A 288,358-nucleotide genomic window follows, 5' to 3' on the forward strand; every position below is an offset into this window, starting at 1 on the left:
CGATGGAATGTGCAAAACTATGTAAATATTTGAATTTGTGTTAGAGAATCTGACATTTCCAAATTAGCTTTTCTGTTTATAAATAAAGCTCCAAACACACTCAGTATATCAATGAAGACAGTTGGAATGACTTTAATGAGTCTTCTAAATGCTTTAAATCTCAGGTGGCCAACCTATGGTTTATATAGGTGGAACGTGGGCTGAATCCATCAGAAAATTCTTTCCGCATATGCCACATTTACCAGCTTACAGCTCTCTCTCTCTCTCTCTCTCTCATTCTCTAAGAGCTAAGATAAAGTATATCACAGCCAACACTGTATTCTGACAAATTATTCAAATTGTAATATGTGTATGTGTTCCTGTTTTTAACAGATGGCATTGGGCTCATGAATAAATAATTTGTGTAATATGGTTGTTGGTTTGCTTGCTTTTCATATCCCAAAGAAAGAGAACAGCATCCACTCAATTTGAGGGCAGCTTACCCTATGACTGTCTTCTTGCCGATGCAAAAGTAAAATTAAGCATATTGCAGACACAACTCTACAACATTAGCAGGTTGATTGGATCCTATCATTTAAGCCATATTATGCCTTCCCCGAGGATTTGGAGGATGGTGATGATACCAAAAAGTGAGCAGGCTGCAGCAGGAAGGATGGGCTCATGTCATGTATCATATTCTTTCACTCTTAAAAAGATAGATCTCAGTGAGTCAGCATTCTAGAATTCCTGATGGAAACGACTACGATGGAAGAGTAGGGTCATTCCTATATGATTAATGCTTCATTAATCCTACAGAGACCTTTGCACAGGAACTACCAAAGACTGGATCAGAATGAATTCTTTTGGATTTATCTTTAAACTAGACTTCTCATTGGGTAAAGCACAGGATTTAAAAATATCCAGAGGTCAGTTAGTCATGACTGAATAATTCTCCATCTGGCAAGATTCTCAGTGAATTCACTTAAGAATTCATGTAGAAACCATTGTCTACATTTACATAGTGAGGCAACTGGCTTCTCCTCTTGGGAGAAGCCAGCTAGCAGAAGAGGCTCTGAAATGTAAGTGCATGAGGATGACGATAGTTTCAAAACCACCTTTGTTATCAGTGAGGGAGGAACCCTGTATGAGAGACAATGGTGTCCACTGAAGTTACAAAACTGAGGAAGCCCTTCATAAGTATGTCCTCCAGTGATGATGGAGAGACTATAAATATGAGCCCACAAATCTACTTGACCTCTTAAAATCCCGTTTAGTTTGCTTATCATTGTACTTGGAACTAACTTACACAACCACCATTTTTAACAAGGTGGTTGTGTTCCAACATGTGGGCATCAGGGTTGTGACTCACTGCCTCCTGGACCAACCCTGACTCACATCATCAGGATTGTGAAATGTCCCGCTCACCTCACAAATAACCTGAGTCTGGAGCCAAATTATGACAAGGTAAGGGCTGGGAAATAAAGGGTGCTCTTGCATGATAAGCTAGCCAAGCAGTAGATGCAAATGTCTGCTACATATTACAGAACTCCTTCCCAAAACAGATAATAGAGATTAATTTTTAAAAAATCACTGTTACTAGAAGTCTATTTTTGTGGATGTGTGTGTGTGTGTGTGTGTGTGTATATATATATATATATATATATATATATATATATATATATATGAATGTCTTTTTAAACATCAGTCTGTTGAGGAATTTTGCTAATGCTAATTATTCTGGTATGAAGACAGTTATATCCTGATGTTGGTTTCCAGATGAAGTTCTCTCTGAACAAACTATGGCTGAAGCACATTCTCTTTTTCCAATGGATGGTTCATAATTGTTCTCATTAATTATTTACTACTAATTCATATTTGATTATTTAGTAATGAATATCAAGTACTTGTTTATCAAGGAGAAAATATGTTGTGTGATCATATATGTCAACAGTTTAAATGGAAATAATGATAATCAAACAATTTTTCAAAATCAACTTGGACTCCTGGATGATAAGGGCACAATCACCTTCCCCTCAAATCTTCTCTCAAAATAGTTAAAGAAGCAAAGCTGAAGATTGTGGGTGGATTTTCTACTGTAAAAACTCACACAAAACTCTAATCAGAGATCTAGCTATCCTCACAAACAAGCAGTTTCCCAGAGAGATTCATTGGCAGCAATATCAAAAAAATCAGTGTGATTTATTAATAAATGTAGAAAACATGGGGGGAAATGCTTGGCATGTTGGCCACATAGAGTTCAACTCACCTGGACTGCAGATGGAAGAGGAAGAGGCGCAAGTGAAGACATGAGGTCCCATGAGACCCCCAAGGGCCTTGTTTTTCATACAGAAAAGTCACTACAGACTTGTAGAGGTATTCAGGAAGGAAGGAACTCCTCACTGCAGTCTTGACTAAAGATAAGATGTTGAACTCCCATCCCTCATTGGGACATAACTGATGAATGTTCAAGGCACTATTTGCACTGACTCTTTTAGAGAAGAAACCAAAATCTGGTATGGAGACATTTTAGAGCAGTGAGACATCAAGATTCTCCACCCTATAAAGAGAAGGTGGTATAGATCAGATTGTTTGTACCAGTGTTCCATGATCAGAGGAAGGAGCCCTAGGGCTACCTTACAGCTCAGAAGCTTCATCATGCTGGCAGGTCATGTTACCACCCACCCTTTCCGGGAAAGAGAAGAAGAGGAGGTGTTTGGTGGATGAAGTGTAGTGAATAGAAAAGAAGTGAAACTGCTAGAGGATGAGAGGTGTTGATAGGTTGGCTGAAGGGTTCATGGGAAGATGAACCCTATTTTCCTGCTTGTTCGAGCCATGGTAAACTGGGAGAGGAGCAAAACAGGTAAAATGAATTCTTTATTTGCTAGGGCTATATGTCAGGATTTCCTTTGACCATAGTTCCTGCAGCTGCCTGGCTTGTTCAACATTTTGCACTCCTTCAGTGTGCAGGACCTACTGGCCATCAGTTTTGCCAAGAGTAGGTTGTGTGATATTCATGAGACTTAGGTACACAGGCAAGGGCAGCCTTTTGAAGCTTACATGAGTTCTACAGAGCTGTTGTTAGAAGGAAGATTTACCATACTTATACAAAGTGATGGAGTAGCTGCCGCCAGATACCACAATTCTAGTAGATAAGATCGAGAAGAATCTTTGGGTCTGCACATAAAAGGTTCTGTGGACCAATTCACAGGTACCATATTGATGGGATGACAATGTAGGTTGAGTGGAATTGTGCACAGTGGAACAACTATATGACTGTTTTGTGATGGCCATGGTTGCTCTCAAACCCTGTCTACCATGTTACAATGAAGCTGTGAATGTCAGTTGAGGGTACTACAGTGCCAATGTACAGCATTCAGTCTTGGTGCCTGGTCAGCACAGATGTCAGCTCAGGTTCTTCTACGTCACATTGTGTTTCTTCAAATATACCTTCTTCTGCAAACTGAACCACAAGAACCTCTTGTGTAGACACACTCAAAGGGGGACAAAATGTTCCAGACTTGGGCCTATGGGCCTGACCATGAGCTGCATGTTTTTTGGTACAGGCATTGTTCCAGAATGCTTGAAATAGCAGACTAAAGTATCAACGATCCAGCTTTCCAAAACTGATAGACAATGAGCGATGAAGGCCATAGCCAACTTTTGATGTGAAGATCTGAGTTGAGGGAAACACCCACCCAACTATCAAGAATGTAATGTATTCCAGGACTTCATCAATTGTGTGCTCAGATGTCAGAACAAGTCAACAACCAAGACATTTTTTTTTTTAAAGGAAATTAAACACTAGGGGATGTGGCAATGCAAATAAGGGACTTAACAGTGTGCAAGGTCCAAAAGTTAAAAGAAAGAAAAGGAACAGGAGTAGGTTTTGAGAAACAGGCAGAACCAGTAAGTAGCTCAAAAAGCGGGGGTGGGGGTAGGGTAGGGTATTGAGGTAGACCATTGAGGAAGGAAAGAGAATATAAGGATATCAAGTATTTAATGACGACAGCACAGACATTAGACATATGAGAGCCTTGAGCATCTTCATTGTGTTTCTCTTGACCTTGCACAGAACACCTGACTGTGCTAAGTAATAAGGGTGCGATGTAATCCAGCAACACAAGACCCAGAAATTGATCACTACAGAAAATGCTTTCCCATCAACATTGTATTTCAGGAGAAGAAATTCGATTTTGGAGCAGATTACACATTACGTATAAATGAGTGTTATGAAGCACAATGTTGTTGTTTTAACTGAAAAGCGCTACCAGCCCCATGAGGCTGCGATTCTGAGTAGAAGAGCAGTGGGATGGGAGAGGCCGCATAACTCTTTCCCCACCCACTGTTTTCCCACTCAAAATCACTCCCGAGCTGCTCCCGCTTCTCCGCAGGGTCTCTGACTATGACTGTTGGCCTTTGGTAGACACATTTGCTGGTAAGTTGTAGTTAGCCTCTTAGAGGGCTGGTGTCCAGGTTTGTGATAACTGTGGACTCAACAGTTGAGTGCTGCTGCTTGCCTCTGTCAGTTCATCTTCACGCTTAAAAGGAAGCTCATATGGTTTTGTTGTCTTGTGCAGCTTTTCTAAGCGCCATTTCATTATTTGCCTGAAGCGCTCCTCTTCCAGTTTTTGTTTTTCTTGAAGCTCTAGCTCCAGGAGTTTTTCCTCAAGCTTAAGCCTGATCTCCAATTCTTTCCCCCACTATTGCAGAGAGAGAGAGAGAGAGAGAGAAATGCAATGTTATTTTATTAGAGATCTTGGTATATGTAAAAACGTAACACTTCAATCTAATAGCTCAACAGGAAATGCAAATAATAAAAACAGGGACTTGGGAAGTGGACATCAGCAGGATTAGCGATGGATCATGAAACTTTATTAGTAGGAGTGAGACATGTACACTCTACAGAGTGTATAAATTCCCTGAGGTGCTGTTGGGAAGCCTGCAGGCCCTGGATAGGATCCTCGTAAAGTCAGGTTGGTTCATGTCAAAGCACATCTCTAGCACATTACAAGTTAACTGGCAATGTGTGGGTCAAATGTCTGAAGAGAAGATATAAGAACCACACATGGTTCTTACATAGTCACATTTTCAAGTATAATCTCATCTGTCTCTCTCTCTTTTAACGCATGGAATTTGTGCAGCTAGCACCACTACAGCTCTTGGCCACCCAGCTTGCTGGGAGACTCGATTGACACAGAATTGTCATGCTTCCCAATCTGCTAGGATCTGTTATCTGAAAGTGAAATGCCAAAAGACACCAGGTCAAAAGGCACACAGCTTGTGTGCTATCAGCATCACAAAAGAAACACAACACATCCACCAGCTGTGACCTGGCAAGCACCATATGCATACAAATTGTAGGCAAGTCATATTAATTTTATGCATATTAAAAATGTGTAAGTCATCTGCTGCCCTCCAGCTCATGATGCATTTGCAAAGTGGCCTTCAACGCTGAACTTGTTCTGTTCATTTATCATTTTCCAACCCAAGCTCACAGTTTGTCCATGTGTTCAGCACAAGAAGTGTGTGTGTGTGTGTGTGTGTGTGTAAATTAAAGTGACACCTTTACAAAGAACACAATGTGCTATACAAATGCAGGAAAGACTAAAAGTGTTAAGGGCTGCAGTCAAGGAGAACTTCATGTCTCTTGTTTTGAACCTCAACAAGAACATCATTACTGTAATAATGGAAGCCCTGAAGGAACAGACTTATGTGAACAAGCTGCAGCTCTGAGTAAAACAGCAATAAAATGTGTTGTTTATTAAGGAAGAAGTACAGCTTAGGTTTAAAGAGGAGGAGAAAGGGTTTGGAAATAATAGCCACATAAAAATGAGGTGATGCAGCTTTGAAACACAGGGGAAGGGATTTCAAATTCAGAGAAAACTGTGTTTGGGAGGTGATTGATTTTATGGGATGCCCCCAATTACATTATGGACTGGCTAATCTTAAATAATAAAATGGCTTCCTTATAACAAAGTATTATAAGCAAACTAGTAGCTTGTAGGCATTTTTTCTATGGTTACCATTATTATCAGCTGACAGAACTGCCTTGAGTTATAAATTATATTTCAGTGCACTTAGTATTTTCGCTGCCTCCAGAGGCAGAAGTCAATGGTGAATTAACTCTAAAACCTTGTTCAGAAGCAGTATATTCCTTTCCTTCCATTCTCCAAACTGGCTTAATAATAGCAGATATTTTTTAAAAAAATTGAAAGAGAGAATGCTCTGGACAGTTATACGAAAGATGGCAAGAATGAGTCTCTAAGCGTTTTTGAAGCATCTCCAAGTTGTGACTGTTTGCATTAATAAGAATGTTGACAAAATATTTATTTCCACCACCACATTATGCAACTTGCCCTAGACACACCGGTTAGCTGGCTTCAAAACTGAGTGGGAATCTGAACATTTTTAGAATCTTCCATAACAAATCTAACTCTTTTCTCCATTGTAACATGCTAGTCCCAGAAGATTAGTGTCGGAAAGAGAAATGGTTAAACATGCTGTTTTTAAAGAAGCAACACTGCCTTCCACTCCATTGCTTCTAGCATGCCAGTTTAAAATATCAAAAGCAAAAGATGCAGTGAACGTATTCAGTATTGTGGATTAGAGAGACTCAGGACAGGGGAGTGGGGGCTAACGGGGCTATTACAGTCTCTAGAGCAGTGATTTCAGACATGCCCCTTAGAATAAGCAGCAGCAGCAGCAAAAAACAACAACAACACACACCTAATTGCTCCAAGTTGAAAGAAGAGATGGCCTTAAGGCTTGGGATAAAACTACAAGTGTAATGGCCAGAAATAATTTGTGACTGATGAATAAGTAATCATTTGCTTGGTGTAGACCAGAAGCAGGAATCACAGGGAGTGGGGAGAGAGAGACAACAACAGTGGCTATGATATGGTTGACACATGCAGGACTAGAAGGTGACAAATTCTGAAGTGGCAGAAGGGACTGTACAACTCTGGACAAGAAATGCCATCTTTGAATGCTCCTCCAAATAACACCCTCCCCCGTCCATATATGTTTTTTAAAAACATAACAATTGGCACATTGTGGAGAAAGGTTCTGACCCAAACCACTTCCTGTGTGCTTTATTTATTTATTTAACTTACAGAGAGGATTTTTACTAGAGCTATACCGAAAATTTCTTCCACGGGTTTTTTTTTTTACCATTCTCATTTAGGGATGTCTGTCCTTTGAAAATCCACCCCTTTGGGGGCCTGATGGATCCCCACTGCCCACCTGGCTCAGCTTCCATTCGCAAGCTGAGCCGTGGGCTTTTCCTAAAATCTGGGAACATTTTGCATTTTTTTCCCCTCATCAATAAAAAGTTGCACAAATTGGGGCTATAATTTGTGAAAATTCTGACTGTAATTTGTGCAAATTCCAGGAGGAATTTGCACGAATTATGCAAATTGCACTTGCACTTTGCGCAACTTTCTATTGACAAGGAAAAAAGAGAAAAATCCATGATTTGGCCAGGCTAGATGCAGATTGAGTTGCCAAAATAAGGAACGCAAATGGCGGTCCCCATTGGAGCTGCTATTTGCACGCTTTTTTTTTTTTCGAAGTCTGAATTTCGGCGGGGCAAGGCGGGGCGCCTCCCCCCCGTCCCCTATACTTCGGGGGGAGAACCGAAGCGCCTCCCCCCCACCGCGAAGCAAGCTTCGAGAACAGGTAAAGGACTTTCGTCCATCCCTACCATGGGGTCACGAAGAGTCGGACACGACTTAACGACTGAACAACAACAACTACACAGCATTGCATTCATGTAATTTTCTTTTTAATGTCTACTCTTACCTGAGTATCGATGATTCTCCTTAGCTCCATATCTGTGCGGGTAAAGTAATCTGGATATGGATATTTTGGTACCCCAGCTCGCAAAAGTTCTTCCCTTTAGTAAAGAAAAGAGAGGACTATTATTTGACCTTAGCTTTGTAGCTGTCCAAGAAGGCCCACCCCTATTTAAATAGAAGATTATGTCAAGTCTCCCAATGTCTTGATGAATCCCCACAACTGGTTAGTACAGGTGCCTTTACAGAAGGTCAGTTTTTCTATATCTAAGCATAAGCTTCATAAAGTAATCTTGCAGAGGAGGAGAAAGATTTAAATCTTCATTAGGTTTCCTTCATAGTTTTTATTGGGTATGTTCAGTTTTTTAAAAAGCAGTTTTAGCCTATTATTTGCATATTTATTTCTGCAGTTATGCCTGGCTCTATAATTACTCTGAGTTCAGGTTATAATTATAATCATAAAGATCATTAGATGCTACATCTTTGTGACTAAAATATATCACATGTGCACCGTCGATGTATTTCAGAGGCTTCCTTGCCCCCCTTTAAACATGCTGAGGGTGTTTAGTTTTCAAAAGGTAAAGAAGAAAAATGCCTACATGATATCACTTAAACATTAAAGCACAAAAATAAAGGACAATCAGCAAAGTTAACCAACATGCAGGCCGCAAGCCTGCCCAAGCAAAGAGGTTTCCAAGAGGTTGCAGAATGCTGCCATATGACAGGAAGTTCCAGAAAGTGGGTGCCACAACTGAGAAAGCCCTCTCAGACGTTTCCACCGATCATATGGGAGCAGGACATGCAATAAGACCACCCCTGATCACGCCAGTGTACAGGCAGAATCATACAAGAGGAGACAGTCCTTCAGGTATCCTGGTCCCAGCAGTTTAGGGCTTCAGTGGTAAGCCTTGCACATCCTTAGGGCCACATGCACAGATTATTTGTTAAGCTTACACCCACAATGCTCAGGAAAAGCAGAACAGCTTGATCATGCCCACTGTAAAGATTTAGTCACGTTACAGTATATTTTATTTACTGAGCTTGTACCCCACCTTACTCCCCTCTACAAGGGTCCCATTTATGGAATGGATCTAGAGTTCCCCATTGTACCTAAAGGAGGTAGTGCTGGAGCCTGCCAGAAGAGGAAATTGGCAAATATTGCTCCCCCAACCGTCTGCCCATGCAGGCGCCTAGTTGGTAGAGCAGGGGCCTCCACTGGACCATCAGGTCTGTATCCACACCCCTGTTAGCAAGACTATAATGATGCTGATGCTGTTGTTTTAACTGCCTGCCCACTCTTTTAAAAATAAATCCAAAAGGGTTTTTTCTACTTCCTAATAAATTTTCTTTAGCATTTAAATAAAACTTTTCTGACAGAAAGAGAAGCAGAAAGATGAGTATCAAAATTAATCTGACCACTGACGGCGTCATATATGCCTTCTGATCTTGCCACTGTTTTCCTTTTTTTTGACAACACGGTTGGTTACATTCCTTTCAACCTCTTAGTCCATGCCAGCTCCCGCTAAATTTGGTGCAGTGTCATTTCAATGGCAGAAACCATCTGAACTGCTTTGTTTTTTCCTTGGCATTGATTTCGCAGCACCTGAAGTGCAATCGGTAGTTTGCCAAGTGTGCACAGAAAATAGCTCCACATTGATTTAAGATGAGCTTGGCAAGTGAGGACTGATCCAGTGCATTGCGACCCATGAGTGGAAAGGGAGAGAACTGCAGTATTTCCAGCGGAACAGAAAACAGCCGCAGTCTCTCCAATCAAATCCTCTTTTGGAGTTTCATTAGTGAGGACATATCTTGAAACAATACATCCTGAAAGTTATGCTTCAGATTGTTAGAACCCCACTATCAATAATCAACACAAAGGACAGAGCCCTTCCTCTACTATATCAAGCTCATGTATTGGCATTCGTACTCCCAGCCAAATTAATGAGAGAAACCAGGAAGAAATGTCTCCCCACTGTTCACACCAAATATTCTTTGTGATTAAATAGCGGAAAGCAATGATGATTCAACCATGCTTTCTGCGACTTCCTCATGGAGGCTTCTTGTTCTCCCCAAGACCTGGAAGGAGGAGGTGCAGCAGCTTCCTTTCATTTCTCATTCCTCTATCCAGCTTGTGTTGTGTTGTTGTTTTTACAAAGCAGAAACATCCTTTTCAGGCTAAATCCAGTGGAGAACAGTGTCTCTCAATGCTGAAAGAGCAGGAAAGCGGTGTAGTATCCAAGAAAACTCAGCCACCACCAAATGATCACTTCGTAAAGTTTTAGAATAGTATAACATATAAATACAATAGCTACATTGACAGTGATCCTAAAGGTTGGTGACTGTTGTGTCTGAGCTAACTGGAGGCAGCTCCACGTCGTCGGTCTCCATGTTTCAGCCTCTTCCTATTCAAACATGGCGGCATGCGGGGCTGGACTCAGACAGCCTTTTTTGAGTTCACCTTGGTTAGTTATCATGTTCCAGTGGCTGACTTCAGCTTGTTGGCTGGCACTCCTCTTTCCTTATGGTTCCACATTCCTAGGCACTCTTAGCTCTTGGCAATGCAGCATCTGATCTCTTATACGTGCCATTTCTTCCTGCTAATTGTTCCCACCTGAGATTTAGCATCTGCAATGAATCTTCCCACTTGGACTTGGGCCCAACTAGCTGCTGCCACCATGCTCTTCCTGCAAAAATCCCCATTCCTTTAGTTTTTATTCTCCACCTCCTCCTCTCTCACTTACTCTTCCTCTTCTTTCTCCTTCCCCTCGCCCATGAACGCTTCTCTCATAGCCCAGACCGATACATCCTGTCTCTCCCCCTAAAAGCTTTTCTCCCCTTCTGTGGCTCTAATTTCCCATCTGTTTTTCAATCCACCACATCTTCTCACCTTCTACTGCCCTTTCCTCCTGCCCTAGTCCCTCATCTTCAGGATGGCCTATCTGGCTACCACCTTGGGTGCCCTTGACCGCCTCTATGATGTGAGGACATGGATCTTTGGCTTGTCTCTCCAGAGAGACAAGCTAGAGGTCCAGATTCACATATCACACTAAGCAAACCACAGACTGTTTAGCCAGTCCCTCTTGCAGGAGAAGCAGTTAGGCAAGTGGAACCCTGGCAACCTGGGCCAGTGTCTTACATTTTCCACTTCTTTGAATGCATTTTACTATATAATGACCACCATATATGAGCAAAGCCCCCTCTTGGTTAACCTTATTCAACCAGTGTGATTTCCTTCCTGTTCCACGTTACTCTTATTTTTTGATATAGTAGGCTTTGAACTATTTTTGTCCAATATTTATTATTTTCCCCTACCGTAATCTCTCTAATGATCTTAATTACAAACTAACAATTGGAATATGTTATGCTTCTAGGTTTTTGTCTTATTTCTGGATTTAGATACTTGATTGTTTAATCTTGGCTGTAAATTAATGCTTCCCTGAGTCTCTCTTGATTGCTTGTTATAGCTAGATCCCACTGTATGAGAGAAAGAAAAAATGTACCAAGAGATGTGCTGAATTGTAATGTTTTAATTTCAAGGAAGGACTTCATATTCACTTCCTGCTAGGTTGGTAATTGAAGTCATTTTATTTATGTTGAAAGTGTCAGATAATAACTCCTTCAATCTGCGATGCACACACAGTATGAGGCTAATGTCCATTAAACAATATGGGGGTGATGAGGCTTGACATCACCTAATGTAAAGTGATGCATGCCTCAGTACTAATATTGAGATTGTCTTTTTAATTTGCAGTTTGCTTTAAATGGACAAAAGCAGATAGCTGCAAACCGTGGCGTTTTTGTCAATAAACCTTATATAAAATGATGCAATAAGTAATAAGCAACTAAAACACTGCCAACTTTTTCTATGATTTCCTGCAAGGCCTACCACTGGGAAATGTTATTTAGGTCACAATGCCTGACATCAGCACTGTCATGTCTACCACAGCCATAATTGCAAGTTCAATTGTTCCCCCGCTGCACCTTACCTATTACAGGACTCTGATTAGTCAAGGGCTTCCCTTCTGCGGACATGGGCTGCTGAGGTTTCTCCCTGTTTGAGTCAGGGTTGCTTTGCTGAACTGATGGTGGAAGACATTTAAAAATGGATATTGCTCTTTCGCTATCGAGCACTTGTGATCCAATATGCGGTGACCCCCCCTTCTAACATAGCGGCCTTGATCATTCACTTTAAAAGGCTGGAATATAGTTATGTTGTTACTTTAAAATAATTTGATGGTTTTAGTGGGAAGCATCAGAACATTAAAGGAGTTTGTTTGTACTCACATTATGATCCCAGTTCTGCCCATACAATTTAAGTTCTTGGTTACATTTAAGTAGGTTACATTCAGAATAAAATTCAGCTGGATTTGTAAAAGTATAAAAATTCTGACTTCCCTGAACTTCAACTGACTGAGGGAAGTTTTGGACATATGTGTAACCTTCTCAGATTCTATGGATTTTCTGTACGTGCAGTTCTAAGCAATTCCCTTTCTACAGCCGGTACAATCTAGGAAAGGCGGCAGAACTACAATATGGCAATTCTGAACACATAGTTCATTTTTAAATGCCCCTAATCCCATTGAAATCAATAGAACTAACGTTGAAACGCGAAGTGTTCGAGTCATATTGATTTCAATGGGTGTTAAGGTTGGATTTTTCCCATCCAACAAAATGCAGAGAACCCTTCTAGAGATGTTTTTATCCTTCATACTATCATGATTTATTAGAACAAATATAAAAGCTTTTCAAAGGCACACAGAGCATTTTAAAAAATTATATACAACTATTTTTCAATCTGTTATCAGCATGATCACTTTTTCCCTATGATTTTATGTTATTTGGTTTTAGCTACCAGATTATGGGGTCTTTCCTAATCTTATGTGACCATGAATAGTCATTGCTCCGGAGAGTATGAAGTTGAGCAAGAATATGTATTTTGTTGAGTTTTATTTTATAGATCAAAAAGTTTCCTTTGCCAGTTTGGGGTTACAAAATATATTTTGTTCTCACAGATCTTTCCCCTGAGCAGCAGGTTTGTGATTTACTGATGGTTGGGGGAGAATCAATTCTCAGGGTCTTGCACTCATTTTAGAGAAGACTGTCCTTATCAAAATGGTATTCTGACTTTTTGCAAAACCATTTAATCTTTCTGACATGAAAACATGGATATTTAGCCTTTTGTGACCCATAACAAGGGTGTTCATGTCTTACAGTACAATTGTATCCTCGAATTACACCAGCTGGACAAGGTCAAAGATAGGGTATCTCCTACGCCAGCACAACTCCAAGTTATATTGGTGTCATAAAATTATGACTGAGTAGTGGTGTCATTCTACCTATATCACTTTAAGTCAGTGTAACTGCTATGTTGTTGTAACTATGAATTACAATATAGTTACAATTATGATCACATAATTGATATAGCTATCAATGGCTACTAGTCATTATGGCTATATACAATCTCAGGATCAGAGACATCATGGCTCTGAAGGAACTGGGAACAATCTCACGTCCTGCTTCCCATAGGCATCTGTGAGAAACAGGATGTTAGAGTAGATAGACCTTTGGTCTGATCCAGTAGGGCTCTTCTTATTTTCACAAAAGTGAAGAATGGGCCAAGTTGGGTCATGCTGAAAGAGGAGTAGAGGAATGGCCAGTTCAGTCAAAATTCTATTCTTCTTCAGTGATAGGTTCCACCACCCATGCCAGGATAAAGTTAGGACAACAAAGTAGATGTTGCAATCATAACTAAATACACATACCTAGGTCAGTGGAGAGTCCCAAGATAATTTTACCTCCCCCTGCACCATGAAGAAAATAGGACACTGATTAACATGGAAGCCAATCACAGTAGCAGGAACCCCAGCAAGGAAACACAAATCACATATCAAAATGCAAGGCTTGGGCTGACATCCGTCTGCCCCTATGTCTAAAAGAACCATGAAGATGCAAGTCAGAGCTTGGTGCAGGGATGGGGGGCAGATTTGTTCGCTTTACATTTTTATGCAAATGTACCTAATTTCAAACCAATACACAAACTGAAACTTTGTTGTCCTTTGAAAATGTGCACTTCTTTGCATTTTGCAAAGGGGTTCTCCAGTTTAAAAATGCATACAAAAATGTGTATATTAGGGGAAAGTGTACGTAAAATGTGTATATTAATGAAAATAACATTCAAAATACATTATATTGGGGGGTTCATAAACCATTTTCTGTGTATTAGGCAAAATGGCTTACCAAAATATGTGTAGCAGGAGAAATGTGCACAAAATGCATAGGAATTTTCTTGCAAATGTGTGTTTTGTTTTGTTTTTAATTCTCAAAGTTCAAGATGAACCAAAATTCAGATTGGGAAAATCCTCAAAGTTCAGGGCAAACTGAATTTAAGACCGGAAAAATGAGAAACTGAGAGAAACTGAAATTGACAAATTCATCCATCCTTGGTGATGGGACAGTTTGCGCAGAAACAATAAACACCTGCCATGAAGATCATATGCCTGGACTTGTAAATCTGTATCTAAGGCCCTTTTCTGCTTGTCCCCACCAGGTGAAGTCTGGCAGGTGGTTTGCAGTTTGGGCACCCTAACTGGAATATTCTTCCCAGAGAGGCTCACCTGGTGCCTTCCTTGATATTCTTTTTTTTTATTTTCTCAGGCCTTTTAGCTGGTTTATGGCTCAGCTTAGATGAGTTTTATCTTTGCAATAGGATTTTAGGCTGCTTTTACATTTATGAATTTATATTTCATTTTATATTTTTATCCTTTTTTATTTTATCCATTTTTGATATATGAATTTGCTTATGCCAGCTCACCCTGGGAACTTTGTTGAAGGAGAAGAAATGCCTTAAATACATACATACATACATACATACATAAGCAAAGTATTACAAAGGCCTCCAACTTGTCTGTTCGTGTTCACATAAAGAGGGCACTGCTGTTAAGGATTTTCAAGCAACTAACCCTTAGAGACCGCCAGGCCACTGTTGTTGCTTTTATACAGTTTAACAGGAGTGTTTTGTGCTGGATGGCAGGATTTTTAAAAAAGAGGACATAATGCATGAATAAATCTGCAAGCCCACAGCATTTAGGAAACCCAGTTTTCTGCTCTTTACGTTTCCTTACATCAGTGAGCTCCTGCCATACAGTAACAGGTCCCTTCACACCACAACCACAAAGAGACTTGTTGTGACACAGACCACCACAGAGCCCTTCCTTTGTGTCTGGGGAAGTGGCCGTGGCTTCTGTGGCCTGGTAGGAGCTCTCACTAGCCACAGAGGCTGCCACTGACACAGTGACTGGTGAGGAGTGGAACCAGGACTCTACATCTGATAAGGCTAGGGGATAGGTCATAGGGTAGCCATGCATCCTACTTTACAGAGGACATTCCTCTATTTGAAAGTGTCCTCTGTTTGACGGGTGGTCTGGTCCAAATCCAGTGTAAAGATAAAGAACTTTGAAGAAAGGAGAGCAGGAACCTTGAAGCTGTCCATCAACAGCTGGCACCTGGACAGCAGAGTGAGCAGGCACTCTTGTCGCAGTCTCCCCCACTATGGCGAGTTGTACTGCATTTCTGTTTAAATTATAGTAATACTTTCTAAAAGTGCATCTATACACATACATTAGCACATGCACATTTTATATCAATTTGTATCCTTTTTTGTCCTCTTTTATGGTGATGCATAAGTGGCCACCCTAGCTGAGAAGCAGCTATGTTTCGGTCGCTTTTCCCTTCCCTCTGCACCCAGAAAATGTGACAAAGTATTTTTTGGTTAAGAAAAAACACACACATCTCATATAAACAATATAGATTTGCAATGTGTTTCAGCAAAGGAGACACAGATTTGGCCCCTAAGGGCGCAATCCTATGGAGATAGTTATCAGCCTCCAGACTTGGAGGCTGACAACTATCCAATGCAGGGCAGCCAGAGCACAGAGGTAAGGCCCGGAGCAGGAGGGGGGGGGGCACACAGCACACAGGAAGCTGCATAACGCAGCTTCTGAGGTCTCCTCCCTTCCCCACCCACGGGACCGCCCCCTTTTCCCCATCTCCACACTCTGTTTCCAAGTGCGGGACGTAGCTGGTGCAGAGAGAGCCATGCCAGCTATGAGGGGGCAGGAGAGGGGGAAGGGAGCGCAGTTTCTGGGCTCCGAGGTCAGAGCCCTGGTTCTGACCTCAGAGCCCAGAAACAGAAAAATCCTGTGCCCCCAAGACACTGTCTAGGGGACATAGGATTGCTCCCTCCATAACACAGGAAACCAAACTTAAAATTTGAAAGTGAACGTAGTACTTTCACAAATAATCAAGTCTCAAGTAAACTAGGTCATATTATTATTATTATTATTATTAATATGATTATGAAACTCAAATTTAAAAACATGATGAATGGTTAGTTGCTAAGAAACATAATTAGCTGACACAGTTTTTATTCTCTGTACTGTTCTGATTAATGGATGAAAATGTGGCAAACAAATGCTTATACAATAACCTCATTTTCGGCTTTGTTGGGCAGAAATAATAAATAATCATTCTGTATAATAACGAAAGGCACAGCCCAACAAGCATGGCTGCTTTTCAACCTCCACTCATGCTAATGGGGCTTGCAATGAATGGAAGCTCGGCTACGGCACAGCTTGACAGATTGCATTTTAATGCTGCAAGCCCTTACCTGCAAGTAACAGGTTTATATGCTCCCCAAATTCTACAAATATGCATGCATTTATGCTATTAAAAATGGTAAAATTCACACCTGAGAGAGGAGTGCTTTAAACTTCACTGCAGTGTCTTCAACATTTAAAAGCCCACATAACACGTAAAAGGCTTTCACTTCTGTCTATATTTCTGTGCTTAATTCAGAATGTAAATTAGCTTTATGTCTCAAAACACATTCGCACATATTATGATTCATAATACATAGCATGTAAAGTTATCCACATGTCATTTTCTACTGAAAACTCTTACTGTAGGACTCTTTATTGGTCAGGATGAAGCTTAGGAGGATCACTTAGAATCCACAAACGTTACAAGGCAAAACCCGGAAACAGGAGGCCAGCTGGTACATGCTCTGGTAATTCCATTCAATTTTTCCTCAGCCAGCTGTTGTTTCATGGTTAGAGTTCTTCAAAACTCAAGAGGAGTAAAAAATATTGTCAGTATCTACTGAGGAACAAGGAATAGAAGGAAGCAGGAACCAATTTGCAAGTCTACAGAGGCTTATGTAGCAATTACTGCAGTTTGTGTATTGCTTTGGGACTTTTTTCTTTCGAAAACTTCTTGGAAAAATTGATATATTTTCCTTCAAAGGGCAGATATATGAGTTTTTCTGCTTTAACGTCATTGTCATGAAATAGCCACTTAAATATGTATTTGCATATAAATCCTATCACTACTCATGAGCAGCCTCACACTGGTATCCAAGGGATTATTTGCAAACGAGTAGTTTCTGGCTTGACAGTTTATGTGATTTTCTTCTTTGGAGACACAATAATCTTAAAAGAAAAGGAATATCAATTCAGAAAAAGAGGTTCCAAAACAGAATCTTGAAAATAAAGGTTCTTATTCCTTTGGGATAGACTTTCTAAAGCAAAATAATGACACTTAGGCTGCAGTCCTATAACCACTTGCACATGAGTAAGCCCTAGTGAAGTCAGTGGCACTTACCTCTACATAAACATGCTAACTCTGTGGAAATCAGTGGAAATTGCTGCTGCATAAGCTTCCCCATTTTTATTTTTATTTTTATTTTTGGAAAATCAACCTTGCACCAATAGATTTATATAATCCCCACTAAACTATATGCAGAGACCTTCTGGATGTCACTGAGAGAATAATAAGGCCCTTAAACTAAAATTTAGAATACACAGGGAAACAAAAGGCCTGTTCTGCTTTTGGGAAAGGGGGTTCATAGCAAGAATCCCCTTGCTAGAGAAATAGTGAAGCTACAAAGCCATTCTACAGAGGTGAGTCCTCGTGAAGTAAAACAACCTTTTTTGCGTGGGGCCTACCTTTGTACTTCCATTCCCACATGCACAGTGATGGAAAAAGGAAGCAGCAGAGAAGCTATAGCCACCTCATGCTTCTCTTAGAGCTTTTATTGTGCACTCATGTTTCCTCACTTATGGTAGTTTGCAGGTCCTTTACATGACATCCTCCTCCTCCAGGGCCTCTCCCATGCTTTGCAACCATTATTGCGGGGTTTTTTCCTAACAGGGAAAGTCTAGAATTTTTTTCTCAATAATTTTTTTCTCAATCTTATAAGAACCTCATGCTTTGCGCAATTCCACTACACCATGGTGCCACTTAGTGGTTGTGTAATGGAACATATAGAAAGGCAGACAACCCCCCCACCAGGAAAAGACACATGTAAAGGAGCCAGTCTTAATCTCGCAAAGAATTTGGAAGCAGAAGCCTTGGTAAAGGTGTGGGTTAAAAGACCCATGTAGAAAAGCCCTAAGGAAGTATTTTAATGGAAACTTGGTGAGGAGTATATAGAGCAATAATCCAATTTATATCCCTTTTATTGTTCCTAAGAGCTCAGGTACAACCCAGAATGACACACACTCCAACTGACCCTATTTACTAGTCCCCATTTTCTGGTACCTGTTGTGATAAAATATTCTCTTCCATTTGTCCCTACTTTGCTTTGGAGGGAAAATGCTGGCAGTGTCTTTTTAAAAGTTTATTATCATGCACATCCATGCAACTGGAATTCTTCAGATTTCTTCAGCCCTTTCTCCTGGATCATTCAGTCCTATGTATGCTTACCTGCCCTGTTGAACATCTGAGTAAATTGTTTTAGGAATGCTGTGTAAATCTCTGAAGAACAGATAAATGTAAATACAAATACATTCACACAAAATGGGGACATGCTAAAGCAAATGATAGAGAATGGCCTTTCAAATACATAGATTCCTGCACTACGATTTACTTCCCCACACCTCACACCCCCTCATAACCACCTATACAGATAATGAATGTTCTGAAATGTATTGCAGCTGCAGCTATTCTGTAACAAATATAGTCAGTTGCATTGCAAGAATAAACATTCCATTATGCACTTTTAAGTCCTGCAATGTCCAGCTGCCTTGAGTGCCATTTTTTGATAGAAAGGTGAGGTACAAATCAAATAAATAAGTAATAAATAAATAAATAAATGTGTAATAATAGGGAACATCTGGGCGGTGCTCTTTGATGTGAGAATAGGGATGTTATATGACTGTTCTTGTTGTCATATGTGAAATGTTAGAACAGCCTTCACCAACCGGGTTAGGGAAGGCTGTGTTAGAGGGAACACAGCCATTCAACTGTGATTTTACCTTTTTTCTGAAGGACAAAAGAGACATGAAGGATGCTTCCAGACAGATGGCTCCTACTGTGACCATTCAAAAGGTATTGTGTGGCTATTCCACCTTTCCTCCCTTAACCAATATTTTTGTGGAAAGAAAAAGGATGAAGAAGAGGTGGGAAAACATGGGAGTGTTCTGAGTGGAAGACAACAACGTCTGGACCTCCCATAAAGTTCCATGGATGAAGCAGGGCGATTGCACAATAAAAACATCTTCCGAAGTTAACCCTAAAATTAAATGTGCAATTGTATTTAATGTGTCTGATTTCCCCTTTAAAAAAAAGCAGCAGCAAGGGTGAGCAAAACTATGGTGTGGGGGGCCTCAAAGCGGGGGGGGAGATTACCTATTTCTCCCTGTGCTGCAGTCCCATCAAAAAATTCCCTTCAAACTAAAGCTGCCATTTTCCCGAGGATAAAAGCTGCCATTGACCCCAACAGTGTAGGTTTGGGCAGAGTTCCCTGTTCTTTCATCCACTAAAACAGGGGTCCCCAACCCCCAGGCCGTGGACCGGTACCGGTCCATGGCCTGTTAGGAACTGGGCCGCAGCAGGGGTGTGCGAAACCCCCTTATCTTGGGTCCGCGGGGGGGGGAGGCGATTTCCCCCCCCCCCCCAAATCCTGGCCAGCCCTGGCCAGCTCCGCTTTGTGGCAAGTCCACAGAGCTGCCAGCTGGCTCTGGCCGCTGGTGGACTTCCGGCCGCTGTGACGCAAATGGCGTCTGCGTAGCAGACGCCATTTGCGTCCCTGTTCTTCAAGTAATAGGCTACGTAAATCTTTATGTAACCTATTACTGCAAAGAACAGGGATGCAATTTGCGTCCCAGCAGCTGGAAGTCCGCCAGCGAAACCATCCCCCCCTGGTCTGTGGAAAAATTGTCTTCCAAGAGACCAGTCCCTGGCGCCAAAAAGGTTGGGGACCGCTGCATTAGAATACCAAGCAAAGTGACAGGCGGAAGTACTATGCACTACGCATAAAGTATGCTTTCAGCACACCTATGCAATCTTTGGTGTAAGAAGTCCTAATTGGCACAGCTGCAGCAGCACAAGTTTTAGAGCTGAGCCAGGCCACCAGCTGTTCTATTGCATTGGTTGAGAACGAATGCCTGCACCCATTTTCACAGTACTCCAGCAATGAAGCGCAAAGGTATATATTATTCTATGAAGTTTGTCTGCTTCTGGTTTGTCTGTAAGTGTGTGGATAGGTACTGTTCTATAGGCAAATAACTGACATATGATGAACAAATGAGCTGGCAAATAATTTGTTCTAATAAGTAATATTTGGAAGGGGGGAATAATTTCTTCCAGCTATTTTTTCACAATTTGAAACCCTTAACATTTGCCTCATGAACTCCTTTCAAACTTTTCTATAGTAGAATTTACCTTTCCTCCTGGGTAGATGCTAATATGCTCTTCCAAAGTACCAATATATATTTTTCTTTTACACAGATATGATTGAAATTCATAGTTCTGCTTTCAAAACAACATATTTGAATGCCATGCCCACCCTTTTCTCTTCCTCCTTAGACAAATCTTCCTGTTTCTGTAATTTCAAAAGCCTCCTTGCAGACACGCACACAATTGGAATTTTACATTCCATTTTGAAGCAACACATAGAATTAATTATTCTGAGCTTGAATTAAAATGCCTTTATTTACACCACGTATGAGACAGGGGGATGACTAGAAAGATTTTGGCCTGATATAAGATAACATATTTCACATTCTGTTATTTATTCAAGGTACAGTTACACCAAATGTGAAATAAAATGCAACCAAGCAGGCAAAAAGCACACTTAACACTAGATTCCCCCCCCTTCCCCAAATATAAGTAACATACCTTAGAAAACCACATCACTGGCAGTTTCCAAGTGATTAATTTTCTAATAGTAATATTATTACATATTTGATTAAGGATATATTTTAGCAGAATTATCTCGGGAAAAGCTGATTGGCAATTATCTTTTATTGAACTTCTTTTGGTATGTACATGTATTTGGATTACAGAAGCTTAAACGATGTCCACCAATCAGAGTAGGATGATTAAAAAGGTATTCTCAGCCACTACTTTGTAGTGGCTCATGCCAAGGAATGGAACCTGGAAGGAGGACATACACTTGAAATATAAATGCAACTGATGTCGCTGCTGCATAAAATTTATCTTTCCGGTTTGTGCAACAAAATAAATAGCAGGATCAGTATTATTCACATGGTATCATAAGAATAAACACTTGCAATAACCTGCAAAAGGAGTATCTACAGGGAACGGCCATAGCTCAGTAGTAATCGACATGCTTTGAATGCTGGAGGTCCCAGGTTCTGTTCTGGCATCTCCAGGTAGGGTAGGAAAGATTCCTGCCTGAAACCTGTCTGTTTCCCGCCTCCCAGCTGAGCAGAGCAGAGCAGAGCAAGCTGCTCCAGCTGGTCCAGGGACTACAGAAGCAGGCAAGCTCCCAGAGAGCGAGCGAACAGAACGAGCGAACAGGGGGAGCAAACAGGAGTTGGCCAGGGGAGTTGCAGTGGTTGAAGAGACAAAGGAGACAAAGGAGACAGAGGCTAAGAGGTAAGTGGGTTGCAGGAAGCCCAGGGCGCTGCCCTTTATCCTTCTGACTGGCTGTGAGCTCACCAGGAGCTTCTGAGAGCTCCAACTGAATTGGAGGGGTGTGGCCTGAGTACTCCCAGCAGCTGACTGGGCGGGAAGCTTCAGTCTGTTTCCCGCCTCCCAGCTGAGCAGAGCAGAGCAGAGCAAGCTGCTCCAGCTGGTCCAGGGACTACAGAAGCAGGCAAGCTCCCAGAGAGCGAGCGAACAGAACGAGCGAACAGGGGGAGCAAACAGGAGTTGGCCAGGGGAGTTCGGCAGGGGAGGTCAAGGGGGAGGCCCCTAACATTTTTTTTTTTTTTTAACTAACTTTTTCCCATTTATTTGTCTTGTAACACACACTTCCACACCAGTGGGACTCTGCTTTTAACCTCTACTGATTAGAGGAGCAGGCACAGGCTAGTCTAGAACAATCACAAAGCTAGACACAAAAAGGGAAAAGGGGCTATGGAAGGACAAGACTCTCCAGTGGTGGTGACCTGCAAGGTGTGTGCCATGTTTGTTTTCTTGCCTGAGAACAACATGGCCTACACCTGCAACAAGTGCAAGTTGATCACGCTGCTGGAGGAAAAAGTAAGTGGACTGGAGCGGCGACTGTCGACCCTCCGGGGAATAAGAGAACACGAAGAGTTCTTGGACAGAATGGGGGAACTACAGCAGCAAAGGGCAGACCAGAAGCTTGAAGAGCAACAGCAAGATGAGGCAGAAGTGGGAAATGCTGAGGAGAAGAAAAATGGAGTAGAGGATACTCCTTGGAAAACGGTGACAGTTAGGAGAAGAAGAACTAGACGCCACTCTGCACCAGTGGAAGCGGTGGAGCTGTGGAACCGATTCCAGGTACTTGCAGATGAGACTGGAGGACAGCCTGCAGAGGAAGAATCACAGGGGAACCTGCATGAGAGTGAGCAAGAGGCTAAAGGTCAGTCAAACAGAGGCGATGAAACCCAGGCCTACAAGAAGAAGAAGAGAAGAGTGGTAGTAGTGGGAGACTCCTTGCTGCGTGGGATCGAGACCCAAGTATGTCGCGAAGACCCGTGGACTCGCCAGGTATGTTGTCTCCCGGGAGGACAGATTAGAGACGTGACTGAAAGGTTGCCTGCACTCATAAAGCCCACTGACAGGTATCCCTTTCTTCTCATCCATGTGGGAACAAATGATACCGCCAAGCGGAGCTACGAAGAGATCACGTCAGACTTTGAAGCTTTGGGAAGGAAACTCAAGAACTTTGGGGCCCAGATAGTTTTCTCATCCATCCTTCCAGTAGTTAGAAGAGGGATAGAAAGGGAACGAAAAATACTCCGGGTGAATGACTGGCTACGAAGGTGGTGCCGACGAGAGAGATTTGGATTCTGGGACCACGGGCTATACTTCCTGGAAGATGGGCTGTTGGCTAGGGATGGGTTGCACCTCACAAAGGCTGGGAAGAATGTGTTTGGCCACAGCATGAAGAACTTCATCAGGAGGGCTTTAAACTGAATCCTACGGGGAAGGGAGATGTAATGTTGGGGGTAACAATGGACGTAGGCGCATGCACTGCAACGGAGAGAACAGCGCTGATAGCGCCCAATAATAGTCTTCAGACACAGGTAGGAAGAAAGCCAGACTATGAAGCACATGGTCTTCGATGTCTATATACTAATGCCCAGAGTATGGGAAACAAACAGAACGAACTTGAACTCTTAATACAGGAGGGAAATTATGACTTGATAGGTATAACTGAGACTTGGTGGGATGACTCTCATGACTGGAATACAGCAGTTGAAGGATATAACTTGTTCAAAAAGAACAGGAGGAACAGAAAGGGAGGCGGGGTTGCACTGTATGTGAAAAATACATATCTCTGCACAGAAATACAGGAGGAGGAGCTTGGTAGCCCCATCGAGAGCATCTGGGTTGAAATAAATGGAGCAAAGAATAAAAGGAACCTGGTGGTCGGAGTCTACTACCGGCCACCCAATCAAGGAGAAGCCAAGGATGAAACTTTTGAAAAGCAAATAGCCAATGTTTTAAGGAAGCATGATGTAGTAGTAATGGGGGACTTCAATTTCCCCGATATTTGTTGGGAGACAAATTCTGCAAAACATGGCCCCTCCAGGAAATTCCTGACTTGTGTGGCGGATAACTTCCTCCTACAGAAAGTAGAGGAAGGAACTAGAGGATCGGCTATCCTTGACTTGATCCTAACCAACAGAGATGACTTAGTGGATAAAGTAGCAGTTACAGGAACTCTGGGGGAAAGCGACCATGTTGTACTTGAGTTCTTGGTTCTAAGGGAAGCAAAAGCCGAGTGTACTCAAACGCGTACCCTGGATTTTAGGAACGCTGATTTTAATAAACTCAGAACAATGATCAGTAAGGTCCCATGGCAAGCAATGCTAGTGAGAAAAGGAGTCCAAGATGGGTGGGAACTTTTAAAAAAGGAAATTCTCAAGGCACAATCACAAACAATTCCAACAAGAAGAAAAGGTGGAAGACAACAGAAGAAGCCAATGTGGCTTCACAAAAAGCTTAGGGATGACCTGAAAACAAAAAAGGACACATATAGGAAGTGGAAAGAAGGCCAAGTAACAAAGGAAGAGTACAGGCAGGTAGCACAGAATTGCAGGGATGGCGTCAGGAAGGCTAAAGCGGAGAACGAGGTGAGGTTAGCGAGGGATGCTAAAAACAACAAAAAGGCTTTCTTCAGCTATGTGCATAGTAAAAGGCAGAGGAAAGAAATGGTTGTTCAGCTATTAAATAAGGATGGCAAAATGATAACAGAGGACAAAGAAAAGGCAGAGGTGCTCAATTCCTACTTTGGCTCAGTCTTCTCCCAAAAGAGGGTCTATGACCCCCCTGGCAAAGGCGAAGTACAGGCTGAAGGGGCAGGATTGCAGCTTGAGATCGACAGGCATATGGTCAAGGAACACCTCATTACTTTGAATGAGTTCAAATCTCCAGGGCCAGATGAACTGCATCCTAGAGTCATAAAGGAACTGGCAGAAGAACTCTCAGAACCGCTGTCTATTCTCTTTGAGAAATCATGGAGGACGGGGGAAGTGCCAGATGACTGGAGGAGGGCTAACGTTGTCCCTATCTTCAAAAAGGGTAAAAAGGAGGAACCTGGGAACTACAGACCAGTCAGTCTGACATCAATCCCTGGGAAAATTCTGGAGCAGATCATAAAGCAATCCATCTGGAAGCACCTTGACAACAATGCCGTGATTACTCGAAGCCAACATGGATTTGTCAAAAACAAGTCCTGCCAGACAAATCTGATCTCATTTTTTGATCAAGTCACCTCCCTTGTAGACCGTGGGAATGCTGTAGACATCATATACCTCGACTTCAGCAAAGCTTTCGACAAAGTGCCCCATGATATCCTGATGAGCAAACTAGCTCGAAGTGGGCTAGATGAAACAACGATCCGGTGGATCCACAGTTGGCTACAGAATCGGACTCAAAGAGTGCTTATCAATGGGACCTTCTCAAGCTGGGGAGAGGTAACGAGTGGGGTACCGCAGGGCTCAGTCCTGGGCCCAGTGCTCTTCAATATTTTTATTAATGACTTGGAGGAGGAGGTGCAGGGAATGCTGATCAAATTTGCAGATGACACAAAATTGGGAGGGATAGCTAATACTTTGGAAGACAGAAACAAAATTCAAAGTGATCTGGATAGACTGGAGTGCTGGGCAGAAAACAACAGAATGGCATTTAATAGGGACAAATGCCAAGTTCTGCACCTAGGAAAAAGAAACCAAATGCACAGTTACAAGATGGGGGATACGTGGCTCAACCACACTACGAGCGAGAAGGATCTTGGAATTGTCGTCGATCACAAGCTGAATATGAGCCAACAATGTGATGTGGCTGCAAAAAAGGCAAATGCTATTTTGGGCTGCATTCATAGAAGCATCGCTTCCAAATCCCGGGAAGTACTAGTTCCCCTCTACTCAGCACTGGTTAGGCCTCATCTGGAGTACTGTGTCCAGTTCTGGGCACCACACTTTAAGAAGGATGCAGACAAGCTGGAGAGGGTTCAAAGGAGGGCAACAAAGATGATCAGGGGACTGGAAACAAAGCCCTATGAAGAGAGACTGAAAGAACTGGGCATGTTTAGCCTTGAGAAGAGAAGACTGAGGGGAGATATGATAGCACTCTTCAAGTACTTGAAAGGTTGTCACAGAGAAGAAGGCCAGGATCTCTTCTTGATCATCCCAGAGTGCAGGACACGGAATAATGGGCTCAAGTTACAGGAAGCCAGATTCCGACTGAACATCAGGAAAAACTTCCTGAGTGTCAGAGCAATACGGCAATGGAACCAATTACCTGGGGAGGTGGTGGGCTCTCCCACACTGGAGGCCTTCAAGACGAGGCTGGACAGCCATTTGTCAGGGATGCTCTGATTTGGATTCCTGCATTGAGCAGGGGGTTGGACTCGATGGCCTTGTAGGCCCCTTCCAACCCTACTATTCTATGATTCTATGAACCCTGGATATCCATTAACTGTCAGCATAGACAATACCGAGCTAATGGATCAATGGTCTGGCTCAGTACAAGGCAGCTTCCTGTGTTCCTATGATCTCAAGTGAGTGCCTCAGTAAGAATTCCATTGTTGTCTTTATTGGATGGATCAATTTGTGGCTATAGGGTTGCAAAATCTTATGAGTAATTTGCAATGTGATTCCAATGCGTTTCATTGAATGCTGGCTTAAAGGCTGCTACTCTCACTGGTGCAACAGACAGCACATCTTGGTTAAAGTTAAAGTTCGATATCAGGTGATATCCCTAAGTCATTATATTGTTCACACACAAAAATTCTAAAAAGCAACCAGTGAAGCTCTATTGGTTTTCTTTGACAGTAAGGGCTTGTCATATTGGTCAAGCCTTGATTTAGTTTAAAGGGAGCAGTGTGGCCTGAGAAGGAAGGGAAGGGGCCAAGGGGAGGGCCCCGATACCCTGCTGCCCAAAGCCCACAAAACCTGGAACCGGCCCTGCAACGGTCTGGCTCAATGTACGGCAGATTCCTACTTAATGTTCCTATGAAACTAAGCCTGTATTCCTATCAGATAGTCGTCTGCGAACATTAATTGTATTAGAGGCAATATCTGAGGCCTAGTTCTGTAAATTATCAGTGTAACAAAACAATGGATCCTGCCATGCAGAAACACGTACCCTGTATTTTAGGAAAGCTGATTTTAATAAACTCAGAACAATGATCAGTAAGGTCCCATGGCAAGTGACTCGAACGAGAAAAGGAGTCCAAGATGGGTGGGAGTTTTTTAAAAAGGAAATTCTCAAGGCACAATTACAAACAATTCCAACAAGAAAAAAAGGCAGAAGACAACAGAAGAAGCCAATGTGGCTTCACAAAAAGCTTAGTGATGAACTGAAAACAAAAAAGGACACATACAGGAAGTGGAAGGAAGGCCAAGCAACAAAGGAACAGTACGGGCAGGTAGCACAGAATTGCAGGGATGGCGTCAGGAAGGCTAAAGCTGAGAACAAGCTGAGGTTAGTAAGGGATGCTAAAAGCAACAAAAAGGCTTTCTTCAGGTGCGTGCATAGTAAAAAGAGGAAAGAAATGGTGGTTCAGCTATTAAATAAGGATGGCAAAATGATAACAGATGACACAGAAAAGGCAGAAGTGCTCAATTCCTACTTTGGCCCAGTCTTCTCCTGAAAGAGGGTCTATGACCCCCATGAAAAAGGCGAAGTACATGCTGATGGAGCAGGACTGCAGCTTGAGATTGAAAGGGATATGGTCAAGGAACACCTAATTACTTTGAATGAGTTCAGATCTCCAGGGCCAAATGAACTGTACCCTAGAGTAATAAAGGAACTGGCAGAAGAGCTCTCAGAACCACTGTCTATTATCTTTGAGAAAAAATGGAGAACGGGTGAAGTGCCAGATGACTGGAGGAGGGCTAATGCTGTCCCTATCTTCAAAAATGGTAGAAGGGAGGAGCCTGGGAACTACAGACCAGTCTGACATCAATCCCTGGGAAAATTCTGGAGCAGATTATAAAGCAATCAATCTGTAGGCACCTGGAAAACAATGCAGTGATTACTGGAAGCCAACATGGATTTGTCAAGAACAAATCCTGCCAGATTAATCTGATCTCATTTTTTGATCAGGTACCTCCCTTGTGGACTGTGGGAATGCTGTGGACATCATATACCTCGACTTCAGCAAAGCTTTCAACAAAGTGCCCCATGATATCCTGATGAGCAAACTAGCTCAAAGTGGGCTAGATGAAACAACGATCCGGTGGATCCACAGTTGGCTACAGAATCAGACTCAAAGAGTGTTTATCAATGGGATCTTCTCAAACTGGGGAGAGGTAATAAGTGGGGTACCACCGGGCTCAGTCCTGGACCCAGTGCCCTTCAACATTTTTATTAATGACTTGGAGGAGGAGGTGCAGGGAACGCTGATCAAATTTGCAGATGACACAAAATTGGGCAGGATAGCTAATACCTTGAAAGACAGAAACAAAATTCAAAGTGATCTTGATAGACTGAAGCGCTGGGCAGAAAACAACAGAATGACATTCAATAGGGATAAATGCCAAGTTCTGCACCTAGGAAAAAGAAACCAAATGCACAGTTACAAGATGGGGGATACGTGGCTCAACCACACTACAAGTGAGAAGGATCTTGGAACTGTTGTCGATCACAAGCTGAATATGAGCCAACGATGTGATGTGGCTGCAAAAAAGGCAAATGCTATTTTGGGCTGCATTAATAGAAGCATAGCTTCCAAATCCCGGGAAGTACTAGTTCCTCTCTACTCAGCACTGGTTAGGCCTCATCTGGAGTACTGTGTCCAGTTCTGGGTACCGTACTTTAAGAAGGATGCAGACAAGCTGGAGAGGGTTCAGAGGAGGGCAACAAAGATGATCAGGGGACTGGAAACAAAGCCCTATGAAGAGAGATTGAAAGAACTGGAGATGTTTAGCCTTGAGAAGAGAAGACTGAGGGGAGATATGGTAGCGCTCTTCATGTACTTGAAAGGTTGTCACAGAGAGGAAGGCCAGCATCTCTTCTCGATCATCCCAGAGTGCAGGACATGGAATAATGGGCTCAAGTTACAGGAAGCCAGATTCCAGATGAACATCAGGAAAAAATTCCTGACTGTTAGAGCAATACGGCAATGGAACCAATTACCTAGGGAGGTAGTTGGCTCTCCCACGCTGGAGGCATTGTACATGAGGCTGGACAGCCATCTGTCAGGAATGCTGTGTCTTGGATTCCCGCACTGAGCAGAAGGCTGGACTCGATGGTCTTGTAGGCCCCTTCCAACCCTACTATTCTATGATTCTACGAAATGGACAGGCAGTTCCAGAAACTTTCCTTGAGTTGAGAGAGACCAAGAGGGCTAAATGCATATGTCTTTTAAGCACATATATTAAAATTATTAAGCAATTGTTTTGATGGTCATTGGGCAGTGATGCTTAAACAAGTAGTACATATTTCTACATTTCCACAGGAATCCATGATCTCCTGGATATTGGTTGCTCCAGAAAGGACTGCTGGGTGACAAACCCACATAGTTTGCACTTAAATGCAAGATACTTCCTTCACAAATTGCCAGCACAAATTACCCCCTAATTGGGGGGGACGGGACCATTTGCCCTTGTTACAATCCTACTCCAGATCGTTTCCCTGCACCTGCTATTTGCATGAGGGAAAGGGTCCCATTGGTGCAAATGGGAACTCCCCTCCCCCTCTCAATATCACACACAGTGGGCTGTTCTGGATTAGGACTACAGCAGAGACAAAGGCTTAAAGCCCCTCTATGGGTCCCAGTCCAGACTGAGGGCCCCACACTGACAATTTGTGAAAGTTCTTTCACTCTAGGCAAACCATGTGTTTAATGTCACATGCTTTTGTGTTTTTCTTTTGTTAGGCTTTGGTACACTGTGTATTATACAGCCACCATATTTATATAAAATCACATGCAAATCGTTATAAATTAATCAGATGTATGATTTCTATATTTTTACTATATGTGACAGGTGGATTTTGACATTATTTTGTAAGCAAGGAATTGCCAAAAAAAAATGTAATACAACGTTTTCCATTAAAAAAAAAAATGGAAGGATTTCCTTCCTCCCCCTCTCTTGTGTGGAATTATATGCAGAAGCACAGATGATGGAGCTGGTTCGGTTAAGACATCTAACTCCACCACAAGTAGAACATGCTTCTTAGGTACCTATTAATGCATATCTCCTGTCTATTATCATATTGTTTTTAATGAATAGTTCAGAATCAGTTAATAAGACAGCTGCTTTGATGTTAGATACTAGAAACCAGAACCAGTATATTGTTTTGCCTGTATATTTAGTTCGGAAACGTCAACTGGTACAAAATATGGTGGCCAGATTGATTGCTGGGACATCCCGTGGAGACTCTATTACACCAGTTTTAAAATCTTTACACTGGCTGCCGATTTATTTCCGAGCAAAATATAAAGTGCTGGTTCTTACTTTTAAGGCCTTACATGGTCCAAGTAGGGATGTATGAAAGTCACTTACCTTTTCGAAGGATGACATTCACGGTGGAGGGGAGGCGCTCCGTCCCTCCCCCCGAAATTCTCCCCGGCCGGCTCCGCTCCACAGTGACTCCGTGGAGCCAGCAGCCGGGGCCGCCCGCAGCTGGACATCTGGCCGCTGGGCTGCACAGGGACGCAAATGGCGGCCGCTGTAGCCACCGCCATTTGCGTCCCTATATTTGGCCGTGATAGGCTACGTATATATTTACGTAACCTATCGCGGCAAAAAAAAAGAAAAGGGAATGCAAATGGCGGCGGCTACGGCAGTCGCCATTTGCGTTCCTGCTTTTTGCCGTGATAGGCTACATAAATATTTATGTAGCCTATCACAGTCTCCGCAGGGACACAAATGGCGTCCCTACGTTAGTCGTGATAGGCTACGTAATTATTTACGTAGCCTATCACGGCTATAATGAAGAAGCGAATGGCGGCCACCGACGTGGCCACCATTCGCAAAGCAGCACAAACGGCAGCAGGTAAGTGCTCTGTTTTGCGCGCCTTTGGCAGGGTGGGGGGCTAGGGGGCTTCGTTCCGCCACGGATTTCGGGGGGCCGAATGCACTGGCATTCGGCCTCACCGAGATCCATGGCGGAATTCTCTGACATCCCTAGGTCCAAGGCACCTTAGGGAGTGCCTTCTCCCCTACGTCCCAGTCCGCCACCTAAGGGCTATCTGCAGCACCTGAGGGCTATCTGCTGCAGCTGCCTAATGTGAGATTGGCAGCCACGTGCAAGAGGACCTTTTCCTTTGCTGCCCCTCAGTTGTGGAATGATCTGCCGGTTGAAACGCACCCGCTGACCTCTTTGAAGGTTTTTAAGCAGGCATTAAAGCCTCTATTTTTCCGGCAGGCCTCACCTTTTTAGAACTCTTGTTCCTTTTGCTGACTTTTATATACTGTTTTTAAGCTGTGTTGTTTTATTGTTGGATTTTTTAAAAAATGTTTTTAGTTCAAAGTTGTTTTTAGGTATATGTTGTTTGTATATATTGACATATGCTTTTATGTAAATGGTTTTTAAACTTCGTATACTGTATTTTAATGTTTTAACTTTTATAAACTGCCCAGATAGCTTCGGCTATGGGATGGTATATAAATATAATAAAATAATAATAATAATAATAATAAGAAGAAGAAGAAGAAGAAGAATTGTATTTAGACCACCTCAGATCTTAGCTCCATGGGATGATAGCTGTGCAGTCACTTTCAGTTTGAATTAGACACATACTTGAAGAATCTTAATTGCATTCATCTTGACAGAACTGTACATTTGTGGTACTGTCACCATATGCCTTTTCTTGTACAGATAGCCATTTGTGTATCTTCTGTTCCAAAATATCTCAACACTGTAGAACGTAATGGAAGTCATTGTATTTTACCTCAAGTGGTCTTCAAACATAAGACATGGCTTGAAAAGTTTAACTGGTTTTCCTTGTTTCTTTGAATAAAGGAATTTAGTATTATTAATTATTCTTTATTACTTTTAATTAAATTAATTAACAACCAGGATTCAAATCCCTATTCAGCCATGAAGCTTACTGAGTCATTCTGGGCCAGTCATGATCTCTCAGCCTAACCTACTTCACAGGGCTGTTGTGAAGACAACATGGAGGGAGGGAGAACCTATACACAATCCTGAGTTGTTTAGAGGAAGGCTAAGATAAAAATTAATTGAACAATATAAGAAATGCTGGCTTTTTGATAATGTCTATTTTATGATGTTAAATGGTTACATTAAGCATTTATAATTTTAAAAAAGCACATTTTGGACCAGTACTTCCCAAACAGGCTCCTCTGTGGAGCCTGGCAAGCTTCTTTTGGAGCTAAAAGCAATTCCAAAAGCAGTTATGATATGGCTGCCATTCAAAAGAAAAACGCCCAGCACTGCATTAGGTATGCTAAGCCCTTGGGCATACTTAAAATCACAGCTATGGTGTCTAAACATATTGTTAAGTATCACATATATATTTTACTCATAAAATTGGTATAGAAAAGAGAGCTTTGCGGGCAGCCGTGGGAAAATAAAAAGAGGTGATTTGTCAGGCTTTTCTATCTTGGCTGCCCTGAATCATAAGAGGTCTTGAACCCCACACTTCCCTTGGGACATCCCAGGGGTCTTTCACACCCTTACAGTAGGTAAGGGCCAGGCCCCTCACAATTGCCCTCAAGCTACAGCCAATTCCACTCCTACTGGCTTTACATTCTGCAGGGGCAGGTTTGCCAACTTTTCTTCTGGCAGGGCACCTGCACCTTTAACAGCTGCACGACTGCCATACAGTGATGGAGAAAGTATTACTTGTTGAGTGCCTACCTGACATGCTATAGCTTAAGCCATAGGAACCCTGCCAAATGAAAAAATGGCAACAACCCTATCCATCAGGAGAAAAGGCAGGGAGAAACCTACAGCTCTCGGGAACACTCAACTATTAACTGTTTTTAGCCCTTATAGAACTTCACTCTGTTTTATTTTGCCACTGGTTCTACTTTGGTTTCATGTGCTGCATCATTTCTACCCTTTGCTTCTGGCCGTGTCTTGGTTTTTATTAAGTTCTGTTTTTAATCATTCTTTGTTGCTTGCATTTTATATTTTTAATTTGCCTGTATGCTGTCCAGAGAACTGGGTGATCCAAAAGTGCCACCAATCAGTCAATCAATCAACTACTCAATCATGGATAGACAGGGGCAATAGAACAGTGGCAATGGCAACCTTCCTAGCATATCCTTTTAGGGAGTCTGCAAACAAGTGTTCATATCTGCATATAGCATGCTCAAATTAGGGGTGTACGAAACCCTGCTTACCTGGCTCCGCCGGGTTCCGCAGGTGGGGGGAGGCGATCCGTTCCTCCCCCCGGAATCCTCGACGGGGGGGAGGCGATCCGTTCCTTCCCCCCAGAATCCTGCCTGGCCGGCTCCGCTCCGTGTCCAGGCCTCAGAGCTGCTGGCCAAGCCTCAGAGCCGCCGGCCAGGCCAACCCGCAGTGGGGCCTCCAGCCGCTGCCGGGCTGCTGCGGATGCAAATGGCATCCTGCGTAGGGGACACCATTTGCGTCCCTATGCAAGCCCGTGACAGGCTACGTAAATATTTACGTAGCCTATCACGGCTAAAGCAGGGACGCAAATGGCATCCCCTATGCCGTTTGCGTTCCTGCTTTAGCCGTGATAGGCTACGTAAATATATACATAGCCTATCACGGGCTGGCATAGGGACACAAATAGCGGCCACTACGACGGCCGCCATTTGCAGCTGCAGCAGCCCAGCAGCTGCCGGAGCCACCGCTGCTGCCATAGGAGCCGGAGCTGCAGCCAGATAGGCTCCGTTTCGCGGGAATTCACTGGAATTTGCCCCCCCCTGGGATCCATGGCGGAATTCTCTAACATCCCTAGCTCAAATCACATACAAAATTGGCTTTGCAACTACAGTTCAGTTATGAGAAATGTATATAGTGAGGTCATTAGTTACACTCTGGAAATCTGTAATGACATATGGTGACAAGAGTGTTGGACTGGGACTTGGGAGATCCGGGTTCTAGTCCCCACTCGTCCATCGAAGCTCACTGGGTGACTTTGGGCCAGTCACAGACTCTCAGCCCAACCTACCTCACAGGGTTGTTGTTCTGAGGATAAAATGGAGAGGAGGAGGATAATGTAAGCCGCCTTGGGTTCCTTGCAAGAGGAAAAAAGGCGGGGTATAAATGCAATAAATAAATAAGACAACTAGATACAATCTGCAGGTCCCAAGGCAATTAACATGGTTAACAAAAATCAGATATGTTTGTTAGGCAGTGGATTAAATTAATGACAATAGTGCCTTTGTAATTCCAGCTCAACAGATCAGACCTTAGACAAATAATTTAATTTCTTTTAATCTAATTTACATCATCCACAAATGAGATGTGCAGTATTTACCCACCCTACAAAGATGTTAACAGAACTGAATTTTGGGGGTGGGGAGTGAGCAGTCTGTTAATAATTCCTTGTTCTTAATTTTTTTTTAAATGTATGTACTAATCACAACTATTCTGTTTAGTTTTATGGGCAAGCAATCCTTAATACAATCTTGGATATCTTACACCACAATCCTAAACATATTTACTTGAGGGTAAATCTCATTATAGCAATGCTATTAGCCATATTTAGAATCGTGTGGCCATGCCGCATGATCCTAAGCCAGTTGACTCAGAAATTAGTCTCACTGAGTTAACTAGGTCTTATTTCTAGATAAGTGTGCATAGAAGTACAGCCTTGGGCTATAATCCTACATACATTTAGCTGGGTACATTAAAAAAAAATACCCAAGGCAACACTGAAGCTTGTCCAGCTAATGTGATTTTGGTATGCTTTTTATCATTAGTGCAAACATGCATAAGATTCACCCTTGATGATTAATTCAATAATACTTATGTATAATTCACTGTTTCGGGGCGGGGGGGGATGCAGCCACACAAGCATAAAGATTTATTTTTTCAATTAATATTGTGTCAGGCTGCTAAGGCAAATTCACAATGGGAAGAGGAATGTTGAGAAATTCGGCACCCTACCATTGATTAAAAACTTATCTGTCAGAAAAGAGAGAACACTAATGATTACAGCATTTGAATCTGTCAGGATGAAGATGGAGAAAGATGCAAAACTATCTAGGGAGGGACTAAGTCCTTTTGTTCTGGTTGCTATTCCTTTACCCTCAGACTGCTGAACAAAAGCAATAGTGCAGCTCCTCTTCTATGAGGTGGAAAACCTCTGTTCATGGCGGAAGATTTATGATCTTGCGCATGTCGCCTTTTCTGATATTACATTGCACATGCTGGTGGCCTATTCAGATAAGCAGGTATTTTAATGGATGTACCAGCTCTCACTTCCTATGCTGAACTGCATTTGCAGTGGAAGTGGCAAAAGCATGTAAGTCAGCATCTGCCAATGAAATTGCTAGGCAAGCCAGCCCAGTCTCTGATTTGCCAGCAGAAGAGCATCACCAGACCCATTGGTGGTCCTCAAGAGACCTAGTCCCAGCCATGTGTCTCCATGTTTGTTCTGAGGAACACAAGGAGATATGATGATCAGAACAGGGGTGTTAGAGGTTACTGATAGAATCAGAGAAAAGTGCAAGGGCAGTGGAAAGGGGAAAGGGAAATGAGCTTGATGGGCCAGTCGGAAAAGTTCCGTGAGTTTCTTGTGGCCTCTGAGACATCAGTTGAGGAACCAGAGCATGTGAAGAAGCTTCCCTTGAGTATCGAAACATTTGCACTGAAAGGTGTATAGATATCAGTTCATTTGTTTTTGTGCCTGCATGGTTCTGTCTTGCGAAGGCAGCTGGAAATGTGTGCAAGTGTTTCCTGAAAGCTTCAAACTGATGGAACTTCCTTGTCTTTTGAGTAGGGTACATCCTATTGATCCAGAACACTTAAGAGAAGGGTAACTATAACCAGACATGCCTTGCTTTTTTACCTTGCAGTTCTCTTCCATTACTCTTTTAGCAGTTGATTAGTAGTGGAACAGTTGTAGATACATCTTTGCTAGTTACTGTTATTATTGCTGTCCCACTACAATGATAAATGAATATGTAGATCAGACAACAGTTCAGATAAAGCTTTTGCAAGATCAACTGTATTTTGAGCTTTTCAGTTCCAGGTTCTGAAGTGAACTTAATTTGCTTCCACTGTGCTCTCTGTAATTGATCTGCCATGAGATACAAGACTCGTAATCTTTCAGGGAGATTAAGATAAATGTAAATCACTAAAATATTCCACTACAAAAATGAAATGTCAACTCTAGCTGTATCTGCTGAGGATTAGCTCCAGCTCAAAACAAACAAAATAATATGGCCCTGATTTAATTAATAGCAAAGCATTCCTTACTGAATGCAGGACTGATATTTACTAGCAATATTCTTTTTTTAAAAAGCTGTAACTCTAATTGCAGGTAGAATTCTAATCACACTGAAGTAAGTGGGAATGAGTCTTTGGATCCAGTGAATTCAAGGCAGTATCCTAGGGTGGCAATCCTGCTCCATTAAGCGTACCTACATCCCAATGAAATCAATACTCTAAGACCTGGTTTGGATGACACATCAACTCAAGGTTTTTTAAAACCCTGGGTTGTTGTGAGTGAATGGGCTGGTCAGTCCATGTTGCACAGTCACTCCCACTGCAAATGGGAGCAGCTACACAATTTGTCCCTGGGCTCTTTAGCGTTGTGTGCAAACCAAGAACTCTTGCTTGTTAGGGGAGAGACAATTCAGAGTTGGAACCCAGAATTAATCCCAGGGTTCCAATCCTGGTTGTCTCTCACCAACAAGCCAGAGTTCCTAAACAACCCAAGTGGGAGCAATCGGGCAGTGTGCACCAGCACGCTGCTGCATTCCTGACATGACATTTTGTTGTGACATCCAAATCAGGCCTAAGAAATGAACTGGATCCTGAGTTACAAACTTAGAATGCATTTCTGCTGGTCTTGTGTTTGTATGAGAGCATGAGGGGCTACACTGTAGAAACTAAAAGTAAAGGTAAAGGTGTCCCCAACCAGTCGTGTCCGACTCTAGGGGGTGGTGCTCATCTCCATTTCTAAGCCAAAGAGCCAGCGCTGTCCGAAGATGCTTCTGTGGTCATGTGGCCGGCATGACTGAACACCGAGGTGCACGGAACGCTGTTACCTTTCCCGCCAAAGCGGTGCCTATTTATCTACTTGCAATTTCTTGCTTTCGAACTGCTAGGTTGGCAGGAGCTAGGTCTGAAGATGGGAGCTCACTCCGTCATGCGGCAGTGCACTCAGGTCTCGAACTGCTGTCCTGCCGACCTTCTGGTCTGCAGTTCAGCGTCTTAACCACTAAGCCACCGCGTATGTATGAGAGCATGAGGGGCTACCCCGTAGAAACTAGTATATTATTATTATTTATTCAGTTTATAACCCACCTATATACAAAATACTGTAGGCAGTGTACGAAGTTAAAAACAATTTAACAAAAAGCCCAAGAATAAAAAAAATATAGCATAGAAACAGTATATAACAATCAACAAAGAAAAATGAGAGTTCTGAAAAGGGAAGGCCTGCCAGAATAATAGTCTTTAATTCCCGCTTTAAAACATTCAAAGAGGTCAGCAGGCACATTTCAACCAGCAGGTCATTCCACAACAGAGGGGCAGCAAAGGAAAAGGTTCTCTTGCATGTGGCTGCTAATCTCATGTCCCTCCATGTCTCTCCTAAACTGCCTCCATACTGGACCACTGTGACAAGCATGTACACTTGAAGGTAGGGGTGTACGAACCCCACTCACCTTCATCCACTGGGAGGTCTGCGGGGGGGAGGCGATCTGGTCCTCCCCCCGGAATCCTCCCCGGCCGGCTCCATGGTGAGTCTGTGGAGCCGCCAGCTGAGGTCGGCCACTGCCGGACTTCCGGCCACAGCTGGTCTACGGACGCAAATGGCGTCCGGCATAGCGGATGCCATTTGCGCCCTTCCCTTTTGCCATGATAGGCTACGTAAAGGCACACAAATCTTGCATCTGTACAGGGGCAGCAGACGGACCTGGCTGGACCCGGCAGTGCCAGGTAGGATCCAGCCAGGTCGGACCGCGGGGTGGTGGGATGGGGTGGTCTGTTCCGCCACGGACTCCGGGGGGGGGGGTGGATTCTAAACATCCGGTCTCATTGGAGTCTGTGGCGGAATTCTCCGCCATCACTACTTGGAAGTGAGGTCTTCTGCACCTCTTCTAGGTCCGTCTAATAGCTCATTCTTCACCCAGGGCCATAGACATAGTTTTGTTTCTGTTCTTCCCGACCATCTGCTCCCATCGGTAGTACATGCCCTGGTCTCCTCTCGTTTAGACTACTGTAATGCGCTCTACGTGGGGTTACCCTTGAAGACGGTTCGGAAGCTGCAGCTGGTACAGAACGCAGCAGCTCGCCTGATTAAAGGCAGCCGCCGGCGAGATCACATCACTCCAGTGCTGAAGGAGTTGCACTGGTTACCAGTTGTTTTCCGGGCCAAATTCAAGGTGTTGGTTTTGACCTTTAAAACCCTATATGGTTCCAGCCCAGCCTATCTTAAGGAGCGCCTCCAGCAACACCAGACAGGCCGCTTAACAAGATCAGCCTCGGATGGCCTTCTCTCTGTCCCATCAGCCAGGACAGCTAGACTGGTGGGGACGAGGGAGAGGGCCTTTTCTGTGGTGGCCCCCACTCTGTGGAACTCCCTCCCTAGGGAACTCCGTCATGCCCCCTCTTTAATGAGCTTCCGTCGTGCATTAAAAACGTGGTTGTTCAGGCAGGCATTTGGGGTGGGTTAGGGTATTTTAAAAAAAAAATATTTATGGTAAAATTTTATTGTTTTAAATTGTTTTATGGTGGGTTGTACATCGCCCAGAGTGGCTGGGTGACCAGTCAGATGGGCGATTAATAAATTTAATAAATAAATAAATAAATAAATAAATAGCTGTGTGCAGAGGCTCTGGGGGAAACAAGCCACTGGAAGCTTTGTAGAGGCAGTGGTGACACCAGAAAGAAAAGAGGAGGCAAACTCCATCCTTCCCAGAAGGAAGCAGTTCTATATTTTACCTTAATGTGTATTAAGACTAAAAATATAAAATATTGATGGAGTAAAGAGAGTAGTCAGTCTTCCCCTACCCTAAACACCTGCTAAGGAAAGCAAGTCTTCAGTGCTTATCAAAGCAGCGGAGTCTGGTGGGGCTGTCTGGGGAATGTATTCTACACCCTAGGCACCACAACTGTGTTTCTGTTCCAACCTGCCATACGGTAGACAAGGAACACACAGAGCAGGGACTGGGATGCTGATAAACCAACTGACACCAAATGGAGATGAAACAACACTGGAGTGATATGCTTTGAGCAATCCACACCAGATAAGAATTTGGCACTGAATTATGAACCAATGGAAGTTTATGGTAGGGATGGCTGAAAAAATTATTTCAGCTCAGTTTTGTTAAGAATTTACTAAAATGCACAATGTTCTCCATATTCAGAACTGAAAGAACTGGAGATTTTTTATTTTTTTAAAAAAAACACGAATGTGATAGAAACCAAAATTGGCAGATTTGCCCATCCTTAGTTTACAGGCACTTTTTCAAAGGCAGCCCTACATGTTAGAATAATCTAATCACGAAGCTACTAAGGTTGACATTGACAATTCTACAGGAAGGGTTACGACTAGTGTGCCAGCTGAACCTGTTGAAATGTGATTCTGGAATCCAATAGAACACTTAGGGCACAATCCCATCGAGATAGGCGGCCGCCTCCGAACTCAGAGGCGACCGCCTATCCAAAGCAGGGCAGGAGAAGCATGGAGGGGATTGTTCCCTCCATGCTTCTCCTGCCCTGCTTTTTTGGCTAGACAGCCGATTGCAGCTTTCTAGCCGTGGGAGGATGGAATGGGCAAAGAGGCTGCTGTACAACACCTTGGATGTGTCGTACATGCAGCTACGCCCTCCGCGCCCCAGAATGCCCCCAGCCACGCTCCTTTCTGGCTGCTCCGCACTCCTCTTGCGACTGTGGAGGACGGGTCTGTTCCGTGCTGCCTCCGAGGCAGTGCGGAAGTGGTGAGAGGTCGGTTCTCTGGGAACCAACCTTGGAGCGCAGGCCCCGAGGTCGGTTCCTGGAAAAGGGCATATCCTATGGCCATCTAACCACAGTCTAGCAGCCATAGGACTGCTCCCTTAATCTATGCACTTTATTCTTAAGTGGGAATGTGACCTTATCCAAAGCAGACTGGGCAGCTAACTCTGGATCAACAGGACCTCAAGCCAACAGTATTTCGTCTTCTATGGATTAAGCCTCAGTTCGTTCATCCACATCTGCATGAAACTGCTTGTGAGGTCATCCCGAGATTTGGGATGAAGTGTTATTAGTTTGCTGATAATACTCAGCACTCTCTCTCTTCCAGTTTCTTCTGATCCCAACAAGGCAGGTGAGGTGTGGAACCAGTGTCTGAGGCCGTGATGTTGGGATGTTCAGCAGAACAGCAGAACAGATGGACCTTTGCAGAAACCCTTTGCAGAAACCCAACTGCCAGTTACCCTGGGATGAAGCACCAGACCCCCCAGCCCTAGTTTCTGTGACCAACCTCCAAGAGCAGCCAGAGCCAGGAAAACGCAATGCCCTCTAGCCCCATCCAGGCAAGGTGCCACAGATGAATAACCACAGGTGCATCGTGGTATTAAAAAACTGCTGAAGTAGCTGGGAGAATCAACAAGTTTGCATGCCTCCTATCAATCTCCTAATGTAGGACAACCAAAATAGTTTCAGTACCAAAACCAGATCAGAAGCAAGATCAAAGGGAGTACATATAATTAGGAATACTTCGAGTTGGGCCACCACTGCATGCTCAGACACCATGCCCAAATATGATGGACTAGAAACAGGTTGATAATTGATTAGGCTGGTAGGTTCCAATAGGAAAAAATAGTTTATGGGGGGGGTAACTTAAGAAATGGTTTAGTAAACCAATTCAAATGTCTCAAGTAAGTGAGACAATCAGTACATCCCAAGGCAGTGGGTCAAGTAAGGGTATAAAAGAACCATGAACAAAAGATATCTAAGTTAAAGGCAGAAAAAGAGGCAGGGAAGATGGAAAAGACAGAAGTGAGAAAGGATAGTGATGGTTAAACAACCATTGAAAGGGAACAGCCAAATTTTATCTACCTGAACTCAAGACACAATGTATCATTGTATATTCAACCAGAAAGAACTATCTACCCTGTTAGCGAGGCAGCCGTTTTCCTCTCAGCCCTTCTGATTTCAAATCTTCTGAAACCTTGAGTTCCCCTGGAGAGCAAGGGGCTTCAGAACATCCAACCCAAGAGAAAATAATAAGCAGAGTAGTAAGGAGAAAGGAGAGGATACCAAGAGAATACTGCTCTTCAACTGTAGTGGGGGACACAGTTCCTGGAATTTCAGTTTGGGATATTATTAGTTTGGTGGCAGCAGACTCCCTGCTGCTGAAATTCCTTCCACCTCTCCTCTTCCGTTGCCTCAAGCTCATTCATGGTTTGCTTCCCGTTCCGGTCTCCTCAGACAGAATATCCACTGCCAGGTTGTTTTCGAGAAAGTGGTTTGGCCTCTTTGCTGATTCGCCACCTAATACATTCAGCCTGAGTGCCAGTTGTGCCTAGAGGACGCCATCCTGACAGGCTGAGAGAAGCTGAAGCAGAATGTGCCAAACAATTCATCACAAAAGGGCATACGCCGCTTGCTCACAATCCACTTAGTACATTATGACTGAGTCCCGCATTCCAGTCAGCGACCAAGACAAGCAGTGCGGTTTTGCAATGGACCTCTGCCAGCTAGAGCAGGCAAAGGGGGGCATGGAAGTTTTCTGGATGGGCATTTCATCACCCTTAGCTCCCCTATGGTGCTGCCTCTGCTTCCAGTTATGAAAGGCCTCACCTTTGAGAGAGGGCTTGTAGCTCAGTGGTAGAGCACATGCTTTGGATCCAGGTTCAATTACCAGCTTCTTCAGGTAGGGCTAGGAAAGATTCTTGCCTGATTCTGGAGAGCTGCTGCCAGACAGTGGCAACAATACTGGGCTAGATGGACCAATACCCTGACATAGTATAAGGGAGCTTCCTATGTTTCTAGGAGTGTACAGAAATGTGGGAGCAGCCAAGCAACGGAAGACTATACTGGCTTCTATTTCATTTGCTAAAATTGTTTAGCAGCATTCTTTCTTTCTTTTTAGGGCACTTTCTTTCTTTTTAGGGCACTTTCTGTCTTTTCAGCATGCCAAAGATTCTACTCTTTTCCAATAAGTCTAACATCTTGACTTCTTGACGACTAAGAATGTTATCAACCAAAAATCACAATACAGATACATCAGCCTAATCATTTGCTAAATGCAGCTGGTACATTTTAACAGTATAGAATCAATACAAGTAATTGATAAGCTTTTTTTCAGAATGGATTTCCCCTCACAGATTCATGACTAATGTCATGTTAGAGAAAGACTGATTTAGGTTGCCATCTTGTGGTAAATACACACTTTTGGGACATAGGTAAAAGGAAATCTTACTGCTGACAATCAGTGCTTCCAGACGAAGCTTGTACTATGCAATCATTCTTCCATAGAATTTTACAGAGGTGACATCCGCAAAATGCCTGATGACATCGTGATCTGTTTCCCACCGCTGCATTTTTTTTCTGATCTCAAAAAATCCGATAAGGAGTGAAACAGCAGAACAGCAGCTCAATTTTTCAGGTGTAGACCAGAAAATATGTAATTGAGGTAAGGTGGGAGAAGTTGCCCCTGGCAACACAGAGGACATGATGGGCGTGCCCATCCTTCCCTCAGCTTCATCTCTTCTTTCATCAGATGCACATGAGACTGTGACTATCAAGGATCAGTATTTGGGCACAGTAACGGGCTGAATAAACTGAGACAAGATGGAGTTACTGTTGGTTAGTGGTTCATCCACCCAGTTGAATGGTGTCCTCCTAAAGGATCAGGTTCAGAGTCTGGGGGTGCTTATTGATCCAGCATTCTCATTAGAGGCTCAAGTGACCTCTGTGGCTTGAAGCGCTTCTGATCAGCTTTGGTTGATATGCCAGCTGCAACCTTAGCTGGATGGCCAGAATTACCATGATACAGTGTTGCAGATTTAAAGATGTACTTCTCTTATGCTACAAAATCTATGCTCTTCAAGTAATATTCAGAGCAGTGGGCAAAGATCTCACCCACCATCCTTCTGGAACAAATGGATCTTGTTACAGAAAAGATCAATGCCAGTACATATTACTTTAACTGCTGAGATTCAGAAGCATGATAAGTGATTCATGCTTCTGAATCAATCAATGCATTTAAAATAGTGACCTTTATTAAATGGCTGCTAGAATGTTCTATGGCTTTAGAATGGAGCAAACTAACTGAAGGCAGGCTGGAAATACACTGGAAGATTCAGCAAGGAGATTGCACAAAAATTCATGAAGATTTGTTTCATGGTAAGCCACATAAACTCTTCTCCCAAGAAAAGTCTAGTAGTGGGGTTTGAGTATTTCAGGCAAGAGAATAATTAAAGCATTTTAACGTGTTCTTGGCTCTAACTAGTACATCAATATAATTCATCTTTGAATATGAAAAACCAAATAGTTGGTGTGAAATGCACTTGTTAAAAAAATAGCTGTATGAAAGTGTAATGCCATTCACCGTGTGTAGTAATTAGCAAGTCTAATTTCTGAGACTCCAAGCACCCCAAAAGATGCCTGCAAAAAGATACCAATAATCCTATGAAGGGTTCTCTCTGGAGCTAGAAAGGAAAGGGAAGTATCACTCTAGAAGATGTTCTGTAGGCAGAAAAGAAGTGGAATCTTCCCTACATAACATTTTGAGATGAGACTAGGGGGTAAGGGTAAGAATCTATGTCAAAGACAATTTGAACATTACCAAATCCTTTGGGGGTGGGGGGAGGTTAAGGAAGCCTATCCCAATTCTTTACATAGTCAATAGGACAGCTGTGATGCTACACATCTGTATATAATGAGTCTATGGTTATGGTTATGTGTTCCTGCTATATCTCTGTATTTTATGGTGAGTATTTCTAGGGTGAGTGTGTGATGATTGGCTGAGAGAGTGAAGGGGGGTGAAGTGTGTGTGCTATATAAGCAGGGTGCTGTGGGAGTCAGATAGGATAGAGACAGGGATATGATTTGATCAAAGATAGGGAACTGATGTGTTAAGATTTTAGAACTGAGAGGTCTGTGGTGATTGTGAAGTGTTTGATTTGAGAGTGTGATCTGGTGCATGATGTATGAGAGAACATACATTAACAGAACTATTAACAGTTGCTTATTTGCTATTCAACAACTTATTTTCTGTAATTAATAAAGTTTATTTGTTTAACCAAATCCTATGCCTTCTGCTCTTGGCTACATAAGGGGAAGGTAATAAAGGAAACAATACAGGTGATAATATAACAAGTGTGACCTCACAGCTTGCAGACAGAGTAGAGGGTTGGACCTGAGCCTTAAAGGTCCTGGTGGCAGTGTGACCGTGTGTAGGGAATGTGTTTCCTGCTTGGGTGAGAAATGCCTTAGAGAAGGGGAGCTCTCATTGGGAATAGGCAGGAACACCACAACAGCTAATTAAGATCTGAGAGAAAGTACTGATTATTTATCAAAACAATAAAACATATTCTTTGAGCTACTGTTTCCCGTTTCATCGTGCAACTGTAGCCAACCAGCTGAGCACACTAAATAAATAAAAACTGAAAATTCAAGTTTTCCATTTTCTCTCTAGATATGAACTTACAGATCAATACTACATTTTGTGTTCTTACCAAGGGCTGAAATGTATGCTCCAGCCTATCCTCTAGTTTTCTAAATGTGAAAGTTTCTACCATGTTTGACTATTGAAATGACGCTATTGTGATCCCAGAGCCTAGGAAGGTCTAATGTGTCTATTTTTCCACTGCTGTTATCAGCTTACTTGGTCAACTCCATGTCAGATTGATGTCTGGGCTCACAGACAGACAGATTTAAACTAGCATCTGAATTAATCAACAAATCATTTTCTACTGTCAAGTGTCCTTCACTCGAAAGGGAGCAGAGAAGCCAATGGTTTTCTTTTGACAGACATTTCTGTTGATATGGACATCCTGAAATCCCACAGGTAAACCAAATTCTGTTCTGCTTTAATATCTATTTAGCCATTTATCATGCTGGGCTCCCTTCCGACTGGTGTAACAAATTAACTTTTGTGTCATGTAAATCTTTTTAAAAACACACACTCACAACAGAAAAATCCAGCTATTAGAGGCACATTTAAAATAAGCATCTCTCTTCAGTTAATACTGTCAGGATTGTCAGGCTCAATTTTTAGCACTTCGTAAACAATATACCACACATACCGGAAGCTGCTGCATGAGGTGCGGAAATCTGACTTCTCTCTCCTTTTTCCACCTCCAGCAATTTATGTTGTATAAATAATTCTGGCAATACTGAGTTGCACCAGAAATGTGTGGATGGTTTCTGGCTGTGCTACAGTGCTTGCGGAGCCCCCTCAGCAGGGATGGAAGAGAAATCAGTTTGGCCTGAATGTTTATACAAATTCATTCAGTTTGCATCTCCCAGAGTTATATGCGAGCCACAACACGCTCGCGCATCGACATCTGCACTTTTCAGAATTTTGTGATGCAATTTGCAAATGCAAAAGTCTGCACTAAAATGCCTATACTAAGGAAAAATGTGCACACAGTGCATTCTATTAGTGTAAAATCACTTGAAAAAAGTGAACACACGAGGAAAGGTTTGTACAAAAATGCATATATTAGACACTGACACAAATGAGCATGCATTTTCATGCTAACCTTTTAGGGGGCGGGGGGCTGAATTCACAAACTGTTGCAGAAATGGGCTGAAACAAACTTACAGGCAGGAGAATGAGAAACTGAGTGAACTCAAACCTGACAGGTTTGCCCATCCCTATCCTCAAGCCAATCTCCCAGCTCCTCCCCCGGGAGATGCTCAGCACTAACCATCTGTTCCACGGAGAAAGGGATGCTGCTCTGCAAGGGCAGCAACACTCCTAAGACTCAAACTGGAAAAAAGTAAGTCTTCTATTTTTATATCCACATCTCTCATCTGTGTTACCAACTTCTGTTTTTATAGAGGTGACATTTCCTAACTAGCAAAGATCCCCATGAAAAAGAACATCGGGATGGTATATCCACACAGCACAGCTTGGGAAGGTTTCAGAAAGTAGACAGTGGCCACATTTGGACAATTGCACGAACTGAAGAACTCATTGCAGATTCTTCCCCTGTGCTGATGCATGCCATGCGTGTGCTCATGATCTGCATAATTACCCACAATGCAGCATGGGTTGCCATGTCATCTGAACCCAGCACGGCAGGGGTGGCCTCTCACCCACCGCACTCCTACTACAAGACATGGTTTGTGGGGTGGGTAAGAAGTCACCCCTGCTACACTGCGCACTGGGCTCAGACAACACGGCAACTCGCGCTGCATCATGGGCAATTACACAAATTGTGGTTGCATGCATGAGGGAGGGGGAAGAACCTACAATGTGGTTCTTTCGCCCCTACAACCATCCGAACCCAGCCTGTGTGGCACAAAGAGAGATTCTGCATTTATATTTGGGTCAGGGAACCTACATATGACTGTGAGCCACCTAGCCCTCAGGGCTATGTCTGGAAGGAATCACCCTCAAGCTAGTCCTTAACTTTCTCCATGAAAAATATGAATTAATGGACATTAAAACCATTCCTTGAAATCAGTCTGCCATCTTGATTTATTAGGAGAGTGACACCAGCTTTCTTAGGAGTGTCTCACCCCTGTAGCTCTCTTTTCCTTTCTAAACACTGTTCCAGCATTAACATTACCCAGAAAACCCGCAAACACCTTGTCACAGAGACAAAATTTTCTCAGTCATCCAAGGAACTAGCTCAAATCACTAAACAAATGCTTGGTTTATTCAGGGTTTCCCTCCCCACTCCCCACAATCTAAGCTGTTTTTATTACAAGCTCATTCTTTTTTCTGTACCAAAGATAAAAGGAAATGGAATAGGAAATGTTAAGTGCATGGGAGAAATGTATCCAACTTAAACTAAAAATGAATATCAGTTACTACGCTGTTATTGACGTAATGGAAAGAAGAAAAAGTAATCATCTCAAATTACTTCTAATGGCTATATATTCTTAAGGCTCAGAAAGTGCCACATGAATGTTAACTGAAAATGCTGTGAAATGAGAGCAGCCAATCTCTTTCCCTGAGAAATGTTTGGCATTCCATGTTTTCAGCCTGCAATAAATGTTATCACCTCCTAACATTAGAGGCTTTATAGCTGGTATACTGGCAGACCCCAGGTTACTGTGGACAAAATTACTATGCTTAAGTGAGAAGATAATTCGGTCCTACGCATGCTAACTCAGATTGTGTAAGGTTCTGCCTCTCCTATAGAACAACAACAAAACATCTGTGATTGGTTTTACCGAACAGAATCTTTCCTCATTATAAAGCTTTCTTTCACTGATTAGCCCCTCACACTCTTGCCCTTGATAAACACAGCATGGTTGTTTGGTTCCCTGCTGCCAATTAAAATAGCTTGTTATATATTACCTGCATAGAATTGCACTCTTAGTTAACAGAGTTGGATGTGCAGAAATAGATAAATATGACCACATTTTCTTCGTCTACTTATACTCTGCGGCGAAATCTTATCTACTATGCCATGACAACTAACCTGGCTAGTGTTTAGGTACTATAAATGACACCCCATTAACTTTCTATAGCTCATCATCCTGTGAGTTACCTCGCTAATTTGGGGCATAATCTACCAAGCACTGCTGCAGAGCATGCTCCATTCAGCTGGAGACTAAATGAATGGAATGCACAGCAGCATTGGATGGACTGAGTTCCCAAAGGAGTACTTTTTGTTATCAAAAATAATCCATTGAGAATAAGGCTCTTAGTGCACAGAACTCTATGTTACAGGTAATAAATGGTAGTCCTAAAGGTGAGTTTGTCAGATTGTTTATGAAAACAGAAGATCACCATCAGGTTACTTTGCCCTGTCATTCTCCCATAGTAAAGTCTTCCTATAAATGTGGCCCTGCAGGTTTATATTTAGCCAGTTTCTGGAGAGTGGGAAAAGATAATCAACAAACCTTTTGCAAGACACTGTTTAATTATGTCCATGTGAGAGCCATAGGTTACAAGAATGTTTCACTGCAATGTAATGGCATAAATAGTTCTATACACTTATTCTAAGTCACAGAACCATAGTTTCAAAGAGATCTCCTGCGTCATCTCATTCAGCAATCTAGACTTAGCCCACACGTGAACACATTCAGTCTCTTCTTGAACACTTCCTCTTGAATACCCTGGTCAAGCTGTTCCAGTGCCCAACATCTCATAGCAGGAGTGTAGATTTAGTTTACTTGGCAGGCAAACTAATCTACATTGCTGCATCTACATTTCCCCCACCTAACCTTTTCCTTAACTCAGGAAACCTCATTGCTTCAGATTTTCCTTATATGTTCTGAACTGTTAGTCATTCTTTTTGTTCTCCTATGAAAGTTCTCTAATTTGTTGGTTGCTTTAAAATAGAAGTCTAAACTGGGCATAAAACTTTAGCAGTGATGGTCACATAACAGTGCACTGTTGCTACATGTAGCTTGCAGACAATGGTTTGGATCCTATAGTAGATGGGAAGAGTTTCGTGGAAGAAAAGTTTCCTATCTCCTTCTCCCCTCTGCAGCCACTTGTTGCCCCTCCCCAAAAGCCTCCCCAAAGGGTTAGGGAGCCCATATGAACAATGTGGACTGGAGTTCAGAGGAATGCTGAGGAAAGGGGGAATTGGGCTTACTGATCCCTAGAATTAGGCTTAATTTTCATAAGCCACAACTGCTGCATTTTCACCAGTGCCAGACGTCAGTTCCAATTCCAGTGTAGCACTGTTAGGCCAAAGGCTACCCACTTCTCTGCTAGTCGATGGCATCCAGCCTTTTGCAGCAGCAATAGCAACCAGCATTTTGTCATGTAATGATGTTGGGGGTGGGGTGGGGAAATGAGAAGCAGTGTTTCTTCGCTTCATAAGGAAGGGTGAGACAATTATATGATGTAAAACACAATCTCCATGCTGATTCCTGCTAGTCCAAATTGCTGTCTCCATGCTAGCAGGATCAATACTGGTGACACAATATAAAGCAGCAATTACTGCATTAAAAATCCATCCTAGTTGGTCGGTCGCGCTCTCTCTCTCTCGCTCTCTCTCTCTCTGCTGTAAAAAAGGAAAAATAGCCATGGGGAAAACTACCATCTGGCCAAGCCCTGACTTTCACACAAAGCAAGCATCCAGCAGGGTGAACTGATACTAAAATTAATCTGAGAGAGAGATGGGATAAAGTACAGATTGCATGAACCCCTCCCATTGCTTCTTGTGGCAGATTGCACAAGAAGTGAGCTGGTGCAGAATATATCCTCACTTTTCCTTCCCCAGCCCCTTTTTTCTTTTCTTTTTGACACTGCAATGCTAACTGAATAGTTTATTTAACTAGATGACCGTGATTAGAATACTTTCTTCTGGCATTACAGATCATCAACCAAATATATATATATATATATATATAAAATTTCTGGAAGTACTACTGTTATGTAAAGATGTGCTGCTTACTACTACTACACAGAATAGTTAACTACCTGTGCCAAAGAGGTGGATTCACTTTTTAGTACTTAAAAAGGCCTTGGCTAGATAGGAATATTTCCTTATCTTGTGCATCTCAGAATCACTGAGTTGAAAAGTCCCTTATGGATCATCAAGTCCAACCTTCCAAACTGAAGGATGACATCCTGTATCTTTTAAAGCATTCCCAACAGATGCTTGCCAAGGCTTTTCTTGAAATTCTCCAAAGCCTCCCTGGGGACGGGACGTTGTTTTCATTTGGTGAACCACACACACCATCTCTTCACAGCCATTGTTATTCAAAACACGGACCTCTCTACACAAGCTCAGAGAAGCTGTGACTGTTCTGAATGAACCAGAACCGTTCCTGCCCTGTCTTCCATAGCTCACCTTCCAGTAGGGGCAGCCAACAGGTGCATGGATCCTACCTAATGTCTTGACTGCTGCCCAACAGCAGTTGCCAAGAATAGCAACATTAAGCACTATGCATGCTACTAACATTGCACAGTAGTCAGATGCATAAAGCTGAACTCAAAGGCCCTCATTCAAGTCTCAACAATGACATCTGAGAGTAATTCTGACAAAGCTGCTCATTTGCCCAAGATAGGGATAATAAAGCAATCTATGTTTCTTACAAGATTGTTGTAAGAATTAGTGAGAATGCAGTGTGTGTGTGCGCGTGTGTGTGTGTGTGTTCAATCTTATATAAGAGTAATATACTTTTACAGGAAGTGCTACATAACTATTAAATATTAGTGCTATGCCAAAAATTTCTCCCACATTGTTTTTCATCATTCTCCTTCAATTTGATAGAAAAGAAATTGCTTTCAAAAAGAAATTCAAAGGAGAAGAAATTTTGGAGAAATTCTCATGGGTTGGGTTTGGGGTTCTTGTCCTTAATTTACTTATGAGGTGGCCATGGACTGTGCATGATTATCCTGTCTTTCATTGTACAATAATCTCTGTGGCAACCTGTAGCCTCTTCAGCTTCCCACACTTCAATTAAAGCTATCATGAGGAAGACATCATGACGTAATAACTCCCATGGGGCTTTTTCAGTTCAGGAAGTTCAGGTGGCCTGGGAGACTGAAGAACAATAAAAAGATGTGTAATAGAGAGAGAAAACACACACCACACCTTCAGCCACCTTGCAGTGATTAGGTAAGCTCAAAAACCAAAAGGAAATTCAAAATTCTGCCTCAGAAAAGTGAAACCTCAACATAGCTGATGCTATTGTCACTTGCATGAGCCATGCAACACACCAAAAACCCTTAGGAAAAAGGAAAGAACCTGTGCTACCTACAACCCCTGCCAACAGTGAGCCCTATCTGTGAGAAACTGGTGGAGAATTTCTCCTCTCTTAGGAGAAATTTGGTGAAATTGTTTCCCCAATTTATTTGCCCACAAGTAGGCTAGAGAATTTTGAGACGTCATTTGCGCACAGCTCTATTAAACATTCTCATGTATTAAGCACTGGACAGGAAAACAATACTGAGTGATGCAACTTGCCAAGGCCACTCAGTAAGACTACAATGACTGAGCAAGTCAGGTCTCTCATGTTCATTTTTTACACCCTGTACAATGGTTGTCCTTATCTCTGAGTCTTACTTGTTTCTGTTGCTGTATTGGACTCTGCTACCAGGTACAGCCCTTGCTTAACAAAAAGACACACACAAGGTCCTCTGCCTGAATATTTTTATCTGCTCCCACGCATCCACAAACATCGACTGAGATGCAAAGAAAGTGACAAGCTCTGGGTACTGCTCCCTGACCAAGAGTTAAAGACAATTCTCTTTACATTGATGCATGTTAAACAATTACTAATCTTAAATTGCAGCAACACTGCTGGAGAGGGATGTGGAGGCTGCTCAGGAAGATAAATGAATATGACAATTTATTAAAGATACATGGTTAGTGCTTGATACTGCTGTGCTCTCTTAGCAAGAAGCAATGGATTAGCGTGACTTTGAAAAGGGGAGACAAGTAATAGGGTGCCAAAGTGCAGGAGAGGATCTACAACATACAGAGCATTTCAGCTGGAAATGCGTGATGCTGACATGTCATCAGAATGAAGAAAAAATGCTTCACTTTAGAAGGAAGGAAGGAAGGTGACTGTTGTTTTTGCCATTTTTTTAATAGCTGGGTTTCACAGAGAGAACAAAAAAGTGTTCAGCAAAGGACACAGAAACAGCTTGGAGATATTTAGGCTGCAATCCTATACTTACTTCCAGTTGCATAGGATTGCATCTTCAGGAGGATAAACATATTGTAAACCTCACCCAGATCACACTAAACTCCAAGCAAAAGCAGTGAAGTCTATGGAGGGTAAATAAGGCTGCAATCCTATACCCACTTAAGCCCCAGTGAACACAATGAGATATACTTCTGAGTAGAAATGTGTAGGATTATGCTGTAATTCTGCTCTTACATGAGCTTTTACAAGTTCCTAGATGTTTTGTGCTATGGAGAGGGTTGAAGTTAAGTGGCCGAAGCCCTATCGGTTTTAATGAAAAGTATTCAGAACAGCATAGCTTTCCTTTAGGAACTAAGGTACAGTCAGTGGGCACAACCCAGAGAGTTCCCTAAGAAATGTGCCATATAATACAGGGAAGGTGCTGTTTAAAAACATACCTCTCTCGGCACATGGAGCTGGTCATGCAATCCTTTGAATGGAGGCCCATGTTTGAAAAGGCCTGAGCACCAAGGCTTTCAAGCAGGTTCATCTATTGCCAGATTTTCTGAAGAGCAGTTTACCAGGCAGAATGGAAGCTGAACATCTCTGAAAATGCAGGCTTTAGGTATCGCTTTGACAGAATGCCTGGGTGTATTAACAATTGAAAAAATCTAATTGAAATATCAGAGAGAGGAGGAGGAAAAGGAGTTCATGGAAATCTTCTCTTTATATTCCTAAATTCTATTGTGGCTTCTCTCCAGGAGACATATTCAATTACTATATCTGTATTTCAAGGGGGAAAAAAATATTCCAAGCACAGCCATCCAATTAAACAAATGGCCTATTAGGCATTCTAATGTCAAGGAATGGAAGCCAGTGTCTGAAAAGGCATATCTTGGAAGAAATGTGTCATTTGAACAATTGTTTCCAAACATCTCTTTCCTTCACCAATCTTATCTTTTCGTGAGACCTGAAGAGGCTTAATAAATCTGAACTGAAAAATGAACAGGCTTTGGGGAAGTAGCTAGAAGCAATGATGCAGTCATGTAAGGCTCCATTTAACAAGCAAGCAGGCTAAGAGAAAGGGAGAGCAAAGTCCATGGAAAGAACTGACCAAGAGCAGACACCTGGATTCCCACTGGACATGGACATCTTGCTTGCTGCTCTGCCTGCTTACAATACTTTTGCTCACAGATGCAATGCATGTACGGTAGGCTGGGATTCATTGGACTACTTTGGGCATGCTCAAGGATTTGGGCATATCCAATGGGACATCTAACTTTTCCCCCTTTGAAATAGCTCTCCCACTTCTCATCGCCACCCTAATGCAGGCTGCTCCTGAAACTCCCCTCAGTTTCAGAAGCACTTCACAAAGTGACATTGTGGGGCTGCTGTTTGACCTTAAAGCTCTTTTGGGTACACATGGCGCTTTGGATCCTGGCCATAATTATTGAAGCATTAGAGATTCTTCCATTTTCTCTCATGCTAGGAGAACAAGACAAGGTGACTCAGGCTAAGTAAGTTAAAGCCCCAACGTGCTTCACAAAAGTAACTTTCAGGAACAATTACTGTTCCTCCATTCATGTGCAGTAACTTACCACATTCATTCTCTTTCCAGTTCTTGCTATATCAGATGCCAGCGCTCTGAGGCAGTCTGTCAAATGGACATCACTAAGAGCTCAATAGTTTTGTTTTCCTTGAGAAAAAACACATGCATGTCTCCCATGCTGAACAACGAAACAGTAACAATCTGCCATAGGTGAAAATTGTCAAAGCCAATTATTACTTTATCCACCTCTAGACTGGACAAGTTTGCCCCAGCATAACTGGCATAACAGAAGTTACACTACAATCCACTCCTAATGCCTCTGAATTAAATCAGAGTGTTTCCATTGATAGAGGTTTCAGACTGTATCAGAGGTTTCAGTTGTTGTTCAGTCGTTAAGTCATGTCCGACTCTTCATGACCCCATGGACCATAGCACGCCAGGCCTTCCTGTCCTCCGCTCTCTCCCGGAGCGTGCTCAAGTTCATATTCATTGCATCGGTGATGCTATCTAGCAGTCTCATCCTCTGCTGTCCCCTTCTCCTTTTTGCCTTCAATCTTTCCCAGCATCAGGGTCTTTTCCAGTTTTCTCTTCGCATTAGGTGGCCAAAATATTTGAGCTTCAGTTTCAGTATCTGTCCTTCCAATGAGCAGTCAGGGTTGATTTCCTTTAGGATTGACTGTGATTTGACCTCCTTGCAGTCCAGGGGACTCGTAAGAGTCTTCTCCAGCACCACAGTTCGAAAACATCAATTCTTCAGTGCTCAGCCTTCCTTATAGTCCAGCTCTCACAGCCATACATTACTACTGAGAAAACCATAGCTTTGATAAGACAACTGGTAAAGTTATTTGTATCAGCCAGCAAAGCTTGAATTGTACTTTCTTTTGTTCTGACGATTAGCGCTCTATCATGCCGCACACATCTGACTTTGAAAAGAATGCATTTATTTATTTATTTATTTATTTATTGCATTTATATCCCGCCTTTTTTCCTCTTGCAAGGAACCCAAGGCAGCTTACATTATCCTCCTCCTCTCCATTTTATCCTCACAACAACAACCCTGTGAGGTAGGTTGGGCTGAGAGCCTGTGACTGGCCCAAAGTCACCCAGTGAGTTTCCATGGCTGAGTGGGGACTAGAGCCCAGCTCTCCCAGCTCCCAGTCGGTCACTCTCACCACTACACACTGGCTGTCATAACTCTGAAGTTATGAAGTTTGAATAACTACAGAGAGCATTTAATCAATGATCACACCCAAATATGGCTCTCTAGTGTTCACACTGAACAGCCATGTACCTCCACTTGATTTGGCAACAATGAATACATTGAATGAAATAAAATCAGATGCAAAAAGCTGTTATTCAATATGATGGATAACAAGCCATTGGGAACGCCTTCCTGTTCCACCATTTCACAGGGTCTGACTACAAAGTTGGCTTCATGCTAAAGCAGATGTAATTATGACCACAAGTAAAGCGCTTGCCTGTCTAGGTGTTCCACATGTCCCCCATCACATACAAACTCATTTGTTATATGACTCAGCCTATTTGCATGTAGAGTAATACACCACTGACACACCTACCAAGGCCACAGATCACTGGCATGTTAACTCTATGCACAAACAGGCCAATTCACAGGGTATGTGATTTATATGCACATGTTGAACATGTATCTGGGAAAGCACTTTACCAATGGCTACTGTCACATCTGTTTTTGGCCCCAAGATATTAGCATTATTGTTTTCTCTAGAGGTCATGTCTCAGTAAGAGCAATCAACACCAAATTAACAGGCTATGTCAGAGCCGCTGCTTATTAACTAGCAAACTCCATCTTCAATCTTAAAAGCTAATAAAGTAGCTCCTGACCTACAGTATTGGCCCAAACATCAAAATCTGAAGGAAAGACAAAGTGAAATGAGCCTACTAAAGCATAATCATTCCACAGATAAGGCTCAAGGTCTGCATATGGAAAACTTTTCTCCAGACACTTAGAAAAACAAACAGTGGCAAGACAGGCAGGGAATCATGAGATGGGACTAAGAAACAAGGCACTGCTGTATTCAGATTAGGTATTTGACCTGAGCAGATGTTTCTTATTTCCCCCTAGGTTGCTGGAAGGAGTCACAGATTGTAGCAGCCGGTATTCTAGTCTTGGGATCTGAAAGGCAGGGTTGACTGTAAAAATAATCACTGGGAAGAATTCACTGGGCTGAAGTGCGGAAATCTGAGTGAGTGGGAGAACTTTTCCAGAATATTGGTCATAGAAACCCCAGTCACATTTTAGTCAAGCCTGGCACAATGTAAAAAGCAAAACAAAAACCAGTGCCATATCCATTACTGGATTTGCTCACCCATGCTGGAGTTGTGTAGCATTTAGCAAAGAAAAAAGAAAGAGGGGGGAGTTTAATATTGTGTCGCAAATGGTGGAGGGGTGTGTGTGTGTGTCATATCATGGGCACTGTCCAGTGGGCTTGGATTCTGAAAACTATGGGTTGGATCCCAATTTAAGCTGGATCGACTGCATTGATGGAAGTGGACTTCACCACCCCCTCCTTCCAATGGCAGCCCCTCATGCCCCCTGAAAATGCTACACAGAGAGCTGGTTTGCATGAGACAAGGGTGGATAATAAGCCATAGTGGCTTGTTAACCACCCTGTGCATACTGGTCACATGCAGGGTATTTAATAAACCATGGTGGCTTGTTAACCACCCAGCGAGTGCCAGTCATGTGCTGGCCCACTTTATATAATTACCCTTGCGGAGTACATCTTTTCATGCTGTGTGAACCCAGCAAGGGTGGGTGGCTGGGGTGGTTAACAAACCAGAAACCTAGAACAGGCCATGGAGTCTGGGTGGTTTGTTAACCACTCCAGCCACCCACCCTTGGAGGGTTCAGACGTCATGACAAGTTGCACCTAGCAAGGGTAATTAGGTCAATCAAGTGACACATGATCGGCAAGCACGGGGGCTGGTTAACAAGCCACCATGGCTTATTAACCACCCTCGTGTCATGTGAACCAGGTCAGTGAGTCAGGGGACCCTGCTGAAGGGGGGGGGTGTTGAAATGTGTTGGGGAGAGGGATCCCCCAAAATCAGGTGGAGGGACCTTCCATACATGGAGCCCTTCCTCTTGCAGAAGGCTGATACTGGATCCAAGCCTATGAATGGAAGGAAGCTCAAGCACTTTCGCTCCTTCTCCCTCTGCTTCAACCCTCTGGGCCCCTTCAAAAGCCTCTCTGGAAAGCCAGGATACCTCTTTAATGGTGTGGGAAGAGCTCACCAGGAGAATGGGTGAAGGGGGAATTGGCCAAAATTGTGTGGAAGCACCTTGCACAAAGTGCCTCCATCTGATTTTGACCAATTCCCTTCTTCCACTGTGGCCCCTGACCCTCTGGAAAGGCTTCTCAGGAGGAGTGGGGGAGAACATGGAAGTCCCTTCAGTGATCATCCTTCCACTAATGTTTCTCAGGATCCAAGCCATTTTTTTCAAGTGTTGAGAAAATATGATATCCCAGCCACAAAAGTGCTTCCTAAGTGAAGACATCTGGATCTCGATCACTGACTAAATAAACACTGTTCAAAGTTAACCCTAAAATAACCTCATTACCCAGAAGGCTGGTGGGGAAGGAGAAGCAGTAGGACAGAAAGGGAATCCAAAGAAGCTTGAACCTGTGACAGTATTACTGACACCAAATTGTGCCTGCACAAAAATGTACCATGCCAGAAATGAGGGGATGAAACAGGATTTCTAGATGCATGATGTAACGAAGAGTGTAAGCCACACTATGTTCAAAGTGAAAGGATTAACAAGCAGGGTTTTTTTTTGGGGGGGGGAATAAGAAGACTAGTATAAAGGCTTGATGCATATTGCAGTATTTTGTAATTTGAGGGATGCCTCATGAACAGAATGTCTCAGCGCAATTCTTTGGCAGAGGCTTACTGTTTTTCCTAGCTTATAGTGTAATTAATCAGGGGAAAGGGGGAATCAGAAAGTTAATATGTCTTTCACTTCACTGAGAAGGCAGTCAAAGCCTATGAAATACAGCAATCTCATCTCCCATTTCATATAGGCAATTTCCCTTCTTTTCCATATTCCCAGGTATTGCATTTCGTAACAGCTAACCTGGAGTATATTTTAAAATGCATCTTACTTCTTCATTAAGACATTATTAGAGCACTAATGACAGCTAGACCACTGGGCCAGATACTCATTTGCTGTAAATAAGTATAATTCTATTGGCTTCTCCTGGGTTTTCTCTACACAGTTTATTTGCATAGTAGGCAGGATCTCCAGCTGGCATATAAAAATCACCATGGCCAAAAGAGAACACAGCTAAAACACGTGTGTCAGGAGTGCTTTAGGAGGTTGCTAAAGAGCACCATAGGGGCAACCAACACAGAAGGGAGGAGAGGTGTTGCTGGGTGGGTGAGAGACAGAGAGAGAATACGAGAATATACATACACATACACACGTTTTGCCTATTGACACATGTTAATATCTGACTCCAAGAGACGACATTTATTTTATATTTAACTATCTCATCTCCTTCCTTTCTCCTTCCTATTATTCACTGTTGGTCTATCAGATGTTTCCTGAAGAAAAGCACAGGCTGTCAAGAATATTGATGGCTGTGTGAGAACATTTTTTAAGTCCTCAGGTCATATTGCACTATTCTGTCTGATGCTAAACTCTGCATCCATTTTTCAGTCAATTCTTTCATAAGCCAAAGGGCATAATACAGGAACATATATGATGTGTATATTTCAGAGGTGGCCCTACAGAATGACTAAGCGACTGAGGTGTGAACTAGGAAGTTGTTCATTCAAATCTTGCTTCTGCCATGATCTGACTGTGTGGCCTTAGGTAGGCCTCAGCCTCAGTCTTCCACTTGCAATATGGGGATAATAATACTGACCTATCTTACAGTGTTGTTGTTGTAAGAATTACAGTGGTAATGGATGTGAAGTGTTCTGAAACACTCTAAAGGGCTATAAAAATGCTAAGCATTACTATTGTGCAACCTTCAACATATATTGTGTTACAGGCATAGAGAATGATCCAATCCACCACTGTATCCTCCCTAGCCTCTCTCGTGGGTGCTACTCCATGCATGTAGCTAATGGCTTGATCATTCACGGTAGTCAGGATGGCTCATTAAGCTGACCATTGGCTACTCCGGGCTTCTAGAATGTGTCATATTCTCCATCTAGTGCCAGCCTTGCAAGGAGAGCTACAGGGGACAGTTTTTACAGTCTGAACATGGGAGGAGAGAGAAAGAAAATGCAGCTTTTGAGATCTGGAGGCCTCTGGCTGAATCTCTAGGTTCCCGGAGCACTGTGGTCTTACTGCTTGCTGTGTGTTTGATTCTGCACTGCTGTAGAGCATGCAGAGTTGCATATTTCTAAAGGAACAGATATTACAAAAATGCCCAACTCCCCCAAATGAAACAGACCTTGTAAAGCTGCCCAGGAAATCAGAACCAAACTACATGTGATACTGCATGCTAAAACACACTGTAATGTGTTTCAGCATGCAGTGTAAAGCACACTGAACCTCTGTTTGGGGACATTGCAAACATGCAGAGTTGGGCCGTGAAGGCTTCCTTTGGACCCTCTGTATATGTATCTCATTTTCCTTTGATTACCAGTTTCCTTTTCTGGGAGCTGACTTGCTAGAGCACCTGACTCAAAAGAAATTCAAAACACTTTAATCTTATGACATTGCCATGCCAGATGTTTCCTTATTGAAAGGGTTATTTTTAAACTCAGTAATCATGTAGCCAGGTGAAATGACAGAGAGAGAAGTGTGCTTTGATGCAAAGCAGACAAATGACTGTTTCATCCAAAAGATCTGATCCAGATAGATTCATTTCCTTCCAAATAATTTTTACCCAACATGATCAGACAAGGGAATGAAGGATGCAGGAAGGATTAAAAGAATATTAAAACAAATGACATAACACTATATAAGTGACATGAAGACCTAGAAAATTAGTACCTTAAAGAGAGGCGTTTGGCTTTCTTCTCCTTAACAGTCAGCTCCGATTCTCGATGTGGCATTGAGAATGGCTTCCGTACTGGCTGCCGTGGTAAGGGGATGTCTGGACCAATGGGTGGCAAGAAATGATGGCACATCGCAGTGGCAACTCTCCATCCAATGTACTGGGAAGAAGAGACATCTCTGGGACTCGATGGACCTTTCCCTTTGGATGCAAGGAAGGGGTTTGTGGAGCCTTTGCCCTCAACCTAAGGAATGAACAGAAAGAAAAAAACAAGCATGCCACTGCCTGAAACAAGGTAATGACAGAACCAAGCTGGACTATAATCTATCTACGGAGGGAATTACAAATAAGGCACTCTCCAGTTCATTTCCACTCTCCATAGCTCACTTTGATTTACTGATCCTGCTACAGTCAGGACATCTGCAAATAAGGTTGTGAACGAGATGATGAAAATAAGCTGACACATAATTTCCCTTCTTTGGAAACAGACTCCTTTTAATTTCAAGTGGTAATAATTGAAATGCTAATGACATCATGCTTTTTAAAAAATTATGTAGGAATGTTAAGGGATTTGGAACACTCTCACAAACAGGCATTTTCAAAGCTATTAGGCCAGATTTGATGCATATACCTTCAAACCCAAGGTGTAATTTTGACTGGTTTGTAGTAATTATATGGCACCTTAATAATACTTTGAGACAGAGTATCTGCTTGCAGTAGTGGCAAAATGTCGTGTTTTGAGATGTTATGCTGGTGCGGTCATTCATATTCCCCAACGTTTGGTGCTGGCACAGCATATTTTAGGATCAATCTTTTTTTTTATTTTTTTGAGAAATGCTTGAACCATTTATTCCCACTAAAACCCTTGGTTGTGGTTATTACTGCTTCCTTCTTTTCAGGCTGGTGAATTGAGCTGAGAAACCTCAAGTATGACATCTGTGTACATACAGACCTGTGCGCACACAGATCTCTTATGGTTGTGTAATAATTAATTCCAATTAATTAATTATATTATATTATATTATATTACATTACATTACATTACATTTCTATACCACTCAATAGCTTAAGCTCTCTGGACAATTCACAACAATTAGAAACCATAAATACAACATAAGATACCATATAAACGTTTAACAATTTAAAACTACAGTATAAAACAAAAATAACAAAATAAAATCTAGCAGCAATACAAAGATTTAAAATACAGAATCAGATTTAAAACAACAGAACTAAAAGACAAAAATGCCTGGGAAAATGAGGTCTTCACCTGGCACCAAAAAGAGTACAACATAGGTGCCAGGCAAGCCTTTCTGGGAAGCTCATTTCACAACCAGGGTGGCACAATAGAAAAGGCCCTCTTCTTACAAGCCACCCACCTCACTTCCTTTGGCAGGACCCCCCGGAGAAGGATTGCTGAGGATGATCTTAGGACTGGTCATATATATGGGCAGGTACATATGAGAGGAGACGTTCCTTCAGGTAACCTGGTCCCAAGCCATTTAGGGCTTTGGATGTTAATACCAGCACTTTGAATCAGGCCCAGAAATGGACTGGCAGCAAGTACAGATGAAATAGTACTAGCATAATATGATCACATTGACCAGTCCCTGTTAGCAATCTCACTGCCCTATTTTGGACCAGCTGGAGTTTCCAGACTATTTTCAAAGGCAGCCCCATGTATAAATGCATTGAAGTAATCCAAGCAAGAGGTTACCAGGCCATGGATAACTGTAGCTAGGCTATCACTGTCCAGATAATGACTTAGTTGGCATATCAACCTAAGCTGATAAAAGGTGCTCTATGCCACCAAGTCCACCTGTGCCTCTTGTGACAATGCTGGATCCAGGAGCACCCCGAAACTATGAACCTCATCCTTTAGGGGGAGTGCAACTCCCTCCAGAACAGGTTGAACATCACTTAGCTGGCCAAATGAACCACCTATTAAAAGTACCTCTGTCTTGTCTGGACCGAGTCTCAGTTTAACGACTCTCATCCAGTCACTTACTATGCCTACGCACTTATTCAGAATAGCCACTGCCTCACCTGGATTTGATGAAAAGAGATAGTGCCCCACATATTTATGACACCTCAGTCCACATCTCTGGATAACCTCCCCCAGCATTTTTTTTAAATGTTGAACAACATGGGGGATAGGATAGAGCCCTGTAGAACCCCATAGCATAGCTGCCAAGGCACAGAGCAATAATTCCCCAGCACCCCAGCCATCCCCAGGATGGCTTCTGGAATTGGCCATCCAAGATGGAGTGGAACCACTGCAATGCAGTGTCTCCAACTCCCAACCCAGAAAACCTACCCAGAAGGATACCATGAGAAGTCCAAGAAAATCAACAGGGTCACACTTCCCCTGTCCCTCTCTCAGCAAAGGTCATCCCACAGGGCAACCAAAGCAGTTTCCATTCCAAAACCAGCCCTGAAGCCCAATTGAAATGTGTCTAGATAATCTGTTTCATTCAAGAGTGCCTGGAGTTAACCAGCAACCACCCACTCAAGCACCTTGCCGTGGAACAGGATGTTGGCTACTAGCCTACACTTATTAACATAATCTGGATCCAGGTTAGGCTTTTCAGGAGTGGCCTAATTACTACCTCATTTAAGGAGGCCAGCACCACTCCCTCTTTCAAGGAGGAATTTACAACTTCCTGAACCCAGCCAGATATCTCCTCCTATTAGATTTAATAAGCCATGAAGTGCAAGGGTCAAGCACACAGCTGGTTGTCCAGTCTGGGCCAAGCAACTTGTTTGCATCCTCAGCCCTCAACAACTAGAACTCATCCAATAAAACTACATGTGTACAAAGGAATGCACATGGAGGTCTACTTCCTCCTTTCAGATAAATGGGGAAGCTGTTGTGGTTGTGTAACACTCCATGTCTATAGAACAGTTCTGGTTCCTTAGTGGGGGATCCGGCTGAAAACACTGAATCAGGCTGAGTCCTTGGCTTGATTTGGATGCATGCTAACAACTAATTCCAGTTTTCTATTTAATGATTATGTGTAAGGATGGTCTGAAGAAGCTTGATGCAATAACCACTCCAAAGTTAAGCAGGCCTGGCCTTGGCTACTACCTAGAAGATAGGGTGGCCATGGGAATGATCCCATGGCATTGGGCCACTAGCACTATTTACATTACACTAGTAGAAATCAGTGCTTGCACGACATCAACAGCACTTGCTAGTGTGACAGATTTCCCAGGAAATCTGTCACATTAAGCACTACTGACATTACATGCACATTGGTTTCTGCTAGCGCAACATAAATAGCACCAGTGGAATTTGGCCCAACACCATTGGATCCTTTCCCCATGTGCCCTACTTTGCAGGGGACAGTCCTCTGTTTGAAGGGCTGTCTAGTCCAAGTCCAGTTTAAAGATAAAGAACCATAAGAAGGTTAGAGATATTTTTAAATATGTTCAGCAGTATATAAATCTATTCAATAAAAATTAATGAATGAATAAATAAATTTTTAAAAGGGAGAGCAGGGGCCTCTGAAGTTGCTAAACAGCAGTTAGCACCTGGTCACAGTCTTCCTCATTATGGTGAGATGTACTATATTTCTATTTCTATTTCTGTGTACAGATGCACATTAAGCATGACTTTCTAAATGAACATCTATACGTATACATTAGTATATGCACATTTATGCAAATCAGTGTCCTCTTTGGGGGGATTAATTTCTTCTTTTTTGCTGATATGTTAAGTAGCCACCCTACTGGATCACTGGAGAACATCCATGCACACTGCTTTGAGTTCCTCTTCAGAGGAAGACTGGGATACAAATGTCATAAATAAAAACATGTTCACAAGGGTAGAGAATTCCATCAATCCAGTGGGCAAGGGAACGTCTGTGTACCTGATTTACACATTCGGAGTCACAGGTTGCAATCAGGATTGGGGCAGCTGTTACTATTTTTACAAAAAAAAGGAATACAATATTTAATAGTGCTTTCGATGTGCTGAACCATCGTAAAACTTTGAAAATCCACTGGTCTTAGAGTGGTTTACCTGTTCATTTAATTACTGGATGTATTTAATTACTTTTTCCTGTAAATGAAGACATCCTCTGAGATGCCCACAAGGCTTTTGCGGGGGGGGGGGGGAATCTGGTTACAATAATTGAAGTTATTAGCTTCAAAGTGTCATGCAATGTCATAATCAGCCACATGCTTATGCTTATAATGCAATTGTTCTTTTTTGAAAGTAAATTGGATATTGAATCCTGTCAATTTGGTTTTAAAGTATCAGTGACAACTGGTGAATACAGTCAATCTTTAAGCAACCCTTTACAAGTTAGTCAGACTTCATTTTATATGCCTATTAATCCTTGGAACAGCACACAGATGGAACAAGAGATGCTTAAAAAAAACCTGAATGTCAAACGTATTTTTCATAGTATTAATGAGATCTGATTCAGTGTAGCATGTTTATTAATGTCATTATGCAGATACACTGTGTAGATACCCACTTTTTTAATTGGCCAGATGTAGTAACATTTCATTCCAGGGCCTCACACTTTTAAACCTTGCTATAGCAACTTCTGTTCAGTTGTGACTGTCTTATATTCTCTTTAAAACCTGCTTTTCGGGGTTTTAAGTGATCTCTGCAAAAAGAACCCAACCCTCATTCCTGGCTTAGACATGTATGTTCAGCTTTACATCTCCACAGCATAATTTATGTGTTTTTAAAAATGGAAGAGAGGAAAACCCCACGAACTTCGCATTCATATGCTCAAAACAACATTTCAGATTTCATCTCCTTCTAAGGCACACTTTAAACTTTATATCTCCTTCTAAGGCACACTTCAATCCTGAATTCATCCATGTAGGTTTAGGTGCCAGACTAAGATCCAGCTGGGAAACAGGTGGCGGTAGTTTGGGGTGAGGAGAATCCTTACTAAAAGCACTGGGATAGGGATGTACAAAAGTCACTTACCTTGAACGAAATTTGATTCGCGGTGGGGGGGAGGCGCTCCGTCCCTCCCCCCGAAATTCTGGCGGGGGGGAGGCGCTCCGTCCCTCCCCCCGAAATTCTGGCCGGGGGGGAGGCGCTCCGTCCCTCCACCCCCGAATCCTGGCCGGCCGGGCTGCAAATGGCAGCGGCCGTAGCCGCCGCCGTTTGTGTTCCTGCAGTCAGCCATGATAGGCTACGTAAATGTTTACGTAGCCTATCACGGCTGAGTAAAAAAAAAAAACCGTGTGTACGCATTTGCGTTCCTTATTTTGGCACGTCTAGTCTACGTAAACATTTACGTAGACTACGGCGAAAATAAGGGGAACGCAAATAGCGTAGACACTACACTATTTTCATTCCCCTTATTTTCGCCGTAGTCTATGTAAATGTTTACGTAGACTAGACGTGCCAAAATATAGAATATATATTTTCTATAATATTTCTATAATATAATATTCTATATCTATACAGAATATTTCTATATAGAAATATAGAAATAAATAAATAAAATAAGGAATGCAAATGGCGGCGCCCATGGGCACCGCCATTTGCATACGCGCGGTTGTTGTTTTTCTTACTCAGTCGTGATAGGCTACATAAACATTTATGTAGCCTATCACGGTATTTTTTTAAAATATAGCCGTGATAGGCTACGTAAATCTTTACATAGCCTATCACGTTTTTTTGGTTGTTGTTTTTTTTTTTACTGGAAATGGCGGCAGCGGCAGCCAGTCAGAAGACCGGCCGCCGCCGCCGCCGCCGCCACCGAACCGCCGCCACCGCCAGGAGGATTCGCCCAAGGTAAGTCCCGTCCCGGGGGGGGGGGCAGACCGTTTCGCCACCAATTTTGGGGGGCCAAATGCGCTGGCATTCGGCCTCCCCGAGATTCGTGGTGAAATTCTCTGACATCCCTAGCGCTGACAGGAGTTCCTGCTGGTAGGTAAGTCTTCTGGTAGCCCAGAACAGGGGAGAAGGAAACGATGCAGGCAGCAGGTACTTAATAAGTGTCTGGGGTTGAGGAATTAAAAGACACAGGCATCATGAGACTGTTTGAGGCAGCTCCACAAATGAGAATGGTTTATCAGAATATGCAACCTGAGGTAAATAAATGCAAAATTGTTAATTTTACCACCCTCTGATAAAGATGAAATTGCAAAAAGTAAGATAAAAACTGACCCCAAAGGACAGCTCACATGTTACTTAATCCAACTCAAATGCAAACAAGAGTACCAAATTTAATGTCACCACACACACACACACACACACACACCCTATAGATGTTGTATCAGTTACCTAATACATATGTGGAGAACAAAATCACAGATATTTGCACAGCTGGTCAAACATGATGTTTCACATAGTTTTCCTGGTGTGGGCATTACATATGCTGGAAAAAGTAACTCCCAAAGTCACTTTGTCCACAGGAAGGACTCAGTGGCACAGTGTGCTACCTCCACAGAGCTTCCCATCATAGAAACATAAGTCTAACATGCTGTCTCCTCCAACAGTGGTCTTACATAGCACAACCATCCCTTCATGTCACACAATTCAAACAGCTCTGTGCCCTCCTTCCCCCCTGTACTGTCATAGATAATTGCACTTCTGACATTTCTGTTGGATGCCCCCTCAATTCTCTATGGAAGGATTTTTTTTTGAGGGGGGTGTCCAATTAAATTCCAGGATCAAAGTTTCAGACTGCATTCTTACATGCATATATTCATATCAAGTCGCACATGCGAAACAACTATCACAATATTACCTCAACTGTTTTCAAAGAAGGCAAGTGATGGAACATTGAATACTGTAAGTGCCCGTCGATCTTAATAGCTGTATTTGTCCCACAGAACAAGAAATAAAGACAAGTGAAGTGACAGTTTTTACTGGGCCAACTCAGGGCCTATTGGACAGTTTATAGTGAGATGAATGCCCAATTGTTACACATCTGTTACCTTGGATCCAGATATCTTTCCTCAAGGTAATATGCCTGTTGCAGGCATATCATGTTTTCCCAATGCACAAACTGCAATGTGTTGTCACTGGGAAAATGTGGATCTTCCATCAGAGAGCATATTTGGCACTATGGATAGGAATGTGCCTGATCTCGTCTGATCTCAGAAGCTAAGCAGGGTCAGCCCTGGTTAGTACTTGGATGGGAGACTGCCTGAGAATCAGGCTTTCTGCACTGAGCAGGGGGTTGGACTCGATGGTCTTGTAGGCCCCTTCCAACCCTATGATTCTGTGAGAGAAAACATGATATTCAAGCTTGTTGAGCTTCTTCATTTTCCATGTAAATGCTTGTCTCACTTTGTTCTCACTCCTAGTTGCAAGTGTCTTTTTGGGGGGGAGCAAAAAAAGGACTTTTTCAAGCATGCACCCCAAATGTGCATTTTCCCCATAGGCTAAAGCATAAAAATGGGAAATGCATATGGGGGGGAGGATGTGCATTTTTGATGTGTGCAAGTGCGCACTTTCAACTGTGAATGCAAGCTCAGGAAATCGTGAAAATGTCCTGAGAATTACGCTCTTGCTCGCATTCAGGGTTGCGAACTAGGGGTGTCAGAGAATTTCTCGCCGGAACTTCGGGGGGCCGAGTGCCAACGTATTCGGACCCCCGAAGTAGTTTCGGGGAGAAATTCTCCGCACCCCCCCGCACCCCTCCCGGGATGGGACTTACCTTTCCCGAATGTCGCTCCCGGTGGTGGGTCGCAGTGGCGGTTTGGCAGGGCTTTGACAGGGGCGGGGGCGGCAGCCGGTCTTTTGACCGGCTGCCGCCGCTGCCATTCCAAGAAAAGTAAAAAAAAAAAAAAAACCGCCCCCGTGATAGGCTACGTGACGATTAACGTAGCCTATCACGGCTAGATTTGCAAAGTCAGCCGTGATAGGCTACGTAAATCGTCACGTAGCCTATCACAGCTGACTTTGGAAATCTAGCCGTGATAGGCTACGTAAATCGTCACGTAGCCTATCACGGGGTCTTTTTTTTTTTTTTTACTTTTTGTTTCGCGGCCGGGGAGACAGGGCGCTTCTCCCCGGCCTGAATTTCTGCCGGGCGAGGCGGGAAGCCTCCCCCCCGGCCTGAATTTCAGCCGGGCGAGGCGGGAAGCCTCCCCCCCTTCGCCTGAACTTCAGGGGGGAAAGCGAAGCGCCTCCCCCCACCGCGAAGGCAAGCTGCGAAAAGGTAAGTAACTTTCGTACATCCCTACCCAGCACACGTGGAGCCCATCTTGCAATCACCTGCCCGTCCTGAGGAGGTTGTGTACCATCTTTGGAGCCTGAGGACTAGCCCAGAAACAACAACAGAGCCATAGTCTTTCCAGTGCCATCAGAGTCAATGGCTGCTAAAACTTGGAAGGACCCATTAACTGTTAAGAGGTTTCTCCCAACAAAGGCAAAACTAGCCACCCAAACTGAAATCTAACCTTATTTAAGTCTCAATCTAGAACTGTCTGCTGTTTAAGCAACATTTCAGTCTGCTTATGTTGGTGTCTGCCACTTGGAGGTGTCCAGGTTGGTACCTTGAGCCTGAATTCTTGCCTTGAATTGTGACTCATAAGGGAAATCCTGCTTGGGCCAAAAAACTCACCAGTCTGTGGCCACCATCTGGAACAGAACAGTTTCCTTCCAGGGGTCCATGAGAGGGTTCTACCCTTAAAGGCAACCCATTTTTTAAACAAAATAATCTCAATGCTCTTCTTTCCATCAAGATCGTGGACATCCACAACACGACAGCCTCAACACATCATTCTAAATTGTTCTCAACTATTTGGATGGGGAGTGGGAAACATTGATGGTGAGTGTAACATCTAGATGAGCTCTCATACTACTAAGGTAAAGTGAATTTATGCAGAATATCCATGCAGTGCTCCCTCATTATCCTCAGCACAATGCTGGTGAGAGTGGCCACTTATGTATCTCCAAAAGAGAGGAGAAGCACCACACACACAAAAGAGGAGGAAAAGAAAGGACAAAGATTTACAGAAAATTGGCAGATGCTGGTTTATAGGTATAGATGCAGATTCAGAAAGAATTACTATAATTTAAATAGAAATACAATACATCTCAGGGCCACGGTGGCTTAGTGGTTAAGACGCTGAACTGCAGACCGGAAGGTCGGCAGGACAGCAGTTCGAGACCCGAGTGCCGCGTGACGGAGTGAGCTCCTGTCTTCAGTCCCAGCTCCTGCCAACCTAGCAGTTCGAAAGCAAGAAATTGCAAGTAGATAAATAGGCACCGCTTTGGCGGGAAAGGTAACAGTGTTCTGTGCACTTTGGTGTTCAGTCATGCCAGCCACATGACCATGGAAGCGTCTTCGGACAGCGCTGGCTCTTTGGCTTAGAAATGGAGATGAGCGCCACACCCTAGAGTCGGACACGACTGGTTGGGGACACCTTTACCTTTACCTTTTTACAATACATCTCACCATGACCATAACGGGGAAGATTGTGACAAAATGACCTGGGGGCCTGCTCAGTCTGATGTCCAGCTTCTAACTGTGGATGGCCAGTTCAAGGCCCCTGCAGCTCTCCCTACTTATGGTTCTTTATCTTTCAACCAGACTTGAACTGGACAGCCCTTCAAATAGAGGACGCCTTCAAACAGAGAACTGTCCTTGGATAGCCCTTCAAATCGAGGACAGTCCTCTGTAAAATAGGACACATGGCCACCTTAATGCAGGCACACGTGTTGGGGAGAACAGGGCCAACAGTCATAAATGAGGATCACTAACTCTAAGAGAGCATTTGCATCATTTCTGTGCATAGAAAGTCAATGGAACTATTCCCAACATGGAGAACTCACAGATGGTGCTCTGTAGAAAAGTGGGCAAAAAGATGGCAAGCAGGCATATTCCTTATGGAAAGAGACCATACCAGAATGCTGCTGCTCTGAGCTTTGTAGCCAAAACAAGATGAGCTATAGCACAGGGAACCACTTAAGAACTAATCCAACTGTCATCCACCAGCAGCATCAAGAAATCAGAGAACATTATCTGCAGCAAAGCTGTATTCTGCTGAGGACTGTGGCCTCTCCCTTTGCATATTCCTTTATTATGACAGAATATAAAACTAAAAATGACTGACATGAGTTGTCTTTGAGATGAGCTATTCTCTCAAACTATAGAGAAAACCATGAACATAATGTGCAGACCACATGAGACTAGCTCATTCTCTACTTGGAATTCTATTTGTTATTGCATCCATTTTTTTTTTAACAACCAACCACCACTGTAATATAATTCAGTAGTGGCCAAAAAAGAAAGGATGAGAGTGAAAAGGTTTACTTAAAAAGGAGCTCCATATAATAGGAAGAACAGAAGGTCAAAGGTGTAAAAAATGAACTCTCACACTCAAGAAGAAATGTGAGATGATTTTTAAAATCTTTGTCAGTGCTTCATGTTTTGTGAGGCAGATGGCAGAAAGCACTTAGAGACGATGATTCGTCTTCAGTGTGCGAGCATATGCTTTAGGATTGCTCACAGAGCGTCATTCTTATTCCCAGTCTCCCAGGAACCATCACTAACTAAGCACATTTATTAGGCTATTACAACTAGGTGACAAATGTCTGGTTTGTTTGTTTTTTTCTGTCTTACTGGGTCTAAAGAGATAGGCTAGCCATTTTACATAAAAAGGGTCCCTAATTAATTATTCCAGGGTTCTTTTCTTCACTCTCAGCTCAGTTCAGCTTCTGGTAACCCTTAGTTATGAAACACATTAGAGACTGGGGGGAGTTAATTCAAGATACCAATCCAGCATGTGAACGCTGGCAAGGAACTCAAACTAATATATTCAAATTTGTATCTCAAAATATAGAATTTCCTTCAGAAATACCCTAGTTCCACTGCATACCAAACACCATGGAATTGTTACAGGTTCAAAAATGGAGGGAATCACATTTTCCCTTATACAAACTCATGAACAAAAGGACATAAGGTGAGATCTGGACTATGTTCGTTCCTCTTAGTTCCCATTGAAATCAATGGGACTTACATCAAGTCATAACTAAATTTTCAGATTGATTTAAATGGAACCTAACAACTCACTTCCAGCTAAATTAAGCTGGTTTTTGTGGACTCTGCTCAGGTGTTTCTGATTTGTTATTGTTTCTGTCCCTGTGAAATGTCTCTGATTTGTTATTGTTTTACTGTTGCATTGTATTGTACTTGTGGCATGTTAGAATGGAGAGTGGTTTTAAAATACTTTTTAATAAATAAATTTAATAAATAAAATATCTTAGTTTGGATCCAATCCATAGTTAAGAGGGCATTATTCTTAGAAGACCTTAGCAATTATGATGGGGAATAGAGGAAGAGGGGGAGGAGAAACAGTGCTTCAGGTCAAATGGAAATCCCAGTATCTTGATGTAAGCCTGGAAGATTATAGGTAACAATGTATACTGCTGGTACAATGTGCTCCCAGTACATTCTCTACCAGCTTCAACCTCCAAATAGTGTTCAAAAATCACAGCAGTGTATCGGCGGCATTTTGCGGCAGAGCAGTCTGCGATGCTAGAGGGGGAGGGTTACAGTGCAAAATGGAGAGACATTTAGTTGTGATATAAAGCAAGGCCCTTTTTGGAACATTTGCATCTTGTACAACAAGTCAATTAAAAGCCAATTTGGGTAAAAAGTCTGATCTTTGAACAGCGCACTTCTTACTGTTGAGTCATTTGCTGTGTCTTGTGTTCGCCTGGGCATTCGAGCTTTGCTGCCCCTGTGCCTCAGCTCCCACAGCCCTGCTGTTTTTCCGAATGAGGAACATGCCAGAGCATATTTCTATTGCTTTGTGGCACTTGTTAGTACACTACTTCAGGATCTTAGCTAGTATCATGTGATATTCTCACTCATTCAACCCTGTAATAGTAACTGGTGTTCCAATTTGTAGGGTTAGCATAACCCTATATATAGCACATAGGTAATGAGGAAAGAACTGGCCACGCTTTTTAAACTGAAAACCACAGTGTTTCGATTACATTACAGCTTCTAGACCAGCCTTATGGGCAGCTCCACCTAAAGCCATTGCACCAACCCATGAAGCTACCCATGCATGGACCACAGTGGTCAAGCTATCTCTGTCCAGGAATGGCTGTAGCTGTCTTTTCACCAGAGCTGGTAAAAGGTACTCCTAGCCATCCAAGACATCTGTGCCTCCAGTCATGATGGACTTTTAATTATTATCTCAAAGCCAATTCTGACAGGATTTTTTGTTATCGGGTGTAGATACTCAATGTAATATGTGCCTCACATCATTTGTGAATAACATACATGCATTTAAACTTCCACTCCTGGGGTGTTTAAATTTATGAGAGCCATATCCTTCTCTAATCAGAGAGTCTGTATTCTGCTGAGGAAAGAACAGTAGTTTAAACAGACATGCACCATCCACATGTGCCCACATGCAAAATATTCCCATGACAAATGGTCCCTCGAGGGTTACTCCCTGCCAGTTACTCCCTACTATTGTCCACAGGCTTGCTTGAACATAGCTCAGGTATGGCTGGAGTCACTGCTCTAATTTACCAGGCACTGAACAATAATCTTCAAGAGAGGTGAAAAATAATTATAAAAATAAACAACCACCAGAGAAATTAGTGGGGGGGGGGGAAATAAGCCTTCTGTTTCATTAACCAAATTAAGTCTGAAATGCTGTATTATCACAGCTCAATATCCACAAAATTTAATTACTTAGAGCAGCTTAATTTCACCGTATACTGTTGAAGGATATGCAGACCTGATTTCAATCCTTTGCACGTGTCTGAGGCGCAATGACCGGTAAGAAGGCATATTTTTTTACTCTGGAAAAATGTCCTCCATTGTGCTGAGAGGAAAGCACTCATTAAAATGCTGAACACACCTATGCTAAAGGAGAGTTAAGAGCATTCAAAAAGGGCTCTCAGCTCACAGAGGGTCGGTCCAAATATCATGTTTTGGATGCTGGGAAAATGAGGCTCTTACAAGAAAAGCACTTCCTTGAGGAAAGATATCTATGCATCCCCTGCAGGAAATGAGTTACAAATGCTCTTTTATTGCACCATAAATGGATTGTTTAGAAAGGGGCCTAAGTTAAGTGGCTATGTTTTCAGCTTTTTCAGCTTTCATGAATCCCTGCTATTCATTTTATGCTACTGATCAAGTTAAGGTGTTTTTTTAAATCAAGCAGCCATCACATAGTAAAGTTACGTTGCTGTGCAGAATTTTAAAGAAAGGAAAGGTTGGTATCAGGCATGATAGCATTCTCTCCTTCAACGTGCATCCAGCTGTTACAGCGGGGCTTTGAATACTTCGATATAACTTGGAATAATTTGGCTGAATAACTGGTAAGAAACTTAACTAATGTTACAGCACCATACCTCTTCTGTAAACCTGCCCACATTGCAGCACACAATCTGGATTGAGATGCACCTATAAGCAAATTCAGACTGATTATTACCAACCTTATAATATTTTTGAAATGTTCGGTTAATTATTCCCTTCCCACCCCTGACTTCATATTTTATTTTGATTCTGCAATATTGATCACAGGCTGAAGTCCTAAGCTCATTTACATTGAAGCTCATTTACATTATATCAATGAGGCTTACTTCCATGTAAGTATGTTTAAGATCAGCGTGTTGGACTGGGAGCCGGGAGATCCGGGTTCTAGTCCCCACTCACCCATGGAAGCTCACTGAGTGACTTTGGGCCAGTCACAGACTCTCAGCCCAATCTACCTCACAGGGTTCTTGTTGTGAGAATAAAATGGAGGAAGAGGAAGATTATGTACACCGCCTTGGGTTCCTTCAGGAGGAAAAAGGGCAGGACATAAACGTAACATAACATAACAGATCAAGGTCTGAGTCTGGATTTTCTCCTTTTCTCTTAGACTGAAATATTGCAGCAGGGGCAGCTACTGATGAAAACAGTAACCCATGTCTTGTTCCCACACTCTAGGGATCCTCAGAGTGTGCCTCATTGCCCCACATATGACAGCCAACAAGATGGAGTGGGTGCAGGGAAACTCACAGTGTGATGTGGGAAAGGGATATATGGAAATTCTGTTTTCAGAAGCATCCACACCCCCACCTCCCCATCTGCATTATCATCTAGCTCCAGTCTCCAGTATTGGCACTAATGTGTGTTTTTCTAGGTTACCAGACATGTTCCCAGTTACCATAAAGAGATAAAACCACTGTCAATATTAGTTATGTTTTCTTGCCCAAGGCATTTCCATGTTTATGTTAGAATTCACTTGTCCTGGTTTGCATGACAAAACAACTTGCCATAGCTGATCAGCTATGGTAGGTTGTTGTGTTGTGCAAACCCAGCACAGTTTCTGCGGGGTGGCTTATTTTTCCACAAACAAATCACCCTGGGAACCCATGACTTGTTTTGGGGTTGTTCATACCCATGGCGGCTTCTTGTGCTGTCCGAAGCCAGCAGGGCAATTTCATCATGGGGTGTCAGGAATGGCTAGAGAGCCACCTGGCAAGAGCAGCAAAAATAGCTGCCACTTCTTGCAATTTTGTGAATACTGCCACCATCCTCCCTCATCCCTTCTCAGTGCCCTCCATCCTGTCCTTTTAAAAACAGAGGAGAAAGGACACCAGAGAGTGTCCCAAATGCGGCTGCTACTGTTTAATATATATGAGAATATATATTCTCAGTTCTGTGCAAGTGTGCAGGAGCGAATATCCACTGCTAGGAAATTTGCATAAATTTCCCCTCCATTTTACTGTTCTGCCATGAGATTTGTACAATTTCCCCCTCCATTTTACAAATTCGCCATGAAACTTGCATGTCTTTACCAGTCCCACTCACTCTCTGTAACCCATAGGTATAGGTGACAGCTAGCAGCAGAGACTGGTGGAGGGAAGCAACAAGCAGATAGGGGGAGGGGGCAAAAGTGGCTGGAGGTGACAGGAGAGGAGCTTTAGGGGAGGATGTTCTTACTTCACGTTGAAGCAGCCTTAAAAAAAAAAAAAAGGTGTTTGATAGCAACGGAGTTGCCAAAATGGAGGACATTGAAAAGAGGGATATACAGGTAAGCCTGAGTAAATATATTGTGCAAAAGAGCAAGTATGCCCCCCCCCAAAATTAACCTTGCGAACACATTCCCACATTCATAAGGGCTCAGAAAATTATTTCCTTTTTGATATCTGATGCAGGGGAGGGAGGGACTGAAAGTGGCTGGCAGCTGCAAGAGAAAAGGAGCTTTAGTGGCAGGTGTTCTTACTTTCATGTAACATGAGGCAGCTTTTTTTTTTTAAGTGTTTGCTAACAAGGGAAGTGCCAAAATGGAGGATTAAATTGATAAGGACATTGATTGACAAGAAGGAGATATCGGTATACTGGGCTAAATATCGGAGAGGTGGTCTTGCGCTTTTGCATAAGACCCCAAAAGTTTGTGAAACCGTTACCATGTTCATAGGGGGTCAGAAAATTAATTAAATTGGGCAACCTGATGTGTGTCTGGGGGGGGCAGGTGTTTCCCTTGGGTGCCAGTAACCCCAGCAGACCAACTACAGAAAGTATGCTGACAGGGGAACAGAGGAAATGAGGAGTTCTGCCACAAAGCCACCTGGGATATACTCCAGAGCCAGTGGAAGAACTGAGGAGGAAAACAAGCCACCTGATCGTCAGTCAGGTTAGTGAGCCAACAACCAACTGGCTTACTCTCGAAGAAGGCTTAGCATGACATGCAAACCCGACTAGTGTATTTCATCTTACATATAGATAAATATAGATATATAAACTGGTATATCATATTATACAGAAAATAGCTACATAAGCTATGGAAAAAGACACTGGAAATAGGTTTTCTAATCTTGCAAAATCCAACTGGTGTAGAAAAAATCTAGTTACATCTTCTCTATTTATTCAGAACAGCATATTCTTCTAATTGTTACTAGCAGACTGACTCCTTTCTATGTTGCAGTATATACCAGCATGTGCTCAGCTGGATTCCACTGAACTGCTGCTTTAAAACCTCCTAAATGTTATGAAATTTATGACTCAAAATGCAAACAATTCAGAATGGATGAGCTCTGGCTTGCCCCCTTTCCTTAGGAGGATTTTCTTTATTTAGGAGTTACACAGTCCTGATACACTGACGCATTTCAAAGGGCCTTTTAAATGTTAAATATGCATATGAATATTCGCTAGTGCTGCTCAGATTCAAGATTTTGGTGTACCAGAGTAAGAAATTTGTTAGAGAGGCATGCCATTTTCAACCTCTGTCTTCGTGCATGTGAGTGCGTGTAATCAATATATATGCTGTAAGGCAGTAGAAAAGGAGGAACTAGAAAGAACCAGATCCAAAACCAGCAAGGAAGAATTACACCCCTGTCACAATAAGTTTATAGTTCTATTGTTAATAAATCTAAGGGTTTTTGCTGAGAAAATCTCATTCAGGTTATCACATCCATTTGTCAGACAAGACATAAAAGGCAAGAGAATGAGGAAGTGCTGGCCAATTGGCCTTAGCGCTGATGCCCAACCCAAACTTCCCATATCGCATGGACTGGCAGAGAGAAGACATCACCCTCCTTTCTGGCCTAATCAAGACATACATTAGGAAGAGTCAGGAAGAACATAGGAAGCTGCCTTATACTGAACCAGACCCTTGGTTCATCTAGCCCAGTATTGTTGGCACTGACTGGCAGAAGCTGTCCAGAATTTTTCCTGCCCTATCTGGAGATGCTGGGAATCGAACCTGGGACCTTCTGCATGCAAAGTAGGTGCTCTACCAGTGAGCCACAACCCCTCCCTAAGCTTTCAAGAAGGTTTCACTTCCCTTGGCAACTGCTTATACCAGGGGTGGAGAAACTCTTTCAGGGCCAAATTCAATTTCAGATAAGCTCTGAGGGGCCACATTGCAGTACTGGGTCAGGCTGAAGGTGAAGAGGACAGGGCCACAGACAGAAGGGATGGGGCGAAAAATACAAAACAAAACGAAATACCAGCATATTGTAGCTTAAAGCTCTAACTGCTAATAACTAAGCCTTAGGGAGAGACATTTCAACCTTTTAGAATGGGGAAAAACTGCAAAAATGCTGGGAAATCACAAAACCACTGGTTGTTGGGGCAAGGTGGCATGGCCTTCTGGGGAACCCTGGAGGGCCAGGCTCAGACCCAGGAGAGCTGGGTGAGCCTTCTCATGAAGCAGGGTGAGGCACCTGTATCAGGCGGAGGAGTGGGAGCAGTGGCGAATCGCAGTACTACCCCCACCCCAAGGGCCTGCCACCTCTGCCTCGTTGCCTCCAGCAGGTGCTCGGGGGAGTTCCACCAGCTGCTCTCCTGCTGTGGCATTTGCCACAGCAAGACAGCAGCCAGCAGGGCTCTCTGAAGCAGCCACCCACCCTGTTTCACTTGTGGCATGCCCCTGCCTGCCTTTGCCACCGCCATATCAGCTCTATGGAGAGCCATATGGCCAGAAGAAGTGGCAATACTTCTTCCAGCTGTGTGACTCTCCATAGAGCCAATGCAATGATGGCAATGGTGTGGGTAAGGGGGGCACATGGCAGGGGAGGGGGAAGAGGAGAGGAAGGGGCGTGATGCAGGAAGGAGTGTGATGCAGCAAGAGAGCTTGTGCTGGGGCTGCCTGAGGTTACCCAGCCCTGGCTTACACTCTCTAAGGAGGCCACCTAGCAATTGGACTTTTATCATGTAAAACTGAGGTAGAGGTAGATATATTGTTTTTCCTTTATGTTGGGGCTCCCTCTGTTTTTAATGTTATGTTAAAAAAAATGTGCTAAAATACTTTACACCTTAAAACAGGGCAACTCCATTCACTGTAAAATGACCCTTTGTTGTGGAATGATAATATATATCTTAATATTGCTGCCTCAGCCAAAAGTCACTTAAAACGCAGCTGTGTGGGCAAGGCTCCATATGACAGACCATCTAAGTGAAATAGCTTCCCATGTGTTTACAGCAACTTCCTATGCACCATCACAAACTGCAGAAAAAGAGAGGTTAACCTACATCCGTTTTCTGCAGATGCTATGTGAAAATCAGCAGACGGAAACCTAGGATCCTGCTTGTGCCATCTGGGAAGTGTTATGAATTCCACATATCCTCTTCATTATCAGGCATTCATGGGGTTGCTTCAAAAATGCATGAGCACAGAACTATACTTATTTCACATCCCACCTTCCCTCTTGGATTTTTCGGGTATTGTACATAAGATTTCCAAATGGTCTCCCATCCTGGCACTGAGCTTCAACAGGTTTGCTTCATAGGTACATGATTCAAGCCATTCTCTAACACCTTAATTTTTACAAACAACTCCCAGGATGTACTGTTCCTTGAAATTGCATACACATACTGTGAGTGTTATAGTAAAAACACTGACTATCAGCTCACCATTCTCTTTCTTCAATAGAGAGCGAAAGAGCAAAAACCTTAAGTTCTGCTCTTAACTTGCACCTGTTCAATTGACCAAAGGCAAACAACCATGAATACCTAAACAAAAATACCTAGGATGTTCACCAGACAAACTCCCCTGTGTCCTCTACACTATCAAAGAGCTGCATTTTAAATTGCCTAGACCTATTTCTCTCTCAGTTAAATAAATCAGACATTCTTATATAATTTCCTAAGATAACAGGAATGGGCAGAGTGTTTAATGTATAATTTAACTTTGCTACAGACACAGCTTACAGCAAATTTATCTTCTTTACCTGTTGGAATTATAAAACCTATTTCTGTAATTCTCTCCAGCACTGTGAAGAATGGAATTTATATTTTCAAAAGAATATACATAGGCTTTCAAAATGCCAGACATCTGATAGCCAGAGATGATAGCCCTTTGGTCCACCCCTTGTGGGGCAGAAAATGTGGTCCTTCTAGGAACCACATGCTGTTCCTTCCATTTTTACTTTACCATTACATTGTAAGTGGTGCATCCAATGAATATTCTAACATTTCTAACATTAACAGTTCTAAGGGCTTCTCTACACCAGGCATTTATCCTGCACTTTTTCCAGGGCTTCTGCTTCCAGATTTCTTGCGGGATTAAGATTGGCCCCTTTGCACATGGGTTTTTCCAGGGGAGGTCTTTCTCTACAAGTTCTATATGTTTCATTGCACAGCCACTAGATGGCACTGTGGTATAGCTGCAATATAGTGGGATTCCAGAAATTCACCAGCAGTCGGAGTGCTTCAAAGCATCATAAATATTTATTGTCGCATTTTCCCCAGTAAGAAGCAAGCCGCTATGATGGCCAGAAAGCATTGAAGAGTTCCTGGAGGTTGATGACATCATGTAAAGGACCCTCAAAAAATGTGAATGACCAATCACAAGCACACAATAAAAGTCTTGTGTAGAGAAGCTCTAATGTAAGTGAAATAAACCAAACATACAGCTGTTTTTGTTTGTTTTCTTTTCACCCTATAAGTACCTACTTTAATTACACAAAACTGTAGACTGCATAAATAGCAAATGTAGCTGAGAGGTAAATCATGCTTGTCTTTTGTTGCTTGAATACCTATTGTTTAGTTCAAATATTGGTAATACATGTAATAATATAAAGTGTTAAAATAATCCATTCATGATTATCAAATCCCTTTTAAAGCATCAATCAAAGAAAATTAATTCAGTGCTTTGCTTTTCCTCCTCAATGTACTATTGGTTCCAAGGAAGGTCTTGGAATAAATGTTGACTTGTTTTGCCAAAGATCTAACTTCCTTTCACATTCATTTTTTTAACATTTGAAAATATTAAAACTGCCATATTGCTCATACTTCAGTTTTCTTAACACACAAATGTTAAGTGTCTTTTGTAGTATATTTCATAAATTTAAACTGTACTGTTTAAGATGTCAGAAATCATTTTCCCCCCAGAATCTTATTACTTAGCTATGGTACAGTCACAGATATGAAGAATAGTTTTGCGATGTGATTAAAACATTCTGACTACGATTTGTGGTTTGTGGCCCCCTGACTCTTGCTGACTTTGGGGCACATGATTTAATAGTTCTGACTATGATTTAAGGAAAGGGCCACAGCTTTGTGGTAGAGCACATGACTTGCATGCAGAAGGTCCCAAGTTCAACCTCTGGTGTCTCTAGTTAAACGGGATCTCTGACAGCATCACTGGGGGGCGGGGGGAACCTTGTCTGAGGCCCAATTTATAAGTGGCATGGACCATGGGTAAAGTGCTTATCCATGTAAGCATCTAAATGCATTTATCAGATGTGTCAGCCCATCCACATCTGGCATTATTAGTATTTAAATGGTGCAGATGGTGATCCTAGAGAGCTGCTGCCAGTCAGTTTCAACAATACTGGGCTAGATGAACCAACAGTCTGACTCAGAAAAGGCAGCTTCCTATTTCAGTCATACATGATCCACAAGTCAGCCAGATTAGCCAGGAGGACTTCTATACACAGCCTTATCTGCTGCATCTTTAATCAGATAAAGCTTATTCCCAAGTACATCTGCATATGACTGCAGCTTCAGACATAGATCACACAGCCACACACTATTTATTGATTCTCCATATAGGCTGTGCTACAGTGGGACAAGTGTGGTCAAATGCCAACCCAGAAAACAGTTTTGCCCATGTTTTCCCCACTCTACCCAGCAACAGCTTTGCAGGTTTATGGCACTTTTGAGGGGCAAATAGCAACCGGGGGGGCGGGGGTGTTGATCCAGATTGGGAGCACATTCCAGATTGGGCCCCATGGCTGTTTTTTGTTCTTCAAAATAAGAGTGGCCAGTGAGCCCACATTTTAAAAAGTGTGAACATGTAGTTTGGCCCCAATTTTCCAGAGCAAAACAGGTCTCCAAAGTTCTGGACATAGAAGGAATGAGTAGTAAATGTGCCTCATTAACAGATCATTATTCCACATTGAACACAAAAAACATAATTTTTCATATGCATGTTCAACGCTCATTCTCCTCTTCTAATTGTTCCTTTTCCCCTGAACATTGCCTCCTTTTCTCCTTCTGGACTAGATATATTATATCCAGGATTCCTATATATCCTCACTTGTCCCACTATCCTGAGCATTTTTTTTATTGTGTCACTTAGGGCACAATCCTATGCATGTTCAGACGGAAAAAAGTCCTACAACTCCCAGCATTCACCAGCCAGCCATGCTGCATAGCATTGCTCCCTTAGTTGATTGATCACTTAGCTGATTTATTACACCATCTCCCACAGCTCCTCTGATATAGTTTGCTGTGTGTGGTCACCACCTTTTCCTGCATGGACACCTAAACTTTGAACAGCTGCTTAACTCATGGAAATTCAGCAGATGAAGCTGAATCTCCATGTTAGGAAATACTTTACCTGCTGAATTTCTACCATGTAGCCATTTTACTAGAATGAGACCTACATCTACACATTTTAAGAAGATTTCCCATTACTGTTTTCTATAAAGAAAAAAGACTTGCATTTTTAGCAGCACCTAGAGGCAACAACTCAATAAAAAAAAACTAAATAAAATCTTAAATTAGAAGTTTAATTAAGGCATGCTCTCCTAGATGTGAATCTTATTGTAATCACTGTTATTTAGTTCTGTATAAATATGTTCAAGTTTAATATACAAAGCAGAGATTGATGTCTCAGAATCTACTTCTTCCCCCCACCCACATCCCCCAAATTATTTTTTTTCTAGTCCCACCACTGAGTATACACTACAGGGGAACATGCCTAGTGGAAAAACAATAATGTGGACTGTATATGGAGATGAGATGCATTGGCCATGGGGAAAGGGTGTGATGGTTTCCACAATCCACATAACATCTGGTTCACATTACATGATGACCCAGAGAAAATAGTGAGGCTTAAATGCGTGAACTGGTCTGCAGACTGGCTTAGACTGTAAACGCATGTGCAGTGTGGGAAGTCCCCTCACTACACTGATGCCATGGGACACAAGAATGAGATCTGTGCTGGGGGAAGAGGAGAAGGAAGTGGGGGGATGACATGGATGGAGGGATGTGTGGAGGTGATGGCCAGCTATATTTCCCTGGCAGCTGACCCAGAACAAAAGAAGCAGGCACCAGTGTCCAAATCACTACCTTAGCCAGGAGCAGTGATTAGAGCCTGCTTGGGAACAAAGGGCTACTCATGAACAGGAAATGGAGAAGCAAAACAAGAAATGTGTGTGACTTGGAGATTTGCCTGTGCAAGAGGGAGAACCTAAGCTGCTCTCAGAACAAGTCAGGATTCAAGGTGAAGAGCAGCATGGGTACTTATAACCTTCTGCCTTCTAATGTCTTGGGCAACCAGTTGGGGTTGGCTGGAAGGAGGGTCTCAATTGGGAAGGGGGAAATGAGATGCATCACCAACACACACACTCACCTCAGGAATTGTCATATTGTAGCCATTTTCTTGAAAGCACCACTAATAGGGAGGGAAAACAGATGAAATGCAAACACTGCAATGTAAGTGATTTGCAAGATATATTATGGCTTAGCACATGATCTATGACATGTAATAATGCTCTCTTATTTGCATTTACATGACAACCCAGAACTATTAAAATTGATGGGATTTTTGTTATTGGCTTCATTGGAAAATTGATTGCCCTCTGCACTATTGTAAGTAGGAACTGTAACATTCAGTCAATACACTGGAATTCTATAGATTTGGGCCAGCTCAGTATAAATTATAACTGTTCAACAGGACAATGGTAATCACAGGAAATGTCAGTACTAATAGTTGATGAAGATTGCAGAAGGTTCTCAAGAAAAAACAACAAAAAAATTCAAGTCTTCAGACAAGTTAACAAAGCATTTCTTTGGGATGTCTGTCTCTGCATCAGGCATAAAAATCAAGGTATACATAAACAACAGTTGTAATAATAATATTTAAGTCACGGGTAGGACTTAATATTTAAGTCCAGATGTTGTTGAATTTCAACTCCCATCAACCCTAGCCAGCAAAGCTAATGGTGAGAGATGATGAGAGTTGTAGTCTAACAACATCTGGAAGCCACACGTTCCTCGTTCCTTATTTAGGATGCAATCCTATGCATGTTCAGGCAGAAAAAATTCCTACAATCCCAGCATGTCTGAACATGCATAGGATTGTACCCTTAAGTGCTTTCCTAAACAAAAATCCATCCGTCATCTAAATAATGTCAGTCTTTTTAAGTATTCTTACTTCAATTAAGTAGCAGAGGATTTGCATTACTGATTATATTCTTTGTGAATTATGTCAATGGTTTAGCACAGTCAGAAGTCCCACTTAGTTCAATGGTATTTACTCTCTTGTAGGTAAACATAGGAGCCTGAGACAATAATTTTTTGTTCAAATTTCTGTTTAAAAATGTGTTTTAAAATGACATCACTTCTTTTTTTATAAGTAGTGGGTTATTTGAGCATGCCACTAATATTAACTGCGGGTCCTTGCTGCTTGCCATGTGATTGTTCCTGTAATTGAAAGGTACCTACATTTTTTATCCAAAAACTAATTGGTTAGTGAAGATACAGTAGCGGTTGTGTTTGAGCAATAACTTATTTCACACCTACCTCTGCTACTTTTGCAGCATCCAGGACTCGACTCTCCTTTTCAGTGTCCTTTTGTTTCTGTAAAGATCTCCACACGGCATTCCTTAAGCCTTCTCGATTCATGTCCCCAGAGAGTTCACTGCGCAGGATAACTAGATTGTAGATCGCACCATAACGGATAACCCAGAAAGGATCATGACCTGCAAATAATGATGCTTTCATGTGCCATGAACATTGCAACTTTTCTATCAGATTAAAACATTAGAAATGTTTTGCTGAATCACACCGAAATCCATGTGGTCTAGCATTCTTCTTGGGACAGCAGCCACCAGATGCCTTTGCAAGCTCAGGTTGAATTTCAACATAACAAGGCCATTTAAACAAGTTGTGGAAAGCACTTACCCATGTAAATGTTCCATGCAACTGTCATCTTGTTTAAAAGGCACTTATGGTGTGCACTGGGCCATTTGCGGCCAGCATTAGCATCCCAGCAGCATATCCTTCTGGTCCACAGACTGTTGGGTGGGCCACTGGTAAAGCGGAACACAAATTGCCCATCACATATACTCTATTACTTTTAAAAGAAATGCCAGCGAATGAAAAAATCTACATCACCATGTTTTTGCAGGAGAATAAATTTATGGCTACCCCTCAATGGCTACTTCCACATTAGGGATTATATCCAATGGTGTAGTTCTGCCAGTGGGAAGGAACAGCTGGCAGAACGGATTTCCCCCTCCCCCCTTGAGCCCCCCACATGCCCTCAAATCAGCTTTGGAGGGTTGGGAGACCATCCGGACCAGATGTGTGGCATGGGAAGGGTTGAAGGTGGAGGAGACGATGGGAAAGCCCATCATGAAATCAGAAGTCCTGTTATGCAAGCAGACTTCCACTCATGCCAGGGCTGAATCTAATCCTAGAAGTTTAGTCTGGAGCAGACATTCTTTGTTCTCGCACTTCTTATAGAAAATCCAAATGACACTGTTAACTGTTTTCATTGCAATGTTTTCTGTGTTGTCTCTTAGAACATTCGTACATGAGGCTTTTATTGAGCACTCATGATTGGACACGCACAGTTATTTTCAGGCCCTTTTCATGATGTCGTCAACCTCTAGGGCCCCTTCTGTCCTTTCCGGTGATTGTAGTGGCTTAATTCTCTACAATAAGGGACTCAAGCACAATAACTTTCTGGTGAAATTCTGGAGTCCTGCTATATTGCAGCACCATCTACTGGCTGTATAATTAAAAATATAGGACTTGCCCTGAAAGAAAAAAATGGATGAAACCATGTGAAAAGCAGCCAATCTTAATCCTGTAAGGAATTTGGAAGCAGAAGCCCTGGTAAGGGTGCAGGATTTTAGCCTGGTATAGAAATGCTCTTAGTCTTTTGTAAGACCTGATTTTTAAAGAGTTTAAAAACAAAATTGTAGTGCCAACCCGTTCAACGTAGACTGACAAAAATGCTGAGGCTTTTTAGAATTACTGTCCTTTTAATTAGTAGCTTCCTTCTTGCAACTTTTATTGCTTCCAGTTCAATGCGGCACCATTATTACTGATTAACAGCCTCTTCACTGCACCATATTCATTCAGTCCTTGTTCCTCCCAGGAAAGAGGGGAGGTTAATTATTAATTTCCTCTCATTTTTTCTTTTCATTTTTATTACAGAATTGCACTGTTTTGATAATTCCCCTAATTAAGATGCAATTAAGAGGCAAGTCATCAGGAATGCTGCTATTGTGCTGACCAAGAAGCAATATAAGGAGTAGAAGCTGCAAGGAGGTAGCTAATAATTGCAGCATATTGTTAACTTTCATTATTTATTTGTAGTTATACATTGCTGTAAATCACCCTGATCACTGTGACTACAGTGGAAGGGTGGGTGATAAATTTCCTTTAATGGTGCAGGGGACCCTTGCTGAATGGGACTTACTTTTGAGTAAACATTGGTAGAAGGATCTTGTCCATGGGGACAAGCATTGCTGGATAAAAGGGTGTTACTTCTATATGGCACCACCATTTTAATTCCACTTTCAGTTGATTGCAGTCAAGCAATGCATCAGCAGTACTAAGAAATCCTAAAGTGGAAGCCACCTTGTTTGCCCCAGAATCTGGTATTGAGGGGAAAAAACTGCTGCTGTAAATGGAAGTTCTATGTTGTAATCTGTTTAGTGACATCAAGAACCACATTTTTTTAATTAAATATGGAACAAATGGAAGAGAAGGAAAATAAATTATTTTAGGTATTTATGGGGAGAGATGGACAGAACAGGGGCTTACTGAATTCACACACCAGCAGATGCTTAATTCTGAAACATAAGAGTAACTACTGCTCTCAGTTTATGGATTTTGTTTGCTGAATGTGGCACAACAGAATTGTTGAAGATGAATAAGCAGTTGAAGGGGAGAGAAGATCAGGAGGATATCAAAAGGGGCTGCCTGTGCTTTTTTTTTTCATGAAAAGATGCTTATATGCTATATTTGTGCTCATGCCATTATGTTAGGTGTGAAGAATATGCTGAGCTTGGAAAAGTGGCTTGATCCCAGGCCATCTCAGCAAGCAATTGTTCAGTCTGAAGGCAAAAGCATAGCTGTTCCCTTTCCAGCTGAAAACAGAAATAGTACAAAAACACACGCAAATGTAACAATATTTAGTGTGTCTAAAGATCTGAGAATGTTAAATTGCTGTGCTCATCCGTGAGAAATTCTTTCCCCCCCCTCCTACCTTGTATCATGTTATCTTGGCATTAGCAACATTACTTACATCATGTCCTCCTAATTAAACAGGGAATTTAACAAATACTGAGGAAACATTAGTCATCTCTTCAGAGGCCTGTGCTACTCTAATGTGCTAAGTGTCTCCCAAAACGGAGCTCCACATCTTTCAATCTTCTGAAAGGCAGTGGCAGTTTAACATGGCCCATCACTAAAAGGTTGGTCTCCTTGTATTGAATCAGGTTGCTAGATTTTTTTTTAAGTAACCACTTAGGCTACAACCCTATGCACACTTACCTGGGAGTAATCCCCATTGAACACAGTGAGGCTTATTTCTGAGTAGACATCTACAGGATTACACTGCACATGTTTGTAACACAGCATACTCAGGTTGAACAAGGGAAACAAGAGAATTGTGGTGTTTTCTTTGTTTTTTAAAGTATCTGCATCTAGAGTATTTAATATCAAGGAAGCAAACTAGTTCCTTTCCTTGCATGTACAGAAATGTAATAACTGTTTGATGCAAATAATTATGTACTGAGTTTTACAGACATAAAAACATGCCTTCTGCCAGCAGTTTAATTACTACTGAGCATTCATAATGACCCAAATATGGAGGACCTGTCCACTGATACAAAGAATATTTTAATGGAACAACATTGATCCAGGACTATTTTTATTTTAAAAAATTAATAACTTTTGGTTGGTGCACACTTTGTTTATTATACAGTCTGAAATTCCTAGCAACTAGGCTGCAGTCCAGTGGCTCTGATATACATGTAAAGCACCATGGGCAGGCAGGGGGTTGGATTCAATGCTTATGCAATGGGACTACCACTGATATGATGGGACTGCCCTGCCCCCTTCTCTCCACTGCAGCCCCCTGTGCACACTCCAAATTTGAGGAGGGGCATGCAGGAGGCTACGGGGGGAGGCTTCCTTTGGGGGTCTTTCCTTTTGATATACTTGTCCTTAGCTTGAGAACAAGAATAAATGCAGCCTGGTAAATTGCCTTTAACATAGGAACTCAAGAGGAGGCCTGCTGGATCAGACCAAAGGTCCATCTAGGCCACCATTTTATTTCCCACAGTGGCCAACCAGATGCCCCTGAGAAACTTATAAGCAGGTCATGAATGCAATAAGGCTCTCCTGTTGTTGCTGCCCAGCACAGGTGCTGAGTGGAACACACTACCTCTCAACCTGGAGGTTCCACATAGCCATCCTGACTTGTAGCCATGGACAGATTTGTGCTCCATGACCTTCCAGTCTCTTTTCAAAGATTTCTAAGCTGGCAACCATTGCCACACCTTGTAGCAGCCAATTCCATAAATTAATTACATATTTTTGCCTCTCAAATTATGCTTGAAGAATAGATATGATCTCCAAAACCTCTTCTGCTTCCCTTTGCTTTCATTGCAAGAACTCTTGGTAATGATCCACCCAATTACCTTTCATACTTGTTTACCCTTGGGAGCTGCTGCAATGAAAATCCTGAGAAAGCCTGAAGGAGCATGCATCTTCTCTTATGCAAGCACATCACTGCATGTAGATCATGGCCAAAGAGGTGGAGGAAGCAATCCTATGGCCACTAGTCAGTGGCTAGACAGCCATAGGATACATCAGTTTCCAGGAACCGACCTCGGAGCCTGTGTTCCAAGGTCAGTTCCCTGAGAACTGCCCCCCCCCACCGCACTGCCTCGTAAGAGCAGCGTGGAGCGGCATTAAAGGGGCGTTCCCAGGGGTGGGGTGGGGCGAGCAGAAATGCCAGTATAACACGTCCTATGTATTGTCCGGCCGCTGCCGCCCCCACTCCGACTTCCCATGGCTAGACAGCCGAAATTGGCTGTCTAGTCACAAATGCAGGGCAGGAGAAGCATGGAGGAGACGATCCCCTCCGTGCTTCTCCTGCTCTGCATTGGATAGGCGGTCACCTCTGAGTTCGGAGGTGGCCACCTATCCCCAAAGGATTGTGCCCTAAGGCTGCAATATTAACCAGACCTACTAGGTCTGGTTAACTCAGCTTAACTCAATGGAATTTTACTTGTTAATAAACATGCTCAGGGCTACGCTGCATGGCTGTAATGCTACGTACATTTTGGCAGAAAACTCATTTTGTTATTTCCAAATAAACTTGCATAGGATCAAGCTGCAAAGCTCAACTATATATATATATATATATATATATATATATATATATATATATATACATACATACACACACACACACACACACACACGAGGCAGCGGTGGCTTAGTGGTTAAGACGCTGAACTGCAGACTGGAAGGTCGGCAGGTCAGCAGTTCGAGACCCGAGTGCTGCGTGACGGAGTGAGCTCCTGTCTTCAGTCCCAGCTTCTGCCAACCTAGCAGTTCGAAAGCAAGAAATTGCAAGTAGATAAATAAGTACTGCCTCGGCGGGAAAGGTAACAGCGTTCCGTGCACCTTGGTGTTCAGTCATGCCAGCCACATGACCACGGAAGCGTCTTCGGACAGCGCTGGCTCTTCGGCTTAGAAACGGGGATGAGCACCGCACCCTAGAGTCGGACACGACTGGTTGGGGACACCTTTACCTTTTTATATATATATACACATACATACATACACATACATACATACATACACATACATACACCTGAATGTAAGTCACCTTGAATGCAATAGGACTTACTTCTGTGTAAATATGGATGGACTCAAGCTGCACACTGGCTTAAATTCATAAATATCCACACACAACTTGTTTGTGGATCACAACCCTACAAGTCAGCTGTTAAGAAATTATATGCAATGAGTTGTTTGATTGAGTAGGTTATATTTTACTTTTTAAAAGATATATAGGGTAAAATCCAATGTTGCATGCTCAAATTTCCACTCACACAACCAGACTTCCCCACCCTCTCTTCTCTCTGTAGCTCTCTACACACCACAAAATCTGCTCCAGAGACTTCCTCCACCCTCTGGCAAAGATTTGGGGGTGCATGGATGGGCTCTCTAGCCCAAAGTTTTCTCTAGCCCCTAATTTTTTTTTACAAACAAATCATTACATTTATTATTGAAATTTTAGAAGACCAGCAGGAAAGCCTTTGTTTTTCTTCTTAAAGCTACAGCAGTGTGATGTGACTGCAAAAGAAGGCAAATGCAATTTTAGGTTGCACCAACAGAAGTATAGTTCCAGACTCATGGGAAGTGATAGTTCCACTCTACTCTGTGCTCATCAGACCTCACATCAAATACTGTGTCCATTTTGGGACACCATACTTTAAGAGGAATTCAGATAAATTGGAATGAGTTCAGAGAAGGGCAACAACGATAATCGGGGACTAGAAAGGCAAGATTGAAGGAACTGTATATGTTTAGCCTTTAGAAGACTGAGGGGGTGGAAATGATAGCATTTTTCAAGAATTTAAAGGGTTGTCACACAGAAATGGGACTCAACCTGTCGCCTGCCATCGAAGACAGCAGGACACAAAATAACAGGCTTAAGTTACAGGAAGGCAGATTTTGGTTGAACATCAGGAATGGTCAGAGCACTCAGACAATGGATCCAACTGCCTGGGTCTCCAACCCCTAGTGGGGTCTCCATCGCTGGAGGTATTCAAGCAGAGACTGGATGGCCACTTGTCAGGGATGCTGTAAACTGGATTCCTGGATTGAGCGGGGTTTTGGACTCAATGGCTTAAATGGCCCCTTCCAACTCTATGGTTCTATGATAAGAATATTCCTGTTGTAGCTTATTCTTGATTTTTTACTAGTGGGTTATTCTTGATTTTTTTTTACCTTTTTTGTTAATTGGTGGCAAGAACCGTAACAATTGCTGAAGTTGCTTAGTGAAAATGTTTGAATGTATATAAATTGCAGTATGGCTGCAAAAATAAGGGTTACATAAAGACATTTTACAGTGTTGGCTTTGAAAGGTCTGCAGACCAGATAAACTGCCCCCCCATCCCCCCCCCCGAACTTTTAGGTTCGGCTATAGGCCTGTACAGGGGCTGCAGAGTGGGACATTTTCTCTGTTGGCAGATGCTGTACTGTCAGTAGATGGACACAATTGTATTTCACCCATAAAGGGGAGTGTGACCTTGTTGATTCCCCTTGATCTCTCAGCGGCTTTCGATACCATCAGCCATAGTATCCTCCCGGGATGGATCTCTGAGATGAGAGTGGGAGGGACTGCATTGCAGTGGCTTCGCTCCTACTTGGATGGTTGGCCCCAGAAGGTGGCACTTGGGGAGATATTGCTCAGCCCCATGGAATATCCAGCGTAGAGAATAGGGGGTCAATTCTGTCCCCCATGCTATTTAATATCTACATGAAACCACTGAGTGTGCTCATTCAGAGTTTTGGAGTGCGCTGTCATCACTATGCTGATGACACGCAGCTCTGTTTCTCCTCTTCATCTTCTTCAGATGAGGCTGTGGATGTGCAGAATCGATGCCTGGCTACAACAATGGACTGGATGAGGGCTAATGAACTGGGACTCAATCTAGACAAGACTGAGATGCTTTTAGTGGGTGGTTCTCCTGACCAGATGGAGGGTGCTCAACCAGTTCTGGATGGGGTTGCACTCCCCCTGAAGGAGCAGGTTTGTAGCTTGGGGGTCTTCCTGGAGCCATCTTTGTCACCTTAGTGGCACGGAGTGCCTTCTACCAACTTCAGTTGGTGGCCCAGCTATGCCTCTATCTGGACAGGAATAACCTGGATTCAGTTGTCTGTACTCTGGTAACCACCAACTTAGATTACTGCAATGTGCTATATGTGGGGCTAAAGACGATTCAGAAGCTGCAGCATGTGCAAAATGAAGTGGCCAGATTGATAACAGGGACAAGAAGGTGTGAACATATGACACCAATTCTGGCCTGCTTACACTGGCTGCCTGCATGTTTCCAAGCCCAATTCAAGGTGCTGGTTTTGAGCTATAAAGCTTTACATGGCTAAGGCCCACAATACCTGATGGAGCACCTTTCCCAGGATGAACCTACCTGTATAATACATTCAGCAGCTAAGGCGCCTCCAGGTGCCTCTTCCGAGAGAGGCTCGGAGGGTGGCAACAAGGGAGTGGCCTTCTCGGTAGTGACCCCCCAATTATGGAATGATCTCCTTGATGAGGCCTGCCTGGCAACAACATTGTTATCTTTTTGACACCAGATTAAAACTGCCCTCTTCTCTCAGGCATTGAACAGCATAAAATGAGTTTTTAATCAGGTCCTGGATTGTCTTTGGCTGATAGTTTAAAAATTACTTTTAGATATGTGTTGCCTGTGTGTGTGCTATCTGTTTATATGTTTTTATGTAAATAGTTTTTATATTTTGTATAATGTATTTTAATTATTTTTAATTTTTGTGAACCACCCAGAGAGCTTTCGCTATGGGGTGGTATAGGAATAAAATAAATGAATGATAAGGAACAAGGAACTTTGACAATCATAGGCAGATCTCTTTTTTAAGTGAAATATTAATTAGACAAGAAAAGAATAATTATACAAGAACTGTTGAGATCATGTCAAGCATATGAATGAACAAATGGCACCACATAGGCTTGGTGTGAGCAATTCAAATTACTTTCATAGAGATTTAATCTTGAAATTCTTTTGATATTGAGATATGATCATTGAAGTGCTAAAATTATATCAAAACAGTGAGAAAAGTAAAATGACCAAGCAAGGGGGCGACATCATATATTTGTTTAAATATGTTTTTCACACCACGGAGCCTTCTAGAAGTGAAGCGAGGTTTTTCCAGGTTTCAGGGACAAATTGCATAGCGCGGGTCACCAGATTACATCAGTTAATGAGCAGAAGTGGAGCTACATTTCCACCCAGAGTGTAACAGTGAGTCATGAAACAAAAGGCCAGTGCAAAGATGAAATCAAGTCCATTTGAAAGTGTTTTAGAAAAAAAAATCCAAATAAAAAAAACCTTCAAGGCCAATTTACAGGACCAAATTGGCATGTTGATAATTAGACTGAAAATTGTATGCAGAGTTTGAGATGGAAAGATGTTTGAGAGCTTCGGCACATGTCTGTCTTGCAATTCAACTCACATTCGCAACATAGGCTGGATCTACATTTACCGCCTTTTTTCGTTTCCAATGAGGTTTCACCGCCCGCCTTTCACACTACGTAGTAGCTGCCTCGAATTGGAACCGGAATTTCCCACTTCCGTGCTTCCGCTTTCAATACCCTAATATCTAGGGATGGCAGAGAATTTCTCCCCGAAACTTCGGGGGGCCGAGCGCCATCGTGTTCGGCCCCCTGAACAAGTTTCGGGGAGAAATTCTCTGCACCCCCCCCGCCCCCCGCACCCCCCCAGGACGGGACTTACCTTTGGCGAATGTCCCTCCCGGCGGCGGGTCCAGCCGGCAGTTCGGCGGGTGTTCGTCCGGGGCGGGAGCGGCAGCCGGTCTTTCGACCGGCTGCCGCCGCCGCCATTCCAATCAAAGAAAAAAAAAAACGCCCCCGTGATAGGCTACGTGACGATTAACGTAGCCTATCACGGCTAGATTTCCAAAGTCAGCTGTGATAGGCTATGTAAATCGTCACGTAGCCTATCACGGGTGACTTTAAAAAAAAAAAAAACTTTTGAGTTCGTGGCTGGGCGAGGCGAGGCGTCTCCTCCCCGGCCTGAATTTCGGCCGGGCGAGGCGGGAAGCCTCCCCCCCGGCCTGAATTTCGGCCGGGCGAGGCGGGAAGCCTCCCCCCCCGGCCTGAACTTCACGGGGGGAGCAGCGAAGCGCCTCCCCCCCACCGCGAACAAGCTTCGAGGACTGGTAAGTGACTTTCATCCACCCCTACTAATATCCCAGTATTTCCCCTTAATGTGCTCTGATTTTCTGCCTTCGCTACCATATCCGGTCATAGTCCCCTCCCCCACCTGTCCACATACAGCGGTGTTTGTATTTCCCTTCACAACTTCGAATCTTCGAAGCTCATGCCTGAATTAGAAAAAAAAACATCTGATTCTGCGAGGATAACGCCTTAATTTTAAAAAAACATCTGGAGCGGGGGATAGGAGGGGGTAAAACTTAGTCTCATTTGAAGGGATAGAACAACCCCCTGCTCAGTGCAGGAAGCCTGATTCCCAGGTGTTCGACCATCCAACTAGTGACCAGGGCCGACCCTGCTTAGCATCCGAGAGCAGACAAGCATGCGCAAGAAAACAGCAGGAAAACAGCACAGTGCTCGAGTGTGAACCGGGCTCGCGCATTCAATGAAGCACTGCAACGGGGAAAATGGAGTGTTTAACCTGACAGGACACCGAATTCATTGCGATGGCGGGCGCAGTGTAGATCGGCCCTATAATTGCCATAGAGAAGATCACCCTCCCTTTCCTTTCCACAATCAGAAGAGCAAATCAGCAGTCTCATGTAACATCCCTAATCCATTTACACCAGGCATTCTCAGACTGCGTCACAGTGAGCTTTCTAAAGCCAAGAAAATCATGTTCAAGCTGAAGCATTTACTATTGTCCAGGAACCCAGGACAATTCAGAAGAAATGAAGTGAACAGAAGCATGGTGGGCGGCAGGGGAGCCCAAAACTTACAAAAAGGTTTTTTTTAAAAAATGTTTGCCCCGATGATTTCCCAGGACTGGCAAGCAATAGACGAGCAGGGTCACATTCCCTCCTGGTGCGTACTGATAAGATGCAACAGAGAAGTGGAAGATCCTGTGCCTTTCCTGCCCATTGCGCATGCCCAAAAGGCTCCTACAAAAAGTAGACCTCAAAAAAGAATGCCCTTATAGTAACTAAACCAGGGGGAGTACATTTTCTACTTCAGTAACTTTAGCTGAAACTGCCTCCATCTCTTACATATTAGAATTTACATTATCAACAAGGAAAGTCGGAAAGATATATTGTTGTGACTTGCATCACAGAACAGAACTACATGTTACCTTGTCTAATGCATGTCCCGAAACACACATTTGCCAGCGTAATGCATGAAACATATATGGAGGAAGCTCATGTAGAGGAGAATTGACAGACTGGAAGTTTACTTGACTCCCCTCCCCCTCACACATATCGATTCTCTATGCAAATGAGTCTCCATCACCACCACCACCAATCTTTTCCCCCTCAGATGGGTTTACTTTCAGTTTTGGGATCCAGCAGGGGAAGGACACAATTAAAAATGGCTTGGAGGGGATTTGTAAATAGAAATCAGCAAGCAGAAGGAGGGCTAAACACAGCCCCACTGCTGATTCCCTCCTTCAAGTGCACACTGACCCTACCTTACTAGAAGAACACACAGCTGGAAATCCTGTGTTTCTTCTCAGAATGTGTAGTCCTGGCCAGAGCTAATTCTTGGCAAGGATGCCACTGATTTGAAAACTCTTCCCCAAAAGAAAAGAAACCTGTGAACATGCATACCTACAACCCTATCACCCCCATTCCTCACTGGGAATTAATGGCCTGTTCTGAATTGCTGCTTGTCAGCAAGTACTTAGAATGGGGCATACAGGCTGCCCTAAACACTCAATATCACACAGTATAACATCATGCTATTGCTGCAAAGCTGATTCTTCAGCATCTCAGGGAAACATGGATTGAGGAGGGAAGTCAAATAAATGCAAGGAACTGCAAAAGTTACACCTTAACATGGAGAGTGTGATTAAGACAGCAAGGTAGGGGGTGGAACTAGCGTGCATATCTTTGTTCTCCCCCTTGCATGTTCATTGAACAAACAACTAGAACACCTGAATAGGGACTATGAATCTATGGATATACTGGAACACAGAAGATAAAAAAGGGTCAGTTTGTTACTTAATGTGCAGTATCCAACAGGGCTGTTGCACAAACGGCCCCTCCTGCCAGTTCTGTTGCCCAAGCACAATGGAGGTTTGACACTTCCTATAGGAAGTCCCGAAAATCAGCAACTGTATTATGATGTGTGAAATTAATTGGGCCGTATCCAACAGGGTGCTGAGACCCCACCGATTCCGTTCCACCAGCAAGACCCACCACTTGCGCAATGGAGGTTTAGTTCTGTCCCAATCTGGAAATGAGTGTTTCCGGATCGGGACAGGTTGGCGAAGTTCCCTCACAGGAGCGCCACTGACCCACCCTGATCCAGAAACAAACATTTCCACTCGTTTCCGGTTGCCCATTATGCATAATCTCCATTATGCAAGCGGTAGGTCTTCCTTGTGGAACAGAATCAGTGAGGGCTCAGCACCCTGTTAGATACTGTCCAATTAATTTCACACACCATAATACAGCTGCTGAATTATTTCAACAACATAACTGTATATGAGTAAGAAGACAGACTAAAGTACTTTTAACACCTCTTTGTCAGAACTATATCCGAATACAGGCAGAGGTGCCCTTGGTCCCAGGCACATGAGTTGAGAATCTGATATTAGTCTTTCACCTTTCAAATATGCTGTGGGAGAGAAGATGCTTACATATATTCTTAAGGGAAGGGAAGCAGAAGCTTAGCTAGCCAAGAATCCTCCTAAACTTTTTTTTTTAAATCATGGGGTAGAAGTATAAGAGCCTGTGTGCTGTATTGGTTAGAGTGTTGCACTGGGAGCCGGGAGATCAGGGTTCTAGTCCCCACTCAGCCATGGAAGCTCACTGTGTGATTTACAGATTCTCAGCCCAACATTCCTCACAGGGTTGTTGTTGTGAGGATAAAATGGAGAGGAGGAGGATCATGTATGCCGCCTTGGGTTCCTTGGAGGGAAAAAGACAGGATTTAAATGTAATAAATAAATACATAAATAAAGTAAGATATATATTTGCTCTTCTAAGCTGGAGAAGATCCAGTGCTGGGATCCCATGTGCCTGTGGACCAAAACCCCATATATATGTAGAGAAAACACCAGGAAAATATGGAGCAGTTGTTATCAACATAGTTCTCTAAAAGATGGTGAAAAATGCTTCATGCAAGCTCTCTCCGACTTAACTTTGCTCTAAATCTTTGTCCAGTGAATTACAAGATATTGCAAGCACAACAGAGTTACCGTCAATCTAAATACAGCCTGCCTTGAAATCCACAAGATGAACGACAAATCTTACAGACCTAGCCAACTATATTCTAGCCACTCAAACCTGCTTTTTAAAATCAACTCAAGATTTACCAAGTAAGCTGTATGTCTCTTTTCCAGTTGAGTTAAGCTCTGATACTTTATTCCTGAGTAAAAATAACTGCTACAATCCTCAAACTGTTTAGAAGCCAGTGTTGGTTCTAACTGCAACAGGAAGAAAATCTACATTTCAAGATGGATTTTTGCTGAACTGACTTGTAGATCATATTGTGAAGCAGAACTCAGGCTGTGGCTTCATAAATACTCCTGATCTTTATCTTTCTTTTACTAGCAGTAAGTGTCATTGAAATCTATGTGGCTTGCTTCTGAGTAGGCATGCATAGGAGTTAGGGATGTTGGAGAATTCCACCACGGACTCCAGTGAGGCCGGATTCTTTAGAATCTGGTCCCCTGGAGTCCGTGGCGGAACGGCCACCCCCTGCCACCCCCCAAAATCCCCCCCAGAACAGACCTACCTGGCAGCGGCAGCAGAGGCTCTGGGTCGTCTTCCCGGCCACTGCCGGGCTGCTGCAGCCGCAAATGGCAGCCATTGTAGCGGCCGCCACTTGCATCATCGCCTGCATTAGACTGTGATAGGCTACATAAATACTTATGTAGCCTATCACGGCAAAGAGCAGGGACACAAATGGTGGCCGCTACGCCATTTGCGTCCCTGCCTTTTGCCGTGATAGGCTACGTAAAAACTTATGTAGCCTATCACGGCCTAATGCAGGCACGCCAATGGCGGCATCTATGACGGCTACCATTTGCGGCTGCAGCAGCCCGGCAGCGGCTGAAAGTCTGGCTGCAGCCGGCCCTGGCCAGCAGCTCCGCAGCCTTGACGCAGAGTGGAGGCGGCTGGGGAGGATTCTGGGGGGAGGGACGGATCGCCTCCCCCCCACCGCGGATGCCCCAGACCAGAAGAAGGTAAGGGATTCGTACATCCCTAATAGGAGTGCACTGTAAGTCTACTGAGGGAGCAATCCCATGGCCGCTAGGCAGAGGCTAGACGGCCATAGGATATCTGGTTTTCCGGGAACCGACCTCAGAGCCCATGCTCCGAGGTCCCCCCATTTCCGCACTGCCTTGGAGGCAGTGCGGATCAGCCCCGTGCGCCACGCTGGCAAGAGGAGCAAGGAGCGGCCCAGAAGGGGCATGTCTGGGGGCGTTCTGGGGCGGTGAGGGCAGAAATGCCTGTACGACACATCCAGTGTGTCGTCCAGCAGCCTCCTTCCCCACTCCGCCTTCCCGCAGCTAGACAGACACAATTGGCTGTCTAGCCGAAAATGCAGGGCAGGAGAAGCATGGAGGGAATGATCCCCTCCGTGCTTCTCCTGCCCTGCAATGGATAGGTGGTCACCTCCGAGTTCGGAGGCGGCCGCCTATCTGAATAGGATTGCGCCCTTAGAGTAGCAGTATTAAGGTCTCCCATCCCCTTCAATGTGTTTACTTGGAACCTCTGCCTCCCATTGACTTCAGCAACTGCTTCTTCTCTCTTTTGCTCACCAGAATGATGGGCTTTTTTCCTCCCAAGGTGGATGGGGGTGTCTTCCTTCTCAGCCACGCAGGAGAAAAGCTTGACAGTTAGGATTTCAATGCATATTAAAAGTGCCTTTTCTCCTCCCCTGAATAAATTCATCATGCAGAGCTTGGAATTGTCATTTGTAATGGTTTCCTTTTTGTGTGTGGAGTTGTTTTTAGATAAGGCAATAATGCTGAGGTGATTTTACATAGTACTCCCTCTCACCTGCAGAAAACCACCACAATCACTGCCACAAGGTCTTCTGAGTGTCAACCGTCTAGGACGACACAGAAGAAGGCGGGGCAGACGTCTGCACAGGGTTGGCATGTACATGCACACAGCCATTGAATGGACTTGACTCATTCCTGTGAAAACATGCATACATTTGGGAAGCCAGCCAGCCACTATCTCTTCTCCTAGCCCCACCTTACATGGTCGATGGGAAGCCAGAATAAGGGGGAAGAGCAACAACAGCATGGGGGTGGGGGAGAGAAAGCCAGTAGATGGGAAGCCAGAATAAGGGGGAAGGGCAATAACAGCACAGGGTGGTGGGAAGCAAGCTGGGTCTAATGAAGAAGGTGTCCCCTTTGAAATGGTTGCCTGGGGGCGGGGGGCTGCTTGAGATGGCTTGGTGCATTGACTGTATACAAGACCATTTGTGAATTTCTTACTTCTTTAGTTGGGAACCTGGAAATAAGTATACCCTTTGAACTCAGTAGTGCAAGCAATGTACTGCATTTAATTCCATCACATACTGACATATTTAGCAGAGAAGGACTACCAGCGCCAGCAACCTCGTCATCTGCTATTGCAGCAGTCAGGGTAAGCCACCAAGAAGACTCTCTCTCCCTTGCCACAAAGTTGGAGGAAGGAGGGGCCCAGAGGCCCAGGGGACCAGTTCCCATAGCCCACTATTCCAGTCACTAGAAGGGCTTCTGACTTCCTTCCTGCTGCCGTGGAGTGGAGAGACAGGAGGAGCCATCAATCATGTTACAGGTACCAATGATCAGTGGAGAGGAAGGGGCAAGAGGCCAGCAGCCACCTTCTGTCCTGATTTTTCTGTGCAGCTCCACCCAGCCATGAAAAGATATAGAGTGGAGGGACGCACTATGAGAGATGCCTGTATACAGGGCCAGTCTAAATCCTGGAAAGGATCTGGAATCAAAAGGACCGGCTAGTGCTGGGATAAAATGCCAGGTGTGAAGAGAGCCAAAGACAAGCCGATCGCAATATGTTAGGAATGTCATAAAAAGTAAACTGTAATCTAATAATCATGTCTAGACATTTTGAGAGAAATCTATTATAAAACTACTCATCCAGGCCCCCAGCAGTATTACAAGGCTCTCTCCAGCTCTGCTTTGCATGACCTAGTGGCAGCTATCAAAAATACTGTTTTAAATATATTGAAAGAAATATGATCCTGACAGCTCAGCAAGTAAAGATGCTGAGGGTGGAGGGCGGTGTATTAAAAGCCTCTGCAACAAAAACTCTTTAAAAAGTACAGAAGTTAAAGAAGAAAGATCCATTAGATATTCAGGGAACCTGAAAAGAAAAATGAGTCTTTTCATATTCTAAGTTTTTTTCTTTGCGCACTGCTAATTGAGTAACTACTGAAAAACAAGAATGTGTTTAGTAATTCTGCAAGTGCTTTACCTCTTCCATCATCTCAAAGACCAGTGCTGGGACAAAGAATGCATCAAGTACACTTTAAATAGAAAGCATTCCTTCTGCACACTGACCTATCTTAAAATAAAAAGGATGAATGTTTAACTAGTGCACTACAAAATCTATCTTCTACATCTCAGCTAAGCGTTAGGCACAGGCAACATGGCCTGTAACAGAAAAGTGTACAATTTTCTGTAGAAGCTTTATGGCTGCTGCCACTTAACTATTCGTATTGATATTGGTGTCTAGAAATTTTCTGGGACATTGCTTTAATAATCTGTATTAAATTCAGAAAGGGCAAAAAAGATACGATGTAAGAAATATTAAATCATGCCTTACTTGGCTCAATAAAAACAGACAGTATGACTTGAGCTCTGAGAATACTCATTGGTATAATCTAGAACTGATTACTTATTTTAGGCTGTTTATTTAGGCATCTGGTTTTAAAAATACTGGCTATGGCACATACCATTAAGGCACCTACCAATTGTACCTAGCATTACTTTAACTCTCTAAATTCAGGTTTAATATGTTCATTTTATCTGAATGGCTTTCAGTGGTTAAGGGGAAATTGGGAAGTACTGTATAGCTATATTTTATGTCTGATTGCTTATCCTTTCCTTCATTGTGATTTCAGACACACACACACACACACACACTCACCGGCCCCTGTACATGTACAAAATCTTGGCATAAATGCAGGGGAAAGATCTTGAAGCTAGACTTTAATAACCTCTCCACAGGAGCCCTGCTATTGTTGCTATGATTGATGAGACAGTGATAATGGATGAGAAACCTGTCATCTTAAGTAAAATTTGAAAACTGAACTCTTCAAAGTAATGCCAAGACAAGCATTTTGTTGGATGATGAAAATACTGACAGGCTTTAATTCAGTCCCATTGCATACATTTATATGAGGATAGATAAATAGATTTTTAAAAAGATACATGATGCAATAAGCCTCAGCCATCACAATCTGGACTGTGAACTTGTCAGAACTAATTAGCTAGGCAGAGTCAAGAGTGGTCAGTACTTTGACAAGAGCTCTTTAGGGAAAGCCATACTTGTGAGTCAGTTACTTTTCTTTACAAATTACTTCATGTCTACATTAGCATTGTCTGAGGGTTCTTTCAGCCGTGCACATATGGCATTGTGCAGATAACATAAAAAGGAGTCATAATATTGGAGCTATTAACCACCTCCACATGTCTTATCTCAGGTGCATAATTAATAAATATCTTAGCCCAAGTTAGAGTTGACAAATAAGGAAAAACAGTTCTGCATCCCTTTGTTAAGCTCCATGTATCTTTTCCCCTATTCCAATTCACTCAGATTTAGCTGGAGCCCCAAAGCCGTCTTAATTAGCAAGATATAACAGATTGAAGCTAGCCCAACTCTAATCTAAGCTGGTGTGTTTTAGACTCGTAAATAAGTCTGATCTAATCCTTTAAATTAATGACAAAAACTGTAGTGAAGCATGGCAAGGCTGCAACAGCACCTCACTATTTTATAAAACAAGTTCTGTGCTTCTTCCTCACTTAAAAGCTTTATGGTCTTCCTCGCCCTGTCACAGTGCTGCGAATAAATTTTGTCAGTTTCACTTCTTGGCTTTTCATAGCAGTGCAAGTAAAACTGACAGAGTTCATGCCCAACTCTGTGAAAGGCTCTTCAAAGTGGGAAATAAAATATGCACAGCTCTTCTGCAATAAGAAAGCACAATCTAGTTCCTTTCTAAAAGGAGGCACAGGCATGCAACACAACTATCCCCCTGCAAAAAGATAGGGCTGTATTTTCTAGAGCAAGGCTTTTCTCCATCTGTCTTCTGGGGAGTGGGCACAGCTCATTTGCCATTGTTGAAGAATTTGCAGGATCATTCAATGAAAAACAGAGCACAGGTGAAAATGTTTTGTAGGACTGTTTGGATAAGCTCCAGGTCTCCCCTCCCGCCCTTTAAATCTCCTAAGACTTAATAAGTTGTCTGCCTGCCTGCCTGCCTGAAAAAGTTAACAGGAAAATTGTAAGTATCCAGGTCAGATACAGGGAGGGTAATTTTTTTTATATCTGACAGTGGCGGTGATGAAGCTTTTTAGAAGTAGCCTTCAAAATCAAGCATACATATATTTGTCTTTACTTTTATGACAGATGTCATTGACATTGCTATGTGGGGAGATCATTTAAAATGCATGCTATTAGAGGGGAAGAGGAGGTTAATAATAGCTTTTTGTGTAATATATTTCTTGTTAGATGCAGTGAAAAGGATGAAAGTTCATCTCAGCTTTGACAAGAAGAGTAAGGATGACGTTACCTTACCAAATTGAGAGAGAGAGAGAGAGAGAGAGAGAGAATGTGTAAAGAACTTTGACTGAATTCTCCAGGGGCTGTATGTAAACAATCAACATTTTTAAAGGAATTGAAAAAAGGCAAAGATATTTCACTTCTGGTGAGTGCACTCCCATATGTTGTATTGATCAAACACAGTACATAAAAATATGAAGTACTTATGGGAAGAATTAAGTGAATTAATTTTCACATTGACTGCTCAACAACTATGGGCTTATCCTAAATAAAAATTGGCCCAAAATGTATTCAGGACACAAATGGGATGCAATGTTTTCCACTGACCTAGAAATAAGTGTCTTGATTACTGCAGGAAGCCTGATCTAAGGACCCAGTGACACCTTTTAAAAGAATTTCTATGCCCCCTTTCAAAACACAAAGGTTCCCCAAGGAGAAACATGCAGGACACCCAGGACTCAATTGCTGATTTTTAAAATATTTTTTGAATGAAATGCAGCTGCAGGGGGCTGCCAATTTGATTGGAGAAATGTTTCTCTCTCCAACTCAGCAACTTTATAACTGCTTCTACTGTCCCACCCCTTCCTAGGCATGTAATCAGGGCCTGGATCCAAAGCACATGAGAAGTCTGGCTTCCTCCTCATATTTGGGGCTCATGGATGGGGCCCCTCATGCTGCCAGATTGGCAATCCTGGGTTTTTGCTCAGACACAATGCTGCCTCTGCTCCTTGTCTTGACATCTGGAGTCAGGAGATGGGGCCAATCAGGGTACATTGGTTACCCTGAACCTGTGGTCTCCTTGAGTGGGGGCCCCTTTGAGTGATTGTTTGGGGGAGGGTTGACAGTATCTGCTGACTCCCCTTGAACCTCAGTACTGGGCCCAGCAATAGGATCCTTGTCTTCCTCAGGGGGCTCAGGCAGTTGTGGGTTCATCCTACCAGGAAGGTGGTGGGGCATGACAGGAAAGAAGGTCTTTAACTCTCCCCCCCCCCACACACACACACACACACCCCTAAGGCTGCTCTTTGATCCTGGCTGGGAAGGATACCAGTCCTGGATTTCCAAAATAATGCAAAACAGCAAATCTAGAGAACAGGATTTGGACTAGTATAAACTGAAGTCTGAATTGCAGGTATCAGCAATAATGACTTTTTAAATTCAGGCACAGAGTCTGCCATGGTTCCAAGAGAGTGGATGTTCACTGAACTAGGTTGAGAAATATTTAGCACTAGGTCAGTGTAAATGTACCTAATGAAGTTTGAGAGGTAGTCACTGCACTCGTATTGACTTCTATGTAGGTAACAAGGAGCTGGTAATTTATCCTAAAGTGATTTTCTCTGGTCAGCTGCGTTTCAGAGTGCTTGGTGAAAATCTATACAAGTCATAGAAAATCTCTATGCATTTCTACATGGGTGGCACATCTCCAGTACTCCGAATTTTCTCATTCACTGCACATACAGATATTGTTGTGTTCACCTGAGGAAACAAGTCATTTCTGTCTTCCTGTATTTGGCCTTGCATGTAATCAAAGGGAGTGTACATGCCTGAGATGTCAAGAATATGCATTTTGGAGTAAAGGTGGTTAGGTAACTGTCTCCTAGGGAATTTTGTCAAATCACATACTATGGAGCTCATTGGGGAAGCAAGGGGCTCCATTTAAGCACAGTTTTTGTCAACTGATCAACTATCTCAATGGCTGTTTTGACCTCTAAGAGTGCAATCCTGCATGTTTTAACAGAAAAAAGTCCTGTGCTTCCCACCATTCCCCTGGCAGCCATGGATTGTGCCCTAAGTGTGCTTATCTAAGAAGCTACAGGAAGTAGCAGTTGAGATCTGAAGGTCTCCTTCTCTCTTAATTGACATTGCCCACCCTGCCTTCTCTTGTTAAATGTGGACACCCCTCCTAGGACATCTATGTGGCACAGGCACAGCATCTCTCTCATTCTCTCATCACCTGCTCCCTTTCCAGCCTACCTCTTCCATAAAACCATTGGCTTAACCCCTCAATCTACATCCTTAGAGCCTCGTGTGGCGCAGAGTATTGCAACCGAAACTCTCCCCATGACCTGAGTTCAATCCCAGCGGAAGCTGGGTCCCAGGTAGCCAGCTCAGGAAGACTCAGCCTTCCATCCTTCCGAGGTCAGTAAAATGAGTACCCAGCTTGCTGGGGGAAAGGTAGATTGGGGAAGGCAATGGCAAACCACCCTGCTATAGTCTGCCATGAAAATGCCAGTGAAAGCAGCATCCCTCTAGGGGTCAGTAATGACTCGGTGCCTGCACAGGCGGAACCTTTCCTTTCCTACATCCTCCCCTGAAATAAACTCTAAATACAATTGCATTTGCTTGTATTCATTCCTTGTTAGGCTTACTTCTCTCATTCCTCCTCTTCCTTTGTCATTCTCCTTGTCTCTCCCTTCCATCCCTTGATCCCATGTTGACTTCCTGCCTTGTCAAAATTTAGATTGTAGGCTCCTTGGGACAAGGGCCTGTTTTTTGCTATGATACTCTGTAAAGCAGCACATATACTGAGGGTGCTAAATATATAAATAGGCTCTACAAAAAAGCAGGGCAAAGCAGCAATTTTCACTGAAGGATTTTCCCAGGCAGATGAGTGAACCTTTTGTTGGTCTGCATTTCAGGATACCAAAAGATTTTGGCAAGCAAAGGAAGATTTAAAATTCCAAAATGTCCCACAAATGCACTGGCATGGAAGACCTCAAGCTACGACTGGTGAAACATGTGGAACCTGCATAGTGCCCGTCAGTTATTAAATGATCCATAGGGGAATCTTATCTTGACATCTTATCAGAGTCAGATTTCAAGGATCCTTACTGTAACAAACAGCACCACTTGACGTAGCCACAATACCATTTCCTCTTATTTGATACAACAGTGTCAAAACCTTTCAGAGAGGTTTCAAGCATGTCCTCATTCCATTTCTGTTGCTCATTATGTTTTCAAGTGCCAGCACACTGCTTAGCATACCTTTTAACAACTGGAAATATTCATGTGAACAACATAAATGACAAAACTGAGCTTAGTGCTTTAGTAATGAATGTCTCAATACTGCCGTGTTATTGAGTGAACCAAATGTCATTTCACACAAAGTGCTACTGGTATATCTAGCATAACCCTTTAATACTTTCTAATAGTGACTTTTAAGACATACACATTGTCAATTATATAAAAACATTGCTGATAACATTGTATCTGAACTTCAGCTTCAGGCCAAATTCCAATGTTACTGTCATCTCATCAATGAAAATAAGGACAAGTGATGTCAAAAGTGATCCTTTGTCTTGAAACCAAGTCCTTGAGGTCCCTATCTTTCAGCCTGCCATATGCCATAATGACTTTCTCGGTATCGTGACTCCTTTATCAACATTGCCAATATAGACAATAATATTTGGATTTGCTGAACAAATTTCAGCTACTTAACATAAGAGCCCAACCCAATGCATGTTTACTCAGAGGAAACTCCCCTTGTATCCAATGGGGCTTACTCCTTAGCGTGTGCTTAGAATTGCAGCCTAAACATTGGAAACAATTTTTGTGTAGTTGATCTAGCACAGGCAGATCCAGCACTACACATTTCTAGTCAACTCAAAATGCCAGGGTCCAGCTAAAAAAGGACTTGATAGGAAATGAAATGGTCTCCTATTTCAGGGACCAGAACAGGCTGGCCAGCAAATAAGAGATCATGCGCATTCAGCCTGCAGATCCTCTACATATACCCTTGGCCCTGAGACTTTGGATAAATATGAGATTCCATGGAATTCACTGCCCTAAGCTGTGCTGACAACCACCAACTTAGGTGGTTTGAAAAGGGAATAAGACAAATTCATGAAGGACAAGGCTATGAATGGCTATTAGTCATGATGACTATATGCTATTTCCAGGATCAGAGGCACCATACTTCTAAATAACAGTTGCTGAAAAACAGTGGGGAGGGTTCATATGCTATTTTTAGGTGTCCCGTGGGCATTTATTTATTACGCTTTTAGACCATCCAATAACCAGAGTTCTTTGGGTGATGTATAGGTAAATTATAAACTAAAATATAGATCAACAATAAAACAATGATAAAAACAGTGCATGGTAAAACCAACAGCATGGGATACAAACAATGCAGCACATAATAAACCCAAAGTAAAAGCAGCAGCAAAATTAAACAGTGCAAACACCTAAGAGCACCCAAATAATTCTTGAAATGCCTGGGAGAATGTAAAGGTCTTCACCTGGTGCTGAGACCATAACACAGGTGCCAGGCAAACCTTTCCGTGGAGGCTATTCCACAGTGTCACCACTAAAAAGGCTCTGTCTCTTGTAACCACCTGCCTCATCTCATTTGGCAAGGGCACCTGGAAGAAGGCCTCATATGATGACCTTAGGGTCTGGGTAGGTAGATACAGGAGGGGACACTACTTCAGGTAACCTGGGTCCAAGCTGTTTAGGGCTTTAAACTTCCTGCCCAAAGAGATTAGGTCATCTTCCTCTTTCTCTGTGTTCCACTGGCAATTGAAGACTTCTCTTTAAACAAGCGTGTGTGTGTATGTTTGTGTGTATATGCATGTGCATTTGGCCCCCAGCCCAGCATCAAATGGAGCCCTTGGGGCAGAAGAAGTTGTGCATCCCTGTAGTAGAGGGAAATGTATTTCCCCCCTTCCCTGCCACATATGCCCTGATCCCAGTGGATCACCTGATGAAAGTAATTCATAAATAAAGTTATGGCCAAATTTTAAATCAACAGATTGGTGTCTACCTCTTTTTTGCCAAACGTAAACAGGATGCTGGACTACGTAGGCCTTTGGTTGCATTGCACAAGGCTCAATGTTATCCCCCATGCTATTTAACATCTACATGAAACCACTGGGAGAGGTTATCCAGGTATGTGAACTGAGTTGTTAGCAATACGCCAGTGATACCCAGCTCTACCTCTCCTTTTCATCCAACCCAGGAGAGGCAGTGGATGTCCTGAATCAGTGTCTGAGCAGGGTAATACATTGGATGAAGGCCAACAAACTAAAACGCAACCCAAACAAGATGGAGGTACTGTTAGCAGGAGGTTGGTCTGCCTGGCTGAGTGGTGTTTAACCTGTTCTGGAGGGGACTGCACTCTCCCTGAAAGATCGGGTGTGCAGCTTGGGGATGATCCTGGATCCATCATTGTCACTTGAGGCCCACATGGCTTCAGTGGCCAGGAGTGCCTTTTATCAGCTGGGGTTGATATACCAGCTGTGACCCTATCTGGACAGAGATAGCCTGGTGACAGTTCATGCTCTGGTAACCTCCCAGTTGGATTACTGCAATGTGTTGTATGTGGGGCTGCCTTTGGAGACGGTTTGGAAACTTCAGTTAATTCAAAACAGAGCTACTAGGTTAGCGACTGGGACTGATCATGTGATGCCAGTGCTTCATCAGTTGCACTGGCTTCCAGGCTGTTTCTGAGCCCAATTCAAAGTGTTGGTGTTGACCTTTAATGGCTTGGGACCAGAGTATCTAAAGGAATGTCTCCTCCCATATGTACCTGCTCAGACTATTAGGTCGTCTTCAGAGGTCCTCCTCCCAATGCCCCTGCCAAAGGAAGATAGGTGTGTGGCTACAAGAGAGAGGATCTTCTCAGTTATGGCACCTCACTTATGGAATGCCTTTCCCGAAGAGATTAGACTAGCACCTACGCTGTTATCTTTCCAGCACCAGGCAAAGACCTTTCTTTTTTCCCAGGCATTTTAGAGACCTAGAGTATTTCTACATGACACTTTTATTGCACACTTGTGACTAGTCACTCACAGAAGTTTGCAGTTCCTTTACATGACATCGTCAACCTCCAGGGCATCTGAGATTGTTAAGCCTGTACCACCATGAAGATTTTCTGTTTCAGCAAAATTCACACTCTGACATCTGAGATTATTTTTAAATGCTGATTAGTTGTCATGCTCTTATAGATAGCAACATGGGTGGTGATCTGAATGTTCCTTTGATCAGAAGCATGTTTACTTGGAAATAAGTCCCATTAAATCCCTAAAAAGTATTTTATGATTTCAGAAAAGAAATTCTATTTCTGTTCAAGCTATCTGGGTTCTCTGAAGCAGAAACTTGCCTTTAATAAAATACAGGGGTGACAATTTAAGAGTTTCAGTGTACATGTAGTAGGAAATTTACAAAACCTTTGAAGCTCTGTGTGTGATATTTATGAAACATGATGCTTTAAAGACATATGTCCACATATACACAACATGTAGGAATAAATGTGCTTGTTCGTTACTTACAGTCATCAGGTGAAGGGCAGTAGCACAAAAGATCAAGAAAACATGCTCCTCTTAATTCTTTGTCCTCTTTAAGTTCCTTGACACAATAACAGAATCCAAGAAAAGCAGTTTTTTGCAAATCTGCACTAATGCCATGTAAGCAGATTTCTCTGAGTATATTGGTATATATGAATCCCACTTGCCAGTGCCAGCACGAAAAGTTCTCCTTGCTACTCTTTTGCTATAGGAAGAAATATTACAGTTTAGTCAAATGTATACCACATCAGTGACAAGGCTACATTTCTACAAAAGGAACAGTGGTGCTGTCAGGACAGGACTTTCAGGCAGATTTTGAGCTCCCATTCAGGAGGCTGAGCAGGAGGGCCTCAAACACAGGGCTAAAATACCACATCCTTACCAGGGCTTCTGCTTCCAGATTTTTTGAGGGATTAAGATTGGCTCCTTTACACAGGCTGACACAGGCTGTTTTTATTTCTCAGCAATTTCTATATGTTTCATTTTACAGCCACTAGATGGTGCTGCTGTTATAGTGCCATTATAGAAGTATCCAGCAAGTAAAGTGCTTCATCGCACTTCCTAGAGAAAAACTGGGCTTTCTCCACATTTTACAGAGGCAGGATAAAGGTAATAAACTGTGAGAGGGGCCCTGGAGGTTGAAGACGTCATGTAAAGGACCCACAAACATCCGTGAGTAACCAATCTTGATCGCATGATATAAGTCCTGTGTGGAGAAGCCCACGGTAAGGCTGGCTTACCACATTTTGAATTAAGTAAACCACATTTCCATAACAAGGGGGTTGCTGTAAGACCACTGAGTCAAGAATTTAAAATTACCTAACTGCACCACTGAGTGGCAGTATATAAATATGTAAGCAATTAAATATACATACAGCAAGAAGATTGATTTACTGTAATTTTTACAACATGCCTCACAGCTTGATCCTGTGAATCACGAATGGGGAATGTGTGAACTTCCAGATGTTGTTGGACTGCAACTCCCATCATTCCTCACTATTAGCTATGCTGGCTAGGACAACAACATCTGGAGGGCCACACATTTCCCACCTCTGCTGGACATGCTTACTCAGAAGTAAGTCCTACTGTGTTCAATGGGCTTATGCCCACAAGAACAAGTGGTTTACTCCACTGAGGAAATAAACACCCATCAGCAACTCAGAAAGCACTGGGCTATAGAATTACATTTCCAGTTTATCCGATTGGTCTGTTTATCCAGTTTTCCATCATAGAATACTGAGACCAACAGAAACTTCAGGGACAAACAGCTTTGCTTCTGTCCAATTTAGTGTTTTCCACAAACACATTACCTTCCTACATCTAAATTAGCCTGGCTCTTACCTGCTTCTGAAGAAGCATTGAGCTTGAAATAAAATCTCTCACTAGGTCCATTAAAACTTTCAAGCAGGCCATGTTTAATTTGGCAGTCTCTCCAAGGATCATCAAGCCCAAAATGGATTCCAACCTAGATATTTCAGGACAGAAAGGACAAATATTGGCCAAAAGCTTTTTTGTTTTGTTTTTTCAAATAGAAAACTACTTGAAGCAATTAGTTTCACTATTTATTCCAACTAATTTCTCTTAATAAATTGTAACTTCTTTTGGACTTAGTTAACATAAACATCTAGATATCTGAGGCCTGATTTAAAAGCAATAATGTCCGATGAAAAGTGTTTACCTATGTAAACATTCCATATGCCTATACACTGTTAGTATACCAGCCATAAAGCTATCTGAGCCACAGATTGTTGGCATGCTGACACTGATTGTTTATGGGCCAGCACACAACGGTAAGCACATTTAAACAAGATGGTGGCTGCATGGAACAGCTACATTGGTAAATGCTTTTCAGGGGGCATAGTTGTTAAATCAGGCCTCAGCCATAGCTTTTATAAAAAGGTAAAAAGGTAAAGGTGTCCCCAGCCAGTCGTGTCCGACTCTAGGGTGTGGTGCTCATCTCCATTTCTAAGCCGAAGAGCCAGCACTGTCCGAAGACGCTTCCGTGGTCATGTGGCCGGCATGACTGAACACTGAGTTGCACGGAACGCTGTTACCTTTCCCGCCAAAGCGGTACCTATTTATCTACTTGCAATTTCTTGCTTTCGAACTGCTAGGTTGGCAGGAGCTGGGACTGAAGACGGAAGCTCACTCCGTCATGCGGCACTCGGGTCTCGAACTGCTGTCCTGCCGACCTCCCGGTCTACAGTTCAGCATCTTTAACCACTAAGCCACCACGGCCCCCATAGCTTTTATATGTTGATTTAAATGTAGACTGCTTGCAGACAAAGGGTTCTTTTCCAGAGAGACAACACCACTATCTTATAGCACTTTGTCGGAGCTGGCTACTTACAGTGATATCCAGTGGTGGCTGGTGACTCCAGTTTAAGAGGCGCTGTGATTCCATTCAGGGTTTTAGCTTCCACCAGCCAAAACTCTAATGGTGCTATTCAAGGTGCTGAAAGGTGCTCTCCAGGGTGCTGTACCCTATCCCCAAACTGGTTTCAGCAGCTCGGATAGCACCATTAGCGTTTTGGCTGGTAGTAACTAAAACCCTGAATGGAATCAAAGCCCCTCCGGACCTGGAGTCGCCAGCTGCCACTGGTGATAGCCATTAAAAATTATGAAGATTCCAAAGGCTGCTATGACAGACCTACTATGGTGTGAAGCATTTTTGGAAAACTGCAGGAGGTGCATGCTTTAGCACTGGACTGGGTGAGTGCATAGTCCTCAAAAGGGGGAAAGCAGCTAAATTATTTTGTCAAGGACCATCTAACTCAAAACAGTGTATGGAAGACCTTGTCTCCTATATCCCTGTTAAAGCCACCTTCCACTAGGGATGGGTGAGAATTTTGTTCAGTCCATTTTTGTATGTGAATTTACCGAAATTTGCTAATTTCTTCTTAAACAGGATGGAAGAACTTGCATATTGTCGTAATTATGCTCCGCTATAAGGCCTAGTGCCAGTAGGTGATGACAGAGGAGATATATAGCTAATTAGGTAAGAAAGAAAGTAAAGATTTGTCATAATTAAGGGCACAATCCTATGCATACAACTCCTAAAAAAAGTCCTACATCTCCTTAAAAAAGTCCTAAAACATGAATGTGGGAGAAAGCAAAACTACAAGATTCTTCCACCCAGGTACAAGGCTTTCCTTTAGTTCTGAAAAGTTCTCTGGTTTTGGATCCCTCTGTACTCAGTCATGCCTTTGGTGCTAAATTAGGGTTCCACCTTTTTTTTCTGACAGGCTCCTCATCTTTAGTAGTTACATGCCAGGCAGGTACAACATGGTCCTCTCTATGCTGGGAAGAGCTGTGCCTATTGAATTTTGCTGGTGCAGATGGATGAGAATTTCGTTGAGTTCACTGTTAAAAAAATAAGAACTTACAAAAAATCTCAAATGTCTTCCATCAACGAGATGGAAAGAACTTCAGATTTTAAAAAGCATGCAGGAGTAAGTGAAACGGACAGAATCATCTATCCCTACATTCCACAGACCAATGGATATGAAATAATTGTGCTTGTTGGGGGGAAGAACAGATCTTTATCGACAACTCCAGTTAGCGATCTAAGTAATAGTAGCGAGTAATTCACCCATAATGGAGGTGAAGTTGCAGGTGAAGTTGCTTGGGTGGAGTAGCAACATTGTTGTGTCCCAGTGGGAGAAAAGAAGCTTCTGGAAAAGGCCATTAGGAAACCTATTTCAGTATAGGATTAAATTTCAGTTGGCCCTACATTGTCATATCATCCTATCCCTGGGGGGATTTTTGTACTTAAAATGTTGGCACCAAGATTTTACCGAGCCATTAAAATGTGTCTGTCTTCCACTCAAATAAATAAACTGAATAGACATTTCTCACATAAACTACCTCACCGGCATCCAAAGTCTCTATTTAACTTTGATATTGTTCATCAGTTAGATGAGAGATGATGACTAGGGCACTGCTATAACTCAACCATTTGTGTTTTCTTCAAAAAGATAGAAAGCGAGCTATGGGGAATAACCCCATTGTAACTGACAAACCAGCTAGGTCACAATAACTGGATTTCAGTTCATTATATCCAGGTACTAACTATTTGTGTCAGTGTATGTGCCTGCCATTCTGGAGAATCACTACAATACCAATAGTAATATTATCATGCTTTGTAATATTTTACTGGCATAAGATATTCCCCATCACAAGTAATTATGGTGCTGCAGTAAGCTGTAGGAACCCCCTGTGTACTCCCCAAATCTGCTCCAGAACATCCCCTAACCCTCTAGAACAGACTTGGGAGCATGCAATGCGGGAACATGAGAACGCGGGAGAGGGCCTTCTCAGTGGCTGCCAGGGCTCTGGAACTCCCTTCCCAGGGAGGCGAGAGTGGCACCCTCCTTGATATGTTTTTGTAGGCATGCAAAAACTTTTTTGTTCCAGCAGGCCTTTAAGGATAACTAGTCTGGACCTGTGAAAATGTGGTTGTCTTTTAATGTTTTAATATTTTTACAATTTTAATATTGATGATTTAATTACATTTTTAACTTTTGTACAGTTTGTACAGTTGCGCCCTAAATGAAGACCACGTAATCAAAGGTTAGCGTTCTCCAACAAGAAAACTGGAGAAGGTAACTACTAGGACATTAATGGGATCGATGCTATTACATCCATTTCAGCATATTTATAAAGGAAAAATTACATGCTAATAAATTCACAAATGTCAACAAAACTCACTTAACATAAATACTAATCATATAATACAAGTTTTAGACATTTGGTACTAAAGGCAGAGTTTGAAAAAGAAATATAATAAAACTAAAAGATGAAACCATGGGAAGAAGGAATTGGGAAAAGTCAGCAAACCTAATTATGAGTTCAGAATGCAACATGAGAAAAGTAGGTGAAGTAAAGTGTGTGATGTTATAGCTCCTTTAAATGTGTTTCTGCATGTTTATAACTTGATCCCTCCATGTCAGGAGCCATTGGGACTACCACCTGGCTCCATGTGTGGTTGCTGCATGTGATGAGTCATCAGAACTGCAGTGCAGAACATCTTCCAGGGCAATGAAGCATGCTGAGGCTCTGGACTGGCCTCCTGACCATTGGGCCAGCCTAGATCAGGAAGAGCTATAAAGGGCTTCCTGTTTGGACTGAGATTTTACCTGAGCTACTGCTGTGTTTCAACAAGACTTTGTTAGACCACACAATAACCCACACTCAGGGGATGAGTATGGGTTGAGCGTGGATTGTCATTGAACCATGTTGTTGAAACATGGGTTATCCTGTTGTCTGAACCCAGCCACACTAACAAACCATAAACAACCCATGAAGAGAAGCCATGGTTTGTTGCTGGGTTATGAACTGTGGGTTTTTCACCACGGTTTGTTATCGCAGCTGGGTTCAGACAACACGAAACCATGTTTCAACAACAACCCAAGGTTCAACAACCTACACTCTACCCATACTCAACCCTTGGATGTGTGTTATCATGATGTCTGAACCCAGTCAGTATGTTCTTCAGCTCAGAATCGTGGCTTGGTCCTTCAGCTGTGACTCCCTGCTGCAGCTCCTTGCTGCTGGTTCCCCTCTGACTGCTGCCTATCGCTCAGGCCTGACACTCGGCAAGAGAGCACATGCCCCATATTTAATCCCTGGCATCTTCAGTTAAAAAGTCACAAGTAACGGTTCTTGGAAGCATTTTCTGCTGGGTGCTCTGGAAAGCTACTGCCAATCAGAGTAGACTAATAGACTAGAGATGCCAATGGATTTACTAGATATAAGGACCAAAATAGACATTATAATGTTTATTATATGAAGCTGACAGCTATCCATGTCCCTTTACTTGCACATTCTTGTAATGTCTAATGCAAAGAACATAGTAAGACATCATCACAATTTGCATCTTCCACTCTCACCTTTCATCATTGGCTGGTGGGGAGAGGGACCATGCAATGATGTCACATCATACTTTTTTTGCATTAGATATTGGAAGAAAGAGTAAAGAGACATGGAGCAGCAGTAGCTTGCTGTCGCTTATAATGTCTAGATTGGTGCTAAGGAAGCTCCTCACATATTAAATGTATTCTACATTACCAGTGTGCCACAATGTATAAAAATCATGATTTTCCCAAGTTATATAACATTTAGACCCAGTTCGCATGATAAAAACAAGCCACGATGGCTTATTGTGAGCTGCAGTGCATGCCAGCGCGTGCCAGGCACAATTTGCATAATCATCACCCAGCAGCAGCTTATTGGTTGGGTTCGGATGATTGTGGGGGCGAAAGAACCCATCGTGAGTTTTTCCCCTGCCCCTGCCACACATGTGACCACAATTTGCATAATTACCCGCGATGCAGTGCAGGTTGCCTTGTTGTCCGAACTGGTGCAGGGCGCAGCAGGAATACCTTCTTACCCACTCCATAACCCATGGCTTGCAGTAGAGGTGTGGGGTGGGTGAGAAGCCAGCCCCACCCCCACAGGGCTGTGTGTGGGGTCAACGGAAGAACCAACAATGGGTTCTTTTGCCCCACAACCGTCTGTACGCAGCCACTGTGTTGTCCAAACCTGGGCGGCATGGCTTGTTGGAGGGTTAAACAACTCTCAGAAACCCATGGGCTGTTGTAGGGTTATTTGAGGGTTGTTTAACCCTTGAGCAAGCTATGCTGCCTAGCACGCACCACAGCTCACAGCAAATCACGCCTGGCATGCACCACAGCTAACAAGCCACCATGGTTTGTTTTGATTGTCCAAACCAACCTGCAATCCTACACCTGCTTACCTAGAAGTAAGCCCCAGTGAACTCAATGGCACTTCCTTCTAAGTAGATATGCATAGGATTACATTGCTAAACAATTAATTACAACATTTAAGGAACAATCCTATGCATGTTTAGACAGAAAAAAAAACCCCTGTAACTTCCAGCATTCCTCAGCCACCTATGCTAGTTAGGGGATGCTAGGAGTTATTCAACTTCTTTCTTTTAAACATGAATTGGATTGCACCTTTAGCCTATTAACTGGCTAGATTAAGATTTCTTTAGTTTAGTCAGCTAACTGTTATATATAGAATAATGTTTGTACGCAGGTATAGTATATATAGGTGATAATTTTCTTCAGGTAATCAATATTTTGAAAATTAAAATCTTAATGGATATTGTGAATGGCAGGCCTATCCAAATCACTTAAGTCTCAAGTGGCCTAGGATGATCTATGGCATTTATAAAATGACTCTTTCTAGCAGAGGTTTTTGAGCTTCAAATAAAAAATGTAATTAAAGTACCACAATACCATTCAACAGAAATGTCATCAAAATGACGTCAACAGAGAATAATATAACCAAGCATAGAAATCACACATGGAGCATTATAACAATAAATAAAATATTTAGTATTTGTTAAAATGATTTTTAAGCAAACCACAGATAAGTTGTCTGTTCCTATAAAATGGCATTAAAGCTGGCCACAAAAGCCTTCATAAGAAGTCATGACTTCTTATGAAGATACCTTTCCATTACAAAAGGGGGCTGCTCCTTAAATATCCAATTTGCACATTAATTCTAGGGACAGCTCTCTTTTAAAAAAAATCTCCTCAGCCCTGAGAAAATGTAGGTGATGGTCTTTATAGCTATGACTATTTAACTGCAACCCTAAGATGGCCTCTTTCTAAAGGGCTTTCAGTTCCATTGTCCGTGTCTGTCCCAAGGCTTCCTCTGTGATATATGAATAAAAATGATACATCAGTGTCAGCCATCTATGGCAACCTAATGGCGCTATGGCAACATTTTCTTTTCATTCAGAGTTAGTCATATGGCTGGGATTCCAGAAAAGAAAATGCTTTTCAGAAAGAGTGACCAGAAGTCATTGACTCACATATAGATTTAGAAGGGAAATGAAAAGAATGTTTCAGGGAGAGAGAAAAAAAACACAGAAAAAACTCTGGCTGTGTGAAGGAATGAAAAATTATTCCAGGCAGGTTCACTGACAACAATGAAAGGCAGTGGATGTGTGGCTCAGCATTGACCAAAGTCCTGAAAAAATGAAACAAAAGATCAAGAAATAAATTGTTGCACAGTGCCCCCTCCCCGCAAAAGCTCTTGGATCCAACCAAAACCATTCATCCAATTCCAGAAAAGAGTTAAATGCATTCACTTAATCTATTCAATGCAACTTTCTTCAATGCTCTGAATTATCAGAATAGGGCATGAGCTCAGAAATCACTACGCTAGAACTGTGCATCTCTTCATTTTAAACAGGGGTGTTTATGCTGGTAGTAGAATAGTATCATGATCATTTCACTGTATCTCTTCTTATTTAATTTGTAGGATAAAGGTGTTTCATATGGGGTCCGGGGGTTACTTGGTGTATTGGGCTTTTCCTAATAGTTGCGAAATTGGACGACCTCCCGTAAAGGAGATATGTACAAATTGCTACTATTTAACTTTAATTTTAGATAAGCTGCAAATTATGATTTGGGGGAAGAGGAAGTCTCAGGTTCATTAAAAATGGACAGATGATCTAAAAACATAAATAAATACACTGCCCTTTTCTGATTTGTATATATCTCACTTTTCTTTCCACTGCTTACCATGTCTCCTTGTTTTTGTGCGTGCATGATTACACACATACAACCAAGGAACACATGCTGGGATCTTTAATGTAAAGTCACGGTGCACTATGGCAAGAACTGGCATTTTCAGAAGGGGAAATACGTTACAAGAATATAAGAGGAGCCCTGCTGGAACAGACTAAGGTCCATCTAGTCCAGCATTCTGTCCACACAGTGGCCAATCAGCTGCCTGTGGGGAGCCCACACGTAGGACATGGGTGCAATAGCTCCCTCCTGGTCATGTTACCCAGCAACTGTTGTACATAGGCATACTGACACTGGACTCTCCCTAGCTAAAAAATTTCCTTCTTAAAGTCTTGAGTTTTGACAGAGTGGTTTTTCACAATACAAAAGAAAAACAAGAAGGATGTAGATGACACCGATGGGGTTTTATTTTCCCCTCTGTGAGTATTGTGTGCAAAAAAGTGCAGCGCACACAAGGGAGTTGTGTGTATCTTTTGAGTACAGATTCCTAACCTTAATGGGTGCTAATACAGTCAATGGATTGTTCTAACAGTGGTTTCCCAGTACATTCTGTATGGTACTTTCCCTACTTAGGGCTCTAAATAAACAATCGATACGTGACCAGTGAGCCTTGATTAGATCAGGATAAAGGAGTGCATTTACACATTCTGGGAATCCCATGGCTGATGAACAGATAGTGGGAACTACTCCGTTCCTCCATACCATAAGAGGAAAGTGTACACATGTTTGCAAGCTATTTTGCTGCACATTGACTACTTCACCTTTTCTGGCAAATGTTTGGAGTCAAGGTACTGCAGAAACACTCAAAATGGCAGGGGAAATATGCTTTCTTGGCACCACACTGTGTGTGTGTGTGTGTGTTTAATCTGTCAAATTTGTATGGGTCTGTCTCTGTCCTTACTTTACCATTCCAATAAGTCCTTTTGTATTTTAGCTTGCCACATCAGAACTGACTAAAGCTACGACTTATGGTGGCCACATTGTATTCTGGACCACAAGCAGATATAATTTATGTAGATTCCAGTATTTTTCTCTTCATCTACTTGATCTCAAACAGCAATTAGAAAATCAGCCTGTGAACCCTGAGAGAAGTCTACTAAGACTCTACTGGCTTCTTTTTGCAAGTGCTTTGTTGTTAAGGGCATAGTTATTATTAGATGTGCACAAACCAAAGAGCAGGAGGAGTAAGCCCCCATTAGGAACTGCTGTAATTGTAGCAGGAGGGGGAATAGGAAGCCAAATTCCTCCCGGGGGATCAAAAGCCAGAATTTGACCAAAGTCACCAAGAAAAATAAGAATATTAATGCTGAGGAGCAAAGCACCAAGAATAGAAAATACTTGTGAAGTGTGTGGGGAGCGAGGAACTAATGATCACACAATGTGGTACAACTTCTGCAGACAATATATCTGGAAATAAAAGTCTGTGTCAGTTTGTGTTAACTGTACACAGCTCATGAAATTGTTGAACTGTCTTGGGAATGAGAACTCTGCTATTAAACATTCACCAAGCACTACACCTTACACCACGGTGGCATGTAATTGGGCAAGGGAGCACTTCTCAACATGATTGCTTTTTAAGAATTTGCACAGGTTACTTGAAAAAAAAGAAACAAAACACATCGAGCAGTGTCCAAAGCTGCCCATGCACTAGCAGGACCCACCACTAGCAAAATGGGAAGATAGCAGATCCTGCGGTAATTGGAAACTAGGCAAAATGTTCATTTCCGGGGCTGCTGTCAGAAGTGCTAGTTCCTGTTGTGCTTGCGATGGGCCCTGCTAGCATAACAGAAACAGCAGGAGCACGGCAACAGTCCTGGATACTGCCCGTTATCTTAAACCTTCATCTGTTTAGCAAGCTGTTTACACTCTTCGCCAATTTATTGTCGTTTTTAAGTAGCAAAGACTGGAATCTTTGAAAAGTTCAATTAAAATCAGAAATGTGCTTTGATTTAGTGAACCTCACATTAAAGCAACGTTTTATACTGAAAAGCAAATTTAAGTTTGACTTCACAGACAAAAGAAAAGAAAAGAAAAGAAAAGAAAAGAAAAGAGAAAAGGGCAGCACTGAAGCTCAAGCACCTTCCCTAAGGGCTTCGCACTTACCAAAAGCAGTAAAATGAAAACAAAAAAGGGGGGGGACCCAGGAGAGGCATGGAGTGGAATGACTATAGTTTTGAAGCATTTCATTTTATGCATTTAACAAAAATGCATCGTATTATGCTGCTGCCTACAGTTAAGCTCACTGCCTCAGACAAAAAGATTGCTATTAATAATCTAATAACTCCTAGGATGCCTCTAGGTGCTAGATCCTGAAAGCACCTATTCGTGGGTAGACTCCTTGACGTCAGCACACTGCCTGAACATTAGCATTTCCAGGATCATTATCTGAGAGTGTACATTTATTAGAGCATGGACCATCTCTTTTGTTTAAGCAGAATACCAAGGATAACGTATCCCAACTGGGCAATAAATAAGGAACAGAAACAAATAAGTGTGAATTCGCACCCTTCCTGAGATAATTCACATATAACTAACTCCACATCAGTGATAATAAATTAGTTTTAGTCATTTGTTGGTTCTAAAATATTTCTTATAAATTGATCAATTAATAGATTACGAAAAGCATGAATATAAGACTATCAACGTACATGGTCCTTTACAGAGCAAACGAACACAAAGACAAGTCCATGACCCCAAGAGTTTACAATCTAAGATTTGACACAGGGGAGGCATTGGAAGTACCTGTCATCTTGAAGCTTTCTTTGCTGGGATTGTGGAATCTGAGACAGTAGTGTTAAAAGATGCTATAAGAGCTGGTGGCCTGGAGGCCCCCAGCTCTCACGGTTCAGCTCTGAGCCACATGGTGCTCGAATAGAACCCAGACCAGAATCAGCAGTTTTATGGGGTCACATGGGACCCTATTAGTTCCTTATGTACCTTAATCTCTGCTAATGTAGTTCTGGCCACCTAAAGTGGTGGTACTACAGCGCAATGATATTAGGCTAGCAGCTTTGCCTGCCAGCTTGCTGACACAGTGACCAAGGCCCTGGGTTTCCTTCCAGAGTCCCTTATCCATGTCATCCATGGTTTGCATATACATTATTAACATGCCACTACATTAATTCATTACTCCAAGTTAAATGTGACAGTTTTAGGAACAGCTTCTCCATCATAGCTGTGAACTACCAGTGTTTTAAGTCAGAAAGTGCCACATTTTCAGGATAGATGGAATTACAGAAACTGATATAACAGTCCAATTGCTACATCAGCACATGAAAGCTTATGAGTGTATACACATGATTCAACAATGCAGCATTACGTCTGTGTGGCATCTGCAATGTTACAGGCACAAATATTGAAACAAATGTGTAGGATTTGGGGGTTAATATTTGTTAGGTTCCTTTGGGTGTTAAGTTTTGCTATATCTCCAGCAGCAAATCATATTCTTTCACTAGATATGCTCATAGCTCTGGTATTTTCACCAGAACCTCATTTCTTTGTGTAAATTGAGAGAGAAAAATAAGGAAAGGAATTGGCATTTCCTGGGAAATGACCTGAACTGCTCTGTCCCACTTTCCTTCAGGTGAAAATCATTACTTGAAATGCTGCAGGTTAATTAGAGCCGTAAAGGATTAGACACCTGTATGAGCAAAATATCTTATGTTAACTTCAGCAATCCTGCCCAATCCTTCCTACATTCTTACTTGAGACTAAGTCTGGAAACAGTTGACTACTTATGGGCTCATAGCCTGAGTTGGCACTCTCACAGATAGCTAAACACAACAAAGACAAACTAACACTCAAGGACAATTTTCCCCCTTTCCTCCATTATTCCAACCCCCTTAGGCTTACATAAACTGAACATCTGCAGATTTCAAGAAGAACTTGATCTGATTCTCGAGCCAAATTTGTAGAACTACATTTTTTATCACTGGCATGATAAAATGTATGTCTTTTATATTCATCTAATAAGATTTTTCCAGGCAAAATGGCTTAAAATTAAGCATAATGGAGAGCTCCAGTGAATGCAATCCACAATTACAACCTGTTGCGGTTTCAATTAGCAGAAGCTATCAGGACTACAGTTCCAGTGTAAAATTAATTGTAGGCATTCAAAATTAGTTTACATTACACTTTGCATATAAAGGGCACCCAAAATTGACACCAAGTACCTGTCCCAGCAGGATAGCACACTTCATTGCAGCTGCTTAGTTATGTGAAAATTACTGCATCTTGAAATACTGAAATGAAGTTCCTATCAATAACAGCCATAATTTAATAAAAGTAAACTGGTAAAATCTATGTATGTGCTTCTAGCCAAAAAGGCAAAAACAATTTATTGATAAACTGAGGCAATACGAAGTACATAAATTGCTTTTCCTTCTGGCAAAAAATATATAAATCTATTTGACAGGCGACTTTGCGGTGATTAACATTTAGACATAAAGGTTATTTAACATTTCAGCACAAAGGTTATTTCCATAAAGATTATATCAAGTTATAAGGTGTCCTTACCAGTCTTTCTGATGAAGCTGTTCCTTATAGAATAGGACATGCTTGAGCACTTCATCTATTTCGGAGCAGCTGTTATGTACACAAACCCAAACAAGAAGGCTGTGCCAAAGAAATGGCTTAATTTTGAACTGCTTTTGTTCAGGATTTAATTCAACTGTTGTGCCAGTACTCATGGGTGACTAGAAAAAAATAAGTTAAATCCATTAATAAAACCTTCTGAATACAAAGTTAATTGGTAATTTTCTGCATAGACTTGCATCTCAATTTTTTTCCACCATAATATTTGACTCTATCAGCATTATATTTTCATGCAGAGTACAACTAATTCCATTCTCACAATGCATTAAAAAATAGCTCCAGGACATAGTCAAAAGAATAAAAATGTTTTTATTTGCTGTCTTTTATTATGGTTCTCTGATGTGTTAGTGTTTATTGTATTGTATTAGGTTTTAAATAATTTATTATCTACATTGCTGTACACTGCCCTGGAATCTGACTCAAATGAATAAACAAATGACCCACTGCTCTTATTTTAGTGTTTCTGTTGTACAGATATATGCAAGATGAAGATATTGTACAACATCAAGCAGCTGCATGGTGTAATCCAAGGGATGTGTCCCAGGATCCTTGGCAATGTTGTAAGGGACACTGAGGCAGAGTTCTTGGAACATTCTTGCTTCATTGCTTCTCCCAGGGCCAGCCCTACCAGTAGGGAGAATGAAACGGCCACCTCAAGACAGCAGATGCTGAGGGGTGGGGACTGGTGCCAAGGAGCTGAAGAACAGAACTCTGTGTGCTAGGTGGCCTGACCTGCACCCCCTAAGCCAGTCTGCTGCCCTATGGTGCAGTAAGAGGATGTTGTCCCATTACCAATGTCAAAGTGAGATTCGACTGCCAATCCAGTTGGCTTCTGTACATGCAGAGGGTGGAACAATCTCATCCATTGCCTCAGGCAGCAATATGTCTTGGGCCGGCCCTAGCTTCCCTCAATGATATTGTACCCTAGTGCCTACCTGGGTTACCTGAGGGATCAAGACCGCCCTAGATGCACATGCTACAGTTCCAACATCACACTTCCACTTATCCTCCATTATGGGTGGGATTCCCTCCCGTGTCTTTTACAAATAAGGTGAGACAAACTCCTATTTGCAAATGCTGAAATCAAGGAGCAGAATCATGTTGTACTGATTTTACTGTAAGCCAGAGTGTGACACACATAATAAAATGAAATGAAACTAAGCTAGAAGATCTGCAATCACACACACACCTTCTTCCATAGCCTAGCTACCAACATTTTCCATGTGTGGGCTGGATATTGATGGGCTCTTTATATGTTTGTTTTATACTTTTTATGCTGCTGCTCCAGAAACATGGTGAAATAGGAATGGGAAGAACAGGGACTCTTTCCTCACTTCATTACCACAATCCAACATATGGAAAGGCTGTGACTGAAAATAATGCCAGGATTCTTAATTTGGCTCATTAACTCTATGCAAGTTCTCGCCTTAAGTGGGGACACAAAAAGAAGAGAGCCTTTGTCATACCAGTGATGTCTACTAGGCAGCAAGAAGCTTCTGAATCACTGGAGAAAAGAAATCACGGAGAAATAAGTGCTTTTGAGTTGTTACAAAAGCTTCCTCGTTGCCCTGTCAAATGAATTGCTTCTCAAAAATACTGGAATTTAGAAAGCTGGTACATATACCCTGTATTAGACAGTTTAACAGGGTACTAATACTTTGCATACAAAGGAAAGTCTTTGCAAAGCAAGCTATGTCTGAAGATTTTGCATGTAGTCAGTCCTCATAACAATACTGAGAGTAAATTATAGATGATATCCACCTACACATTTCAGCTGCACATTACAGCCTCCCCTTATATGCCTATTTTTATTTTCCTTATTTCAACAACTGCCATTCTTTGGCATAGCTCTGAATCTCTCCATAAAAAGTAACAGAGCAGAAAAAGATTTCAGCAACGTTATAGAAGAGACAGCTAAAAATATCAGGGTGGTGATTCAATTACTATTAATGGAGCTTAGTCTCCATAATATATTTAATTGAGCTGTGCAATAAATTATTCCTCAAGGTTTTCTAAATTGAGGAGTACATCTCTATAGCACCCTCCAGCAAACCAGAATGAGTGAAAGATCTCTCACTGGAGCCCTGGGTAATTTAAAACAAAATCAATTCCAGTCCATATCCTGCCCCTTTGAGCTTTCCTTTCTGGCTCATGCTGAAATATGCAGGAGAGTTGCTACAGCCCTTGAGCTGCATTAACTCAAGCACAGTGGGGCAAAGGCAGAACTCATGGGGCTGAGAAATAGAGGACAATAGAGCACAAGCCGCCCTATTAGCATTCATCCTTTGCTCTCTGAATAGCCCCACTGTTACCAAAAGCTAGTAATTAGGGCAAAACCTAGAGCAGGCTGGCCTTTACGAATGGAAAAACTAGCTACAAAGCCTGCATTTATGGAATAGCGTTTTTTTTGTTCAGTGCCCTATATACCTGTGACTCTACCTTCATAACAATTTCCTTCAATTTGATCTATTTCACATTTCTCTCTATATTCAAGTGTGCAGGGTCCAAACATGGGGAGGGTAGAAAGTATACTTGAAGATCCAGAGGCGGTCCAGGCTGCAACCCCATTACCATGAGGTGAAACTGTAGATTATGGTTGAGGATATTTATGGAAATTGATTTCCTTTTATCTATGCATCTATTGTTCAGATCTTGTAGGATCTATAGCAGCCAAGCAGAAGCAGTGACAGAGCATAACAAGCAGCACTCTAAACAATGGGAGAGACATTAATTGTGATGCGGGCCAGGCAGATGCCTCCAATTCAGGGCATGGTGCTGATGGCATTTCCGAGTAGTTTATTTTCCTTAGCATCTGGTATTCAGAGGGATGCTGCATTTGAAGATGGAGGTTAGCTAATCATAAGTAAAAAAAAACAAACCCATCCTACATGAATTTTTCTATTTAAAGGGATCTAAGTGACTATCACCACACCTTGAGACAGTGAATTCCCTAAGGGCGCAATCCTATGCATGTTTAGACAGAAAAAGGCCTACAACTCCCAGCACGCCCCAGCTAGCATGGCTAGCTGGGGGATGCTGAGAGTTGCAGGCCGTTTCATCTGTCTAAACTTACATAGGATTGAACCTAGTGATGGCGGAGAATTTCTCCCCGAAACTTCGGGGGGCCGAGCGCCAACGTGTTCGGCCCCCCGAAGAAGTTTCGGGGAGAAATCCTCCCCCCCCGCCCCCCACCCCCCCCCCGGGACGGGACTTACCTTCCCTGAATGTCCCTCCCGGCGGCGGGTCCGGCTGGCGGTTCGTCCGGTGTTCGAGCGGGGCAGGAGCGGCAGCCGGTCTTTCGACCGGCTGCCGCCCCCGCCATTGCAATGAAAGAAAAAAAAAAAAACACGTCCCCTGATAGGCTACGTGACGATTCACGTAGCCTATCACGGCTAGATTTGCAAAGTCAGCCGTGATAGGCTACGTGAATCGTCACGTAGCCTATCACGGGTGACTTAAAAAAAAAAAAAAAAAGTGTGTACGGATAATGGCGGCCCCCATAGGGAGCTGCCATTCCCCTTCCTTATTTGCTCGCTGTAGTCTACGTCAATGTTTACATAGACTACGGCGAAAATAAGGGCAACGCTATTTGCGTTGCCCTTATTTTCGCCGTAGTCTACGTAAACATTGACGTAGACTACAGCAACTAAATAAGGAACGCGAATGGCGGCTCCCTATGGGGGCCGCCATTCGCGTACACGCTTTTTTTTTTTTAAGTCACCCGTGATAGGCTACGTGACGATTCACGTAGCCTATCATGGCTGACTTTCCAGATCTAGCCGTGATAGGCTACGTGAATCGTCACGTAGCCTATCAGGGGACGTTTTTTTGTTGTTGTTGTTACTTTCGTGTTCGCGGCCGGGCGAGGCGGGAAGCCTCCTCCCCGGCCTGAATTTCGGCCGGGCGAGGCGGGAAGCCTCCCCCCCCGGCCTGAATTTCGGCCGGGTGAGGCGGGAAGCCTCCCCCCCCCGGCCTGAACTTCGCGGGGGGAGCAGCGAAGCACTCCCCCCCACCACGAACAAGCTGCGAGAAAAGGTAAGTGACTTTCGTCCACCCCTAAATGAACCCTTAAGTTAATTAATTACGTGTTTAACTCATGAAATAGTAATGGAAATAGTAATGGGGGAGGGATCATAGTCCAGTAGTACGGCCCCTGCTTTGCATGCAGAAGGTCCCATATTCAGTCGCTGGCATCCCCAATTTAAAGGTTAAGGTAGCAGGCAATGTGAAAGACCTCTGCCGAAGACCCTGGAGAGCTGTTCCTAGTCAGAATAGTCAATACTGGGCTAGATGGACAAATAGACTGGGATGGTCTAAGGCAGCTTCCTATATTCCCAATGTGTGCAGCACTGCTTTGTGAGTCTGCCAGAATATATTTTGTCTGGGAGAGAAGCAATTCAAAGCATGGCACACCATGGCAATGCAGGAAATGTCAAATCTGGAGCACCAGCAGCCAGTAACATGGTTCACTGGTAGAAATTGAGCAAGGGGTTGGACCCGATGGCCTTGTAGGCCCCTTCCAACCCTACGATTCTATGATTCTATGAAATCACCCATTGCCACTACAGGGCCTTACCAGCAACCATGTAGGGAGCAGCTCAGTCAGAGTTGCACAAATGGCCAGCTGCTGGCTGGCTCACAGAGCTCACAGTGAGTGGTTTCTCTACTAGAAAATCACCTCACTGGCCACCACTTGTTGGGAGGTTTGTTTGTTTTTTAAAGGCGAAATGATTTTGTTGGTTTAGTGCCTGAGGCTCAGACTCCACCTCTGCCTTGCACTCCATTTGTGTTCTTGTGCAAGTCCCTTATCTATGAGCCTTACTGGATGCAGCAGAGTAGCAGCAAACGTGGGCTTAAAGGAATAATTAAAAGGTGGGTTTAAAGGAATTATTAAAGGAATTATTAAAGGAATAATTAAAATCAATAATTATTAATAATTAAAACGTGGGCTTAAAGGAATAAACGTGAGTTTAAAGGAATTATTAAAGGAATAATTAAAATTAATAATTATTAAAGGAATAATTAAAATGTGGGCTTAAAGGAATAATTTCACATATAGAACTCAGCTCCCACTTCTGCCTTATACTGAGTTTGTGGTCTTGAGCAGGTCACCTGTTTCCATGCAGTCCAGTGGACAGCAACATGGGATCCGTAGGCCTTATGAGTGTCAGGGTGGAAACTGAGCCAATAGAACCCCAGAGCTGTTCTGATTCTGAGGAGGATCAGCAATCCGTGGGAGAGGAGCGCGCTCATCTCTCACAGGCACAGCAGCTGGCAGAGATTCCTCCTGCCGGCATTCCTGAGATAGTGATCCTAGCAGTGAGAAAGTGCGGGAACGGGGCTTGCTAGACGCTTGACACAGACACAGGGAGCGACGAGCGATGGAGGGCGCGGAAAGGAGGTGTAGCGCCCGTTTGGCGCGCAAGCAACGGACGCCTCCCGTGGACCCAAGGGAAAGAGGGAGGATCTCTCCCTAGCCCAAAAGTTCAGGGTCTTCAAGTGATTCTCCTTCAAACGGGGATCAACTGCCTACTCGGAGCATAGGCTACTCTGCTGTTCATTGCTTAGTCGCTGGTGATTAGCATCTGAAAGAGTCATTAAGTTGTAAAAGGATTAAAGCCTTGAAAAGAATCCTTTTGTCTGTGTCTAGAGTTGGCTATTGGAGTAGACTGAAAGAGGCCGTTAGGGCGCTCCTGACAATGAGGCCCCCACCACGTCCAAATTCATGTGGTTTCCTGCAATATTTTTATAAAGTGTTGGTGGGGCGGGGTTAGGGAAAAAATGGTGTCTCTAGCACCATGGAGTGCCAAAAGGTTCAAATTTACCTTGTTTGCATCCTAAATTTGACCTTTTGGGTGCTTTGTAGGGCTACAGATGCCATTTTGTCCCTAAAATGACATTAAGGGGGGGGCACCCACAGACTGGGGGCCATGTCGGGGGGGAGGTGCCAAGGGGCAGAAATGGCCCCCAGAATACCCTAAGTTGCCCATCCCTGACCTAGTCCAACACTGTTTCCATCTAGTCCAGCCAAATTCCTCTGGGAAATTTATAATCTCCCTTATTTGTCCCCAGCAACTGGTATTCAGAGGTAAACTGATTTTGCTATAATGGCTGATAAAAGCAGCATTCATGGGAGGACCTGGGATGGAACAGATAGGAGAATCTTTGGGTGAGTGGAGCCAAGGAAAGATATGGTGGGACCTGGCTTGGTAGGGTAGTGGGACTTGTTGAACCCCCATATTTGGAGGCACCAGCCTCCCTGGCCCAAAGCCAAACTACCAGTGTTATTTTATTTTATTTTATTTTATTATTTATTTATTTATTTATTTATTTATTTCTATACCGCCCAATAGCCGAAGCTCTCTGTGTGGTTCACAAAAATTAAAACCAAACAGCACACAATAAAACAATTTAAAATATATAGAACATTAAAACCACAATATAACAATACAACCACAATAAAATCTAGCAGCAGTGCAGGAGTTTAAAATTCAGATTTAAAACAGCAAAGCTAAAAGTTTAGAAAGCTAAAATGCTAAAATGCCTGGGAAAATAAAAAGGTCTTCACCTGGCGCCGAAAGGAATACAATGTAGGTGCCAGGCGAACCTCACTTGGGAACTCATTCCAGAACCGGGGTGCCACAGTAGAAAAAGCCCTCCTCCTAATAGCCACCCGGCTCACTTCCTTTGGCAGGGGCTCACGGAGAAGGGCCACTGACGATGATCTTAAGGTCCGGGCAGGCACATATGGGAGGAGGCGATCCTTCAGATAACCTGGCCCCAAGCCGTTAAGGGCTTTAAATGTTAATACCAGCACTTTGAATTGGGACCGGAAATGGACTGGCAGCCAGTGCAGCTGGAAAAGTACTGGCGTAATATGAGCTCGCAGGCCAGTCCCTGTTAACAATCTTGCTGCCCTATTTTGGACCAGCTGAAGTTTCCGGACCGTTTTCAAAGGCAGCCCCACGTATAACGCATTGCAGTAATCCAGACGAGAAGTTATCAGAGCATGGATAACTGTAGCTAGGCTATCTCTGTCCAGATAAGGGTGTAGTTGGTATACCAGCCTAAGCTGATAAAAAGTGCGCCGTGCCACTGAGTTCACCTGTGCCTCAAGTGACAGTTCTGGGTCCAAGAGCACCTCCAAACTACGAACGTGATCCTTTAGGGGGAGTGCAACCCCCTCCAGAACAGGTTGAATTTCACCTAGCCGGGCAGACGAACCACCCACTAACAGTACCTCCGTCTGGTCTGGATTGAGGTTCAGTTTATTGGCCCTCATCCAGTCCATTACCGTGCCCAGGCACTGATTCAGAACAGCCACTGCCTCACCTGGGTTTGATGAGAAAGAGAGGTAGAGCTGGGTGTCATCCGCATATTGATGGCACCTCAGCCCACACCTCCAGATAACCTCCCCCAGCGGCTTCATGTAGATGTTAAACAGCATAGGGGATAAAATAGAGCCCTGTGGAACCCCATGGCACAATTGCCATGGCACAGAGCAATAATCCCCCAGCACCACCTTCTGGACTCGGCCATCCAAGTAGGAGTGGAACCACTGTAGTACAGTGCCTCCAACTCCCAACCCAGACAACCTATCCAGAAGGATACCATTGTTGATGGTATCGAAAGCCGCTGAGAGGTCCAGGAGAATCAACAGGGTCGCACTCCCCCTGTCCCTCTCCTGGCAGAGGTCATCCCACAGGGAGACCAAGGCAGTTTCCATTCCAAAACCAGGCCTGAAGCTGGATTGAAATGGATCTAGATAATCAGTAAATGGTTAGGGAACGCAAAAGGTTTTCATTGTTCACATGTTTCATAGATAGTTTCTATGTTAATGTGTTTTTTACGAAACAGACACACGCACCTATATGACATTTGTGAAACTTGCAAACTATTTTTTTTAAAGGCTTTTACTGCAGAGGCTAAGCACTTGCACACATTTAGCAAAACCAAGCTGCATTTTTTCTACATGCACATCATAATTCACTATATTCTACCTTTCCTACAAGTAGCTCATCATGGTGTACTTTCAGGCTATCCCCCAAAGTAGGTTAGGTTGAAAGATACTGGCTAGCCCAGGTTTACCCAGCAAGCTTCATGAGTTAGTGGGGATTTGTTCCCAGTTCTCTCCAGTCCAGGTTTGGCATTCTTACTACTACACTACACTGGTTCTCTCTGACGACTTCTATTCCTGTCACTCATACCACTGGAAAATTCAGATGAGATTCCTTTCCAGGAACATACTGCAGGTGCCTGACAACATGTATTTGTTCCAGCAAAGCTCTTAATGAATGCCATTCTCATCCAAAAGAATCCCATCCAGGTCCATCCTGCAAACCATCCAGATCCATCCTGCAAACCCTGCTTCAGTTTCAGAGCACTTGCTATTAGAGCTGTGTACACACCCCCTGCTCCGCTTTGGATGCCACTTCAGATCTTCTGAAGCAGCCCTGCTCTGCTTTAGACCAATTCAGACCCCATCCGCTTTGAGTTGGATCCGAATCCGAAGCAAGATTCAAAAAATGTCACTCATTTTTGACATTTTCCCATTGACTTGCATGGGAAAACACAAACAGCTATAATGTTTTCAGTTTTCATGATACATACATGAAACCTGAGGACCTCTCAGTCCCCCTGGAGGGCATCCCACCTGCCGAATCTCAGACAGTTTGGCTCACGAGATATTGTGCTAGGGATGTACGAAACACCCACCTGGCTCCGCGCCAGGCAATCCACGGTGTGGGGGAGGCGCTCCGTCCCTCCCCCTGGAATCCTCGACGGGGGGAGAGGCGATCCGGTCCTCCCCCCCGGAATCCTGCCCGGCTGGCTCCGCTCCACGAACAAGCCGCGAAGTCGCCAGTCGGCTCCAGCCACCTACAGCCGGACATCCGGCCGCTGGGCAGCCCTGCAGGGAAGCAAATGGTGGCTGTCATAGCCGCCGCCATTTACGTCCCTGTATTGAGCTGTGATAGACTACGTAAATATTTACGTAGCCTATCACGGCAGGGGGAAAAAACCCAGCGTATGCAAATGGCGGTAGCCGCCTGCTATTTGCGTACACTGGGTTTTTTCCCCCCCTGCCGTGATAGGCTACATAAATACTTACGTAGCCTATCACGGCCTCCGCAGGGACGCAAATGGCGTCCCTGCGTTAGCCGTGATAGGCTACATAAGTATTTACGTAGCCTATCACGGCTATGAAGAGGAGGAAGCGAATGGCAGCTGCAGGACGGCCGCCATTCGCAAAGCAGCACGAATGGGAGCAGGTAAGTGCTGCGTTTCGCGCACCTTTTGTGGGTTGGGGTGGCAGGGACTTCGTCCCGCGCGCCCTTCGTGGGTTGGGGGGCGGGGGCTTTGTTCCACGACGGATTTCGGGGGGCCGAATGCACTGGCATTCGGCCTCACCGAGATCCATCGCAGAATTCTCTGACATCCCTATATTGTGCAAGGCGCAGGTAAAATGTGCTGTTCTCAGAAACACAAACCAAAGCTCATAAAGAGATAATCCAGTTAGGTGCTGAAGCGGTGAGGAGGTCACTTTCCCTAAACTCTGCTGTAGGTTTCTTTGAAGTGCAAATAGTACTACTTTCCTATTCACGGTCAATAACCTCAGGGTCTCTTTGGCTGAATTGCCTGGGGAAACACTGGCTGGTAGGCAGGAAGGGAACAAAGACAGCAACCCTGCCAGGTGGGCACATTGACCAGAACGAAGAGCAATGATAGTTGTCTGCTGGACTGACAGAGGCAGGAAGCCACACAGCAACCCTGCCAGGTGGGCACATTGACCAGAACAAAGAGCAATGACAGTTGTCTGCTGGACTGAGAGAGGCAGGAAGCCACACAGCAACCCTGCCAGGAGGGCACATTGATCAGAACGAAGAGCAATGGCAGTTGTCTGCTGGACTGACAGAGGCAGGAAGCCACACAGCAACCCTGCCAGGTGGGCACATTGATCAGAACAAAGAGCAATGGCAGTTGTCTGCTGGACTGACAGAGGCAGGAAGCCACACAGCAACCCTGCCAGGTGGGCACATTGACCAGAACAAAGAGCAATGACAGTTGTCTGCTGGACCGACAGAGGCAGGAAGCCACACAGCAACCCTGCCAGGAGGGCACAGCAGCCCCTCACCCACCTCTGCCCAGGCCCCGAAGATGCCTCATATTGGGTTTGCTTGCTTTACAACACACAGTACAGTATTGAATTATTTAAATAATAGCTGTTAATGTGTGTAGTCCTTTGCCCACTGTTTTTGGAAATGTGGACTGTGTGTACTCCTTTGACACACACTGTTTGCTTGTCCACACAGCACAAGCACACACACACACACACACACACACACACAAGCCAAAGAAAAGCAAACACTAAACTACAAGCGGGGGGGGGGGGGGACGAACTATAGTCCTAACAGAAGAGAAAGGATTTTTATTTTAAAGGGAAAAGAGATCAAAAATGGGAAGGGAAGAAAGACAGGAACTGAGAAGAGGAGGTGGAGGGGAGCCAAGAACAAGGATATTTATTAAAAAAAATCTAGACAGAATCAAAGTAAGGGCAAACTAATGGTTGAGAGAGAATTGGAAGAGGGGGGAGATAAGCAACTACAGTGAAATTTTCTGGATTTTAAAATGAGCAAACAACAAGAATGATCAGTAAACCTATTACAGAAGGGTGGGGTGGGGAGACACCATTCATTCATTCATTCATTCATTCATTCATTTCTATACCATCCGATAGCCGAAGCTCTCTGGACGGTTCACAAAAATTAAAACCAGAAAGCACACAGTAAAACAATATAAAATATAAAAACATTAAAACCACAATATAACAATACAACCAGAATAAAACCAGACTAAAACCTAGCAGAAATGCAGAGATTTAAAATACAGATTTAAAACAGCAAAGCTAAAAGACGAGAAAGTCAAAATGCTAAAATGCCTGGGAAAATAAAAAGGCCTTCACCTGGCGCTGGAAGGAATACAATATAGGTGCCAGGCAAACCTCTCTAGGGAGCTCATTCCACAGCCGGGATGCCAGAGCAGAAAAGGCCCTCTTCCTGGTAGCCACCCGCCTCACTTCCTTTGGCAGGGGCTCACAGAAAAGGCCTGCTGTGGATGATCTTAAGGTCCACGCAGGCACATATGGGAAGAGGCAATCCTTCAGGTAATCTGGCCCCAAGCCATTTAGGGCTTTGAAGGTTAATACCAGCACTTTGAATCGGGACCGGAAATGGACTGGCAGCCAGTGCAGCTGGAAAAGTACTGGCGTAATATGAGCTCGCAGGCCAGTCCCTGTTAACAATCTTGCTGCCCTATTTTGGACCAGCTGAAGTTTCCGGACCGTTTTCAAAGGCAGCCCCACGTATAACGCATTGCAGTAATCCAGACGAGAAGATATCAGAGCATGGATAACTGTAGCTAGGCTATCTCTGTCCAGATAAGGGCGCAGTTGGTACACCAGCCTAAGCTGATGAAAAGTGCTCCATGCCACTGGGTTTACCTGTCCCTCAAGTGACAGTTCTGGATCCAAGAGCACCCACAAACTATGAACCTGATCCTTTACATGCCCTGGTCTCCTCTCGTCTAGACTACTGTAATGCGCTCTACGTGGGGTTCCCCCTGAAGATGGTTCAGAAGCTGCAGCTGGTGCAGAACACGGCGGCTCGCCTGATTAAAGGCAGCCACCGGCATGATCACATCACTCCGATGCTGAAGGAGTTGCACTGGCTACCAGTTGTTTTCCAGGCCAAATTCAAGGTGTTGGCTTTGACCTTTAAAACCCTATAGGTTCCAGCTCAGCCTATCTCAAGGATTGCCTTCAGCAACACCAGACAGGCCGCTCAGCCTAGGATGGCCTTCTCTTTGTCCCATCAGCCAGGACAGCCGGGCTGGTGAGAACGAGGAAGAGGGCCTTCTCTGTGGTGGCCCCCACTCTGTGGAACTCCCTCCCTAGGGAACTCCGCCATGCCCCCTCTTTAATGAGCTTCCACCATGCATTGAAAACGTGGTTGTTCAGGCAGGCATTTGGGGTGGGTGAGGGTATTTTTAGAAATACAATGTTTTCATGGGGAATTTTATTGTTTTAAACTGTTGTACATCGCCCAGAGTGGCCAGGTGACCAGGTGACCGGCCAGAAGGTTGATTAAGAAAATAAATAAATAAATAAATAAATAAATAAATAAATAAATAAATGGGGAGTGCAACCCCCTCCAGTACAGGTTGATTATCACCTAGCCAGGCAGACGAACCACCCACTAACAGTACCTCCATCTTGCCTGGATTGAGCTTCAATTTATTGCCCCTCATCCAGGTCACTACTATGCCCAGGCACTGATTCAGAAGAGCCACTGCCTCACCTGGGTTTGATGAGAAAGAGAGGTGGAGCTGGGTGTCATCCGCATATTGATGGCACCTCAGCCCACACCTCCAGATAACCTCCCCCAGCGGCTTCATGTAGATGTTGAACATGGGGGATAAAATACAGCCCTGTGGAACCCCATGGCATAATTGCCATGGCACAGAGCAATAATCCCCCAGCACCACCTTCTGGAATCAGCCATCCAAGTAGGAGTGAAACCACTGTAGTGCAGTGCCTCCAACTCCCAACCCAGACAACCTATCCAGAAGGATACCATGGTTGATGGTATCGAAAGCTGCTGAGAGGTCCAGGAGAATCAACAGGGTCACACTCCCCCTGTCCTTCTTCCGGCAAAGGTCGTCTCACAGGGCAACTAAGGCAGTTTCCATTCCAAAACCAGGCCTGAAGTCTGACTGAAATGGATCTAGATAATCCATTTCATTCAAGAGTGCCTGGAGTTGTCCTGCAACCACCCACTCAAGCACCTTGACCAGGAAGGGGATGTTGGCTACCGGCCTATAGTTGTTAACGTCCTCCGGGTCCAGGTTAAGCTTTTTCAGGAGTGGCCTGATTACCACCTCTTTTAAAGAGGATGGCACCACTCCCTCTCTCAAGGAGGAATTTACAACCTCCTGGACCCAGCCAGACCTCCCCTCCTTGTTTGATGTACTAAGCCATGAAGGCCAAGGGTCAAGCACACAGGTGGTCGACCAGACTTGGCCAAGCACCTTGTCTGCATCCTCAGGCCTCAATAACTGAAACTCATCCAAAAAAAGTGGACCATACAGTGCTATGGATGGCTCTACTAATGGAACTGCATTAATCATCACTAACACAGCTGTCATAGCACAGGAAGAAAGTAAAACAGGCATCCATGAAATCAAAAAGGGATTCTCATGATTTCATACGATTTTTAAAGGGGAGACCCACAAAACCACCATCCAATCACAGAGCACATCTGCCTCCACGGACAGAGGCAGAAAAATCATGGATCCACCATTCATGGGCACAGCCACAGTGCAAAAACAGGGATCCAAGGCAGGGATCCTCATGATTTTTACAAGAAAGATACCCATATCACAGAGCACATCTATGACCATGGATTAAGTAAAAAAAACACATAGATTTGGGGCTTCATAGCACCATCATGTTATAAAGCCATGGATGAGATGCTAAATTCAATATGGATCCTCTGAATTTTTATATTGGGTTCCCCTGACCAACCGTCCCCCTCATCAAAGCACAGAACTCATCTTTGTTCAAGTATGCACACTAAGAATCCCAGATCTGCTGCTTCCCAGCAGTTCCCAGATCTTCTGCTTCACCTCAAATGGTGTGAACCATTTCAGTGAGGCATGGATACTGACAGATCATCTGGATTTTGTAGTGCAGCCAAAATCATAGCTGAATCACAAAGCAAGTCCATGTCAGTGGCATGGATCCTATATTTCTCAGATCCAGGATGGCAAGAAAAAAAAAATGGATTCAAGATGCAGTTCCTTATTCCTTATAGTATTATGGGATACTATATAATATAGTATCCCCACAAATGCACCATTACATCACAGATCACATCCATGGCCACAGAGGAAATTATTAAAATTATTGATCCTGTACTTCATGGAGCAAGCATGATGTAAAAACATGAATCCATAACAATGACACTCCCATGCTTCATGGAACCACAATGACATAAAAACTAGGGATGTATGAAAGGCACTTACCTTTCGCGGATTATGTTTATGGTTGGGGGGGAGGTGTTCCGTCCCTCCCCCCTGAATCCTCGCCAGGGGGGGAGGCGCTCCATTCCTCCCCCCCCCCGGAATCCTGGCCAGCCGGCTGTGCTCCGCAGGGATTCTGCGGAGCTGCCGGCCAGCTCCACCAGCAGCCGGACATCCAGCCGCTGGCTAGCAGGGACACAAATGGCAGCGACCGTAGCCACCGCCATTTGCGTCCCTGCAGTCAGCCATGATAGGCTACGTAAAGGTTTACGTAGCCTATCACGGCTGACTTAAAAAAAAGCAACAACAACGAGCGTACGCAAATGGCGGCGGCCACGGCCGCCGCCATTTGCATTCCTTATTTTGGCATGTCTTAGTGTACGTAAACATTTACGTAGACTAAGACGGCGAAAATAAGGGGGACACAAATAGCGTATGACGATACGCTATTTGCGTTCCCCTTATTTTTGCCGTCTTAGTGTACGTAAATGTTTACGTACACTAAGACGTGCCATGGCCGCCGCCATTTGCATACGCGCGTTGTTGTTGTGTGTTTTTTTTAAGTCAGACATGATAGGCTACATAAACATTTACATAGCCTATCACGTTTTTTTTTTTAAACCTAGCCGTAATAGGCTACATAAATCTTTACGTAGCCTATCACGTTTTTGTTTGTTTGTTTGTTTGTTTTTAAACCGGAAATGGTGGCAGCGGCGGCCGGTCGGAAGACCGGCTGCCGCCGCCGAACCACCGCCGCAGCTGCCGCCGCAGCCGCCGCCACCGCCAGTAAGATCCGCCCAAGGTAAGTCTCGTCCCGGGGGGGCAGGGAGGCAGGCCATTCCGCCACCGATTTCGGGGGGCCAAATGCACTGGCATTCGGCCTCCCCGAGATCCGTGGCGGAATTTTCGTACATCCCTAATAAAAACATGGATTTGGTTCAGTGCATGGGCACCCATGTGATCTATGATTTGACCATGGTTTCATGTGGATCCCATATAATATTCTGATCCATGTTTTTGTTCCATGCCTGTGCCCATGAGTGGCAGATCTGTAGTTTTTCTGGTTCAGTCCGTGGAGCCAAATGTGCTCTGTGAGATTATGGTTTGGGGGTATCTTTCTTGTAAAAATCATGAGGACCCCTGAGGATCTCTGCCTTGGATCCCTGTTTTTGCATTGTGGCTGTGCCCACGAGGGGCAGATCCATGATTTTTCTGGTTCAGTCCATGGAGGCAGATGCGCTCTGTGATATGATGGTGGTTTGGGGGATTTGCTCTGCAAAAATCATATGAAATCAAGAGGATCCCTGCTTTGGATCCATGTTTTTGCGCTGTGGCTGCACCCACAAGTAGTGGATCTGTGATTTTTCTGATTCAGTCCACAGAGGCAGATGTGCTTTGTGATTGGATGGTGGTTTCATGGGTCTCCCCTTTAAAAAGCGTATGAGATCATGAGGATCCCTTTTTGATTTTATGGATCCTCATTTTACCCAGTCCCCATACTATGTGCTTTCTTCTCAGCTTCATGCTGCCAAAGGAAAGTGGGAAGGGTTAAGGCTTCCTCTGCTATGCCTGGCATTGACTGGTGCTGCTGCTCCCAGTGGCTGCAGCAGAGGCAGGATAGGACTGGAGCCGAGAGAGAAGTGCCATGGAGCTTCCCTCTCAGCTCCCATACCATCCTGCTGCTGTCGCCACCACCACCATCATTGCACACAATGGCAGCTCGTCAGGGCAATAGGAGGCTGCTCAATTTTCAGGTGGCTCGCACAACCCAATGGATCGTTTTGTGCACCCCACTTTGGAGACCACTGCTCTAGCCAAATAACATTCAGACAGTCCTCTCCTCTCCAGTAACACCATATCTCTCACAATGAGCGAATGGAGGCTGACTCACAGCAAAGCTCACTCACTCCTCCTCCTCCTCTCCCCTTCCCCTGCCCCTCCCGGTGGCCAGATATCTCTCAAATTGATACATTTGGTGAGTCTAGGGATGTACGAAAGTGACTTACCTTTCGTGGATTATGTTGATGGGGGGGGGAGGAGTTCTGTCCCTCCCCCCGGAATCCTGGACGGGGGGAGGCGATCCGTTCCTCCCCCCCGGAATCCTCGATGGCTGGCTGTGCTCCATGGCAGCTCCGCAGAGCAGCCAGCCAGGCCCAGCCCAGCCCAGAGCCGTCCGCAGCCGGATTTCCAGCCGCAGAGGGCTCTGGGGAAAAAACAAAACAAAACCACGTACACAAATGGCGGCAGCTACTGCCACCACCATTTGCGTTCCTTATTTTTGGCCATCTTAGTCTATGTAAATATTTACATAGACTATGATGGCGAAAATAAAGGGGAACTCAAATAGCGTAGTGGGCGCTATTTGCATCCCTTTTTGATTCACCGTTTTAGCCTACGTAAATCTTTACGTAGGCTAAAACAGTGAATCAAAAAGGGACGCAAATAGCGCCCGCTATGCTATTTGCATTCCCCATTATTTTCGCCGTCATAGTCTACGTAAATATTTACGTAGACTAAGATGGCCAAAAATAAGGAATGCAAATGGCGGCAGCCGTAGCCGCCGCCATTTGTGTACGCGGTGTTTTTTTTAAACCCACCCAGCCATGATAGGATACGTAAATCTTTACGTAGCCTATCATGTCTTTTTTTTTTTTTTAACAAGATTGGAAATGGCAGCGGCGGCAGCTGGTCAGAAGACCAGCCGCCGCCGCCAAAGCCGCTGCCGGAGCCGCCGCCGCCCGGAAGATCCGCCCCAGGTAAGTCTCGTCCCGGGGGGGATCCGCGGCAGGGCAGGGGGGTGGCAGGCTGTTCCACCACGGAGTTTGGGGGGCCGAATGCACTGGCATTCAGCCTCACCGAGATCCGTGGCGGATTTCTCTGACATCCCTAGGTGAGTCCACATCCTCTCTCCTTCCCCCCTCCCTCCTCCCCCTCTGTGTGATATTTCAGGAGTTCATACATTTTGGAGACAGCCTGTCTGGGCTGCACAGAAGGTATAAGAAGAGCTACGAATCTCCAAGGCGGATGAGGCGCCTCATGGAGGAGCTGCTTCGCTTCAGGGTGCCTCAGTGCTGGTCTGATCCACTTCGTATCATGATGAGGCACCTCTGAATCAGCCCACTTTGCCTCGACATTCGGGCTTCGAACCGAAGCGGTGCACAGCCCTACTTGCTATAGGTTCTGAGCACTCTTGGTTCAAGGCAAGGGACAAGCATCAGGTGATTCCACAGACCCTTTACATTGGCAGTCAAGGGGGACTGAGTTATCTTAACTGGTCAATGTATGATTGTCTCCACAGTTAGATTTTTCCCCTTGCCCAATGACCTTTTCTTGCAACATCCATCATAGTGTACAAATGGCCAATAAACGGTTTGCCTGTCACCACCCTGAGACAGGAAGAATGTTCAGGGTGAGATGGCACTGGAAGAGCCTAAAGAGGATGGAAGGAAAATGTTACTATTGAGTCACTTTATTGGAAGAGAGGATGGAATGTCAGTTCATTGGCACAGCCTTCAGCCCAATGCAATATTAAAAAGAAGAGTGAACTATCCCTTCTGTTGACTATCAGTTATGATTGACTCTGAATTTTGCACTGAAAAACAGTTTTATTATTAAAAAGCAAGATGTATATTTTAATTATCAGCCTTATTCATTTTACTCTAGAATCTCAGGAGAGTCAATGGATATGATCTGAAGGTTCCCTTCCACCAACAGAAGCAGGGAAAGTTGGTGGCTCCAATTTTGGAGGGGTGGAGATACCATTCTGGGTTTTAGTTACAACTAATCAGAAGTCTAAAGGAGTTATCCCAGGTGCAGGACTTGTTTGGGGGATAGGGCCTGGCACCTTGGATAGTTCCTTTAGACGTGGCTGGTTGTAACTAAAACCCGGAATAGAATCTCTGCCCCACCAAAATTGAAGCCACCAGCCTCCCCTGAGCAGAAGGAGCTGCCTTATACCAAGTCAGCTCATTAGTCCATCTAACTCGGTACTATCTAAAGTGACTGCTGCAGCTGTCTAGGGTTTCAGAAAAGAGTCCTTCCCAGATATAGGCAGGTTGCTTACCTGTATCTGTAGTTCTTCAAGTGGTCATCTGTGCATTCACACATATGGGCTCTGCACCTATATTTTTTGATATAAAAATTGTTTGTCCTTCCCAGATATACCAGGGATTGAACCTGGGTCCTTCTATATGCAAAGTACTTTACCACCAAACTACTAGGGCTGTGCATTCATCTTGGATAAGGCATGAATCTGAGGCGAATCTTTCACCCTCAGAGATACTTGAACCACCTTGGAATCTGAGGTGGGATCTGAGGAAGTCCAAAGCAAAGTGGTTTTGGTCTGAGGCTTTAGATCCACCTCACAAGACCTTATAGGTGCTGTTCTGACAAATACATTTTTGAAACTTCTTTCAAGGTGTCCATAAATGGAAAATGCTAGACAGAGAGGAAGGGGAGACAAAGGATGGGGGGGGGGGAGATAGTTCTCTGACAGACAGCTCTAGCTTCTAAGCAGAAGTTGACTTTACTAGGGCTCCCCCTTTACTTCCAATCACAGTGGTTTTGAGAGGAATGTAGAGGAATATATCAGAAGTTGTTTCCATAAATTCATGATCTGAAAATTCCTATTTTAGAGATCCAAGTTTTGACCAGTATAAACTATGTATTTTGTTGAACTGTTGCCAATCTGTCTAGTTCAACTCAGCTTTAAGAATTTTAACTGAATTACTAAGTACACTTATTTAATCATGGCAATACTATTTGTTGCATCACATATTATCCAATTAGATGTTACCTACTGTGTCAGGAAATGCCTTATCCCGTGTTTCTTCCAAACTTGCATGAGTTGTTAATGATGATTCAGAAATGACCACTGTTTCACAGATAGTTTCTCCAGCCTTCAGCATAAAATCCACCAAGAAAAGGATGTTTGGGTAAAGTTGGTAGCAGATTTCACAAGCTGCTAGTGCTATGGCACACACAAAATATGTATTTATTTTTGTCTTATTGCTTTATCATTTGTCCTGTTATTTTTTTACTTATTATATTACATCTATCTTCTTCACTATTTGGCTGCAGGAGCTTCATCAGGGCAAATGCAAAGCAGATTTTTAAATACCGTATGACCCCTTGTGGTTGCAACAAAATACTACAGACAAGATTCTAAGGAAAAAGCTTATGTAACCACAGATAAGGATGGACAAATTTGTCTGTTTTGCTTTCAACAACATTCACATTATTTTCAAGTCCAAGTTCATTCCATCCCGTTTCTACATCAGTATGAAAAAAAAATTAAAGTCCACATGAAAATACATACACAGTAGTGTACACTATTCTATCTAATGTACACATTTTTCTGATCAAAGAACTGCATTGTGAAAACTGAAGGATAGTTGCATTCTAGTAACCATATTGGTTCAGGAAGTGCAAATTAGCTTGGTTCATGTTAAAATGCAAACCACACAAATTTTCCCCATTCCTACCCACACATTACAGAGAGAGAAGCATTCTATGATGGCTGCATTCCTGATTAAGTGCAATGAATTTGTTAGCGGCTTTTAAGTAAAAGTATGTTGACAGCTATGAATATATTAGCTAACAGTGTACTGGAGATCCTCCTTATAGAAAATGAGGTGTTTGTGTATATTTACATACAATTTGGTGGAGTGTAATGAGTAAGCCAACTGTTGTTTTGAAAAGAACATTTATTTTTATTTTAAATGAAAATATTTTCTACAGCTCTAATAAGACTTAGGGAACGATCCCATGGCTCCTAGACAGCATCTGAGGGGCCATAGGATAGTTCAGATTTCTATATCCAAGGTCAGAGACAGCACTCTGACCTCAGAGCTGGGAATGGGAGAACCAACCCCCCTCCCCTTTGCAGCCAGCTCAGGAAGAACTGCGCCGGCTGCCTCTCTGAGTTTGGGGATGCAAGCTTGGAGAGGGGTGTCTTGGTGGGTGGGGAGGGAAAGAGGCTGGAGAGGCCAGGATATGAGCTATCCTGACACCTCTCCAGACTCCTTCCTTCCCCCTCCAAGACACTCCAAGACGCTAGACACCCGTCTAGCGAAAATGCAGGATGCGAGGACAGGCAGGCATAGATCGCCTCCGCTGCTCCTCCCGCCCTGCATAGGATGACCTTAAGCCTCTGAGTATGGAGGCTGATGATCATCGCAATAATATTGCGCCCTTAAAGAGCCTTCAAAAATCAGTGTTTTAACAATAGTCTGTCACCAACACCATAGGTATAACAATGTGACACTGATAGCCCAAACCTGAAAGAACTTCTCCCCACAACCTGAAATAAACAGGTTGGTATTAGGGAAATATCAGGTTTCATGGATATGGTTGTTGAGGATCAGGTTGTTTTTTCACTGTAGATTTTTAATATGCATTTCAATATGTTATTGCAGCATTCCTTGAGAATGACAAATCAGGGAGGTCCTTTTTTGAAGATCTCTATTTTCTATACCTTTGTGAAATGAAAGGGATGCAAATATAATATCAGTATTGTTTTTAATTGTCTGATTCCATGTTATCCATTCTGTGTATAAACTTGTGGCTATGACAACCGATAACAGTGGCAAGACTGCAATAGCTCTGCAGTCTTACCACCACAGCAACAGCCTGCTGAGTCACAGCATACAGTGTACACATATGCTGAAAAGCCTGATGTATGCCAGGAAAGTGTTTGACGTGAAATTACTTCATTAGAAATACTGTAATTGCGAATGAGTGACAACTCATCTGGTTTTGTCAAGCACTCTTGTTTTCTTCTGCAGTCACATGCACTTAGCAACCTGCATGAGCCATTCAAGACCCTGAAGGATCAGACCCATGCATATCAGAACCATGCTTGAGAGGATCTTCAGGAAGATGTTGCAATGCCAGATCTTTCTAGCTGCTGAAGGAAACTCTTCCTACCTGAAACACATGCTAGATCATGGAAGCACAACATAAAACCTTCAGGGGTGATTCACATTAATCAATTTCCATTTAGAATTTGGAAACGTTTCTCTGTATCAAACCATGTTTTGAATACTCACTAATTTTACGTATACTCAAAGGTCTATCAACAGTCTTTCAAGCCACAGAATGAGAGCCAGTCTTCTAATGAGAATATACATCCAATACTTGTCTAGTCAGTGTTTATTCCTGCAGTTTGGATCAGCTGCATGCTCAACTCCCTTTGCAAATGGAATTAGAGGAAGCATGGCTAAACACCAAACAGCTCAGGCTTACTTTAGACATTTTACAACTCCCATAGCAGGTGAGGATAAAACAATATGATGCAAGCAACATGGAGATTGCTCACCTTTGTTTTGCCTCCATATTTTAATTTTTTATTGATTTATTTATTTTATTAGTAGTACTTATATACTGCTTCATTTAGTAAAATCTCTATGCAGGTCATATAAGAACATAAGAGCCATGCTGGATCAAACCAAGAGTCTGTCTAATTCAGAATTCTGTTCACACGGTGGCCAACCAGCTGTCAACCAGGAACAAGCAGGAGATGAGTACTCCCACCCATGTTCCCCAGCAACTTGTGTACATAGGATCACTGCCTCTGGTACTGGAGGGAGCACATAGCCATCATGACCAGTAGCCACTGATAGGCTTTTCCTCCAGGAATTTGTCTAGCCCCCTTTTAAACCCATCCAAATTGGTGGCCATCACCACATCCTGTGGTAGCAAATTCCATAGTTTAACTATGCACTGTGTGAAGAAGTACTTCCTTTTATCTGTCCTGAATCTCCCACCAATCAGCTTCATAAGATGACCCTGGGCTCTTATTTTGAGAGAGGGAGAAAAATGTCTCCCTATCCACATTCTGCACACTATGCATAATTTTCTACACCTCTATCATGTCTCCCCTTACCCTCTTTTTTTCCAAGCTAAACAATCCCAGCTGTTGTAACCTTCCCTCATAGGGCAGATGCTCCCACTGTTTGATCATTTTAGTTGCCCTTTTCTGCACTTTCCCCAGCTCTATAATATCTTTATTTAGGTGTGTTGACCAGAACTGTACACAGTATTCTAAGTGTGGTTGCACCATAGATTTGTATAAAGGCAGTATGATATTGGGAGTTTTATTCTCAATTCCTTTTCTAATTATGCCTGACATGGAGTTTGCCTTTTTTCACAGTGGCCGCAGACTGGGTTGACATTTTCATTGAGCTGTCCACCACAACCCCAAAATCTCATTCTTTGTCACTCACTGCTAGCTCAGATCCCATCAGGCTATACTTGTTGGGATTTTGCCCCAACGTGCATCACTTTACACTTGCTTACATTGAACTGCATTTGCCACTTAGATGCCCATTCTCCCAGTTTGGAGAGATCCTTTAGAGCTCTTCAAAATCCCTTTTTGTTTTAACCACCCTAAATAATTTGGTGTCATCTGCAAACTTGGCCACTTCACTGCTCACTCCTAATTCCAGATCATTTATGAGCAGGTTGAAAAGCATTGGTTCTAATACAAATCCCTGTGGGAACCCACTATTTACTTCCCTCCACTGGGAGAATTTACCATTTATTCCTACTCTCTGCTTTCTGTTCTTTAACCAGTTACTGATCTATAACAGGACCTCTTATGCCATGACGGTTAAATATGCACAGGAGTCTTTGGTGAAGGACTTTGTTAAAAATTCTTCTGGAAGTGCAGGTAAAAAATGTCTATTGGATCACCCCTGTCTACATGTTTATTGACACTCTCAAAGAACTCTAAAAGGTTAATGAGACAGGACTTACCTTTGCAGAAGCCATGTTGATTCTTTTCCAGCAGGGCTTGTCCTTATGCTTACTAATTTTATCTTTAATAATGCCTTCAACCAATTTACCTGGAACAGATGTTAAGCTAAACAGCCTGTAATTTCCCGGATTCCCCCTGGATCTCTTTCTGTGTTACATTGGCCATCTTCTAGTCCTCTGGTACTGGGGCTGATCTTGGGGACATGCTGCATATTTTAGTTAGAAGATCAGCAATTTCATATCTGAGTTATTTGAGAACTGTAGGATGGATACCATCTGGGCCCAGTGATTTATTTGCTTTCAATTTATCAGTAAGATTAAGAACTTCAACTTTTGTCACCACTATTTGCCTCAGTTCCTCAGACTCCTTTGCTGAAAACATCGTTTCAGGCACAGGTATCTTCTGCAGTGAAGACAGATGAAACAAATTTATTCAGCTTCTCTGCAATTTCCTTGTCCTCCTTAATATATAAATATTAAGATCCCATTTAAATACACTACTAAAAACTATTTTACTGGCAGTAACAATACAAATCACATTTAAAATACACTATTAAAAACAATTCCAACTACAATAACAATACAAAACAATACAAGGTTTTGTATTGTTATTGTATGTATCATATTGTATTGTATCATATGAGCTAGAGCAGCATATGATTAACTGCAATTAATTAAAAGTCAGAGAAAGCCTGGACAAACAAATGCGTTTTTCAGGAGGCATTTAAAACATACCAAATTTCTGCTTCCCGAACTACATGGGGGAGGGTTTTCCAGGGGGTGGGCAATGCCACCGAGTAGGCCAGCATTCAAAATATTACATGGTGACATTCTGTTGGCTGCCAAATGACCAGCAAGGCCTCCTGAGCCATGGAAATTGACAGTTTCCATGGCTCAGATTCTACCTCCCACTGCTTTGGAGGTAGAATTTAACCTAGTATGAACAGGCTGTGTCTATATTTTTACTGGCCAAGTGCAGTTTGGGCAAAAACTGGTGAGTGCAGGTGAGTTGCAATACATCAAAAACTGGTGAGCTGCAATACATCAAAACAGTGGTTTTATTCATCTAAAAGTACTGAACATTTGTTGTCTAGTTTAAAAGTCTGCAGTGTTGTGAGGAATAGGTGTATTTAATAAAACGAAATACCAATCAATGGCCATTCTTTTGTAAAAGTCTCCAAAAGTATATCTTTCCTATGGTGAATATCTCTATTGATAAATGATTTCTCACTACTTATGCTAAAGATGCTGTGCTCCTGGCTGTATGAATTACCCCAACAAGAGTATTAAGGACCATTATTGGTTATCTATTCAATGATAGGTTAGTGTGCATGATGTTTCTTTTCTGGATAACCAATAGATGAAAATAAAACTCTCTGATCCAGCAATTGTTTATTCCCCTGACCCAAAGAAAAAAAAGCAAAAGATTAGCTAGAAGCATACTTCCCAAGCTGTCATTTGGACAGCTTTAAAAGAGGATTAGACACATTCATGGAGGATAACACTATCCATGCATGCTAGTCATGATGGCTATATATTCGATATCAGTGGCAGTATGCCTCTCTGTATCAGTTGGTGGGGAACACAAGTGTGAGAGTGCTATTGCCCTCATGTCCTACTTGTCAGCTTCCCATGGACACTATGAAAACAGAGTTGTGGCCTAGACAGGCCTTTGGTCTGTTCCAGCAGGGCTCTATGTTCTGGTCTGGACTTTTGAGAACCCACTGGTGTTGGCTCCCCCAGTAAGAGGATTCATGATGTGATCCTCCAGGTATTAAGTGGTTTGATATAAAAGTATTTCTCTCTCCTGAGAAAGACGATACAAATAACGTTTTCCTCAAACAAGCTGTAAGCTACAGGAGAGGCATTGCAGCTCCCCATCATGAGCTCTAGCGTAGTTATGAAGGATGAACTTGACTTTTGCAACATAACTCAAAGAAGTTACACACCTTGCTTTTAATTATACCACCACTATGATTGTAGGAGAAATCTGTAACAAAACCAAATGAGTTTGGATTTTCATGAATCCAACCCACAGATTCCACAGTGGGCCAGCTTTTCCCCTATTAGGCGGATTTCGCAGACTTGTGGACCAGTTTTCTAACTTTCCTGAATTTTGTGCAAATTTAATTGTAGAAAAATATGCAAAATGTAAAAACCAGCCAAAAATGCACATTTCCCCCACAGGCTAAAGAGTGAAAATGCATGGGGGAATTTGTGCATTTTCACACGTGGGAATTCAGAAACAAAAACAATCTGATTCTGCCGATGGGCAGATGACGGAATGAAAGGTGCCTGACAATCCGTGAAACGCAGACAGAATGAATTTTACACAATCCATGCATCCCTAGCCACCACTCTAGAAATGGGGGGGGGGGAGAGTTGAAAGCTATGTAACATTTTCTTTTTCTTTACACCTATCTTAGTTATAATCCTCCTTGATTCTAAAACAAATACTTCACTAAATACATTTTTTCTGACCTGGTCTGAAATCAGCACCCAGCAGGGTAGGGCACCTTGGCTGACATCAGCCTCCCCTTTTAAAAAAAAGTGGCCTAGCAGTGTGAAGAGAAGCGCCTGACCAGGTGGCTGCAGCCACAGCCATCTTCACTGCACCCAATGCCTCTGGGACTAGGGATGTCAGAGAATTCCGCCACGGATCTCAGTGAGGCCGAATGCCAGTGCATTCGGCCCCCCGAAATCTGTGGTGGAATGAACCCCCCGCCCCCCCCCCACCCCATGAAAGGTGCGTGAAACAGAGCACTTACCTGCTGCCGTCTGCGCTGACTTGTGAATGGCGGCCGCGTCTGCGGCCGCCATTCACTTCGTCATTATAGCCGTGATAGGCTATGTAAATAATTACGTAGCCTATCACAGCTAACGCAGGGATGCCATTTGCATCCCTGAGGAGGCCGTGATAGGCTACGTAAGTATTTACGTAGCCTATCACAGCTTAACTAAGGGAACACAAATGGCGGCGGCTACAGCGGCCGCCATTTGCATTCCCTTTTTTTTGCCGTTTTAGCTTACGTAAATATTTACGTAGGCTATTATGGCAAAAAAAAGAAAGAAAAGGGAACGCAAATGGCGGCCACTACCGTAGCCGCCGCCATTTGCATCCGTTGTTTTTTGTGTGTTTTTTGCCGTGATAGGCTACATAAATATTTACGTAGCCTATCATGGCAAAATACAGGGATGCAAATGGCAGCGGCTATGGCAGCCGCCATTTGCGTCCCTGCAGGCTGCCCAGCGGCCGGATGTCCGGCTGCGGGTGTCCCTGGCCAGCGGCTCTGCAGAATCTCCGCGGAGCAGAGCCGGCCGGAGAGAATTTCAGGGGAAGGGATGGAGCGCCTCCCCCCCACCGCGAATGTCAGCCTTCGGAAAGGTAAGTGACTTTTGCACATCCCTATCTGGGACCCAACCCCAATGCACACTACGTTGGGCGTGGGGTCAAGAGGCAGTAGGGATAATGAAAATGGTGGTGGCAATTGCCTTACCCAGCACTTTTCTTTGTTTTCTTTATGTATTTATTTAATAGATTTCTATACTGATGAACATATGTAAAAATATCTCTAAGTGGTTCACAAGATAGATTACAATATACATTAAAATACAATTAAAATACATAAAAATTGCTAAAACATCAATATAAAACATTAATAAAAACATTGGCATCACTTAAAATCAATTAAACAAAACTGTAATTGCAAACAGGCAGACTGGGCAGCTCATTCACACAGGGAAGGCCTGGGTAAAGAAATGGGTCTTTAATCGGTGCCTAAAGCATGACATAGTTGGCGCTTCCTGAATACCAGGGGGGAGGTCATTCTATAAATTGGGCACCACCATGGAGATGGCTTGCTTCCTAGTTGCTGGAAGATGGTAGTCTGTAGGTCGTGGTTCCACCAGCAAGACTTCCTCCGATGATCTTAATGATTGTATTGGGGAAGGCAATCCTTACAGCATCAAGCTGAGTTAGTGAGTGGATACAGTGGGACTTCTTTCAGCATTATATCACCCATCCCCACTACTGCCAACCATATCTGTCCATCCCCATCATCCACCCCTTGAGATTAGTGTCCGCCTTCAAAGCCAATTCCTGTCAGGGTGGAAACTGAGCTGATAGAACCCCAGAGCAGTTCTGATTCTGAGGAGAACAGCAATCCGTGGGAGAGGAGCGCGCTCATCTCTCACAGGCACAGCAGCTAGCAGAGATTCCTCCTGCCAGCATTCCTGAGATAGATAGTATCATAGAATCATAGAATAGTAGGGTTGGAAGGGGCCTACAAGGCCATCGAGTCCAACCCCCTGCTCAATCCAAGTCTGAGCATCCCTGACAGATGGCTGTCCAGCCTCCTCTTGAATGCCTCCAGTGTGGGAGAGCCCACCACCTCCCTAGGTAATTGGTTCCATTGTCGTATTGCTCTAACACTCAGGAAGTTTTTCCTGATGTTCAGCTGGAATCTGGCTTCCTGTAACTTGAGCCCATTATTCCGTGTCCTGCACTCTGGGATGATCAAGAAGAGATCCTGGCCTTCCTCTCTGGGACAACCTTTCAAGTACTTGAATAGTGCTATCATATCTCCCCTCAGTCTTCTCTTCTCAAGGCTAAACATGCCCAGTTCTTTCAGTCTCTCTTCAGAGGGCTTTGTCTCCAGTCCCCTGATCATGACTGGAATACAGCAATTGAAGGATATAACTTGTTCAAAAAGAACAGGAGGAACAGAAAGGGAGGTTGCTTGTTGGCAACGCTCGAGGGCTTGCTGAACGCTCGACACCGAGAGCGACAACAGTTGGAGGGCGTGGAAAGGAGGCATAGTGCTCGTTTGGCACACAAGCAACGGTCGCATCCCGAGGACCCAAGGGAAAGAGGGAGGATCTCTCCCTAGCCTATAAGTTCAGGGTCTTCCCGTGATTCTCCTTCAAATGGGGACCAACTGCCTAACCTGGAGCATAGGCTACTCTGCTATCTTTCCCCAGTGCTGTTCCTTGCTTAGTCGCTGGTGATTAGCATCTGAAAGAGTCATTAAGCTGTAAAAGGATTAAAGCCTTGGAAAGAATCATTTTGCCTGTGTCTTGAGTTAGCTATTGGAGTAGACTGAAAAAGGCAGCTAGGGCGCTCTTGACAATTCCCCTTCTGAAGCTTATAGTGCAGGCGTGGGGAACATTTTTCTGTAGATGGCCACATTCCCTTGGGGATAATCTGTCAGGGGTTGCTTGCCAGCAGTGGGCAAAGCCACCCCTTTTATCCTACTCTTTATGCCATCCCCTTCTGTGTCCCCTCTTCCTCCCAATCCAGCAGGCTGCTGGAGAATGGCCAGATCACTCTTGCCAAAAGTCTGAAGTGACTAGTTAGAGAGGACTTTAGAAATTAGTCCAAGGGCTACATGAAACTAGGCAAATTGCTGAAGGTTGCCACCCCTGTTACAGTGCATTAAATAGTCAGCAATAAACCTGGAGTAAGCAGGGGAGTAGAATGAGAAGTTAATCTGAATTTAGCGTCTCTCTCTCTTGATACAGATTTTTGGGGATCATTACTGGGGTGGGTGTCAGGGTGGACACTGAGCCCACAGAATCCCAGAGTAGTTCTGATTCTGAGGTAGAGCAGCCGCTCCTGGGAGAGAAGCACGCTCATCCTTCCCAGGGCCAACAGCTGGCAGAGATTCCTCTCACCGGCATTCCTGGCATAGATAGCAGTCCCGGGAGTGAGAAAGCACGGGAAGAATACTTGCTGGAGGCGCGACGCCGATGCAGGGAGCGGCGCCAAATGGAGGGTGCGGAAAGGAGGCGTAGTGCCCGGTTGGCGCGCAAACAATGGTTGCGCCCAGAGGATCGAAGGGAAAAGGGGAGGGACTCTCCCTAGCCCATAAGTTCAGGGTCTGCCAGTGATTCTCCTTCAAACAGGGACCAATTGTTCCAACTTAGGGCATAGGTACTCTGCTGCTCATAGCTAGTTGCTAACAGTAGAGTTGTTAAGTTGAAAAAGAGGAATAAAGCTTTGAAAAGAATCTCTTTGTCTGTGTCGGGACTTGGCTACTGGATTAGACTGAAAGAGGCCGCCAAGGAGCACTTGACAGTGGGCACCATAAATAGGGTTGTTAAACACTTTGGATTCCCAAGAGTGTCACAAAGAGAGAGAGGGAGAGAGGGAGGGAGGGATAGAGAGAAAGAGAGAGAGAGAGAAATAGAAATAATTATCTACCTTTTAAGCCAATATGAAGCCTGGATTTGTTTTCTTCAGAAAACTTCTGGCAACCAAAGAAATATAATAGAAGAAGCCTTAAAAGGACCAAAAATCCAAGCTGTTAAAAAGAAACACAATGATGTTTCATTGGTATCATGTCCTTTCCATTCATTTCGTAATACCCCCAAAACCATTTACAAAACTTTAAAACTTAAAAAAAAAACACTTTTGCTACCAATTAATGAAATTTTTCTTACATTCAGGACTTAGTGGTTGACCCCCTCCCCACTCATATCCATGACCTGGAAAGCCAATTCTCTAAGTACTTTATGCCACATTGTTCCCATTATTACTCCTAGCATGTCGATGTCATACCATTCAAGTTTGACCACTCTTTGAGAATCACTATTTTGTTTAAATACTACTTCTACAGATTTAAAATTCTGATTACCCACTGTACGGGCCCTAGACATTTTGCTACCCAAGGCAGAACAGCAAAATCCTCTTCCCCAAGTCAAGGTGTATAAAACCCAAGGCTGGACAGGTTATTTTGGAACTTGAGACAGCAAACCATAAGGGACTCTTTCCCTCCCTGGCAGTAAAAAATAGAATAATACATTAAATAAATAATAATTTGTTTCCCTTTCATGATACCCCAAATCAGCTACCTGAGGAAGCTGACTCACTCTGCCTAATGGTAGGCCCAGCTCTGATTATCCAAACATTTTGGATATCTGCCAGCCAATTGGAAAATTAAGTTGTACTGAAGGCCTTTAAACGGTGGGCTTTATTCACTGTTGCCTTCTTCTGCTCTAGTGAGAGATGACCCCACTCATTGTCATTGTCACAGAGCATATCACTGTTAAGTTAGACCTCACTTGTTTTTACCATATGGTGTCATTCTGAGAGTGAATATTTACAGCATGTTTTCACCAAAATGTGTGGAGAAAGGTAAAACTCTTGCCCAGGGGGTGTGGAGGTGGAGAACAGGTGTTGTTGTTGACTGCCGTCAAATATATTTGAAGAGATGACAAACGAAAAGAAAGTTATCAGGGCTGGTGGCCTGGAGACAGGCAGTTGTTTTAATAGAGAAGTGGAGAGAAGTTTAGTGGGGAATCAAGCTGGGAATCAAACTATGAACAGGCGACCAGAAGAAAAAATTGCTCAAACCTAGGAGCCTGGTCAAAGCATGAACCAACCTGTACTATACACTACGATTATCATCTGAGGCCCTCCTCCAAGTGCCTCCTCAAAGGGAGGTTTAGAGGATGGCAACAAGGGAGAGGGCCTTCTCGGTGGTGGCCCTCCAGTTCTGTGGAGGTCTGCTTGGTGCCAGCATCTTTTTGGTGCCAGGTTAAGACTTTCTCTACTCCCAAGCATTTGACACCATGTGATAAGGTTTTTAATGGGTCCTGAGATTTTTACTGTTGATTTTGTAAAACTGTTTTATATTTTTGTATGTAAATGGTTTTATATTATGTTATTGTATTGTAATTTTAGGGTTTTTGTCTTTGTAAACCTCCCAAAGAGCTTTGGCTGTTGGGTGGTATAGATATGCAATGAATGAATGAATGAATGCAGCTTTATAGCATCATATGGGACCTCACTGGCTCATGCTGCCCAATCTTCACTGGCTGAAAATTGCAATATGCTCTCCAGTGGTGACGCTGCAGTGAATCAGAGATCAGGTCAGCAGTTGTCCCCTCTTGCCAGCTGCTATGGTGGCATGGGGTATAGAGTGCCTGAATTGCCAGAATCCCCAAGAGGCAAATCAGAGTGCCTACATTTTGATGAGGAAAAGACATGGCTTTGGGGCCTTCCTCTCTAAAAGGGCCTACCAGCAAACCTAATAAGCAGCCAGGTTAATTACGGGAGGTGCAGTGTCTCAAGAGTAATAAGAACAGATAACAGTTCATCACAAAGCTCTCATATAAAATATGTGCTCATCCTAATAATGCCCATGATGCACTTTGTGATTCAAAATCAATTTTGAAAAAAATCTTCTGCTTGGTACTTGGTGACCACAAAGTTGTTTATTCATTAACACACTGGCCAAACCAGAGAAAAGGGGTGGGGTGGGGAAACAAATCCAATAATGCCTGAGAAAGTTAATTGTCTCTATACAGCCATCATTTAAAAAAAGAAACAAGACAACAGGTCTTGGAGAGTGTATTGGAACTTGAGATGTCAAAATAATTGGGCTCCTTGGAATAGGTCGAGCAGCTAACTTCATTGTTTTCCTTGGAAATAGGTCTGAGTGAAGCAAAAAATTCAATACAAGATATTCTATTACACACAGAGAATTAAATGATGACCAGTGCAAACAAACCTGAGCAAAAATATGGATGTCTTTGCTAGACAGATATAGCAACACATCCATTAATGGTGGGGGCAGTTTTGTAAATAGCCACTTTCCTGGCTGTCTGTGAGGAGAAAGAATTGCCTTCCAAAGGCTAGGCAGAAATGTACTTGAAAACAAGAAGACACCTGATTCTTTTTTTTCTTTCTTTCAGATCATTGTTATACCACAAATGATTCACATAACTATGAGTGCTTCCAGACAGAGGGCTCCTGTTACTACCAACCAAAAGATATTGTGGAGTTATTTTTCCTTTTATTCCTTAACGGATTTCTTTTGTGGAAAGAAAAAGATGGAAGTAGTGGTGGGTAAACACAGGAGGGTTACAAGTTGAAGATATGTCATCTGGACTTCCCCGCCCCTAAAATTCTATGAATGAAGCAAGGTGATTGCATGATGAAAGACTTGTTTGGAAAACCTCTAATTCTGGACAGACAGGCCAGCAATTATCATGGGCTAGTAACTTTTGCCAACTTGCAAGGCTCATGAAGGGTGAGAACCTTTTCTCCTCTAACTCCACACTCCTGTTAAAGAGTATGCCTCCTTCATACTCTTTGACATAGAGTTAATTTTTGTGTTCACCTTGAGAAACAGTGCAATGCTAACCATTATAGTGGTTACACCCCATATTTCCTGAGCCTTATATTCAATTGCCATGCACAGGGCCCATATCTGGGGAAAGTGTCAAAGGATTTAGATTTCCCACTGAAGACCTAACCTAAACCTGCTTGGAATAGATATTTCCATCTCTACTTTTTATTGCAGTTCTATACTGCCCAATAGCCGAAGCTCCCTGGGCAGATCACAAAATGTATAGTGGAACCCTTACAAGTCCCTCAGGCAGTAAAGTACATTAAGAACCTAGTGTCTTATGGATTCCTTGGGTTTGGTGTTAACTCGTTATTATATTACATATATATCAGAAGACATCTAGTTCTACAAGAATCTCCAGTTAACTGTGTTTTGTGTAATCAACTAAAGACTTAGGACAAAACCCATACCTGAGCAGGCACAGCTACCCACGCACAGAGGAATAGACATAGGGCTCAATATAGCCCTGTTCTCTATTGCTTGCTCTTGAGTAATGTGCATCCAGGAAAGAGAAGGACTGGATGAGGATACTGGAGGCATGTGCTGTCCTCTTATCCCTTGTAATGGCCCAGTGTGCTACAGTGTATCGGTGTGTCTGTGCCTATGCACACATGCCAAGTTGGGGAAGTGAGAAACTGGCCTCTTTTGATGCAGGGATGGATCATGTTTACAAAGCATAAGTAAAACAAAGTGCTCATCGGTTTGAGTGGGAGCATCATTTCCATCCAAAATGTCCCTGGAGTTGTTGGCGAGCAGATCCTATGGCTCACCATTCTCAAAAAGTTTTAACAAGGAAATTATTGCAGTCAAGACAAAAATGTGTTGTTTGAAAGGGCACTATGAATGATAAGAGAGAGGTACATGATTGAAGTTCAGGGCTAAACCATTAAACAATGATGTACCAGTCAGTTCTTCAATTATCCTGCAGGTCTTGTTCAGCTTTCAGAAGTAAATGCTCTCATTTGGACAGTCTCATTTACATGGCTTCAATTTCATCCTCTCTCTTGAATGCATAAATCTCTTGCTGCTACTTTAAGATTATGTGACCTAACATAATACATCTTAGTTACTGCTAAGCCATATGGGAGAATAAAGAGGTCACATCATTTAAATAGTGAGAAGCACATTGTGCAAGATAATCACTGAAATTATTAGCTTACCATATGCATTGAGAACCAACCCCCTGCCCCCTCCTTTTCATACGTGTTTTAGAGCATCTCATTAAAGTCTCACTTGAAAGCAGAAACTGTATTTCACAAGATATTTCTTTATGGACTACTCAAAACCAATGAATTCAGGGAGATAAAAATTCAAGATGGAACAAGTTATAAAGATGATAGCATAAAGCAGAAAAGTGCACTGCTTTTACTTCAACGTGTTGGTGCAAATCATTTTCTCCAATATAAAAGCTGAGCAGTATAAACTGCAGTGTCCACAATTCACTTCCATAGCAAAGACTTTGCATTTGGGTCCAGAAGAAGCAACTGTCTGTCTTCGGTTAGTACATCAAGTATAGTATCAGGTTTATATATCAGTGATGGTACACTGAATCATGCTATTTGCACTGATGTAAATCACTACCAAAGCCATAGTGCTGTGCCACTATGGTTCTGATAAATGAAGTATTTTAACTTTAAAAAAAAACAGAAGTAACATTTCTTTACCACTTTTCTGCTATACATCATTCAAGTCAGTGTACAACATTAAATTAAAAAATGCAAAGATCAATGCAAACATCATTTCCCTGCTCCAGAAAATCTAAAAGGCCAGGAAGAACAACAAAGTCGTCATGCTATCCCAAGCTGAATGGGGTTTTAGCCAGGCAGGCCTTCCACAGGGAGAGTGTTCTGCGGCTGCAGCTGCACAACTGAGAAGCCCTGCCCTGGATGATACTACATGCAATTTCCACAAGGGAGCAAAGACTCTCCTGATGTAAGATCGTAGTAAAGGGATATTGATCTGCAAAGGCTATAATGCCACTGAAGATTAAGCACCCATGTATGGAAACAGTGAGCATATTACTCTTAAAAATACAACCTACCTTGCACAACTTGATTTCACATGAGAATAGATATGGCTTCTCTACTGCATCATAACAGAGTTTATACAAAACGGATTCTGCGATGAAAAATAAAACCGGGATCTGGTCTGGAACAACAGGGGCATGGTCCAAGGAAATTGCAAGAATTTCAAAAGCTTCTGAAGTAAAAAATAAAATGAAAAACAAATTCAAATAAAGAGCTCCCTCTACAGAGCTTCAATATTTCATACACTACTCTCATCACACCTGCAACACAACGCTTGCCAAGTTATGAACAAATAAAACAAGTGTTACATCAATTTCCCCCAGATTGTTTGCCTTTTCTGATTATCACTTCGATGAAAAAGTAATTAAGGCTCATCTCTTTCATAATTTTGTTCAACAGTTGCTGAAATGTTTATGCTAGACTATGAATTAAATCCTATTGCATAATAAAGCCATTTAAATTAATAAAATGAAACAGGCTACCAAGAATGTGCAAAGTACACTGATTATTGAGGTAATTTGTAACATTTGTTCTCCTGCCAGCTTTTGCTTAGCACACTGATGGTTTTGTTTTTCATATTGCTACTTAAAAAGTGAGGAGTATATAAAGGAATGCTTCTGACTTCTTGTACTTCCCTCACTTTAAAAAAAAAAAAAGTTCAGAAGTCTTCATATGTATACTGTCTCCAACTGACAAGACACATGTAAGCCAAATGAAGCTGAATCTAGACCACTATGATGTAATGATGTGTCTAAAACCCTAAGGATTTGGGTTGGGGTGGAAGTTAGAGACTCCCCTCCTTTGTGAATTCTTCCATGGTTATTCAAGTCTGGAGCCTTCGAATGCTGCTACATCCAATGCTGTATCTCCCATTCCAGGCTGGAAAGGCAGCCAAAGATGTTCTTCATCACTGTCATTTACTGAGAAGACTGCAACACTTTTGGCCATATGTTGTTTTGTGATTGTCATTTGAGACTGCATCCTAATGCATTCTAGGTAGGGCTAATCTTGATGACAGCGTGTCTCAGTGCTTCTCAGAATGGGTCTTGGCTGAGCTGTAGCTGTGAACACAACCACAGAATTTGCCTGGTGCCTCCATCAATGGTTGTCCTAAGTAGACCACTTCTCATTTCTCCTTACAAGTTAGTGGAGTGGTTTTTGCTCCATTGATTTGTGTGGAGAAAGAGTTAAAACAGTTGAGGAGGAAGCCAAATAAATTATTAGTATAGCTAAGGAACCTAATACAAAGTCTGCTTCCCAACTAAATGCTAATTAATTATCAATGATACAATTATTAATATAATAGCATAGTTTTATTTTCATAGCATGTGAAAATCCTTCCTTAGGTACTATGAATTTTATTAATACTTAAAACAAAGAATGGCAAGTTAGTACTGGTTAAACAGACTTCATAGTCCTATTAAAAGGGGGGAAATACCACCTAATTAAGAAAAATAAAGTTGAGGCATGTGTCTGGTTGTGGTTTACAAGGAACACAGACCTTGTTCTGATTGTTGCTGGTATTAAACAATAGGGAGTTATAACCCCTTCCCAATCTACTGCACATCACCCAGAGATCTGATTTACTTCTGCCCAGCCCAGAGATAGGTAGTTATCAGGTAAAGAGAAAAAAAGAAGTTTAGAATAGGAATAATGATTTGGTACTTTAAAAGGAATGTGTTTTAAAAGTTTCAGGTCTGAGGTGTTGTGATTCTAAGCATGGATAAGATAGATAAAATCTTTCCATTACTACAGATATGGGTCAAATTTAAATGCAGATTAAGTTGAAAATATTACCACTGTCAGTGTTGTAGTAAGACTTTTAACTGGCAAGAATGTGGTACTTTTCAAAAACTCAAAATGCATGTTTTATCTAAAATATGTAATTTCATCTCTCATAATATTATAATAATATCATTATTACAAGTTTGCAGGGCTGTCCACCACCTCCCTATCGCTAATTGCACATAATACAAAACAGGAAATGAGGAGCTATGTGTTACGACCATTAACACCATTTGAAAAAAATATTGAAGAAGGTTGCAACACAAAGGGCTTAAAAAACTATGTATGTTTGAAATGTATGTAGAAATTGTCACTGGCTTGGATCCTAACTAGGCTTCCACAAAAAGAGCTCCTTCTGTCCATTGACAGGACTGAGATCCAGAAGAGAATCCATTGGCAGAAGGGAGAGGAGGCAATTTTTGCTGATTCCTTTCTCCTCAAGGCCCCCACAGCCCTCCAATTTTCAGGAAGCACAAGAGTGGGAAAGGGGACATTGGTGAAAGTCACCTCCTCTCTTTACAGCTTACTATAAGCAAAACTCCATTCAGGGGATGTTCCCACCATTGAGCATCCCAGCCTTTCTTTATATATATAAAACTCAGGATCCCAGCCTTTCTGTTTTTATATATAAATAAATAAATTTGTAACCTAATAAATAACCAACCAAACAACAACAAATACAAAAACAGTCATACTAAAAGTTTGGTAACTATTGAATATTTGTGTTGGGCTTTGGACAGTGAGACTGACAAAGCAAACTCATAAATATATTTATTATACTAATTTTCTTGATTAAATTGATGTTATACTGTCCCAGTATTTTTCTTTGCATTTAAAACTTTAATACAGCTGTGGAGAACCTATGGCCCAACAGATGTTGTTGGCCACCAACTCCCCTCAGCCCCAGCCAGCATAGCCAATAGTCAGAGATTATGAGAATTCCAGTCAAACAACATCTGGTAGGCTACAGGTTCCCCACCCCTACTTTAATATATAATGTTATTTATACACTTTAAATTTATATCTATACCAAAAATGTAATATACCCATCAGCCAAAACATGGCTTTACAATCAAGGAAGAATAACATTATGGAGACCAGAATGATACACATTTCTGAGAATTACATTCATCCAGTAAAATAAAACTATGTGGAAAAACTGTACTCCAATCTTCTATATAAATAGTCTTCTTCTGGGGTGAAGGTGGTCTGGATTTAACTGTATAGATGCAAATGAGACTCACAGGTGTCCATATTTATGATGACTCCCCTAGGACATCCTGTCTGAAATTAAACTGCCCCTCTAGCATATTTTGAGAACTTGAATATGAAAGGAATAGCACTGCTGTTGTGGTTTTGCAAAATAAATAGCAAGGGGACTATTTCTGGACCAGAGTCAAGGGTATAAGGGGGAAACATGCAAGGAAAGCTAGTTGAGCAAAATGCTTGTTTTGGACCATTTCTCATAGCTGGACTCACACAGCAAGAAACTCAGAAATAGATGATGGACTAAAATTCAAATAAATTCAAATGTCACTGTGCACAGTGGAGAGATAACTTTCACTTTTATAAACTGAAGATTGATAAAAACAATGAATACTTATTAATAGGCAGTGGGTCTGGGAATTTCAAAGGCCAGCTTCCTGGAATCTACCTTAAAGTCATGCCCACATTACTAGGTATAGGGAGTAAAATGTTGTTCCCCTTGTCTAGAAAACGTTGCCATGACTCTTTGTGGGCAAAGATACAAATTTAGATTTTGCTGTATGAATTTGGTTAGGAGGTACCTCTAGTGCAACACCAATAGCATTTGCTGGCGTTGCATTAGAGGTCGTTTACATTAGTGGCAGTATTGCATTGGATACTGCCCATTGTGGTGTAAATGGCTCTGCATGCATTATTTTCTGCTGAACTCCCATGATACCCATGATACATTTGTTAATAATAACCATTACATAGACACCATTTGTCTCTAGTGTTCTCTCCTCCAAAGAAACTGTGGCTTCCCTGAAGTTTTCATCATCAAGGAACACAGTCACTATCAAATGTTGGACAAGGCTTATTCATATTTAATTTCTAAATATGCTTATAAACAGTACATGCTTTAGAATTTGGATTGTGAGTGTGTGGGGTTCACTGGAATAAATTTATTTATTTGATTTGTACCCTGTGGGGTCCCACAGGGATCTGTATTGAGACCAATGCTCTTAAACTTGTTCATTAATAATCTGGAATTAGGAATGAACAGTGAAGTGGCCAGGTTTGCCAACGATACCAAGTTATTTAGGGTAGGTAAAGCAAAAAAAGGATTGTGAAGAGCTCCAAAAGGATCTCTCCAAACTGGGAGAATAGGCATCTAAATGGCAAATGTGGTGTAAAGTGATGCACGCTGGGGCAAAAAATCCCAACTTCACATATACACTGATGGGATCTGAGCTAGCAGTGAGTAACCAAGAAAGATATCTTGGGCTTGTGGTGGAGAACTTGATAAAAATGTCGACCTAGTGTGTGGTTGCTGTGAAAAAACAATTTCCATGTTAGACATAATTAGGAAAGGAATTTAAAATAAAACTGCCAAGACCATACTCCCTTTATACAAATCTGTGGTGTAACCACACTCAGAATACTGTGGACAGTTCTGGTCATTGCACCTAAAAAGGGATATTGTAGAGCTGGAAAAAGTGCAGAAAAAGGCAATAAAATGATCAGTCTGCTGGAGCAACTCCCAATGAGGAAAGGTTACATCTGGGACTCTTCAGTTTAGAAAAAAGGTGAGCGAGGGGAGAAATGATAGAAGTTTACGAAATTATGCATGGTGTGGAGAAAGTGGATAGGTAGACCTTTTTCTCCTTCTCTCATAATACTAAAACCCAGGGTCATCCCATGAAGCTGACTGATAGGAGATTTAGGACAGATAAAAGGAAGTGCTTCTCCATACTAGTCAATGGCTACTAGTCCTGAAGGCTATGTACTACCTCCAGTACCAGAGGCTGTGAGACTATGTACACCAGTTGCTGGGGAACTTGGGTGGGAGGGTGCTGTTGCACTCATGTCCTGCTTGTAAGTTTCCCGTGGCCAACTGGTTGGCCACTGTGAGAATAGAATGCTGGCCTAGCTGGACTAGATGTCTGATCCAACATGGCTCTCCTTATGTTCTTACCCCACCTTTCAACCAAGAAAAATGGCATTCAGAGCAGCTTGCAATCACAAATAAAACTTGATTAAAACAACTATGACTTCAAGGCTGTTTAACCACAGGCCCTAATGTATGGTTCCATGTAAATAAAAAGACTCGCTACATGAAGGGGATCCTCCAGAGGAAACAAAGGCATATCTAAGGCCTCTAAGAAGCAAGTAAACCACTATATCTATTTTAGTTTTCCTGGTTATAAAAAAAACCCCACAGTTCTAATGATGGTAATAATACCATGACAGCTAGCTGACTAGCCATAATAATTTCAATCCGTTGTACATATCAGGATACAGCCATGACAGTATGTATACCGAACATCACTTCATGAGAATTAGATGTCCTGTAATACACTTTTGATCTTCCTCTTCTACTCACAATCCAATATTATCTAATTTAATGAGAGGCACAGGTAGTTCTATTGGGTTAGCTCCAAAGGTGTCCTTCTGTGAAAGCAAGACCCTTCAATCCAACAAGGGCTCCCACAAACAGAAGTAGCAGGGAGGTTATTTTTGCAGATTCCTCATCTTGCCTGCAGAACCCTGCACCACTTCCCACATTGTTTGGGAGGGTTCTCCAATCCTTTGGAGCAGATTTTAGAAAACACAAGGGGAAAGTGGGAATCAACAAAAATCACCTCCCCCTTTCCATTCAGGAAAGCCTCCACTGTATCAAAAGCCCTTCTGCAAACAGAAGAGCACCTTTGGCTAGAACCAATAGTTTACACAGCTGAGTTACACAACAGCTGAGTTATACAAGCCTTTCATTTTTAAGGTTTCTTCTTTTAAAATATTAATATAATCACTAGTACCCAGAACACTGAACAAGATAGCCCTTTTATTTAAAGACTTTGCATCTACAGAGCCGGTCATAACCATAGGCATTTCCATGGCCTTGTTTCCTAACAGTCATAAGCAATATAACTGTTGCCCCCAAATCTCTTTGAATGACATTCCATTTTACTTCTGCAATGAATACGTACATAAACTAACAAAGAACAAGGTAATATCCATATCTATAAAACAGGGGGGAGAATGACTGGTTTGTCCTACATATGAGCCATTTTAAACTAGAGATAACTGATCACTTATTCTTCATCCATGTAACAAGGAAGGAATGACCCTTTCTATAATCACTCCACTTGCCATTCACTGAAGCCAAAGGAAGACAATTCTGATAACTACGTATTATTATTATTACTATGCTTCTTATTATTATTGCCTTTATTTAAGCACTCTATCACTCATCCAGAAAGCATTTACAGTATCACTCGAATTCCAATGCCAATTTTAAATTTAAAAAGTGCCCGTGCAAGAGTTGCATAGGCCTTCTCGCCTTATCTGATTTTATAAAACAAAATATTTTGTTCTCTAGTGAGGAGCGGGGGGCGGGGTGTCACATTCTTAGGAGGGTTCCTAAGACTTCAAAACGAACTTCGTATCATGCTATTTTTTATTCATAGAAATAATTGTAGAAACCTAAAACATGTCATTATTTAAGGCAAATTACTTCACAAGTTTAAATGTCTTCTTAAATTACACCAAATTAATGTCTAATTTCAGGAAAAGCTTATAAAGCAGTGCCACTTGAAAAGAAAATTGTCATGAGGAATGCTGAATATACATGGATTTGTTAATTGCAAAAAATTAAGTATCAAAACGTAAGGTGCTAGGCAGAGCACCAGTTTCATTGCAGGGCATTTTATCTGTGGGATGTTTTTAGGAATGATTCCAGTAGCTAAATTATCTACGTCTTTCTCAGCTGAAACCCATGGGACAAGGCCATGCATGCACAGGAAGCAGCAGATATAGCAAGAAGCAAGACAGGAGCCCTAATCAGACCATCAAACTGGGTAGAAATGTATGCTTTAAGTGAGGGGGATGAGGAATGTGCCTGCTGGCCTTCGCACACTAGGAAAAACCTCTGCCCAGGAGCTCCTGTGCACAGGCTCTGAACAAGGAATCTGTACTCTCCCAAAACAGAGAGCACAGAAGCCCTATTCAGGAATCTGGGTATGCTAAGCACGTGAGGAGGGGCAGTGTGTTACTCCCACCCCTCTCAGTCACTCACAGCAGTGGAGCAGCTGGCAGGGATCTCCAGAGTACCCGCTGGAGGAGGAGGTAGGCCCTCCTGGCAGGGAAAGGGACACGGAAGCGGCACAATTTGCCACTCCTCCCACTCTGTCACTTGATGAGGGCTCCTCAGTCTGTCTCATGTAGGGCCAGCCCTGAACCCAGAAGTGTACAACCCAAGGGTCCCCTTAGTAATGCACACCACATTTCAGGTGTCTAGGTTTCACGGCCTTGGAGCTATGGCACTGCCAGACCAACAAACAGATTATTGTGATGAAAATCTCTTTGAGAGAAAGAATTCATTTTCTTTCAAGTACTAATTCTTGCAGTGCTTCTCTAGAAAAAGAAGAAAGTAGGTAACAAAAACAGAATTTGGAAGAAACATACCTTCACTGATTTCTCCTTTGCACTGTGATAATATAATTGCCTCAGTCCATGCTACTGGAAGATCCACATACTTCCCAGAACCTAATGTGCTAAGACCTGATCGTCTCTGTTTGGAAGAAAAAGGGTAAGGTGGCAAAGGGGGTGAGGGGGAGAGAAACTTAGAATAAAAAAATCATTTCAAAAATCAATTTCCTTACAATGGAGTTTGTGCATACTGAAAAACAGTGTTATTAAGAGATTGCTGGTGCAAAACACAATAGCTGGAGCTAACAAGGTAGCGATGTTTAATCCCTCCGGTTAGCACTTAAATAAGAAGATAAATGCTTAGCTATAATTATACTGTTATTACCACCTGAAGTACCTTGCAACAAAAGCAATTAATTACTAGCTCCATATCATAGTAATGACTTGCGCTGAGCCATGTTGTGAAGAGGCTCTTGTGCTACCAGCAAAGTAGGACTGAACCAAAGCAGCCAATCCCACCAAGATATATTCCATGTTCTCCAGGCATCTCTGGTTTGCTCTTGAAAACTAATTTGGTTGGAGTCATAAATACTAGTCTTCTATGACGGGGATTAATCCCTGTCGAGCACAGGTTTGCCACTGCCACTTGATCAGCATTTAAACAACATGAGAAAAGAAGGGAAGGTCTTTTTCAGTTTCTATACTATTCATTGGTATTTGCTTATATTTAAATGAATTTGAGAGCAATCCTATGGCCCCCTAGACAGCGTCTAGGGGGCCATAGGATATTTCAGGTTCCTGGAATATCCATCTCCGACCTCAGACCCAGGAGTCCAATCTTCCCGCCCCCTTCCCTTCACAGCCGGTGCAGAGAGAACTTCACCAGCTGCCTCCCCAAGGTCGCAAAGGTGACCTTGGAGAGGAGGGAAAGGGGGCGTGCCAGTGGGTGGGGAGGCGAGGGGACCAGGGAGGCTGGTTTATGAGGAATTCTCAGGCCTCCCCAGCCTCCTTCTTTCCCCTTCCCCGAAGCTTCAGCTAGATGTGCAAAAATGTGCATCTAGCAAAAATGCAAGAGGGCAGAACCTTGGTGGCAAAGATCGCCTCCGTGCTTCTCCCACCTTGCATAAGATGCCCATCAGCCTCAGTTCAGAGGCTGACAGGCATCCCGATAGGATTGTGCCCTTAATGTATGACAAATGATCGACAGTAACATCCCTTGCACACCTATATCATTTCCATCAGTGGTAGAGCACCTCCATCGCATGCAGAAGGCCCCAAGTCCAAACCCTGGCTTCTCCTGGTAGGGCTGGAAAAACTCCTGCCCGAAATCCTGGAGAGCCACTGCCAGTCAGTGTAGGCCAGGGGCACATTTGGGAATCTGCAAAACTGTCCTGTGAGCCACCCCAAAATGGCCACACTGCAGATGAAAGGATAGGCAAACAGCCACCTGCCATCTTCCTTTCCTAAGGATGTCTCTGAGGCCCATGTGTGGCCCAGAGGCATTCATGGGAAAAGAAGATGGGAGCAGCTAAAGGCACTCACTTTGCTTTGAAGCAATCCCAGCTGCCTGCAACTTTATTTTTTTTTAAATTAAGAAAGTGGGAGGGGTTGGGCACCTCGACGGAAAGGTGCCTGTGGGCATATTGGTGCCCGTTGGTGTCGTGTTGCCTACCACTGGTGTAGGCAATATTGGCCTACATGAGCAACGGTCTGGCCCAGTACAAGGCAGCTTCCTGTGTTCCTTGAGACAATAGTTAAAAAGCCAAGGGCTGCATGAAAACAACCTTGGTTGCCCCTTACCACTCTATAGTTCTTTTATGAAACTCGTACATCCACCTGAAAACAAAAACTAAAAACAAATACTTCAGTCATTTTTAGTTAGGAAATGTCTTATTCATTTTTGGTGTCTAGTACAAACCATTTTATGGATGTTCTCTCTGTGGAGGTTTTGTTAAAGTAATTTTCTTTTAAAATTGTTTCTTTCCATTGCTTAAACAAAAGCTATATTCAGCCCAGGAGCTCTGGCTTTTATTATCTGTTTCAGGTCCTTAGCTCTCTGTATGAGCAATGGGACATACTTTATAGAAGCAATCTTTTCTGCTTTATTGTTTTTTTGCACTCCAACATAGAATTTTACCCAGTGGTGTCTGTTGGCTACCTGCATCAGTGAGTCTCTCATTTCAGTCCAAATGATCACTGGTACAGTTCAGTAAAGATTATTAAGGTAACGACTGCCAAATTTCAGAAATGGCAGAATCTACAGATCTGTAGCATGCTGAGGGAATTTTCCACTTCTCCAAACTTACTTTCTTCCCTTGGTGCTTTTACTGGGGCTGTCCCTTGATTAAGTAGATTTCAGTTAGATCTGTTCAGTTTATTTCTCAATAGCCAAGCAGGCTTTTGCATATACATTTAAATCAACTGTGTGAATCATTATCAAACTGATTGATTAAATTTGCATATTAATACAAATAATAGTTCCAAAAGGACAAAATCATGCTTACTTTGTAGAACATTAACTAGCCATTATTGCTTAAAACAGCAACAGCCAGGAAAACAGTGCTGTTCTATTTTGGTAACCCACAAACAAGACATGAGGGAAACAGCACCCTTCTGCCCATATTCCCCAGCAACTGGTGTAAATAGGCATACTCTCTTAGCATTCCCTATACCTTTCCCAAAAGTAACTACATACATTTTTGATAGAAGAGTGATTTGTATGAGTGCACATTGTAAAATGTCAATGGAGGAACAACCTACAGAACATCCAGAGGCAGGGATTGTCCATAGGCTTGGATTAGATTTTGATATGTAGCAGTTAGGCTAGAACAGTCAGGGATGGGGAATACGTGCCCTCCAGAGGTTATTGGACTGCAACCCCCCTCAGCCCAGCCAGAATAGCCAAGGGTGAGGAAGTCGCAGTCCAACCTTCCCCATGCCTGACCTAAGTTTCGATACATAGATTTGAAACCTAGCTATACCTTTCTCCAGCAGTCAAGGAACAGCATTTTCGGTGTTTAAACAGCACCAGGTAGCAGCGGCCAACCACATGAAGAGAAACAAACTGAAACTGAATCCAAACAAGATAGAAGTGCTGGTGGTCTAGAGGCAATTAGGTTAGCCCCTTAGTATGGGCATGTTCCTAGAGCTTGTGCTGCAGCGTGATAAGGAGTGATTTGGATCAACAACGTTTAATCCAGCAGAGGAGGTCCTTCTTTGAGCATGGGATGACAACAGCTTCCTAAGCTCATTATAAAGCACCGGGAACTGGCAAACTTCCATGCATTTGTAACCTCTAGGACTGAAAACCATAATGCATTTTACATGGTCTGCCCTTGAAGGTAATTTCAGTTGGTGCAAAATACAGCCTCCTGTTTATTGACAAATACAGGGTGAAAAGAACACATCTAACCAATTCAATAGCAAAGGGCCCTGCTTCTTTTGTGCTTCCAGGTTTGGTTCAAAGCACTATTCAAAGAGAGCCAGTGTGATGTAGTGGCTAGAGTGTTGGACTGGGCATCAGGAGATCCGGATTCTAGTCCCCACTCAGCCATGGAAGCTCACTGGGTGACTTTGGGCCCATCACAGACTCTCAGCCCAACCTTCCTCACAGGGTTGTTGTTGTGAGGATAAAATGGAGAGGAGGAGGAAGATAATGTAAGCCGCCTTGGGTTCCTTGCAAGAGGAAAAATGGCGGGATATAAATGCAATAAATAAATAAATGAGAACCTATAGAGTTTTTGTTTGTTTGTTTGTTTGTTTGTTTGCAGTCAGGATCCTGCATATCTGGCAGAATCTCTTTCTCTCTCCATGTATTTCCACATACCCTCATTCTTTGACATATGCTGAGAAGGTGCCACTTGGTATTTCTTCATTATGACAAATTGACAAAGGTGTACAAGAGGGTCTTTTCAGTGGTGACTTCCACATTTTGGAACTCTACCCAAGAGAAACTTGTATGTGCTTGAGCCTATCAGCCTGTGGAAAATATTCCAAAATATTTTTTGTTCACTCTACTTTTCAGTGGTGTTGTGTAACTTTGTTGAAGGCATGTTATAGAAACATAAGAAAGAAAGAAATAAGGTTGCTTTATTTATCAGTAAATACTACACAATACTGAAGCTTGCATTCTCCTCACCAGGTGTACAGGGAAAAGAGGGAGGCAGATTACAAGGAAAAGCACCTACTGAACATCTATAATATGCAAATAATTTCTTAAGCTTGCCACAAAAACGTATAATATTTCCATTTGGATAGCAGTAGAAATAACTAGTCCCACAGCGCTCTTGATTGTTTACTGAATGTGTTTTTTGAAGGGCAGTGTTATTGCTTTTAAAGTATCTTTTCAATTCAAACGACTGCTTTGTTTCCATGCACTACCTTCTTTTTGTTGAATTAAAAAAACAGAATGCAACACAGAATACAACATAGTATATAACATTAACATCAGAACAGCATTCTTGTCAAATAGCATTTTGCCAAACACAACAAAAATTGTCTTTTGCACTTAAAAGTCACATTAAAAAGTAAATAAAGAAAATTCTGTATTAGAAATGTTTACATTAATTCTTAGCCAAGAAGCACTACAGAAGGAATTTGAGATCAACAGATGGTCTTTATGAATGTCATTTTAGAAATCCTGCAAGTCTTGTGTATACAAACCTTGCATCTGGCAAGCATTTTTTTAGCCAGCTCTATGAATTTTTCTTTTCTTTCTGTTTTTAGTGAGGCATTGAAATCCTCGATGAATACTTCTGTAAGTTCAAATGGATTCCTGAAAAAGTATCCAGTAAAGAATTTCAGTTTAATATGGCATTTCATAAATACATAGAATCAAAATTCCAAGTATAAAATATACCAATTAAAAGCTTATTTAATCTTAAAAGCCATATTTGAGTTTACGTGCAGTGTGGAATGCTGTTTTATATTCTTAATTCACAGAACTTTATTTGTTGCTAACGGTCTCAATATTACCAGAAATCTGATAACTTCTAAACAGTTGATATTTAAACCTTGGTAAAAACCAGCAGATGAATTCATACGGCCTATCCATGAGACAAAGGGGAGGATTTGCCCTCAGGCCCCAACTCTATGAGATCATCATCAAGATATTCCTGCTGTAAGCATTCCCAGGTCTTTCGAGTACCCACACTGCTTAAGACCTGGCCAAACCATTTTGCAGAGCTGGAAGGAAGGAGGATAAAATGCACACGTGTTAGATAAAAAGTCCTTGCTTTCGGTTTAGAAGAAAAGAATGCCAGGCAGGCAGCAGTGGATCCAACACTATTTTATTGAACGTTTTGCAAAACGGGTGCAGAGCAGTCTGGACCCCGAGACACGTGTGCAAAAGCCTTTTATATCATATCGCTTCTATTGTTCTCACCAGTAACCAATGAAACAGTTAGTACATCGGCTCACTAAGTTAATATCCAATAAACAGTCACTATCAGCTTACCAAGCCGTTAGTCATGAGTGCGTCAGTATGATTCCCTTTTTGCTCCGCCTATATTTTCCCGCCACTCGGGCTCTTACGTAACTTGAGACGCCAATGGTTATGGAGTCTCCTTTTTCTAACAATTCCCTCCTTTAAGTCTTTATTCACGTCTTAAAGCATTTAAAACGGAGTTTCTTTATCAGCACAATAAAGCAAGAGCATCTGTTTTGACAGAGCGGTTTCAATTAACCGCTGGGATAAGCCTCTAGCGCAGGGGATAATGCAACAACCAAATAACGCTAAAACTCCTATCATCACTACAAGCGAAATAAGGATTGAGGCTGCTAGGTGTTTCCATTTTCCAAACCATCTCTCCAACCAGTCAGTCACGGGGTTGTTAATCCCTGAATTCTCGGCTAATTCTTCAGACAAGGCGGTGAGACCCTGCAAAGCCCTTGTTACCGTGCCATCTGGGGCAGTGTTGTTAGGGATGAAGGTGCAACACCGTCCACCTAGCATGACACAAACCCCTCCTTTTTCTGCTAACATCATATCAAGAACACGCCGATTTTCCCAAGCCATTTGGCTGGTGGCATCTAGCTGCTCAGCCAATCCTTTTACAGCATCTCGAGTATAGTTTATAAACCTCTGCTGATTATAATAAACGTAATTGATCCAATCTACATTTTTGTTAATGGTCACCCACCAAAACAGGGTAGATTCAAATCCTGCAGAAATTTTATTTCTTCCTTTGAACTCATCTGGCACTCCCCTTGGTACTCCTATAGAGTCAATATATATTTGATCATCAAAAGGGGTTACTGATCGTTTCTGCCGGGGTTGGCTAGTCTTCTCTGCTGGATGGTATGCAATTGAAAAGGGGACTGCCAACTGAACTAACCCACAAGCTCCGGACCAATTGGAGGGCAATACCTCATACAACTCTAGGCCACCACAATACCACCAGAGATCAGCTCGTGGGATTGAAAGGGAATTATTCCTAAAGTGGGTAGAATTAACACATCTTACTTTACTCGTCAGGTTCCCTATACGCCCCTCTGTGTCTGCAAGGTTTCGGTGTATGCATCCGGTATGGTTTCTTCTTTGCAGGAAGACTGTGGAAGGTCTGACACGATCCTTTGATTTGAGTGGGGGGTATAATTTATTGAGGGTTTGGCATTCCTCCTCTCCCCATGCATCAGGGTGTTGGAACAAACGGATCACGCAGGTGAGGAGGGAAGGAGTGTCCCATCCCAGTGGAAAGGGCAGCACCTTTGCCACAGATCTCCCTGTGGCACAAACAAAACAGTCAGACTTATTTAAAGACTTGGCTGTATACTTTATCCACTCTAACCACACATTATCAGTTTCCTCTGTTATTGGGATCCCTAACCTGGTTCTCCAGGGACGCCTCTCTTTCTCAGGGATCTGTACCAGAAGTGGTCTGAGGGGTGTTGGTGTGACATTTCGGGGTTTTATCTTAAAGCTGTCAAGCCCAAGTCCTTGAGGTATCACCATCCACGTTAATATTTCTTTAACCAACATTACCAACACCACCCACAATACTTGCTTCATATTACAAGTTTTTTGTAATTCGAACCCGAGCTTTTCCCAGATGTTGTGACTTGTATATTACAGGCGATTGTGGCTCCTGGATGGCTTCTTCGCCTGTGTCCTTGGCAGCTTCCAGAGGGGTGCCAGGGAGCAAAGGACCGTTGCCTGTGTCCTCCTGTTCTTTCCAAGTGACAGAAGGAAGCGAGGGTCGCTTAAATGGCTTTATCCGGCTGCAATGTGTCCATTTACTAGAACCCACAAGCTTTACACACGAGTGGCTGGTTGGTCCCACCAAATAAGGCCCCTCCCACCCTTCCTTTAAAGCTTCTTTATTCCACTTTTTCAGCAACACCTCGTCTCCCGTCTGGAAGAGATGGATAGGTGCATCTAACGGCAGTCTCTGAAACGGAACGGAATAAGCTCGTAGCTGTGAAAGAACAGACTGTAGAGAAGTCAACTGATCCCTTAGCATCTGATCACCCACCTCCCACTTGACTTCCTCCCTCCTTCCGCAGTGTACCCGAGGCGGGAACCCAAACATCAGTTCAAAGGGGGACAATTTTATGTCCTTTCTTGGCATCCTTCGAAGCTTCGTTAAAGCTATTGGCAGAGCCTCAACCCAAGTGAGCTTCACCCCTCGTTGGAGTTTGGTTAAAGTCTCCTTGAGGCTCCGATTGATTCTTTCAACCTGTCCACTTGCCTGGGGCCTCCAGGGGCAATGTAAATGCCACTCTATTCCCAGAGCTTGTGCCAGCCCCCATGTAATAACTGAGGTGAAATGTGAGCCCTGATCGGACTCTATAACTTCGGGCAGGGAGAACCGGGGCACCACCTCCTGTAACAATTTAGCAACAACAGTTTTAGCTTGGCAGTTCCTACATGGAAACGCCTCTACCCACCCTGTCATTTGACATACTATTACAAGCAAATACCTGTAACCCCTACATGGTGGCATCTCAGCAAAATCAATCTGCGCCCTCTGGAAAGGATAGTAGGCCCATGGTCGCCCTCCTTTTGGAGGAGGGGGTGCCCTGGGAGGGTTGGTTTTCTGGCAAACTTCACAGGTTGCGGCTAGTCGGTGGGCGCATACAGTTAAGCCAGGGGAGACAAACAGCCTCTTGCAATAGTCGATCATGGCTGATGCTCCAGGGTGTCCAAGAGAATGGTGAACTTGCTCTAGAACAACCCTCTGCAGGGTCTGTGGAAGAAGCAGTCTTCCATCTGTCATCTGGATCCATCCGTCATCACAGGGACTTATTCCGTGTTCTTGTGCCATTCGTAACTCAGCAGGGGAGTATGTGGGGCGCTCTTTTCTTTTGGGTAGAATGAGGAATGTTCCTTGGATTCCCTCTCTGGCTGCTCTTTTTGCGGCCTCATCTGCCTTCTGATTTCCCTGTCTCCATTTTTCCTCTTTTTCTTTCCCATGGGCTCGGACGTGGACAACAGCTACTTGTGAGGGTAGCTGGAGGGCATCCAGAAGATCCACTATTAGGCCGCCATTAGCCACTGGAGATCCATTTGCTGTAAGGAATCCCCTCTCTTTCCACAGTTGCCCATGAGCATGCACAACGGTGAAGGCATTTTTGCTATCGGTATAAATATTTACTCGCTTTCCCTTGCTGGCTTGCAGGGCTCTTGTCAGGGCTACCAGTTCAGCGGATTGGGCGGAGAAATGAGGAGGCAGCCTTTCCTCACGCACACTCTCCTTAGAGTAACGACAGCCGCGCCTGTGTAGTGCCTTCCATCCAGCATATAGCTAGATCCGTCTACAAACAGATCTCTGGCTCCCTCTATTGGTTCATCCTCAAGGTCCGGTCGGCCTTTGGTGTCCAGGTCTAATACTTCAAGGCAGTCATGATCTGGGAGTCCTGATCCGTTTGTGCCCAGTAATGTTGGCAGCAGTGTGGCGATATTAAAGCTGGAGCAAGCCTTAAAAGTGAGGTTTTCGTTTGTTAGTAAACCTATTTCATATCGGGAATGCCGGGCTGGGTTGAGAAATTTGCTTCCTCCTCCTGATCCCAAAATTTGTGGCACTCCATGCGGCACCCAAACTTCAATGGGTCCTCCCATCGTCATTTTCTCATCGTCAGAAGAGACTTGCGTAACTCAGTGAAGCCATAAGCTATGCCATGCAGGGCCACCCAAGACGGACAGGTCATGGCAGAGAGTTCTGACAAAATGTGGTCCACTGGAGAAGGAAATGGCAAGCCACTCCAGTATTCTTGCCAAGAAAACCCCATGGAACGTATCACAAGGCTAAAAGAGATGACGCCGGAAGATGAGACCCTCAGGTCGGAAGGTGTCCACTATACTACTGGGGAAGAGCAGAGGGTATTTCCAAGTAGCGCCAGAAAGAGTGAAGCGGCTGGGCCAAAGCCGAAAGGACACTCAGCTGTGGATGTGTCTGGTGGTGAAAAGAAAATCCGATGCTGTAAAGAACAATATTGTTTAGGAACCTGGAATGTCAGATCAATGAATCAAGGTAAGCTGGAGGTGGTCAAACATGAGATGGCAAGATTGAACATCGACATCTTGGGAATCAGCGAACTAAAATGGACAGGCATGGGCGAATTTAATTCAGGTGACCATCATATCTACTACTGTGGGCAAGAATCCCTTAGAAGAAATGGAGTAGCACTCATAGTCAACAAAAGGGTGGGAAAAGCAGTACTGGGGTACAATCTTAAAAACGATAGAATGATCTCAGTACAAATCCAAGGCAAACTATTCCACATCACAGTAATTCAGGTCTATGCCCCAACCACTGATGCCGAAGAAGCTGAGGTTGATCGGTTCTATGAAGACTTACAACATCTTCTAGAACTAACACCAAAAAAAGATGTCCTCTTCATCATAGGGGATTGGAATGCTAATGTAGGAAGTCAAGAAATCACTGGGATAACAGGCAGGCATGGCCTTGGTGTACAAAATGAAGCAGGACAAAAGCTAATAGAGTTTTGCCAAGAGAACACGCTGATCATAGCAAACACTCTTTTCCAACAGCACAAGAGACGACTCTACACATGGACATCACCAGATGGTCAATATCGAAATCAGATTGATTATGTCCTTTGCAGCCAAAGATGGAGAAGCTCTATACAGTCAGTAAAAACAAGACCTGGAGCTGACTGTGGCTCAGATCATGAGCTTCTTGTTGCAAAATTTCAGCTGAAATTGAAGAACGTAGAGAAAACCACTAAACCATTCATGTATGACCTAAATCATATCCCTTATGAATATACAGTGGAGGTGAGGAATAGATTTCAGGGATTAGACCTGATAGACAGAGTGCCTGAGGAACTATGGATGGAGGTCCGTAACACTGTTCAGGAGGCAGCAACGAAATCCATCCCAAAGAAAAAGAAATGCAAGAAAGCCAAGTGGCTGTCTGATGAGGCTTTACAAGTAGCTGAAGAAAGAAGGGAAGCGAAAAGCAAGGGAGAAAGGGGAAGATATATCCAACTGAATGCAGAGTTCCAGAGAATAGCAAGGAGAGACAAGAAGGCCTTCTTAAATGAACAATGCAAAGAAATCGAGGAAAACAACAGAATGGGAAAGACTAGAGATCTCTTCAAGAAAATTGGAGATCTCAAGGGAACGTTTTGTGCAAAGACAGGCAGGATAAAGGACAAAGAAGGCAGGGACCTCACAGAAGCAGATGAGGTTAAGAAGAGGTGGCAAGAATACACAGAATAACTATTCAGGAAAGATCTGAATGTCCCTAATAGCCATGATAGTGCGGTCACTGAACTTGAGCCGGACATCCTAGAGAGTGAAGTCAAGTGGGCCTTAGGAAGCATTACTAACAACAAAGCTAGCAGAGATGACAGTATTCCAGCTGAGCTATTTAAAATCCTAAGAGATGATGCTGTTAAAGATGATGCATTCAATATGCCAACAAATCTGGAACAATCAACAGTGGCCACAAGACTGGAAAAGGTCAGTTTACATTCCAATTCCAAAGAAGGGCAATGCCAAAGAGTGTTCAAACTACTGCACAATTGCGCTCATTTCACATGCCAGCAAGGTGATGCTCAAAATCCTACAAGCTAGGCTTCAGCAGTATGCGAACCGAGAACTACCGGAAGTACAAGCTGGGTTTTGAAGTGGCAGAGGAACTAGAGATCAAATCGCCAACGTTCGCTGGATCATGGAGAAAGCAAGAGAATTCCAGAAAAACGTCTATTTCTGCTTCATTGACTACGCTAAAGCCTTTGATTGTGTGGATCACAACAAACTGTGGCAAATTCTTAAAGTGATGTGAGTACCAGACCACCTTATCTGTCTCCTGAGAAACCTGTACGAGGGTCAAGAAGCAACAGTAAGAACCAGACATGGAACAACCGAGTGGTTCAAAATTGGGAAAGGAGTACGACAAGGCTGCATATTGTCACCCTGCTTATTTAACTTATATGCAGAGTACATCATGAGAAACGCCGGGTTGGATGAATCACAGGTCGGAATTAAGATTGCCGGGAGAATTATCAACAACCTCCGATATGCAGACGATACCACCCTAATGGCAGAAAGTGAAGAGGATCTCAAGAGCCTCTTGTTGAGGGTGAAAGAGGAGAGTGCAAAAGCTGGTTTGAAACTCAACATTAAAAAAACGAAGATCATGGCATCTGGCCCCATCACTTCCTGGCATATAGAAGGGGAAGAAATGAAAGCAGTGACAGATTTTACTTTCTTGGGCTCCAAGATCACCGCAGACAGTGACTGTAGCCATGAAATTAAAAGACGCTTGCTCCTTGGGAGGAAAGCTATGGCAAACCTAGACAGCATAGTAAGAAGCAGAGACATCACCTTGCCGACAAAGGTCCGTCTAATCAAAGCTATGGTTTTCCCAGTAGTAATGTATGGCTGTGAGAGCTGGACTATAAGGAAGGCTGAGTGCCGAAGAATTGATGCTTTCGAACTGTGGTGCTGGAGAAGACTCTTACGAGTGCCCTGGACTGCAAGGAGGTCAAATCAGTCCATCCTAAAGGAAATCAACCCTGAGTGCTCATTGGAAGGACAGATACTGAAGCTGAAGCTCAAATATTTTGGCCACCTAATGCGAAGAGAAAACTCTCTGGAAAAGACCCTGATGCTGGGAAAGACTGAAGGCAAAAGGAGAAGGGGACGACAGAGGATGAGATGGCTAGATAGCATCACCGATGCAATGAATATGAACTTGAGCACACTCCAGGAGAGAGTGCAGGACAGGAAGGCCTGGCGTGCTATGGTCCATGGGGTCACGAGGAGTCGGACACGACTGAACGACTGAACAACAACAACAATGCCAAGTCCCACCCAAAAATTCTGTGAATGATGCAAAGCAATGGTGTGATAAACACCTTATCTGGAAGTACACTCCAACTTTTCAAATGCTGAGATACAGAATACATTAGATGCAGAAAAGACTGTTAGATTAGTTATGGCATTTCAGATTTTCTCCAGCTGTGGAAAGAGTAATCAAAGCAACTCCTAAGCTACAGGAAAGTCCCAAGGCAAAATCATCCTCTCTAATTTGCATTGTTGTTACTAGTATGAATTTTACAAAATAACTTCGGCCTTATCAGTTGACAGCTTCTACCTGAAACCAATGATGTATTATAGAAAAGGTAGAAGTCATTTGTAGTCTTATGTGCAGAAGTTGGAAAGCTTAATTGTTTGCTTCATACAGCTTATCACAGCTCATCTTAAGGAATATTTAACATCAAAGTAACATAACTATTTTAACTAATAGCTGATGTTTGCAGAAAAGGCAACTTTTAAGAATATGAACATTTTAATCTGGCGACAAAACACTATGGCTTTGAGAGGGCAAAAGTATATGTCTTATTACCAGATCCTGAAAAGGAAAACTGCAAACTTCACAGTAGTGGCAGCTACATTCTTTAAACATCGTAGAGGCAGAAGCGTAACTACAGTTCTCCTAAAATTATAATGCTATTAAGAGTGTTACAACAGCAGCCAGAGGAAGATATTGATGATGGGACACTGCTCTTATAGTTAATCATGGTGCTGTTCCAAAGATAATGGCATTCCTACATGGAATACAGTTATTTGTGAGAAATAACCCATAAAGTTTAATGATTGTACCTACATGTATTGGACTGAGTATACGCGTGATGGGAAGCCAAGATGGTCTGTACCTTCCCAGGTGTATACACAACATATACCAGGTGTATACACAACATATACCAGGTGTATACATAGCAAATTACAAGGTAAGAATTTCATCAGGTGTACAAGAGAATTCTCCACAGCTATAGTTCTTCAAATGACTGTTAGTGAAAAACCTAGATACAGCTTAGTCAGTAATCAATACATTCTAGCAGGTAAACATATGACTCCTTTATTAATTACCACCACTCTGATCCATCCTTGTTACAGTTATAAATCTACCAATTGATAACAATGGGATGTTTAAAGATTTTTTAAAAATTATTTCATGCATAATAGCTTAGCATCTGAATTTATACTATGCAAACTACAGGGGAATCTAACAAATATTAAAATTCCAGGTCACTCTGTCAAGAATAGGAGCAGTTGGAACTGATTACTTCAAGTGAAATTATTAGCCCTCCCTTAAGCTGGAATTCACCAAAATTATTTATCTCATTTGACATCTTAAACCTCCGCTATATTAATTTTTCTAGAACTAGGCTTCATAGAAAATAATCCTAATTAGCTGACATCAAGAATATTAATACTGTATGAAGAAACCGTTGTGACATGATGAAAGACAATAATAATGGGGGCGGGGAAGGAATACTAATTTTAAGATGTATATAAATTAAAATGACAGAACTCTGCTAAAAATTAATTACAGCCCTTTCACAGCTGTCTCTTTTAAACCGATTGAGTGATTGCTTTTCTATACTGCTTTTCTGGAACCAACCAAGGTAGTTTACAAAAATCCAGAAAACAGAAATCATAAACAAATAAAGAAATAGTAAACATCTGGAACAACCTTAAATACTTGGGTATGAGCTCAGAGAGACTCAGTATGGATTCTACCATAACAAAATGGCCTTCCCTTTGGGCAACAAAATGATACTGCTCTCTACAATGGGGAGGGGGCACCTTTTTGAGCAAGGAAGCCATACGCCTGTAGTGGGTGGGGCCATCCCCATTCCTGACATGCAGTCATGGCTGCTTGCTTGGTCACATGCACACACACGCACACACACACAACTACTCATCCTTTTCACACACAGATACTCCATTCACATGGAACATGGAAAGGCAGCGGAGGGAGCGATGGCTCTCTTTCCCCATGGAAAGTTTACATTTGCTGTCTTTCCATGCTGCAGACTGGCAAAGCACCATACAACCTGGAAAGACAGCGAACTGCCTGTGGAGGGGGAGACCTACCACCTCCTCCATGGGCGTTTTGCTGCTTCTCCATGCTGTGCAGTGACAAAGGGAGCCCTTTGCCACCATGCAGCACACAAAGGCAGTGGGAAAAGGGGGGCTGGATAGCAGAGGCATGGAGGGGGGCTGGATAGGGAGGCTCTGCGGGCCTTATTCTGTCTGCAGGCAAAAGTTTCCCTATACATGCTTTAGGCCAGGGGTGCCTCCTGGGATCCCAATACAGTCCTCTGGATCGATGGCAATGCCCCCATTCAGTGCAGTTTTTCCCCCCATTCTAAAAGGTTGAAATGCCTCTCCTAAGGTTTAGTTACTGGCAGTAAAAGCTTTAAGCTAAAACATGCTGGCATTTTTGGGCTCACCCCTTTCACCTTTGGCTCTGCCCACCCCTGGAATGCAGCCCCAAAGAGCTTCTCTAAAATGGAATCCAGCCCTGAGGCTGAAAGAGTTTCTGCACCACTGCTATACGCAGTTTCCCTAGGGCAAAGCTCGCAGACACATTCCACCGATGATAGCTCCAACGGAGAGCTAATATTGGCATGAGCCTTAAGAGTTCCCAGTAGGTCTATGGATCCAGGTAGCAACGTAGCTCCTAAATGTCTTGAAGACAGGATTATTTAACTTAGGGGTGAATTTTGGCTCCTTCATGTTGTTATCTTCCCATATCCAAATGGATGCCAAGTCCTTGTGTTCTTTAAGGCTCTCCAGTAGCTACATTTTCCTATCTATACCTCCCTAAAACACTTCTGCATGCTCCAATCTCTCATTTAGATTCTTGTAAAGTCCTCAGCTCAATTGGTCTGTTTCTAATAAGGCATGATTTAACTCATGGTTTAACTCACGAACTCTGTGGAAACATTGAAAACCTTTGTCCATGTGCCACAAGAATGCAGTATAAAATAATACTGCTAGATATTTTTTTTAACTTACTTTTGTGCTTGTTTCTTCTTAAATGAAGATGCTTCCAGATATTTAGTCAACAGTCTCTGCTGAAGTTTTTCATGTTCATTACTGGATACAATGCCAAATCTGTGTACCACTGGCACTTTTATAATGGGCATGTTGTTCTACAATCAATCTTTAAAAAAAGAAGAATGCCACAGCCATATCAAAATACAATTTTAAGTCTCACTACTTTAGAGAAAAGGCTACCATTTACAGTCAAATGGTAAGGTTAAGGTTAAGCCAGTTGCTCTTCTTTTCTGTCACACACTAAAAAAAACCCAAAACCAGTCATCTGGAGGTCCTCGGATGGAAAGTGCTGTATAGCATGTGGTATCATTAGTTCTACTGAGGAAAGTATATTACTCTTAAATCAAGATAATGAATAACAATAATAAGCTATAAAAAATTCAAAATAAAATAATTGAAGTATAATTGGAATGGTTAAGCTTATTTACACCCCAATCCACAAAATTAAGTCAAAGTACTTGGATTCAAGCCAATTTATTCCATTGATTTTACTCCCACTACTTCAGCTTAACTACTTATTGATCAAATAGTAACATAGCCACGCTCCAATCTCATACTCTGGGGTAGTTTGAGCAAAATTCGTCAACTCCAATTTTGTTAATTATTGAAATATGTAGGCCACAGCAATAGCAAAGAATTACGATATTCCTAACATAGCATTAAATAATGAAATGTCAATAAATATAGTGTCATACACTATTTCATCTACAAACTCCTGAAAAATATAAACTAAAATTTACACACACACACACACACAAATATCAGCTCATAAACGTTTAGAATTTATATATATATATATATATATATATATATATATATATATATATATATGGGGAGGGAGCAATCCTATCAAGATTGACAGTCACCTCCAACCCCAGGGGACTGCCTATCCAGTGTAGGGCGGGAGGAATGGTGAGGAGCGGATCTCCTCCTTGCTCCCCCTGCCCTGCTTTCGACGAGTGGGAAGAGGCAGCCGGACGACACATCAGATATGTCATACCAGATTTCTGATTTCCCTGCCCTGGCTCGCCCTGGCCCACCCCCAGGAACACCCCGTTTTCACCACTCCACTCTGCTCTTAAGAGCACAGAGTGAGGGACTGATTTACACTGCCTACAAGGTTGCACGGGAAGGGGTGGAGGTCAGTTCTCCAGGAACTGACCTCAGAGCGCGGGCTCCAAGGTCAGTTCCCAGGAACCAACCTATCCTATGGCCATCTAGCTGCTTACTAGCGGCCATAGGATTGTGTCTTAAGTGGCATATAAATCTATTAAATCAATCAGTCAATAAAAGTTCAGAGGCAAAATGTTCAAGTGCGGTTTACCTCAACAGACCAAGCACATTTTGACAATCTTCTTTGATAGCATTTTAAAATAGATATTTTCACTGGTGTAAGTGTTTTCAAGATTCCTTTCTTGTTTACATATTCATGTTAAACATTGAGCGCCATGCACTACCATCCTGGAGATGTTTATGTTGAAGTTAAGTCCCGGGTTGGGGGAAAGGCACTTCCTAGTAACTGGGTTTAGAACTGCAGCCGTCATGAATCAACTTAGTATTCATGGTTAATTTTATAAATATTTATCACTGAATGCTGTAATAAAAATGCAAATTACAAGCATTCCTGCAAGGGTTTAGAAATAATTTTTTAAAATGTGACCGTGAAGGTTCACCAAAAGGCTAAGCCTGTAGGAGGCTATATGATTACTGTTCTAGTTAGATCCAGTTCTTATAGAAACTAACGAAGTCATGACAGATGTTCCACTAGCTGGTCCTAAGCTGCTGTTATCTAAGGGCTTACAGCATCATCCTAAATATGGTTGTTTAGAAGTAACCCCCCTACTGAGTTCAACAGGACTTACTCTCTAGTAGGTATGCTTAGGATTACAGCCTTACAGCACAATCCTATGCATGTTTACTTAGAAACAAATCCCACTGTGTTCCGTGGGTCTTACTTCATGGTAAATGTACTTAAATTTGCAAGGCAGAGAAGGTCCTAGGAGCAAGCAACAGATCCTAGCTCATAAATTACCCATCCTAAAAATGAGGGGCACTATCATTGCCATTATTTACATTAGTGGTAGGACATCCAGGAGAACGAAGATGAGGACAAGACACTTAAACTGTGATGACAAGTGCTAAAGTTGATAAATAATGAACACTGTTGTGATGAAACGGAGCCATATGTTTTAACAGCTGATACCTTGTCTTTTTAAAATGTATTATTATTACAGCAGGCATTCTGCCTATAGTTTATAAATTTCATCAGAACCAAATAAAGAAAAAGGATTGAGAATAAATATGATGTATGCAATCATTACCAGAATACATAAAATAAAAAGGCTATTATAAGAATATTTTATGTCCGTCAAGAAGCAATCTTGCACATTTTTTTAAAATGCATTTAAATTTTAACAAATGCTGACCCCCTACTCAGTTAAAAATCATAATTAAATCAACAGCCTTAAAAAATTATTTCACATATTTCTATTTCTGTTAGAGAAACAGTTTCACTCAGGAAAATAAAACAAAATGTATAATGCATTCTATATAAATGTATTATATATAAAAAAGTTTATAACATCATCACATTCAGTCCTACCTAGGCAATGCAATATCTTTACAAACAGCTTCCCACCAGATGTCCCTATCTTAGCTTAGATAAATTACTTCCTACTAAAATAATAGTATTTCTGAGGAAATGTTTTGGTTGAAGTGTGGACTTCCTAAGGAAGGTCATATGTGCTACCCATTTTCTTTTTCTGGGCACACTTGGAGAAAAGCCTTTATCATCAGGCAGAGACACTATAGGGCCCAGCAGCTGGAAGGTTGGCATGAGAGGTGTGGGCTAACATCCAAGAAGCTCCCCCTTACCATGTTGTTGTTGTTCAGTCGTTCAGTCGTGTCCGACTCTTCGTGACCCCATGGACCATAGCACGCCAGGCCTTCCTGTCCTGCGCTCTCTCCCGGAGCGTGCTCAAGTTCATATTCATTGCATCGGTGATGCTATCTAGCCATCTCATCCTCTGCCGTCCCCTTCTCCTTTTGCCTTCAGTCTTTCCCAGCATCAGGGTCTTTTCCAGGGAGTTTTCTCTTCGCATTAGGTGGCCAAAATATTGGAGCTTCAGCTTCATTATCTGTCCTTCCAATGAGCACTCAGGGTTGATTTCCTTTAGGATGGACTGATTTGACCTCCTTGCAGTCCAGGGCACTCGTAAGAGTCTTCTCCAGCACCACAGTTCGAAAGCATCAATTCTTCGGCACTCAGCCTTCCTTATAGTCCAGCTCTCACAGCCATACATTACTACTGGGAAAACCATAGCTTTGATTAGACGGACCTTTGTCGGCAAGGTGATGTCTCTGCTTCTTACTATGCTGTCTAGGTTGGCCATAGCTTTCCTCCCAAGGAGCAAGCGTCTTTTAATTTCATGGCTACAGTCACCGTCTGCAGTGATCTTGGAGCCCAAGAAAGTAAAATCTGTCACTGCTTCCATTTCTTCCCCTTCTATATGCCAGGAAGTGATGGGGCCAGATGCCATGATCTTCGTTTTTTTAATGTTGAGTTTCAAACCAGCTTTTGCACTCTCCTCTTTCACCCTCAACAAGAGGCTCTTGAGATCCTCTTCGCTTTCTGCCATTAGGGTGGTATCATCTGCATATCGGAGGTTGTTGATAATTCTCCCAGCAATCTTAATTCCGACCTCTGATTCATCCAACCCGGCATTTCTCATGATGTACTCTGCATATAAGTTAAATAAGCAGGGTGACAATATGCAGCCTTGTCGTACTCCTTTCCCAATTTTGAACCAATCGGTTGTTCCATGTCTGGTTCTTACTGTTGCTTCTTGACCCTCGTACAGGTTTCTCAGGAGACAGGTAAGGTGGTCTGGTACTCCCATCACTTTAAGAATTTGCCACAGTTTGTTGTGATCCACACAATCAAAGGCTTTAGCGTAGTCAATGAAGCAGAAATAGACGTTTTTCTGGAATTCTCTTGCTTTCTCCATGATGCAGCGAATGTTGGCGATTTGATCTCTAGTTCCTCTGCCTCTTCGAAACCCAGCTTGTACTTCCGGTAGTTCTCGGTTCGCATACTGCTGAAGCCTAGCTTGTAGGATTTTGAGCATCACCTTGCTGGCATGTGAAATGAGCGCAATGGTGCGGTAGTTTGAACACTCTTTGGCGTTGCCCTTCTTTGGAATTGGAATGTAAACTGACCTTTTCCAGTCTTGTGGCCACTGTTGAGTGTTCCAGATTTGTTGGCATATTGAATGCAGCACTTTAACAGCATCATCTTTTAGGATTTTAAATAGCTCGGCTAGAATACTGTCATCTCCGCTAGCTTTATTGTTACTAATGCTTCCTAAGGCCCACTTGACTTCACTGTCTAGGATGTCCGGCTCAAGTTCAGTGACCACACTATCATGGCTATCAGGGACATTCAGATCTTTCCTGTATAGTTCTTCTGTGTATTCTTGCCACCTCTTCTTAATCTCATCTGCTTCTGTGAGGTCCCTGCCTTCTTTGTCCTTTATCATGCCCATCTTTGCACAAAACGTTCCCTTGAGATCTCCGATTTTCTTGAAGAGATCTCTAGTCTTTCCCATTCTGTTGTTTTCCTCGATTTCTTTGCATTGTTCACTTAAGAAGGCCTTCTTGTCTCTCCTTGCTATTCTCTGGAACTCTGCATTCAGTTGGGTATATCTTCCCCTTTCTCCCTTGCTTTTCGCTTCCCTTCTTTCATGAGCTACTTGTAAAGCCTCATCAGACAGCCACTTGGCTTTCTTGCATTTCTTTTTCTTTGGGATGGATTTCGTTGCTGCCTCCTGAACAATGTTACGGACCTCCGTCCATAGTTCCTCAGGCACTCTGTCTATCAGGTCTAATCCCTGAAAACTATTCCTCACCTCCACTGTATATTCATCAGGGATATGATTTAGGTCATACCTGAACGGTTTAGTGGTTTTCCCGACGTTCTTCAATTTAAGCCGAAATTTTGCAAGAAGCAGCTCATGATCTGAGCCACAGTCAGCTCCAGGTCTTGTTTTTACTGACTGTATGGAGCTTCTCCATCTTTGGCTGCAAAGGACATAATCAATCTGATTTCGATATTGACCATCTGGTGATGTCCATGTGTAGAGTCGCCTCTTGTGCTGTTGGAAAAGAGTGTTTGCTATGATCAGCGTGTTCTCTTGGCAAAACTCTATTAGCTTTTGTCCTGCTTCATTTTGTACACCAAGGCCATGCTTGCCTGTTATCCCGGTGATTTCTTGACTTCCTACTTTAGCATTCCAATCCCCTATGATGAAGAGGACGTCTTTTTTTGGTGTTAGTTCTAGAAGGTGTTGTAGGTCTTCATAGAACCGATCAACCTCAGCTTCTTCGGCACCAGTGGTTGGGGCATAGACTTGAATTACTGTGATGTTGAATGGTTTGCCTTGGATTCGTACTGAGATCATTCTATCGTTTTTAAGATTGTACCCCAGTACTGCTTTTCCCACCCTTTTGTTGACTATGAGTGCTACTCCATTTCTTCTAAGGGATTCTTGCCCACAATAGTAGATCTGATGGTCACCTGAATTAAATTCGCCCATGCCTGTCCATTTTAGTTCACTGATTCCCAAGATGTCGATGTTCAATCTTGCCATCTCCTGTTTGACCACCTCCAGCTTACCTTGATTCATTGATCTGACATTCCAGGTTCCTAAACAATATTGTTCTTTACAGCATCGGATTTTCTTTTCACCACCAGACACATCCACAGCTGAGTGTCCTTTCGGCTTTGGCCCAGCCGCTTCACTCTTTCTGGCGCTACTTGGAAATACCCTCTGCTCTTCCCCAGTAGCATATTGGACACCTTCCGACCTGAGGGGCTCATCTTCCGGCATCATCTCTTTTAGCCTTGTGATACGTTCCATGGGGTTTTCTTGGCAAGAATACTGGAGTGGGTTGCCATTTCCTTCTCCAGTGGACCACATTTTGTCAGAACTCTCTGCCATGACCTGTCCGTCTTGGGTGGCCCTGCACGGCATAGCTTATGGCTTCACTGAGTTATGCAAGCCCCTTCGCCACAACAAGGCAGTGATCCATGAAGGGGCCCCCTTACCATAACCTCCATCAATTACAGTATTCCAGCTTCTCTGTTTTACAACAGGCTCTCACAGATGCTGCAGTATTTGTTGAGGATTTTTCATCATATAGAAATAACAAAGCCGTACATTTCTCTATAGTCATCAGAACACTGACTGTGGCTCCGTTCAACCATTGTCTTTAGTTAAAAATGCACAGAAGGAAGAAGCTAGTCAAGCCAGCTATGGCAAGAGAGCAACTTAACCCGCAAGACTGTGAAGCTGGAATAAACATTATCCTTCCTCCTCTCTCAACCATACGTGCACACACATAAATGTACTGAAACTGCATGTGGATCCATTTTTAATTATATGCCACTATGGGAAAATCATGCTATATTATATTATGGCTGCAACTGAGAGACAGCACAGCCCACTCATTAGCTCAGCTGTGACCAACTGCCATTTGGCTCCTCCTCTCCCAAAATGGTTTCCTCAGCGGCCATTTTACCCAGTCATTGTGTAACTGGAAAGTTTTGGCACCCTGAATTTGCTTAGCTACATCTCTCGCCACACTTCTTCCCCTTTTGTAGTGTGTCTTTTAGATGGTAACAATGAGGGCAGGGCCTGTGCCATTGTACACATATTTTACAGTACCTAAAAAATTGTATGCTAATCATCATCATCATCTATTCTGGAAATGAATACAGCTGTTCCAGTTCTCATTGTAATTTACATTTCTATCTTCTAGGGTGACCATGTGTCCTAATTTACAGAGGGCAGTCCTCTACTCAACGGGCTGTCAAAGCAGTCAATAAGAAGGGAGAGCAGGGGTCTTAGAAGCTGCCCATCAACAGCACCTGGACAGCAGACTGAGCAGGCACAACCTCATCCTACCCTCCAGGATACTCACTATAAATAGGCCAATCCCCTTCTTATTCCCCCACCCTCCATTTTCCTTTTTTATTTCCCAGCTGACACCCTGATATTTCATGTCTCAACTGCTCCCAGCCATAGATTAAACTGATACACTCATACAGTCTGCCAAACATCTGGTTTCTTTAGACCCTCCCTTTTTTCCTCTTACAGAAGTGAGAGCCACCTATAGAAAACAATAGCATTTCTATTAAAATTGGAAGCCTAGGATTTTAATATGTTGCTTTGTCCAGGCAACAACATGTTGTCTGCCCACTCCCAAACAAAAGAGCAGAAGAGACTAGGGCTGTGCACCACTACAGCCCGAGGCCTGAACCCTGAGTCAAAGCGGGCTGCTTCAGGACACTTTGAGCCCCATCTGAGGCAAAGCGGCGAGAGCACGAAGCAACCCAGAGTGGGTTGGGGGCTTTCTGAAGCGCTCGGTGTGCTTCGGAACTTTGGCACTCCTGGTCCAGCCACACCAGCACCTCCAGGTCCTTACCTGAGCCGCCCAACTCCTCCGCCGCCACCTCCATCGCCCCCAATGCCACTGCTGCTGCCGCCATCACTACCACTGCCTTCTCCTCATCCTCCACCTCCACCGCCATCATCACAGCCCCTTCTCCTCCTCTTTCTCCTCTGCTGCCGTCATCGCCGTTGTCTCCACTGCTGCTGCCGTCATCTCCACCACTGCCTTCTCCTCCTCTGCTGTCATTGCCGTCATCTCCACTGCCACTGCCATCATCACCACCACCGCCTTCTCCTCCTCTGCTACCGCCGTTATCACTACCGCTGCCACCGCTGCCAGGTCCTGAGGCCTGGACGTGCTCCGACTCTTATTGCAGGGAGTCGCTATTTTAAAAATGGCAACTTCCAGGGGGTTGCCATTTTAAAAATGGCGACTCCCTGCAATAAGAGTCGGTGCGCGTCCAGGCCTCAGGACCTGGCAAAGGTGGAGACGGCAGCGGCGAGGAGAAGGCGGTGAAGGAGGAGAAGGTGGTGGCGAAAGCAGAGACGGCAGCGGCGGAGAAGGCGGTGGCGAGGAGAAGGCAGCGGCGGCGAAGGCGGTGGCAAGGAGAAGGCAGCGGCGGTGAGAAGGCAGCAGCAGAGGTGGCGGAGGCGATGGAGGCGACAAAGGTGGTGGTGTTAGCCACAGAGGAGGAGAAGGTGGCGGCAAGCTAAGGAGCTGGGGAGATGCGTGGGGGTGTCAGGGGGACCTGAAGTGGGGTTCAGCATCCAAATCCTGCTTCGGGTTCAGGGCTGAGTTGGGTCGGGGGGACCCTGAATCAACCCGAGCCGAATCGGGCCAGCCTCTGAAGCCGCAAAGCGGCTTCCAAGTGAGATCAGGGGGTACCTGCACAGCCCTAGAAGAGACAGGATTTTCTCTCTTTATCATCCATTGTGAACCTGGAAGTTCCCTCTACTGTAGAATTACTGTAGATTTTTCTTATCTCTATCCCCTCAACCTTGGAAGGTGCTTGCTGGGCCATTGGTGTAAAAGCCTTCTCCACACTGCAACTGAGGGTAGCAGACTAATTGCGGGGGGGGGGGGGCGGGAATCAAAGCCAGCAACAAACAAGCTTCGCCAGTACTGACTCAGCAGGATGGTTACAGTGGAGGAATGGCCGGGGGGATGCCTCTACCCTGCTGCATCTGCAACCTGAGGTGGCCACCTCATTCTGCCTAATGATACAGCTAACCCTGGCAGTGTACCTCCACTCCTAAGAGGCACACTCTTGTTCAGGGCTCCAGAATGCCTGGAACAGGGGCCTTGTAGTTTTGTTCAAGCTTCGGAGGGGAATGGAAGATTCAGAAATGGGGAAGGGAGTCATCTTTTTTTCTCCAACATAACCCCCAAGGACTTCCCTTGTTGTGTTAGAAGGATTTTATCCCTAAAACTGAGGATTTTATCATTATACAGCAGGTGGCAGCATTCAGTTGCAGAGAGTGGAAAAGGGGAAAGTTGTCCTTTTCATTTTCCTATCCTTTTGAACCATCTCGGTATAGTGAAGAGGGGAGGTTTCTTTAACCTCATACTACATATCTCCCCCCCCCACACCCCCGGTAATCTCTCTCTCTCTCTCTCTCTCTGACACACACACACACACACACCCTGCTGCCTGCTCCACGTTTCTTACTGTAAGCTGTCAGAAGCTTGAGCGAGTCAATTCTCTCTCCCTGTTCTCCATTGCCCCTTCCCCTCCCCCCATAGACACACACGTTTTTCACTGAGACTTTAACATTCTCTGTCCCAACCATCTGCCTAAGTTCAGGTTTGTTTAGACACCTTTTCCTCCTCCTCTAAGCTCACCTGCCAGTAGTATTCTGTATCTCCTGGAAGCTCACAGACTCTTGTATGTAGTTTTGTGTTTTTAAAAACAAATTTATTCATAAACTTATATTCTGCATAGCTAAGGAGTCCGAGTGTGTAATAGCCACTATCTTGTTTTTGGGTGGCCCCATTTTATTTCCAAATTGATAGGCACTCATCCATTAGAGGGAATGATGAAATAGAACATGTTTCTTTTGCATTGTGACCTTAAGTGATGAGATGACAGTTTGTTGTAAAGTTATGTTTGTCACTCCATGAACAGTGGGCTTCCCTAGGGAAGTACTGTCAATTATGAAGACAAGTGCAAACTCTCCTTGCCCTCTCCTAGGTGTTATGATGAATCACAGACTATAAAAGAAAACACTTCAGTCTTCTAAGTCTCTTCACATACTTGTTCTAGAACCAGCCAGTTCAGATGTAACAAGAAATCATGGGTTCCCCAATACATGAATGAGACTCAGGTTCACATGCTCCTCCTTCCCATCTCCATCCCATCCTCTTTCAGAGGAAGAGATCAAAGACCTCCATTTTTAAAATACCCACATTTCCTTGAGACATCTCAATGTGGGAACTGTGGTTTATTAAACTCTAGTTAGCGAGAACAAACCAAGATTAAAATGTGGTTTTAGATCAGAATATGTTCTCAAATGCGGCTCATGCAGGCTAATTCACATACAGGAAAATCATGGTTTCTTGTTACATCTGAACTGGGCCAGCGTATGTTTTTCCTCAGTATATTCTATTTCTGGTGTGTTCTTTTGTTGTGACATGTTCAAAGCTGACCAAAGCATTGCATTTAACATATTCCTAAAACATTCCCATATTCTTCCTTCAATATCTTGGGCACGTTACAGCACACTCACACCTCTTGTAGTAGCAAGCTTCCATACTTAACATCTCACTGACAACATAAAAGCGAAAGCGAGATTTTTTATCACTTTATTCTTGTTGATGTTCAGTCATTAAGTCGTGTCCGACTCTTTGTGACCCCATGGACCATAGCACGCCAGGCCTTCCTGTCCTCCGCTCTCTCCCGGAGTGTGCTCAAGTCCATATTCATTGCATTGGTGATGCTATTGAGCCATCTCATCCTCTGCCATCCCCTTCTCCTTTTGATCTGGAGGTCCTCCAGTCATCCAGAGGTCCCAGCATCAGGGTCTTTTCCAGTGAGTTTTCTCTTCGCATTAGGTGGTCAAAATATTTGAGCTTCAGCTTCAGTATCTGTCCTTCCAATGAGCACTCAGGGTTGATTTCCTTTAGGATGGACTGATTTGACCTCCTTGCAGTCCAGGGCACTCGTAAGAGTCTTCTCCAGCACCACAGTTCGAAAGCATCAATTCTTCGGTGCTCAGCCTTCCTTATAGTCCAGCTCTCACAGCCATACGTTGCTAATGGGAAAACCATAGCTTTGATCAGGCGGACCTTTGTTGGCAAGGCGATGTCTCTGCTTCTTACTATGCTGTCTAGGTTTGCCATAGCTTTCCTCCCAAGGAGCAAGCGTCTTTTAATTTCATGGCTACAGTCACCGTCTGCGGTGATCTTGGAGCCCAAGAAAGTAAAATCTGTCACTGCTGCCATTTCTTCCCCTTCTATATGCCAGGAAGTGATGGGGCCAGATGCCATGATCTTCGTTTTTTTAATGTTGAGTTTCAAACCAGCTTTTGCACTCTCCTCTTTCACCCTCAACAAGAGGCTCTTGAGATCCTCTTCGCTTTCTGCCATTAGGGTGGTATCATCTGCATATCTGAGGTTGTTGATAATTCTCCCGGCAATCTTAATTCCAACCTGTGATTCATCCAACCTGGCGTTTCTCATGAAGTACTCTGGATATAAGTTAAATAAGCAGGGCGACAATATGCAGCCTTGTCATACTCCTTTCCCAATTTTGAACCACTCGGTTGTTCTATGTCCGGTTCTTACTGTTGTTTCTTGACCCTTGTACAGGTTTCTCAGGAGACAGGTAAGGTGGTCTGGTACTCCCATTTCTTTAAGAATTTGCCACAGTTTGTTGTGATCCACACAATCAAAGGCTTTAGTGTAGTCAATGAAGCAGAAATAGACGTTTTTCTGGAATTCTCTTGCTTTCTCCATGATGCAGCGAATGTTGGCGATTTGGTCTCTAGTTCCTCTGCCTCTTCGAAGCCCAGCTTGTACTTCCGGTAGTTCTCGGTTCACATACTGCTGAAGCCTAGCTTGTGGGATTTTGAGCATAACCTTGCTGGCATGTGAAATGAGCACAATTGTACGGTAGTTTGAACAATCTTTGGCACTGCCCTTCTTTGGAATTGGAACATAAACTGACCTTTTCCAGTCTTGTGGCCACTGTTGAGTGTTCCAGATTTGTTGGCATATTGAGTGCAGCACTTTAACAGCATCATCTTTTAGGATTTTAAATAGCTCAGCTGGAATACTGTCATCTCCGCTAGCTTTGTTGTTAATAATGCTTCCTAAGGCCCACTTGATTTCACTCTCTAGGATGTCCGGCTCAAGTTCAGTGACTGCACTATCATGGCTATTAGGGACATTAAGATCTTTCCTGTATAGTTCTTCTGTGTATTCTTTCCACCTCTCCGTAATCTCATCTCCTTCTGTTAGGTCCCTGCCTTCTTTGTCCCTTATCATGCCCATCTTTGCATGAAACATTCCCTTGAGATCTCTGATTTTCTTGAAAAGATCTCTAGTCTTTCCCATTCTATTGTTTTCCTCGATTTCTTTGCATTGTTCATTTAAGAAGGCCTTCTTGTCTCTCCTTGCTATTCTCTGGAACTCTGCACTCAGTTGGATATATCTTCCCCTTTCTCCCTTGCTTTTCGCTTCCCTTCTTTCCTCAGCTACTTGTAAAGCCTCATCAGACAGCCACTTGGCTTTCTTGCATTTCTTTTTCTTTGGGATGGATTGAGTTGCTGCCTCCTGAACAATGTTACGGACCTCTGTCCATAGTTCCTCAGGCACTCTGTCTATCAGGTCCAATCCCTTAAATCTATTCCTCACCTCCACTGTATATTCATAAGGGATATAATTTAGGTCATACCAGAACGGTTTAGTGGTTTTCCCTACGTTCTTCAATTTAAGCTGAAATTTTGCAAGACGCAGCTCATGATCTGAGCCACAGTCAGCTCCAGGTCTTGTTTTTACTGACTGCATAGAGCTTCTCCATCTTTGGCTGCAAAGGACATAATCAATCTGATTTCGATATTGACCATCTGGTGATGTCCATGGGTAGAGTCACCTCTTGTGCTGTAGGAAAAGAGTGTTTGCTATGATCAGCGTGTTCTCTTGGCAAAACTCTATTAGCCTTTGTCCTGCTTCATTTTGTACACCAAGGCCATGCTTGCCTGTTATCCCAGTGATTTCTTGACTTCCTACTTTAGCATTCCAATCCCCTATGATGAAAAGGATATCTTTTTTTGGTGTTAGTTCTAGAAGGTGTTGTAGGTCTTCATAGAACCGATCAACCTCAGCTTCTTCAGCCTCAGTGATTGGGGCATAGACTTGAATTACTGTGATGTTGAATGGTTTGCCTTGGATTCGTACTGAGATCATTCTATCGTTTTTGAGATTGTACCCCAGTACTGCTTTTCCCACCCTTTTGTTGACTATGAGTGCTATTCCATTTCTTCTAAGGGATTCTTGCCCATAGTATGATGGTCACCTGAATTAAATTCGCCCATGCTTGTCCATTTTAGTTTGCTGATTCCCAAGATGTCAATGTTCAATCTTGCCATCTCATGTTTGACCACCTCCAGCTTACCTTGATTCATTGATCTTACATTACAGGTTCCTAAACGATATTGTTCTTTACAGCATCGGACTTTCTTTTCACCATCAGACACATCCACAGCTGAGTGTCCTTTCGGCTTTGGCCCAGCCGCTTCACCCTTTCTGGAGCTACTTGGAAATTCCCTCTGCTCTTCCCCAGTAGTATATTGGACACCTTCCGACCTGAAGGGCTCATCTTCCGGCACCATATCTTTTAGCCTTGTGATACGTTCCATGGGGTTTTCTTGGCAAGAATACTGGAGTGGGTTGCCATTAGGGATGGATGAAAGTCCCTTACCTGATCCCGAAGCTTGCTTCGCGGTGGGGGGGAGGCGCTCCGTCCCTCCCCCCAAAATTCTGGCCGGGGGGGAGGCGCCCCGTCCCTCCCTGCCGAAATTCTGGCCGGGGGGGAGGTGCCCCGTCCCTCCGGCTGCGAATCCTCTAGTCCTGCCGGGACGCAAATGGCGGCGGCCGTAGCCTATCACGGCTGGCTTAAAAAAAAATTTTTTAAAGCGCGTATGCAAATGGCGGCGCCCATGGGCGCCACCATTTGCATTCCTTATTTTGGCACATGTAGTCTACGTAAACATTTACGTAGACTACGACGAAAATAAGGGCAACGCTATCTACGTAAATGTTTACGTAGACTACATGTGCCAAAATAAGGAACGCAAATGTTCCTTATTTGCATACGTGCTTTTTTTTTTTTTCAAAGTCAGCCGTGATAGGCTACGTAAACATTTACGTAGCCTATCATGGTGTTTTTTTAAAAGCCAGCCATGACAGGCTACATAAATCTTTACGTAGCCTATCACGTTTGCTTGATTTTTGTTTTTGTTTTTACTTAGAAATGGCGGCGGCGGCAGCCGGTCGGAAGACCAGCCGCCGCCGCACCACCGCCGGAGCCGCCGCCGCCAGGGACATTCGACCAAGCTAAGTCCCATCCCGGGGGGGGCGGGGGGGGCAGACCGTTTCTCCACCAATTTCAGGGGGCTGAATGCGCTGGCATTCAGCCTCCCCAAGATTCGTGGAGAAATTCTCTGACATCCCTAGTTGCCATTTCCTTCTTCAGTGGACCACATTTTGTCAGAACTCTCTGCCATGACCTGTCCGTCTTGGGTGGCCCTGCACGGCATAGCTTATGGCTTCACTGAGTTACGCAAGCCCCTTCGCCACAACAAGGCAGTGATCCATGAAGGGGATCACTTTATTCTACAATACATTAAAATCCTGTATATGTCGAATAAGAAATGTTTTTGTGCCCTATGATACTGTGTTACAGCAGAGCTGCTCCAGTAAGACTGGTTAACAAAACTAGGCATTTTCAAGGACTAAATTTTTCACTAAATCTAATCCACCATCCATCTTCACCCTTTGCAGTTATAAGCAAATGGAAATGAAAAGCACTACCCAAAGAGCAAGAAGATTACCTTGAGTTTCTGAACAGATCATTTTGATTTTTTCGCATTGTTGTGATAATGAATCACCATTCTGCTTATGTTAGTTCCAGCTACATCTAAATTCTTTATTTCTTATAAAATGCTTCAGTAGAGTGGCAATTTACAATTTTTAATCAGGTTTGAGGTTCACATCAGCTAAATCTTTGCAATTCTGACAAAAGCATAATGAATGAACAATTGTAGCATTGGTTCCCATGCAAACCTCATTCAACTCTGTCTAGCCCCTGCCAAAACCTTGTCTCTCTCTCCTTGATTATAAGAACTACAATAGAATTTGAATAACATAAACGTATATTTTATTCATGCCAGCAAGCCATTTCTGATTATCATCCTAATTCAGAAAATTATTAATAATTCCAATAGTACTGTCAGAGCTATTCCGCTGCCTTCCTCTCCTGGCTCTTTTCCCACTAAATCATCTCCAGTTTGCTTTTTTAATATGAGACCCATTGACTGGGTTCGCACGATCATAGAGGAAAAATATGCCAGGGTAGCTTATTTTCTCTCCCCACATGTGCCACTCATGAGCCACCTGATAAGCATAATTACCTTTGCCCCGTGCAGGTTGTCATGACGTCTGAACTCGGCAAGGCAGGCTGGCTGGCTGGCTGGGGTGCTTTACAAACCACCATGTAAACCATCCCAGCCATCGACCCTCATCGGGTTCAGATGTTACAACCACCCATGCCCAGCAAGAATAATTATGCTGATTAGGCAGCTCGCAGCCAGCATGGCTTATTTTCCCTCCATGATCATGTAAACCCGTCCATTATATTTTTCCCTCCAGGAGAAAAAGCAGCTGGAGGAGAGGGGATTTTAATAGGAAAAAACCAGATGGAAAAGGTTACACATCCCTTGTAAACTTATAGCTGTAGTCCTTTCTAAGATTTCTCCCCCAAAGAGGGCCCTAGTAGAAAAAAAGGGAGGGTGGGAGAACAGAGGAAAGTGGACAGAAAAGAAGAAAGAGATAAAAGCTACAAGAAGAAATGTGTGAATAAAGAACAACTTGTTTATGTCCAACCCTATGTCCTGCTTGCCTTGCCTGCTCCTTAGCAGCGATAAGAAACAAACTAGGGATGGTGGAGAATTCTGCAGCAGACCCAAATGAGGCCAGATTCTTTTGAATCCAGCCTCCGGAATCCACAGCAGAATGGATCACTTACCTCCACCTCCCGAGGATTCCCTCCTGAACAGCAGCACGCCAGCTCCGGACCGCTTGCAATACGGTAATGGCAGCCGCCATTACCATATCGCTCTTAGGAATACAGCCGCAAATGGCGTAGTGGATGCCAGTTGTGGACGTAAAGCCCTTACTTTAACCTAATTGCAGCCGTTTATCACAAGCAGTCCAGAGCCGGCATGCGGTTCTGCAGAATCATCGAGGAGCTGCTCCGGAGGATTCCGGGGGGGAGGAACGGATTTCCTCCCCCCCCCCCAGCGGACAACTCCGCGGATCGGATGGTAAACAATCCATCCATCCTTAAAACATACCCTTCCTCCCCTGTTGTTCCTTCACTCAAATTTGCGACCTATGAGATTGGAGTTCAAAACAGATACAGCTGAAGCATAACATCCTATTTTGCTCATGCAGGGAGGACTGCAAGCTTGTACATTCATGGGCATCCGCAGAAATTTTTCTGGAGGGGCAAAACTGCAGTGTACAGCAGTTTGTGGTGGTAATTTGTGGTGATAGCATGTGCTGCTACAGTCATGAGTGGTGTTAGGAATAGCCACCTGGGCATGGGCCCTAGATCTTCAAAGCTTCCCCAATTGCCATCATCTTCCTTAATACAAGCCTGCTTCTTCTCTCTGAACTCAGTAGCTAGCCTTACAGTTACAAGGAGAGTTAAGGACTCACTCCCTTAGCAGATCAATAGGAAGTGTAGGCACCAGCCTTTTAAACCAGAAGGGAGACTGCCCCCTTCCTTTCCACAATCTGCTCATTATTTTCATTAGGTCCAGAGTCTAGAATTGTCTAATAACACCATTGTCACCCAGCTTTCTCAGAGTAAGCCTGACTCTGCAGAGACTCGCCTAGCCAATTGCTACTGGGTAATTGCACTTGTGCCCTGCACCACGGTAGGCAGGGAAGCCCTGACAAGAGGAAAAGCAGGTGCATTGGCTGCTCACAAATCAAATCGACTGCCAGATGCCTTCCTCATCTGTTGCTTCCTCCAAGCTGCCCCAGGCCCCTTACCATGGGGGAAAACAGGTTTGCTTATAAAAAGGGTTTGAATGAGGAGCAGTGTCTGGATTTGGGGCAAGGTAATGTATGAGGATATGGCTTGTCCTGGCTTGCTTGAGTGTGTCTGGAGGTCCTTGGCTCTGCAATCAACTTATAGAATCACAGAATCACAGAATAGTAGGATTGGAAGGGGCCAACAAGGCCATCGAGTCCAACCCCCTGCTCAGTGCAGGAATCCAAGCCAACTTTCTGGAGTACACCCACTTTTGCATGATCCATGTGGCCAGAAAACATCCAGCTATGTTTTTGACAAGAAGTGCTTTCAGTTTAGCAATGAGATCAAAAGTACATGATGGTCGCACTGGATGTTTCCTTTGACCCCAGGTCTCAAGTTGGAGGCCAGTTGCTCTCTGAAGGCACAGGAAATCATGGAGCTCCTCTCTGAAGCTCCCCCTCAGTTTCAAATACGACTTGACCTCTTCAGCTGGCCGGATATGAGCCTGACTCCCCCATCTTCTCATTGGAACCAGCATGGTTGTCTTGATCACTGGTCTGATGGAGAAACTCCCAGTTTTCCAATAGCATTTTTGGCCTCATGGGGATCCATTACTGAGAATCTCAGAGAACAGCAATGAACCACAGTAGCCCTGCTCCTCCTTTTCCATTGACCTGACCATGTGTCTAGGGTCAGAGTTCAAGGTGATTGATCTTTGTCTTGGTGTAGGGTATGGACCTCTCCCCATGGGGGGGAGAGGTGCATAATCCTCCTTGGCATCAGGGGTTTTCACTAGGCTAGAGAAAGGTGAATAGGGGCTTCTTGCTCTTTTTGTGTTCAAAAGCCACAATGCTTTGCGGCACCTTAAAGACTCACAAATATACTGCAGCACAATAAGCTTTCACAGACTAGAGTCCATTGCACAGAAATGTATTTTGAAAGATGATGATTTTCATGCATCTGGGAAAAAAGGGCACTTGCCAAAATAAAGGTACAGAAGCCGTGATGATCTCTGCTCCATCTGATCCCCCTGGCCTATCTGGCCTTTTGCCCACATGTGCTTCCCTCCTGCTGCCTCCTTCGAATCTTTCTGCTTGAGGCTTTTTTCTGAAATCAAATGCCCTCCTCTCCCATGTCCATACATCTCTTTATACAAACAGGGGTTTCCTTAGGAAACAGGGTCTTTTAAAGACACATATGTGCACACACACATTTCAGAGCCTGAGGCAGCTGCCTCAGACCACTGATTTGGAATGTCATGAAACAGCAGCAAATTATTAATTATTTAATTAATTATTTAATGTATTAATTATTATTGTATTTTCATTGCCAGGGAAGGGGAGTATTACTTTGAGAATGCAACTTGACTGGGATTGGTGGGGAAGGTGCCATTTGCTGCTCTACCTCAGGCAGCAAAATGTCTTGGGGGCAGCCCTGGACATGGCTATAGAGACCTGTGGAGTGGGAAAAGGTAACTGAAATGGTACATGAAATTATGTGAGGCAGGGAAACAACTGGAGGAACAGAGAGATCTACAAATGGGGAAACATGTTTAAGATTACATCAAACTTACTGTGCAATCCTAAACATGTTTACTCAGAAGCAAGTTTACTCAGAAGCAAGTTCAATGGGATTTACTCCCAGGTATGTGTATGTAGGACTGGATCCTTACTCTTTAGTAAGGAGTGTACTCCTTATTCCAATCCTCGTGCTCAGAATTGCAACCTGCCTTATCCACCATGAAGATAGTTCCAATATCTGGATACAGAGAGAAACCTCTAGATGGCACTGTGGCATAATGGAATAATACAAATACACAAGTAGAAATAGTGCTTTCTTTTGCATTCACAATTAAATGCTGCATTTTCCTCACTCTGAGAACTCATCAAAAGTTCTGGTTAGACACAGAAGTGAAACTGGAGGGTCCTGACATCATCTAAAGAACCCGTAAACCACCATGAGTACGGAACGATGAGCACACGATAAATGCCTCATGTAGAAAAGCCCTGGTTCTACCTCTCTGCTGTTTTTCAGTGGGCAGACCTGGTGTCTGAACAATGTCTTTTCACCTGCAACTGAAATCCTCAATTCTTTCCCTGACTCCTCTCGCCAGTGTAATGGCCGTTGGGACCATTACAGGGGTGAATGACATGATTAATATTGGGGAGTACAACCTACTCAGCTTGCAGTTCACTCCTACACTCTGCTCTGTAGGCAACACAAAATAGATTCAGGTACCTTCACAACAGGGTTATTTATTACTACAATACATGAGAAAGCACTAACTTCTGAGGAGCTGTGGGGCACACTGTCTCAGCTCCAAGTCCTGCACTAAGAGACAGATGGGGAAAGGCTCCTGCAAGAGCTAAAAATGGCAGGTTCTCTTTGAACTATACACACACAAACAACACCCTCTGCTACTATAATCAACTTCACAGCTCCATCTGCATTTTCCTAAAACACCAACACAGCAGGAGACTGTATAACAACACTGGACTACCCTGCAAAATAGCCTAAGGCTGAATCTATACATAGCAGTTATACCGTTATCATACTGCAGTGATAACTATATTGGCCCATTGGTGTCAGGTGCACCAATAGTTATCATTGCAGTACGATAACGGTAAAACTGCTATGTGTAGATTCAGCCCTACGCTACTCTAACCGCTCCCCCCCCCCGCACCCCGCAAAATAGGAATAACAACACTGGGCTACTTTGCAGATTATGGTTTATCGGGGAGGGGGGGACTGCATCCCCTTGTCCCTTCCTGCATATACCCATGCATACATCAGTAGGTCTCAGACTACAGGCTTATCTAGCAGCAGTAGCAGCAGCAGGAGGTTGCTACAAGTTGCCCAACACTACCCTGGGTTCCAACTCTAGCTTGTCAGAGGAGAAACGAGCCAGAGTTCCAAGCCAAGCGGGAACGTGAACTAGCACTCTGGGTTACCATTGCGTGTGAACCATGCCAATGTCATCCATTTGTAATCCTCTTGTGTTTTTTCAGTGCTGCTTCCATCATTTTTCTTCCTGCACGAAGTCCAACTTTCAGACGGACAGGTGATGCAATCTCAACACAGGAAGCTGCCTTATACCGTGTCAGACCAGTGGTCCATCTAGCCCAGTATTGTTGACTGACACGCAGCAGGATTTCAGGCAAGAGTTTTCCAGCCCCACCTGGAGATGCCGGGGACTGAACCTGGGACCTTCTGCATGTAAAGCATGGGCTCTATCACTGAGCCACAGATGTAGATGCCCTTTGTGCTACCTTTCCATCTTTTTTAAGAGGAATGGTCTGACATGGACAGTGACTTATTGGGCAGGTGAAACTATCTTTGCACAGCGCGCATTCAGTATAAATTTTGGGGTGGATGCCATTTTTATTATCCCTTTTAAAAAATCGATCATTAAAGTAGCACTAACACACCTTTCAGGCTATATATTTTAAAAAATTAAAATTGTGAAATGCCACTTAAATGAGTCTTATAGCGCTATGCTCCTATAATGTTATAGCGCAATCTCCATCCACCGCAATATTTTCAGTAACTCAACAGAAAGCTGAGTATCCTTTGCAGAGAGCTCCACCTACTGTACATTTACAGTTACGCCGTTGCTTTGTTGCAAACTTTTTATTTGTGTCAACTAGTTACTTGAATATAAGGAAAGCATCACTACAATGCATGCCAGGAGAGATGTCAGGGCTCCAAAAAGTGCATCTGTAGGAACAAGTTCAACATATGCTGCTTCTAGCTGTACTGTAGTAATAGGGGAAGCTGCACACAGCTAAAGTCCTCCTGCTATAGGCAGAAGAAAATATAGAAAGTCCACTTTTCAAATCTCGTCTCTGCCATGCATGAACTCTCTAGATGGCTTTACAAGGTAAACTCACTAGGTAGCCTGAAATATGGAGAATACTGACTTACCTTACAGGGCTGCTATAAGGATTACAGCTAGAAAATATACATGATGCACTTTGAACACTTGAAGTGCTATACAGATGCTAAAGCTGTTGTTGTTACAAGTTATAAACCAATAGATCTTTACAGGACCAGTTCTTCAGAGGTGAGTTGGAATTATAAAGGATCCAGACCCAGACAACCTTGCCTATAGCTTTAAGAACTCTGGGGCAGCAAGCCATGGCATCTTCCACCCCTGCCAGGAGCAGATAGGGATCATGTCTGGTCACAGAAACCTGTCAAGGAAATGTGTGGTCCTCCCAATGTTAGTGGGCTGCAACTCCTATCAGCCCTAGCCAACATAGCCAATGATGAGGAATGATGGAAACTGCAGTCCAACAACACCTGGAAGGCCACATGTTCCCCATTCCTGCTGTAAAGAATCGTCTCTCAAGGATTTGTTCTGAGCAATAAATGGCTAATTAAAAAAAAAATTCTGATTTGTCCCCATTGCACAAAGTAAGCAAGGCAGATAGTTGTGAGCATCTTTCCCCTTACTACTTTTTAAATGAAAGAACCTCAAGAGGCAGCATATTTAAGTGAAGGAAGGGCAGCAGGGGATACTTAATACCTTCCATTTAAAATCCATCCCCAAAGCTGCTTTTTTATTTTTAAAGACATGGGTACCCATCTCAAACAACCAAGCAGACATACTTTAGATCAGGGGTGGGCAGAAAGTAGATCTTCAGATGTTTGGGACTTCAGCTCCAAGCATTCCTGACGATTGGCCATGTTGGCAGGGGCTTCTGGAAGTTGAAATCCAAAAAATCTGAAGATCTACCTTCTGCCCCCCCCCCCTGCTTTAAATGACAAGATGGGAACGATACAGCCTGGTACCACACCATACCTCAAAAGAATCCACCTTCCAGGGGTTATAGCAGGCAGTAAAGTTTTTTTTTTTTTTAAGCACCTGGAAGATCAAGTTCCAGATCTTAGTGAGACAAATTACAGCTATCTACTTCTATATGAAATGTTATTTTGATTGAAGGAGCTCCTGTTAAATGAGCATGATCAAAAGGGAGAAGATGCCACAGTATCGAAAAGGGTTTTTTTATATATACTTGTATCACTATGGTAACTATATCTGCATTCATGCTTTGGGGCGTGTGCAGTAGCTTACTATCCTGACCATTGGTCTTCATCTGATGCGTCAGGACCCACTTCTGGGTCACAACCTGACCTACGATGGGTCACAACAGCAGCACTAGCACTGTATAAACAGACGGTAAAAAGTTAAGGGGTCCCAAATGCATGTTTGGTTTGGACTAAAGGTAGTTCCTAGGCCTGGAAAAGTTGACAACTACTGCCTAGATCACACTAGCTAGTTTCCCCACCCCCACCCCAAGTTTGCCCCGCTGATCCCATTACAAAGCAGAGGCACTTGTTCCTAGTGTTCCTACATTTGGGTAGGAACCCGCTGTAAGCCGCCCTTAGGAGGGCTGCGAACACCGTTTGTCAAGGCAGTAAACGAATGGGACGTCGGGCACAGCAGGGGGAATGAGTTCAAACTACTCGACGGCCACCGACTGGGGTCTCTCTTTGCTCTTCCCTGCTTGGAGCCGCCTTCTTGCACTTACCCTGCTTGCTGGTACGAAGCAAGGATTAGTTCACTGTCCAGCTCTCTGCCCGACTCTGCTGGTTTCACTTGGTGTTAAGGTGCTGCTGGGATGGTTGCCATGGACGCAGCCAGGCCTGGACTCCACTAACAGCGGGAGTGGGGGCAGCGGCAGAGAGGGGGGGGGGGGAACATCGCCGACAGTGCTGCTGTATTCCGACTCCCTGTCGACGACTCCTGCTCATATATTTCGGGGTAGACAAAATGACGTCAAAATAAGGCGGGGGGGGGGGTTGGAGGAATAACATGGAAGAAGGGGCCGTTCCTCATCCTTTTAAATGCTTTATTTATGTATCCTGCCTTTCCTCAAGGTAGCGTGTATGGCTTCCCATCCCGCCCCCCGCCGCATTTTATCATCACAACAACCCCGTTGGGTAGGTTAGGCTACGAGATAGCGACTGGTCCAAAATCACCCAGTGAACTACGTAGAAATCTGAGCCCTAGCCTAGCAGTAATCCCTACGGTCCGCGCGCGCGTCATATCCCCTGCCCACTTTTTAAAGTGGGACGTTCCTCAGGGCTCTTAAAACTGGACAGATGCCTTTTTCAGAAAAGTTGCCAGTACAGCTGTTGATATGGTACGGTCTGGAATAATAATCTTCCCACTCTGATGATCCGCAGAGGACTAATATAAAATAAAGATGTTCACTTAAAATTATGGGGGTGGAAGACAAACCCATAACAGTAGAAACACGTGGACCCTGAGAGGGCCCGAGAGTACCGTCTAGTGCCTTATGATCTCATTCAATCCCGGAAGCTAAGAATATCTGAGCTTGGCCAGTACCCAGCTGGGAGACCACCTGAAAGCCCCAGCTAGTTTGCCCGCCTTAAATAAAGTTAGAAACCCCGGCTGGGATAAGCTGAGGAAATCAGGAGGGCAATGGGTAAAATAACCAGACGCACCGGAGATACATTTTTTTAAATCGTTGATGATATGCGTCTAATAGTTGTGTAGAAGAGGACATAAGAGCAACTGCTGCTTGTCCTGTAGGAGTGAAGAGAGAAAAGCTGTATCAGCGGAAATTCCCTCTCCTACACTGTTCACAGCACAACTATTAAGAGTACAGGAGCTCAGAAGGACGATCTGAACCTGCCTTCTCCAACTTAATGCCTCCCATTTGTATTGGACTACAACTCCCAGCATGCCTTGGCGGACCTGCGTAAGTTGTCTTTAACAGTGAGACGCTATGCGTGTTTCGTCAGAAGCAAGTCCCGCTGTCGTCAGTGCGGCTTATTCCCCGGTTGCATATGACTGCAGTCCTAAACCTGGAAGTAAATCTGATTGAACTCAGTGGGTTGGGGGAAGCTTACACCTTCGTATTATGTATGGGGGATTTTGGACTGTAGACGCAAACAAGCCCACTTCTAACTCCCAATGCCGACTATTGCAGCGTTGTTATACGCCTACTCTCTCAGCCTCAGCCAGACACTCCATCAAAAATAAGGATATCATATTAGACAATACTGCAGGGTTGTTGTAAACCACTCTCAGCTTAATCCCCCAACGGTCCTACAATATGGGGATGATGGAAGGTTTTGGCATTGGAATTTGCATAGGTAAGGTTATTTTTTAAATGTTTAGGAACTCAAAGGGAAGTAAACGTTTCACACGAAATAAAACCCAAGCTAAAAAGTGTAAGAGCTCCTCTCTTTCCTGGTAACTTTTATTTCGGTAGGGATATGCTGGTGCTGTGCCCAGTAATAACTGTTCTAAAATTCTGAATTTCTCTATAAATTTCTATGGGCAGGCAGCGCCCCACCCATTAAAAATTGCTTCTCCAATGAGAAACAGGAAATCGCTATAGAGACAACGAGGTTCCCCTCTCACCGCTTCTTATCTCTATATTACGAGGCCCCAGACTGACCGAACGAACGACGTCCCGCCCCATCCCCACTTTCGCCCGTGTCACATGACCATCTGCTGAGCTTCACGGCGGTGGTGTTTTGCTTCCGGTTGGCGCCCGGAAGTGAGGTCCGGGGCGTGAAGTCCGAGGACATTGCGTTGGGGTCTTCCCTGGTGCTGTCGCTTGTTAGCGTTCCCCCCGTTCGGCTCTCTCCGATGCATCCGAGGCGCCCCGAGGGCTTCGACGGCCTGGGCTACCGGGGCGGCCGAGAGGAGCCGGGGGGCTTCGCGGCTAAGTCGGACTTAGGCCACTGGGTCAGTACCCCGCCTGACATCCCCGGCAGCCGTAACCTGCACTGGGGAGAGAAGACCCCGCAGTTCGCCGCAGGGACCCCGCTGGGGGCGGCGGCTGGGCTTAACGAGGACCTTTATGCCGGAGGCGCTGGCGCCAGCTCTGGTACGTCAAATGAGGAGGGAGCGACGAGCATAGGTTGCGCGGGCCGGGCCTCTGCCCGAAGGTGGTAGGCCGCGCCGGGAGTGGGAGAGCTGCCAAGGGGGCAGAGGATGCCGCAGGCGCCTCACGCACCTTAGTCCTGGCCTTGCCAAGGGTCCCTTATTTGTCCGAACTGCTTGTTAAAAATACACACAGTACTTACAGAGACCACGGTGCACGCTCCGATATGCTTCAGGTTGTTCCCACTGCTGTCGCCATGTTGCAGAAACAAACTGCACGCACCGCGATTCCGTTATTTCTGGGAATCTTGGGCTGGAAACCACCCCACCCCACCCCCAATCTCTCTTCAACAGTGGGGTGTTCTGGTTTCGGGCGGGGGGATGACAGTGACTGTGTTGAGGATGCTTGATCACAGATGAGGTACCTCCTGGCATGCTGAACAACAGCTACACTTGAGAGAGTTAAAGAGGTCTTTTTTTTTCTCACCTTCATTTCTGATTCATAGTTAGATGGGAAGACATATTAAATAATTAGTTTCAGTTCTTGGATAAGTAGCGTTTAACTCATTGTTGACTAATGTCTTGGGGATGTTGTCTAGCCCCTTCTCTGTAGCTAATTTCTCGGGGCTAGCATCTCTTCTTTTATCTTCTCTCTTGAATTGCACATGCTCGCTTTATTGGTAGCAAGGTACTCTGTATTGGAGACAGAATATGTCTGGATGTTAGAAAGAATTAGCTGTCTAAAGCAATATATTTTGAGTAAGCTGGGTTGTAGAATTAGAGCTACTTTGAAGTAGCTGCATATATTTAAAAATTGGCTTAGGAGTGTGAGCATGCCAGTGCTGGTTCTAGGTTATTGGGGCTCTTGGCAATAGCTGGAGCAGGGGGTGGGCATACTTCTTGGTGCAGTCCTCCCCCATTGCACTGCTGAAAAAGAGAGAAGGCTAGCAGGTGGACAAGACTGGTGAAGTACTTGCATTCCCTGTCTGGCCAACACAGCAGGGTTAGTAGCTGCCTCATTGTCTCTCACTCACCTACACTCTTCCGCTGGTGGCATGTCAGTGCGGGCTGGGCCCCCTGTTATGCTCCCTAGAGACGGCCAGAGACAGTGAGAGCAACCACAGCTTCTGTATACTTACACAGTTACTCTGGGCAGCCTCGCTGTACCCAATCCTCCCTGTCAGGCTGACCATAGAAGGAGGGTATGAGAGTATGTAGAGGCTCCCAATGGGAGAGGGCAGGCAAATGTTCAGAAGCAGCAGTGACCACTTAACAACAATCACTCCCTCAGTCTTTCCCACCATGCCTCCCAGAGCAACAGCTGTTCCTCTCACTCACCTGCACTCTTCTGGGCAGCACAACATGAGGATTTAGCCCAACTGTGGCTGCTCCTCACTGGGCCCAAACCTCCCTGCTGTACAGCCTGGGTGCTGTTGCACTCATGTCCTACTTGTGGGTTTCCCACTGATAGCTATTCGGTCACTGCCTGAACAGAATGCTGGACTAGATGGTCCCTTGGTCTGATCTAGCATGGTTCTTCTTATGTTCTTATTGGCATATTGCTTACCTTTGTGGAGTAGTTGTTTTTTATTGAGGATTTATTGTGTTTGATTGTGGATTTTATTGCTGTTGGCCATCTTAGATTTTTTTGTGGAAAGGCAGAATATAAAGGTAACAAATAAATAAAATACAAATAAGAGGCAGATCTTGGAAAAGTGAGGGGAAGAAGACACTATTTCTACTGCCTCTGCACAATATCTCTCTTGCTCACACTCCCTCCCACACACACCTACCCCTCAGCAGCATGGCAAGGAGGACTGGGCAAGTGATAGTTGTAAGAAGCGGGAAGGCTTCCTCTTGGAGGTTCTATCAACCTGTCTGCACAGAGATCTTCAGGTGAGGTTCCTCTGTGGATGCCCCTGACATGTAAAATAAGGTGGGTGGCAGCCAGGGGGAGGGCATTTTTGTTGCTAGCCCTTACCTCTGAATTCCTTCTCCAGGAAGGCCTTCCTGGTGCTTATTTCATTGTTCTGGAACTGAGCAAAGACATTTCTATTTTCCCAGACTATTAAAAACTTGTAATGCTCTTTTAAGCTGCTATAAGTTTCTGTTTTTGCTGACTGTTTTGTACTGTGCTGCTGTAGTGTTGTTGTTTTAGATGTGGGCTTTTGTAAGACTGTATTTTTAGTTTGTTTGTAAGCTGTCCTGGCAATGCCAAGTAGCACTGAAGATGCAAGGCATAAGATCTAGATATTAAATAATAAATACCTGCTTGCTCACTCTTTCTCTTTGGGCAGTACAATAAAGAGGATTGGCTCTTTGGACTCAGTCTCCATTACTGCACAACCTGGAGGTATGGGTGAGTGAAAGGATTAAGCTGTATTTCATGCACAAGCAGCTGACTTTGCCAGCTTGCACACTTGTGCTCTCCCTCTGCTGCTGTGTTCAGAACTGGGCCCACTAACCACAATCCTCCATGGTGCACCATGAAAGAGAGCAAGCAAGTGGGCAGAGACAGTGGCTTGTGTTCTTTCTCTTCTCTGGGGAGTGTGGTAAGGCCTAGTCTTCCCTGCTGCACCATCCAGAGGGCAAGAAAGTAAGTGAGAAGAGGCAGCGGATGGCCTTCTACCTTCCCTCCTTCACGTGCACACTCTAGGCAGACCTGTAGCCCTCCCCACTGTGCCAACCAAGAGATAGTATAAGCAGGCAGAAACAAAAGCAGTTGCCTCCACTTGTTCACCTGTGCTCTTCCTCCAGATGCCCCAGTAGACCCAATCCTTACCTTTTCACCTCCCAAAGTGCAAGGGCAGGCTACTCTTCCTGGCAACTGCTAGTCATTCAGTTGAATGGGCATTTGAACAGTAGCTGTCCTGTGCTATCTGTCCATTGAACTGGAATGTGATGGAGACCAGGAAGTGTTCCTGTGCAAAGCATAGAGTAGCAGCTAGAACAGAGTATCCCTCCCCTCTAGAGGGACAAAACCTCCCAGGAGCTGCTTCATGGCAGCAGCAGGAGGTCAGTGGCTTGTGCCAGTAGGTCCTCCTTAGGCATTGGTGCCTTGGTGCCTTGGCAGCTGCTGAATGAGGCCAACCTCAGATGCTGGCCCTATTTATATCTACTGTCCTTCTAACTAGCTCAGCGCAGAGTAAATGGGAGTAGGTTAAGCTGAGAGAATGTGACTGGCCCAGGATCATCCAGTAAGTGTTATGACACAGTAAACATAGTATTAGGCAAATGTTTGCCCCACTTTTGTCATAGACGCAAACAAAAGTATCAGATTGCATAAGGAAATTTGATACTGGTTTATCAGATTTACAAATACCCTTGTATTTGTCCATTTACCAAATTAATGCATATCCTGCAGTAGGTTACATCTACCTACAATTTATTAGGTACACAGCAAACAATGTGAAAAGCAAACAATTATGAAAGCAAACAATTATGTTTGCTTATGAAAGCAAACAATTTGTAAGATTTGTTGTATTGGCACTTGCTGATTGTGACAAAATCACAATGCTTGCCATGTGGGCTTTATATTACTCTTTATATGTGTTTGCTGTGTTAAATACAGCCCAGATAAGTTAGGGTTAACTGTTTGGTAGTGAGTTAAAGGTGAGAGGGGTGTGTGTGTGTAGACTGAGTTTATAAAAGGCAGTAGCGGACAGTTGGTTGGACAGGGCCTTAGGGTTTGACTAAGCTACATCTAGATAGCAAGGTTGTTGGAATAGGAGTTAAAAGCGGCAGGGTAAGACCAGGAACTGAGTGAGTAAATATTAAGTAAACTTTAATTCATTTGTTTTTAAATTATAAAATCCCACGTCTTGTTCATCTTTCTGTGCTACCAATACCGTTCATATTTCCTGGGTCCTTCTCCTGGCTGTGTAAAGAGAACCAATTAGGCATATTGGGTGTCTCTTTTACCTGGTGAATTTAGGGGCTGAAGCTTGTGGGACAGTGAGGACAGCTGTCCCAAAGCAAAGGCAGACAGACCTGAGGGTGGGTTACGTCACACTGCTCTTTTTGCTGTTTGTTTAAAAGTATACATTAGTGGTTTATCTGTCCACCTGTCTTTCAGAACAGTTGAATCGGTTTGCAGGCTTTGGAATTGGCCTGGCAAGGTAAGATCTTTATTCTGTCATTGCTAACATTAAAAAATGCAAAAGCATTTTTTCCAAAATCTGTTTTGCCATTTGTTATGTTGAATAGGCATATGCAAATCAAGGGCTAAATGTTGTCATAACGCCTTACACAGAATGATAGAGTTTGCTATCACCTTTCACAAATTTCTTTCTTTATTAAAGTGTTTATATACTTTCTTTTCCAATTGTTTAAAATGGTTTACAAACAAGTAATAAAAATAGGTAAAACAAAGACAATATCAAAACATTACCAACAAAATATCAACCTGGTGTCCTTCAGATATTTTGGACTACAATTCCTATCAACCTCAGGAGCTTGGGTAGTGGTCAGGGATTATGAGAGTCTCAGTCCAAACAATGATGTGGGTTTTTGAGAAAATTTTGAATTGGAAAAGTTTCCAGTGCAAATTAGATTAATTTGCTTAGGCTCACTTGCATAGGAAAATTCTCAGTTTGCCATGGAAAATGTTCTGATGCCCTAAAGCAGGGGTGGGCAGCTTGTGGCTCTCCAGATGCTTTGGCCTACAGCTATCATGATCCCTCACCATTGGCTATGCTGGCTAGAGCTGATGAGAGCTGTAGGCCAAAATCTGAAGGACAACAAGTCGTTGTCCCCCACCCTTAGACAGGTCTAATTTAGCAAGGTTATTTTAGTTGTATTTAGTAAACAACAAAGGTTTAAAAAGTTTTAAAAGTCCCAGTACACCACAAATCTAGCCACAGTGGTTTATGCTTTGGTAACATCCCAGTTGAATTACTACAATGCATTCTATGTGGGGCTGCCCTTGAAGACAACTTTGAAGCTTCAGCTAATGCAGAATGTGGTGGCCAGAACTGTAACCAGTTCAGCTAAGCAGAATCATATTACACAGATTCTGAAGGAGCCACACTGGCTACCTATTAACATCCCAATTCAAAGTGCTGGTGCTTAACCATTAAAGCCCTAAGTGGCAGGAGCGCCTCTCCCTATATCAGCCTGTCCATGCATTAAGATCGTCAACGGAGGCTGTTCTCCGTGTACCTTTGGTGCATTATGTGACAACAAGGGAGAAATCCTCTATTGTGTTCTCCATGTACCTTTGGTGCATTATGTGACAACAAGGGAGAAATCCTCTATTGTGGCACCCTGATTGTGGAACACCATCCCCATGAAGGTATTGCTGGTGCTGGCATGTACTCTTTTTGGCACTAGGTCAAACCCTGTTAGTTTGCCCAGGTATTTTAAATTGGTTGATGTGAGTTGTCTATTATATATGTATTTGCCTGCCCTTTATTGTTGTATATCAATATTTGATGCTTTATTGTTTTTATTAAATATTGGGTTTTGATTATAATTTTTGTATACCACCCTCGTAGCTGTGGATGAAGGATGGTATAAAATTATTATAAATAAAGGAGAGTAGATCAAAATGAGCCAAGCAGTTGATTCTGACACTGCCAGTTTAGATTCTGCCCTAATGGCTGTATCCAATTCTGACTGAATATGAGCAACATTATTAGCAAAGACACTAGCAAAGGCACCTTTGGAGTCCCTGGAAGGTGAACCATCTTAGGGTTTAATACACAACCTGGAAAAGCTCCGCTACACAGAGAAAAATGACTTCTTCGTTGCAAATGGGCTTTATGGCATGATCGATCGCATTCTGCATAAGTTTTCTACCACCAGTGTTCTTCTCAACGAACCATCTAGTTCCCTGACTCCTCTGTAAACTGGAAAGTTGAGCACCCTATGAAGCATAAGAAGAGGAAGTTCTAATATTATATATGTCTTTTACAGCATTCCCCAATTCCATATCCTCCAGATGTGTTAGATTATGAATCCCATCATCCCCAGCCAGCACGGCTAATGGACATGCTGCCTGGGAATAACGGGAGTTGTAGTGCAGTACATTTGGAGTATGCCATGTTGGGGAATGCTGGTCTATTACTTAAGTAGTATTACTTTAGTTAGTGCTGGAATTTTGAACAGCATGAGTATACAAATAAGAACAGTATAGTTCATATGAAACACAGTTAGAAAAATACAGTACAGTTTACTTATATAGCAGCATCTATGTACATTTATACCATAGAACTGTTACTACAGAAGCCTTGGGGGGTCTCGCTTCATTGTGTGTGGGAGTGGCAAATTGGGCAGGAAACACAAGAGGCAGTGTTGGCCCCGCAAAAGGCATCACAGTTCTCAGACCACCCTCTCAGGATGAACTGTACAAACCAAAATGTGCACACGCACACCTTTCTGTGGGGGTGGGCCTTACCAGTTGGCCATTGCTACTGCGGCTGTTTTAACTGCTGCTCTTCAAAGTTTCCATGGTGACCATATGGGAAAGTAGCCCCTCCCTGTGGAAGTGTGCTACCTAGCAACCAGGGCCTGGTAGACCCAGATGTTTTGATCCCTAGTGCGCAGAGCATCTCCTCACCTGTACACAGTACGCAGCTCAGGGCTCTTCCCAGTAGCAGAGGAGACTGATGAAGCCTTGGCGGCAGATAATAATGTAAGATGGCTGCTCGCCAGGCCTTAGATGTTGGCTGCCGATTTGCTCATTTTTGTATATATTACAATGCGTTTTATCCAACTCAGACAGTCCGCCAGTGGAACAGAAGCTTCTAGCAGAATGGTTTCCCCTCCCCCCTGCACTCCCCCACACATCCCCCAAATCTACTCCAGATGGTTGGGAGACTCTCTGGCTCAGATTTGGAAGTCACGCAGCAGGGGGTTGCAGGAGGGAAGTCTTCTCATGCGACATCGGATTTAATCCAATGGTTTGCATAGCTCATGTAGATAATGTGGAAATTGAATATGTCACATAACTGGAATCTCCTCTAGGCCATCTGTATTTGTCAGACTTGGGATTTGTGTTGTAGTTGTGGGAAAAGCTTTGTTCTGCTGTTTCGCTTTTGTAGTGCTGAGCTAACTAGATGTTAGTGTTGGACGGATTGGTCTGCCACACAGCTTTGGGAACAGGGTGGATAGGTAAGGGTGTAGAACTCTTTCCCTCTCCCTGAACCTTCCTCCTGCAAAGTGTTTTTCTCCCTGCTGGGCTCCCTGCCATGAAAAATGCAAGAAGAGGCTTTTCCATTTTAAATGGCCACACAGCCCCACTTTGCAGCTGGGTTGGGCTACTGTCAAATCTGGTTAGCACCTAAGTTATCATCTTATCTAATAAATGATGTGTACTTGGCCAGACATGGTTCCCATATTGAACCATTCTTCTTCCACTTTGCATTTCTAATTAATATTGGGGGGAGTCTCCTCAGGTCCTGGATGAGTTCACACTTCCCCCAAACGAGCAACTGTGTAGGCCAGGGATGCTTGGATTGCTGCTTGATGCCTGGGTGATAGCAGTGGTAAGGAGTGCCTTTTATAGCTTCATTTGTTGAATTGACTTCTTCATCTCAGCTAACAATTTGGCCATCATCATCCAAGCATTGGTAACCTCCCATTAAGATTACTGCAGTACCTTTTACCTGGAGATACACTTGAAAATGGATTGGAAGCTTCAGCTAGTGCAAACTTCCTCAACTCATCTTTAGATAACTAGTCACCGAGAGCAGATAACACCGATACTAGCTCAGCTGCAATGGCTGCTTGTTTGTTTCTAGACCTCATGCAAGTCAGTGGCGACTGAAGCTCTAAATAACCTAGGTCAGGCATTCCATAGGAACATCCCTTTATGTTCCTCCCTGCTTCCTAAGATCTGAGGGAGAGACCTGCTTTGTCTTCTGTCACTTGCCCAAATAACATCTGTAAGGACCAGGAGAAAGGACTCTTGTTCCCATGCTGCGATTTGTTGCTAAGGGAAACTCACCTGACCAACTCTTGAATTGTTTCCCACCAGCTAGTAACACTTTTATATCAGTAAGCTTTTCCTTGGTGTTAAGTAGAATTGCATAGTCATGATGTTCTGTTTTGTTACTCATATTTCTCTGTTGAGTATGCTGCTACCTTTATTATTTAACTTTTCCCTTGCTTATTATATTTAGGGCACAATCCTATGGGGATAGGCGGCTGCCTCCGAACTCGGAGGTGACCACCTATCCAATGCAGGGCAGGAGAAGCACGGAGTGGATTGTTCCCTCTCCACTTCTCCTGCCCTGCATTTGCAGCCAGACAGCCGATTTCGGCTGTCTAGCCACAGGAAAGCGGAGCAGGGGAGGAGGCTGCCAGATGACACATGGGGTGTGTCATACAAGTATTTCCACCTTCCCCGCCCTGGAACACCTTGATTTGGCCACGCCGCACTCTTCTGAGTGTGGAGCACGGGGCCGTTCCACGCTGCCTGCGAGGCAGCGCAGAAGAGGGGGAAGGTCAGTTCCCGGAAAACCACATATCCTGTGACCATCTAGCTGCTGACTAGTGGCCATAGGATTGCTCCCTAAGCCTTTTAAATATTTTTATACCTGTATTTATTAATGAGCTATTTTAAATTTTATGCTGTTTAATTTCTGTTGTTTTAGTATAATTTTTTTTTGTATCTGTTTTATTGTAAGCTGTTTCAGTTTCCTGGGCACCAGAACAACTCATTAATATTAGTAATAAAAAATGATATGAGTTAACATGAAGAGAACTGAGTGGTTTCAAAAGGTTATGTAAAGTTTTACTTCTTAGTTCTGTCTACTGTAGAAGTTAATCTGGTAAATGGCCACCTAACTTCAGAGTACTAGAGCATTTTAATAAAAAATCTAAAACTTACCAAAGTTACATAGCTTACTAAAGCCAAGAAAAAAGCACATGTGTCCTAGTATTAATTTGAGAAACTTTACTATTTAAAACAATTGTTTTTCCAAAGTTTGTTTACAGAGAATGTGCTGGCTCATCCTTGCATAGTTCTGCGTCGGCAGTGCCAGGTAAATAATCTGAGTTACTGTTCTAAATGTTTCTGTTCACCTCTTTTAGACTGCAATCCTAAACACACTTTCCTGAGCATAAGTGCCATTGAACATAATGGAGCTTATGTCTGAGTAAACATAGATAGGGTTGTGCTGTTAGTACTGAATTTAATGTAATCTAAAATGCTGGGTTTGATTTGATATTCAAGTTGTAATTTAAATGTGCTATTTGGATAACAATGTAACATTAATTGCATATGGGTGATTCAATACATTTTGAAGAAAATAGACAAGAAGGTGTTGGCCAATGATAGCGTAAATAATAGCTACCTATTTTATAATCTGGTGTATTCATTTTTTACAGGTTAATTACCATGCCAAGAATTATCATCTCACTCCATTTACGATCATCAATATTATGTATAGCATCAACAAGACCCAGGTTAGTATTTCGTGTCGAGCTGCATTTCTCTTATGTGAAATGTATGTACTTCACAAGTGTTTACAGGAGACAGGGAAAAGTCAGCTAGTCATGCGCTGCTTTAAGTATGATGTTTTTCATATGATTCACTGGTATCAAAATATGGTATATAATACAAGCATGCACAGAAGTTACTGTAGAGTAATATTTTGTGAAATACTGGATTAGATTCATCCAAATATTTTCTTCAAACTTTAATTTAAATTTCAGGGGCCCAGAGCTCTTTGGAAAGGAATGGGGAGCACTTTTATTGTTCAGGGCATAACCCTTGGGGCAGAAGGTATCATCAGTGAATTCACACCGTTGCCAAGGTATTGTCATTTTTTCTCTCATCCTTATGGTGAATAAAACATTAGTATTTGTTAGTATGACTTTGCGAATTGTTCAGAAAGTTTTAATCAAGCCACTACTATATATGTGGGCAGTCTTTTGCATGTGTGGTAAATACTCTCTCTGAGTCACACTCACTGACATATTGAAATATTGTATGTGTGTCATACATTCAACTGATCTCTGTGATAACAGTATATTTACCAAAACGGCATAATTGGGAACTTTACAAAGGTGGGATAGCCTTGTTTATACAAAGCAGTATATCCCTTCCAGCTAACTAGCTATTCATTCTATGCCCCCAAGGTTACCTATGCTTATCTGTACTGAATGAGTATTATTTCCTATCACATTCCAGAGCTGTGTATAAATGGCTTCATAATTCACATTTAAATCTGCTACCAATCTTGCATTCTTATTATGCTAAAGATGCAGTCATATCATTGTCTTCAAATCAAATATTTTCAGTAGTGAGTTCCATGTGAATATCTAAAATAAACATAAACTTGTAATACATATGTAACCAATCAGAGTAAATGTTCTTAGAGGGTAGTGAAAATGCATGCAAGATTCCTTTGGTCTAAAAAGGGAGATATTTTTACAGACTAAGCCTGAAGATATTGTATGAGGTCATCTTGTCCATGCTTACCCCGCCCCCCATGTTTCTTTTGTTTCTTCCTCTGTCTACCCCTACCAATATCCCTGTCTATCCAGTGAGGGGCCATTCACAAACATTTATCTTTGTGCATAAATTTTCCCTATATTCACAACAGCCTGCTACAGGAAACAGAATAACCCAGCAGACTGTAAGAGCAGACTGTCAACTCAACAGTAGGCCACTTGCCTGCTGCTGCACTTGTGGTCTTTGCCACTTCCACCCCCTTCCAACTGTTGTGGAAGGGGATCACTTTCCAGATACCCTCATTCCTCCACCTCCTGATTGCTTATTTCTGCTAGGGGAAGGAAGGGATCTGAGTATTACTATATTCTAGAATCTTACAAATGGAGACCTAAACTGAAAGAAAAATTATGTCTGCAAGGCAGATGTCCTCCTTGATACATTAAAATTTAAGTCAAATTACAGAATTGTAGGAATAGGCAATATCTGTCATGCCTAACATTGCTTATATATTATCTACCAAATGGCAATATAGTATCTATGATCAATCCAAAATACAATGTGCCACAAGCAGAGGTGAGGAAGACATAAGATCCCAGACAAGTAATATGCTGAATAAATCCAAATTGGTAAAAGCATGCTATGCTAGAATGTTCTGGATATTGGGAAAAATACTATCCAGCAGTCATTTTAAGTCTAATCTATGTTAATTAAGGCATTACCTTAACTCTTGTATTAGCAGAAAGAACCATGTGGAGGAAGCTGCTTAATTCTTTGCTATAAGCCGTATGGCCTTGTAATTCTGTTTAGAAAAAAACTCCTTTTTTCTAATTGGAACTGCACATTTCAGAGTTAGCTTGAATTAGTCCTGTTATGGTAGATGTGTATGGCCAGAGGTGATTGCAGCTTATACTTAGGAACACTACTAAAATAATTGTAAATTACAAATTGTGAATGTCCTTGTAGAATTACAGGAGATGATATTGAAAATAGTGATTTAAAGAGCAGCAAAAGAGTCAGCATTATGACCAGAGATGGAATAAGCAGCTGAGAGCCTGTGGGCCAAGTTTGCTATAAACGTGGTCCTATAGGAAGATGGCAGTTGAGCAGCCCAAAAAGTAATCTCTGTTGACTTAGAAGCAGAATGCCCGTGGGTGGGTTTGCATGACATGACAACCCACCCTGCAAATAAGCTGTGCCGTGTAGGTTGTTCACAGAACAACCCATGGTGTGCACGATAGACAACTGGACTCGCTGTGGGTTGTTCTTTCTCTCCTTGCCCCTAGGACCTCTGACTGGTATCCCAGTGTCTTGTCTGCCCATCCTGTCCCGTCCCCCTCCCCGCTTTGATCATGACTTCTTTTCGTTCCCTGGCTTTTCTTTCTTTTTTTTTTTAAATGGACTCTGAAATTTGCACAAATGGGGATTTGTCAGTCTTTCAGAAGTGTGCAATTCAATACCCCTAGGTCTCCAGCTACTTGAGAAAGGGAAGATCTAGGCTCCCTTGCTTTTTGCAGCTCCCATACAGAGCAGTTACTGCCACAATTACTGTAAATGGAGCTGCAAAAAGGGGTGGGGAGCCTAGATTTTCCCTTTCTCGGGTAGCTGGAGACTTAGGGAAGTGTTGAATGGAACCATGACACCGAGAAGTGTCAGCTAAACACTTAGAACTCAGAGGATCACCTTGCTAAGTGGGCAATATTGCCCCCTCCCCCTTTTGGTGCACTTCTCCCGATCTTTCTCCCTTTTTCCAACATGTCACTGTCAGTGATGTGCAAATTAACCTATATGCAGTCTCATGCTGTCAATTTCCTTGTATATTTCCTACTGCACTTCATTTCTTGACAGCTGAAGCTTACAAGGGCATTGGCAAGGCAAGGCTGTGCTCATTGGACAGCCATAAATGCACACTTGTGCACTTCCAAAAGACTGACAAAAAAAATAAACAAAATTATGGCCCCCATTTGCGCAAATTTCTGGGTCGAAGAAAAAAGGATTGGCAAACGAGTAACCACCCCTCCAAAGTGCCAAGGAACACTTGAGCCAGCACAGGGGGATGTGATCGGGAAGAGCGGCACGGCGTTTTGCCTGATCACTGCAACCCACAATGAAATTGCTCTCCTGGGTTCAGATGACACGACAACCCCATTGTGGGTTAAATAACCCTTACAACCAGCCATGGGTTGTCCGTGTGGCTTGTTACCCCAAAATAAGCCACCCTATGGGGAGCAGTCCAGGTTCACATGACACAACTGTCAAGAACAATGATCCCGCTTTCTCCAGCCATCAAGCTAGGCCCAGCAAGCACATATGATATAAACACCTGTGAACAGTTACCTCACTGTAGCTCCCAGCTCCTGGTGTGCAAGGTCAGGCAGAGACTCCGTTAATTGGGACAGTGATAATAACCTGGTGGGAAGACTGTGTCCCTTCTGTGGTGGAGTGAGAAGCTTGGAGTCCAGGTCTAGGACTGGCTGCGTAAAAACTGCCCTGGGTTGCCAATAAACCTGGGTTGTTCCACAGTAGCAACAACAGAATGACTCCCCGGTTCCTAAATTATACTGCTGAAATGGAGAATGCTTGGGGTAACCAGGAGTGTTTTTTGTGTGAAACAACTGTGAGTTCCATCCAGTTCTTAGGGTACTCAGAACAATAAAACTGGGTTTTATTGGGTTGCAATAAAAGGGGTCTAGGCGAAGGTGTAGCTGTCTCCCCTCTTATAGCTACATTCTGGTGTGTTAGGCTGCTGGCAAGTATCCTTTCCTGGGAGGCCTTTACTTTGGTAATGAGTAGGTAGGGTAGCCAGCATTTTATTGTTTTGCTTGGTTGTACTGTCTCAAAGGCTCTCTGAATGTTATACTTCATGTAATCTTGTATTCCCATTTCCCCTCTCCCCTTAACTTTCCCCTTTTAATAAACCTTATTCAATCTTAGAGTTGAGCATACTTCCTTCTGGGTAAACCTCTGTGCTAAGTCCAGTGCCAATTGGCTGGTGAGGGTGGCTACTGGGTTATCATTTGGGGACAACGACCTGAGGTGGTCTTGCCCACCTTGCAGGGAGGCTGGGATTAATTCCAACCTTCCTTCACAATGGCAACCCACTGAGGCGCGTTACCCATGATGGTTTGTCGTGTTGTGTGAACCTAGTGAGTGTCTTCGGCAAACCTGTTCTAAATAAATCTGTACATGTCTTTAAGAAACTGTGTATCTGTTGTGGGATGTAATTGTATAAATAGTAATTGAATCTTCCTGTGGAGTAGAGCTTTTCTTTAAGGCAGGCATGGGCAAAAGGTAGATTTAGATCTACTGGTAGATCTCTGGGTGATTTGCAGAAGATCTGCAAGAATTCTGACTCCCAGTTGTTCCACAGTAGCAACAACAGAATGACTCCCCGGTTCCTAAATTATACTGCTGAAATGGAGAATGCTTGGGGTAACCAGGAGTGTTTTTTGTGTGAAACAACTGTGAGTTCCATCCAGTTCTTAGGGTACTCAGAACAAATTCTTGGTCTCAGAATTACTTAATTTTTTATTTTATTTGTGATATTTATATACCGCTGAATATAATAAAATCAGCAGTTTGCAATATTAAAAACACAACATTAAAACATAGCATTAAAAACAGTATCAACTACAGTAAAAAAAAAATCAGGGAGTAGTAAAATAGAGTGGCATAATTAATTTACAACCCAGGGAAAGCCTGGGTGAACAAGTGTGTTTTCAGGAGCCCTTTAAAAGAGGTCACATTTTCTACCTCCCAGACTACACAAAGGAGGATTTTCCAGATGGTGGGTGCCACTACAGAGAAGGCCCGCTGTCTGGGTACTTCATGGCGACATTCCGTTCATTTTGGAATGACCAGCAAGGCCTCCTCTGCTGGTCTTAAAGATCACCTGGGTATATATAAGGGAAGGTGGTCTGCTAGGTATCCTGGTCCCTAGCAGGTTGTTTAGGGCTTTATATGACTATAACATAACCTTGTACATGACTCGATAGCTAATAGGCAGCCAGTGCAGTTCTTTAGCCACAGGTGTTATGTGAGCATAGCTAGGTGTCCCAGTGAGCACCCTGGCTGCTGCATTCAGCACTAGCTGCAGCTTCTGAACCATGCATGAGGGCAGCCCCACATAGAGTGCATTGCAGTAATTTAATCGTGAGGTTACCAGTGCATAGATCACCATGGCTAGGCTATCCCTATCCAGGAACTGGTGTAGTTGACGTACCAACTGAAGTTGGTAATGGGTGCTCCAGGCCACCGAAGCCACCTGGGCCTCCAGTGACAAAGATGGATCCAGGAGCACCCCCAAACTATGGACCTGCTCCTTCAGAGGCTGTACAACCCCATCCAGAACAGGCAAACACCCCAGTTACCGAACTTGGGAACTGCCAGCCCATAGAGTCTCTGTCTTGTCGGGATTCAGCTTCAGTTTATTGGCCCTCATCCAAGCCATAACTGCATCCAGGCACCAGTTCATGACATGCATGGCCTCTCCCAATTCAGATGTCACAGAGAAATAGAGCTGGGTGTCGTCAGCATACTGGTGACACCTTGCCCCAAATCTCCTGATGACCACACCCAACGGCTTCTTGCAGATATTTTTTAAAAGTTGGGGATAAGATGGTGCTCTGTGGCACCCCACAATTCAACTGCCATGGGGCTGAGCATCACCCAATGCTGTTCTTTGGAACCGACCCTGCAAATATGAGTCAAACCACTGTAGAACAGTGCTTCCAACTCCCAAATCATAGAGGTGGTCCAGGAGGATATCATGGTCAATGGTATCAAAGGTCGCTGAGAGATTGAGAAGTAACAGGGTCGCACTCTCCCTACCCCTCTCCTGAAGAAGACCATCCATCAGGGCAACCAAGGCCAATTCCATCCCAAAACTGGGCCTGAACCCAGACCGTAATGGATACAGATAATCAGTTTCATTCTAGAGCACCTGCAGCTGAGATGCCACTGCTCTCTTGAGCATCTTACTCAGAAACGGGGTATTTGCGACCCGATGATAGTTAGCATAGATCTCTGGATCAAGGGAAAGTTTTTTCAGGAGTGGTCATACCACTGTCTACTTCAAGGAAGTAGGGACCACACCATCATGCAGTGATGTGTTCACCACTCCCCTGATCATCCGGTCAGCCCTCCGTGGCTACCACAAATAAGCCATGATGGGCAAGTGTTGAGAGAGCATGTGGTCGGTCGAACAGATGGAAGCTTCTTGTCCACATCCTCAGGCTCCAAAAACTGAAATTGATCCCACAAAACAGGATAAGATAATGCACTGGACACCTCAACAGACACTGCATCAATAGCGGTGTTCAAGTCAGCATAATTTTGTATCAGGATCTAATTAGTGGATCTTGGGATTTTAGTAAAACTCAAAGTAAATCCAGCAAGCCTGACATCTGCCCGCCCTCTCCCCTGCTTTAAGGCATGTTTCCCTCTGATACACACTGAAGCTAAATGCACTTCAAATTATCAGATTCTGTCTGCTGAAAGTGCAGATTAACAATGGCAGTGTCCCCATATTCAGACTGAAAAAGAGTTGACCTTGAGTAGCTTATGCTATTCCTTAACAGGACTTCTGCTGGCCTGTATCGCAGCCAGTTGAGTTGTGTTAGCTGTCGGGTAGATCAGAGCTGATTATTGGATGGGTCACAGCAATTGGATGATTGCTGTGCTGCAACAGCTTTGCGAAGCAGACCAGTTGCGTACACTTCTGTCTAAGCAGTAGGTTTATGTGATCACCTCCCCTTTTCTCTAACTCTGGCCAGGAAGGAAAGTCCAGAACTCCAAGTGGTGACCAGCTACCCCAGTCATTGCAGGCAAGGTAGCTTGCTTTCCTCTTATTGCCCTTTACTCACAAGCAGGGAGGTGAATCTGAGTGGCTAGGCAGGTAAAACAGAAGGCTCTTGTGGGATTGTTGGAAACTTGCAATTAAACCTCTGGTCAAAATTGAAAGAAGATGTTTGTAAAAGGAATATGATAAGTCAAAAAGGGAAAGCATAATGGGTACTTGAAAATCAACATTTAAAAAAAGCTTCCTAACCTACACTAAACTCCCGGAAATAAAATACAGTGAGGGATCACCTGAGGAGTTTTAGCACATATCACATCTTCAGATGGTCAGAGGAGGCGATGAGGTGATCAGAGTAAGAAAAAGAATAAAGAATTATATTACAGCTTTATTATGTATTAAATCTGTAAAATCTGGACTAATAGTTTTGGCACTCAAAACAACTTAAACAAATTAGAGATCAATATCTTAATTATAGTAGACAATTAATTTTATATGTAGCATTTCAGAATGCATCTGAAGAGCAACACAAGCAGGATCTTGTGTTCACTTCTTTGCTGGGGAATGTTCTGCACATGCAGTGGCATTCCCATTACAGTGTTTTCCCAAAGTGGGACTGTATGGGGTGGCTCTGTTTACACAGAGCTTCCTAGGTAGTGGTGCCCCTGCAAGTCTGCTTTAGATCAGTGGAGGCTAGTGGCTCTGATTTTGGTGGGGCTGTGATTCCATTCTGGGTTTCAGTCAAAACCAGCCAGAACTCTAAAGGAGCTATCTAAGCTGCTGAACTCATTTGAGGGATACAGTTGAGCACCTTGGATAGCTCCTTTAAAGTTCTGGTTGGTTCTGACTGAAACCCAGAATGCCACCAGCCTCCACAGCTTTAGGTTATGTGTAGGTTCCTTTACTGTAAATGTAAAGCAGTGAGTGATGTTTATACTTGGAGTTTCTGTTGGTGACAGTTGATGGACAATTACTGCTTTTTTTTTCCAGAGAGCTTTCATATAAATGGAGTCCCAAGCAAATAGGAGGACACCTTATGCTGAAAGGGTAGGTGCTGCTGGAAAACACAACAGCCAGTGTGGTGTGGTGGTTAGAGTATTGGACTAGGACTGGAGAGATCTGGGTTCTAGCCCCCAACTCTGCCATGAAGCTCACTGTGAGTGACTGTGAGTCAATCAGTGACTCTCAGCCTAACCTACTTCACAGGGTTGCTGTGAAGATAAAATGGAGAGGAGGAGGATCATTTATGCTGCCTTGGGCTCCTTGGAGGAAAGGCGGGATATAAATGTAATAAATAAATAATATACTCCTAATTTTTATTACTGAAGGATGTTTATCATTACAGGTTTTGTAAATAATAACCAAAAATAAGTAGCAGTTCAATAGGCAAATAAGAGATATACATGGGAAATGCAGCAGGATATCTTGTTGTTGTTCGCAACCTGTAGTGTAACAGCTTCAAACCGAGCTAGTGTTTGGGACTTTCAGATCACCTTATCTTTGTATATGATAATGTATCTCTATCTTTCTCGGGTGGGGGGGGGGACATTTGAATAGATTGCTGCAGTCATGCGCTAGTGCATTGATACCCAGAGCGCGGACCTTTGGAGTTAAACTCTAATTTCTGAAGGACTTCTACTAACGAATGAATTGGAATAGAACTCACTGAAACATTGTACACAGGCAGTGGGCTTGAAGAAATGCAAAATATAATCCATTTTGATCTGCAAAATATAATCCATTTTGATCTGCTTAATACTGAGAAGTATTGCAATAGGAATCTGACGAAGTAATCTTGGGTGTGGATGGATAATATTAGTATTAGGGGGATTTTAAGAGTGAAATACCCAGGAAGCACCATCCCAAACCTAATCCAAATAATTGAACCCTAAGCTAATTTAGTATAAGTGGGACTAAATTGGCTTACATTGAAATGTCTCACCTTAACTGGATCATTGATTGGGCTGTTTAAAACTGTAGCAAATTACAGATGTCAGTATGAAATTATTAACTGTACTTATTCCTCTAGGTTGACTTGTGTGATAGCAATGCCTTTCTATTCAGCAAGCCTGATTGAAACTGTGCAAGTAAGTTTAAAGTGTTTTTTTCATGCCGGTGCAGGCTATTGCTTAGTGAATCAGAGTTGAAAGTATCCTAGCATCACCTGGTCTGAATGATTGTACTCTATCTTTATTTGTTTTCTTCCTGGAGGAAGAAAGGTGCCACTTCTCAAAGTATTACATACACAGCAAGATCAGATTTCTGGTTGCAGCCATTTGAAATACTAGTTCTTGAGTTGCTTCTTTTGAGAGGCAGGAATTATTTGCTATAAGAGTCCATTCACTTAATTTCTTTAAATGGCTGTACTTGAATTTTTTAAAGTTGTGAATGGCATGTGAATTTACAGAAGAACTTCCTTAATATATTGGACTAACTTTCTTTGAGAGTAATTGAGCCTGTATGTTTCATGAATCAGTGAATTGTTTCCTTCTTATTTTACTGCTTTTTCGTTTGCGTGGTTCCAGACCACTTGGTGGTGCACTCGTCACTTCAAGGTTTTGGTTTGGTTTGAAGCATAGTAGTTGCAGGACAAAAAGGAGCAGTATAGAAATGCCTTGATTCACATTTATATTCTATTAACCAACTATTTTATAGCAGCACTCATGGATGAAATTACTCTATATCTTCATGCTTCTGAAATACTATGTGAAGCTTTCCCCTCCATATTTTTGCCCCTGTGGCCTGATGATGTGGACAAGGTGCTGACAATGTGACCAACCATGTGCCCTCTCAATCCTTGCCCTCCTTGACTAGTAAAAGCTAGCGGGAGGATGGGGGGTGGTATGACTGGGTGGGTCCATAGTGTGATAAATGTGTCTTTACCGGAAGGGGTGGTGACTGCTGCCCTGAATGTGGTGACTGCAGTCACTCCAAAGAACCCACTCTAGGTTCAATGGTATTTGACAACTACCACTCGGTTGCAAATACCCCTTGCTTGGGAATGGTACTTGAAAGGGTTATGGTGGGAAAACTGCAGGGACTCTTGATGGATACCAATTAACTAGACCCATTTCAGTCTAGGTTCCAGCCTGGTTACAGGAGTGTATCAGCCTTAGGCGTCCTGATGGATGGCCTTTATTGAGAGTATGCAACAAGGTGGAGTGCTAATTCTGCTCAATCTCATCAGTTGTTGATACCATCGTCCTTAGTATCCTCTTGGACCAGTTCTGTGGGTTCGATGTTGGAGGCACTGTGTTACAGTGGTTCCTGTCCTACCTGCAGTCCTACCTACTTTCAGAGAATAACACTGGGTGAGTATTCCTCAGCTCCTTGACGACTGAGCTGTGGAGTTCTGCAGGCTACCAACTTATCCCCAATGTTGTTTGACAGGTATATGAAGCCTCAGGGAGCTTCATCTCCACTCATTAGGGGATTTGAAGTAAAATGCCTTCAATATGCTGATGGCATACAGCTCTATCTCCCTATGAGATCTGAATCAGGTGAGGCAGTGAAAGTCCTAGTTCACTGTCTGGACAACAATTTCGGGTCAGGGTATTGGAGAATGTGCCTTCTCCTTTATCAACCTCCCCAGTCACTGAGGTCATTGGATGTGGTGCTCCTGGTGGTTCTGCATGGACCTGAGCTCCGTTTAGAGCCACTCAGAGTAGAGTTGTTAGTGTACTGGCTCCCTCTCTCTGGAATTCCCTACTAGTTGATATTAGGCAGGTGCTAACGTAGCTTTGTTTTTGGCGTCTGCTAAAGACATTTTTATTTAAACAAGCTGTTTTTGAATGACCAGCCATGGTTTTATACAGTTTGATATAATTCGATTTGAAATATTTCTGTTCTTTTTTTTCTTTTCTTCTCTTTACTGACCACTGTTTGGGTATCTTTTTTAGATATAGGGCCAGCTCGCACAATCATCATAGGCTAAACAAGCTTGTTTAAGCCATGGCACGTGCTGGACGCAATTTGCATAATCAGTCACCCGGCTGCTGCTTGTCATGTCATCCAAACCTGGGCAGCATGGCTTGTTTGAGGGGGAAACAATCCTCAAATAATCCATGGGCTGTTGTTGGGTTATTTGGCGGTTCAGATCGTAGCCAGGCTTAAACAAGCCATGGCCACAACGATTGTCCAAACCAAGTTAGTGAGTGGCTTATAAATATTGTAAATAACTATTTTGAAAAAAATCTCTCCATGTGCCAGTTGGATCATCCAAAGGACTTTGGAATTAAAATTAAACACCTTTGTAGGATTGTTTGTTGGTTTCTAATTGAATTTCTCTTTAATGAGGAATAACAACAAAATGGGAATGAAAAAGTCCTCCTTCTCAGTGGTATGAAATGGCTGCTAGTATTGTGAGAAAAGCTTATGGTTAGAAACAAAGGTCAGGCTCCCAAAAACAGGTTCCAGACACATCTGCCACATTTTTTTCCCCTTGGGGACTAGAGGCTTCCTGTCCAAACTGTTTGATGGATACTATGATAGGTGGGAAGTGTTTGAGCAGGTTGAATAGGGAGATTTTGGTTTCCCAATATAGAGTTCCCCATTGCTGAAATACTTTACTACCTTTTTAATTAAAATTTGTTTTCTGGGTGTTGACACAATTGTGTTGGGGTTTATACATTGATACTAACTTCTGGTATTGTCAGTGACCTGGTTCACACATATCAGTTTAAAAAAACAATGGGTTATCGTGCACGAGCGGGAGAGCAAGCGAGTGCACAGCCTGCAGCAAGCCTGCCTTTTCTGCTTTTACCCATGGTTTGTTGTTCGGTTAACTGCTGGGTTGTTTAGCCCCCAAACCACCCAGCACTCTCGATTCAGATGTCATGTACAGCGGGAACTGATCATAGGTTGCTAAGTAGAAGTGGAAGATGTGGGCATTCTGCAGACAGCATGTACATGCTCCCTTTCATTTGTCCCCAACAACCCATCTGTTTTTAAACATGAACAGCTCTTATATTTATCAAACTAAACTCTACTCTTCCACCTTACATATGATTCTCAGGTGATCTTTGATCTAGGAAGCCGACAAGGTCAGACGTGATTAGCTGTACCAGTAGAATGTCCTACTGTGCTTTCTGGTCTTACTCTTGGGAGGGAAGGAGAGCCCATTTAATATTATGAATTACATAATATCAGTGTGAGCCTAAGAATTGCTGTCCAAGCGTGTTAATGTTTAGGAGGTTTTGAACCGGTTATTAAAAATATGTCATTACAGTGATGTCATAGTTGTGTCATGGTTGTCTTTTAGGATTCAGATATTTGAAATTGCATACTTCTGAAAGTTGCAATTTAAACCAATATTCTACATATTATTTAAGAATAAATATTGGGAGTGGGGGGAATACTGCCCATACTACTGGGTGTAGTATGTGGATGACTTGTCATAAAGATGATGAATTCCATCTTATATATATTGTATGTAACAGCCACAGATTGTTCCCCCAAAGTGGGGCAGAGTGGGAGAGCAAGAATCACATCAACATAGAAATAGGTTATAACTTTTTATTAGTTATATTATGCAGAGACCTACTTTTCATGTAACACTAACCCATGGTTTATTTAACCCAGTTTGTTGTCCTTCAAAGGGTTTGACCGGCTTCGGATGACACAATAGCCCACTGTGGGTTAATTAACACTTGAAGGGCCACAGTGTATGCCATCCACCATTATGAATGTGCAGTCCCCAGCCATAGTTTGTCGTATTGTCTGAACCCAGATTAACCCAGATTAAACACACACACACACACACACACACACACACTTGGTGGTATCGTAACTCCTGAACTTAGTCCATTTACATTTCATAAATTTAACATACATCATTATCACACCCAGTGTAGAAGTCATATGTATAAATAGTATATATGATACAACCGTTATTTAGATGGTATAAATAGAATGTATAAAACAGAATAGTATAAATAGCATTAATAACCAATTACCAGTAACATATGAAACGAGTATAGCACCATCAAGATGGGGAAGAATTCCAGAAAAGTGAAGTCCTTGGTGATCCCCAGTTTTTCCCAATGACTAGGCCATCTGCCCAAGCACTAGTAACCCCAGACTACTACACCCAGACTGCCAGATGCATCATGCTGCACCTGTAGGTCCATTTCTGCATTCTGAGCCAGAAAAAATTGTTATCACTACATCAGCCTGTTTGTCTTTATTTTATTTACAATATTTATATACCACACCACATCAAAAGATTTTGGAGCAGCTCCAGCTTCCAGACCAGTTTTAAGGGCAGTCTCACCCTGAGCACATTGCAGTAATCCAGTCTTGAGGTTACTAATGCCTGTACCACTGTGGCCAAGCTATCTGTGTCCAGGAGAGGCTGTAGCTGGCAAAACAGATGAAGCTGGTAAAAGGCATTCCAAGCTGCCTCCAGCGACAATAATGGATCTAGGAGAACACCCAGACTATGAACCCAATCTTTCAGAGGGAGTGCAGCCCTATCCAGAACAGGCAATGAGCCTATCTCTTAGACCCGAGACCCACTTTGTCATTGTTGTTGCTACCTTTTTCTCACACACATAACACCTCCATGCTAGGCTTAGTAAGAGGAAAATGTGTCTATGCAGCAGCCTTCCAAGATGTGCTCCTTGATTTTGTGTGGGGGAGATATGCTGGGGGGATATTTGGTGTTATAGGTGGTACTTTCTGACTCATCAGAATAATTTTGGCTGGGAAGTCGTAGCTCTTTGGTTACAGGTCCAGAGACTCCTTTTTGCCCTTCTACATATCTCCTCTCAGCAGGCCTGGAGTGTTAACTGCTACCTGCCAGAGCTGGGGACTCCTCAGTTGAGAAGGTCTCAATGAGCCTCTCTTGCTGATAGTCTCATCCCTACATTCTCAGTCGGTGCCCTGGAATTGTTCTTTTTGCACATCTTTTTCTTAGAAAAGCTGCTGCCCTAGCTTGTGCACTCCTGTTGCCCATCAGGTCCTTTTTGCACATGCTGGCGGTGCATGCTGGTTGCAGGGCCCAAGATGGTCCAAGCACTCCGTGATATGTTGTGCAGCTCAGGTCCCTCAAGCACCAAAATGCTCAATAAGTGCATGTGGCACCTGATTGGGTGTGCGCTGCCCTCTCTCGGGCAGCTCGTGCGATCAGGCCTGTGCCTCAGCAGCTCCTTCCTCTGGTGAGTGGAGGAGAGTGGGTCGACTTTCCTGGCTTGCAGCCTGCTATCCCCTTTGCAGGGCATGACCTGAACTACTCCATGATACTGAGAGAAGCAGTATGCCTGTGTGGCCTGGGCATAATTATTCTATGCATTCATCCAATAGAATCTGCTAAAAACCTCAGAGTTGGTGTGCTAGACACAGCACAGTTCTGTAGGGCAGGGCCAGCCCCAAGGCGTTTTGCTGCCTCAGGCGGAGCAGCAAGTGGCACGCCCACACACACTTCCCAGTCAAGGTGCATAACCATAGTACCCATGGCCAGCCAAGTTACTTTGGTATGTGAAGCAGAAAACCCCACAAGTACCTCTGTCCCTCCCTTGCACTATTATTATTATTATTATTATTAATAATAATAATAATAATAATAATAATAATATACTTGCTATCTTTTCATGGCACCCAAAATCCTGTGCCTCAGCCTGATGGTAGGCTTACTAACTTGAAAGGTTTTCGTTGCATGTGGATTATTATCCTATTACAGAAAGCTGATTATACTAAATTAGTTTAAATAAGCAGACCAATATTTGTTGCAGAGATCACAAAATCAGGACACTTACTCATTGTAAATACTGTGTTTTCTTACAGAGTGAAATAATTCGGGATAATCCTGGGATTCTGGATTGCCTGAAAGAGGGCATAGGCAGAGCAATGGGCTTTGGAGTGCCCCATAGCAAGCGGCTACTCCCTCTTCTGGCACTGACCTTTCCAACTGTTCTACATGGAGTTCTTCACTATATAATCAGTTCCTCTGTACAGAAGTTAGTCCTCCTCCTTCTAAAGAAAGAGAATTCCCCCAGCCTTCCAGCAGAGAACTCCAGCTCTGTGCAGAGCATGTTGGATGCTTATTTTCCAGAACTTATTGCTAGCTTTGCTGCCAGCCTTTGTGCAGATGTCATGCTCTATCCACTGGAGACAGTTCTGCACCGTCTTCATATTCAAGGGACACGCACCATCATTGACAATACGGACCTTGGGTATGAAGTTCTCCCTATCAATACTCAGTATGAAGGAATGAGAGACTGTATCAATGCCATAAAGCGTGAAGAAGGAATATTGGGGTTTTACAAAGGGTTTGGAGCCGTAGTTGTTCAATATACATTGCACGTAGCTGTATTGCAGTTCACTAAAATTCTTTATTCCACACTGCTGCAGAATGTTTCCTAAAAGCGAATGGATGTAGCCACATGGAAGGCCTCACACTCAGAGGATAGGTCAGCGAGTGAAATCTGTGAGATTAGAATCTGCAGTAATGGTTTTTCTTTATGCCACCTAGAATGTTCCTTTATAAATAGAGGCATATGTTCCCCTATGTCCTTTGCACAATACTTGACCAGAGGAAAAATGAAACATGTAAGCTTAGAGGGGCTTTAAAAATATGGAAATGTAAATAAAGTATTAGAAAATATTTTATAAATCTGTACAACTGTGTGAAGGATATAATTTTCAGATTGTTGTTGATAGATCTTAGACACAATCCTGTGGCAATTTCTCCTGCATAAGCTCCATTTGTAATGAATGTTAGCTATGCAAGAATGAGCTGTGCTCCTGTTTTTAAGGACTTCCCTGTTCTTAGAGGGACTTGCACTGAGGGTTGTGCCTTAGTTTCTAGATGTAACTTGAAATGCTAATTATTTTGTCTGCATTTGAATGCTTTCAGAAACCAATGAACTTTAACATTTCTGCTGAAGGGTTTTCCCATGTAATTGCTGTAACAAGGATTAAAGTCCTAATATTTTCTCAAGAGCGTTGCTGTGGTCAAGAATGTGAATGTAAAACTTATTGTTACTCATATTTTTCCACCTCAGATTCTTGTTGATTTACAAGTATGACATTGATTTCTTCATGATTTTCTGAAGAGAGTTACATGATGCCTAAAACACACACAACTGAATTGCTGTATCAGGTGTCTAAAAGAGAGATATCCTGTTTTGGCTATAGATGACTCCAAAATTCAATAAATTTAGAAAGCTAACAGTATGAGGCTTCAGAAAAATGTCATAATGGATAAATGGATGCATTGGACAACCACTATAGGCTGTTGCCCTAAGGGTTCTTGAGAGTAGGTTCTGTTGAAATACGAGATTTATTTTAAGTAAATATGTTCTAAATAACGTATAAGTCATATATCCCAAGATATGTCTTACTGATTTTGTGCATGAGTACAACAATCATGATCCTTGTTTTCAAATTTCACTCAAAAATATATAAAAAAAGCCTTGCTTACCTTTTAGTGTTACTCATCTTTTCCCTAAGATTCACATTCCTTTTACGGAACTCTGGCTGAACCTGGTAGCCATTCTAGTACACACCAGTCAACATCATCTCCACTTGTGAATTTAGCCTTTCAAATCCTTGCTTCGCTGTTCTTCTGGAATAGGTAGTTATAGAGCAGAGCTCTGTGGCCCATCAACATAATACATAACACTGAATTTTAATATACACCTTTATTTCTTTTCTAAAGTGTCTTTGGTTTTGTAAAAACTAATTCTGACCATTAAATACCTGTCTTTGCTTCTTTGTCCAGGCTTGATCTAATGGAGGTGTGTAGACAGACGTGTTTTCACAATGCACTAGCATGCTAGAAGAAAAACCTTTGAGAATTTCCTGCTTTTCTCATAAATTAACATGTGTTGTAAGAGACTTAATATCTGTGTGAATCCAGTGAATTAATGTTCAAATTCAGACTTGCTGTTAAAAAAAAACTTATTTCATGGACTGCATTTGTTACAAACAAACAATTCTGACACATGGAATGATCTATGAAAGAAAGGCAATTGTTTCAGTTGCTGTTAGCTAACTTTTGTGGGTGTCTTAAACAATTAGATGTTAGAATTGAGGATACAAGAAAACTGCAATTGTTGAAATATCTGGAGCGTTGGGCAGAATAAAGCAAACATTGTGAACAAGTTGCCTAAGAAGAGGAAATTCAGGACAAATTCTAGCTTTTTAAAGTATGTTGTAGATGTAATATTTTCATAATACTTCTAAAAGGACCTAGAATGTGTTGAAAGGGATGGTGCACTCTGTCAACTCTAAATAAAACTTTAAAAAAATATTGTGCTGTGATGAACCTCTGGGTCCCTATAACATAAGGAGTTTGTTTCACTAAACCTCTAGATAAGATTTAAAGAAAAACTGGTGCAAATGATGTTTTGGCATATCAGAAAACAGTTGAGCTCATGATCATGTGGTTATTGGAGAGTTACTTCACATTTTATTAAATTGGTGTGCACCTTGTCTGTGTACTAGACTCCATAACTGCTTACTAATTAGGAAACAGGTACACAATTATACACAGTGACATGCAAAACTACATTTAACATTCTAAAGGTATTTGGGGGAAGAGTTTGTCTGCTGAAGAGTTTAAAAAAAACACACACCTTGTTTCGCAAACAGCTTGAGAATGCAGGTAATGCCACCTCTTAAGTAAGCCAGAATTATAGGCAAGATAGGAAATTTAGACCTTGTTTCTCTCAACAAACCTTTGATGCAATTACATGCACTAAGACAACATTGTGCCAAATTTGTTATAATAAACAACTGCAGAGCTTCCTAGCTACTGCAATTCTTCCCTGTGACCTGAGTGTACATAACTGGAAGATCCAAGAGAAAGAAGTATCCACAATTATCCCCCAAAAATTGAAGATATGGAGGCTGAGTATCTCAGGGAGCATCTTCACAACTTTAGTACTTTTCATGTAAATCCCATTCAGCCTTGGTGTTGAATCTGCATGCAAGTAATAGGGCACAAGCTATAACAAGTAGATTGTTTCTGTGAAACAACTAGAAGTATACATCCCGGGTTATTAAAATTATTTTCTACTCATCAGCTTGATGGTAACAGGTTCAGACTTTATACCAGCCAGACGCAACCTAGCCACATGTCAAATTCTATTTACTTTTGTCTGGGAGGTAGGAGACAAGGTCTCCAAGATCGGACCATGAAGTTGCGGGTTAAAATAAGTTCAGAGCGATCTGCTTATTGGGGAGTGGTGTGCCCCACCTGTTCATAAGGTTCTCTCCTCTCTGGAAAGAAATACTGACTTCCAGGCAACTGCAAGTGGGTTTTTCCAGATGGGTGTGGGACAAGCCAGTGGTAGAGCCCATCTCCCAAGATTTGTTGTCTGAGTAATTTTGATTTTGCATAATTTTCCCAAGTTGCATGTTAATGGCATCACTGAAACTGACTGAACTCCTTTTTTAAAAGTACAGTAACAGTACAATGAAGGAAATTGTGTTCCAAAACATTCCAGCCATAATGTAACCATTTCCTTTCCCCAACCTTACCTCATAGAGCAAAGCTGGGAAACCATTTTTCTGTCAAGGGTCACATCTCTTTGGGCGGGGGATGGGCAGTAATGTGTCAGGGGCCACATTCCATCAGGGTGGGGCTGAAGCCAGTGATTTTCAAGTTGTAGAATTGATCGGAGTCTGTTCAGGACACAGAAGCCACACCTGAATATCAGAACTTTTACGGTCATGGGCACCAATCCAAGGAACCGCCTTTAGGGCTCCTATATACAGGAGCCGGTACATAATTCCTGAACCAAAGCCCATGTGCTCTACATTGCAACCTGAGGGGTGATCCGGGAGCAGCAGTGTTGTGAAGATAAATCAGAAGAATTGTACTATTAATAATTTGTAAAGTACTAATAATAGTATTTAACATTTGTATAGCACAGATCTTCCATCAGCTGTGCTGGCAGGAGATGATGGGAACTGTAGCCCAACGCATCTGGGCGGCACCAAGTTGGGGAAGGCTGATATGGCACTTCCAAGTCGTCAATGTGCTTGACATGCATTATCTAGGTGTGATCTTTCCAACAACCCTGCAAGCTGTCAGGATTATTATCCCCTGTAGTGTAGATTAAGTGACTGAGAGACAGTGGCTGGCCTAGGGCCACTTAGTGAGCTCATAGCAGAGGTAACATTTGAACTAGGGAATTCCTGGTCCTCTTATATTACATCAGTTCGCATTTCACTTCCTTTTAGAGTCGCCAATTTCAGATGATGGCTCCATGGAGGCTCAGGTGTCAGCTGTGAGCCGGACAGCACTGTATCAACTCCATCTGATACAGCAGCTGCGCCCCTTCCTTCCTGACCATCTGCTCCCATCAGTAGTACATGCCCTGGTCTCCTCTCGTTTAGACTACTGTAATGCGCTCTACGTGGGGTTACCCTTGAAGACGGTTCGGAAGCTGCAGCTGGTACAGAACGCGGCGGCTCGCCTGATTAAAGTCAGCCGCGGGCGAGATCACATCACTCCGGTGCTGAAGGAGTTGCACTGGTTACCAGTTATTTTCCGGGCCAAATTCGAGGTGTTGGTTTTGACCTTTAAAACCCTATATGGTTCCAGCCCAGCCTATCTTATGGAGCGCCTCCAGCAACACCAGACAGGCCGCTTAACAAGATCAGCCTCGGATGGCCTTCTCTCTGTCCCATCAGCCAGGACAGCTAGACTGGTGGGGACGAGGGAGAGGGCCTTTTCTGTGGTGGCCCCCACTCTGTGGAACTCCCTCCCTAGGGAACTCTGCCATGCCCCCTCTTTAATGAGCTTCTGCCGTGCATTAAAAACATGGTTGTTCAGGCAGGCATTTGGGGTGGGTTAGGGTATTTTAGAAAACGTTTTTATTGTAGAATTTTATTGTTTTAAACTGTTTTATTATATGCTGTACATCGCCCAGAGTGGCTGATGGGCGATTAATAAATTTAATAAATAAATAAAATGTAATAAATAAATGATGGGGCACACAGAGACATTCACACTTATCAATACATATTTATCATAATAAAACAAAGGTCCCTGGGCTGTGTAACAGCCTGTCAGTTTCATAAATGACAATTAATACGCCCACATAGCAGCTAACAACATTGATCAATATTGTTAATTTCAAACTTCTGGTCGAAGCATTGTAGATGTTTCTTGATTAGGCTTTCTATATGCATATTCTTAAAGCAGGAGTGGGTAGCACATGGCTGTATGTACCCGCAAAATCTTTTTTGAGGCCATCACTGCCCCACTGCTACCACCAAACGTTACTGGCATAACTGTAGCTAAAAAAGTAGCATTTTGCCACCAAAGATTCAGTGGTGTGGCAGCGGTGGCCAAAAAAGAGCTATTTCCCTTTAAATTTTGAAGGAAAATGGCCCTTTTTTGCCTTGCCATCAAATTTCAGTGGCAAAATCAGCAGTGCAGCAGCAGAGAGGGGGGTGGCCCCGGGTGGGTCAGGGCAGAAATTGGCCCCTGGAAACACTGAAGTTGCTCACCCCTGTCTTGAAGGAAGTTCCTATGGATTTAGTATCTGAATGTCAAATTCACTGTTTGTATAATGTATTCCAAAAAATCAGTGCTGAGCGGACATCCTAACCATCAGGCCTGTTGCCACCGCCGATTAGTGTGTTTTGGGGACAGAGTTGCCGCTGATATATTTGTTGTGCAGAAAAAAGTATTTTATTTATTTATTTATTTCATTTTTATACCGTCCAATAGCCGAAGCTCTCTGGTCTTCAACTTAACCCTCCTAGTAAATTCCCACTGTCACCATATTACCTTAAAAATATACACCCCTTGTTAGCTGGTTAAAGTAACATAGATGTGAGATTGACCTTCAGCTGAGACCCCTAAGACAATATTTCTTTTTCACACACACTTGCTGCTCTGTGGGTACATGTTAGAAAATACCACAGAATATATGCGCGCACGTGCCCTTCAAAACTCCCCCCGCTTGAAACATCCCACGCTTGAAAGCGCCACCCAGGAACGCATAGCGTTTCAAGAGTGGGACGTTTCAAGTGGGAGGAGTTTTGAAGGGCCCTTGTGCGCAGCCACCCTTGCTTGTAACACAATGCCTCAAGCAGGACTGGCATCAAGGACAGGCATAGGAGGGCCCCTGCCAAGGGGCCTCACCCCAGTAGGGGCCCACTGACAAGAGTGCTTGGAGTTGCTCCTCCTCACCATCATAAGCCGCTTGTTCACCTACATCTCATGCTGGTCCAAACAACAGTGGTGGTGAGAAGGAGGAGCAGCAGATGCCACTGCCTACTTCCACACTGGCTCTCTGCCTGTCAAGCAAACAAGTGGTAGCAATCAGTGATGTGGGGTTGAACATTTTCAAAAGCGGATATTTTTCCAGTGTTCCATTTTTCTGTGGAAAATTTTCCATTTGACAAGTTCATTAGTTACAATGGATGGATGCCAATTGCAAATGCAATATTAGGCAAGCCTGGCAGTTTCAAAGTTGTAATTAATGTTTTTACATGATTACCCCTAGCAAGTATATGAGAGAATACATCTGTGTCACTGACATACATATATGTCTCAGGGTGAAATGGAACTAAGTAGTGACAGTGAAGCTGAAGGTGCCCCAACAACCGTAGTAGAAGAGTTGCACTCTGGAAATAGATTGAACCAGGGGCGTCTTTATAATTCAGTCCACCTCGGCATGGGCCCATGGATCTTTTGAGCTGTGGCCCGGATCTTTTGAGCTGTCCTAATTGTTTTTTGTTTTTTTTTACATTTTCCCATTGACTTGCACTGGAAAACAAAAACGGCCATAACTTTTGTAGTTTGCCTGATAGATTCATGAAATCTGGAGGCTTGGTAGCCCCCATGGAGCTGATTGAATATGCCAAATCTCAGGCAGTTAGGTCCAGTGGCTTTTGTGCTAGTCACAGGTAAAATTATTTTCAAGAAACTCTGTCAAAGCAAAGAGCTATAATTTTTTTGTACTTCCACATATGTGCATGGAATTTGGGGACCTGGCAGCTCCCATAGAGCTTAATGAGCCTGCTGAATTTCAGACCGTTATGCCTAGTGGCTTTTGTGCTAGCCACAGGTAAAATTTGCTTTTTCCAAGAAACTGTCAAAGTAAAGAGCTATAATTTCTTTGTGCTTCCACATAAATTCATGGAATTTGGGGACCTAGCAGGCCCTATGGACCTGACTGAACCTACCAAATTTCAAACAGTTAGGTCCAGTGGCTCTTGCGCTAGCCACGCATAAAGTTTCCTTTTCTCAAAGTCTAAACAAAAATGTAAAAACTGTCAAGTCACCCAAGGAATTAGAGATCCTAATGAGAAGGTGTTTAAGGAGGTCACTATCCCTAATCTCTGGTGTAGGGTTTCTTTGTTTTTTTGTTTTGAGGTGCAAAAAAACTCTCTCCCCCTACTTTTCTGCTCTTACATCCCCACTGTTGGGAGCTTGCCTGCAATGAAATTTTGAAGAGGGAGAAGGAAGGGTAGAAAGAGCTCCATGTGAAATACTGGTATTTCAAACAGCACCTGTTTTTACTGCCCCAAAGTGGAAACTTTGGCTTCTGCAGAAATTTAGTAGCTTCAGTACAGCAAAGGATCCAATCAGCCTCCACAAACTTCTTTCTCCCCCTCCACTTTAATTTCTCCTAATAGCTGTAGAACTCAAATTATTCCAAAAGGAGGGTTAGGACTATGTGGCATCATGATCAAGGAACTGCTAAGGCTTTTAAACAGGTTCTATAGTTTAAAAAAATCTAGAAAAAGCCCTCCACCACCTCACCTCATAAAGTTAATTTAAGTACGTGCAATCTTTGCAAACCCTGCACAGCCTCCTAAATTCCTCTGAAGTACTACCTCTCTGAATGGAGCCACTTGGCTTAGGGAATTCTCCCCCACACACACCCTGCATTTCTAATCACTATTCTTTTTTTCTTCTTCCTTCCCCTATCCTGTTCTTTCTTTCTTTCTTTCTTTCTCTTCTTTATTCCACCCAGAGCATATCTTGGGAAATTCTTAAAGAGAATTCTCTTCAGCAGGCAAGAGAAGTTCTGAATGGTATTTCACTTTATACAAACAGACAAGAGGGCTGGGTTTTCTCCTTCTCCTAACTCAAGTCTTTGAGAAAAGTGGGTTCACGTGGTTGCAGAGAAACAAATCTGGGGCTGTTTTGTTTGTCAGTTGCCATTATGCAGCAATTGGAAGGGCTGTAGCTCAGTGGTAGAGCACATGCTTGGCATGCAGAAGGTCCCGGGTTCATTCCCCAGCATCTCCAGGTATGGCTAGGAAAGAATCCTGCCTGAAACCCTGGAGAGCCGCTGCTGCCAGTCAGTGTCAACAATACTGCACTAGATGGACCCAGGGTCTGACTCAGTACAAGGCAGCTTCCCATGTCCCTCCGAACAGAAAGCTTTAATAAAAATAGGAGGTTTTGGTTTGTTTTTTAAGTGGAGGGGAGATAAATATTGCTAATTTATGCAATCCTATGTATGCCTACCACCCTAATGGCAGAAAACGAAGAGGATCTCAAGAGCCTCTTGTTGAGGGTGAAAGTGGAGAGTGCAAAAGCTGGTTTGAAACTCAACATTAAAAAAACAAAGATCACGGCATCTGGCCCCATCACTTCCTGGCATATAGAAGGGGAAGAAATGGAAGCAGTGACAGATTTTACTGTCTTGGGCTCCAAGATCACCACAGACGGTGACTGTAGCCATGAAATTAAAAGACGCTTGCTCCTTGGGAGGAAAGCTATGGCAAACCTAGACAGCATAGTCAGAAGCAGAGACATCACCTTGCCGACAAAGGTCCGTCTAATCAAAGCTATGGTTTTCCCAGTAGTTATGTATGGCTGTGAGAGCTGGACTATAAGGAAGGCTGAGTGCCGAAGAATTGATGCTTTCGAACTGTGGTGCTGGAGAAGACTCTTACGAGTGCCCTGGACTGCAAGGAGTTCAAATCAGTCCATCCTAAAGGAAATCAACCCTGAGTGCTCCTTGGAAGGACAGATACTGAAGCTGAAGCTCAAATATTTTGGCCACCTAATGTGACGAGAAAACTCTCTGGAAAAGACCCTGATGCTGGGAAAGACTGAAGGCAAAAGGAGAAGGGGACAGCAGAGGATGAGATGGCTAGATAGCATCACCGATGCAATGAATATGAACTTGAGCACACCCCGGGAGAGAGCGCAGGACAGGAAGGCCTGGCGTGCTATGGTCCATGGGGTCACGAAGAGTCGGACATGACTGAACGACTGAACAACAACATGTATGCCTACTGAGAGGTCCCATTATGTTTAATGAGGCTTACCCTCAGGAAAGTGTGCATAGGATTCCAGCACAAGTTAATTTTGCAGGGAGGTTTGCACCTTGATGTTCTGCATGTTTACTCAGAAATAAGTCCTGTGTTGTGAGCTAGCTTAATATAGTGCTTACGGACACGACTGAACGACTGAACAACAACAACAAATCCCGTCTAATGAATTGACTACCCTTTCAGCTCAGTCCTATGTATGTTTTGTCATTTGGGGGTTTGGGGTTTTTTTTGCATGAACTCTAGCTTCAGTGGTGAGAGAAAGGCACTTAGTGCATGCTCAGAGTTTCTCCATAACTTAGCCCTAGTTTTGAAACAGACTCATTGGCTGAATCCTGGTGAGCTCTTGGCACAAATGAAGTTATGGGGAGGAAGTTACAATGAGAGCTTGTGCATAACAAGGAGGAGGTAGAGAGCAGTTGCACAAAACAAGACATCTGTTTTTATGAAGAGTTGCTGGAGGATGGTAGGATGAGGAGGGATGGTTGCATGGAGGGGAATAGGATTGGTAGGGGGTGAATGTAAGTGCTCAGTGGTGAAAGAAAAACATTCTGCACATGCTCAGAGGCACTCTATATTTAAGAACATAAGAAGAGCCGTGCTGCATCAGACCAAGGTCCATCTAGTCCAGCATTCTGTTAACACAGTGGCCAACCAGATGCCCATAGGAAACCCACAAGCAGGACATGAGTGCAATAGCACCTTCCCACCCATGTTCCCCTGCTGCTGACACTGGTGAAATGTAAATAAATTCTAGTCATTCTAAATTAGAATGCATGTATATCCTTCAGAAAATTTGCCGGTTTCTTGCCTGGGGAACACCTCTAATGACCTGCGCTTTTTCATACAAATTTACCCAAAAACTATCCAGGAAGGGGTGAATGGAAGGGAAAGCTAATCACTCCCCTTCCACATGAACTGCTGTGCCTATCCTTCCAAAACTTTGCTGCTTTCTTACTTAGGGACAACTGTAGGCTATCTGTAATTTTCAGAACAATAGTCCACAAGGAACATAGGGAGATAAGTATGGCCTCTTTTGGAGACCTCAAAATGTCAAGTCCACACTTGCACAAAAAATCTTGTGGCTAGCATTCTGAAATTTGGCAGGCATGATCTCCTCTGATGGGGCAATGTATCCTCACATTTTTATCTAATTCTTCCAAGGAATTAAAATGTTATCGGCAGTTCCCTTTAAAAGAAAATCAAAATATAAACCCTGCACCTATTTTTCTGGCATTGGGCAGGTGCAATCTAGGGGACTACTATGCCTGAAATTATCATCCAGTTCTGACCAAGAGAAAAAAGTTACAGTTTTTTTTCTAATTTCCCATGGTAGTCAACAGGAAGCATAATGACTCATTTTTCCAAACCTTAACTCAGGTTTGGTGCTGAGCTCAGGTGGTCCGACTACAAATTGGCCAGAGCAGAAGCGGGATGTTTTCCAAAATGCTGAATCAGGGTCTGAGCTGAAGTGGGGTGGGGGGTCAGTGCATACTATATATATGCAAACTTGTGTAACGGGCCTGTGCCCCGGATCTTTTAAGAACCTAGCAACGCCCCTGGATTGAGTGGTTGTCAGCATATCATGCACACTTTTGGGTTGCTAAAATTAATTACTGCAGCCTTCCCCAACCTGTTGCCCTTCAGATGGGTTGGGCTACAGCCTCATCATCCCCAGCCATGCTGACTGAAGGTTGAAGGATGTTGGGTGTTGTAATCCAAAATATCTGGAGGGCACCAGGTTAGGGAAGGCTGAATTAAGGTGCAATCCTATGCATGTTTAGAGAGAAAAAAAGTCCTACAACTCCCAGCATTCCCCAGCCAGCCATGATTTATTCTGTCTAAACATGCACGGGCTTGTGCCCTTATTGGATCAACAGTCTTCAGTACCTTTGTTTTTTTCTTACATTTAAACAATGTAAGAGAGCAAGCCTATGGCCATGAGATGCTGACTAGAGGGCCATAGGATTTTGCAGTTTCTGGGAAATGAGGTCAGAACCAGGGCTCCGACCTCAGTTCCCAGAAACTACGCTCCCCTCCCCCTGTGCCAGCTACATCCCTGCTTTCAGAAACGGGGTGTGGAGACAAGGAAAAGGGGGTGGTCCTGGAGGCAGGGAGGGGAGGAGATTGCGGAAACTGCATTATGCAGCTTCCTTTGTGCCACATGGTCCCCCCTGCCCCCGCCCCCGCCCTCGCCCCCTAGCTAGACAGGCAAAATCACCTGCCTAGCCAAAAATGCAGATGAAGAATGTAGCCAGATGAAGAAATTTATGAATTCCAAGCATAGTGGTCAGTGACAAGCCAGATGGAAGCCCCTGCCTGCACTTCCAGCACTCAGACTGTTTCAGATGATATGTCAACTGCCTTCCTTTCTTTAAAGGAGTCACCAAATCAAGCAGGTGCTCCCCATCAACCATTCATTGCTTGGCAAGGGATTCTACTTCTCTTTCTCCTACTATTAATTACTTCTTAACTGCGTCCACCAGTGAGGTCAGTTGAGGAGCGTGTTGCGGAGTTGGAAATAGGGGCTTCCAAGAAAAAGAAGACATGCAGGGAAGAAGACAGATATCTAAAGAATCTGCTTTTATGTTTGTACAAGAAGATGATGTCAGGATGGACACTGAGCCCATAGAATCCCAGAGTAGTTCTGATTCTGAGGTGGAGCAGCCGCTTGTGGGAGAGGAGTGCGCTCATCCCTCCCAGGGCCAACAGCTGGCAGAGATTCCTCCCACCGACATTTCTGACATAGATAGTGGTCCCAGGAGTGAGAGAGCACGGGAAGAGGGCTTGCTGGACATGCGACGCCAACGCAGGGAGCGGCACCAAATGGAGGGCGCAGAAAGGAGGCGTAGTGCCCGGTTGGTGAGCAAGCAATGGTTGCTTCCAGAGGATCCAAGGGAAAAGGGGAGGGACTCTCCCTAGCCCATAAGTTCAGGGTCTGCCGGTGATTCTCCTTCAAACGGGGACCAACTGTTCCAACTCAGGGCATAGGTACTCTGCTGCTCATAGCTAGTCGCTGATAGTAGAGTTGTTAAAGGAATAAAGCTTTGAAAATAATCCCTTTGTCTGTGTCTGGACTTGGCTACTGGATTAGACTGAAAGAGGCCACCAAGGAGCTCCTGACAGATATATAACTTCCTTTGATAAAGCCCTTTTATTTTGCAAAGAAAATTATCTGCCAAGTAACTACAAACCATTCAAAAAATTTTGTTTCATTCCCTGCATCCAAAGTTATTCATACTTAAAATAGTCCCACTGAAATGAATGGGACAAGTTAGTTATGGCTAACCAAAGTCCCATTCATTTCAATGAGTCCACTCTCTGTAGGGGACGGTCGGACACACACACACACACACACACATATATAAAATGAATGTTGGGAAGCTATTGAGAGAGGGAGAGGGAGCAAGAGAGAGAGAGAAAGAAATGTTAGCTGTACTAATTGCCATTACAGTTATGTTCGCATTGTAAGAAAAAAAAAGATTCATTAATACAAACCCTTTTAAATTGGTAAGCTATAGTCTTTCCTTAGAATAACAAAAATTGTAATTAATGTAAGTTCCTAAAAACTTTCTGAAGAAAAAAAATAGAACTGTTACTTGTTAGAATTCCTCAGTGGGTGCGTCCAGATGAGGCTTTTATGGTGCCATTGCCCTGACTCATTCACAGAATTTTTCAGGCAATCCAAAGAATGTCATATTCCATTCATAGCTCTCCCATGTTTTCCTATTGTTTCTTCCATATTTTTTCTTACTGTGGAAAATCCATTAAGAGTGCATTCCCATGTATGTTTAGACAGAAAAAGGTCCTACAACTCTCAGCATGCCCCAGCCAGGGAGTTGTAGGACTTTTGTCTGTCTAAACATGCATAGGATTGCACCTTAAGGAAGAAAAGATGGAATAGTGGCACACTACCTTCTGATTGTTAGCACTAGGACCCCTCCATTTGGAAGCTCCCAGTATCTTAGGACAGTATCCCATCATATATCTGAAATGAACAACAGTGTAACAGTGATTCTAAAGCAATACATTCAAGAATGTATATATTTTTATTTTTAAAAATGGTAACTCTCAATGTGCAGTTTGTCACATCTGTGAGTAGGATAACAGTCATGCAGAACAATTGCTTTGGCAATGCACAATTATTATGATGGGGAATAGTTCTTTGATCATTTGTGTTCCCTTGGAAGTCTAACTCTTGCCTTCCGATTTCTCTTGGGGATAGAAGTACCATGAATGAACCTCTGTGAACTGAAGACATTGAACTCCTGGATGGAGAATTGTCTTTGTCATAACCCTCTGGTGACAGCTCAACGTCAAAAGCATTTCTGTTGCTCATTGACTTGATGAGCTGGTGATACATTTTCAGTTGGTCTAGCAAAGGTCTCCCATATTTTTTCTATTGTGCCCTGAAGTATAGTAGTATTGCTGTCAATGGATGTGATCAATGCCTTTCCATCATTCCTCATTTCAGCATCTTCCTGTTGCCTGTATCCCACACAATAAGAGAAAACGTCACCATCCTTCTGCATCACAGCAAGGACTCTATTGTTCTCTGATGTCAAATGTCTCATCAGACATTGTGCTATGTCATTTCTAGTTTGTTTGTTTATTTGAAGTACATTTACCCTACTCCTGAACCAAAAAGGTTCCTGGCGTGCCTTACATATAATCATTAAACAAGACTGTCTCTATGCACAGGTTTACAATCTAAAAAGACATGACGGGAAAGGGAGGGAAAGCGGGGGGGAAACTGATGTATTTCAGCAGGACTGGCAGAATGCCCCCACTCATCACCCTTAGTACAGCCTTCTTGTTCCTAATCCTGAGAAGTGGCCAGTGACAGTGGTGTTTTCTGGCAAGAAATCCCAGTGTGTGAAATGTGAGCAGAGGCTTGCAATATTAACATTATAAAAGTAAGAAAATGTTCCAACGCTTACGTAGTAACAATGCAAAACACAAGCATGGTATTGGATATGGTCTGATCATTTTTTTCAATGTTTTTATTGTGAATTTCAACAAACAAAACAAACAAAAAACAACATAGCAAAACTGTCAAGAATGGGTTAATAGGGTAGGAGCCATGAGGGTCGCCCGGGCAGTCAGGTAAGCAGTAGCCACCTGGAGGCTGATTGTTTTTTGGCCGTTTCTCAGCCTGGCAGCTCAAGGCCACGGTTTGCTCCGGCTAATTGGAAAAATGATAACAGCCATGCCTGGTGGGAAGAGGCAACCTCTTTGGAGGGTGCAGTGGGGTGTCCAGGGATTGGGCTTGGATTGGGTGTTTCAAATCTGCCTGGAGTTGCTAGGGTTGGGTAATAAAAAGAGGGCTAAAGAAGGGGCAGGTGTCTCTTCTACTACCCTGATGATAGTAGGGTGCACTGCTGGTCAATGGCTATCCTGGGAGACCCATACTTTGGTATGTATAGGATAGATTAGCTAGCTTTGTTGTTTTGCTCTTGGGAGTGTGTGCCTGGGTGTTTGGCATTTCTGGTTTTCTTCAGAGTTTTGAACCTTGCTTGTAATTTCCTGTACAACCTACCACCTCTCCCCTGTTCCTTCCTCTTTGCCCCTTTTCCCTTTAATAAACTTTTATCAAACCTTCAGTTGGTGTGGTCTTCCTGAATAACCTCAGTGCTAAATGCAGTGCCTATTGGCCGGAAAGGGAGCTACTGGGTTAATTCTGGGGAAATTTGTGGCCAAGTTGGGCCTGGCCTACCTTGCAGGGTTGTTGGGGTGAAACCAGCAATCCTTCACAAAAATCAAAAAGGAAAAGAAGTATAACAACATTCTAATGCCCTCAGTTTTGAATTATTACAATATTCTAGAAGGAGTAAAAAAAAGAGGAGAGTATAAGTTACACATAAACTTCAGTAAAAGTAGACCAAATATCCATATATAAGTCCATTTGCAAGTTACACTTGTATACCACTCTTTCAAATGTTGCTAGCATTGTTAAGTCTTCAATCCATTGCATTATGGACGGTGAGTTTATATCCTTCCAGTATCGTAGTATCAGTCTTTTAGCAACAAAAAGGGCGCAAAAGATCCATTTACACTTACCATGTGTTACACTCCAAGAAGCAGATAAGTAATTTAAAAGAACATTTACATCAGTAAATATTAAAGAGCTTTCCAATACAAAATTTATCCGTATAATAACTTCCTCCCAAAAGAAGGCAAGCATTCGGCGTTTCCAAAACATATGAATAAGAGAAGCATTGACTGCATTACACCTCCAACAATTTGCCGAATTTGACAAACCTTTATTAAAAAGACGTTGTGGCATCCAATAGACCCGAAACAAAAGCTTTTGCTGAATAAGGTGTAATCGAAGATCCAATACAGACACCAAAATGGCAGTCCATTGATTAAACAAAATAGGATGTTCCAATTCCCTGTTCCATTCCTGCTGTAAACTACTTGTATCATTTATTCATTGATAATAAATATTTATAAACATGAATCATAGGTCAATATATCTGATCAGCTTCAATGAGTATTTCCAGTAGCGAAGGAGACTCCGAAGCAGTAAAAGCAGCAGGACTGAATCTAGATACCAACAAATGTTTCAGTTGCAAGTACTGCCATTCCGTTGTAGCAGGCAATTCAAATGACAAGAACCCATCATCAACCTCCACTAATTGATACAGGGTAATGTTCATTTTATCTGTCTAGGCCCACCATAAAATCATTTTCTTTCCAATTCTTAAATCTGGATTTGCCCATAAAGTCAACTTACCATGGGAAAATGGGTCAAACTGTAACTGACGTGACATTATACACCACACATCTCTAACTGCCAAGATTGCTGGAGGAGCTCATCTGCTTTAATAAGCCAAGAACATAATGCCATCCATTTAGAGAGAGGCTCCAGACAAGAAGATTCCAACACTGACCAAGGTGGAAAACCTAATCTAAATGGAAAAGACAAAAATTTAGTACAAGTCAGCAAATAGGCCGGATGGTACATAACTAGATCCAGAAAACCGAACCCGCCTTCATTAATTGGAAGTCACATCCTTTTCGAAGACATTCTTGGTGGAGAGGAACCCCAAAAGAATTTACAAAACAAAGCATTAAGTTTTTGGAAATATTTGCCGGGTAGAAGTATAGGGGGTCCTTATCAGCCTTTCGGCTAAGAGAGCACAGGAAAGCATGGGGAGGATGAGGTGGGCCCATGATGGGTGACACTTCTCAAATACCCGGTTTCAGACTCGAAGGTAAATTCATGCCTGCTTAGGGTGAAAAGCCATTGTTCCTAAGGGTAGTTGGATAAAAAAAAAAAAACCCTCCTGACTTTTCACTCATAATGTTGCACTGTCAATGCAATGAAATGTAAGCTGTGAAATAAGTGGTTATTTTGGACTACTCACCATCCAAGCCAGAGAATGCATAGTACAGTTAGGCTGCCTTCCCTAAGATTGTTCACCCCATAGTTTATAGCCTACAAGCAGAATCAAAACCAAACACTGAACATGATTGCTGTGGCTAATGCGATGTGCAGTAAATATTATCCTTTAAGAACTATAAGGAAAAATCCAACATAGGTCCTATTTAGAGTAGATCCATTGAAATGAATAGGACTTGTTAGGTCCCATTCATTTCAATGGGTCTCCTCTCAGTAGGACTTACATTGGATTTTATCCATTTAGATTAAGGCTGATTGAACACATTGCTGAAGGGAAGCTACGTGTCACCAACCCATGAAAGAAAAAGCATTTTTTAATAGAAGTTGAAGATGGACAGCATGGATAGGCCACGGTACTTCCAACCTGTGGTCCATTTTGCACAGTGCATTTTCAATAGGAATGTAAGGTGTGAGCTTGCCACTCTCCTCCCATTAGGACATGGCCAGCCAAGTTTGTGTCTTGGAGTTGTCATCACTTGTTCTGCACATACTGTACTGGTTTCATGCTGACTGAGTCACTTGGTGTATCTGCAGCTGGCTGTGCTGCTGTTGACTTTTGATAGCTGAGTCGCTTGTTTTGCGTGCTCAGTTGCTCAGCTCTTCTTGCTTGGGTTTTAGGGTGAGGAAGGAAAGGAGGTGGATGTTGCAGGGAGGGTGTCGCCTCCTCTGCCCACTCCTGCCCTGCCTTGCCAACATGGGATGCTTCCAAACAAGCCATTTATAGTTCCACTGCCCGGCTTTATTCACAGAGATTTACAAGGAATCCAGCGTGCTTCCAGATGGAGGAGTCCCAGCACTAGCAATCAGAAGGCATTGTGCAGCTCTTCCATCATTTCTTACTCAATAGATTTCCTGTGGTAAGAAAAAAGATGGAAGAAGCAGTAAGTGAACATGAAGGGGTCATGAGTGGAACACAATGTTGTCTGGACTGCTTCCAAAATTCTGTGAATGTGGCAGGTTGATGGTACAATACAAAGAACAAGACAGACCTAAGAACTGCCCCTTCCACTGTCTTGCAACACCAAAGCTGCATTCTGAAATAGGCATTATCTTCAATCACTGCAGGTCCCATCTTCCCCCAACATCAGGATTGGGTGGTTTTGCGGGACTTACTGTGATTGAATAATAAGCACTTTTAGTAAATTGCAGTCTTGAGGATTGCAATGAGCAACAGTGCAAAAGAAAGCAGGGAACTTGGCTTTATCTGTATGGGTAAAAAGCCCCTCCCTGAAAACTTTGGGGATTGTAGGGCCCCAGGCCTGAACCAAGCTATTAGTAGTTTTAGAGGGGCTTAGATGCCCCATCATGTTCTCTGACTTTGGTTCAGAAGGCTGCTGCTTTCCCTGACAGGACTCTTGATTTACCAGGATGAGACAAAGGGTGATAGTCAAGCACATTCCATACTAATGAGTGGAGTGTCTTATCAAGATGTGCCTGGGAAGCAAAGTTTGTTCATCTTAAAGCTGCAGGTAGCTGTGCTGGAAACCAAGCACTGATAGTCTACGCTGGGAATTAATGCTAGTGGGCGCTTGCTAGTGTCGTGCTACCTCACTGCTAACATGCATGGTTTAAGAGCCATTTTACCCCATGGCTCTGGGTTCAGAGAAGCTGTCTGATCCAACCATTGGGTACGCCTGTGTGCTGATTGTACTCAATAAAGTATTTCCTTGTAAGTAAACCTAGATCTGATTGATCACTATCTTGACACCTCTAAATTAAGAGTTCGAAGCCTACTGCAGGGGCAAAACAGGGATATGGTTAAAAATGTATAGCTCCTATCCCCTCTCCAGATGACGTTTGAGGACATTGTGATAAATCTGTTAATAGTGCAATTCTATGCATGACTACTCAGAGATAAGCCCAGCTGAGCTCAGTAGAACTTACTCCCAGGTAAATGTGCATAGGACTGCAGCCTTTTAAAGATGCCACAATAGGCTTTGTTTGTCTCCTAGCCATATCTGCCATGTTGCCACAGCCTTTCAGGGTAGAATCAGGTAGAATCATAAAGCACATCCAGTCTGTCCCATTTACTGGTAAGTCCCTGTACCAAAGAAACAGAGTATTTTAACCTCTCATCCCTCCTCCCAAAAACACAGGGGGGAATGCATGCATATAGAGAGCCGGTGTAGTGTAGTGGCGAGAGTGATGGACTGGGAGCCGGGAGATCTGGGTTCTAGTCCCCACTTGGCCATGGAAGCTCACTGGGTGACTCTGGGCCAGTCACAGACTCTCAGCCCAACCTACCTCACAGGGTTGTTGTTGTGAGGATACAACTGAGAGGAGGAGGATAATGTAAGCCGCCTTGGGTTCCTTGCAAGAGGAAAAAAGGCGAGATATAAATGCAAAAATAAATAAAGAGAGAGAGAGAGAGAAATCCAATGTAGGTTCTACTCTGAGACCCATTGAAATGAATGGGACTTGTTAGACATAACTAACCTAACTCCCATTCATTTGAATGGGTCTACTCCAAATAGGACTTACATTGTATTTTATCCATCTACACGTGTACGTGTGTATGTGTGTATATATATGCACATACACATACATACATTAGGCATCATATTTCATTACCAACCCTCCCTTGCCATGATGTGCCAGGATGTATGGTGTGTAATCACTCTGTAAGTCTTTAAGGTCTCACAAACATCTTCGTTTCAGTGATGGGCATTACAATCCAACACATCTAGAGGGTACTGGGTTGGGGAGGGCTGCCCTAGCTATACATGCTGAACCACGCTGGGGCGGAACCAGTGGTTTGGGATACATTCAGGCACTCACATTCTTAAAGGAGTGTTCTATCCTGTGTTGTTGTGAGAATTTCAACACACACCCACACATCACCACGTTGCATGCAGGCTTTTGGTCTCTATACTGACCTCAGTGTGCCTTTTCTGTGCAACGGGTTGCCGCTGGAGCAGAAAATGTTGGTTCAAAGGTATGCTTTTATTTGCATTGTGAGGTGGATCACATCCTCCAGTCCTCGGCTTTGCATTCAACTATTCCCACCCTTGGCTCTACCTGTTGTGACCCCTGGCTCCACCAACTGTTAGGTGCCCTGCCCTCCTCCCAACCAGCCCCAATGGGCACCAATCACCACTGCCATGTGTACATGGACAAATGTCATATCTTTGAGTTCAGCGTTGGGGTCAGAGTAGGGCCAACTGCAGCCTGCTACCACTGGGCCCACCATGGCCTAGATCCAGCCCTGATAGGAAGAGCAGCACATTGTTTCTTCAGTACCTCTGGGTCAGCTCTAGGCACCGCACTGGCATTGAAGGTTTGCTGTGTAATAATAGTTTGTTTGTTTTTAAAGGAAGGTAAGGTCTAGGTTAGAGAGAGGTAATTGTGAGCGTATGGGAAAGCATAGGGTTGGACCATCATCAGGCCTTCAGGCCAGTCTGTCAGAAGATTCCATTGCCATTTTCCTGATCATAGACAATGTGGTAGTGGAGCCAGGGCTTGCAGAGTTGAAGCCCTGGGACTTTCTGATTAGCAGGGATGATTTTTTGGACTTTCCCTAGGGTGTGGCAATGGGCACTGCCGTGACGGCTGTGTACACTTCACAATTTCCCACAACACCACTGGTCACCACTGATTAATTCATACCTGTGAATGCTGATGTATTGGCTGCCCATGTGTTGAACCAGGATTCATGACACAGAATTAGCCTCACAGATTCCATAAACATTTGCAATCAGGAATATAAGAAAAAGAGTAAAGAATCTTAAATTCATGAACTGCAAAGGGATAGGCACTGGCAACAACTGACAAAGAGGTACTGTAAAGGAATCACTTTGATGTAAGGACATGATTGCAGCTGGATCTTTGCCACAGAATAGTTAGAAGCGTTACCAACTTTGAATGGCTGCTGAGCATGCCTGAGCAACTCCTAGGGGACAGGAATTCCCCTTGAAGGTGGCATATTTGCAAGCAGAAAACCCTTCCTAAAGCCTTTTTCAGGCATTGTTATAAGCAATTATAGTAGTACTTTTGGTAAGAGGAGCTAATACTGTGGGGTCTCTCACAAATCTTTGGGCCCTGGTGCAATTTGATCCTTTTAACCACCCTCCCTCTATGCACCCCTGCTTTAGGTTCTTATGAGTGATGGCAGTTGTCGTCATTTATGTACTGCCAAGTACATCAGGGGGGGGGGGAAAATCAGGTGGTTGATACCAAAAGATATCCACACTAGGAAGTCATGCTGTGATACCTCTCAGGCATATTTAGGGCCTGGTGCAGATTTATTTATTTATTTATTACATTTCTGTACCACTGTAACAGCCCGGTGTTAGGATTTATCTGGTCAAGTCATTCTCCTCTTGCTGAAAACACCCAGGCACAAAAGTAATATGCAGCTGGGTCTGAGTATAGCATTAAAAGGGGGCTCTGCCTGTGGATACTTTGAGCCACTAAGGGAAATACACAGCTGTGGGAGAGTGAAGCCTGCGTGGCAACAGCTGGGTCTCATCAAGCTGCTGCTATAGAGCCCTGGGAAGGAGCAAGAACAGGAGGCTGGTGGGAAGGACAGAATAAAGGAAGAGAGGCTAGTGAAAGTTGCTTGCAAGACGGCAGACAGATACTCACTGCTAAGGCAGATGCTGAGGGAGTGCCTCACCTGCAACCACCCTCCAGAGCTTCCTTTGCTAGGAAACCTGGACATTTCCAGTTGGAGCCTGGGCTTAGCATCTCTCTGAGGCACCATTTGCTGCTTGGACTGGAGAGCTACTTCCTTAGAAATGGACAACCTCTCTTGAAGGAAAACTGTGAAGGGTTGCTACCTCAAAGGCCAGTACATCTAAAGGGGAGGGTTGGACATGTTCATAATTTAAAGCCAGGAAGGTGGGGAAGAAAACGTAATTCCTTAGCCTGAGTTGTAAGTTTATATGCTTACTAGTCCTTAGTGCTGTGACTAAAGGAAAAGACTTACAACAACAAGAAGCTCACTGCACTTACTTGTGGAATCCTGCAATGATAGAGGCTATGGAAGAGCCTCTATCATTAGACCATGCTAATGATGGTCTAAAACACAGGTGTCAAGGTTCAACAATGGGAGCATATTGCAGGTTGTTGACTAGGTAACTTACTAGATATCGCTCTTGCAATCCAGCACATTCATGTTTTGCTGAATTTTTACCCCCACCTTTGCCTTTGGGGCATGAATTTTGGGGAGTCCATTAGAAACTGAAGTGCTTGATCTAGTCTTGCATGATGCTCTCAACCCCATTCCTGTGCCTTTCTCCCACCTTTGCTGAGGCTGGGGATGAAGATGGCTTTTTGGCTGTATCTCAAAACGGAATCAGTACTGTTCACTCAAAGGAAGCTTTGTTGTTGTTGTTCAGTCGTTAAGTCGTGTCCGACTCTTCGTGACCCCATGGACCATAGCACGCCAGGCCTTCCTGTCCTCCACTCTCTCCTGGAGTGTGCTCAAGTTCATATTCATTGCATCGGTGATGCTATCTAGCCATCTCATCCTCTGCCGTCCCCTTCTCCTTTTGCCTTCAGTCTTTCCCAGCATCAGGGTCTTTTCCAGGGAGTTTTCTCTTCGCATTAGGTGGCCAAAATAGTTGAGCTTCAGCTTCAGTATCTGTCCTTCCAAGGAGCACTCAGGGTTGATTTCCTTTAGGATTGACTGATTTGACCTCCTTGCAGACCAGGGGACTCATAAGAGTCTTCTCCAGCACCACAGTTCAAAAGCATCAATTCTTCGGCGCTCAGCCTTCCTTATAGTTCAGCCCTCACAGCCATACGTTACTACTGGGAAAACCATACCTTTGATTAGACGGACCTTTGTTGGCAAGGTGATGTCTCTGCTTCTTACTTTGCTGTCTAGGTTTGCCATAGCTTTCCTCCCAAGGAGCAAGCATCTTTTAATTTCATGGCTACAGTCACTGTCTGCGGTGAACTTGGAGCCCAAGAAAATAAAATCTGTCACTGCTTCCATTTCTTCCCCTTCTATATGCCAGGAAGTGATGGGGCCAGATGCCATGATCTTCGTTTTTTTAATGTTGAGTTTCAAACCAGCTTTTGCACTCTCCTCTTTCACCCTCAGCAAGAGGCTCTTGAGATCCTCTTCGCTTTCTGCCATTAGGGTGGTATCGTCTGCATATCGGAGGTTGTTGATAATTCTCCCAGCAATCTTAATTCCGACCTCTGATTCATCCAACCCGGCATTTCTCATGATGTACTCTGCATATAAGTTAAATAAGCAGGGTGACAATATGCAGCCTTGTCATACTCCTTTCCCAATTTTGAACCAATCAGTTGTTCCATGTCTGGTTCTTACTGTTGCTTCTTGACCCTCGTACAGGTTTCTCAGAAGACAGGTAAGGTGATCTGGTACTCCCATCACTTTAAGAATTTGCCAGAGTTTGTTGTGATTCACAAAATCAAAGGCTTTAGTGTAGTCAATGAAGCAGAAATAGATGTTTTTCTGGAATTCTCTTGCTTTCTCCATGATCAGGCAAATGTTGGTGATTTGATCGCTAGTTCCTCTGCCTCTTTGAAACCCAGCTTGTACTTCCGGTAGTTCTCAGTTCACATGCTGCTGTAGCCTAGCTTGTAGGATTTTGAGCATCACCTTGCTGGCATGTGAAATGAGTTCAACTGTACGGTAGTTTGAACACTCTTTGGCGTTGCCCTTCTTTGGAATTGGAATGTAAACTGACCTTTTCCAGTCTTGTGGCCACTGTTGAGTGTTCCAAATTTGTTGGCATATTGAGTGCAGCACTTTAACAGCATCATCTTTTAGGATTTTAAATAGCTCAGCTGGAATACTGTCATCTCCGCTATCTTTGTTGTTACTAATGCTTCCTAAGGCCCACTTGACTTCACTCTCTAGGATGTCTGGCTCAAGTTCAGTGACTGCACTATCATGGCTATCAGGGACATTCAGATCTTTCCTGTATAGTTCTTCTGTGTATTCTTGCCACCTCTTCCTAATCTCATCTGCTTCTGTTAGGTCCCTGCCTTCTTTGTCCTTTATCATGCCTGTCTTTGCACAAAACATTCCCTTGAGATCTCCAATTTTCTTGAAGAGATCTCTAGTCTTTCCCATTCTGTTGTTTTCCTCGATTTCTTTGCATTGTTCATTTAAGAAGGCCTTCTTGTCTCTCCTTGCTATTCTCTGGAACTCTGCATTCAGTTGGATATATATTCCCCTTTCTCCCTTGCTTTTTGCTTCCCTTCTTCCCTCAGCTACTTGTAAAGCCTCATCAGACAGCCACTTGGCTTTCTTGCATTTCTTGTTCTTTGGGATGGATTGAGTTGCTGCCTCCTGAACAATGTTACGGACCTCTGTCCATAGTTCCTCAGGCACTCTATCTATCAGGTCTAATCCCTTAAATCTATTCCTCACCTCCACTGTATATTCATCAGGGATATGATTTAGGTCATACCTGAATGGTTTAGTGGTTTTCCCTACGTTCTTCAATTTAAGCCAAGATTTTGCAGAAGCAGCTCATCTGAGCCACAGTCAGCTCCAGGTCTTGTTTTTACTGACTGTATAGAGCTTCTCCATCTTTGGCTGCAAAGGACATAATCAATCTGATTTCGATATTGACCATCTGGTGATGTCCATGTGTAGAGTCGTCTCTTGTGCTGTTGGAAAAGAGTGTTTGCTATGATCAGCGTGTTCTCTTGGCAAAACTCTATTAGCCTTTGTTCTGCTTCATTTTGTACACCAAGGCCATGCTTGCTATCCCGGTGATTTCTTGACTTCCTACTTTACCATTCCAATCCCCTATGATGAAGAGGACATCTTTCTTTGGTATTAGTTCTAGAAGGTGTTGTAGGTCTTCACAGAACCGATCAACCTCAGCTTCTTTGGCCTCAGTGGTTGGGGCATAGACTTGAATCAAAGGAAGCTACTACATAACAATAGCCTTTTCTTCCAGGAATTTGTCTAACCTCCTTTTAAAGCCATCCAAATTGGTGTCCATCACTACATGTTCTGGCAGCGAATTCCATAGTTTAACTATGCGCTGTGTAAAGAAGTACTTCCCTTTATTTGTTCTGGATCTCCCACCGATCAGCTTCATAGGATGACCCTGGGTTCTAGTATTTTGAGAGAGGGAGAAAAATGTCTCCCTATCCACATTCTCCACACCATGCATCATTTTGTTCACCTCTATCATGTCTCCTTTTACCCTCCTTTTTTCCAAGCTTGCTTGCTGCCCACTCAAACAAATGCTGCAATGCAGTAGTGGCAGCAGCATGCATCACATGAGCAGCACAATGCATGTGCACATACAATGGAGTACGGGGCCTGTATTGTCTGCCTGTTGGCCAGCCCACTTGGTCAGGGGCCTTTCCCTATGGTGGCACAATGTTTGTGGTGTATTGGGAGGAGGCAACTATGGACACTTCCTGACAAGGCTTTTATGGTACCATCATGCTGTGAATTTTGTGGAGGGTCCAGATGATGATATCTTCTACTCATAACTCTCCCATGTTTTCTCACTGCTCTTTTTTCTTGCAGTGGACAATCTGTTAAGGAATAAAAATGGAATAACAGCACAATGCCTTCTAATTAGTAGTGTAAGGAGCCCTCCATCTAGAAGCACCATAGGACGGACAGACAGACGGACACTCCAGGCCAGCAACAAGCAAACATCACCCTTGCTGGGGCTCTGGCTTGGGAGAATGGAAGTGTCGGGGAAGCTCAGGAGGAATGGGGTGGGTGGGACAGATGACACCTCTGTAACATCTGCAGCCTGAGGCAACCAATTCACTCAGCCTCATGATGGGGCCAACACTGAAGAGATACACAACTAGGGATCGCCATACAGTGGCATGATGTATGACTACTACTCACTGCATGACCTTTATGTGTCCATATATAAATCAAAGCCATTTAGGTGCTTTTCCAATAAATGCCAAATGTGCCTATAGTGGATAGCCTGAACAAGCAAAGTATCAGTTTCCAAATGTTTCATTTGGCATTGATCCTAGTATTTTTCTACTGATTCTTTCCGCTTTCTAAAACTCAGCTTGGCCTCTGACCTGTGTAAAATAATATGATCCAGTAGATTTTTTTTTAAATCACTTTTATTTCTAACAAGGAAAGATAGCTGGCCAGCAACTGAGTTTTGCAAAGTATTTTTAGCGTGTATTGTGTATCACACTGGATCAGCCCTCCCAACCTCGTGCCCTCCGAATGTTTTGGACCACGGCTCCCAACATTCCTGACTGCTGGCCATGGTGGGTGGGGCTGATGGGAACTGAAGTCCAAAACATCTGGAGGGCACCAGGTTGGAGAAGGTTGCACTAGGGCCATTGGGATCCAAAAAAAGTTTGTGTTATAGCTATAAATTTGGTACTTTTTTTGATTCACAATTTTTATTTTAGAAAGTCACATCATATCTGATAGAGTGATCAAAACGGTTTGAGAAGACTCTCCTAGACCCTTGTGTAAAAAATGTGATGTGGCATTTCTGGGGATGAAATGATGCTTTACATATAACATTTGACAGCTATATCCATCAAAAGTGAGGCAGATCTTTTCCTAAATCCTCAGTGTGTAATTCTTCTGAAAAATTTAATGCAGCATTTCTAGGGATACATTCAGCAATTGATCAGAACTGGTAACAAATACTTGCCACGCCAGTATGATCTATGTCTGTCTGTGTTCATGCATTCCTGGAGCTAATCAAATTTATTTCTTACACCGCATCCCATTCATCAGACTATTGAGGACTAAAATAGACATGATGCAGAGGATATGGAATGTGTCCTGACAGTTTTTGCATTTTCCTTTTACTGCAACTGGGAAAAACTCTTACATGCTTCCAGACATACAGCTCCTAGCACTAATAAATAATTGCCCTTACACTGTAAGCTACCAGCAGAATTGCAGCTGACTTTCAACACCATCGGAGGATACTGTGTATTTTATGTGTGTACATCCCACTATGTTCCATCCATACCGGTGCCTTTAATGCTACTTTCTGTCTTTTGAAGGGTCATAGTTTAAATGTGGGCAGCTGACTTTATCACAGCTCAGCAGATTCCCTACACCTTTTCCAGTGGTTGATGTTTGTATTACCTATTTATTTATAATCAATCTTTTGGTTATAAAAGATTATAGTAGTAGTGCTAAAACACCTTTTCAGATAGTATGTATGAATACACACACACACATACACACACGAAGTGCCAGTTCCATGAAAACAATATTATAGCGCTATAACTCTACAGTGTGTATATAGGTGTGTGCATGTGCATGGCAACAAGGGGAAACGAACTGGTAGTCGACATATCCAGTAGAAGATTCAGTGAACGTGAAATGAGGGTTTTACAGAAAGGCCTGGTGTTCGCACTTGCCCCCAGACATAATTCCTTGAACTCAATGGCTGAAATGCAATTTGTGTTTAGGAAAATAAGCATTTCTCATTTTTTTAAAGTGAGGCAGTGTTCACTCCAAGAAAAATTTGTCATGAAACCAAGATCCACTTTTAATCCTCCTTTTAATAACCCTAGAGTCCTTGCATTTGAAGAATTGGTCACAAGGGAGGTGGAGGACCTAGAAAAAGCAGAGGTACGCCTTGGCACAACCTGACCAAAGAGGAAAGTATGGCATTGTTTGCCTTAGAGGGTGATAAAAATGTGGTATCAAAGCTAGCTGACAAAGGGGGAGCAGTAGTAATCATGGATGATGGTGATGACCTTCAGGAGGCTTATCACCAGCTTCATAATGCTTCTGTGTCGGCAAAACCCAACCTTACAAGTGAAAAAAAAAAAAGGATAGTGGGTGTACCCCTCCTGGGGTACATAGATAAGCCCGTACATGACTATCTGCTTGAGTGTGAGTGGTGGGTTTCTAGATACTATGGCCACAAAATCCACAAAAATGAATCTCATATGCCAGGGAGACCTATTACAGCTGGTTGTGGATCTATGATAGAGACCCTCTCCTACATATGTAGATTCTTTTCTTAAACCCTTTGTTCACAAAATTGAGTCATCTAAAAAGGACACCACCTACTTCCTGAACTTCCTGGATACTGTATTGGAGGAATTAAGATATCTGGTTGGTAACTATGGATGTGGTTTCACTATATACAAATATCCCACAACATGAGGCTATAGCAACAATTGAATCAGCACTGAACAAAAGAGAGGATGTTTCTGCTCCTCCTACGGCTTGGTCCCTGCTAGGGCAGCCTCTGGAGTGACCCCATAAGTTTCCTGGTTAACCTTTTGAATGTTTAGACACTGCAGTGTCCTTTGTTGTTTGTAATTGTGAGGAACCTGGCCTGTAAAATGTGTCTGTATATATAAACTTCCTTACTTTCTGATACGCCTTTTACATATTAGACCATTTTTCATGTACAAAACTATTGATGAAGACTTCGTGTTGAAACACATTTGGTTTGGGTTTTATTTGGTACTGGTTACTTCTGGTATTGTAGGATATTACAGCACAATAACGTTGTACTTTCCTCTATTATTTTAATATATGTTTTTGTTGTTGTTGTTCAGTCGTTCAGTCGTGACCGACTCTTCATGACCCCATGGACCATAGCACGCCAGGTCCTTCCTGTCCTGCGCTCTCTCCTGGAGCGTGCTCAAGTCCATATTCATTGCATCAGTGATGCTATCTAGCCATCTCATCCTCTGCCGCCCCCTTCTCCTTTTGCCTTCAGTCTTTCCCAGCATCAGGGTCTTTTCCAGGGAGTTTTCTCTTCGCATTAGGTGGCCAAAATATTTGAGCTTCAGCTTCAGTATCTGTCCTTCCAAGGAGCACTCAGGGTTGATTTCCTTTAGGATGGACTGATTTGACCTCCTTGCAGTCCAGGGCACTCGTAAGAGTCTTCTCCAGCACCACAGTTCGAAAGCATCAATTCTTCGGCGCTCAGCCTTCCTTATAGTCCAGCTCTCACAGCCATATGTTACTACTGGGAAAACCATAGCTTTGATTAGACGGACCTTTGTCGGCAAGATGATGTCTCTGCTTCTTACTTTGCTGTCTAGGTTTGCCATAGCTTTCCTCCCAAGGAGCAAGCGTCTTTTAATTTCATGGCTACAGTCACCGTCTGCGGTGATCTTGGAACCCAAGAAAATAAAATCTGTCACTGCTTCCATTTCTTCCCCTTCCATATGCCAGGAAGTGATGGAGCCAGAAAGTGATGGGGCCAGCACATATAAATTATACTATATTGTTGTATGTATTCTTTATCATCACCAGTTAGCCCATCCCAGTTGTTGCATTGTCATATTGTTCAGGGTTAGGACACATTTCCTGTTTTATTTGCTCTACTTCCACATGTTTTGGCCTACACTAACCATCATCCCTCTCCACAGGCTACGCTGGCTTGGGCTTATGGGAGTTGTAGGCCAAAACATCTGGAAGGCCACAAGTCGCCAACCCCTCCTCTAGACAATTGGTTGAAAGTGATGCAGATACAAAAAGGGCCAGCCTTAGGGGTGGGCGAGCTGTACAGTTGCCCGGGGTGCCAAGCTGAGCTGAGGGGGGTTGCCAAAATGAGCTCAGTGGCAGTATTTTGAATATACTGTCTGCAGTGAGATAGGGCAGTAAAAAGCAAGTGTCTGTAACTTTTCCCCCAAGGTTCTACAGGTTGTTTGGGTACTAACCACAAACAGGATCTTCCTTCAGTTAGCTTTAAAGTATGTTTCTTTGTCAATTTCCACTTTGATGTCATTTGCCATACACAAGCCATACAACTTGGTAACACTGCAAAGTTGCACAGCTGCCTGGGGTAGGTGGGGGGGGGGACTGGGGCGATTTGGCCTAGGCCCCCCACAAAGCAAGGGGCCCCCTGCCTCAGTTCCTGTGCATACCATTGGCCCCTGCCTTGACCTTGCCACATTGCTCACCAGAGTTCTTGGTCTTTTGTTTGACATTTTCCTAAAAAGAGGAAATGGTATATCAGAGTGTAAGATGACACTGAATCTCAACATGAAATTGTGACATCAGGGGACTTCTTCCCGGCCATGATGAAGTAAATATTTTACATAGTTGTGTACGAAACAGAATAGATGCTAATTTGGGGCTTAAGGTGGCTGTAAAATGTATCCTTGAGAGGCTGGAAGGGAGGGGCCTGCTTATTAGCTAGGCCTGCAGCCCAACTGTAAGGGAGTCTAAACCAATCATGGGAAGGTAAAATCTTTATGTCTGGGCAGCAGTCGAGATAAAACTGACCACGTAGGCTTATGATTGGCCCAGGCCAAGTATCCCTGGTTACAGAGTTGTTTGTAAGTAGGGATGTCTGTCGCTGGGAAATCTGGTTCTTTTGGGGCTCGATGGAGTTCCACGGCATGTGCAACTCACTTTGCATCTGCGAGCCGAGCTGCAGGCTGTTCCCTAAACTTCAGGAATTTTTTTGTGCATTTTTGAAAGGTTCTGCAAATTGCACAAATTTCTGAGCAATCTGCACAAACTACAGCCAAATTTACACAAATTATGGCCAAATATGCACAAATTATGCACATTTGACCATAATTTGCACAAATTGCAGAACCTTAAAAAAATGCACAAAATTCGTAGAAAATCCACAAATTGGCCTGACTCATTGCAGGTCGAGTCAGGTGCTACAGCAGGAACCAAAATGAAGTCCGGGGTTCTGAGCCTTGGAAAACCTGTCAAACTCCATGCCCCAAATGGATTTCTCCAATATCCCTAGCTGTAAGGAGAGAAGGAAGAGGAAAGGCTTTAAGGAGGGATTCTGTGGCAGAGCAAGCAGCCTGTTCTTGTCGCAGAAAGAACTCCAGGACCGCCAGGGACAGAATTCAAGGACTGAGTGAGCGAGTGAACGCCACCTAAGATTTCCAGGCAAGATGCCACTGGAGACTAATTTTCTGTGGCAGTTACCACTGTGTAGGAGTGGTGTGAGGCCAGGCCTTAAGGGAGGAATTCTCCCTAAGTGAGTAGTGGAGAAGGCCAGCAGCAGACCACAACCAGAAGACCTGGGAGACTGAGCCCCAGGAAGCAGAAAGAAGCTCTGCCAGAAGGGGGTTGTAATTTAGAGGAGGTACTCAGGAGAAGCACAACCGGATCCCTATTCCCTTATCCCCATGTAAGAAAAAATGAAGTACATCTATCATTCTGTGCGATCCCAGGGCAAGAAGGAGGTGCATGTGAGAATTCTCAGACGTAGTCTGTGCATGCAATCCTGTTTGCATGTGGCCCCCAGATTTGTACACATATGCATGGGTCCTTAGAGGGGGCAGCAGCAGGACCCCCAATATCACACCTGCACCAGGCCCCAGAAATCCTCTGGGTGGAGGCAAAGCTGACCATGGGGTTGGGGGGCACCAAAAGCACTCCTTGCCCAGGGTGCTATTTATCCTAGGGCCGGCCCTGGCTACAAACAACGTCTCTATATATGATATCAGTGTATTCCTGTAAGGGGCTCATATATATCTAATTGGAAGTGGGAGAGAATCATTTTGGGCTCCCCATTGACTCCAGTGGAAAAGTATTAACTTCTACAACCTCTTTTGCAAGCTTCAAACAGCAATCTTACACATGTCTACTCAAACATTCAGTCGAACTTACTCCCAGGTAAATGGTATAGGTAGGGATGTTGGAGAAATCCTCAATGGAATCAAATTAGTTTGGATTTCTTTGAAGCTGAACTGCAGATTCTGTAGCAGACCAGATTTTCCCAAGTCACACAGATTCTGCTTACTTGTGGAAACCATCTTTTTACTTCCCAAAAATTTACATAAATTTAGTCATAGAAAAATACACAAATGTAAAACACCGGCTGAAAATGTGCATTTCCCACATAGGTTAACACAAGAAAATGTGTATTTGAGGGGATGTACACATTTTTGCAAGTGTAAATTTGCACAAATGCAAATTTGCACAAATTTGGCAAATTGGAAATAATCTGATTCCACCAATGAGTGGACGACAGAACGAAAGGCACCTGACAATCCACAAAACACAGACATTTGGTTTTTGCAAACTCTGTTCCATCGCTCAGTATAAGATTGCAGCCTCAATGTTATGCTGTTATTGGGGGTGGGAGTGAACCATGATGAGCATGTGATTCAGATTAAGGCCTGTATCTCCCCCACAAAACCCCCAACCCCAGCCAGTTGGTCTCCTGGAGGAGTCTTGGTAGTGTAAGGGTTGTGCTGGCTGTAGCCTTCTACCAGAGAATCTTCGATTTCATTGCATGGTTCCTTTCCCTGTCCTCAGCCAAATAAGGTTGGATGAGATAAGCAGACAGCCTGACCACTGCAGCCTTCTAGCAGGGGAGGAAATATTTTCTAGCTGATCTTTTTCTAGCTGAAGCTTATATTTGAAAATAAAGGATAGGCTTTGATTGCTAGCACAGCTGGCTCCAGCTTTAAGCAAGCCCAAATAGGATCCCTTCTGGTCGGCCCCCTTCTGTGTCAGTGTTCCCTGGTAGGCTTACCTGACCACAATGGCAGACAGGCAGCAGCAGCACTCTGGCTCATGGCCAGGTGGCTGGCAGCAACCATTTAAATTTCCCATAATTCTCCAGAGTGAAGCTTTATCAGGAACATCATGGGACATTTCAATGACAGCTCCCAGATGCCTTTTTAAAGAAAGGACCAGTGCCTGAGAATGCCATGTGCTGACACCAGGCCTGTTTGTTAGGATGTCCTACTGCAGGTGTGTTGGACTTCTTTCAGCCCAATGGTGCTATTACATATCAGAAAAGTTCCCAGGGGCCGCCTTTCAGTGGTGGACAGGGCAGGAAGTACCAAAACTACCAGCACATTTTAGCTTAAAACTCTTAAGGCCAGTAAGTAAACCTTAGGAGAAGCATTTCAATCTTTTAGAATGGGGAAAGTCTGCACAAAAATCGGGGAACCCCCAACAATCTGTGGTCAGGGGAAGGGATGAGGGTAGAGGAGGGGATGTTGCCATAATCTGGGGAAACCCAGAGCTCCAGATTTGGGACCCCAGGAAGGCCAGATTTTGACCCTGGGCCTGTTCTCTAGCCCTCTCCTATGGCCATTGATTTTTTGGAACACAAAAGTTAAACAATGTTCAGATCTGAATGGTTTGTTTCTTATGTGACTCCTTTTAGAATAGGCATATATAGAGCATAATAAAGAGACATCTAACATGGTTTGAGTAGGAAGTTTTAAATGTGGATAATTTTGGTAACTGCCATGGTTGGAAGTATGAATCATCTTTTATGAAACTGGCAGGCTGTTACATAGCCACATGACCTTTTATTATTTATTTCCGGTTTCTTCACCTTTATACAAGGCTTTACCAGCCAAGGCAAAGATATAACCGAGAAAGCTATTCAATAAAATGTAATGAAACACTCAGCTGGCATGTATTCTACACCGTGTGGAATGCAAAGAGGACGACCAGTTGCACTCTCGCATACTCATACTTTTCTCTCCCTGGCTTATCACCATCTTAGTCACTAACCATAGTAAATAGTATAGCATCTGAAATGTCACTCATTCACTTTTTACTTCAAGAAAATAAAATATAATTGACTCATCTAAGACCTCATTTTTAATTTCCCTTTCCATTAATTTCAGAAGAAATCCTAAATGTGGATAGATGATACAGGTGCAGCTTATGATTAATGGTGACCACAGGTAATGAATTACTCACCCAGTTCCTTAATTGTCCATATCTGGCCATATTCAATGTTTAAAAATATATATACTTTTTCTCTTCAATATGTCATTCTTCAAAACAGATTCCTCTGGGCCAAAAAGGACATTGTGTTCAGCCATATCGTATGTAATGTTAGTTTAACACCCTATTGCTATGCCAAGTGCCCTTGCGAGAGGGTCCTTCGCATTGAAGAAGCTGTGGTGATGCTTGTCCCTTCCCTGACCAGGCAATTTTCACTCAATACTCTCCCCAGCAAACTCTTCTGTGTCCATGGTATGCCAGAACTGTGTTTATTAGATAAACATAGGTCCAGAACTACAGTTATGTGTGTGGGGTTGAGGGGAGGTGATTTACTCTGTAGTGGTTAGGGAGTTGAGCTGGGACTTGGGAGATCCAGGTTCTAGTCCCCACTCAGCCATGAAGCTCATTGGGTGACTGTTGTATATGTAGAGGGAATGACTGTACGATTCAGCAGGCCTCAAACACAACTGTCCTTTATTTATCACACACAGAACTGCAGAACTTAGCAGAAGCTCCAACCACTGCTGCTACTCCCAACTCTTCAGGAGCTACCAAGGTTCAAAACAAGAACTAAACCACAGTACCCCCCCTCGCCACCCCTAGAATACATAACAGTGATTTTGGGCCAGTCACTGACTCTCAGCCTAACCTGCCTCACAACATTATTGTGAGGAGAAAATAAAGAGGAGGAGGACCATGTAACCTACCTTGGCTGGCAAGAGGAAAAAAGGTGAGATATAAATGTGATAATATATAACATTAAAAACTCCTCACCCCTGAGGGCACTTTACAAAGTAGAAGGCACTGCCAAACTACCCTTTAAAATGCCAGTAGTAATAATACTCATCCTGGCTGATCACCGGTGTGTCTACTTTGGCCTTCTTAACACCATTACCCCTTCATGAGCTTCTTGTTGCAAAATTTCGGCTTAAATTGAAGAACGTAGGGAAAAACACTAAACCATTCAGGTATGACCTAAATCATATCCCTGATGAATATACAGTGGAGGTGAGGAATAGATTTCAGGGATTAGACCTGATAGACAGAGTGCCTGAGGAACTATGGACAGAGGTCCGTAACATTGCTCAAGAGGCAGCAACGAAATCCGTCCCAAAGAAAAAGAAATGCAATAAAGCCAAGTGGCTGTCTGATGAGGCTTTACAAGTAGCTGAGGAAAGAAGGGAAGCGAAAAGCAAGAGAGAAAGGGGAAGATATATCCAACTGAATGCAGAGTTCCAGAGAATAGCAAGGAGAGACAAGAAGGCCTTCTTAAATGAACAATGCAAAGAAATCGAGGAAAACAACAGAATGGGAAAGACTAGAGATCTCTTCAAGAAAACTGGAGATCTCAAGGTAACGTTTTGTGCAAAGACAGGCATGATCAAGGACAAAGAAGGCAGGGACCTAACAGAAGCAGAGGAGATTAAGAAGAGGTGGAAAGAATACACAGAAGAACTATACAGGAAAGATCTGAATGTCCCTGATAGCCATGATAGTGCGGTCACTGAACTTGAGCCGGACATCCTAGAGAGGAAGTCAAGTGGGCCTTAGGAAGCATTGGTAACAACAAAGCTAGCGGAGATGACAGTATTCCAGCTGAGCTATTTAAAATCCTAAAAGATGATGCTGTTAAAGCGCTGCATTCAATATGCCAACAAATTTGGAACACTCAACAATGGTCGCAAGACTGGAAAAGGTCAGTTTACATTCCAATTCCAAAGAAGGGCAACGCCAAAGAGTGTTCAAACTACCGCACAATTGCGCTCATTTCACATGCCAGCTAGGTTATGCTCAAAATCCTACAAGCTAGGCTTCAGCAGTATGCAAACCGAGAACTACCGGAAGTACAAGCTGGGTTTCGAAGAGGCAGAGGAACTAGAGATCAAATCGCCAACATTCGCTGGATCATGGAGAAAGCAAGAGAATTCCAGAAAAACGTCTATTTCTGCTTCATTGACTACGCTAAAGCCTTTGATTGTGTGGATCACAACAAACTCTGGCAAATTCTTAAAGTGATGGGAGTACCAGACCACCTTACCTGTCTCCTGAGAAACCTGTACAAGGGTCAAGAAGCAACAGTAAGAACCAGACATGGAACAACCGAGTGGTTCAAAATTGGGAAAGGAGTACGACAAGGCTGCATATTGTCACCCTGCTTATTTAACTTATATGCAGAGTACATCATGAGAAACGCTGGGTTGGATGAATCACAGGTCGGAATTAAGATTGCTGGGAGAATTATCAACAACTTCCGATATGCAGACGATACCACCTTAATGGCAGAAAGTGAAGGGGATCTCAAGAGCCTCTTGTTGAGGGTGAAAGAGGAAAGTGAAAAAGCTGGTTTGAAACTCAACATTAAAAAAACGAAGATCATGGCATCTGGCCCTATCACTTCCTGGCATATAGAAGGGGAAGAAATGGAAGCAGTGACAGATTTTACTTTCTTGGGCTCCAAGATCACCGCAGACGGTGACTGTAGCCATGAAATTAAAAGACGCTTGCTCCTTGGGAGGAAAGCTATGGCAAACCTAGACAGCAAAGTAAGAAGCAGAGACATCACCTTGCTGACAAACGTCCATCTAATCAAAGCTATGGTTTTCCTAGTAGTAATGTATGGCTGTGAGAGCTGGACTATAAGGAAGGCTGAGCGCCGAAGAAGTGATGCTTTCGAACTGTGGTGCTGGAGAAGACTCTTACGAGTGCCCTGGACTGCAAGGAGGTCAAATCAGTCCATCCTAAAGGAAATCAACCTGAGTGCTCATTGGAAGGACAGATACTGAAGCTGAAGCTCAAATATTTTGGCCACCTAATGCGAAGAGAAAACTCTCTGGAAAAGACCCTGATGCTGGGAAAGCCTGAAGGCAAAAGGAGAAGGGGACGGCAGAGGATGAGAAGGCTAGATAGCATCACCGATGCAATGAATATGAACTTGAGCACGCTCCAGGAGAGAGCACAGGACAGGGAGGCCTGGCGTGCTATGGTCCATGGGGTCACAAAGAGTCGGACACGACTGAACGACTGAACAACAACACCATTAACTCCATTACAGTCCACCAAAGATGAGCCAACTATACTGTTCCAGTGTTCCAAATTGATGAAGGCTTCCTGTCTTACCCCCAGAAGCAAACCCCAGTATGACTGTAATCCTCAATGTGCATTCCAGGTAGATGAAAACACCCCTGCTGCTCTCTACAGCGGAAAGGAGAACAGCTGCCTACCTGTGACACAAGGGGAAAATACTGTTTTTCAGCAAAATAGGGGCTACCTTTCATTCATTCATTGATTCTGTATCATCTGATTTCTGGGCAGTTCACAGCTTGATAAAACGTAATATAAAAACTTTAACATTCAAGAATGTAAAACAGTTTAAAAACAAGTAAAAACAACTAACAATAAAAGTACCAGGACTACCACACCCCATCGTATGCTGTCAAATGCCTGGGAGAAGAGGAAAGTCTTAACCTGGCACCAAAAAAATGACAACGTTGACACCAGACAGACCTCACTGGGAAGAGCATTCCACAGTTGGGGGGCCACCACCGAGAAGGCCCTCTTCCTTGTTGTCTTCCTCTGAATCTCAGAGGGGGCCCTCACAGGAGGCTCTCAGATGTTGACTGTAGTGTACAGGTAGGTTCATGTCGGGAGAGGCACTCCATCAGGTACTGCAATCCCAAGCAATCACATTCTGGCTTTAAATATAGTACTAGGGCCCTAAAAGCCCATACAGATTGTATGACTATACCAAGCTCCACTTTAAATTTGTTTATCATTAGCTCCACAATGATATTTTGCTATTTCACAGCAAAAATACACTTACACTTACCATCAGTGTAAGTACAACTCATCTTTGGTGAACTATGTTTTCTTCAGGGTGAAAACAGAGGGCCAATCTACATCCTACCCTGAAGCCATGTCTAATAGTAGTTTGACTGCCCCTTCTCCTTAGCAAAATGCCATTCCAACTGTCTCACATCCAGGCATCAAACACTTCCATACCTGCCTAGCCTCAACAGAGCTCCCACATGGATGCTTCCAAAGTAGTCAATAGGCCCAGATACATGTGCCAATCTGGTAACAGCCTTACGCTAGAGACGAGCACGTTAGTGGTGGCTGGAATTATTGATATATATATTTATTTATTTTTGTTGTTGAAATGCAACAATGCAAGCATTACTGCAATGGGGGTGGGAACTGCTTTCCTATAGGGCTTCTTCCCAAGAAGCTCCAGGAATGTCAAGAAAGGGGGAGGCCAAAAACATGGTTTCTTCCATGTGTCAAGACTTGGCCAGGACCATGGCCAGCTGTACCTAAGTCTAGGCCTGAAAGGTGTGGAGAAGCTTAGAAGCAGAAGGCAATGGAATGGAAGCAGTAGTGGAAAATTTGGAATCTGAGGTACAACCAGGCAAAGACAGAAGCCCTGGATCCAACAAATTAAAGGCTTCATATGGCCTGCCAGTTGCATGGGGTTGATGTTGCATGTCCCTGTTTCCTTTTGTACCAGAAGACAGTTCCAGTACTTCAGCACACATATTTCCATGAACAATCTCAGTCACTGACCATGACATTCCTGGTTCAAGATGTCTATGACACCTTTCTAATGTAGCCCAGCCTCCATGAAAGATCATTCTGGCATGAGAAGGAGCCACATAGATTTCCCTTCCCACGTGGTTCCTTCATACCTATGCTAGAGCATAAGAACATAAGAAGAGCCCTGATAAATCAAACTTATCTATCCTGACATCCTGTTTCCCATACTGGCCAGCCACATGCCAATGAGAAGCCCACAAGCAGAACATGAGGCTAAAAGACTTCTGTACTACTACCTCTGATCTGGGAGTTAGTATATAGCCATCATGGCTAATAGCCATTGATAACCTTATCCTCTATAATTTGTCTAATCCCCCAAATTAGTGGCCATCACCATATCTTGTGGTAGCAAATTCCATAGTTTAACTATGTGCTGTGTGAAGTACTTCCTTTTGTCTGTCCTGAGTCTCCCACCATTCAGCGTCTAGGTTCTAGTTATGATAGTGGTGTAGGAAGAAGCCATGGGCAAGCAGCTACCCCACTACAGTAGTAATGGATGAATTAGCTGGCAGCTACAAACTGACCTTCAGTTAAGCAAGAACTTCCCTGCTGGATCAGACTCAGGCAGATCCACAGGATGGCTGTTTCTGTGGGCTGGCATCTACCATCAGCCAGCCCCTGAGTTCATTGGCAGCCTTTGCTGCTCCTTTCCCCTGGAATGGCTAAACTATGACATCAACTGCCAGCTATTAGAGGTAACTGCTATATTGTCTCTTGGAATCAATTTTAACTGTAAGTCACATAGGGAGCCGGTCTTGGCTGAAAAGTGAGGTATAGATATAATCAAACAAATTAAGGAGTACAAATATATCAAGACCAGCACTCTGTTTCCAGATGTGGATGCCCAGATGCCCTTGGAGGCTCACAAGCAGGGTGTGGTGGAGATGGTCATGCCCTGTTTTGGCCCCAGTATCTGGTGATCAGGATTATACAGCCTCTGAACATAAAGGTTCAATAGCTATAATAAGTAATACACCCTGAGAAAGCTGTCCTCCATGCCTGTGTCTAACATGGCGATCCTATGTGGGCCTACTCAGATGTGAGCCCCACAGAATGCAACTTGGCTTAGTGCCAAGTAAGTGTGTATGGGATGGCATCTTTAATCCCTTTTAAAGTCAATTATGTTAGAAAGCATGAAAGAATGTTATAGCAGCAAGCTGGCAGAGTAGAATAACTTTGTTTAAACCAGCCAGGGCTGGCCTTAGCAGTGGGCGAGCCGGGAGGTTGCCCGGGGTGCCAAGCTGAGCTCAGTGGCTGTGTTTTTTTAATATACTGTCTGCAGTGAGATAGGGCAGTAAAAAGCAAGTGTCTGTAACTTTTCCCCCAAGGTTCTACAGGTTGTTTGGGGACTAATTACGAACAGGATCTTCCTTCAGTTAGCTTTAAAGTATATTTCTTTGTCAATTTCCACTTTGATGTGATTTGCCATACACAAGCCATACAACTTGGTAACACTGCAAAGTTGCACAGCTGCCTGGGGTGGGGTGGGGACTGGGGCGATTTGGCCTAGGCCCCCCACAAAGCAAGGGGCCCCCTGCCTCAGTTCCTGTGCATACCATTGGCCCCTGCCTTGACCTTGCCACATTGCTCACCAGAATTCTTGGTCTTTTGTTTGACATTTTCCTAAAAAGAGGAAATGGTATATCAGAGTGTAAGATGACACTGAATCTCAACATGAAATTGTGACATCAGGGGACTTCCTCCCGGCCACGATGAAGTAAATATTTTACAAAGTTGTGTACGAAACAGAATAGATGCTAATTGGGGGCTTAAGATGGCTGTAAAATGTATCCTTGAGAGGCTGGAAGGGAGGGGCCTGCTTATTAGCTAGGCCTGCAGCCCAACTGTAAGGGAGTCTAAACCAATCACAGGAAGGTAAAATCTTTCTTTATGTCTGGGCAGCAGTCGAGATAAAATTGGCCAGGCAGGCTTATGATTGGCCCAGGCCAAGTATCCCTGGTTACAGAGTTGTTTGTAAGTAGGGATGTCTGTCGCTGGGAAATCTGGTTCTTTTGGGGCTCGATGGAGTTCCACGGCATGTGCAACTCACTTTGCATCTGCGAGCCAAGCTGCAGGCTGTTCCTTGAAACCTTGGGACTTTTTGTGCATTTTTTGGAAGGTTGTGCAATTTACGCAAATTTCTGAGCAACATGCACAAATTATGGCTGAATTTGCACAAATTATGGCTGAATATGCACAAATTACACAAATTCGACCATAATTTGCACAAATTCCAGAACCTTCCCCCCCCCCAGACGCAAATGCATAAAATTCCTGGAAAATCTGCAAACCGGCCTGACTTGCTGCAGATTGAGTCAGGTACTGTAGTGGGAACCAAGTCCAGGAGGCTGAGCCTAGGAAACCCCATCAAACTCCACCCCCCGCAACAGATTTCTCCAGTATCCCTAGTTGTAAGGAGAGAAGGAAGAGGAAAGGCTTTAAAGAAGTATTCTGTGGGAGAGCAGGCAGCCTGTTTTTGTCTGAGAAAGAACTCCAGGCCTGGCTTCTGGACCCACTAGTCTCCAGGGGGCAGCCCATTGTAGTAGGTCCCCTATCTCAGTTTACAGAGATTCAGAGCCCCACCAAATCTAAACTCTATTGGTTAGTGATCTGTCCATGACTATAGAGTTCTTTCCAGCTTCCCTCCCCACAGATCACTTTCATCCTGGTCAGCGAAAACTAGATTGAGAGTATGCCCTGTGGGGCCAGAAATTAATTGGGGTAGGCCCGTGTTTACCATGGAAGCCATTAAATCCTGAGCTGCTCCTGATGAAGCAGCCTAGCATGAATGTTGAAGTCCCCCAACATAACTTGGGGCAAGTCAACACCACCTACAAGTCCACCATTGTCAGCTTGGGCAGGGACTGTTGGGCAACATGTGGGACCATACACCAACAGAATCCCAATCTTGTCTCAATGCCCCACCTGCAGGTCTACACACCCAAACCTTGGAAACTGCCAAACAAGGTCAGTAAGGGGAGCAGTTCATGAAAGATCACAGTGACTCTCCCTCCCTACCCATTGGATCATGCTTGCTACTGCACTTCAAAACCTGGTGGGCACAGTTGTGTCTGACTCTCTCTCTTTCACACACACACACACACACACACCACTCCTCACCCAACCGTGTTTCAGTCAACCGTGATCAGTCATACATGCCAGATCAGCTTATTCATCCAGGATTAAATCCTGGATCAAGGAGCTCTTACCAATTACTGACATACCATTAAGCAGCAACACTTTATGACCCAATGGGTTTCCTCTAGAGCAGTCAGGAATCTATTGGCTGGATGGTAAACCAGAAAGCCACAAGATATTTCATTTCCGTTTTCCTACATTGACCAGTTCCAATTCCTCCACCACATGTCCCTCTGACCATGACAGCTGAAATGGGAGCACCACTCCTTCTCTCCCCACCCAAACACAAGACTGGCCAACTGACAACACCCAGAAACACAACACAGATATAAGATCTTGTGTAAGAGCTTTTCTACATTAGGCAGTTATTGTGTGTTCGTGATTTCTTCCCCGCAGTTGTTTACAGGTTCTTTAGATGACGTCGTGATCCTCCAGTTTCACTTGCTTTTTAAGAGCACTTTCCCACAGTTTTTTTATAGCAGGGAAAATGGGGTATTATTTCTGAAAGTGAAAGAAAATGCATTTTCCTACTTGTGTATTTGTGCTATTCTGCTATAGCAGAGCAGCACTAGAGGTTATGTAGTGAAAAACCAGGAAAGGAAAAGCTCTTTGTGTAGAGTTCAGATCTCAATTCTGCAATGAGACCAAAAATATATACAGTGATTAACAGCCTTGCATAGAAAAGCTTTAAATAGTAAGCGCTTAGCCTCACCCAAGGACCACAAGCAGCCAAAACAAACTATCCAGTCAGTTCACCACTTGTCAGCCAATGAATTGGCTGAGGCATAAGGCAAGCAACCAGCACCAGGCTGATACACACACACACACAACTCCCAGCCCCATAGTCATTGTCTGTCTCCTTGCACTGGGACAGCAAGCAGGTGAACCCTGCCATGCCACCATATCAGACACCACCCTTTCACCAAGGCTTCAACCTAAGGGGGTGGCCCTTCCCCTCCTTACAGCCCCAAGAAATTATCAAAAATTATCAAAAGGAGCAACTCCCCACTTGGTTTGCCCCCTTGGTTTACCGCTTAGCAGCTGTGCTAACCATCGCCATCAGCTCCAAATGCTTCCACTGCCCTTAACTGGCTGTGCTCAGCTTGGGAGAGCTTAATGACACCACTAAAGACAGGACTGCAGCAGGCCTCTGTTAAATGCCCATCTCATCTGGAAGGGGCTGCCCAGCAGCACTGAACTGGATGAGGGAGGGAGGAGGGAGGACAGAGCATCAGGGTTTTTCCAGTGCTCTTGCAAGGTGGCTCTGTAGCCCTTTTGAACAAACCATGCTGAAGCTGCCCTGCTGGGTTCACACATTACAGCAAGCCACTCTGAAAACAAGCCACCCTGAATGGCCCAGCAACAAGCTATGGGTTCTCAGGGTGGCTTGTGCATGGTTAACAAACCATGCTAAAGCGTCCGTGCTGCATTCAGATGTCACGATAAACCACACCAAAACAAACAAAGCTCACAATCCACCATGGCTTATTGTGTCATGCAAGCCCGGTCACTGGGCGGGTTTGCACATAACAAGAAGCCATCATGGGTGAATTTCCCTGTGGGATAGGGATGTCAGAGAATTCTGCGACGGATCTCGGTGAGGCCGAATGCCAGTGCATTCGGGCCCCCGAAATCCGTCGCGGAACGAAGACCCCGCCCCCCCTACCCCACGAAAGGCGCGCGGAACGAAGTCCCCGCCGCCCCCCACCCCACGAAAGGCATGCGGAACGGAGCACTTACCTGCTACCGTCTGCGCTGCTTTCCGAATAGCGGCCGTCCTGGCCGCCATTTGCTTCCTCCTCTTCCTAGCCGTGATAGGCTACATAAATACCTACGTCGCCTATCACGGCGGGGGGGGGGAACCCCAGCGTACGCAAATGGCGGCGGCTACTGCCATTTGTGTACGCTGGGGTTTTTCTCCCTGCTTTGATAGGCTACGTAAATATTTACGTAGCCTATCACGACTCAATACAGGGCTGCAAATGGCGGCGGCTACGACAGCTGCCATTTGTGTCCCTGCAGGGCTACCCAGCGGCCGGATGTCCGGCTGCGGGCGGCCAGAGCCGGCTGGGCAGGATTCCCGGGGGAGGGACGGAGCGCCTCCCCCCCATTGAGGATTCCGGGGGGAGGGACAGAGTGCCTCCCCCCCACTGTGGATGACCCTGCGCGGAGCCAGGTAAGGGATTCGTACATCCCTAGTGTGCGGCTTTTTGTTGTAGCGGCGACTGCCATTTGAATATTCGAGCCGTGGTGGGGCGCACCATATGTTGCAGTTACATGCAAACCCAGCTGTGGCGGGTCGGTAGGGTGCTTGACAAGCCATCTAGAACTCATGGGCTGTTTTAGGGTCACGGGTGGCTTGTCAGCCACTGCGACAACCCACCCTCTCCAGGTTTGCACATAACAGCAAGTTATGGCATGCCCCAGCCACAGCTGAAGTATTGAAAATTGTGGTCGCTGCCACAATGAGATGCCCTGCAGGGAAATCTACCCACAGTAGCTTCTTGTTATGTGCGAATCAGGTCAAAGTCTATAGCTTAACTGGTGATGACATTAGTGGCAGGGAGGATGCGCATGATCTGGAGAATAGGGTATGAACAGCATAGTTCATGAGGATATGAAACAAGACATTAGTATGAAGGCAAGAGTGGCTTAAGATGTTGCTTAAGATCTAAATATAATTCTAGTCATAGGACACATTGCTGAATGTCTCGTGAGCCTATTGCTTTTGATTCCCACATTATTCTGCTGCTGGTCTGACTGTATTGATATGCTGAATCCACCGGGTTGGTCTGCTGACATCACTACATAGTTTGGATGACCTCAGTATTGCAGGATAGCCTAGGGACTGGCTTGTGTCTCTGTAGACTCACTTTGCTGACAATCATACCAAAGGGGCAGGGATCAGAGAGACACCTCTAAGTGAGAACAATCGGACATAACTAGCTTCAGTTGTGTTGATCTAAGGTGAGCTGACATGTAGGCTTTCAAAAAGAACCCCTTGGTCTGTGGATGCCAGGATGTACTCATGTCAAAATTGTGTAACCTTTTCAGCCCTGAGGACCAAATGGGATGTTTGGTGGGGTGGCAGGGGCCACACATACACACCCATGGCACACATACCACTCACACAGAGAGAGAAACGCACACATGTACACACTACTCACACACACACACCACTCACACACAGACATGCACACACTACTCACATGCATACACACCACACACACACCCCAACATGTCACAGCATCAAGGTGTTGAAGCCCCCTCCCCAGCCACCCCAACTTGATCACCTGAAGAGGGGGGGGGAAACCACTCTAGGATTAGGCTCTGTGGTTCCTTTCATAAAAGCCTAATTCCTAGAGCTGTAACAATATGAAAGAAGGATTTTGACCTGAGCGGACTGTGCTTCCTGAGAGGACCCGGAAAGTGGTTGAGGGTAACACCCACTGCTTCTCGTCTGAAGTGGGAGAGGGGCCACAGCCTGAGAGAGCTCTGTGGAAAGGCTTTGTTTGAACAAAACATGTACGTTTCTTGGAAGGCAGAGTCTGTGGCTGCAATTCATTAACTTTGAAACATGTCAGTGGTGACTGAATCCTAGACAGAAGAACAACGAATTGTGAGTAGAGACAGAAAGAAAAAGAAAAAGATGGGGAAGGTGAAAATGGAGGGTCTGAAACAATCAAGCACATTAAATCCGCCAACTCAGAACATAGGCCAGGAATGGAAAACCTGGAAAGAGGAGTTTAATCTCTATGTGACATCGCAGTGATAGATAAAGAGGAGTCTTTCAAAATGAAACTGTTTCTATATTTGATTGGAGAACGGGGGATAGAAATAAGAGACACTGGGGCCATCTACATGGCACCACTATCAACGTTCACTCCATTGTAACTATGCAGCATTGCAGCTGCAAATTAGCTTCTTCTGTGGTACATGTGCAATTTACTGTTAACTTCTCCAACGGAAAAATCCATGGTGCCCTAACACATGGTTGTTAGAAGCAAAGTAAGCTGAGGCAGTCGCACTGCTCTTTTTTTTTACCGTTATATTTAAATGCGCAGCTGCACAGTTACATGAGGATGCGGGTGAGACACTTCATGGTTTTAGTGGCTGTTTTGTATTTTAGGGGTTCTTTTGTGTCTGTCTGTTCCTCTTTGGTAAGATGTGGGTAGTCTGCTCCTTTGTTACCATGCCAACTGTTTGTACACATTCACAGCACCAGTCCTCCAGCCCCACACTCTCATGATGGTTCGCACATGCAAAGGGGCATGCCCACATGAGAGGTACATGCCTACCCATCATTCCAAAATGGATTCCTCTGAGTTGTGGTTCACTACCTGGCAATATTCAAGATGAAGAGCCTCGGCTTTTGTCCGACATTCCACAGTGCTGTGGTTGTGCCCCCATTTCCACATTTCCTGAGATATGAGCTCATAGGAATGATGTTTCTGTGGCTTGACCAAAGTTGGTCCTGGACCTTCTGCTCCCCCCACACATCTAGTAGGTCCAGTATCTCCATGGGTTTCCACGAAACCCCCCAGCCCTTGTCCACTGACTCAAAAGCAGCCATTGCGAACCTACAAAGCTGTAAAGATGTGGTTGAAGAAATGAGCCCGCTTCTTCATGCCTCTGTTACTGCACAGCTGCAAAGGAAGAGGGAGGAATGGGGAGGAGTGAAAAGGCATCACAGAGTGATGCAATCACTAAGCACACCTACCCCACGCCCACCGTGAACTGCGAAGTCAGTTCGAGAAAGGGACAGACAGCTCAGCAACTTGCAGCTCAGCAGCTTGAAGCAAGCTAAAAAATAGCAGCAAAACGCCTCTGCAGAAATCCACATTTTCCCTGTGAAAACCACAGTTTGGCTGCAAAGTGGTGACTGCATCGTATGTCCTGAAGGTCTTTGGATTGCAGCAGCCCCGGAGTAAATGGCCCATGTAGATGGGGCTACTGTGTGCAAACATTCCCCAAGCACAGCATACTTTGGCTACAATAATAGCTTGACACAAGCCTTGGAGGGTCTGGAAGGAATTCACGCAATAGCTGATAGTAGAAAAGGTGATGACCTACAGCAAGCACAGCAGGATTGTGATCATAAACTAATAGCATTTCTGAAAAGATTCAGAGAAAGGAATACCAAATTGAATAGGGACAAACTCCGACTGAGGGTTATAGGAGCACCATATACTGGCCACTTCCTGATTTCAAGGGCCCTGAAGGTAGATCCAGAAAAAGTAAGAAACATGCCAAGACCCTAAGATATCAAGGGAATCCAGAGATTTCTGGGAATGACCATCTATTTAGCTAAGTTCTGTAAACACCTCACAGAGAACTGTGAGATACTGAAGCAGTTAACACGTCAAGAGACATTGGCCTGGTAGACACATAATGAGAACCCACCATGGGGGAATTTTCCCATGTGGCCTCTTGCTGTGGCAGCAGCGGCCACCATTTTGAATATTCAAGCTGTGGTGGAGGCATGCTATAGGTTGTTGCTATGTGCAAATCCCGCAAGGGTGGGTTGTTGGGGTGTTTGACAAGCCATCCACAACCCTAAAACAGCCCATGGGTTCTGGGTGGCTTGTCAAGAACTCCAACAACCCACCCTCACCAAGTTTGCATGTAACAACAAACTATGCCCCTCCCCATGGCTTGAATATTCAAAATGGCATCCGCCACTGCAACAAGAAGCCCCGCAGGAAAATTCCCCCACAGTGGCTTCTCATTATGTGTGAACTGGACTGCTGTGGGAGTGGATGAAGCAACATGAACATGCTTTCCAAAAGGTAAAGGAGTTGATTGCACAAGCCCCCATCTTGAAGTATTACAACCAAGAAGAGCCATTAATGCTTCAGTGTGATGCATCAGAAACAGGTCTAGGGACTACCATGCTGCAAGGAGGACAGCCAATTGCATTTGCAAGCAGAGACTTATCAGAAACAGAAAAGGGATATGCCCAAATTGAAAATGAACAGCTTGCAATACTTTTTGGAATGGACAAATTTCACAAATAGAAATATGGAAGCACAGTAAATGTCCAGACAGACCATAAACCTCTGGAAATATATGGAAAAAAACCCTCCTTACTCAGTGCACCACAGCATCTACGATGCATGATGATGGGTCTGCAGAAGTATGATATACAATAAACCACTGCCCTGGCAGAGACCTAGTGTTAGCAGATACCCTGAGCCAGGCATACCTACCAGAAGCTGACATGGAGAGATCAGTAGAAGCTGAAGTAGAAACTATCAATATGAAAGAGATTCAGCGACAAGCAGAGGAAGACAACATCCTCCAGAGACTAAAACTCATGATACTGCAGGGTTGGCCAGAAACAAAAGATAATGTACCATGAGATATAACACCATTCTTCCAGATATGGGATGAACTTTGTGTACAAAATGGCATCATCTTCTAGGGAGAAACAGCAGTTATGCCAGAAGCCCATCAGAGAGAAATTATGCACAGAGTGCATTCATCACATCTGGGAATTGAAAGTTGTCTATGATGGGCCAGGAAAGTAGTCTGCTGGCCAGGAATGAATGAGCAACTGAAGACATTCATGGGAAATGTGAATTGTGCAGATCCTGGAAGACCACCAACCCAAAGAAACACTATTGCAACATGCCATTTCACAGAGACCTTGGGCAAAAGTAGGTGTAGATTTATTTAGCTGGGCAGACCAGGAATATCTGAACATTGTAGATTAATTTTCAAATTTTGGGGAGATAGATGATTTACTAGATATCTCTGCCAGGACAGTCATATGTAAGATAAAAGCATACACTGCATGATATGGGAAACCAGACACTGTGTGTTCCGATAATGGGCTAATTTGTTGCAGCAGAATTCCAAAAATTCAGCAAGGGCTGGGATTTCGAACACAGAATAAATGATAGCACCTGAAGGATTTCATCACTGAACCCAGACACACTCAAAGTGAGCGAGTTATTAAGAGACCTCCCCACCTGAAAGACTATGTGTGAAGTTCCAGTTTATTTTTCTATTTTATTTTATTTTTCTTTCTCAAAAGAGAAGGGGTGTAACAATATGAAAGAACTGCTGGATTTGGCTTGGATGGGGTGAGCTTCCTGGGAGGAGCCAGGAAGCAGTGAGGGCAACACCCACTGCTTCTGCCTGAGGAGAAAGAGGCCACAGCATGAGAAAGCTGTGGCTTATTTAAACAGAGGGGCCTTTGTTTAAATAAAACATATAAGTTTGTTTGGAAGGCAGAGTTTGTGTGAGTCTGTGGGGTGCAGTCCACTGACTTTGAAACAAGGGCATCCTAGAAAGCTGGCAGGAACCTTTAACCCCTGCTTCCTAGGATGATTCAGGGTCATTCTAGGAATGAGGGTTCTATGGCAGGAACCATATTCTGTTTGTAGAGCATTTTTTGCATGCCCCCCCCCATTTCCTTCCTTTTTTGGCGGTGACAGATGTCAAGGGTCCAGGAGCCCCTAGACAAAACTCGGACTGCCTGCAGCCCACACTTTTTGCACCTCTGGCTTATGCCATTGGTGAAGCCTCATCCTGGACTGACCTGAAAGTATCTAGGTCTCAGTTCTACCTGAAGGTCAGAGGAACTGGTCAGACTCCTTGACTTGAAGGTATCAAAAAGCTGCAGTGAACCAATTATGCTATTGTACCAATAGCCTAATGCAGAGCGAGCGAGCTGGGCTGCATGTGCTGCCCTTGCCCTCACCACTGTGTCCCCTGCCAATCCAGGATTCTAGCTCACAGGGACAGTGTATGTGCATGTGGCAGACTTTTCCCCTGCATACATGCCCCCACTGTGAGGACAGCATGGGATTTGATGGGACAGCAGGGGATGCAAAAGCATGTGCAGCCCCACTCTCTTTCTTGCGGAGTAAAGAATGCACGAAAAGCGCTCATATCTTGCCTATATCGAAGCACCTTCCTTGGCTTCAGGTATGATTCCAAACTGTATTCAAAGTGCAGGGTTGTTGTTGTTTTACTTTTAAAGATTTTAAAATTAAAGTTTACTTTAACTTTGTTGAAGTAAACCTTTTAAAGTCTGCCACCCATAGGTCTGAAGAGTATGTGTGTGTGTGTGTGTGTGTGTGTGTGTGTGTGGCGGGGGAGGGGGGAGGACTTTAGACTTGCAGGATCTACTTTGTTTCTCACTGGATGCTTAGAACCACCAACCAGAGCCAGGTGCAAAGTAGTGGCTCAGGAATGCGGACACAGTGCCATTTTGGGCAGAAAGGAGACTGATTAGAATTCCCAGACAAGGGGCCTCTGAGGACATGCTAAGCCTGGAGTTTGTTGGCAGCATCAGAACTAGAGCTCACGCACAGATCCTTTCGTACACATATTTAGTCCTGCTTCTCCCCCAAGCTTTTGTGATTTCAGCAGCCAAATGTAGCATTTTGTCACTATTGTTAAACCATTGGAAGTCAGAACCCTTGCTGATCCACAACAAATCATCCAAAGTTCAACAAATATATCCTGATCTACCTTCTGCATGCCCCTGGATCCCAGATACGTGTTAGGCTACTTCCTCTGAGTTCATTCTGCCCGTTGACAAAGATCATTATCTAGGCCAGGGGGTGGAGAACCTCAGGCCCGGGTGCCAAATCCAGCCCTCAGGGATTCCTGAGATAGCCATGTCTGTTTCCCCGGCCTGAGGCCTTTTCCCCTGACCACTGATGATTTTTTGGTATCATGGCTTTTCCATGTCCCCCCTCCACATGCACACCTGCCCCGATCTCTCCTAAGAACTTCAGGCTACAATATGCTGGTATTTTTTTGTATTTTGGGCCTACCCCATTGCCTTTGGCCTTGCCCACCACTGGAGTGTGGTCCCTGAGGGCTTCTTCAAAATTGAATTTGGGCCATGGACTGAAAGCGGTTCAGCAACCCTGATCTACGCCTTTCTCCCAGGGCCTCCGCTACCTGAATTGCAATGGGGTGCTGATGTTGCACAAATTATGCTTAAGTTCATTCCCTCTAGGAGGGGTATGCCAATATCCCCTTAGAGACACACAGAACTCTGAGATTCAGTCCAACGCAGTTTTATTTAGCAGGAGACAAACAGCGCTGTTCGGGTGGATTCTCGCAGCTAATGCCACAAAGGAGAACCACACCCTAGATGTTTTGGGTACAGCTTATATACATTCAGTATAATGACTTCATTAGCTATGCTGGGTGGGTCACATAATATTCATGAACTTCATTAAGCATGCATAATTGACATGTCTCTATGGCTGACCTGTCCTTGCAAGCTGGGCAGAAAGTGATCTAGCTGGAACTGATTCTAACCAGCTGCAGGAGTGGTGGCTACTTGGGGGGCGGGCTCCTCTGGCTGTACCTAATATGAAACAGACCATTACTGTTGGTTTCAACAAGGCAGTTGATAAGACTATCTTCCTCTGGGACTTTTCCACTGTAGGAGGCTGCCTCGGATGGCTGCCAATACTTTAAGATGGTGCCTCTTTGGTTTTATCACTGACCAAATGTTTTCTGTGGTAGCTTCTTGCCTTTGGAATTGGCACCTGGCACCCACGTTACTATCATGTAGGTACTAGACAAGACACCTGTTTCTCCAGGCTTTTAAACATTAAGATCTTTTAAGTTTTTTAAACAACTTAAGGAATTTGTCATTTCTGTCATTTTGTCGGAATGAGTTGCTGCTGATTAGTTGGAGTGCAGGTTTTGTATGTCCTTGTGATTTTTAAGTATTGTATTTTACTGAATTTTGTTATCCACTTTAGGAACATGGTCTCATATTGAAGGGATATAACTCGTATGTTCGTATGTATGTATTTTCTTTATTCCTCTCTGCACTCTTAGTTTCTGTGTCAACTTTTCATTTATTGCTATGTCCCAGATTTTCTTTTTCAACAAAGGTATTGTCAGCATCCGGGCAGTCTTCCAATTCCTTGCAATTAATTGCCTCGCAGCTGTCAGCAAGAAACCAATTAATGTTTTTTCCTCTAATCTCTCTATTTTCGTTTACAAACATATTAAACAAAGCTAATTCTGGTGTTTTACAAATCTCTTGATCAGTAATTCTTTCTATTTCTTGAAATATCTTATCCCAGAATTTTCTAACCCTCCTACATTCCCACCACATATGTATTTGAGTACTGTTAATTCCACTTCCTCTCCAACACAAAGGTGATAGATTCTTATTCATTTTTGCTAACTTCACTGGTGTCAAATACAGCTTCTGAACCAACTTTAATTCACCTTCTTTTATTTTGGTGGATATTGCTTGGAAATCTGTCTAAAAGTTGTTTCCAATCTTCTTCCTCTATCTCCTCATCAATTTATCTTTCCCATATCTGCTTTATTGTTACATTCCCCTTTATCTTCTGCTTTATCAGAATTTTATATATTTGGGTTATTATACCTTTTTCTCCTAGCTGACAATTATCTACAAGTTTTTCCCATTCTCTATGTACATATGTATGTATAAATAGGCAGGGGCAGCTGGTGCTCGCTGGCACTGGTGAGGCAGAGAGCAAGGCATCCATACACTCATACATGTATGGATACATGTATGTATCCATACATACTACACACAAACCGTTCACTCACACACACCAATCACACACTCACTGACACATACCCCCCCACACACACACTATTCTCTCTCTCTCATACACACACACACACACTGAGCTTGTGTGCTGCATGATGGGAAGCGGGCTACCCACATTGCACTGCACTGTACAGGACCAAAACCAAGTGATCCGGACAGGGAGAAAGGGCTTGCTTGGACCACTTTCTCCCTGCCCTGATTGCAGGGGCTCCTGACTCTCTCTGTCTCTTCCCCTTCTCCTATCTTCTTCAAAAAAGAAAATTTTAGCCAAGAGCAGGCAGGGGGAGGGGGGAATCAGAGTGTGCCTTATGCTACTGCCTACCTGTTCCTCCTTGTCCTCCTCTCCCGCTCTCAGGGTGCCACAGTCCTGATCCAAACTGGGGCCATGCATGCTTACACTGTAAGTAACTCCTACCTAAGCTGGCTTCTCTTGTTCCTTGAGATGAGTGGGAGACGTGGCTCAGGCATGTGCTGCTGAAGCCCGCCCACCCACAGGGTCTCCAGCTGGCTCAAACTAGCCAATGACCCAGCTGGGAAGCAAAGGAGAAGTGAGCATGCTTACTTCTGGGCATTCTCACCACCGCCCAGCACACACCCCTCCCTTGGGAAGGAAGGTGTCATCTCTGATTGGTCAACCTGAGCTGAGCACCTTTAAAAAATAGTAATTGTCCAGCTAAAGGGAACACGCCCTCTAGGCGTGTGTGATGCTGCCTGTCAGACCAGGAGTTCCTTCTTGGCTGCTCTGCAGCAGGAGCGCAGCAGCAGCGCTAAGGGAGAAGTCGGCACGGAGGATAACGTTTTCCTCTCTGTAAAGTTTTGTTTGGGGTGCTGATGGTGGGAGCTTCATGGGACACTGAACAGGGAGAGTTCAGCAACCCGCCCACCCATGCACTCCTTTGGCCCCTCAGACAACATAGACACACTTTACAAATAAATGGAGCAAACCAGTGTTTAAATAATTACTCCGTTGTTGCCAGATGTAGTTTATGCATACAAATGAAATGTAACCTCTGTAGAACTTCTGCACTTTAATATGGGCTTTTATCAAGTGGTTTATTTCAACAAAACTGAGTGACTCACTATCACTGAAACCCATGATAATGCTTATGTAAACAGAAAATTACCGAGTGCTTCTGTCATGAATTATACATCTCTAAGGGAAAGTAAAAGGGGGGAAATGAGGTGTGAATGAATAAGAGACGAAGGCATTTGCAACACTACCAACCAACCAATTTAAACAAAAGAAGAAATGTGTATGTATAGGACCGTGCTTTTCATGGCCACAGTCCAGTGCTTGTAATTCAATATTCTTTTGTCAGACAACGGTGGGGTTATTTATTCTGTAGGAAATAGGCTGGTTTCTATTTCTTAAAAATCCACATTATATTGAATGTTTTCTACTCATTTAGTACAAACGTTCTTTTGGTTGGGAGGATGCCTACACATTAGGGATGTACGGACTGTGTAAAATCCGCTCTGTCTGTGTTTTGCAGACTATCGGGTGCCTTTTGTTCCATCGTCCGCTCACAGACAGATGCAAAAAAATTTTCAGCGCATGCAAAAAAATTGCAAATAATTATGTAAGAGGTTCTGTAACAATTTACATGATTTACCTTAGTACATAACATTTAGAGTATTGTCCCCCAATTCCATTCAACTGTTCCTTGGCAGAAATTTGCATATTTTCCTATGAATAAATATGAGTAAATTTCTGGAAAGTTAAAAAAAAATCTGAAAGTCCACCGACTCTGCACAGCCTGAGGGAGTTGCTCTGTGGCAGATTCCTCAGGTCGGATTCTTAGAAATCCAAGCTCATTTTAGTCCATCTCAAATTTCTGTAGCATCCCTACTACACATTAGTGCTGGGATTGAGGGCATGTTGTTTGGGACTAAACAGAAGCTTGAAAAATGTCAGGGCAGTGCTGCAAGGGGGAGTGGTGTAGCTTTGCTGCTATTAGCCATATTGGAGGGTGAGGGTCCTGCTCATTTTAAAAGGGCTACATGAACTCTCCCATGCTGGGACAGGTAGTGTTCAGCAGAAACACTAATTAGATGGAAGATTTTGAAAAGTTTACAGAATAGTGTAAGTGATGGTGGAAGGCAATGCATTTTTGTCACTAGTGAAGTCATAGGCACTAGTCAATAGATGCCCATGACATTCACACAACACGCTAACCCACACTCAGTGGCTGAGTGTGGGTTGTTGTTGAACCATAGGTTGTTGTACCGTGGGTTATCATGTTGTCTGAACGCAGCACGTTTTCCGCAGGGTGGTTTGTTAACCATGTAGTGTGGTGTTTTTTTCTTGAGCAAGCCTCCTTGAGAACTCATGGTTTGTTGTTGGGTTGTTCAGAGTGGTTAACAAGCCACACTACAGAAAATGTCCTGGGTTCAGACAACATGCTAACCCACAGTTCAACAAACAACCCACTGAGTGTTGGTTAGCGTGTTGTGTGAACAGCCCCACTGATTGTGGGTTACCGTATTGTGTGAACCCACCTATTGTAATGGCATTCTACACAACACTACATAAGGTTTGCTAACAATTAGCATCTGGCAGAAAAATCACTCCCCGCCTGAAGAAACTGTATTTTCACCTGTCTGTTATCGTTTAATGTTTATTCTTTGAGTAACCCCTGAGGGATGTTATAATATAACTGTGTAGGCCATAAGCCTCTTTTTGCTACTCTGTATTGGGCCTACAACAGTTATGGCTGCCTTGGTTATGGTCACTATGAAGGGAGGGTTCAAGGTGAGTTTGACAATGTCTAGGGGCTTAAGTTACCTTTGTTTGGATTGGTCAAGGGTGTCAACAAAGGTAATTAGAAGTTCCATAAGGAACATGATTTGCCAGGCGGTTTGAAATGGGTTGGTTAGACATCTGTTAGGGACAATTGGAGTCATTTGGTGAGAGAGGATGACAGTTAATGGTTGGCTGGAAGAGAGTTGGTGGCTGAAGGGAGAGTGCTCAGTCTGTGGGAACCAACTGGAAGGTCTGAATACCAGAGCTGGTGGCTAACTGGAGCAGGAAGCTGTGCTGTGAGGTTGTGGTGAAGTGTCAGGCAGGCAGCAGAGCCCAGCACCTGGTTTCCGGCAGAGATCTGATGAGAGGGAACTTCAGTGAGTAGTCCCTGAAACAGAATCATGCTATTCCAGAAGTCAGAGGCAACAGGAAGAGCTGGAGGCAGAGGAAGACTTCTGTACAGCATCTGTTCCTGGTTGTGAGGAATTGACTGGAGTGGGGTTTAAAGAAATCTGGTATGAGGGGAAAGCTATTGAGAGCTTATTAGCCAGGGGAAACCCTCTCACTTATTAAGAATGGTAACCAATGATATTTAATCTAAATGCAATTTCGTGATATGAGTGCTGAAAATCCCACTGTCAGAAGTTGACATGGATAGGCATCTGCCAGTACCTACACACCGAACAGAGGCCCAAAACTGATTAAAGCTCCCCAAATTGCTGTTGGACACTGCCATTTTGTTTGTCTTGTGTGCATCCATCACCATGTGCACAGGGTTGCACAGTACAACAGATGTTCTTATTATTCCTGTGTTGACCTGCTCTCCCAGGCCAGACAGGCCAAAGTGCACCATTTAAACTGGCCACTGCTCGCTCACTCTCTTTCTGAGTCAAATCCCCAGCATGGCAGTGGCTACTGTGGTGCTGGTAGCAAGAGTCCAGCAACTGGGAGCCTCCTAGAATCCCTGTACAAAGCGGTTCTGTTATGTATCGGGGGGGGGGGGGGTACTGTGGGTTAGTTGTTGCTTTTGAACCTTGGCAGCTCCTGTAGAGCTGGGAGTAGCAACAGTGGGTGGAGCTTCTGCTAAGTTCTTCACTTCTGTGTGTGCTGAATTAAAGAACGGTTGTGTTTGAGGCCTGCTGATTCTTGCAGTCATTCCTACTACCTATACAACCTTTTTTTTGGCAACAAAGGTGGGATTTGAGAGCTATACAGGCAGCAAGAAGTGTGAATCCAATTATAGAGCTAACGGGTAAGCAGTCAACTAGGCCCACTTAAGAACTTGAGCAACTCCTGTGCAAAAAAATAAATCAAAATTAAAATGGCTGCTCTGGGACATATTGAAGAGTTTGATGTGAGTCAACCTGCTTCCTGGGATTCTTATGCAGAACAGCTTTCCTTTTATCTTGAAGCAAATAAGGTAGCTAATCCTGAACAAAAGTGAGCTGTGCTCTTAACTGTTTGTGGACCACAGACATTTGCCATAAGTTCCCTTACTGCTCCTGCTTCACCCAAAACTAAGACATTTGATGAACTTTTAGGATTACTGAAGATACATTTCTCACCAAATCTTTCAGTTATTGTGCAGAGATTTAAATTTCACACACGAATGCAGCAAACTGGAGAGGGCATTGCCATTTATATTGCAGAACTGTGTCATCTTTCTCAACACTGCAACTTCGGGGATTTTCTAGAGAATATGTTGAGGGATTGCCTTTTCTGTGGGATTTATGATGAAGCAGCACAATAATGCTTCCTGTCAGAGCCAAACTTGACATTTGCAATGGCTCAAGAAAAGGCATTAGCCAGTGAGACTGCATCACTATATGTCACAGAACTCAAGGAAGATGCAGAGGATGTAAATGCCATCCGGAGCAAGCAGGCTGAGAATTCTGGGCAGCAAGGTCAACAGCACACAGGAAATGCACCCTCCATAAAATCTACAGATAGGCCATGGCTTACCTATTCCTGCTCAGGTGTGGAGGGCCACATCAGTGCTCTCTCTACAGATTCAAGGATGCTGAGTGCAGGTTTTGTAAGAAGGGCCACCTTGAGAGAGTTTGCCATTCAAAATCTGTCTGTACAAGGCCAAGGAACTATAACAAAGAGTCACTCCACCTAGGGTCCCATGAGGATAGTTGTCCACAGGGTTATGAAACTCAACAGCTGTATCACATTCAGAAGGTCTGTGGCAAGGAACCTCATGATTCTGTGTTGTATGCAACAGTATTAATCAATGGCCGGAGGTGCAAAATAGAGGTGGATTCAGAGTCAGGGGTATCCATAATTAACAGGGACACATTCAAGCACATATTTTCTGGGACCTTGCTCCCAGGTTGCCAAGTCCATCATGCATTCTGCGTGATTACAATGCAAAGAAGGTTGATGTTGTTGGATGCTGCATGGTAGATGTACAGTATGGCTCCTTCCAAGGGAAGCTTCCACTTATAATTGTGGAGGGCCAGCGAAAAAGCCTATTGGGGAGAAACTGGTTCTCATCAAGGAATTTATGCCCTCACTACAGGTTGGCTTGCAGCAATTGTTAACAAATTTCCATGCATATTTTCTGAAGAATTGGGAGAATACAAGGGGAAGCCAGTGCCATTGCATCTGGATCCATCCATTGCACCAATCTGCATGAAAGCCAGGAATGTGCCTTTTTCACTGAGGGGAAAAACCCAAAGAAGAGCTTGAGCATCTCATCAAGCTGTGCTAGAACCAGTTACACAGACCCAGTGGGCTATGCCCATTGTGCCAGTATTAAAACCTAATGGGAAGGTGAGACTGTGTGGAGATTACAAGTGCACTGTGAATAAGGCACTCAAACAGCATCCATATCCAGTGCCTACTATCAATCAACTCCTCACTATTCTTGGTGGAGGGAAGGTCTTTGCAAAACTTGATCTGGCCCAAGCATATCAACAGTTGGTCGTCAATTATTCTATAGCAGATGCCCAAACAATAATCACTCATCGAGGGGCATTCCGAGTAAAGTGTCTATAATTTGGAATTTCTGTGGCCTCTGGACTGTTCCAACAATTCATGGAAACCCTACTTTCTGGAATTCCAGCTGTTGTACTTCACTTTGCTGATGTCGTGATCGTGAGATCAACAGAAGAAGAACTTGGTGAACTACTTCAAGAAGTCCTCCATCGTTTTGACACATCTGGCATTCATGAAAAAAGGAGAAAAGTGAAACTGGAACCTCCAACATCACATTTTTGGGCAATCGTATTGATGCTTCTGGCATTCACCCCACTGAAGACAAAATACATGCAATTCACAATGCACCTGCCTTAAAAACAAAGAAGGAACTTCAAGCCTTTGGGGGGCTTCTCAATTTCTACTCTGTGTTTCTTCAACAAAAGGCTACCGTTGCTGAGACACTGCATTGCTTGCTGGGAAAAGGAATTCCATGAAAATGAACCAGCCTGCATGAGGAATGCTTTCCAGAATGTCAAACATTTGTTGAGTTCAAATTCTGTGCTTGTATATTATGATGAAAAGAAGCCACTAATCCTTACTACTGATGCTTTTTCTTATAGGGTTGGTGCTGTGCTAAGCCACAAATTCCCAGATGGTACAGAGGCACCAATTGCTTATTATTCAAGGACTATGTCATCCACTGAAAGAAACTGCACAAACTGACAGAGAAGCTCTGGCTGTTATTGCAGGAGTCAAAAGTGCCACAACTATCTCTATGGTCGTGCTTTTGAAATACGGACAGACCACAAGCCTCTTTTAGGAATCTTCTCTCCTGGTAAGCCTACTCCCTGCATACTATCACCTCACATACAGTGCTGAAGCATTCTGCTCAATGCTTATAATTATACATTTGTCTACAAACCAATAAAGGCAAAAGCTAATGCCAATGGATTGAGTTGGGTACTTCACATTCCAGATTGTGTTGTACCTCCTCCACTGGAAGTCTTGATGCCTGAAGCCCTTCCTGACCCACCTCTTCAGGCTGACCAAATTGCTAGGCTGACTGCTCGAGATCCTGTACTGGCTCATGTTTTAAACTGGGTATGGAGGGGATGGCCAGATGAAGAACTGCCAGAGGAATTTAAGCCATTCAAACGCCGTCAGCATGAGATGTCTGCCCATAAGGGATGTCTGCTATGGGGAAATAGTGTTGTTATTCCCGATAAGGGTCATCACACCATCTTGACCACGCTGCATGCAGCTTATCCAGGGATCATTTGTATGAAAGTATTGGCCAGAAGCTATGTCTGGTGGCCAGGTATTGACTTAGATATTGAAAAAACTTAAACAAGTGCCGTACTTGTCAAGTCACTAAGCACAATCCACCAAGGGCACCTATCTTTCCGTGGGAAGTGACCAAGAAGCCTTGGTCAAGAATCCATATTGATTTTGCAAGACCATTTCAAGGAAAAAACTTTTTGGTTGTGGTAGATTCTTACTCAAAGTGGCTTGAAGTAGTCTTAGTACCATCACAAACAGCCGCTGCAACAATCACAGCACTGCATCACTTATTTTTAACCTATGGGTTGCCTGATACTATTGTCTCAGACAATGGGACTGCTTTTACATCTGCTGAATTTAAAACATTTTCAGACAAGAACCTTATTTGGGCTGTCACCATTGCACCTTGTCATCCCCGAGCAAATGGTCAAGCTAAACAGATAGTGCAGACAGCAATAGATGCCCTGAACGCATTGCAGGAGGAGACTGGCCAACACACCTTGCCAGGTTTCTCATTGCTCAACATGTTACTCCTGCAACAACAGGAGTCAGTCCTACAGAGTCACTTATGGGGTGGTGTCTAAAAACTTGCCTTGACCGTCTCCACCCAGATTTAGCTGAAGACTTACAAAGCAAACAGGAGCAAGCTCTGGATGCTGCTTTCTCAGCTCCTACTCTCCATTCATTTGCCCCACAAGGTCAGGTGTTTGCTAGGAACTATAGTGCTGGACCAAGATAGGTTCCTTCCTTTATCACTGAGGTCACTGGAGCTGTGTCATTCAAGGTTCAGTGTGCAGATGGGTCACTGTGGCATTGCCATGTTGACCAGTTGAGAAGGTGTTCAGCCAGAGTGGGTTGTCATTAGCAGAGGTAGCTGCTGAAGATCTATCTGGAACTGATGTGTTTCTCTCACCGCCAGTTGAAGTGCCAGAACCACTAAGTGATGGGAGCAGTACTCCTTCCGTACCTACAGCAGTTACTGAAAGAAAGTCATCTGAGCAAGCTACACCTACTAGTTGAGTGCAGAGACCATGCCTTGAAAAGGTACCTCCTCGTTGGTTGGAGGACTGTGATAGCTAAGGGGGGAGGAATGTTATGTATCCTGGGGGGGGGGGTACTGTGGGTTAGTGATTGTTTTTGAACCTGTGGCAGCTCCTGTAGGGTTGGGAGTAGCAACAGTGGGTGGAGCTTCTGCTAAGTTCTTCACTTCTGTGTGTGCTGAATTAAAGAACGGTTGTGTTTGAGGCCTGCTGATTCTTGCAGTCATTCCTACTACTTATACAACAAGTTTGTAGCTCCTTTTTAAGAAGAAACTGTAGCTCAGTGGTATACACAAGCTTTGCATACAGAATAGATCATTCATCTAGCCAATAGATCACTTCCAATAGATCACTCGTCTAGCCCTTTTTTTTTTAATGGCAAAGAACGACACTTTCTCCTCCGTGCATAGCAATTCTCTGTCATTTCATGGGTGGTTTTGCTTGTTGGTTTTTGGTTTTAAATTTTGGTTTTAAATCTAGTTTTTGGAAGGCTGGGTGCCTTCTTTCTCAACCCCCCCGCCCCCAGTAGCACACATCTGCTAAATGTTTGTTTTAAATAGTGAATGGTCATTACCCCACAGCAAGGTTATCATCCCATAGCAATCCTACCCTCCTCCCATTACATGGGGGGAAACATGCTACTGTTGCTGCATCAGAGGTCATGAGGGCAAAGCACTAAGAGACAGAAATGTGTGGAGGGTTGTGTTTTTTGATTTTCTGAAAAAGCTCTGAGAGAGAGAACAGAGAGCTTCTAGAGCATATGAGGCTTTTATAGCACCATCTCCCTGCCTCATTCACAGAATTTTACAGGGTGGGGGTGGGAGTTTCCAGATGATAATGTCTTCAGCTCATAACCCTCTCATGTTTCTCCATCACTTCTTCCATCTTTTTCCTTTCTACAAATAACCTGTTAATGGGGGCAGGGGGAGATGGAATTTCTGCCCAATGCTTTCTGATTGGTTGTGCTAGGAGCAAGGCCAGCCCAAGACATTTTGCTCCCTGAGGTGAAGGACAAGATGGCGCCCCTCCCTATTCTATGTCAAAAGCTGACTGGACTGGCAGATGAATCTGTCTTGAACGCTAATGATGGGACAATGTTCTCTACTGAACTTGAAGGCAGCAGGCTAACTTAGGGGACACAGGCTGTAAGGTACACAGTTCTCCTTGAACTCCTTGCTGCTGCCTCTCAGCATCTACTGCCTGAGATGACTGCCTCACCCTGCCTAATGGTAGGACTGGCCCTGGCTCCATCTGGAAGCAACCATAATCTTTTCAATAGCTCAACATAAGATATATTGCTTCCTGCAATATAAGTTACTAAACTAGATATTCTGGTTACTAATCTGTGTTCCCAGTCTGCTACTTTATTATTCAGCGGTGGCATTTTTATATGCCCCATAGCCAACTAACTGTGTTGTCTCAAAAAGATTTTATTCTCCTTTAATTGCTGTAATCCCATTTCATTGGCCTGTTTCTTGGCATAGAATTGTAATCATTGAAGGAAGAGAGGACGAGATGCAAGCAATTTTAAAACGGTCTTGTAGTTTAAGCATGTTACTTTCTCTCTGCTACTGAGAAGCTACCTTATACAAGGTCAAACTATTTGTTCTCTGGCCTAGTATTGTCTGCTCCCTATTTTTGTCTTTGTTTTGCTGCTGCATTAGCAGCAACAGTGTGGGCAATATCACCCATTGATAACTTGTTCTGAGAAACAATACCTCAGAGTGAGCTATTGGGCCCAGTGATTTCTCCTGAGAATCACTCTGGCAACTTGCCAGAGCATGACAGTGGCCAGTGAATATTCTGTGGTGGGCAGGTGGGAGAAGTAGTAGCCTCCCCTGCAGCCAGCCAAGGAATCATGGCTGGTTGTGGCAGCAGGATGGGGGGTCATGCTCCCCCACCCCTTCTGATCCGCTGACTGAGGCAAGGGTCTCATCCTGCCTCATGGGAGGGCTGGCCCTTGTAGCAGCACTGCAAGGTCTCAGGCATTCCCATCATCTACTATGTCATCCTTTTAGCTGGAGAAGCCAGTGACTGAACCCTAGAGTTTCTACATGGAAACATCTATGCTACACCGATAATGGCCTGTCACCCCCTGCTCAAATTGTGAAGTATCAAGAAAAACTACAATGTCTGTTTCACTGGCAACTTCCAGTGGATACTATCTTTGATGAACTTCCGCCAGGCTTTAAAAACCTGGCTGTTCAGGAGGGCATTTGGGGTGGGTTAGGGTTTTTTAGAGTAGTGTTGTTTTGTTATGTTGTTTTATTCAGTTGATTATATAAATTTGTTATTAGTATTCTATGCCACCTAGAGTGGCCGGGCAGCCAGCCAGATGGGCGGCTAATAAATCTAATAAATAAATAAAATAATTTTTATTGCTGCATTTAATTTCATTTTAGCTTTGACCCTTGCTGTCAGTTATTTTATTTACTTGTGTATACCCAAAATTATACCTTGACTGCCTAATATAAACTCTAGGCACTAGATATAAAAAGCAGCCCTATAAGAAGACTGAGCCTTGATCCATGTACATTATTTGTAATTTTGAACCAAAGAAAGTGGAAGCTTCTGTAGCACTTTTACTCAAGTGGGTGCAGTAACATCACCATTCTTAAACAATAGCTTAACTTCGAAGCACCTCCCCCTACTGGAATAAAGCAATCAGAACTGCATTTAAGACAATGAGGTATACTGCCCCCCACCCCCCTGCCGCAGCCAAAAAAAAAGGATTCCTAGGAAGGTACTGAGGCAGAGATCTCTTCATCAACAAGTGAAAACTTGATGATGAAATGTGAAAACTTACTTTTGTGCTTACAACATGATGGCAAGCCCCAAAGTGTTGTGAAATAAGAAGGTAGCCCAGACCTAGCACCACACCTATCCTACATCTTCTGCAGGGAAGACAGATGAAAATAATTTATTCAGCTTCTCTGCAGTCTCTTTATCCTCCTTTAGTATTCCTTTATCTCTGTTATCATCCAACAGTCCAACTGCCTCCCTAGCTGGTTTACTGCTTCTGATATATTTAAAGAATTCTTTATTGTTAGCCTTTATGTTGTTAGTGATATGCTCCTCAAAATACTTTTTTGCATCTCTTATTATCTGCTTGCATCTTCTTTGTTCTCCTCATTTGGGCAAGACTTCCATTTTCT

At 43.5% G+C, this 288,358-nt stretch overlaps 2 protein-coding genes across 3 annotated transcripts; one reads left to right on the forward strand and one right to left on the reverse strand.

The window, feature by feature from the left end:
- Positions 1-4,010: 4,010 nt before the first annotated feature.
- Positions 4,011-199,500, reverse strand: TMEM232 (transmembrane protein 232). Its single transcript, XM_084832088.1, has 14 exons — positions 199,118-199,500; positions 176,828-176,975; positions 166,210-166,321; positions 161,584-161,689; positions 154,164-154,321; positions 149,191-149,290; positions 139,031-139,200; positions 120,078-120,256; positions 108,337-108,460; positions 106,981-107,200; positions 82,520-82,698; positions 59,090-59,337; positions 7,780-7,873; positions 4,011-4,679 (listed from the first exon to the last, which is right to left on the reverse strand). The coding sequence occupies exons 2-14, from the start codon at positions 176,956-176,958 to the stop codon at positions 4,434-4,436; spliced, it is 2,067 nt and encodes a 688-aa protein (XP_084688214.1). The 5' UTR covers positions 176,959-176,975; positions 199,118-199,500; the 3' UTR covers positions 4,011-4,433.
- A 1,610-nt stretch (positions 199,501-201,110) lies between these two features.
- SLC25A46 (solute carrier family 25 member 46) lies at positions 201,111-227,890 on the forward strand. Of its 2 annotated transcripts, none has more exons than XM_084833856.1 (8): positions 201,111-201,454; positions 205,526-205,568; positions 210,380-210,437; positions 210,784-210,861; positions 211,111-211,211; positions 218,637-218,693; positions 219,676-219,733; positions 225,429-227,890. In XM_084833856.1, exons 1-8 carry the CDS (start codon positions 201,214-201,216, stop codon positions 226,005-226,007), a joined length of 1,215 nt encoding a protein of 404 aa, XP_084689982.1. In that variant the 5' UTR covers positions 201,111-201,213; the 3' UTR covers positions 226,008-227,890. The 2 variants fall into 2 exon arrangements, with proteins under 2 accessions (XP_084689982.1, XP_084689983.1); XM_084833857.1 differs by having other exon boundaries at positions 205,531-205,568.
- The last annotated feature ends 60,468 nt before the right edge of the window (positions 227,891-288,358 follow it).

The sequence above is a fragment of the Heloderma suspectum genome, chromosome 2 (assembly GCF_057233095.1).
Source record: "Heloderma suspectum isolate Gila_16-S chromosome 2, 16-S_ref, whole genome shotgun sequence".
NCBI classification, from domain to species: domain Eukaryota; kingdom Metazoa; phylum Chordata; class Lepidosauria; order Squamata; family Helodermatidae; genus Heloderma; species Heloderma suspectum.

Bases quoted from the DNA above. Each gene is read 5' to 3' on its own strand.
- SLC25A46 (XM_084833856.1), top strand. From the start codon at position 201,214: ATGCATCCGAGGCGCCCCGAGGGCTTCGACGGCCTGGGCTACCGGGGC. The intron at 210,438-210,783 runs GTAAATAATCTG...CATTTTTTACAG, and splicing joins TTCTGCGTCGGCAGTGCCAG to GTTAATTACCATGCCAAGAA. The intron at 218,694-219,675 runs GTAGGTGCTGCT...TTATTCCTCTAG, and splicing joins GGACACCTTATGCTGAAAGG to GTTGACTTGTGTGATAGCAA.
- TMEM232 (XM_084832088.1), bottom strand. From the start codon at position 176,958: ATGCCCATTATAAAAGTGCCAGTGGTACACAGATTTGGCATTGTATCC. The intron at 108,461-120,077 runs GTAAGGACACCT...TGAAATATCTAG, and splicing joins CAGCTTCATCAGAAAGACTG to GTTGGAATCCATTTTGGGCT. The intron at 59,338-82,519 runs GTAGGTGTGAAA...TTCATTCCTTAG, and splicing joins ATGCTGCAAAAGTAGCAGAG to GTTGAGGGCAAAGGCTCCAC.